This window comes from Lygodium microphyllum, chromosome 7, assembly GCF_053477565.2.
Source record: "Lygodium microphyllum isolate KBCC chromosome 7, Lygodium_microphyllum_v1.1.10, whole genome shotgun sequence".
NCBI lineage: Eukaryota > Viridiplantae > Streptophyta > Polypodiopsida > Schizaeales > Lygodiaceae > Lygodium > Lygodium microphyllum.
The window spans coordinates 76,555,711-76,844,068 of NC_141141.1; the positions used below are offsets into that span (position 1 = coordinate 76,555,711).

General features: G+C 39.9%; 1 pseudogene; it reads right to left on the reverse strand.

Moving 5' to 3' along the window:
• Positions 1–187,558: 187,558 nt before the first annotated feature.
• On the reverse strand, positions 187,559–189,823 carry LOC148033608 (putative UPF0481 protein At3g02645; annotated as a pseudogene).
• Positions 189,824–288,358: the final 98,535 nt, after the last annotated feature.

Below are 288,358 nucleotides of genomic sequence, written 5' to 3' on the forward strand. Positions count from 1 at the left end.
CGTGTCTCCACAGTGAGTCCCTGGCAAGTGTCATGAGGTGGGATCTTTTGTTGTGAAGCAATCCCTCACTTTTGTGTGTCCCCAATCATTCAAGAATCACTAACCCTCAGGATTTGGGTACCTCCTATGGACAGCCCTCAACACCTCCTGCCACAAGCCGCTTTTTCTGATTTTTGAAGTAAACACTACAACAGAAACGAGGCATAGATGCGCATGTTAGACATGCAAAGTCGGGTGCATCTATCAGAGCGTCTATAAGTGCATGTAAACGTGCGTGTAAATAGACGTGAATTTTGTGTCTATATATCCGCACAAATAGATGCTAATATAGATGTGCCAGCCGACACACAATTATTTAACTACCTAAAATTAGCAATTCACATAATTAAAAAACCAAAGTTAATAATTATTTAACTACTTGAAATTGATTATTGAGCATGCACATGTGTGCATGATAAAAACCATAGAATTAAGAATACATATTGAATCATTGAATTAAAAAAAGAGAGTTAATAATTACTTTTTCATTGCTCTCTAATGAATGGCAGTTCCTCCAGTTGACAAGCCTGATATAAGTAATTAGCGGCAAGCGATAGAAACCTTACAATTATTAGCAAGCATTGCAATATGTATCTCGTAATTTCTCTACGTACTTGAAGATGATAAAAGATACTTCCTTTTTATTATGGAAAATTCAATTTAGCTCTAAAATTAACTATTGATTCTTGAGTATGCACGTGTGCGCATGATAAAAAGCATAGAATTAGGAATACACATTGAATCAATAAGCAAATTAAGTATGTTACAGTGAATGATCCATCTCATCTTCAATGAGATCAGCCCTTACTTCATCAATATCATCGAGAATCACATTATTGTCTTTTTCTACGTTTCCTTGAACATCCTCGCGAGATTCATCTTGTACTATATCACACATATAATCCATTATGGTGTCATCATGCACATCATCATTAATTGTTGGATTGTCATCTGCTATCTCCATGTCGGTAATATTACCATATATTGGTTTTGAACGATTAGATATAGGGATGACATACCACTATCGATTATTGTTTACTATTGGATGATACACAACCTGTATTTGAAAAACAAAAGCAAAAAACTTAAGTACTTATTATATTGTGTATATGTATCACATGTATACATATAAAAAAATTAGCCTTTGCATATATACCTGCTCGCATTGTTGAGGTAGTACTAATGTGTCATTCTTATTTTGGTGAAATTTTATAGAGTCAATGATTACAAAACCACTTGGATGACGTCTGATTGTGTAATACTCACCATTTGTTACCACTTCTTTAAACCACTTCACATCTAGTACATATATAAAGAATCGTCTGAAGTCAAGCTGAAGAATATCTTGGATCAAGCCATAATAACCTTCCATGGTACCATTGGCAGCCTCGAAGTGAGCAAGGACACCACAATCTTGGGTATTTCTCTTTTCATCTATACGTTGAGTTCGAAGATGTTTACCCTCACACCAAAATGCATTGAATAATGTGCACTAGTAGTAAAAGATAAAAGATCAAACATGTCAATTATTTATATAAAATAAAACTTATAAAAACAAATTAATTGATAGTATGTCTCACCTTTGATAAGCAACCTCGTGCGTATTCCCACTCTTCTTGAGATATATTAATTTCCTCCTCTTTTTCCATTCTCTCCATTTCCTCATGTAACCAATCTATATCAATATGACATGGGAGCGCATTTAGATGATCTGGAAATGAGACATTACGTCCATATCTAGTGAGAAATTCTTGTCTTTTGCTTTTTCTTTTTGCCCTTGCTTCATTATATAGTGTCACCCATTTGCTCATTACATCACTATTGAGCACACAAAAACTATTTAACTTACGAAGTTCTTCTTTTGTTAGCACTTTACTCATTTCTTTTCCTTGAGGTACTATAGAGGGGTCTTCATCATCTTTCCATAGTCGTGGTTGAGAGGGATCCACTTCAGCAAGATATTCAGAGATATAAACAAGGGATGATTGCACTAACCAACCCTTAGCCATGCTTCCCTCAGGCCGTGCTTTTTGCCTCACAAAATCTTTCAAGGTTTTCATGAAGCGCTCAAGAAAAAACATCCACCTTACATGAACTACCCTACAAAGTGCAATCTCATCAATCAAATGTACGAGTAAATGTAATTGAGTAGTCAAAATGGATCGATGAAAAATTTCCTCCACCAAACAAACCACCTCAACAGATAATACTCGAGCATCTTGCAATGTGTTTGGATCAATTTCCTTCAAGCTCACGTATCTGTCAAGATGTATTTGAGAATTGTTTATTTTTGTGTAGAACTTCAAAGATATATAATGAAAAAATACAATGTATACACACCTCACAAGTTCTCCCATCTTGTAAATGATATCACGTACATCTTTGGAGGCACAATGGGATATGCTAGTAGGAAGTACGAACTAAATGTAAACAATATTCATAGATCAAATGATTAGTTGAGGAAAAAGTCATCATATCCCAAAGTTTACACATAGTTACTCCACTAATTACTATATTCATGGTTAGAGATACCCTTACTTGAATCATTTTGTGCCAATCGTGGGACTTCAAACCAGATAGTTGCTCCACACCTCTTTTATTTTTCTTTATGAAGGCTCCCTTGAGACATTTCATACATCCTGTGGGTGTTCGAAAGCTATATATTTGTTCCTTCACTATTTTTTCCTCGTTCTTTGACAACATCCAAGGTGATGGGGTAGCTCAATCTTTCCTTTGGGTCCAATGCGTGGCCAGGCTCGTCTCATGCGACCAATGTTACGTAAATCCTCCCTTACATTAACTGAATCACGAGCCCCTATCAAGTGATCCCATAATGTAGATATAACATTTTTGAATATGTGCATGGGGTCCAATAGGTGATTGATCTTGAGTTCAGTCCAGTACGGAAGACGAAAAATATAGAGAACCTAACAAACAAACAATATATTATGTAAACAATTCATCACGCTAAATACTTTAAAGTCAATCGAGAGAAATGCACTTCTTATTGACTCATGGCGAGTGGAGGGTGGCAGTTGGCATTAATCCATCTCTCCTTCCAATCTCGAATGGTTAGAGATTGTGGAGTCATTCCATTAGTAGGGAGAACATATTTGGGATGGTCAATCGGAAGAAATCGATGATGATTGTCGTAGATAACCTTCTTTAAACGTGCCGGCCTAGAGGAAACTAGGGAGGGACCGCAAATAGGACATGATGATATCCTGATGTGGTTAAACATGAAAAAACAAGTGAATTAATAAAATGCAATTGATTCAAGTCTTGAATTTCAAATATAGAGTTATATACATGTACCTGAACACTCTCCATATCCTGGAAAGTCATGTATGGTCCACAACAACATGGCCTTCAATGTGAAATCTCTAGAGGATGCAGATGCACTTGTATCTTGCACCTCAATACCTTCCCATAACATTTCTAACTCTTCAATCAAAGGCTCCAAGTAAATGTCCATGTTTTTTACCTTGTGCTTTCCAGGAATCAGAAGGGACAACATTACATGTCCCTTTTTAATTGCCATGGATGGAGGAATATTATAGTTCATCAATATCACTGGCCATACACTGTATGATGTGCTTTTGATACCAAATGGATTGATTCCATCCATACCTAAACCAAATCTCAAATTTCTTGGCTCTTCTTTGAAAACGGGCCACAAATTATCTATATGTTGCCATGCCGGTGTGTCTACAAGGATCTTCCATTTTCCATCACTTGAACGATGACTAGCATGCCATGACATGAGCTTTCCAATATACTTACACTTGAACATAAGTTTTATACGTGGAACAATCGAAAAATGTCACAAAACCTTACAAGGCACATCCATTGACTTCATCTCCACTTCGTATCTTGATTCGCCACAAACAGGACACTCTCGTGCGAACTCATGAATTCCACGAAGTAAGACACAATCATTGACACATGCATGGATCTTGACATAATTGAGGCCTCCCAGAGATGTCAAGTAATGTCTTGCTTGCTCTCTCTTAGTTGGCAATTTGTTTACTTTTGGAAGCATTTGTGATAATAACCTACATATATTTTTAAAAGTGAGTTAAAAAACCACCAACATATATTTCTGTCTGATTTCAAAATAGAATTAACAATTAATATTATGATTCATATATAAGCCAAATTGAATTGATACCTACTTCAATAACGCATCCAAACTTACATTACTCCATCCATAAATTGTTTGCAAGTTAAGTATCTCGAGGGACACACGAAGAATGGAGTACGTACAACCTTCATACAATGGAGTAGATGATGCTACAGATAGTGGATCATCTGGCTTCGTAGAGTGACCTTCTCGCTGAACCGGTTCCGAAAATAGATGGTGTACCATGTTGTCCAAAATCTCATCCTCTACAACTTGATGGGGCATTTCATGAGGGCTCCTATCACGGTCATCAGTCTCTACTCTTCTTGAAGACTCTGCCTCCTCGTGTTGATGTTTTGTAGCCTCTGGACACCCGGGAGAGAGCATCTGAGGATGTGGCACCGCATCTTGCTCAACTACAAAAGGGAGTTTCATGTACGTTGATATATAATTCCTGTAACATAGACATGCAATCTTAGTGGTAAAAAAAAACTATGAATACCGGTGATTTTTCTTAGTCCCATTCTCCATACAAGCTGAGGTGTGACATTGCAATTCGACGTGCTCAAAAAATATACCCTCGACAACGATCACACATGCATTTAAGTTTTCATCGTAGCCATGCATCTCAATTATGAAGACGCAATGTTTCATCCTCACTTGAGGATATGCTCATTGACTCACAAGCTTGGACCGCACTAGGTGATGACGATGTCGACATGATTAAACCTAATTCATGACAACATCAAAATATTTGTCATTCATATGTTTACATAAGATCTTTATTTTAAATACACAAAAATCATCATAAATACATTAAAATTTATGATAAGAATTCGCAATCAAAACTTATCTTAAAAATAAAAAATTATGATAAATCAAATGCGCATCTATATCCGCGTTTAACTACGTATCTATATTCGCATCTATCTGAACAATAGACGCACATATACACGCGAAAATAGACACACACGTCAAAATTCAAACCATACTTAAATCATTTCTTTTCAAACTGTGCCTTTCCTTTCCTGCGTTTTTTGCGGTTCTGAAGCTTGAGTTTAGCCGACATGCAGTCTCTTCATGCCTCACCTAGTCTCTTCATGCCTCACCTCCTCATGACTCACCTCTTCTTTCATTTCAGACACACAAGAAGGGAAAAAGGAAAGCCAAGGAGAGGAAGAAAGAGAGAACAAGAAAGAGGAGAACAAGAAGAAGCAGCAAGCAAGCAAGCAAGCATCAAGGGAGGGTAACTTACCAAGGAGAGGAAGAAGGAGAAGGAAAAAGCGCCACCACCCACCATACCAAACACCTAAGGTGAGTCTCTCTCTCTCTCTCTCTCTCTCTCTCTCTCTCTCTCTGTTTCTCTCTTCCTCTCTTTGCTCTGTCTGTGTATTTAGGATTTGTGATTCCATTATGTATTGCATTTTGTAAATCGTCAATGGCGGTTGTCGGCCTAAAATCTGCCGACCAGGCGCGTTTGATAGCGTGTCTATATCTCAGTGTAGATGCAGGCATAGACGCGAAAAAATGTTTTCTCTCAGAGCGTCTGAGGGCACGTCTTAGAGCGCGTGTGCTGACGCATGTGCTCTGCAGTGTACACGCGATGATACACGCACTGCACAGAAGGTTGATCTCCAGTCTACACGCGATTATACATGCGCATTGACCTGGGATGTGCGTCTGGCAGCGCCCTTGTGCTGCATGTTAGATGCGCAGATAGACGCGCTGGACAGAAGGTTCACTCTGAAGCGCGTCTGAGAGTGCGTCTAACTTGCAATGTAGACGCGGGGATACACGCGCCAGGTCTCCCAGTTCTGATATTAAACAATATATTTTTACAATGATGAATGTGACCAATCCCATGTTTGTGTTTATCAGTTTTCTTGTTTAAGAGAAGCATTAGCACTTAAGTGTTATGCTCAAAGTCTAAAGAAAGCTCTTTGAAAATGTAGGTAATATATGATTTTTTGTATGCAAATAAATTTATATTTTTCCTGTGTTTTTTTTACAGATGTCGTATCTTGGTTCATCTAGCAATGACCTAGATGTGGATCACATGAATGATACATTGGCCTCCTTTGGTAGGGGGGTCAATGCATTTTTTGGAGATTTTCCTAGTAGGGAAGACTTCATGGGAGAGATGACCAGACACCTTGGCCGCTCTCCCACAGCGGACGAGGTGTTCAATGTCATGTCTGGGATGCCTCTCGTGTCTTTGCTTGGCACTACTTCCCAGACTCCACATGCAGGTACTCCACATGCAGGTACTCCATTTGCAGGTACTCCACGTGCTCCACGTGCATCGGATTTAGCATATGCAGGACCACGTGTATCTGTAGAAGCTCATGCGTCCAGCAAGGCAAAGGGCAGTCGACTGAGAGGGAGGAGGGAGAGTCAAGGGGGAGGACGAGGGTTGTGTGGGGGTTTCCTAGGAGGTAGCGAGTGATCACCCTCACCAGTAGATCATGTAGAGGAGGTTGTACGCCATTACTATAGAGTTACAGATGTTGGTGGCATCTTTCATGATGATGAGGGAAGGGATGTAATGGCATACATGAGGAGCATCATGCATGCAACATATAAAGATTGCTTCATTGCCTTCAAAAATCAGAAAAGCGGCTTGTGGCAGGAGGTGTTGAGGGCAGTCCATAGGAGGTACCCAAATCCTGAGGGTCAGCGATTCTCGGATGATTGGGGGCGTACAAAAGTGAGGGATATGCTTTACAACAAAAGATCCCACCTCATGACAAGGGCCAGGGACTCACTGCGGAGGCTGGAGGAGGGGCGTGGAGCCTACAGCCAACCACCTATGTGCCACCACGTAGAGTGGAAGAAAGCCAAGAAGAAAGCAATCGAGAAAGTGAAGAGTCACTAGCACGCAGAAGTGCGACGGATCCAAATGGAAACAATGGGATCGTCGCATTATGGATCGAGTGGCAGAGAGTCGTGGGAGGCAAAGTTTGTAAGTATATTTTGATTTCTAGTTTTTTTAAATTTATATTTCTTTCAATTCTTTATATATTTTAGTCTAATATATTGTGACTCATAATTGATTGTATATCTCTAAATGTTTTGCAGACTACCATCGTTGGTAGGTCACCTACTCCTAGAGAGGTAGGTTACCATCGAGGCCATAACTGCGCATCGACATGGCTTCACTTTTATGAGGAGGGTCTCATCACTGAGGATCAATACAACCGGGCCATGAGGATTCGACAGCCAGAGGAGGTATGTTTTTCGTACTTTCCTATTAAAAGTATAACTAATGATAACTTTTTCTCCACCTTGTCTATGTAAGCAACCCTGATCTTTTGTGTGTGTAGGTGAACCCGGATGTGGAGCATAGTGAGGAGGGGGATAGCAATGCTAGTAGCCATGGTGGTACTAGCGAGGATGTTTCCTCTTCAGATTTGTAGAGGAGCACCATACCTCCTCATGAGGCATTCTTTTCTTGTATATGTATGATATACTGCTTGCAGCCACGCTTTAGGTCGCAAGCACTTAAAATTCCCTTGTAAATGCTTTGATATATAATGAATACATGGACTTTTATTTTTAATTCTCGTGCCCGTAAGATACATTGTCTTTTTCTCAAATACACAATCTGATGTATGGGAGGGGGGGGGGGAAACCAGAGAGCCAACCACATGCTCTCTGGTTTTTTTTTTCCAATTCTGTTTTATACATTACATCGCATGCCTTTTTGTTGTAGTGAAACGAAAAAATCTTTATACATCGCATGCACGATGCTCCTCATGTACACCATTACATCCCTTTCTTCATTATCATGGAAGATGCCACCAGTATCTATAACTCTATAGTAATGGCTCCTCTACGTGATCTTCTGGTGAGAGTCATCGCTTGCCACCTCCTAGGCAACCCCCACATAAGCATCGTCCTCCCCCTCGACTCTCCCTCCTCCCTCTCTGTCGACTACCCTTTGCCTCGCTGGATGCACGTGCTTCTGCAGATGCACATGCGTCGACTGATGCTTGTGCTTCAGCCAATGCATATACAGGTGTTGCACGTGGAGTACTTGCAATTGGAGTTTGGGAAGTAGTGCCAGGCAAAGACGTTAGAGGTGTTCTAGACATGACGCTGAACACCTCGTCTACTATGGGAGAGTGGCCAAGGTGTCTGGTCATCTCTCCCATGAAGTCTTCCCTACTAGGAAAACCTCCAAAAAATGCATTGACCCCTCTGCCTAACAAGCCCAATGTATCATTCATGCGATCCAAATCCGGGTCATTGTTAGATGAACCAGGATGCGACATCTGCAAAAAAAACACAGGAAAAAGACAAATTCGTACAATTCAAGAAATAAAAAATTCCAATATGGCTCATTTTCTATTGTGTTTTCTAGTCTAATAATTCCTTGACTTCTCATTTTTCATTATATCACATCTGTTTGCATACAAAAAATCATATATTACCTTCATCTACACATAAACATTTTCAAAGAGCCATAATCCTTGATCCAATCCAACATTAATTATGGAAAATCATTCAGTGAGACTAGAATCATTATGTAAGAGATGGCTTTTTATGCTCACACATTTTTATTTTCTTCAAGTATATTTTGTGAGCACTTACAAAGGTCCATTTAAGTGAAAAAAAGGTGTGGCAATCCCATAGAAAAAATACATGTATGCTCATGGCACTTGAAAGTACTAATAATCTAACTTTCTTTAGACATTGAGCATAAAACTTAAGTGCTAATGCTTCTCATTCATTGGCCTTTGAACATTAAACATGGAAATTAATAACAATACTAACTTATTGTTCATTCCCTAAATTAAGCCATCTAGCTTGACATATTTGAATCATACTATCAAGTCACTTTTACCTAACAAAGTGGTCCCAAAGTATGTAAGCATGAATATTTTTGAGTAGGCTACAAATGAACTAATACAAATAACTTGGTGGATATTTAAATGAAAGACTTATGGGAGTAAACATGGGGTAGAAGCAATGATATGTGAAAAACCACATATTCAAGAATTTGAAAATTTTCATAAAGTCTGGTAATTCACTACGTTGGAAGCCTAAAGCTTCATAAATGAACCTAATTCACTTCTAAAAATTTTCATAAATGAACCTAAATCACTACGTTGGAAGGCTAAAGCTTCTAAAAATTTGATCGTGAATTAAGAAAATTTATAATTTTGAGACTTTTGCTATACACAAACATGGGATTGGTCACATTCATCATTGCAAAAATATATTCTTGATTAAAAAACTAGATCTACATCCCATGCCCATTGTGTTTTTGTTCTTAGTTTGCTTTAGTTATCAATATAAAGAAACATAATAATCACAATAACATTTAGGCAATGAAAATTGTTTTTTATCAGAGCTGGCTGGCACGTATATAACAACGTCTAAAATGCAGGATAGACACACTCTTAGACGCATCCCCAAAGTCAACCCTCTGGTCAGAGCGCATGTATATCCGCATTTGAGACGCAGTATAGACGTGCTATCAGATGCGATTTCTGAGTCAATGCCTCTGGCACGCGTGTATCCTCGCGTGTGGATTACAAAATACACATGCTTGGAGACGCATCTCTAAAGTCAAAGCTTTTGGGCAAGGCGCGTGTATTCCCGCGTCTCACATGCAGGATACACGCGCCTGGAGACGCGACTCTAAAGTCAAAGCTTCTTCTCTGTAGAGCGTATGTACTCTCACGTCTCCGACGCAGAATACACGCGCTCAGAGACGCGGCCTCAGATGCAATGACATTAAACATAGCTTCCTGTCTATCCCTGCATCTGTACTGAAATGTAGACGTGCTGATAAATGCACTCAGTCGGTTGATTTTAGTCCGACGACCGCCATTCATGATTTATTTACGCTATACAAAATGCAATCATAGATCCTAATACACAGAGAGAGAGAGAGAGAGAGAGAGAGAGAGAGAGAGAGAGAGGACTCACCTTGGGTGTTTGGTGTGGCGGGTGGTGGCACTTCTTCCTTCTCCTTCTTCCTCTCCTTGGTGAGTTACTCTCCCTTGATGCTTGCTTGCTACTTGTTGTCTCCTCCCTTTGCTTCTTCTTCCTCTTATTCTCCTCTTTCTTGTTCTCTCTTTCTTCCTCTCCTTGGCTTTCCTTTTTCCCCTCTTGTCTCTTTGAAGTGAAAGAAGAGGTGAGTCATGAGGAAGTGAGGAGCTTGCTGAGGAAGAGGAGGAGCCGCCCTGCCGCCAGCTGCAGCCGCTGCCGCCATCAAACATCCGCCGTCGTGAAGCGACTCCACTCCCTCTCCCCACGTGGGCCTTTGAACCCACAGAAGCTTCAAGAAGCTTCTTAAAGCTTCTAAGGGGGGGCTCCTTAAGCCCCCCTTCCTATACTTCATAAATCCTTTCACCCCCCTCATATCCCTTTTTTTTTTCTCATCCTTTTCCACCGTGCTAAAACCCAATAGGCCTTTATCTTGGGCTGTACAAACCCCTTTCACCCTTGATGAGCCTTTTAAAAAAAAAACTTTCACCCCCTTTTATGCACCTTCTAAAAACCTTTTTTACTCCCTCATTTAGCCTTAAACCCTTTCTCCCTTAAGCACCTTCCTTGGGAGCCCTTAACCCTTTTCGTGGAACCATTAAGCCTTTCTGTGGAGCCCCCATAAAACCCTTTCCATGGATGGAATCCCCAAAATGAACTAAGGCTTGAAAAGCCTTATTACCCTTTTCCCCTGTGCTATATGCCCTTCACCCTTCACCTTTCCCTTTCACCCCGGGTTTAAAATCCCTAAAACCTTTACTACTTTGTGTCCCAAAAACCTCTCCAAAAATCCCCCTTCCTATACCTTTTACCCCAAGTCCAAAGATCTCCCAAGGCCTTTATATGTTTTTTTTGAAACCATCACACACACCATTTTTTACCGCATATAAATCCCTATAGGGCCTTTTTATTTTAGGCTTTATAAACCTTTCCCTCTCCAAAGAAGCTAAGACGTTAAAGGTCTTCTTACTCCTTTCTCGTGGTCAATCCCTTTGTAACGTATCCATTAGTATCATCCAGGACACGTCTTAGCAATCCATCGGAAAGGATGTCTAGAAAGCTCCGCCCGACACTCCCATGGAATGTTACGGGTTTTGTGATCTAGTTCATCTTGCGTCTGCCACGTAGCGGAAGTATGCTGGCCATTCCCACTTAGGATTGACCGGAATTAGGGTTTTCCTAGTGGGTCATTAGCTAACAGCAACTAGCGTCAGACCTGAGAGAACTACTTTACGCAGAAACGCCAGCTCTGAAGCGGATTCACGTTGCACTTGGTTCAAGGAGAATGGAAAACGAGAGGGATGCAAAACTCAACCTCTCTGCCATAAGGCATAGTCCCATTCCATTTCCCTAAAACAGCGTAAATCGGGTAAGACGTAACTTTAGGTCATCGTTCTCGTTATTCGTTTTGATGATGGTGATCATTCCACTGTTCTTCGAGATTTTTGAGAAAAGTTCTCGGCTAACCAGGACCACCCAACCGTAGGACGGACCCATGGGCCATCCTCCACACTTTCCTCGGTTTGTTTTAGTTATGTAATTATCTAACACATTAATTTGACATAAAACAATCAGCTTCTTTAATTAATCCCTTTAAGCACTGGTTCTTTCACGTAATCTTATCACGTGACATAGAAAAACAATATCAAGCAAGTTATTTTAACATTTCATCATTTTATCTATAAAATACAAGGAGTTCCGCCCGTAAGCTTGTCCATAATCCGCCCGAAGGCTATCCAGTAATCCTCAGGGATCACTATTCCAAGCTTCCGCCCGTTAACTAGTATGCGGGCCTCGAGATCCAATCCCAAGTCACGTTAGCCCCTTGTGTAGGACCCGGAAGGCAAGGGATTTACGGCCAGAGTCCCCCCCTAGCACCCAAGCGTCCTCCTGCTCCAAGTAGAACTCAACGGAGAGACCTCTCGCGGCGGGTTCGGTCCACATTCCCGGCGCGGTCAACAACCCCCTTGGTTAGGGTTAGGCAGGCAGTCGGGGGTAACTGAAGCTGCCTCTCCCTTCAGGCCTTTTAATCAGAAGTATAGGTACTCATTTAATTTGTAATTCATAATTCAAACAGAGCCCTAAAATCTCTAGCAAGCACAAACATTTCCGTTAATCAACCGAGTTGTTTGGCAAACTGCTAAGGAAGTGTTCTTTCCTTTTGAGTGTAACAGCACTCGTTCCCAAGGTGTCTTGTAAATTGGCAAGATCTTTTACATTCCAGTGTAGGGCATACCCAATTTGCTTAATCCCTAAAGTGCCTTAGATATGCTAGTTTCCGGTTTACAACTCTCCTTATTTAGAAGGATATCCAAAAATACATCTTTTTTCAAGATAACTTGCGTAGGGATCTGTCGTCCTTGATGAGGGTTTTTTACCCTTTTCCCTTGTGAATCAATCACAAGACTAAATGATCTCATACTTGTTGCGCAAGTCCTGCGATGGAATAATCTGTTTAGATTCTTTAAGCTGACGTATGTCAGGCCTAGGGTTTCTTCTTTTAAGAACCTTAGGGACAAACCCTAGTTCCTTATCTTTATGATTTGATTGTCCCTACAGTAAGGAAAGTAGTCAAGTGTTTAGGGTATGAATGTTTCAATGTTTAGATTGGTTCAATTATCTTTTGGAATGTAATATTAATCGTCTCGTCACGGTTTTGCTATCCTTGTGACAATTTACTTCCCAATCAATACAGTTTCATTTAACTTCCGTTTTCCTTAAAGATGAGTTCATGCCAACTAACAACACTTGCCTTGCTAAGATGTGAAATTATTCAAGATAACTTCCTAGTCATTTGAGCATTGAAAGAAACCTTTCATGAATTTAACCATTTACAATGATTCATTGCGAAAGGAATAAGACTAATGGTGCAAGATATAATTTCTACACCTTAGGATTTAACTAAAATATACTATTATAGTAAATGGTTAATCTTGCTCGTAATTTATAATGCTTGATACAATTTGAAGAAGCTAAGTTCTATACATTATCATTCATAGGCTAAACTCCTTCGTTACAAATAACTCGAACAAATATATCCTATCCTTAAAAATTTTTCTTTGCATGATCAATTTAAAACCGAATTAAAGCCAAGAAGAAAAACGTGGCTTTGAGGTGAGATATCCACATGGATACCGGGGGATGACCCTCTCGCAGCTACACCTTAGACTTTCTTCGGTAGCATCGTAGTTCGAATGTGATATAGCCTTTTCCTCTTTCTTCTGGAATTCCACCGTCTTCTCCTTCCTTCCCTTTCTTTTGTCTTTTTTCCCACTCTTCCTCCTTCACTCCTTCTTTTTACTCCCTCTACCTTCCCTCCCTTTTTTTTTTCTCTCACGGCTACTTTTCCCTTACGGGATATCATACGAGGCCATGATGATGGTTTGGATTTTTAGGTTCGGGGGGCGGGGGGGGGGGGGAATTATAATGGGGATACGAGGGATTAGGAGGAAAGCTTAGGGAGTTGTGGGAAAATGAGAGTTATGAGGGGGGGTTGAAGAAGGGTTAAAAGGGTTATAAGGGGGTGAAAAAGGCTTAGGGGAATTAAAACCGGGGGTAGGTTCCCAAAGTCTAAGGGAGGGGTTGAAGGGGAAAAGGTAATTTAATAATCCTAGGGGGGTTTAAGCCGGGGGGAAAAGAAAAGAAAAAAAGGACTTTAGAGGGATTAAATCGGGGGGGGGGGGGGGGGGGGGACAAAGGGGTTTTAGGGGGGAATTAAACCCGGAGAGGGGGGGGGGGAAACAAAGGGGGTTTTGAAGGTTAAACACGGGGGAAGGGGTATAGCATCCACTTAAAAGAGCTTATGGAAGCCCACAAGAAGGGGGGCTTCCTAAGGGGGCTTTAGAAGCTTCCCAAGAAGCTTCTAAAGTCTTATGGGCTCATGATTTTGACACGTGGAGGAAGAAGATGGTTTGGCGATGCTTGTTGGCGGCCAGTTCTTTTGTCCCTCTCGCTTCACAGCGGTCTTCCACCTGTCAAGTCAGCTTTGGATGTTGGCAGGGGCGCAGCAGATCCAGCCTTTGGCTCCTCACCTCCACGGCCTCTCGAAATGTAATCCTCACGACTCACCTTCAACCTTGCAACTCCTCTCCTCCACACAGCACCACACGACTTTCTCCCTCCCTTTAAACAATGGCATCACCTAACAGCAGGCGGCAGCAACCATTCTTTTTCCTTTCTTACGGCTTCAGCCTCTCCCTTCATCAGCGGCCCCCCCTCGTTTAAATAGTGGAGGGGAGGGGGATCTTCCCTCCCTGCGTGTCATCACGCATGTCCCCCCTCCCTCCATAAGGCTCCAACAAGGAGCTTAATAGCTCCTACTATTTCCCTCCCCCTCCAGCTCGTCAGTCGGCTGGAGGGATAAGGGGGGGAATTAAAATTTTTTCCTTTTATCCAAATTGTTTCTTATGTGGAATATTACATTCTCTCCCCCTTGGAGGAATCGAGATGTCCTCATCTCGAGATAAACTGGGGATATTGATGGTTGAGAGAGCTTTCATCTATCCAAGTGGCATCCTGTTCGGGATAATCTTTCCACTAGACGAGGCATTCTTTCAGGGTTCTAGATCTTAATTGTCTTTCCCTAACATCTAAGATCCTTTCCGGCCTTAGTTCAAGGACTCCTTGACTATGCATTACAATTTGTTGGTCATCAAGTACATGATTAGGGTTGGGTACATATTTTTTCAATAGGCTGATATGGAATACATTGTGAACCTTTAGGTTCTCAAGGAGTTGCAATCTATAAGCGTTGGGTCCTAGACATTTGAGGATTTTGTACGGCCCACAATACCTTGGAGTTAGCTTCTTGCATTCTCCTAGGGATAGAGAACTCTTTTTAGGGCGTACACGAATGAAGACCATGTTTCCTTCTTCGAAGACTCTATCTTGACGTTTCAAATCTGCGTATGCCTTTTGCCTATCCTTGGACGCTTGTATGTCTTGTCTTATTGAACTTATTTGATCATCCATGTCCTCCAACATTTGTCTTGAAGCTTCCACTCTTAGGGTTGGATCAGAAAAATTTAGGGGACTTCGACAATCATGACCATACAATGCCTGGAAAGGGGTCATTTGAATGCTCTGCTAGTAAGAAGCATTATAGGCAAATTCAACTAATGGCAAGTATTGAATCCACCTCTTCGGCTCTCGATAGCAGTATGCCCTAAGCATATCCTCGATGACTTGATTTACTCGCTCTGTTTGGCCATCCGTTTGGGGATGGTAGGCGGTGCTAAAATAGAGTTGAGTCCCAATAGCTTCAAGGATAGCTCTCCAGAAGTGTGATGTGAAGAGAGAATCTCGATCACTAATGATTCTTCTAGGTAACCCATGTAGCTTGAATATCTCCTTGATAAACGATCTGGCAATGTCGGAGGGTTTATAATTTGTCTTTACTGGAATCAGGTGTGCAACCTTGGTAAGCATGTCAACCACAACCATAATGGAATTGTATCCTCCTTGGACTTGGGGTAAGCCCACAACAAAATCCATACTGATGAATTTCCATTTCATTTGGGGAATGTCAAGCGGTTGCAGTTTCCCTGGCATCGTGACATGTTCGGCTTTGATACATTGGCAAGACAAACACTCAGTGATATACTTGAGAACGTCACCTTTAAGCCTCTCCCAATGGTAGCTCTTCTTAACTGCATTAAGAGTTTTAGCATAGCCAAGATGTCCTGCGAAAGGAGAATCATGAGCTTCCCATAATATCTTTTGCTTAAGTGACTGGCTTGCTGGTATACATAGCCTTGTTCTGTAGTAGACAAGTCCATTATCAATGGAAAATTCCTGATACTTAGCTTGCAACTTCTGATTCTGCTCCTTGGTAGATATTTCCTTTATCATTGTTTAGTAGGCCAAATCATGGCATGCTTCCTCTTTAGGTAGTTCAAGTATAGGGTTGTTTGGCATAGATACCCTTGTAGCCAGAGATCTGGCCGTTGATGGATTCTGCAAGATTAGGGAATTTAGGAATGCCTTGGGACTAAGTGCATTGGCAACTACATTCTCTTTCCCTGGTCGGTACTTGATTTCAAAATCATATTCCTCCAATACTTCAATCCACCGACGTTGCCTCATGTTGAGCTCGTTCTGGGTAAAAATCCATTTGAGACTCTTATGATGGGTTACTAGAGGAAACTTGTTACCCAACAGGTAGTGTCTCCAAAGCTTTAGAGCATGGATGACAACTAGTAATTCCAGATCATGTGTGGCATAATTCTTTTCATGACTTTTCAATTTCCTTGAAGAGTATGCTATTGGATGACCTTCCTGCATAAGTACACATCCCAAGGCAAGAATGCTAGCATCAGTTACTACCTCAAACTCCTTATTGAGGTTAGGAAGCTTTAGAATAGGTGCTGATACCAAACTTTGCTTCAGTTTGTCGAAGCTATTTTGTTGGGAAGTTGACCATGTAATGGAAGTCTACTTCTTTAGTAAATCTGTAAGAGGTGCTGCAATTAAAGCATAGTTTTTGATAAAGACCCTATACCATCCTGTCAATCCAAGAAATCTACGTATTTCTTTGACAGATACTGGTATTGGCCATTCAAGCACATCTCTGACCTTGGTTGGGTCTACTGATATTCCTTCTGATGATACTATGAGTCCCAAATATTCAATCTGACGCTTGAAGAATGCACACTTCTTCATTTTTGCATACAGTTTATGAGACCTCATTGTATCAAGGACAATCCGAAGTTGAGGTTCATGATCCTCTTCCTGTTTAGAATAGACTAAAGTGTCATCGAAGAAGACAAGCACGAAATCATCAAGATATGGTCTTAAGATATCTTGCATTAATCTATTGAAGGTGGCAGGTGCATTTGTAAGCCCGAATGACATAACCAAGAACTCAAAGTGCCCATATCTTGTATTGAAGTCCGTTTTTGGAATATCTTCTTCCTTGATCCTTATCTGATAGTAACCTGACCTGAGATCAATCTTGGAGAAGATCTTTGCACCTTGAAGACGATCAAGAAGCTCATCTATTCTAGGAATAGGATACTTGTTCTTGACTGTTGATTGATTCAACCCTCGGTAATCAATACATAGTCGAAGTGTCCCGTCTTTCTTTTTCTGGAATAGTACTGGAGCTCCCCACGGTGAGTTGCTAGGTCGGATGTAACCCTGATCTAACAGTTGCTTGAGCTGTTCCTTCAACTCAATTGCTTCTGGTATGGACATTCTATAAGGTCTCTTTGCAATTGGTGCAGCTCTAGGCACTAGCCTAATCTCATGATCTACTTCTCTTGGAGGCAGAAGTTCAATCAATTCCTCAAGGAATACGTCAGCGTATTCCTTTAGCCAAGAAGGTCCTTCATGAGACTCTTGCTTTTGATCTAACTTGTTGAGTTTGATCAGGTAAACGGGTAGTCCTTTTCTGACTCCTTTAATGATCCGAGATACTTTGGCTAATTGGATTCTTGGCACTCCTGCCTCACCTTGAGTTGTGACAAATTCCCTTTCAGAGTTTCGAAAGGAAACTTGACCCTTTCCACAATGGATGTGGGCGTCATTAGGGTTAAGCCAATCCATCCCGAGTAGACACTCATGGATACCTAAATTCATGACTCTGAATTTGACTGAGGTTTTCTTTCCTCCCAGAAAGAATTCCACCTTAGCAGTTTGCCTGGTACAAGTTACCTCACGACCGTTTGCCAATTCCACAAGCAGGGTAGGTGCTTCTACTGTGGCTATTCCTAATCTTTTTGCACATGCTGGTGAGATAAAGGAATGTGTACTGCCACAATCAATCAAGGTTTTGAAACCTTTACCTTGATAGTCCGACGGTGTCCGAATCACCGAAAACTGGTGATTCGGCCCTTTCTTGTGTAAAGCGGCATGGACTGTCGCTCTTTCGAATTCAGCTTCCATAGTCGGATCTTCCTCTTCTTCTTCTTCGCATCTTTGCCTATTGGCAATGCAAGTGGTTCTTCCTCTCCCATAGGTAACGGCTCCTTGACCGTGACCTGCTCCTTGGAAAGGTGTTTGGCGATGTCCTCCACTGAGCTTGGGACATTGCCTCTTGAAGTGACCGGGTTCGTTGCAGTGGAAACAACGGAGGTTTCGGCCATTACTTTGAGTAGGAACAAAGTTGTTGACATTATTTGTCCTTGCTTTCTTCCTTTGTCCCTGATTGTGACCTTGAACTCTCTTCATTTGAGGTCTGAATGCTCCTCTGTTCGGGTCACTATAGGACCAAGTTTTGTTACCCCTTGGTCTAGCTTGCACCTCCTGAATTATAGGCGCCGCTCGAATGAGTGCATCCTGAAGATCTGATGGACGCATAGATTTGAGACGGGTATTTACGGGTGGATTTAAGCCCGCACAAAATTTGGACACCTGCTGTGTCATGTCCATCTGTGGCGCATACTTTAAGAGTGAGACGAATTTAGAGTAGTATACGTCAAGGGTGAGTCCTAGCTGTTTTAGCTCGTAGAACTCATTCATTTTCTACGTACGATATGCAGGTGGCAAATATCTCCCCTGCACAGCTTTCTTCAACTTCTCCCAGGTAACGGAACCCTCTGAAGGCCCTTGATCCCTGCACCATTGATTCCACCAAAGTATGGCTTCGCCGGTGAGTTTTAACTTGGCGAGCATGGCCTGATTGGTAGGTGCAGTACCAGCTGCTTCAAAGTAATCCTCCATGGATTCAATCGAAATCTCAGCATCAGACTGGACAGATCTGCCTCTCCCGTCAAACTCGGGTGGCTTTATCTGCTTGAGGAGGAACTTCTTCTCTTGGGTCACAGTAGTACTTGATGTAGGGGGCGAATTTGGAACCTATACCTGGGGTTGTGCTTGGATAAAAGTTTTCTTAATGTTATTATATGATAATTGATGTTAGCTTATCTTTAGTTCAGCTATCTCGTAAACAATGTAGCTACTTAACTTTTTTAACATCTCGTATGCATAGCCAGATATTGATAAAAGAAGTCTTTATTTGTATTTATATGGGCATAGCCTTATACAACATGTCGTGTGATGATAATCCAATCATTACATTCAGTTTGGGGAGAACAACGTTGTATTGCATTTGTCTATAGGAACTGTGTAATAGTAGGGTTTTGGGTCATGGATCTTTAGGAATCGATAATTCATTGGAAGTTCAGGATACCCTTTCCGTTGGAATCCATACTTCTCATGACGGCCCAACACTTTAATCTTGTCGGCTGGGATTATACGGGTTACTTCCTCATATACATATGAGTTCATTTCAACCCTCCGACCTTGAATATGTAAAGTCGAATTTACGTGAGCTTCCACAAAAATGAACAACTTCACGACTTTCAAGTCTTCCAACCACTTGATCCTCTTTATGTTGGTCTGTAGATAAGCAAACCGGTGGGCGGCTATATAGTAGATTCCTGAAGACCCCATCCATCTTCGTTCTATGTATAAAGGTGATGGATTATAAATCTGCTCTAGGATGTTCATCATTTCAATTCTTTGTCTATAAAGGGGAGAATGCATTGCAGTCATAAACATGACCCGAAACACCAAAAACTTGTTCCACGCTTCATAGTTCTGCAAGACAGCATTGAAGATGAGAAAATGTTTGGACAGCAACAATTTCTTTACTTCATTTTTTTAAGATCTCATAAAAACAATTCCGTTGTTGGTTGGCTCTGATACCAACTTGTAACGTGTCCATTAGTATCATCCAGGACACGTCTTAGCAGTCCATCGGAAAGGATGTCTAGAAAGCTCCGCCCGGCACTCCCATGGAATGTTACAGGTTTTGTGATCTAGTTCTTCCCGCATCTACCACGTAGCGGAAGTATCCTGGCCGTTCCCACTTAGGATCGACCGGAATTAGGGTTTTCCTAGTGGGTCATTAGCTAACAGCAACTAGCGTCAAACCCGAGCGAACTACTTTACGTAGAAATGCCAGGTCCAAAGCGGATTCACGCTGCACTTGGTTCAAGGAGAATGGGAAACGAGAGGGATGCAAAGCTCAACCTCTCTGCCATAAGGCATAGTCCCATTCCGTTCCCCTAAAATAGCGTAAATCGGGTAAGACGTAACTTTAGGTCATTGTTCTCGTTATTCGTTTTGATGATAATTATCATTCTGCTGTTCTTCAAGATTTTTGAGAAAAGTTCTCGGCTAACCAGGACCACCCAACCGTAGGACAGATCCATGGGCCTTCCTCCACACTTTCCTCGGTTTGTTTTAGTTATGTAATTATCTAATATATTAATTTGACATATAACAATCAGCTTCTTTAATTAATCCCTTTAAGCACTAGTTCTTTCACGTAATCTTATCACGTGACATAGAAAAACAATATCAAGCAAGTTCTTTTAACATTTCATCATTTTATCTATGAAATACAAGGAGTTTTGCCCATAGGCTTGTCCATAATCCGCCCGAAGCCTATCTAGTAATCCTCAAGGATCACTATTCCAAGCTTCCGCTCGTTAACTAGTATGCGGGCCTCGAGATCCAATCTCGAGTCACGTTAGCTCCTTGTGCAGGACCCGGAAGGTGAGGGATTTACGGCCAGAGCCCCCCCGGCACCCAAGCATCCTCCTGCTCCAAGTAGAACTCAACGGAGAGACCTCTCGCGGCAGGTTCGGTCCACATTCCTGGCGCGGTCAACAACCCCCTTGGTTAGGGTTAGGCAGGTAGTCGGGGGTAACTGAAGCTGCCTCTCCCTTCAGGCCTTTTAATCTGAAGTATGGGTACTCATTTAATTTGTAATTCATAATTCAAACAGATCCCTAAAGTCTCTAGCAAGCACAAACATTTCCGTTAATCAACCGAGTTGTTTGGCAAACTGCTAAGGAAGTGTTCTTTCCTTTTGAGTGTAACAGCACTCATTCCCAAGGTGTCTTGTAAATTGGCAAGATCTTTTACATTCCAGTGTAGGGCATACCCAATTTGCTTAATCCCTAAAGTGCCTTAGATATGCTAGTTTCCGGTTTACAACTCTCCTTATTTAGAAGGATATCCAAAAATACATCTTTTTTCAAGATAACTTGCGTAGGGATCTGTCGTCCTTGATGAGGGTTTTTTACCCTTTTCCCTTGTGAATCAATCACAAGACTAAATGATCTCATACTTGTTGCGCAAGTCCTGCGATGGAATAATCTGTTTAGATTCTTTAAGCTGACGTATGTCAGGCCTAGGGTTTCTTCTTTTAAGAACCTTAGGGACAAACCCTAGTTCCTTATCTTTATGATTTGATTGTCCCTACAGTAAGGAAAGTAGTCAAGTGTTTAGGGTATGAATGTTTCAATGTTTAGATTGGTTCAATTATCTTTTGGAATGTAATATTAATCGTCTCGTCACGGTTTTGCTATCCTTGTGACAATTTACTTCCCAATCAATACAGTTTCATTTAACTTCCGTTTTCCTTAAAGATGAGCTCATGCCAACTAACAACACTTGCCTTGCTAAGATGTGAAATTATTCAAGATAACTTCCTAGTCATTTGAGCATTGAAAGAAACCTTTCATGAATTTAACCATTTACAATGATTCGTTGCGAAAGGAATAAGACTAATGGTGCAAGATATAATTTCTACACCTTAGGATTTAACTAAAATATACTATTATAGTAAATGGTTAATCTTGCTCGTAATTTATAATGCTTGATACAATTTGAAGAAGCTAAGTTCTATACATTATCATTCATAGGCTAAACTCCTTCGTTACAAATAACTCGAACAAATATATCCTATCCTTAAAAATTTTTCTTTGCATGATCAATTTAAAACCGAATTAAAGCCAAGAAGAAAAACGTGGCTTTGAGGTGAGATATCCACATGGATACCGGGGGATGACCCTCTCGCAGCTACACCTTAGACTTTCTTCGGTAGCATCGTAGTTCGAATGTGATATAGCCTTTTCCTCTTTCTTCTGGAATTCCACCGTCTTCTCCTTCCTTCCCTTTCTTTTGTCTTTTTTCCCACTCTTCCTCCTTCACTCCTTCTTTTTACTCCCTCTACCTTCCCTCCCTATTTTTTTTTTCTCTCACGGCTACTTTTCCCTTACGGGATATCATACGAGGCCATGATGATGGTTTGGATTTTTAGGTTCGGGGGGGGGGGGGGGGGGGGGGAAATAATAATGGGGATACGGGGGATTAAGAAGAAAGCTTAGGGAGTTGTGGGAAAATGAGAGTTATGAGGGGGCGTTGAAGAAGGGTTAAAAGGGTTATAAGGGGGTGAAAAAGGCTTAGGGGAATCAAAACCGGGGGTAGGTTCCCGAACTCTAAGGGAGGGACTTAAGGGGAAAAGGTAATTTAATAATCCTAGGGGGGTTTAAACCGGGGGGAAAAGAAAAAAAAAAGGACTTTAGAGGGATTAAACCGGGGGGGGGGGACAAAGGGGGTTTAGGGGGGAATTAAACCCGGGGGGGGGGGGGGGGGGGGGAAACAAAGGGGGTTTTGAATGTTAAACACGGGGGAAGGGGTATAGCATCCACTTAGAAGAGCTTATGGAAGCCCACAAGAAGGGGGGCTTCCTAAGGGGGATTTAGAAGCTTCCCAAGAAGCTTCTAAAGTCTTCTGGGCTCGTGATTTTGACACGTGGAGGAAGAAGATGGTTTGGCGATGCTTGTTGGCGGCCAGTTCTTTTGTCCCTCTCGCTTCACGGCGATCTTCGACCTGTCAAGTCGGCTTCCGATGTTGGCGGCGGCGCAGCAGATCCAGCCTTCAGCTCCTCACCTCCACGGCTTCTTGAAATCTAATCCTCACGACTCACCTTCAACCTTGCAGCTCCTCTCCTCCACATAACACCACATGACTTTCTCCCTCCCTCTAAACAATGGCATCACCTAACAGCAGGCGGCAACAGCCATTCTTTTTCCTTTCTTATGGCTTCAACCTCTCCCTTCATCAGCGGCCCCCCCTCGTTTAAATAGTGGAGGGGAGGGGGATCTTCCCTCCCTGCGTGTCATCACGCATGTCCCCCCTCCCTCCATAAGGCTCCAACAAGGAGCTTAATAGCTCCAACTATTTCTCTCCCCCTCGAGCTCGTCAGTCGACTGGAGGGATAAGGGGGGGAATAAAATTTTTTTCCTTTTATCCAAATTGTTTCTTATGCGCAATATTACACCGTTAACGACTTCTTGCCTCGAAAGAGAGAAGAAGAGTATTGAAGCGATGGTGGAATTCCGGAAAGGAGTGTAAAGCTGCCTTCACGTACGAAGGATTACAACTGCGATGCCGCATAAGAAAGTCCAAGGAGTAGCTACGGGAGGGTCATCTCTTGGTAACCATGTGGATATCTCACCCCAAAACCAGGTTTTTTCTTCTTGGTTTTTATATCGGTTTTAATTCAATCATGCAAGATGAATTGTTAGGATAAGATATATTTTGTCCTAGTTATTTACAATGAAGGAATTTAGTTTAATTGAGCATGCAAAATGGATAATGTATAAAACATAGTTTTCCTTCAAATAGCATTATGCATTGAAACGAATTATGAGCAAGATTATTTACCCACTAAAGTAGTATATTTCGGCTAAATCTTGAAGGTATAAGAACTGCATCTTGCACCATTAACCCCTATTCTTTTTACAACGAATCATCATAGAAGGTGAAATTCATGAAAGGTTTCTTACGTTGCTTAAACTCTAGGAAGTCATCATTGCTAATTGCATATCTTAGCAAGGGAAAGATTGTTTATTTGGCATGAGTTTTGTTCGCAAGGGAAAAAGGAAGATTAATTGAATTTACCTAACCTCGAAGAAATAAAGTTTAGGACTGAAAAATCAATCGTCACATAGATAACAAATCGTGCCGAGGTGATCTCAATATTACCTTCTAAAAGTTAACTGAATTAATGTAAACTTAGAAATACCTATGCTGTGAAATATGCATTGGGAATGGTTTAAAATCCAAAGAAATGTTTATACTTTAAAATACTTGCCCACCTTCCCTGATTGTAGGGTCAATAAATCATAACGTAAAAGAACTAGGGTTTGTCCCTAAGGTTCTTAAATAAAATAATAAAAAGAGACCCTAGGTCTAACAAACGTTAGCTTAAAGAAACTGAAATGGATTGCTTCATCGCATAGTATGATGCAGGACTTGCACAGCAAGTACAAAAGTCATATGGTCTTGTGATTGATTCACAAGAAGAAAGGTTGAATACCCTAAAAAAGGATGTATTCTTTGATATCCTTCTAAATAAGGAAGGTTAAAAACCGGAAACTAAAGTATCCAATGAGCTTTAGGGTTGACAAAGTTGGGTTCATAGGGTACGCCCTAACCCACAATATAAAGGATCTTGCTAAGTTGCAAGGTACTCCGGATCGAGTGCTAGATCCATTCAAAAGGAAAGATTCCTTCCTTAGTAGTTTGCCAACAACAAGATCGATTAATGGAAACGTTTGTGCTTGCTAGAGATTTTAGAGCACTGTTTGATTTATGAATTATGAATTAAATGAATATCTATACTTCAGGTTGAAGGCCTGAAGGGAGAGGCAGCTTCAGTTACCCCCGACTACCTGCCTGACCCTAACGAACGGGGTTGTTGACCGCTCTGGGAATGTGGACCGAACCCGCCACGAGAGGTCTCTCCGTTGAGCTCTACTTGGAGCAGGAGGATGCTTTGGTGCCAAGGGGCTCTGGCCGTAAATCCCTTGCCTTCTGGATCCTGCACAAGAGGCTAACGTGACTTGGGATTGGATCTCGAGGCTCGCATACTAGTCTACGAGCAGAAGCTTGGAATAGTGATCCCTATGGATTACTAGATAGCCTTCGGGCGGATTATGGACAAGCCTATGGGTGGAACTCCTTATATTTCAAGGAAAAATATGAAGATATGTTAATAAAGAACTTGTTTGATATTGTTTTTCTATGTCACGTGATAAGATTACGTGAAGGAACCAGTGCTTAACGATTTAATTAAAGAAGCTGATTGTTACATGTCCAACTAACATGTTAGATAATTACCTAACTAAAACAAACCGAGGAAAGTTCGGAGGATGGGCCATGGGTCCGTCCTACGGTTGGGTGGTCCCAGTTGGCCGGGAACTTTCTCAAATCTCGAAGAACAGCGGGATGATAGTCAAAGGACACGAACAACGAAAGCATTGACCTAGAGTTATGTCTTAATCGATTTACGCTATTTTAGAGGAACGGAATGGGACTATGCCTTATGGCAGAGAGATTGAGCTCTGCATCCCTCTCGTTTTCCATTCTCCTTGAACGAAGTGCAGCATGAATCCGCTTCGGACCTGGCATTTCTGGGTAAAGTAGTTCGCTTGGGTTCAATGCTAGTTTGTTGTTAGGAAAAGATCAATCAGGAAAACCCTAATTCCGGTCGATCCTAAGTGGGAATGGCCAGAATACTTCCACTACATGGTAGATGCGGAAAGTCCTAGATCGCAAATCGTGTAACATTCCATGGGAGTGCCGGGTGGAGATTTCTAGACATCCTTTCCAATGGACTGCTAAGACGTGTCCTGGACCATACTAGTGGACACGTTACAAAATCTTTCCTTTGAGAATTTAGTGAAAGAGTACCCTTATCTTGAGTTCATTTTATTGGTTGGTCATATCTTTGGTGAATCCATCTAGACCCTACTATTTTTTATGATGATTATACCTCACAATCAAAATTTGAGATTGATGATATTGACAAATAAGATAAAGAAAGTGATGAAGATGATGGTACCTATGATATCATGGATGAGAGTGATATTCCTAGAGTAATAGGATACTAGTAACTTATACTTAAAATTGATTGTTTCATTCATTGACCTTTAGTTTGTGATCCCTTGTATTAGAGATGGAAAATGGTGGTACAAGGAATCAACTTTTAGAGAAAACATACCATTTTTTCCTTCTTTTTTTCAATCACTTTATATTATCTTTAGTAGAAAATTTCACTTTTAAACTATTTAGGCCAAAAAGATTGTTGCGAACAACAGATGCATGGTTTGCGCATAGCGAATGGAAGAAGCTCCCTCTTTCTCTCTTTTACTCATAAAATTGCATACGACTCATGAGAAATTAAAAATAGACTAAAAGAGAAGGTAAAGTAAGATGAAGCGACTCATGACTAGGTTCAATCTCCCCCCGACATGAAGTGGGCAGCTCCCTTCATGCCATATTTATAATAATATTATGAAATCTTCTTTGCCCAAGATTTAGGCCCTTTACAATCACTTTTGGCAGAAAGAGTTTGAGTGAACTCAAAAAGAGATAGAGTAATTTGAATTAATGGATGCTAGCATTTTGCATCCCACAACTCTCTAGAACCATTAATATTTTATTGGACATATCTTCTAAAAATCTATTTTGCTAATAAATATTTACATAGAGGCTATGTGCACGCTCTATAAGAAATAGCGGTGCATCTAATACAATAATCCAATAATTTCCAAATAAATTCTTAAGGAAATAATCTTTAGGATTCTTGTGTCTGGCGTGCCTTTCCAATTCTCCTTGCTCTACACATCAATTGCCAAAAATTTAGAAAATCATGTTAGAATAATAACCAACTGAATAATTGCAGCTAGCCACATAAATCAATTAGTTTGGAATTACATAAAATAATTAATTCATGAAGACGTTAATACTCGTGTGGATAAAATGGTACCACCCATGTTCCTACTTGCATCGATGCCCGGAAAGGATAGGTGTCCCCATCGACCTTTTGCCTAAGACAATTCTTAGGAACGTGCCCTGCATTGACGGAGAACCATTTAAGGCGCTCATCCCGCCAACATACACACAAAGCAGAACCATTTAAGGCACTCATCCCTTTGCATAGGTGCCACCTGGCAACATACCCCCAGGGTGAGATAGCAATTGTCCTCAATTGGTATTGGCTGGATGTGAAGACAATAAATTGAAAAAAGGTTGCAAATCACGAGCATGCATCCATTGAGCTTTCTCAATAGGATGATTGTGGAATTTGAGAGGATAGCGAGGATAAGTATTTCTAGTTCTAGTGGTCATATAGTCAACATCAATAATTGTTTCAGGGATTAGGATTTCAAGATCATCTGCAATCAAGGGTTGTGATTCATAAACAAGGTGAACAGGAAGAGAACCTTTGAAGGGATGTAAAAGACTAATGTGAAAAGTGTTGTGGATTTTCCAATGATGAGGTATCTCTAATTTGTAAGCATAAGGATTAATACAATGGATAATTTTAAAAGGTCCATAGAAACGAGGAGCTAATTTTACATTCGGATTCTTTTCTACACTATGGAGTCTACGTTTTTCAACATGTAACCAAACATAATCTTCTTCTTTATAAATCATAGCTTACCTCTTTTTATTTGCTTATTTCACATATAATTGTTGGGCCTTTGCTAGTATTTGTTTAACTTGCTCATAAATATTTGAATGATTTTGAATCCAATCGTCAACAAAAGGTATTTTCTGAGTTAGATGAAATGTGGGAGTTGGCAATTTGTGACCATAAACAAGTTCAAAATGTGTCTTTTTTGTAGGAGTGTGAGTGGTATTATTGTAAGCAAACTATAGAAGGTGGAAATGATTATCCCATGTGGCTGGAGAAGAAATTGTGTAAGCACGGATTAAATCCAAAATTGTGCTATTTGTGGCCTCTGTTTCACCGTTAGTCTGTGGATGAAATGCAGAGCTAAAATCAATCTTAGTTCCTAAGTTAGTAAACAATGTAATCCAAAAATTAATACACAGTCAAGCATGTCGCTTGGACACAATAATTTTCGACAATCCATGGTGCACAAAATATACTTGAGAAATAAGTTAACGGCTTGTGCAGCACTTAAGATCTTTTTACAAGGAATGAAGTAAGCATGTTTACTAAATCTATCAACTATGGTCCATATCATATCATTCTGTGAAGAAGTTTGTGGTAAATCTGTAATGAAGTCCATAGAAATATACTCCCAAGGTGAATTATGGATCGGTAATGGAAGTAATAAACCATATGTCTTACCATGATGTCTTTTTATGCGTTGACATACAATGCAGTCAGAAACAAAATTAGAGACATCACCTTGCATATTTGGCTAGAAAAAATATTCATGTCAATCTCTAAGTGTGGAGATAATACCACGATGTCCCATATAAGGAGGCTTGGGTACTTCTTGCATAATGAAATGACAAAAAGGATTAGTAATACATAACCTTTTTTCATAAAACACAAAACCATTGGAAATAGAAAAGTTTCTAGTAGGGATTCATTGATTGTTAGATAAATTTACCCAAACATCATGAAAATTGGGATATTGAATATAAGTATTTTTCATTGTGTCTAACGAAGAAGTAGAAATGACAAAAATATTGTTTAATGATGGCCCATGGCTAAGTGCATCGGCTACTACATTTTCCTTACCTAGTTGATATTGAATGAGTGGATGAAAGGATTGAATAAATGATGCCCACTGTATGTGTCTATCATATATTTGTGGTTGTGACAATAAATGTTTAATACTCTACTGATCGATTTTAATCATAAACTCCGAACCCATTAAATAATGCTTCCATATGTGCAATGCATGAACTATGGCTAATAATTCTTTGCCATATGTACTATATTTAACTTCAGAAGGTTTCACTTTACAACTAGAGTATGCTATAGGGTGATTGTCTTGCATCAATACTACACCAATGCCAAAACCACTTGCATCAGTAACCACAAGAAAGAATGGTCTATTGACATCATGTAACTGCAAAATTGGTGCGTGTGTGAGTGCATGCTTAAGTATTTCAAACAATCGTTGTTGGTTTTTGCCCCAACGATAAAAAAGACATTTCTTTAACAAAAGAGTTAACAGTAAAGCAAGCAATGAAAAGTTTTTGAGAATTTTTTTTATAAAAGCTAGCTAGTCCTAGAAATGAACGAACTTCATGTACATTTTTAGGTGTTGGCCAAGACTTAATTGCTTCAATTTTACATGGATCTACGTGTATGCCTTTGGCAGATACGATATGACCTAAATATTCTATTTCAGATTGAAGGAAAGAACTTTTGTCAAGGTTAGCATATAGATGGTTTTGTTTTAATAAACTAAACACTAAAGATAAATGTTCTTCGTGTTCTTTTTCAATTTTGTTGAAAACAAGAATGCCATCAAAAAAGGGTATTACACAATGCTGAAAATGCAAAAATATTCTTTTCATCATTCTACTAAATGTAGTTGGTGCATTGGTAAGTCCAAAGGGCATTACCAAGAATTCATAATTTCCAAATTGTGTACGAAAAGCTGTCTTAAAAATGCTAGAAGTGGACATACGAACTTGGTGATATTCTGATTTTAAATCAATCTTACTAAACATTGTTGCTCCTTGTAATTTATCTAGAAGGTCGTCTATTCTAGGTATTGGATACCTATTTTTAACCATTATTTTATTAAGTGCTCTATAATCTATACACATGCGATAAGTTTGATTTTTCTTTTTAACTAATAATACAGAAGCTTCAAAAGGCCAATTACTTGGACAAATTAATTTTCTACTTAGAAGTTCTTCAATTTGCTTCTGAATCTCTTTCTGTTCTAATTGGTTATGGAGATAGGGAGCTTTGCAAGGTGGTTTACTATGAGGAAGTAAATTGATTTGGTGGTCTTTGGGTTGTTATGGAGGAAGTTGAAAAGGTAAATCATTAGAAAAGCAATCAGAAAATTTAGCAATAAAATGATGTTGCTTTGGAGTTAGTTCAGTTTTTGTAACATCAACTTCATTAATCCATACTAAGAAAGCTTTTGATTGTTTATGCAAAGCTCGCTTTGCCTGTATATGACTAATAATTGGAAATAATTCGATTTTTGTTAACCCTTCGAGTAAAATTTGTTTACCTTTGTGCTCAATGTGCATTGAGTGTGTGTTGCAATCTATATTGGGGTTGAATTGGTGACACCATGACATTCTTAGAATTACATTAGTAGATTGCAAAGGTGATACTAAAAATTTTCTCTTTGCCTTATAAGATCCAATAAAATTTCTAAATTATAAACTTCTTTAGTACCATTATATCATTGTCCTAGAAATGCAGCCTTAATTTTATAGGAAAATGGAATAGTTTTGAGTTGTAAGTTTCTAACTACTTTTTCTAAAACAAAATTATGAGTACTACGTCATGCAAAAAAGTCATATCATTATTATTGATTTTACATCGCATCTTTAAAAAGGCATGCATAGAGATTTTACCAGCAAGGTCTTCAGGTTTGTTAGAATTTTTTCCAATAAGTGTAGCCTCATCGAAGTCGGGCATTGCTTCAAGGTCTTCGTTGGATTCTTCAACTCTAAGAAAATTTGAATGCATCGTGGGTTTCTTCCAATCACAGGTATTGCCCATGGGACAATGACTCGAAATATGACCATGACACTTACAATTATAACAAATTACATTTTTGGAATTGGCATTGAAGACACTTGGATTAACATTTTTAGGTTCACTAGATTTAGGTAAATTTGAAGATAGATTGGGAGGTTTAGAATTGGAAACTGGTTGACCATGATTATTAAGAACATTTCGCATCCATGGCCGTCAGTTAAAACGATTCTTTCCATATTGAGAATTGAAGTTATGAAAATAATTAAAACAAAAGTTTTTACCCATGTTGTTACCATTGGATGCCACAAATTGCCTTTGGTCTTTAGACTGCTTCTTTTCAACATCGTGAGCTAGGGATATGGCTTCCTCCAAGTTATTGGGCTTGAACATGTTGACTTCGGCTTGGATAGATGGAATTAAGCCGGACTCATGCGCAGATCGGATGTTGTACGCTCACGTAGTGAATGCCGGAAGGTCCCCAAGAACAATAGAACCCTACTTTTTGCACAAAATTCAAGGTGAAAAGCATGAATGACATGAACAAGAGATCAATATGGTGCAATCTCCCACCGTGCCTTGTGTGAGCGCTCCACAAAGCATGTATTTTATGTATTAATCATCTTCAAGCTCAAATAATAGCCCAAATTACAAAATAGCAAGCTTTTAGCTTTTGAGTTTGCTTTAACACAAAATAGGAATAAAGCTAATGGACGGTGCCCAAAAAGTCTGGCATGCCCAATACAATGTCCAAGTACAAATAACATAATTGTGCACCCATGCGCAACAAAATAATAAATAAATATCCAACGCCTCAATAAATAGGTGCGATAAAATATAGGTGCCATGCCTAAGGTATGCACCCATCAAAATATAAATGATAAATCGAATACTCGCTATCCTCCAATGCTTTCCTCCGCCCCACTGTTGCTATCTCTACACATCAACTTAATTTATTACGAGTGCGCACTCTAAACTCATAAATGTTTATTAATTTAATATGCATTTTACAGAATCACCTGCTATGGAATCACCCATGTACACACTAAATTAATGAAACGCCCGAAAATGATAGGCGTCCCCATCAACTTCTCGCTCAAAGAATCCACTTTGTGTATGAGCCCCGGTCATCAAAGTTTACGGAATCCACCATAAAACCTCACGGAATCCACCGTGGCACGGAATTCACCGTGAAATATGCCTCTTGGCATCATACCCCCGGGGTGGGATAGCAATTGACCTCAATTGCTATTAGCTCAATGTGGAGCTAACAGAGTGGGGAAAGCATTTAAGTCTCTAGCGTGCATCCATTGTGCTTCTTCTACAGGATGATTCTTAAATTTAACTAGATATCTAGAATATCTTCGGCCAGTTCTAGTGGTTAGAAAGTCAGTGTCTATGATAGCTTCTGGTTCAAGTATTTCAGTCTCTTCCTCTAACAAAGGTGGATTTTCATAAACAGGGTGTATAGGTAATTGGCCTCTAAATGGTCTTAATAAACTAATGTGAAATGTTTTGTGAATTTTCTAGTGAGGTGGTAATTCTAACTTGAATGCATTGTCATTAATTTTATGAATGATCCTAAATGGTCCATAGAATCTAGGGGCTAATTTAACAACTAGGTGTCTATCTACAGTTTGTAGTCTACGTTTTTCTATTCTCAACCAAATATAGTCATCAATTTTGAAATTCATTGCTTGTCTTTTCTTATTGGCTTGTTTGGTATATGATTGCTGGGCTTTGGCAATCATGTGTTTAACCTCATCAAAAATAGTATTATGCATACTAACAATATCATTAGCACTCTGAATTCTATTTGACAAAGATGCAACAAGTGTAGACAATCTATAACCATAAATCACTTCAAATTGTGCTTTCTTTGTAGATGTGTGTGGTGTATTATTATATGAAAATTGTAATAAATGCAAATGTGTATCCCATGTCTGTGGTTTAGAAATAGTATAAGCATGTAAAAGATCTAGAATAGTGCTATTAGTGGCTTCTGTTTGTCCATTAGTTTCAAGATGAAATGCAGATGAGAAATCAATTTTTGTGTCTAGGTTAGCAAACAGAGTAATCCAAAAGTTGTTACAAAATCTAGAATCACGATCAGAAATAATAACTTTTGGTAATCCATGGTTAGTAAAAACAGTTTTCAAAAACAACTGTGCTGCTTGTGATGCTGTTAAAGTTTTCTTACATGGAATGAAATATGCTTGTTTACTAAACCTATCTACTACTGTCCAAATCATATCATGGTTAGCTTTAGTATTAGGTAAACCAGTAATAAAATCCATAGAAATTTGTTTCCATGGTCTTGATGGAATAGACAAAGGCATAAGTAATCCATACTGTTTACCATGATGTCTCTTAACTCTTTGACAAATCAAACATTCAGAAACAAAGTTAGATACATCAGTGTCCATATGCGGCCAATAAAAATCTTCAGTTAATGTACGTAAAGTTGATATGATACCTCTATGACCTTGATATGGAGGACAATGAATCTCATTCAAAACAAAAGATCTGAATGGAACTGTAACACATAATCTCTTTTCATAAAACATAAATCCATCATTATAAGATAGTGAATCAATAGGAATCAAGTTATTTTGAACTAATTTATTCCAATCAGCATGAAAAGTAATATCCTGATGATAAGTATCTTTCATAGCAATCAAAGAATCAAATGATATAACAGAAATATTATGAATGGCAGGTCTTCTACTTAATGCATCAGCCACTACATTTTCTTTACTGGGTTGATATTGAATGATAGGATGAAAACTCTGGATAAAGGATACCCATTTGATATGTCGGTCAGATATTTGAGGTTGGCTAAGTAAATGTCTAATATTTTGCTGATCGGTCTTAATCATTAATTCTGAACCCATTAAGTAGTATTTTCACTTTCTTAATGCTTGTACAATAGCTAATAATTCTTTGTCATATGTGGAATATTTCAGTTCAGAGAGTTTCAGCTTACAACTAGAATAGACTATTGAATGATTGTCCTGCATAAGTACGGCTCCTATTCCTGATCCACTAGCATCAGTCACTACTAAAAAGAATGGTCTATTAAAATCAGGCAACTGTAGTACAGGAGCATGGGTTAATGCATGTTTCAATAAGTCAAAGGATTTCTGTTGATTATCGGACCAATGATAAACAATTTCTTTCTTCAAAAGTTTGGTCAATGGTAAAGCAAGTAATGTAAAATTACGCACAGACTTCTTATAGAAACTAGCAAGACCTAGGAATGATCGTAACTTATGCACATTTTTAGGTATAGGCCAATTCAATATTTCATCTATTTTCTTAGGGTCAACTTTAATTCCATCAGCTAATACTATATGACCTAAATACTCAATTTATATTTTAAAGAATTCACTCTTTTCAGGATTGGCATACAGTTGATTATCTTTTAGTAACTGGAAAACCAATGACAAATGCTCATAATGTTCTTCCTCATTTTGACTAAACACCAAAATATCATCAAAGAAGACAATTACACAATACTAATATTTCAAAAATATACGGTTTATCATTCTACTAAATGTAGCAGGTGCATTAGTCAATCCGAAAGGCATCACTAAAAATTCATAATGACCAAACTATGTCCTAAATGCAGTCTTGAATATGTCTGACTTATCTAGTCTCACCTGATGATAACCAGATTTAAGGTCTATTTTACTAAATATAGTAGATCCTTGCAGTTTATCCATAAGGTCATCAACTCTAGGAATTGGATACCTATTCTTTACAGTGATCTTATTTAAAGCTCGATAGTCAATGCACATATGATAGGTATTATTCTTTTTCTTGAATAACAGAACAGGTGCACCAAATGGAGAACTACCAGGTCTAATCAATCCTCTATTTAGTAATTCCTTAACTTGACTTTGAATTTCTTTTTGCTCTATCTGGTTATGCCTATATGGTGCTTTGGAAGGTGGTTGTGTGCCAGGAATCAAATCTATTTTATGGTCTTCTGGACGTGAAGGAGATAAACCAGGTAGATCTTCAGAAAAAGAGTCTTTAAAATGTGCAAGAAATTCTTTATGCCTAGGATGCATATGGTTTTCTTTAACTTGCAGTTCATTCACCCGAATGAGATAGGATTTACTACTTTTGCGTAATGCACGTTTAGCTTGAGTATGCGAAAGCAGTGGAAAAGCATTAGATGCATGCATACCATACAATGTAATATGTTTTCCTTGAAATTTAATATTAATTGAATGTGTGGAATAATCTATATCAGGGTTATGCTGATGATGCCAAGGCATACCTAAAATACTGTCACTGGACTGTAATGGAACAACTAGAAAATTTCTTCTTTCAGTATATTGACCAATTTGAATTTCTAAGTCATGCACTTCATGTGTACCATTATAAGTAGTGCCTAAGAATGCTGCTTTGATGCGATAATGCATAGGTACAGTCTGTAACTTCAATTTCTTTACTAGCTTTGCTGAAATAAAATCATGAATACTACCGTCATCATGAAAAATAATATTTTCATTTCCATGCACTAAACATTTCATAGTCAATAAAGAATGTGGAGTTGGCATACCTGGTAAAGTATCCAAAGGAGTAGTAGTGTCGTCCTCATCTTCTGTGAAATCAGGCATATCTTCATGTTCTTCATCTTCCATTGCTCCAAGGTAGTTGATATGGACAGGTGGCGTCTTCGAATGGCAATTTGTTGCTAGATGTCGAGGCTGGTGGCATTTATAACACACTATAGACTTGGCTTTGGTTACATTGTTTGCAATGGCGGGAAGTTTAGGTACATTAGGATTTGGCTGTGGAATAGGCTTGGGGTTTTGATTGGCATTGGATGGTAAAGCAGGTGGTTTTGCCCAATTTTTACGAAAAGATGATGAAGAGAAACGACCTTGATTAAATCTTCTAAAATTTGAGTTGAATTGCTTAGATCCATAGTTACCATTGGCTTGGAATTGCTGTGGACATCTGTCTCTACCTCGCAGCTTGTCTTCAGTGTTGTGAGCTAGTGAAATTGCGTCTTCAAGAGTAGCAGGCTTGAACATGTTAACTTCAGCGTAGTAATGCCCAAGGAGTCCAGACATATACTTGTGCTTGTGTGTCGCTTAGGTACGTCTTCAAGCATGCGTAACTGGAGTAATGCATTCCAAAAATGCTCTATGTACTGAGGAATATGCTCACGATCGTGTTGCTGAAGAAGATCCCATTGCTTTATAGCTTTCTCATGAAATTGCGGAGGAAGAAAATTCTGTATAAACTTCTTGAAATTCTCCCAGGTAGCGGGACAATCTATACTCTTGCGTACTACAGTCCACCAAAGAGATGCTCTATCCACTAAATGATTAGTGACACACTTGATTTTATCTTTTTCTGCATAGGTTTCCTCATGAAAGTAGTCATCAAACTGACTAATGAATGCAAGAACAGTTTTTCCCTCTCGAGTGCCATTGAAAGTACGAAATTTGAAATTTCTTTTACTTTATCTTTGATTCCTTACGGATGGTTTGAGCTTCGAGAGTCGCGTCAATGGTACATCGAATAAGATCTTCAGATTGAGGTTCTTCTTTATCAGTAGACGATCTTTGTAAATTTGCCAATTGAACTTGTAATGCTTGCCTGGCTCGTCGTTCTTCATCCAATTGCATCATAATTAAGTCCAGCTTTTGCTCCATCATAGGTTCAGGTAGGTCGCCTTCAGCCATTAAATCATCCATATGTGGTTCTGTCATCCTGTAAAACTCAAAAAACCTCTCACTCTCAAAATCAAGTTAGCGGGATGAGCACAGCTCAAGATTGGGAATACAAGGCTTATATATTTTTGGGTATGGCTTTCACAATCTTCGTCTTTGACTATTGCGGGATTTGTAATCTTTGAAAAATCTATGTTTTATCCTTTTTTGTATGCTGAAAATGCTTCAGTAAACCTGCGTATACGTAGAGTACCTTCCAATGAACAACTTTGCAGTTCGGAGTTTCTGCGCAGGAACAGCCCTTCTATGAGTTTTGAATAGAAGTCAGTTTTGACTTCAGGTGACTTGTCTGACTTGCAGAGTTGCAAACTTATGTGACTTGCAGAGTTCCAAGACTTGCAGAACTTGGTTGCTTTATGTGACTTGCAGGATTTCAACTTGAGAGACTTGCAGAACTTGCTGCATTTGAGAAGCTTATGTGATTTAGAGCTTTAGTAACTTAGCTTGTGGCTTAAGGAATCTGAAACGGTGAAATTTAGGGGAGGGGGCGTTTTTTAGCCCGGCGGAAAATTTGCGGGCATACTTTGATATCTCACGACGAATTTTTAGAAGCATAAAGCTTCTCTAAGCTTTACTACTAAGCTTAATAATAATAAAATCTTTTAACCTTTTAGGCTATGGAGTCTTATCTCTCTGTATGAAGACAACTTGATGTAGGAGATATCCACGTGGTCCTCCACCTCTGCAAGCTGGTCCTTCGTAGTCTGATGATGGAAATAGAGGTTCTTGATCGCCAGGAATCCACCTATATCGACCGTTCATGACGAGATTGACCGTAGAGCTGGATTGTTCCAGGAGCTCCGCCTTCGCACAAGATGGGTAGCGATTGGAAGCTCTTGATCTCAGCTTCGCTCTGATACCATTGGTGCGTAGATCGGATGCTGTACGCCTGTGTAGTGAATGCCAGAAGGTCCCCAAGAACAATAGAACCCTACTTTTTGCACAAAATTCAAGGTGAAAAGCATGAACGACATGAACAAGAGACCAATTGGGTGCAATCTCCCACCATGCCTTGTGTGAGCGCTCCAGAAAGCATGTATTTTATGTATTAATCATCTTCAAGCTCAAATAATAGCCCAAATTACAAAATAGCAAGCTTTTAGCTTTTGAGTTTGCTTTAACACAAAATAGGAATAAAGCTAATGGACGGTGCCCAAAAAGTCTGGCATGCCCAATACAATGTCCAAGTACAAATAACATAATCGTGTGCCCATGCACATACAAAATAATAAATAAATATCCAACGCCTCAATAAATAGGTGCGACAAAATATAGGTGCCATGCCTAAGGTATGCACCCATCAAAATATAATCCTCCAATGCTTTCCTCCGCCACTGCTGCTATCTCTACACATCAACTTAATTTATTACGAGTGTGCACTCTAAACTCATAAACGTTTATTAATTTAATATGCATTTTGCGGAATCACCCGCTATGGAATCACCCATGTACACACTAAATTAATGAAACACCCGAAAAGGATAGGCGTCCCCATCAACTTCTCGCTCAAAGAATCCACTTTGTGTATGAGGCCCGATCATCAAAGTTTATGGAATCCACCGTAAAACCTCACAGAATCCACTGTGAAATATGCCTCCTGGCATCACAGACATATACTTTCTCTTGAAGGTAGATTCGGCCCTGGCTCCACCATTTGGAGTTGCAAGAGAATGCTCAAAAATCTTTATGTGTATTGAGGGATAGACTCATGTTTCCGTTGCATGAATAGGTCCCATTGTTGTTGCATGCGGAGCTCGAATTGTGCAGGGAGGAAATTTGCAAGAATATTCTTGGGAAAGTCATTCTATGTGAGAGGACAATCAATGCTTTTATGTGTGACATCCCACCATAATGTAGCTTTCTCAATAAAATAATAAGATGCACATTTAATTTTATCACTTTTTGAGTATTTCTCATTGTCAAAATAAGCTTCAAACTGACTTAACCATGACAGAATTTTGCGACCATCTTTAAGTCCATCAAAAGAATTACATTTGAATGTATTCTTGCTTATTTTGGGCTCCTTTCAACTAGCGTGGACATCCAAAGTAGCATTGATGGCGCGAACTAGGTTGTCATTGTTGGTAGAAATTTTAGTGGGTGGCAGGACGCTTAAGGGACTTTAGTTCTTGCTCCAGTTGTACGTGGTGTTGACACTCTTCTTCAAGTTGCATGGATATTAAATTGATATGCTACTCCAAGGTTGGCTCAGGAAGCGGTGATGTAGAGTCGAAATTGGTCATGATTGCTTGATAGAGAAATCCGGAGATTTAGGAGGCCTTGCAAATGAAAAGACGCCTTGCTTGTCGTTGAAGAATTTTGGCATGTAAGACAAAAATTTTAAACGGTCTTTGGACAAGAAATTATGGATGGAAGTAGGCAAGAAATGCATGAATTTTTAATGGTAATTTTGTGAAATTTATGAAGCTGGAAAGAACTGCATGAGAACTGCCTCTATGGAAGAGATACTCAGCTGTGACTTGTGAAGATTTGCAAAGTCTATGAATGACACAGAGTAAGAGAGGTTGAAGTTGATTATGTAAGTTAGTAATGTAACTTGCTTGATAAGTCTTTAAGCCTTTTTTTTAAAAAAACTTGACGTTTTAGGATAAGAGGACACCGTGGATGCTGGCAAGGCATCAAAAAACGCCCCCTCTCCCCCCACGAAATCAAAATAGAGCTTAAGCTCTTGATTAAGCTTCAGCAAAGCTTTTAATTAAGCTTTAACTAAGCTTACTAATCACCTAAAAGCTCCACTTCTTCACGAAACATGGCGCCATGATATAGGAGTGGGTCTTTTTCAATGTCTAGAAAAATAACAAAATTTATTAATTGTGATAGAGGGGTTTGCGGTTTTGAAGGCCTGGGAATCCAGGCGTGTAGTCAGTTTGCAATGAGAGTGACCGTAGAGCCCATTTGTATGTAGCTGAGGGCTCGCCTTCATGCCAGACGATAGGCGATTGGAAGCCCAAGAGGTAGGTTGGGCTCTGATACCACTGTTGGGAACAATGGATGCGTGGTTTGCGAGTAGCGAATGATGGAAGAAGCTCCCTCTTTCTCTCTTTTACTCATAAAATTACATACGACTCATCAGAAATTAAAAATAGACTAAAAGAGAAGGTAAAGTAAGATAAAGCGACTCAAGATTGGGTTCAATCTCCCCCCGACATGAAGTGGGCGGCCCCTTCATGCTGTATTTATAATAATATTATGAAATCTTCTTTGCCCAAGATTTAGGCCCTTTACAATCACTCTTTGCATAAAGAGTTTGAGTGAACTCGAAAAGAGATAGATTAATCTGAATTAATTAATGCTAGCAGTTGTGCATCCCACGACTCTCTAGAACCATTAATATTTTATTGGACATATATTCTAAAAATCTATTTTGCTAATAAATATTTAAATAGAGGCTATGTGCACGCTTTATAAGAAATAGCAGTGCATCCAATACAATAATCCAATAATTGCAAAATGAATTCTTGAGGAAATAATTTGTAGAATGCTTACACGTGGCGCGCCTTTCCAATTCTCCTTGCTCTACATATCAACTGCCAAAAATTCAAAAAATCATGTTAGAATAATAACCAACTGAATAATTGCAGCTAGACACATAAATCAATTAATTTGGAATTCTATACAATAATTAATTCATAAAGACATTAATACTCGTATGGATAAAATGGTACCACCCACGTTCACACTTGCATTGATGCCCAAAAAAGGATAGACGTCCCCATCGACCTTCCTCCTATTATTCTTGTCTCTATGGTGGATATATAACCTTGTCTCATTGTTTGTCTCCATATATTATTGTTTCTATAATTTCATATTGCAAGGTAAGCTAGTACTTTTATCATCATTATTTCATCTTGTAAGGCAAGTCTATCATTAATTTTCTATCATTTCTATATTTTTAATATGATGTTTTTCTTTACCTCATGGTTTGATATTTCAAGTTGGTATTTCTAGTATTTCCAGCTGATGATTTTCTTGTTGATGTCTGTTAGATATATATATATATATATATATATATATAGCTAACAATGTCTTCGTACTATAGCTAATGAGTTTATTTAACTCTTTTAGGATATTTTAGTAAGCCTATTTTGTCCTAGTAAGCTTATTTTATCATATTAATATTTCATTTATTTCAACTAAGGAAATAATGATCTAGCTAACATTTTCATCTTGATATTTTATTTGTTACATGTTTCGTTGATCATATTCTAATTTGTTTAGTTTATATTCTCGCTAATGATTCTCCAACAATTGTTTCATATTGATATATTATTCTAGATGATGATGTTCCAACATATGTTTCATTTTGATATTTCATTTCATTTATATTCCAACTGGTCATATTTTGTTCATGTTTTGTCTTATTTTATGTTTCAGCTAATGGGCTAATGATATTCTAGTTGATGATCTGTTTTCTAGCAAATGTTTTGTCTTGATATTATGTTTCCAACGAATGATCTTTGGTTGATGTTGTAGTTGATGAGCTCTTGATATTCCAGCTAATGATATGACATTTCTGTTATTCCAACTTATAGTTGATGCACTGATGATATTTTAATGATCGTAATATTCATCTCATTATATTCCAGGTGATGATTGTCGGTATTTTGTTCATCATTTGATTATTCTAAATGTTTCTTTCTTCCAGCTGATTTTTGGCTCTTCCTGCTAAGTTTCATATCATTTCATCTATATTACAGCTAATGCATTGAAATTATTCCACACTTTGTTTATAAGAAATGTTTTGAGCTGATGGGATGATATTTCATTTCATTCTTATTCCAGCTGTTGAAATGTTCTAGCTGATATTTCATTATTATTCCAGCTATTGAGTTGTTCCAGCAGCTGATGTTTCATTCCTTATTATTCCAGCTGTTGAGTTGTTCCAACTGATGTTTTGTTCTTTATTGTAGCTGGTTGTTGAGTTGTTCCAAACCATGTTTCGTTCTTTATTCTTCTTTACTCTAGCTCTTGAGTTGTTCCAGCTAATGCTTCATTCTTTTTCGTTTTCTATTCTAATGTTTGTCTATTCTAGCTTCTGATACACGAGCTGATGTTTCATTGTTTCCAGTTGTGTTTTGTTATTTCCTATTGATGTTTCATTGTCTCTAGCTGTTGTTTGTCTATTTTCAGTTAATTCGTCTGTTCAAGCTTATGTTTATTCTACTTGATATTTTATCTATTCTAGCTAAGGAGTTGATGTTGCAGCTAATGTTTTTGTCTTGATAATGCTCATCTCGTCCATTCTTCTTTCCATTTGCTGGTGGTATGCCAACTGCTATTTCATATATTCTAGCTGATCAGCTGATGAAATTTTTATCGTATATTCTAGCTGTTGAGTTGATTTATGACATTGTAATTGTGTTCTAATGTTGACATAACATTTTCTATTAAGTTTTTGATGTCACAGATTATGTTGCACAACCGATTATATTCACACTCAAGATAAAGCAATTTCATGGCCCTTTATCCCCTTTGATTCCTTCATCTATTGTAATTCAAGATTGATGTAGCTCCTTCATTTATCTATAGTAATTCAGGAGTGATGTAGCTCCTTCGATGCCTACAAATAGGCACTTGTATATTCAGGAGTGATTTAGCTCCTTTCAACTTGTAATAATATCTTTTCAGTATTAATATAGCAGTATGGCTATATAGAGCTGTGGGTTTTTCCCTTGAGCCCCCAAGGGTTTTTTCATCCACAGTTAGGGACCTTTATTTGAGCGGGGGTATTAGCTATATATAGTTTGTCTATATATAGCATCCTGGTCCCCTCTATATATTCCAACTATGTGTGCTCGATTGATGCACTTCTAGGGTTCCACTTCCGGTGTCTCGTGTCTCTCTTCTCCTCTCTCTTCCTCTGTAATTCCTTGTCTCCCTCGCACACTATTCAACACCGCCTAGACAATTCTTAGGAACATGCCCCGCATTGACACGGAGAACCATTTAAGGCGCTCATCTGGCCAACGTACACACAAAGGAGAACCATTTAAGGCGCTCATCCCTTTGCGTAGGTTCCATCTGGCAACAGAGATTAGCTGATATTAATGCTTTGATGCAACCATTTGTTATTCCCATCATTCATTATTAAAATTTGTTTGATATCATGATCTTCATCTTGCAATAGACCACTTTGTGAGAATATAATATTCATGTAACTTCTTCATGAACAATAATCTTCTTGTAATCATGTCATTTCCAAGTTTCTTTGGTTGCCCAAGGGATAGTACTACTAATTTTATGGATAGCTTGGAAATGGCTTTCGTTGTCTCAAGTAGGCATGATGAGGCTATAAAGCTTTCTGGCCTACCATTGGTTCATATAAAAGAAGCAAGGGCTTGGGTGATTAAATTAAAGCCATCTTGTAATAATCTCATTTTCAAGTTTGTTTGGTTGCCAAAGGAGAATGCTATTGATTTCATGGATAGCTTGGAAATGGCTTTGCTGATCTCTAGAAGGAATGATGAGGCTGCAAAGCTTCATGGCCCACCATTGGTTCTTAAAGAAGAAGCAAGGGCTTGGTATTATGCCGCCATGGGTGATTAAACTGAAGCCACATGAAACACCCTCAAGAATGCATTTCTTCTCCAATATGGTGGAGGTGATGCTCCTCCAGATTTATGGAGAGAGCTTTCAAAACTATACCAACGTTTTCTTGAATATCATACTAATTATGAATCTAAGGTTGTGAGAATTCGGGCAAGATGGTCTGCTACCCTATCCAATGAAGAGAGAGGTTCTAATTTTCTTAAGAAAGAAATATTTATGGCAAGCCTTTTTTCTCTTCTCCGAGAGAAGGCCAAAAGATAAGTTTTTGGTACGTTTGAAGAGGCATTGGAAGTGGCAAGAGCTAAGGATTGAAAATTGAGATTCCAATCTCAAGTGTCAATGGTTGAGTATTTGCAATCAAAACCCATACCTTCCCAACTTGCGGTTGTTCAACCACTACCACCACCTATTATTCCCATGAATTCTCTCATGGGGGATCATAAACAAAAACTACCAGAAAGAGTAACTAGTCAAGGAGATAATCTTTCAATCAATTTGGTGTAGGGTGTTAGGGCTCCAAAATAATAGCCTTTGGCAGTAGCTACTGGTGGAAATAAATGAACTCCAAGGAGTCCCACAAGGGAATGTTTTTGCTACAATTGTGGTGAAGAGGGGCACGGTATGTATTTTTGCCCTTATTCAAGAAGAACCACAAGAGATGCCCCACCTAGACCATGCCAACAAGAAGTTACACTTCCTAGAGAAAGACCTTCCATTGTCACACGGAATACAAGTAGGAGTTCAGGAAAGTCGCTCATCAGATGGAAGTTATACGAGATGGGAGCAAAGGATTATGAAAAGTACTCAACTCAACACAAATACATAGAAGAAGAAGTTTAGATACAATGAAAATTCTCAAAGTAAGTTCACGAGCTAAGGGTAACTTTTGTTTGGATAAGAAGATGGGTCCAACATACACTCAAGTTCTCCTCAAAGCTCAAGTCAACAATTTGATACACTTCTCTAATTTAAGATTGAAACATGAATGCAAGTTAAGTCATAGTGTCTACTCTTCTCTTCATGAATCTTTATCTTCAAAGTATATTGATGCTTACATTCTTCAATTGTTAGCATAGCTTGACTCAATTATGCTCTCAATGATGGTGTGTTAAGAGGTTAGTTACAAGGCGCATCATGGGTAGCAACCCATAAAGGCCAAAGCATGTGCTAACAACTTGGCGAGTGAGAAGACAAAGAGTTTGCATAAGGAGTATCTATGGAGATGATGATGACTTCTGTGCTTCTTTGTTGTGTCAACACAATGATGTGCAAGGTGTTGCTGATGGTATGGCTAGTAGAAAGAAGTAGCATTAGCATGTACAACTATAGTCTTGACAAGCATCTGGGTCCACACCTGTCTCAACCCTTTAGCATAGGAAAAGTGCACTATTGCTAACTCTATAACAGGATTTGGACTGTGCCACCTCACATCTAGAATTAATGCATTTACATAAACCTGCCCTCCGCACAATTAGGATGTCGATTTCTGAAGTTGGTGCTCGTCTTATCCCTAGGCTTTGATGCCTTTTTCATCTTTCATAGCAACAAGCTCTGCTACCTTATTGCTCACCAAGAAGGATGCTAAATTAGAGATGCCCAAAAAGGATAGACATCAATCATTGAACTTCCTTAGAAGATTCCTTACACAACCGTATTCAAGGAAACACCCTAGGCATTGCAGTTTTCTTTCTTACTTTTCCTTGCAATAGCATCATCAAATCATCAGCTAGCAAGGCAAAGACCGCCATCTACAAAAAGTTCATATTTCTGTCTTCAATGTTGATTAACATAGTAGCTACCAATTGAAGCTTCTGACCAAAGAAAGGTTATTGAAGAAAGATGGAGAAGCTAAAGAAGAGGAGCTCCTCTCTCGCCTCCCCCAAATCAGTGTGCAGGCTTTATGATCACGACGTTACTATCTTTTGCAAAGCTAACAATTCCTTCAGAAGACAAGCATCCAAGAGCCGCCCAAAATTACAGAAGTAACGGTCGACAATATCTGCAGGGATCTTCACCTCTCTTGTGAGGCAGGACTCAGTGTGATGTGCAACTCCTTGTTTCCCTTTCTTAGTTTGCAATGACTGTTTTGACCCATTTGACGATAGGTCGTAAGCACGCGTACTAGCTCCTTCACATGTTTCTAGTTTCCTTCTCAAGATGAATAGGGTGAAGAGTCTTCTCTAAGCTCGACATTGAAATCCAATACATGAAGCACGTATGTCTCTAGATCGTGAGCTTCAGGTCTATTACGGATCTGCCATCTAGCAGTCCTGCAAAGTTAAAGATTTTTGGCCATTCTTCCCCACCATCTTCATTGTCCTTCCTGTCAACAATAGCGTAAGGCTTTTTTATTCTTCCATCCTCCCTAGCTTTTCTCCTCCTCATCACAAAAACATGAGCCTCTCCCAAAAAGCATGCCTAACATTAGCTTTTCTTTACTAAAGCTTTGAAACGCCATTTTGCAACATTTACTTTAGTTGTGAATTTATCATCCAATATTATTACATCTACACTCGAACTTGCTACTTGAGTGCTAGCAATACCTATTGCAAGTCCAATATTTTCTTCGTGAAGAGTTGATGCATCATTGGTCCCACCACCTCTAATAGCAACAACTTCTTCTTGTTCTTTCAAATGTTGTACTAGCAATAATTTGTCAAATGATGAGGACCTTGCTATAACCTTCTCCTCATTTATCATGCTTCTATTGAGGATGTACTCCCTTAAGTTTAAGCTCGTACTTCTCTTCTTGTTGACCCTTTCAAATCGAGCATCATACAAATAAGATAGTCACCGAATTTGATAATCAGGAACTATTTCTCGACCATACCCATGGATGCTACTTTGTTTAGTTTATGATTAATGTGTTCATTTTACATGATGTTAACGAGGATGGATCAATACTTGGCATGAAGAGGAAGGTGGTTATTGCAGTGTGCCCAAGGGGTTGTCTTCATATTCCCCTTCTTCCTATCTTAACTAGTGCACATGTGAATAAATCGCATGACAAACAATAGATCTCCATCTACACGTCCCCCTTCGTTGCAAGCGAATATAAAAAAATTTAGGATGGAACCAAGTAATCAATTTTTCAAACTGTCAGTCTAGACTGAATGGAAAATGAAAAGGCATACACAACGAAAAACAAATTCCTAATTACGTTGACTAATGAGTTCAAATTCCTGGCCAAAAACTCTACCCTCAGGTTTACAGTGGTGGATGTCACGACACCGCTTCTACTCCACCCCTTTTACAAACCCCAATATAACTACATATTCTAGAACCTCTAGAAACACCCCAACCACCAATTATAATTTCCCCCTCTTGCGAGAAGATGATAGTGTGAACATGATTGGTTTGGAGAAAATAGAATAAGGGAGAGAAAGATGGTAGAGATGGATACCATGCTAATCAAGAAAGCTCTAATTAATGAACCTTAGAATCTACATCATGATAAGCTTTTAACCATGAGATGTCCTCTTGCATGACTACGATGTCTCTTCCTTTTTCTCTACCCCCTCGTATTTTCTCATTCATTCTCCTCTCTCCCTCCCTCCCTCCCTCCCTCTCTCTCTTTCTCTCTTTCTTTATTATGTTTCATATTTATTCCCTCTCTCTCTCTCTGGTTCTTTCTTCCTTTTCCTTTCTTCTTCTCCCTCTCTCATTTCCTCTTCTTCTCCCTCAATGCACATCATTCTCAACAATATATAACAAAAGAAAAGGAGAAAGAATGAGAACAAAGCAAGAGGGAGCAATGTACTCACCACAAAGGCTTGAAGATGGATTCTTTCGGGATGGCTCCTCTTAGCCCTTGGTACACTTCCTCCTTTTCTTCGCAAATGGAAGGATGGTGGTAGCAGCCACGACGGTGGGGAGAAGCTTTCCCTCCTTCTCTTTCTCTCCCTCTCCCACCCTCTTTTGCTCTCTCTTTTGCAAACTCTTTCGCAAAATGACGCGCTCGAGTTTCGACCGCGTTTTTTTTCTCAGTACCATTGCTATTTGCAACGCACATAGTGACACAAATAGCAATGCCGCTAATTTTTATTGAAAACCAGTGTTGCTATTCCCCCCTTCCCTTGTAGTGAGAATCATAGGCTTCTAGCTAGTTAACTCAGATTGGTGTTACAACTACCATCCAAGCACTTCCAAGGGCTACCCTACCCCCACAAACCGCCTCTTATACGAAAATCCATATATTAGCCAACACTTCCTAAATATATGGAAAGAGGACTCTACCAGATACCAACTCCTGCAACAGTAGGTTGAGAACCTATGGTTGATGGAAATGGAGTAGGTGTGGCAAGATAATGAGGCCTTATAATTCTAGCTACAATAGAGACAAGCAAAGCTTCAAGAGTAGTGACAGTGTCTCCATGCTTGTTGCAAGGCCTGCTTGGACTTGGCTAAATTCATCCAAGACTAATCCTAGCCACCGGCAATGGATTCCACATTCCTGTATGAAAGATTGGTAGCAATCAACAATCCAAACAACCATACATTTCTCAATCTAAATATACTACATGAATTACAAACAAGCTTCTGGATGCAATTGATACCTATAAAGATACAAACTGAAAAGTTAGGGCTATCCTTGCAAATCCTTGCTCATAATTTCCACCTGTGATGCATATAGAAGATGATCTAGATGGCACAATACCAATGCCACTTCTTGCAACTCTCTCATGATGGTTTCCTAGTGAGACTAAGATAAATGGATGCTCAACTCTCCCATGGACTCCGAGTTGCTATTGGTCAGATTTGCACCTCATCGCATCAATTGTTGATTGAGACAGGTTGATGGAGCCATACTTTAGCTAATGAGAGGATTTGCCAACTTTGTGGATGGGGGACCAGAAATAGAGGAGCACTACATTTGCAGATGTACTATATAGTATGATATCCGAGGCCGCTATCATTGCCTCTTTAAGGGGGGCTTTGGACCACTAAGATGGGTGATGGACTATGAGGACCAAAGATTTCTGGGTCTTCTCTTATTGGAGCTCAAGTGGTGCAAAGTAGTATTGTTATGGAATAGCAGGCGACCCTAGCCTCATCCACCCCTTCAGAGAGTACTTATAGACCTTTTCAGTGTAGCTAAACCCCCAACCGCGCTGCCACTCTAAACACTACATCTCCTACTGATAGGCATCATCAAGGGACATCATCACGGGGCATCACAACTAACAAAGCTACAACATTAGGCACAGTAGGACGCCCTAGAGTACTACTCGGCAACATAGACATGCCCATATGTGTCACATTCGCATCACGATTGCTCATTACAGATGCAAATCCACCATCTCATCCTAATCCATTACAAATGCAAACCTAGTTTTTAAAGCTTTTTTTCAGCTTTTTCAAAATTTTCAGTTCTTCATACTTCTCATACATCTCATCCCAATCCAACATGTAGACCTACACATTTATATCTATCTCTTCTTCTATGATGAGAGATGTTGATACCAGTTGTATTGGTTTTGGTCTCGTAGGCCATTCTAGCCTTTTAGAGATGTTAATAGATCTTATCTTGTCTCGTCTCTTCTCTCTCTCTCTCTCTCTCTCTCTCTCTCTCTCTCTCTCTTTGTCTCTCTCTCTCTCTCTCTCTAACTCACAATGTGTGTGTGTGTGTGCGCGTGGGGTGGGGGGGAGGCAAGGGAAAGAGTGTGTGGGTGGGTATGTGTGTGAGTGTATGTATGTGGGGGAGGGGAAAGAGGGCAAGGCGAGGGCTCTCTCTCTCTCTCTCTCTCTCTCTCTCTCTCTCTCTCTCTCTCTCTCTCTCTTAGGCTGGGAATTAACCCAGCCCATGAAGAAATTAAAATTTACAGAGCATCGGTTAAGCAATGTTGTCCATATTGCAAATGTCACTTAACGTGTCGCAACTATGTGTGGCTTAAGCGAATGCATTTGCAAAGTAAAATTGCATCACTTATATACAACACTTCAATTTTTTCTTAAGAGACACCCACTAAAAATTAAATTTTGAAAAAAAAAGGGCTTCGCATAAGCAACGCTTTGGCATTGCTTAAACGATGCCAGCCATTTTTTGTTGTATCTCTAAGACCCCCTCTTTCTTCTAGTGTTGCTACCCATAAGACAAATTTTAGCCACAACCTTGCTATCCACACTCCCATTTAGCCCATTTTCAATATCACCCTACTCCAAATCGGCATTACATGTATCATCATATTCCCTCTGAAGTTGTTTCTCTATGTCTTTGTCAACCTACATCAATGCTTGCAAAACTTCACCATCAAACTATCTTTTTTGTTTCAATGATTGCATCATGAAACTCCCTCTAGAATCAACACCCAATATGCCACAATATGGAATCTATACTCCAACGTGGATGATTGCAGCCGATCACCTTAAACAACCACTTTATCAATTTGGATATGCTACAAGGCTTGCAACCTAGCTTTCATACAGACTTGTAGGATACTAGGAAAATGCAATTTCAAGATTTTGAGGTGCCCTCTAAGATCATTGCTCCCAACTGTAATATTTCTGCTCAAAAATATTGTTGAACTTGACTCCCTGCATGTCGCGTAAAACCTGTGCAAGGTTATCTCCCACATCATAATTATCGGTAGCTTAATCCGTACCCTACACGCGCAAAAATGAGGCCTCCGCATTGAGCAATTGAGGCTAGGGTTTCAAGACTGCATCGCCACGGAAGAACACCCCTTTTAAAGGGGCAATTGGGATAATGATGAAATTTAAGTCAAATTTTTTATTATTATCCCTTCCCCCAGCTGATGCTGCATGGCTGGAGGGGAGGAAGTGGGAGAAGGAGGTGAAGAGGTGGAGTGTATGGGGAGAGGAGAGAAGCATGAGAGCTCCACGTATGTGGAGTCTCTCCCCCCCACCTTTGACTCATATAACCTCCCCCTTAGGCATTGGGGGGAGGCAAAAAAATTGAAGGGAGACGCTGCCATATTAAGGACGATCAGAGAGGGAGTCTGGAGATAGAATGGCTACATGTTGGAAGGCCTGAAGGGAGGAGGATGCCAGCTATTGACGAGGGAGGGGAAAGGAAGATTTGGAGTGCTTGTTGCTATGCGTGCTGCCGCTGCCATTGCCATTCCACCGCCACCTCACGCCTGCTTGCTGTCGTTGCAGCGTTACTACCGCTCGTGGCTCCACGTTTGCAACCATCAAGACAATCTCTCCCATTCGTCATCATCTTTCCACCAAATTATTACCCCCTCCCTCTTCCACGTCGACTCTATTCAAAGTCAAAAGCTCTTTAAAAGCTTCTTGGAAGCTTCTAAAGGATAAGGCCCATAAGCCTTGTTCCTACATGCCCTTCCCTAGTTTCAAAACCGAGTTCGTAAAACTCCAATTCTTACGCGAGGAGAAGGTATGGACCTTCAGGCAGTCTCAAAGAGTAAGAGTAAAGGCTAGAGGGAATCTGCAAAGTCCATAATCACGTCTATGATGGCTCCCAAGAAGGCGCAAGGCGCACCCACGGGAGGTTCTTCCCCAAACATACACGTGGACATCCCCACGGATCCACATGCCCAGGTTCCACAATTTTAATTCCACATAAATAAAATGCGTTAAGCACGATAATTTTCATGAAAAGGAAGCACTTATGTGCATGTTCCTAATTCACTTAACCTAGTTTTAATGCATTTGGGGAAAATTGCCTACTTGAATGATTTACTAGAATTAATGCATGACATGAAATCGGGTTATTTTCATTTTCAATGTTATGAATGTAAATTACCTATCCATTTTATGAGTTTAGTAGCAAGTTGCCTTGTCATGCATTTCATAGTGACAAGCCTAAAATGCATATTGCCTAGCATTAAAAGGTTTAAATTGTCAAGTGCATCCTTGATTGGCCATGAAAGGACATATGTATTTTTGCGTTTAGTTAATAACTTCCTTGTTATGTATCACATGGAAAGAGTTGTTAATGTCCATTGCATGTCATTAAAATGAAACCCTGGACAATTGCATCGTATGGGAATGGAACCACGGACTTGTAAGTTGCATGAAAAAGATGTTTGGAAATTGATTAAGTCAACACTAGCCTTAGTCTTGCATGAACTTCATTTACGATGTTGTATCTAAGGGTCGCATGTTACAAATTCGTCGTGCATAAATTTCATTTCATTAAGTTGCATTTAGAAAAGATTGCATGGCTTATCAAAGCATGAAAACCCATTGCATTAAACGAGAGGTTGTTGGCGTAGTTCCTTGATGTGAATCTTGTAGGTTCTATGCAAGATAATCTCCAAATTGACATTCGTCATGACCTTAGCAAGGAAAGAAGTAGTTATTGCAAAACCTTTTAGCCGCCTAAAAGTATGAATCGCATGTTGCAACTATTTTTCACCTTTAGATCAATTTTATCATCTCTAGGAAAGGATCGTTCTTGTCGCAAGACAAGTAGACTAATTTGTCTAGAATACTTGTAATATTATAACCCGTTAGTGATTTGTATAGGCATAACTAGTCAACTCGATAAACCCCTCAAGTACTAGCTAGGGCTTGGCACGTTAGAAATGTAGCCAAGTATGGTACTTGGACGCCAAGTTGAAACCCTCAAACCCAAAGGTCTTACCCACATTCATAGAATGTTTGGGTCAATTGGATGCTCATGCAAACAATGATCTAGGGTTTCTACCCTAAGGATCATTTGACCTAATGCTAAAACTCAGATTGAGTTTGGGAACCCTAGGACCGATCGGCCTAGTACAATTAGGGTTGGGTTGGGTAAGAAGACACCCTAAACCCTGCTTCTTGTCTAAACAAAATTCCTTGACCAAGAAACACTGTTCAATGGGTGAAATAATCCCATGGGATAGATGCGACACTTGTGCAACAAGTTGCAACATGGCACGACTTTGTGGTTTAATCACAAGATGGATTTGCCATTCCTTGGAATGAGGTTGGCAAATTCTAGCGCAAGTCTAACTTGCAAGAGGATGAGTAGTCATCATGTTACATCACCTTCCTTGGGCTGATTTGCCAAGTTAAGGGAAGTTATGTATTTGCTTGGTAAGTAAAGGACCAATCAAGTAGAGTGACATGGTCGCGAGGATTTGCTGTTAACTTAAGAAACCTAAGGTGTTGGTTAATTTGGGTTGACAGGGTATGACCCTAATCCAAGGATAAAAGGGTAAACAAACAAACCCTGGAGAAATCTTGCCAAGTCGCAATTGATCTCGGATCGAATGCTAGATGCATTCTGAGGAAAGGGTTCACTTCTTAGCAGTTGGCCAAAATAAACGACCACTGGATTGATTGTGTTTGTAACAATTTAGGAGCATTTTTTGCATTATTTGCTCAAGGAACTAAATATGGAAAGATAACTAATGCTTCAGGTTGAAGGCTTGAAGCGAGAGGCGGCATCAGTTACCCATAACTGTTTGCCTAACCCTAACCAAGGGGGTTGTTAACTGCACTGGGAACGTGGACCGAACCTACCGCGAGAGGTCTCTCCGTTGGGCACTACTTGGAGCAAGAGGACGCTTGGGTGCCAGGGGGGCTCTGGCCGTGAATCCCTTGCCTTCCGGGCCTACACAAGAGGCCAACGCGACTTGGGATTGGATCTCGAGGCCCGCATACTAGTCTACGAGTGGAATCTTGGATTAGTAATCCATATGGATTGCTGGATAGCCTTCGGGCAGATTATGGATAGCCTTTGGGTGGATTATGAATTAGCCTACAGGCTCGATTATATGATGCTTTTCAAAGATAAATAAGATTAATTATTGTAAAGAAACTTGTCTGACACTACTTTTCTATGTCAATGCTAAGATTATGTGAAGAAAGTGGTGTCTAATTGGCTAATTAAGGAAGTTGTTTTATGAGTGTCCAACTAAATGTGGTAGGTAATTAGACAAATAAAGCAACCTTGAAGAAAGTGTGGTGGATGTGGCCATGGGTCCATCCTACGGAAGGGTGGTCTCAGTTGGCCAGAAACTTTTGTCAAATGAAATGGACAATAAGAAACTTCTCTTGAAGGAAACGAACAACAAGGAACGTCGACCTAGAATCTAGGTTACTAGAACTCGATTTATGTTGTTTTAGGGGAATATAATGGGACTATGCCTTATGGCCAGAGAGGTCGAGCTTTGCATCCCTCTCATTTCCCATTCTCCTTGAACCAAGTGCAGCATGAATCCACCGCTTCGACCCTAACGTTTCTGCATAAAGTAGTTTGCCTGGGGTTCGACGCTAGCCGTTGTTCTAGGATTTTCACCATTAAGAAAACCCTGATTTAGGTCGGTCCTAAGTGGGAACAGCCAGAATACTTCTGCTACATGGCAGACTCGGAAAGACCTAGATCGCAAACCCCGTAACATTCCATTGGAGTGCTAGGCGGAGCTTTCTAGACCCTCTTTTCGATGGGCTGGTAAGACATGTCCTGAAAGGGAACAAGTGGACATGTTATAGTTGGTATCAGAGCGAACCAACGAAGAATCTATCTTTATAAGAAAACTTAATAAGAAGAAGTAAAGAAAATGTTGCTGTTAGGAACTTTTCCTTACTTATCAATGCTGTCTTGGAGAGTCATGAAGCATGGAACAGATTCATGGTGTTCCAGGTCATGTTTATGACCGCGATGCGCGCTTTGGATTATCGAAGAAGGATCGATATGATGAACATCCTAGATCGCATCTACAATCCATCACCTCTGTACGTGGAACAAAGATGGATGGGTGATTCAGGAATCTATTACATAGCTGCCCACCGATTTGTGTACCTTCGAACCAACCTAAAGAGAATCAAGTGGTTGGAGGACCTAAAGATTGTGAAGCTGTTCATTTTTGTTGAGGCTTACGTAAATGCAATCTTACATGTCGGAGGTCGGAAGGTCAAGCTGAACACATATGTGTATGAGGAATTGACCCGCATAATCCCCACCGATAGGATCAAGGTGTTGGGACGCTACGAGAAGAATGGGTACCAAAGGAAAGGATACCCTAATCTTCCAATGACGTATCGATTCCTGAAGATCCATGACCCAAATCCATACTATTATCCAGTTCTCGTAGAAGCTGAATGTAACACAACCTTATTCTCCCCAAATTAATGTATCAGCTTGCTCTACCATCCCAAGAAATATTGTACTCTGAAAGGGCTGTGCCCATATGAATGAAATAAGACTTTTTTCTATCAATGATTGTCTTGTCTATGAGTATTGATAAAAAGTTAAGTGATTAGGGTTCTTGGCTGAAAGCTGAGTTGGGCATAAAATGTAATGTAAGAATCATTCAGCCAATTGTTAACATTAACAATCTCGATGCTTAGGCACAACCCCAGATATAGATTCTTAGTCAGATCCCTACCCCAAGTATGGCCATGATTCAGGAGAAGAAGTTTCTTCTCAAGCAAATCAAGCCGCTAGAATTTGACGGGAAAGGAAGGACTATCCAAGCTGATGCTGAGATTTGGATCGAGTCCATGGAAGATTACTTTGAAGCGGTTGGTACTGCACCCGCTAACCAAGCAATGCTCACCACTGGTGGAAGCAATGGTGTAGAGACCAAGGAATCTCGAAAGGGTCTGTTACCTGGGAAAAGCTAAAAAAAGCTGTGCAAGAAAGATACTTACCACCTACGTACTGCACGCAGAAGATGAATGAGTTCTATAAGCTGAAACAGCTTGGTCTGACCCTTGACGTATACTACTCAAAGTTCATCTCTCTTTTGAAGTATGTGCCACAAATGGATATGACACAATAGGTGTTGAAGTTTTATGCCGGATTAAACCCACCTGTAAACACCCGCCTTGAATCAATGCGCCCAACAGATCTTCAGGACACATTGATTCGAGCTGTGCCCATAATTTAGGAGGTGTAGACTAGGCCAAGAAATATCAAGACTTGGTCTTATAATGATTAGAACAAAGGAGTATATAGGTCCCAAGAAAAGAGAGTTCAAGGTCAAAATCAGGGACAAAGGAAGAAAGCAAGGACCAACAATGTCAATAACTTTGTTCCTACCCAAGGTAATGGCCGCAATCTCCATTGCTTCCACTGCAACGAGCCCGGTCCTTTCAAAAGGCAATGTCCCAAACTTGGCAGAGGACAACGTTAAGGACCATTCCAAGGAACTACCTGTGGCCAAGGAGCCACCACCTGAGGCAGAGGAAGAACCGCTTGTGTTTCCAACAGGGAAATGTGTGAAGAAAAAGACTCGACCATGGAAGCAGACTTTGAGAGGGCAATAGTCCATGCTACCCTTCACAAGAAAGGCCCAAATCACCAATTTTTGGTGAGTCAGACACCATCGGACTATCAAGGTAAAGGCTTCAAAACCTTGATTGATTGTGGCAGTAGGCATTCCTTTATCTCACCAGCTTGTGCAAGAATATTAGGAATAGCCACAATAGAAGCACCTACCTTGTTTGTGAAATTAGCAAATGGTCGTGAGGTCACTTGTACCAAGCAAACTGCTAAGGTGGAATTCTTTCTGGGAGGAAATTTGACTTCGGTCAGATTCAAGGTCATGAACTTAGGCATCCATGAGTGTTTGCTCGGAATGGATTGGCTTAAACGTAATGACGCACACATTCATTGTGGAAAGGGTCAAGTTTCCTTCTAAAACTCTGAAGGGGAAACTCAAGGAGAGGCTAGAAAGCCAAAAATTCAATTGGCCAAAGTATCTCGGATAATAAAGAGAGTTAGAAAGGGACTACCTGTACGCTTGATTAAGCTTAATAAGCTACATCAGAATCAGGAGTCTTGTGAAGAACCTTCATGGCTAAAAGAGTACGCAGGCGTATCTCCTGAAGAGTTGACAAAACTTCCACCTCAAAGGAAAGTTGATCATGAGATCAAGCTAGTGCCAGGATGATGGACCTAAAAACGGGCCGGCACTGGCTCATGCACTAGCCGGACCTCGTCACTATGCGCAAGACAACCCCCTCGGCCTCGCGGCCAGGAGCGTCTATCAAAATCTCTGCCTTCCTAAACATTGCGTTTGTAATACGTTGTAGTCCAACTGATCCTAACCCAATATTGCTCCTCAGAGGGAGTCCCTTTCACATAGCCAAAAGGCTCGAATCACATACACATGGGGTTCCTCCTACGGCTGAATGCCGTCAACCCTCTGCGACTCTCCTACACCTTGGGGATTGGCCCCTCGATGCGCCGCTCAACATTTAGACATTTCGCACAAACGTCACTCAAGGTACCAAATAAACGTATCCAGGAATGTACCATTGTCCTTACTTAATTTCCCCTTTAGGATCCCACGACTAGCCTACAGCATAGGAACCTCACACTCTCAACGGTGGGTCACAGGCCTACTGAAAACAATTGCTATGCGTATCCAGGAGCTAACTCTGATACTTTTAATTTCCTCTAAATGATCATGCAAAGAGGTGGATGCCTAGTGCTCAAACATTTGAAAAAAAACCAGCAGCGTGCAAGTGCAAAACATCTCTTTCATGCTTTTCTTTCTAACCGCTTTGTGCTTCGCTGCAACACCTAGCACCGAAGTGATCTTCGTGCTACTAGGTTTTAGTTTTTTATCATTATTATTCCGTCCTAGATGCAATACATATAAAATCAGCAAATTATTCATCATGCTCAGCGGCATTTAACCATTTTTCCACAACTCTACCCTTCCCCGTTGATAGTGCATCATTGCATTCATTTCTTTCAGGGTTTCCTTGTCATTTTATGTGGAGAAAGGAAGGAAACATGCACTAAAACATATAAACAAGGCTGAACTGAAGCATAACTTCATGCCCCAGCCTTGCCATACATCAACAAACATAAATCCTATTTTTCTATATTTTTCGTAGCCCCAAATGTATTTTTCCCCTATTTTTCATGGTGTTTTTATCATTTTTCCCCATTTTCTTCATTTTCTTGTATTTTTTAAATTGCTGAAAATGAAAACCAGTTTGTGGGCTGTGGCCCTTAGTTCATTTGCAACAAAATTGAAAGATTAGTTGATGTGTATCGACGGTTTTCCCCATTTATATGCCCAAAACCCTTGTTTTTCCCCATTTTTCATGCATTTTCGGGTTTCTTGACATTATTTCGGGCCATGAAATGCATGTTTTTCATAATTTCTGGTTATAAACAGTAAGAACTCAGAAGAATCAGCAGCATAATCAAATCTTAGTCCATATGAACGGCATTCCATCAATCAAAAGCATAAAACACTAAATTTTCTTTGTAATTTTTTGGTTTACCGCTTAAACGCGTGTTTCGGGTTTTGTGTCCATGGCTGTAGATTTGGAAAACAGCAACACTTCATGTCCAGCAACATCCCAAATCACCATTCTCAGCCCGTGTAGCAATCCGGTCCATGCCGGACAAGTCTCCATCATTCTTTCTTCATTGCTCCTTCCCACACATGAACTGCCTCTTAGAAGAGAGAGAGGGAGGAGAGAGAAAGACTAGAATCAGAAATTTCAAACCAGGCCATCATTCCACGGGCGAAGGGCGGTGATAGAGTCCACAGACAGAGGGGAATGAAGCCCCATAATCCATTGGGGGGGTTGTTTGCAGCAGCCATGATGCCTCTCATCCATTCATGGCGCATTTTTCGGGCGCCATCTTCTTCCACGTTTTTTCATGCCTCTTCATTCTCTCTCCACGTTTTTTGCTTCATAAGGTGCATAAATTTTTTTGGGGGGGGTCCAAACTCAAAAGGCATGCTCAAATTTGGCCTCCCAAGTGTCCACCTTTTCATATCTTGACCGTTTCCTTGGCCATTTTCCTGTCCGGACTCCGAATTGAGCTCTGAAAAATCCTGGGCGTCCGGCTTAGCATCCCGCATTGGCCAGTAGCTTGTGTCAACCCGCACGATTGTCTGAAAAATTATGAAAAATCACCAAGTGTCGCTCGGGCGCCGTTAAAGCACTTTGGCGCTTAAAATCGTCCTAGATCGAGCCGCCGCCTTTGACAGTGAATATTTTTCCCTTGATCTTCATAATTTTTAGCTATTTTTAAGCACTTCCCGTCTCCTAAATTCCGCTCTCATTGGCGACCACGGGATAGGGCGACTCAGCCCGTCGAATCCACGAACATATCTGCACATAAACAACCAAAGAAGCATCAAACTGATACAAAACAATTATATAATAAAACTCAGCACAATGCTCCCCCTACCCCTAGACAGAACCAAGGCATGACATCCACAAGGAATAGGCCTAGCATCATCTAATAGAAGATCCGAAGTGAGTCACTAACCAGCTGCTCCAACACAGCCAAACTAAAAAGAACTGCCAAAGAGGTTGCCCTAAGTGGTAGTCTGAACTACTGACCAACTAAAGACAACGCAACTAGGAGCTCCTACAAGGCGAGGACTCCTATAGCCTGAGCAAAGGATATTTTCTTTCAGTATATCTCTTCTTTGAGGGTTTTGATTGGATGAACATACTTGGGCATGTAAAAAGGAGGGAGCTGAGCGTAGTGACCCAAGGAGAACAGGGCATCGGTCTCAGGACTTGTCTCGGCACCCAAGAACCTACCAAGCCCTCGCAAGGCGACACTTAATCCTTTTCTAACGCTCACTTTTATTTTCGCTCCAACCTTCCTTGTTTTGATATTATTTTTCCAGCAAGAAGCCACCCCGAGGAAGACAAGGTATCGGCCCCGGGTCTGACTCGTCCCCAGGAACCTACCAGGCCTTCGCAAGGCGATGATCAACTGCTTATATATTTTCATTTCTTTTCTTTTCATTGATAGGGGTTAGAACCCCTTTTTACACACCTTCGTATTTATATTCATCTTTTAGGATATTCAGGATTTCTTGGCATCATTATTATTATCTTCTAGCAGGCTTCTCTAACTGCCTCACTACTAACAAGAACTCCTAGAACGGCTGCCTAGCAGGTTAGCAGAACAGAGCCACTAGGACTTCCTTCTAAAACAGATCTTTCAATGTCTAACAATGTCTTTACAGGAGGCAATGACTACTCCGACCTCCCTCAAACATACGTAGCCTAAACCTGGGACTTCATGCCTTGGTCGCCGGTCCCCAACAAAAAGTATCCCCTCAACAAGTACAAATACACATATAACAGGAAAGAAAGGTACTCGTAAAGGAGAAATATCACCTGGAGTGGCCACAAGAAGCTTCCATCGCAGCAAAGGCTCCTCCAGGCTCCACCAAATTCCACTAACCACGAAACCTGTCCAGCACAACACTCAACAAAAACCCAATTAAACGCACCCGCACTAGACAGGAAAATGGCCCTCTTGGCCTAATGAAATCAGACATGACTTTGCTACAAAACTGAATCGGCCCTCTTGGCCTAATGAAATCAAACAATACTATGCATAACATCCTCCTGGAAACAACCATGATAGACATCAAAGCATACTATTCCCAGGGGAACAGGGCTTGTAGCCCTAAACTAGGTGCAGTAGATTATGACCTATCCCTCCTGCGTATATCGCAAGAGGTGTTCGCATCACATGTCGTCGAATCAGTCTGTGGGTCCGAGATAATAAAGGCAGATGAGTCTCGCTTACCCTCTGCATCACCCAAATCAACCATCGTCTGCCAAAGAGGGCATGTTCAGAAAGCATACCCCACAAACGACCAAGTCCTGTCTCACCATCAATAGATATATCGGGACAAGGGCCACAATTAAAGAAGAGGTCCTCTTCATACGCAAGATTAGCCAATGAATCGGCAAACTGATTCCAATTCCGTGGAATCAGCTGAAAAGACACTCTATCGAATTCGTCTAGCAGGGCTATGGCAGTGTGATGGTACATACAAAGGATCGGGTTCCGCACCATGTACGTCCCATTGAGTTGATTTAAAACCAACTGAGAGCCCCCTTTCACCAACAACTGGCGGATACCCCCCTTTTTTGCAATATTCAAACCCATAATCAGGGCTTTGTATTCTGCCATATTATTGGTAAAATTCACCCCAAGATAAGCAGCTAACTTCATGACAATGCGTCGTCGGGGGTCTCGGATGACAACTCCTACACTTCCTTTTTTGCATGCACCCCTGGACGCCCCATCAAAGTACAAGGTGTACGTCCATAAAGGGTTTACATATCCTGCCATCCTGAACTCTACTCGTAATTATGGTAATCGAAATTCAGCATATTCAACGGGTGGACTGTAGGCTCCATCCCTCCATCATCATTGAATTCAACAGGGATGCTCGTCAAAAGTTGTAGGCAGTGATGGCAGAAGACCTTGATTTCCCAAATGAATGTCCCGCCTTCTTGCTCAATCACCTTGTATCCTTTGCTCCACCAAATGAGCTTTCCCTGATGATACCTCTGTTCCAAATATGGGTGTTCTAAATAAGGGATCAGACGACCCATCAACCTCTATCACGATTTCCTTGCAGATGTTTGATCAATCTTGCCTAGACCTGCAAGGCAGTTATAGCATTAGTACAATCAGAAGTAATAAGGTTTAATCTTATTAAGATTAACCTTATTTTTAAATTCTATCCCCTCAAGGTCAGCTAACAAAACTGTGGATTTATTCTTTCCTATTCTAACGATCTTATAGGGCCCATCCCATTTGGGTTCTAGCTTGCCTGGGAATAATTCACGTCGTGCGTCATAATACAGAACAAGCTGTCCGTTCTTGAAGGTGTATTTCTTGGCTTTGAGGTCGTGTAGCTTCTTCATTCGGCGCTTCGCCACTTCTTGGTGCAATAAGCTCTGCAGCTTAAGCTCATCTAAATGTGCCAGTGTCGTCAAGCGCTCAAAAAGAGCGTCTTCATCGCTCAAAGAATGATTGATGGCAAACGGAATAGTCGGCAGCTCAATTTCTAGAGGCAAGACACACTCCTCCCCATATACTAACTTGAACGGGGTATGGCCAGTGGCTCGTTTGAAAGTCGTATTATAAGCCCACACTGCCACGTATAACTTTTTATCCCAATCCCGTTTCTTTTCCGACACAATTTTGGACAGGATGCCCACAAGCTGCTTGTTGGTGCTCTCAACTTGCCCATTGGCTTGCGGATTATATGGGGTTGTCTTGTTATGCTTGATGTTCCACAACTCTGTCAAACCTTTGATCACCTTATTCAGGAAATGAGTTCCGCGGTCCGACACTAATTCTTTCGGTGGACCAAACCGGCATATTATCTGCTCTAAAAGGAAACTAGCAGTTTCTTTAGCATCATCTTTCCTTGTTGCACGTGCTTCTGACCACTTTGTGAAGTAATCAGTTGCGACAATGATGTACCTCTTTTGCGTAGTCGATGACGGAGTAATAGGACCCACAAAGTCTATTCCCCACTTCTCAAATGGAAGTATCGCCATAATAGGGGTGAGTGGTCGTTTCCTATTCTCTCGACTATCATGTCGTTGGCAAATATCGCATCGCTTAACATACGCAAACGCATCCTGGAAGATGGCAGGCCACCAATAACCTGCTCTTAAAGCCTTTTGTGCTGTAAGCCGTCCAGCAAAATGGCCACCGCAAGCAGAATCATGGCACTCTTCCAAAATGAATGGCACCTCGTCAGGCGTCACACATCGGCGATAGATATCATCAACCCCTTGCCGATATAATGTACCTGCGATCAAGGCAAACTTTAACGCTTGCTGCTTAATTTTCCTTTTCTCAGCCTTAGATAATTCGGATCCCGCCTCTCCTGTTGATAAATAATGCGTTATTGCAGCATACCAGGAGGGAATAGATGCCGTATCTATTTTAAATATCATCTCCATGTCACTACCTTCAGCCACAGATTCTTTCGGCTCCCCAAAGTCCACTAGACATTCCACGATGCCTTGCAACCTTGGTGGCTTACTCTTGATTTCATAATCAAATTCCTGCAAAGTGATCAACCACTTCGCTAAACGATCAGGCGGCTGTAACTTATTCATCAATAGTCGAAGTCCCTCCGCCTTCGTATAAAGTACGACTTTCTCATAGAGAATGTAATGCCTGAATTTCTTGGTCCCAAAGACCATCGCTAGACACAGCTTCTCCATGTAGGTGTAATTGATTTCGGATACCCCCAGCTTCCGACTAGCAAAAGCAATCGGGTGGTACCACTTCTCTTCCCAAATTTGGGCTAAACAGCAGCTGATACTATACATGGTGGCTGCTGAGAATATATAGAACACCTCACCTCTTTTAGGTGCTTTTAAAACGGGCGCTCTTGCTAGCTCTTGTTTCACATCCTCGAATGCTACCTTACAAGGGTCACCCCATACAAACGAACAGCTAAAGGACAATAAATTTGTAAGTGGCAACGTTCTTTCTGCTAAGGTGTTAATGAATCTACGGTAGTAACCAACTGAAGACAGAAAGCTATGAACCTCTTTTGGAGTGCGTGGTGGACCCATGGCAACTATAACTTTCACCTTCTCGGGGTCTGTCGCAATTCCTACCGAACTGACCACATGGCCTAGCAATAGCCCATAAGGTACTCCAAAAGCACACTTCCGTGGGTTTAGGGCGATGCAAAATTGTCTACAGCGCTCAAAGCATTTTCTCAAAATGATCAACTGCCTTTCTCTCACGGTGGCGGCCCCTAAGTCATCAATAAACACCCTCAACTCTTCAGGGGATATGTCACCGAATGTCTTATCGGCTGTTCGTTGCCACGAACCAGGCGCATTGCATAAACCAAAAGCCATCACGTGGTAAGCAAAAGTGCCAAATACAGTGATAAAAGTTGTTTTCAACTTGTCCTCTTCTGCAATTGCCATTTGGTTGTATCCTGCAAAGCAATCCATAAACGAATATATCTCCCTACCCGCTAATTGATCCAAAATCTGGTCAATAAATGGCAATGGGTAGTAGTCCTTAACTGTCTGCTTATTCAGCTCCCTAAAGTCTACACATAAACGGATCTGATTATTCTTCTTCTTTCTGATCACAACTGGCGAACACCATTCCGTGTGTTGCACAGGAAAAATCAAACCCACTTTTCGAAGCTTCTGTAACTCCTCAAACAGCCCGTCCCTCAATTCGAAAGGCATACGCCTTACTTTCTGCCGTACAGGACGACTGCCCTCTTTCAACGGAATTGTATGAACAGCAAGACTGGGAGGGATGCCTCTCAACTCATCATAACTCCAGGCAAAGATATCACGGAATTCCTGGATCAAGGCCACATAGTCCTCCCTTTCTGCTGAGCTGAGCATAGAGCCTAATTTGATTGGCCGCGAATCATCAAGCGTACCAAGGTCTAGCTCGATAACATCTGCATCTCTTATACGATCTTGGGCCTCTATCGGCTCGTTCAAAGTGATCTGATAGATGTCCTCCGTGGTGGATCCCTCTTTGGACTCATCACTCGATGATGCCTCACTAACAGATGAATCTTCTAATGTCTCCAATTCTGTAGAAGATAGAGGAGCCCTCTCACTCTGCGGGGACTCAGGATAAGCATCAACCACCACACGCTGGGCACCTCTGCCGAATATTAATCGACCGGCAGGTATATCCACTTGGCAATCCGCTTGCAAGATCCAAGGTCGTCCAAGTAATACTTGGTAACTTGGCCGCCCTGCAAAACGAATCACCCTAAAGTCCAACAGGCATTCTACATTTGCAACAGTGACATGGACCTTAGTAATGCAGCCTTCCGGCTGTCTCAAACTGTCATCTGCCATTCTGAGAATTGTGGAGGTATCTTTCTGAATCGCAAGACCCAACCTTTCCATCAGTTCAGAACTCATAATGTTAACAGATGATCCCGTATCGACAATGGCATAATCTACTAATATCCCATCGACATAGGCTGCAACCCTTGGGCAATGCTTCTCAGCATGCTCAAACCAGTCATCACCAACTCACGCAATACCCAAAGGTTCTACGATATACCCGGTACGTAGGATCTTTCTAAATTCCTTATGTACTCCTGGGGAAAGCTTAATAAGCTGCAAAAGGTTCACATCCGGCTTGACTTCGCAAAGAGAGCTCGCCAAATCGAATTCATGATAGTTCGATAGAGCTCGCTTTTCACGCCAAATCATCCGCTCTTTAGGTCGCTGAACTGGCTTTATTGCCTCTTTCTTAACTTTCACCTTCTTCTTTGGTGCTTCCTTATTGGCTTTACTCTCTACGGGCTTCAAAGGTCCCCCTTCTAGGGCAGGATCCAAAACTTGCGTTCCTTTGTCGCCTTGTTTAGGGTTTCCATCGACAGGCTTATCCTTGTCGGCTTCTCTACCCTTTTGACCTCTTGTAAGGACAGCTCGTAGATTAGAGGTTTCAGCATCATTAACGCGTACAGCCTCAATCAAACTAACCCCACTACCACTTGGTAGCTCTTCCACTGTAGTCTTTGGTCGTTGAAGTATTTGTTTAGGCCCATTTTCTGGCTGGGAGTCATTTCCTTGGCCACGATGATTGACAGGCCCTGGTTGCCGACTTCCTCGCTGGAGGGAACTGATCTTACTCCAGCAAGTAGCTGCTAAATGGCCGGATTTTCCACAAATATCGCACTTAACATTTGGGCAATTTCTTGGATAGTGCTGCCCGCCACACCATTTGCAACTAAACCTCGACGGTGCACCCTCCTCCGGGTATCTACTTCCTATCAAATTTTGTTGTTTTTTAAGGAAGTTGACGTCAACCGCTATTTGTCGATACTGCTCCGTAATCATGTCGGTATAATGCTTCATCATGTCCTTAACCTCGCCAAGAACATTGGAAGAACTCGACTCATAGCCTTGGTCATTACTATGTCGTTCAATCGGCCTAACAATTCGATTAGGCACAGGCTGTTGAGCTGCAGGCATGGTGTTAGAATTGACCGCCTGGCCTCCACCATTTGGAGCCATTTGACTGCCCGTAGGCATCGACATGCTAGGGGGAGCTGGTAATATAGGGACATTCTGTATCATGTTCCCTCTCCCATTAGGGTTAGCCATCGCTATCCCTTGGCCACTACTGCCATTGGCTATCGCCATATTGTTTCCCAATACTAAACCCATATTCGAATTGCCTCGAGAAGCATAAGCTGCTTGTAGTTGGGATTCCACCTCTTGTGCTCGTGTAATGGCAGTGTCTATATCCCCCAAGGGGACACTACTCAACTGCAATTGGATATTGAAGTCCAACCCATGTAGAAAATATTGCAATTGGGCAGCTGCGGGGATAGGAATAGAGGTGTCCAACTTACGGAAGACCTCTTTTATCTTCTTCGCATAAGCACGAATATCCTCATGTGGATCTTGGCGGGTCACGTTGAGTACACGCAACCAATATTGCCCACCCCTTTCAGGGGCAAACTCCCTTCGAAAAGCTCCATAAAATGCATCAATGTTCAATATGGTTCCGGCTTCTAAACCATGATACCATATAGCGGCTCTTCCTTTGAGAGTCATATTGAAGAACATCATCAAATGTCCTTCCTCTTGAATGCGACAGTTAAACATCAGCTTTTGAAACTCCCTAATGTGGAGTTCCGCATCTTCCTCAACTAGCCCATTAAAAATGGGTAGCGGGTAACCTAGAGCCGGCAAATCCGTCATTCCTGCTGGAATTGTAATAGGCTGTGCCATGACGGGGATTGGATTTGCACTAGGAATAGGGAACGGTGGGGTTACACCTCCCGCAATTGACGTGGATTGGCTTATGGCAGGAAGGGGAGCACTAGAGCTTCCACCTTCTCCTAACTTATTGCTTGGGGTCCTAAGACCACTAGATCCACTCCCTCGTAAGGGTTCAGCACCGCTACGCTTAGGGGAATATCTCCTAAAGATTTCAGCACGTCGCCTAGCTCTCTCGTCTCTTTCCTGCTTTTGGATTTCTGCTAGACGATGCTTATCAATAAATAACGGATCGATCTCAGTATCCTTTGGCATAAACTGCTAGTTGGTCCCTAGAAAACCAGGATTCGAGAACCGCCACTTTTAAGCAGCTCCCGGCAGACGCACCACTGATGGACCTAAAAACGGGCCGGCACTGGCTCATGCACTAGCCGGACCTCGTCACTATGCGCAAGACAACCCCCTCGGCCTCGCGGCCAGGAGCGTCTATCAAAATCTCTGCCTTCCTAAACATTGCGTTTGTAATACGTTGTAGTCCAACTGATCCTAACCCAATATTGCTCCTCAGAGGGAGTCCCTTTCACATAGCCAAAAGGCTCGAATCACATACACATGGGGTTCCTCCTACGGCTGAATGCCGTCAACCCTCTGCGACTCTCCTACACCTTGGGGATTGGCCCCTCGATGCGCCGCTCAACATTTAGACATTTCGCATAAACGTCACTCAAGGTACCAAATAAACGTATCCAGGAATGTACCATTGTCCTTACTTAATTTCCCCTTTAGGATCCCACGACTAGCCTACAGCATAGGAACCTTACACTCTCAACGGTGGGTCACAGGCCTACTGAAAACAATTGCTATGCGTATCCAGGAGCTAACTCTGATACTTTTAATTTCCTCTAAATGATCATGCAAAGAGGTGGATGCCTAGTGCTCAAACATTTGAAAAAAAACCAGCAGCGTGCAAGTGCAAAACATCTCTTTCATGCTTTTCTTTCTAACCGCTTTGTGCTTCGCTGCAACACCTAGCACCGAAGTGATCTTCGTGCTACTAGGTTTTAGTTTTTTATCATTATTATTCCGTCCTAGATGCAATACATATAAAATCAGCAAATTATTCATCATGCTCAGCGGCATTTAACCATTTTTCCACAACTCTACCCTTCCCCGTTGATAGTGCATCATTGCATTCATTTCTTTCAGGGTTTCCTTGTCATTTTATGTGGAGAAAGGAAGGAAACACGCACTAAAACATATAAACAAGGCTGAACTGAAGCATAACTTCATGCCCCAGCCTTGCCATACATCAACAAACATAAATCCTATTTTTCTATATTTTTCGTAGCCCCAAATGTATTTTTCCCCTATTTTTCATGGTGTTTTTATCATTTTTCCCCATTTTCTTCATTTTCTTGTATTTTTTAAATTGCTGAAAATGAAAACCAGTTTGTGGACTGTGGCCCTTAGTTCATTTGCAACAAAATTGAAAGATTAGTTGATGTGTATCGACGGTTTTCCCCATTTATATGCCCAAAACCCTTGTTTTTCCCCATTTTTCATGCATTTTCGGGTTTCTTGACATTATTTCGGGCCATGAAATGCATGTTTTTCATAATTTCTGGTTATAAACAGTAAGAACTCAGAAGAATCAGCAGCATAATCAAATCTTAGTCCATATGAACGGCATTCCATCAATCAAAAGCATAAAACACTAAATTTTCTTTGTAATTTTTTGGTTTACCGCTTAAACGCGTGTTTCGGGTTTTGTGTCCATGGCTGTAGATTTGGAAAACAGCAACACTTCATGTCCAGCAACATCCCAAATCACCATTCTCAGCCCGTGTAGCAATCCGGTCCATGCCGGACAAGTCTCCATCATTCTTTCTTCATTGCTCCTTCCCACACATGAACTGCCTCTTAGAAGAGAGAGAGGGAGGAGAGAGAAAGACTAGAATCAGAAATTTCAAACCAGGCCATCATTCCACGGGCGAAGGGCGGCGATAGAGTCCACAGACAGAGGGGAATGAAGCCCCATAATCCATTGGGGGGGTTGTTTGCAGCAGCCATGATGCCTCTCATCCATTCATGGCGCATTTTTCGGGCGCCATCTTCTTCCACGTTTTTTCATGCCTCTTCATTCTCTCTCCACGTTTTTTGCTTCATAAGGTGCATAAATTTTTTGGGGGGGGGTCCAAACTCAAAAGGCATGCTCAAATTTGGCCTCCCAAGTGTCCACCTTTTCATATCTTGACCGTTTCCTTGGCCATTTTCCTGTCCGGACTCCGAATTGAGCTCTGAAAAATCCTGGGCGTCCGGCTTAGCATCCCGCATTGGCCAGTAGCTTGTGTCAACCCGCACGACTGTCTGAAAAATTATGAAAAATCACCAAGTGTCGCTCGGGCGCCGTTAAAGCACTTTGGCGCTTAAAATCGTCCTAGATCGAGCCGCCGCCTTTGACAGTGAATATTTTTCCCTTGATCTTCATAATTTTTAGCTATTTTTAAGCACTTCCCGTCTCCTAAATTCCGCTCTCACAGGAGCTGCACCAATTGCAAAGAAGCCTTATATAATGTCCATCCCGGAAGCAATTGAGATGATGGAGCAACTCAAGCAATTGTTAGATCAGGGCTATATGCGTCCTAGCAATTCACCATGGGGAGCTCCAGTGCTGTTCCAGAAAAAGAAAGATGGAACGCTTCAGCTGTGTATTGATTACAAAGGGTTGAATCAATCAACCATTAAGAACAAGTACCCTATTCCAAGAATAGATGAACTTATTGACCGTCTTCAAAGTGGGAAGATCTTCTCCAAGATTGATCTCAAGTCTGGATACTATTAGATAAGGATCAAGGAGGAAGATATTCCAAAGACGGCATTCAACACAAGATATGGACACTTTGAGTTCCTATCATGTCGTTCGGGCTGATAAATGCACCTGCCACCCTCAACAGGTTAATGCAGGATATCGTTAGGCCATATCTTGATGACTTTGTACTCGTCTTCTTCGATGATACCTTAGTCTACTCAAAACAGGAAGAAGATCATGAACCCCAGCTTCACATTGTCCTTGAGACAATGAGGACACACAAGCTTTATGCCAAGATGAAGAAGTGTGAATTCTTCAAATGTCAGATTGAATATCTGGGATTCATTGTGTTAGTAGAAGGAATCTTAGTGGATCCGACGAAAGTCAAAGATGTTGTAGAATGGCCAATACCCACAACTGTCAAAGAAATACACCATTTTCTTGGATTGATAGGATGGTATAGGGTCTTTATCAGAAACTATGCTTTGATTGCGGTGCCTCTGAGGGATCTATTGAAGAAGCAAACATCAATTGCATGGTCAACTGCCAAAAAATCTAGCTTTGATAGATTAAAGAAAATTTTGGTATCAACACCTATCCTGAAACTTCCGGACCTTGGTATGGAGTTCAAAGTAGTAACTGATTCTAGCATGCTTGCCTTACGATGTGTGCTTATGCAAGAAGGTCATCCTGTAGTATACTCTTCAAGAAAATTGAAGAGCCATGAGAAGAATTATACTACCCATGATCTAGAGTTATTAGTTGTCATCCATGCTCTCAAGATTTAGAGTCACTACCTACTGGGTAACAAGTTTACCCTAGTGATGGATCATAAAAGTCTCAAGTGGATCTTTACCCAAAGCGAACTCAACATGAGGCAACGTTAGTGGATTGAAGTGCTGGAGGAGTATGATTTTGAAATCAAATACTGGCCTCGAAAGGAGAATGTAGTTGCTAATACACTCAATCACAAGGCATTCCTTAATTCTCTAATCTTGCAAGATCCATCAACAGCTAGATCTCTAGCCACAAAGGTATCCATGCCAATCAATCCAATACTTGAGTTAGCTAGAGAAGAAGCATGCCATGATCCAACCTATCAAAAGATGCTAAGGGAGATCCCTATCAAGGATCAAGACCCAAAGCTACAGGCTAAGTATCAAGAATTCTCTATCAATAGTGGACTTGTCTACTATAGAATGAGATTATGTATACCGGGAAGCCAATCACTCAAGCAAAAGATACTTTGGGAAGCTCATGATTCCCTTTCTCATGCCAAGACCCTCAATTCAGTAAAAGAGCTACTATTGGAAGAGGCTTAAAGGTGATGTTCTCAAATATGTCACTGAGTGTTTGTCTTGTCAACATATTAAGGTCGAACATGTCAAAATGCCAAGAAAGTTGCAACCACTTGACATTCCCCAAATGAAATGGGAATTTATCAGTATGGACTTTGTTGTTGGCCTACCCCAAGTTCAGGGAGGATACAACTCCATTATGGTTGTGGTGGATATGTTCACTAAGGTTGCACACCTTATTCCTGTTAAGACAAACTATAAAGCCTCAGACATTGCAAGGTTGTTCATCAAGGAGATATTCAAACTGTATGGGTTGCCCAGAAGAATCATTAGTGATAGTGATTCTCTCTTCACATCACACTTCTGGAGAGCTATCTTCGAAGCCATTGGGACTCAACTCTGTTTTAGCACAACTTACCATCCCCAAACCGATGGTCAAACGGAGCGAGTCAACCAAGTCATCGAGGATATGCTAAGGACACATTACTACCGTGAACTAAAAAGGTGGATTCAATACTTGCCACTAGTTGAGTTTTCCTACAATGCTTTGTATCAACAAAGCATTCAGATGACCCCTTTTCAAGCATTGTATGGGCATGACTGTCGAAGTCCTTTAAACTTCTCGAATCCAACCTTGAGGGTTGAAGCTTCAAGGAAGATGTTGGAAGATATGGATGACCAAATGAAGTCCATAGGACACGACATTCAAGCCACCAAGGATAGATAGAAGGCAGATGCAGATTTGAAATGTCAAGATAGAACCTTCGAGGAAGGAGACATGGTCTTCATTTGCGTATGCCCGAAGAAGAGTTCCCTATCTTTAGGTGAGTGCAAGAAGCTAAGTCCAAGGTACTCTGGACCCTACAAGATTCTCAAGTGCCTAGGACCCAATGCTTATAGACTACAACTCCTTGAGAACCTAAAGGTTCATAATGTATTTCATATCAGCCTACTGAAGAAGTATGTACCTAATCCTAGCCATGTACTTGATGATCAACAAGTTGTAATGCCTAGCCAAGGAGTTGTTGAGCTATGGCCTAATAGGATCTTAGATGTTAGGGAGAGACAATTGAGATCCAGAACCTTGAGAGAATGCCTCATCTAGTCGAAGGATTATCCCAAGGAGGATGCCACTTGGATGGATGAAAGCACTCTCAACCAACAATACCCCCAGTTCTTCTCGAGATGAGCACATCTTGATTCCTCCAAGGGGGAGAAAATGTAATATTTCTGCTCAAAAATATTGTTGAACTTGACTCCCCGCACGCCACGTAAAACCTGTGCAAGGTTATCTCCCACATCCTAATTATCGGTAGCTTAATCCGTACCCCGTATACGTAAAAATGAGGCCTCCGCATTGAGCAATTGAGGCCAGGGGTTCAAGACCGTATAGCCGCAGAAGAACACCCCTTTTGAAGGCGCAATTGGGATAATGATGAGATTTAAGTCAAGTTTTTTTATTATTATCCCTTCCCCCAGCCGATGCATGGTTGGAGGGGAGGGAGTGGCAGAAGGAGGTGAAAGCTGGAGTGCATGGGGAGAGGAGAGAAGCATGAGAGCTCAATGTATGTATGTCGAGTCTCTCCCCCCTCCCCCCCCGACCTATATAACCTCCCCCTTAGGCATTGGGGGGAGGCAAAAAATTTGATGGGAGAGGCTGCCATATTAAGGGCGATCAAAGAGGGAGTCTGGAGATCGAACGATTGCGTGCTGGAAGGCCTAGAGGGAGGAGGCTTCCGAGTATTGACGAGGGAGGGGAAAAGAAGATTTGGAGTGCCTGCTTTCGTGCATGCTGCCGCTGGCATAGCTATTATGCCGCCACCTCACGCGTGTTGCCACCCGTGGCTCCACGTTTTCCACCATCAAGACAATATCCACCATTCGTCGTCATCTTTCCACCAAATTATTACCCCCCTCCCTCTTCCACATCAACTCTATTCAAAGTCAGAAGCTCTTTAGATATGGGTTAATAGTGAAGAGGATATGGGTTAATAGTGTGATATGTAGTTTATACATCTAGTCTTTAAACGAAGTATACTATTTAAATGGACAATAATCTAATTTTTAATTCATTTCAATGTGTAAAGCTATTTGCTAGAAATGCATTTATGCGTTCTTTATTTTGCATGTTTCATTAAAAGTATTAATGACTAAGTTCCTTTGTTGTGAGCATTTAGGACAAAAATATATCCTATATCCAACAATTTACCTTGCATGATTGAATTTCAACATTACCAAATAAAAATTAGGAAGGAAAACCTGGGCTTGGGGTGAGATATCCATGTGGATGCTAGGAGACGACCCTCCCATGACTGTGCCTTGGACTTTCTTAGGAGGCATCGCAATTGTAGTCTTTCCGTCGTGGAAGTAGCTTTACAACTCCTCTTTGGAATTCCACCGTCACTCCCTTTTTGCAATAACTTGCACCATCCATGAAAAGTAGTTTTAGAAGGCTCCCTCCTTGAAGTAGGGGTTTCGAAAGAAGGGGTGTTTCAAAATCTTTTGCGAATAAGACCCATTAAAGCCATGGGAAGGGCTTAATGGCCTTGTAAAGACTCGCACAAACGAGGAAAAAAAAAGGTGTGGAATCCTTACGAGGGCTTTTGAGTGGAAAAGGGAGGTGTCAAAAAAACCCTCAACACTCTCTTTTTCTTTTACGAGTGGGGAAGAAAAAAACAAAGCTCCAAGGGGGTATTTAGCATGGGGAAAGAAAAAGGCTAAGGGGGCCCTTAGGGGGATTTATACTCGCGGGGAGGCAAAGGACCCTTAAGGTCAAGCCTTTTTTTTAGGGGGGAAAAAAAAACGTGAGGAAGCCTTAAAGAGGAAATTTAAGGGGGTTTCAAGATGCCACAAAGGAAGGGGCTAAGGATGGTTTAAACATGGGGGGGTTTCAAGAGACACATGAAGGGGGCTTGGAAGGTTTTAAGACACGGGGGGGGGGGGGAGGGGGGAGGGGGGCGTAGTTCTAAAAAAAGACATGGGAAGGGGCTAAGGGGGGAAAAGGGGGCTTATGAGGCCCCTTAGAAGGGAGATTGTGGGGGTAGTCCTAAGCCACGGGAAAGGGGGCCTATAGAGCCCCCCCCTTAGAAGCTTTAGAAGCTTTTGGAAGGAGGTTTGGGGGGCGGGGGGGGGGGGGGGGGGGGGGGGGGGGAGGGGTAGAGGCCGTCCGTAGGAGGCATTCGGCGGTCTTCGTGGTAGCTGGTTTTCCCCCCCCCCTTGTTCTTATGGTAGCGGCAACTTCTCTGTCTCGACAAAAGAGTCTTGTCTTCACAGCGTCACGTCACTCTACCACAGGGTAGCCAGCGTAGAATTCCTCCTCCCTTCTCTCCCTCACGCACTCAGAGTATCTCCCCTCTCTTCTCCCCCTCACATATTCAGATAGCATCTTATGGTAGCACCTCCCTCTCTTACCCTTGCCCAGCATCCCGACTATTTCCTCCTTGCTGTCCCATAGCCACTAGTTTTTGTAGGGGGAGAGAGAGGTTCCTCCCTTCCCTACGCAGCAATAATATGGCCATATCACACCTACGAGCTCCACCAAGGAGCTTTCACATACTTTCTATTCTCCTCCCCCCTCGAGCACGAGTGTCGGCTGGGGGGGGATAAGGGGAATAATAATTAAAAAATTTGTCATGATACTATTATTTATCCCAAATAAAATATCCTTTGTAGAGGCGGTTTATGCGTGAAGTTTGGGATGTTACATTCTCTCCCCATTGGAGAAATCGAGATGTCCTCATCTTGAGATAAGATGGGGATATTGATGGTTGAGAGTGCCTTCATCTATCCAAGTGGCATTCTCTTCGGGATAATCTTTCCACTGGACGAGGCATTCTCTCAAGGTTCTGGATCTCAATTGTCTCTCCCTAACATCTAAGATCGTGTCAGGCCTTAGCTCAAGGACTCCTTAACTAGGCATTACAATTTGTTGGTCGTCAAGTATATGGTTAGGATTAGGTACATATTTCTTCAATAGGCTGATATGGAATACATTGTGAACCTTTAGGTTCTTAGGGAGTTGAAATATATAAGCATTAGGTCCTAGGCATTTGAGGATCTTGTACCATCCACAATACCTTGGACTTAGCTTCCTGCAATCTCCAAAGGATAGGGAACTCTTTTTGGGCGTACACAAATGAAGACCATGTCTCCTTCTTTGAAGATTCTATCTTGATGCTTCAAATCCGTGTATGCATTCTGTCTATCCTTAGCAACTTGGATGTCCTAGCTTATTGACTTTATTTGGTCATCCATCTTTTCCAACATTTGCCTTGAAGCTTCAAACCTTAAGGTTGGATCTAAAAATTTTAGGGGACTTCGACAATCATGACCATACAATGCTTGGAAAGGGGTCATCTGAATGCTTTGTTGGTAAGAAGCATTGTAGGCAAATTCAACCAAAGGTAAGTATTGAATCCACCTCTTCGGCTCCCGACAACAGTATGCCCTAAGCATATCCTCGATGACTTGATTTACTCACTCAGTTTGGCCATCCGTTTGGGGATGGTAAGCGGTGCTAAAATAGAGTTGAGTCCCAATAGCTTCAAAGATATCTCTCCAGAAGTGTGATGTGAAGAGAGAATCACGATCACTAACGATTCTTCTGGGTAAACCATGTAGCTTGAATATCTCCTTGATAAATAATCTTGCAATGTCTAAGGCTTTATAGTTTGTCTTTACTGGAATAAGGTGTGCAACCTTAGTAAGCATGCCAACCACAACCATGATGGAGTTGTATCCTCCCTGGACTTGGGGTAGGCCTACAACAAAATCCATACTGATGAATTCCCATTTCATTTGGGGAATGTCAACCGGTTGCAGTTTCCCTGGCATCTTGACATGTTCGGCTTTAATACGTTGACAAGACAAACACTCGGTGACATATTTGAGAATGTCACGTTTAAGCCTTTCCCAATGGTAGCTCTTCCTAACTGCATTAAGAGCCTTGGCATAACTAGGATGTCCTGTGAAAGGGGAATCATGAGCTTCCCACAATATCTTTTGCTTAAGTGACTGGCTTGCTGGTATACACAGCCTTGTTCTATAGTAGACAAGCCCATATATAGAAAATTCATGATACTTAGCATGCAGCTTTTGATACTAATTTTTGATAGAGATCTCCCTTAGCATTGTTTGGTAGGCGGGGTCATGGCATGCATCCTCTCTAGCTAACACAAGTATAGGGTTGTTTGGAATAGATACTTTTGTAGCTAGAGATCTGGCTGTTGATGGATTCTGCAAGATTAGGGAATTAAGGAATGCCTTGCGACTAAGTGCATCGGCAACTACATTCTCTTTTCCTGGTCGATACTTGATTTCAAAGTCATATTCCTCCAATACTTCAATCCACTAACGTTGCCTCATGTTGAGATCGTTCTGGGTAAAGATCCATTTGAGACTCTTATGGTCAGTTACTAGTGTAAACTTGTTACCCAACAGGTAGTGTCTCCAAAGATTTAGAGCGTGGATGACAGCTAGCAATTCTAGATCATGTGTAGCATAGTTCTTCTCATGACTCTTCAATTTTCTTGAAGAGTATGCTACAGGATGACCTTCCTGCATGAGCACACATCCCAAGGCAAGTGTGCTAGCATCAATTACTAGCTCGAACTCCTTATTGAGGTCGAGAAGTTTTAGGATAGGTGTTGATACCAAACTTTACTTCAATCTGTCGAAGCTATTTTGTTCGGGAGTTGACCATGCAATGGAAGTTTGCTTATTCAGTAAGTTGTCAGAGGTGCTGCAATCAAAGCATAGTTTTTTATGAAGACCCTATACCATCTTGTCAATCCCAAAAAGCTACGTATTTCTTTAACAGATGTTGGTATGGTCCATTCTAGCACATCTTTGACCTTGGCTAGGTCCATTGAGATTCCTTCTGCTGATACTATGAATCCCAGATATTCAATCTGACACTTGAAGAATGCACACTTCTTCATTTTAGCATACAGCTTATGTGCCCTCATTGTCTCAAGGACAATCCGAAGTTGGGGTTCATGATCTTCTTCCTGTTTAGAATAGATTAAAGTGTCGTCGAAGAAGACAAGCATGAAATCATCAAGATATGACCTAAAGATATCCTGCATTAACCTATTGAAGGTGGCGGGTGCATTCGTAAGTCCGAATGACATAACTAGGAACTCAAAGTGCCCATATCTTGTATTGAAGGATATCTTTGGGATATCTTCCTCCTTGATCCTTATTTGATACTAACCCGACCTAAGATCAATCTTGGAGAAGATCTTTGCACCCTGAAGGCGATCAAGAAGCTTAGCTATTCTAGGAATAGGGTACTTTTTCTTGACCGTTGATTGATTCAACCCTCGGTAATCAATACATAGTCGAAGTGTTCCATCTTTCTTTTTCTGGAACAGTACTAGAGCTCCCCATGGTAAACTACTAGGATGGATGTAGCCCTGATCTAGCAGTTGCTTGAGTTGTTCCTTCAGCTCAATTGCTTCTTGTATAGACATTCTATAAGGTCTTTTTGCAATTGGCACAGCTCCTGGTACTAACTTAATCTCATGATCCACTTCTCTTTGAGGCGAGAGTTCTGTCAACTCTTCAGGGAATACGTCCATGTATTCCTTTAGCCAAGAAGGTCCTTCACTAGACTCTTGCTTCTGATCTAACTTGTTGAGCTTAATTAAGTAGATAGGTAATCCTTTTCTGACTCCTTTTATGATCTGAGATACTTTGGCCAATTGGATTCTTGGCACTCCAACCTCACCTTGAGTTGTGACTAATTCCCTTTTAGAGTTTCGAAAGGAAACTTGACCCTTTCCACAATGAATGTGGGCGTCATTAGGCTGAAGCCAATCCATTCTGAGTAGACACTCGTGGATACCTAAATTCATGACTCTGAATTTGACCGAAGTCTTCTTTCCTCCCAGAAAGAGTTCCACCTTAGCATATTGCCTGGTACAAGTAACATCATGACCATTTGTCAATTCCACAAGCAAGGTAGGTGCTTCTATTGTGGCTATTCCTAATCTTTTTGCACATGTTGGTGAGATAAAGGAATGTGTATTGCCACAATCAATCAAGGTCTTGAAACTTTTACCTTGATAGTCCGACGGTGTCTGAATCATTGAGAACTGGCGATTCGGCCCTTTCTTGTGTAAAGCGGCAAGGACTGTCGCCCTTTCGAACTTTGCTTCCATGGTCGGATCTTCTTCTTCCTCTTCTTCGCACAATTGCCTATTGGCAACGCAGGCGGTTCTTCCTATGCCTCGGGTAGCAGCTCCTTGATGACGGCCCGTTCCTTGGAAAAGTTCCTTCGCGATGTCCTCCACCAAGCTTGGGACATTGCCTCTTGAAGTGACCGGATTTGTTGTAGTGGAAACAATGGAGATTTCGGCCATTACTTTGAGTAGGAAAAAAGTTGTTGACATTGTTAGTCCTTGCTTTCTTTCTTTGTCCCTGATTATGACCTTGAACTCTCTTCATTTGTGGTTTGAATGCTCCTCTGTTCGGGTCATTATAAGACCAAGCTTTGTTACCCCTTGGTATAGCCTGCACTTGCTAAATTATAGGCGCATCTCGAATGAGTGCGTCCTAAAGATCTGATGGACGCATAGATTCGAGACGGATATTTACTGGTGGATTTAAACCCACACAAAACTTGGACACCTACTACGTCATGTCCATCTGTGGTGCATACTTAAGAAGTGAGACAAATTTAGAATAGTATGTGTCAAGAGTGATTCCTAGCTATTTTAGTTCGTAGAACTCATTCATTTCTGCGTGCGGTATGCAAGTGGTAAGTATCTTCCCTGCACGGCTTTCTTCAGCTTCTCCTAGGTAAAGGATCCCTCCGTGATCCCTTGATCCCTGCACCATTGCTTCCACCAAAGCCTGGCTTCGTCGGTGAGCTTTAGCTTGGCGAGCATAGCTTGATTGGCGGGTGCAGTACCGGTTGCTTCGAAGTAATCCTCCATGGATTCAATCCAAATTTCAGCATGAGCTTGGACGGACCTGCCTCTCCTGTCAAACTCGGGCGGCTTGATCTACTTGAGAATAAACTTCTTCTCCTGGATTACAGCAGTATTTGATGTAGGAGGCGAACTAGGAACCCGTACCTAGGGTTGTGCCTGGATAAAGGTTTCTTAACATTATTATACGATAATCGTTATTGATTTAAATTACATCTTCAATTCTGCTATCACGTAAGCAATGTAGCTACTTAGCTTTTTATCAATTCTCATGCTCAATCAAACATTGATAAAAGGAAGTCTTATTTGTATTTATATGGGCATAGCCCTTTCGGAATACAACGTTTCTTGTGATGATAAGCCAACTGTTACATTTAGTTTGGGGAAAACAATGTTGTATTACATTTATCTACAGGAACTGTATAATAGTATAGTTTCCGGTCATGGATCTTCAGGAATCCGTAATAAGTCATTGAAAGTTCAGGCTATCCTTTCTGTTGGAATCCATTCTTTTCATGGCACCCCAACACTTTAATCCTGTAGCAGGGACTACACGGGTTACTTCCTCATATACATATGAGTTCATCTCAACCCTCCGACCTCGAATATGTAAAGTTGAGTTTACATGAGCTTCCACAAAAATGAATAGCTTCACGACTTTCACGTCTTCCAACCACTTGATCCTCTTTAGGTTGGTTTGTAGGTAAGTAAACCAGTGGGGGGCTATATAGTAGATTCCTGAAGCACCCATCCATCTTCGTTCCATGTACAAAGGTGATGGATTATAGATTTGCTCTAGGATGTTCATCATCTCAACCCTTTGTTGATAATGCGGAGAATGCATTGCAGTCATAAACATGATTCGAAATACTAAAAACTTGTTCCACACTTTGTAATTCTGCAATATAGAATTGAAGGTAAGGAAGTGTTTGGAACATCAACATTTGCTTCACTTCAACTTATTAAGATTTCATAAAAATAATTCCGTTGTTGGTCAGCTCTGATACCAACTATAACGTGTCCACTTGTATCTTCAAGACATGTCTTAGCAGTCCATCGGAAAGGATGTCTAAAAAGCTCCGCTCGGCTCTCCCATGGAGTATTACGGGGTTTGCAGTCTAGGGCTTTCCACGTCTACCACGCAGAAAAAGTATTCCGACCATTCCCACTTAGGATCGACCTGAATTAGGGTTTTATTTATTGGTCATTTTCTAACGGCAACTAGCATCGAACCCAAGCGAACGACTTTACGCAGAAACGCCCAGTCCAAAGCAGATTGACGCTGCACTTGGTTCAAGGAGAATGGGAAACGAGAGGGATGCAAGCTCAACCTCTCTGCCATAAGGCATAGTCCCATTCCGTTCTCCTAAAACAGCATAAATCGGAATCAATCATAAATCTAGGTCAACGCTTTTGTTATTCGTGCTCTTTGATGATCTTCCTACTGTCCACAGTGATTTGAGAAAAGTTTTCGGCCAACCGGGACCACCCATCTGTAGGACGGACCTATGGCCCATGCTCCACACTTTCTTCGGGTTGTTTTAGTTATTTAATTACCTAACGCATTAGTTGGACATGTAACAATCAGCTTCTTTCATTAACCTGTTAGGCACTGGTTCTTTCACATAATCTTATCACTTGACATAGAAAAACAATAGCAGACAAGTTCCTTATTAACATATTATCATATTTATCTTTGAGATACAAAGAGTCTAGCCGTAGGCTTATCCACAATCCGCCCAAAGGCTATCCAGCAATCCATAGGGATCACTAATCCAAGTTTCTGCCCATAAACTAGTATGCAAGCCTCGAGATCCAATCCCGAGTCACGTTAGCCTCTTGTGCAGGGCCCGGAAGGCGAGGGATCTATGGCGAGAGCCCCCCTGGCACCCAAGCGTTATCCTGCTCCAAGTAGCGCCCAACGGAGGGACCTCTAGCAGTGGGTTTGGTCCACTTTCCCGGCGCGGTCAACAACCCCCTTGGTTAGGGTTAGGCAGGCAGTCGGGGATAACTGAAGCTGCCTCTCCCTTCAGGCCTTCAACTTGAAGTATAGATATCCATTTATCTTTTAATTCATTGATCAAACAAAGCCAAACAGTGCCCTAAAATTTGTAGCAAGCACAAACATTTCCATTGATCGTTTTTGTTTGCAAACTACTAAGGAATGAGTCCTTCCTTTCAAATGCGTCAGCACACTCGATCCAAGATGACTTGCAATTTAGCAAGATCCCCTATATCCTGGGTTAGGGCGTACCCTAATAACCCGACCTGGTCAAACCTTAAGTTCATCAGTTATTTCAGTTTATCGACTGGTCTTTAGTTTCCAATCAATCTTCTTTATTCAAGAAAGATACTAAATTAGGATGATTATTCATCTTCTTGCAAGATAACTTGCGTAAGGACTTGCCATCCTCGTTGTGAGAATTTGGCCATTCCCTTGTGATCCAATCACAAGATCATATGACTCCACACTTGTTGCACAAGTATCACATTGAATGGAGTCACGAAACAATCTGTTCGTGATTACATTAGGCTCACGTCATTAGACCTAGGGTTCGAAGTTCCATCTTGTAAGATTCTTAGGGACAAACCCTAGTTCACCTTCCAAATATGTCACACTATCCCTACATTCCAGCGAAACTGGGCAAGTATTTAAGATATAGGAATTTCAATTTTAGCAATACGTATGATTAGGTCACGTATTAATTTCCTAGTGAATTTCTTGGAATTTAACTTGTTCCAAACGAGTACTCCACGATTTAGGTGTTTTAGATTTATGCCAATTTGTTTAACTCTAGAAGATAATTTCGAGATCATGTCCACATGACTCGTTGTCTATGCGTAAATTTATTTTTCAACCTTAACTTATCGGTTTGAGGTGAGCAGGCATAGGTTAGGTTCATTCCAACTAATCTTCCTTTACTTTGCGAACAAAATTCATGCTAAACAAGCAACCTTTTACTTGATAATTTATGCAGTTGACAAATGATAATTTCGTAGACTTTATGCATCGTAAGAATCATTTCATACTTTGCACTTTCCATGATGATTCATTGTGAAGAGGATATGGGTTAATAGTACGATATGTAGTTTATAAATCTAGTCTTTAAATGAAGTATACTATTTTAATGGAAAATAATCTAATTTTTAATTCATTTCAATGGGTAAAGCTATTTGCTAGAAATGCATTTATGCTTTCTTTATTTTGTATGTTTCATGAAAAGTATTAATGACTAAGTTCCTTCATCGTGAGCATTTAGGACAAAAATATATCCTATATCCAACAATTTACCTTGCGTGATTGAATTTCAACATTACCAAATAATAATTAGGAAGGAAAATCTGGGCTTAGGGTGAGATGTCCACGTGGATGCCAGGAGACAAGAACCTCCTGCAACTGCATCTTGGACTTTCTTAGGAGGCATCGCAATTGTAGTCTTTCCCTCGTGGAAGTAGCTTTACAACTCCTCTTTGGAATTCCACCGTCGCTCCCTTTTTGCAATAACTTGCACCGTCTGTGGAAAGTAGTTTTAGAAGGCTCCCTCCTTGAAGTAGGGGTTTCGAAAGAAGGGGTGTTTCAAAATCTTTTGCAGATAAGACCCATTAAAGCCATGGGAAGGGCTTAATGGCCTTGTAAAGACTCGCACAAACGGGGAAAAAAAAAGGTGTGGAATCCCTTACGAGGGCTTTTGAGTGGGAAAGGTAGGTGTTAAAAAAACCCTCAACACTCTGTTTTTCTTTTACGAGTGGGGGAAAAAAAAAAAGCTCCAAGGGGGTATTTAGCATGGGGAAAGAAAAAGGCTAAGGAGGCCCTTAGGGGGATTTATACTCGTGGGGAGGCAAAGGACCCTTAAGATCAAGCTTTTTTTTTACGGGTACAAAAAACCCCGAGGAAGCCTTAAAGAGGAATTTTAAGGGGGTTTCAAGATGCCACAAAGGAAGGGGGCTAAGGAAGGTTTAAATACGGGGGGGATAGTTTTAAAAAAAGACATGGGAAGGGTCTAAGGGGGGAAAAGGGGGCTTATGAGGCCCCTTAGAAGGGAGTTTGTGGGGGTAGTCCTAAGCCAAGGGAAAGGGGGCCTATAGAGCCCCCCCTTAGAAGATTTGGAAGCTTCTGGAAGGAGGTACGTGGGGGGGGTGTAGAGGCCGTCGGCTGGAGGCATTCGGCGATCTTCACGGTAGCTGGTTCCCCGCCCCCCTCGCTCTTATGGCAGCGGCAACCTCTCTGTCTCAACGACAGAGTCTCGTCTTTGCAGCATCGTGTCACTCTACCATAGGGCGGCCAGCGGAGAATTCCACCTCCCTTCTCTCCCTCACGCACTCAGAGTATCTCCCCTCTCTTCTCCCCCTCACGTATTCAGATAGCATCTTATGGTAGTGCCTCCCTTTGTTACCCTTGCCCAGCGTTCCAACTGTTTCCTCCCTGCTCCCCAATAGCCACTAGTTTTTATAGGGGGAGGGAGAGGTTCCTCCCTCCCCTACGCGGCAGCAGCATGGCCATATCACACCTGCGAGCTCTACCAAGGAGCTTTCGCATACTTTCTATTCCCCTCCCCCCTCTAGCACAACTGTCTGTTGGGGGGGGGGGATAAGGGGAATAATAAAAATAATAATTTGTCATGATACTATTATTTATCCCAAATAAAATATCCTTTGTAGAGGCGGTTTACGCGTGAAGTTCGGGATTTTACAGAAGAGAGAGTTTAAAAGTTAGAACCAAGATAACGGTTACATTATGTTGTTCTTTGTGTTGCTAAGAAGTTGAGAAAGCCATGTATACTTATATTAAAAGCTTCATGACTAGTTAGTTACATGCTTTCAAAAGTGTGGAAGCACCTTGTCAAAAGTGAGACCTTGTGAGTTGAAAGTGTCTAAGAGTTGAGGTGTCGTTGAAGGTAATCCAAGGGCTTCTCCTTGCCATCTTTGTTTGAAGCCCAAAGGGTTTACCTATAAGAAATCATCTAGATAACATGTGTTCGAAGGATATTAAGAAATACCCTTCCTTTACATTCTATAAGGCTTTAAAATAACCCCTTTTACTTTACTGAACTTACGATTTTTTTCGAATGGTAATTTGAAAACTTATTTTATAAATATAATCTTGTAAATTTTACTAAATATAATACATTTTCTTTTGAACTCAGGTGGTATCTTATATGTTCTATAAGGTAGACTCCCCGGAGCTTGAAGTTGCAAGGGATTGTGATACTAATGCTCTTATTATGGGACCCTTCAGTGGAGAGCTTAGTTGTATTGGATGGAGACCTCAAATATGAAGATGAGATTATATTTCATATGGTGAATTACATTTTATTTACTAAAATTTCCCCAAATAAGAATTGGACAATGAGTAATCCTCCAAGAGTGGTAGATATAAAATTCATCATGGAGTGAATTATAGTGTAGACATGTCATTACATTACAACAGAATCAAAGTAGATATGTTGCTACCTTCATCATATAATAGCAAAAACTGAGAAAAAATATGAAGAGAATAAATTGCAAGAGCATATACAAAATATAATGTTTTCACATTGTGTATGTTAGCCTGTCTATGTTAGTTATGTCACTTTGTCATCTCATGTGTCATCCCCCCGGTTATGAGCTACTTTTAGAGTTAGATGGAGACATAGGAGCTTTGACAATTTAACTGCATTTTCTTTATTTGTTGACTTCATATATGCATTCGTAGACCAATCAATGCTTTCTATAGTCTGCCTACACATGTCGGATAGTCATTGTTATCTGGGACTTTCTCGACATCACTAGTCCTATGTTTTGGAATTTTTCTTTAGTAACTAGTATTAAATGCTAATGGGCTAGCATTTATGGTCCCTATAGGAGCAAATCAGCTAGTTTTTTAGTGATTTGGCTATTTATAGCCATCCCCTCCCACTTGGCAGACACACACACTCTTCAGTCTTCAATCTTCCCTTTACAGGTGCACACTTGGACTCTCTATGCTTGGTGTTGCCATTATCATCATATTGATTTGGTTCCCTCACTGACGCTTTGGGTTGTGTACAAGGATTGATTAGTTCATCATCATTATAATAGCATTCTTCTTGAGTCGGTATACTATTCTTCCTTCATCTTTTACATCCTCTCTCTTCCTCTCTCTCTCTCTGCTTCTCTCTGTGTTTGTGTTTCTCATCCATTGTGCACTCTCACATGGTATCATTGCCTAAAAGAGAAAAAGAGCCTGGAGATTTCTTGTAGATGAATGGAGTTTCATCATGGAGGAGTAGCCTAGATATTCACAATGTGGATTTTTAGCTTGTATTTACTACCTTTACAACCTGTATAGGTGCTCGAGGGCCTAGTCCACTCTTCCAATGGTCAGGCTACATCATCCAAGAGTAGGTGACCTTGTCTAGTCATCATCAAATTGTCCTAGCTTTTCGCATTTGGGAGAAAACAAAAAATTTTGTTTTACAATTGCAAAGATGCAATGAAAAAATATTTTGTAGGTGTTTACAAATATGCATATTGGTTTCATCATCTCTGTGTAAGAGAAATTCTCTATATAATGAGACCATAGATAGTGTGGGTGCATTTAAAAATATTTTATTTTTCTATGTAAACCTTCTCTTAGAATCATGCAAGGTGTACATAGCTTTTGATGAGTAGTTTAAGCCTTCTATAGGAATCGATTTTTATAAAGGCTTGCACATTTCTAAAAAATGAGAGTGATCTACTTTTGCCTTAGGATATTCCTTTCAAGAACTAATTCTCTTTGGAAATATTTATATACAATAATTCTAGCATTAGGCTTAGATAGATTCAGAGGTGTGCCATATGACATTAAAAGATACCTTGGAGTGGTATATAAGAATCTTCTCATATTTAAGGAAATGGTGCCAAGCATACAAGAAAGTCAACATGAGGACAAGGGAATATGATGTCACCTTCTACAAAAAATTAAAAGTTGTTTGTCACTTGGAGCCAAGATCTTTGAAAATGCATGCATTTTTTATTTCATGCTTCATTAAAAATGCATGCATGGAAAAATCTTTGGACCACCAAAGAACTAAAAGACAACTATATATTTGTGTAGGAAAGGATTTGTAACAAAGGCCATATTCATAATGGTGGAGATTTGAGACTTTGTAATTATTGGCTATCTATTTCAACCCAAGCATGAACATAGAGAAATCAAGATGCTCTCTTGATACCCCTTCCACAATGCTTATGCAATGTCAACTTGCACCAAGCAAATTAATGTCAAGTAAGACCAATAAATGATCATGAATCTTGAAAAAGAGAAAGATAAGTGTTGTTGCCCACAATTCTTCGTTTGGGCTACCTATTTCAGCCCACTTTCTTCACATAATCAAGTCAAGAAGGATTCTTGACACACCTCTCTTCAAGCTTCTACAATGGTAGCTTGTTGTAAGCTTCCAAGAGCAAGAATGATCCCCTTGATGAGACAATATGAATTTCAACCCTGCAGATTATAGGTTTGGATAGCCAATAGCAATCCTCATTCAACTCTTGAAGGACTCAAGAGATTAAATTTGATGCCTCTCTTGACATGGGAGTACAAACTCAACGTATAGAAGAATTAATAGATCCAGAATAAACCTTCTTCCAAAATCATAAGAGAGCTCTAATGAGTGTGGGTTGCTACCCTTAAATACATAGTTTAGTCGTGTTTAACATAGCCAAGAGTGGCCTTCCATTTTTGTAAATGCATGGAAAGAGTAGCACTTACATGTCAAAAGGAGTCTTCTGCAGTTACTTGTGGTTGCATGGCTTGAGCTTTCCCCTTTGTGTGGTGGCTTGGACACCTCAAACACTCCTCCATCCAGGGTGCCTTGTTTAGCCCAAAAAATGCGGTGGAAAAAACGGGCTATTTGCTACCCTCTTGTCTCTCACTTGACTAGTTCATGGATATCATAAGTCAAAATCATAAGTCACACAAGTGATAATGCAAGACATATACAATCTCCTATGGTCAAAGACACATTCAACTTCATGAACTTTGGTGGTTTTTCTCTATAATAAACTTGTGAGTCCTGTTTTTGAAGTAACTACATCCTGACACATGTAGTCACGATCACAATCAAGCCATATAATTGCCCAAAATCACTTATATCACTCTTATATCATGACATATGTAACATGACTTACAGAACTTTATTTTTCTCAAATAGTGAATGTACTCTTAGAGAGGAAAGGATTCAAACTAGAAGTCATCACATATTGCCAATTAACAAAGTTGAATGTTTCTTCTAAAACAATGAATGATTTATAAAGCATACTTCATGACCTATGGAGTAGACTTAAGTGAGTTAGTCTCATCGAAGCATCAAAGACACCTTACAACTTGTCCTTACGAAGAGCTAGCAAGATCAACATGTAGACAATCAAATTGTAATTTTGACATCGTGAGCCTAGAACCCCATGACAGCAGTGATGTCAAAAAAAATTCGACTTTGAAATTTCAAAGGGATGGTTCAGATTACAGCATATTTCAATATTTTAAAAATTATTAAACTCTAGGGAATATTTATGATGTTAGAGATGATTTAAGGGAGGAAGAGTATCTTTTGTAAAAGAATATTTATGATGTTAGAGATGATTTAAGGGAGGAAGAATATCTTTTGTAAATGAATTGAACTTTAAATAAAAGTGTAAAACTTATTTCTAAAAGAAAATATACAGAATGGCATGGGAAAAATATAAAAAACTTTGATTTTTAAAAAGCTAAGGCTTTTAAAAGCCTTTAGGAGAGATTGGTGAAAGGGTGATGATGGTGGCCATGCGAGAAATGTGTCATCTTATCAGCATAAGAGAGCATGAGGGAGCATACATTAGGGAGACCCTTCATCTAATGTGGACTAGGTTTCGATTTACCTAATGTAATGGAGAGTCTAGCCCTCAATGTCTTTTACTTGGAGCTATGAGAGTTGGACCTATGTGTTTTCTTATTTCACGCTATGTTGCATGCCTATATGATATTAGGGCTATGTTTGTATCATGTTGGTTATGGAGAGAGCAAGCCAATGTGTTACCATGATTCGAGAAGCTGATCGTTATGAGGAGAGTTGAAAGTAGGATGGCTTGCTAGAGAGTACTTGAGTAATTTGATTGTTCATTACAACATGGAAAACTATAAATGAGAGTGCTTTGATCAAAGATGAGATAGTGCCATTTCAAAATATTCTTGAGAAGAAGGCCAACTAATCAGGAGTTTGGGTAAAGTGTTGTGCACGTTTATTGATACAATGAGGTACTTCTTGCTTCAAGGGATATGAAATATGTAAGGATAAACCGAGGTACAAGTAAGTCTCAAAGGGTGCCTTGCTGAAGAAAGTGGAAGTTGAAGCTAAAATTGAGAGTCTTTTATGACAAGTGGCTTGCTCAAGAGAAAGACATAGTTTATGTAGATAGAGAAGTTGATCACTAACTCCTAGGATTGATAATTAGAAGATAAGATAAAAAGAATGTAGGATGTTAGATGAGTTAATGCTCCCCAAATGACAATTTAGACTCCAACGACTAAAAGCAATAACATTGTGTGATGCATGTAATTTTGATTGGTGATAGTAGTTCTGAAAGGAGTCTAAAAGCTAGAGTAGGCATCCATAATGAATATCTCAAGAATAAAAAACAACACTTTAGCTAGAGTAGACACCATCATGAAGGTAGTGATGGGTGCATTTCACAACCTTTTATTTTTTCCATGTGAATCTCCTCTTAGAAATCACGCAAGGTGTATATAGCTTCTAGGTACATAGTTTAAGTCTTATATAGGAGCCATTGTTTATAAAGGCTTGTAAATTTCTACCAAATAAAAGTGATCTACTTCTCCCTTAGAAAACTCATTTCCAAAAGTAATCCTCTTTGTGAATATTTATCTACAATAATTCTACCAATTGGGCTTCGATAGATTCAGAGGTGAGCCACATGGCATTAAAAAACCTTGGAGGAGTGGTGCATAAGAGTCTTCTCACATTTAAAGAAATGGTGCCAATCATACAAGAAAGTCAACATGAGGGCAAGGGGATATAATGACACCTTCTGCAAAAGATTCAAAGAAATTAGTCATTCGCAGCCAAGATCTTAAAAAATGAAAGGAGGAGGTGGAGCCAAGATTGAACACACATATCTAAAAAGTACTCCGGTAACTTTTCCATGCAGTGTATACATTTGATTTTTTTTTTCTTATCTCTCATATTTTCTCATTTCATGCATCTCACATTTCCTAGCATTTTATTAAATTAACTATGATGCTCTTCCTTTTAAGATTTGGAGCTTCATAAATGGTACATGCATGAAAAATTCTTTCAACACCAAATGAAGAAAATACAATAATATATTTGTGTACAAAGATATTTGTAACAAAGGCAACATTTATAATAGTAAAGATTTGAGACTGTTCTCAATTATTATTCAAGGCATCTTCTTCCATGAATCTCTCTCCAAAGCAAAGCTTATTCTTCTCAAAACCTCTCCCTCCACTTCATCACACATGCTATCTCCCTCTTCCTCAACTCCAATTCATCTTCCAACTTCATTACCCTCCTTATCTTGCACTTTATCATACCCCTATCCTCTCCTACTCTTGTCCACATCCTTTCTCATTCTCCATCCCTCCATTATCCCCTTCCTTCCTATCCCACTATCCCAAACTCCTCCATATTATCATCCTCTCCACCCATCTTCCTCTTTCTATTCCTATACCATTACAATCATTATTTCTCCCCTTATGTATGCATCTTCCCCACTATTTTGGGTTGGGATGCAACTTCAAATATTATTTTTTTCAATTATCTACTTCATATTTTACCACACTCTTTCCTCTCTTTCCCTTTTACATCATCATCTCTATACTCATGTGTGTAAAAACTGCCCTAGTCCACTTTGAGTGCTAGGTGGTGCCCCTTTTTGCATCTTTTAATGTGAGGAGGTTGATCCCATTTTTGTAGACTTGGCTACAAATACTCATTATTTCCCTCATTTATTGGTGCCCCTACTAGGCCTTTCTTTCAAGATCTCTATATTCTTGCAAAAAGTAAAACTCTATCACTACGGCTCCTTGGGTGGATTCTTCAATGCAAGATGGGCCTTCCCAAATACCAACAATGGGGTCAATAGAGAACGAGAGAGGACAATCTCCAAACACTAAAACTTGAAAATAAGTGAAGACTATCAATTGGAAAAATCCATCTCTTCTAAATACTAATGGGCTAAAAAAATTTGTAGTAAAATTTTGTCTAAAAGGTCCTCTAGCCATAGCATTAGAGAAGGCTCTATGCTTGAAGACCTCATACACCATTGGACATATCCTATATATTCTTTATCAAGAATTTAAGGGAAGATTGGATGACCTCAACAATATCTCCTTGGTCACTCGTCTTAGGTTGGTGAATGAAGTAAGAATCCACACTTTTCACTTTAGCTTCTACATTACATCAAGGAAAACACATTGGTTTATCCATCCAACTAGCTAGAGGTCTATGCAATAACTTTTGCCTCTCCTAGAAAGTGGAATTCTGATTTCATTTGAGAAATTCTTAAAGCCTAGGGTTGAAGTGTGGAGATTAAATCTTTCCTTTGATAATTTGGTGAAAGAGTACCCTTATCTTGAGTTCATTTTATTGGTTGGTCATACCTTTGGTGAATCCATCTAGACCCTACTATTTTTTATGATGATTATACCTCACAATCAAAATTTGAGATTGACGATATTGACAAAGAAGATGAAGAAAGTGATGAAGATGATGGTACCTATGATATCATGGATGAGAGTGATATTCCTAGAGTAATAGGATACTACTAACTTGTACTTATTGATTGTTTCATTCATTGACTTTTAGTTTGTGATCCCTTGTATTAGAGATGGAAATTGGTGGTACAAGGAATCAACTGTTTAGAGAAAACATACCATTAGTGCCTTCTTTTCTTCAATCACTTTATATTATATTTAGTAGAGAATTTCATTTTCAAACTATTTAGGCCAAAAAGATTAGCTCAGATTAATGCTTTGATGCAACCATTTATTATTCCCATCATTCACTATTAAAATTTGTTTGATATCATGATCTTCATCTTGCAATAGACCACTTTGTGAGAATATAATATTCATTTAACTTCTTCATCCTTTCTTAGTATGAACAATAATCTTCTTGTAATCATGTCATTTCCAAGTTTCTTTGGTTGCCCAAGGGAGAGTGCTACTAATTTTATGGATAGCTTGGAAATGGCTTTTGTTCTCTCAAGTAGGGATGATGAGGCTACAAATCTTCATGGCCTACCATTGGTTCATAAAAAAGAAGCAAGGGCTTGGGTGATTAAATTAAAGCCATCTTGTAATAATCTCATTTTCAAGTTTGTTTGGTTGCCCAAGGAGAGTGCTATTGATTTCATAGATAGCTTGGAAATGGCTTTGCTGATCTTTGGAAGGAATAATGAGGCTACAAAGCTTCATGGCCTACCATTGGTTCTTAAAGAAGAAGAAAGGGCTTGGTATCATGCCATGGGTGATTAAACTAAAGCCACATGGAAGACCCTCAAGAATGCATTTCTTCTCCAATATGGTGGAGGTGATGCTCCTCCAGATTTATGGAGAGAGCTTTCAAAACTATGCCAACGTTTTCTTGAAGATTATACTAATTATGAATCTAATTTTGTGAGAATTTGGGCAAGATGGTCTCCTACCCTATCCAATTAAGAGAGAGGTCCTAATTTTCTTAAGAAAGAAATATTTATGGCAAGCCTTTTTTCTCTTCTCCGAGAGAAGGCCAAAAGATAAGTTTTTGATACATTTGAAGAGGCATTGGAAGTGGCAAGAGCTAAGGATTGAAAATTGAGATTTCAATCTCAAGTGTCAATGGTTGAGTATGTGCAATCAAAACCCATACCTTCCCAACTTGTCATTGTTCAACCACTACCACCACCTACTATTCCCATGAATTCTCGCATGGGGGATCATAAACAAAAACTACCAGAAAGAGTAACTAGTCAAGGAGATAATCTTTCAATCAATTTGGTGTAGGGTGTTAGGGATCCATAATAATGGCCTCTGGCAGTAGCTGTGGGTGGAAATAACCAAACTCCAAGGAGTCCCAGAAGGGAATATTTTTGCTACAGTTGTGGTGAAGAGGGGCATGGTATGTATTTTTGCCCTTATCCAAGAAGAACCACAAGAGATGCCCCACCTAGACCATGCCAAAAACAAGCTACACCTCCTAGAGAAAGACCTTCCATTGTCGCACGAAATATAGGTAGGAGTTCAGGAAAGTTGCTCATCACATGGAAGCTATACGAGATGGGAGCAAAGGATTCTTAAAAGTAGACGTCAACTCAAAGAAAATACATAGAAGAAGAAGTTTAGATACAAGGAGAATTCTCAACGTAAGTTCATGAGCTAAGGGTAACTTTTGTTTGGATAAGAAGATGGATCCAACATATACTCAAGTCCTCCTCAAAACTCAAGTCACCAATTTGATACACTTCTCTAATTTAAGGTTGAAACATGAATGCAAGTTAAGTTGTAGTATCTACTCTCTTCATGAGTCTTTACCTTCAGAATATATTCATACTTACATTCTTCAGTTGTTAGCATAGCTTGACTCAATTATGCTCTCAATGATGGCGTGTTAAGAGGTTATTTAGAAGGTGCATCATGGGTAGCAACCCATAAAGGCCAAAGCATGTGGTAACAACTTGGTGAGTGAGAAGACAAAGAGTTGGCACAAGGAGTATCTATGGATGTGACAATGACTTCTATACTTCTTTGTTGTGTCAACACAATGATGTGCAAGGTGTTGCTGATGGTATGGCTAGTAGAAAGAAGCAGCATCAACATGTACAACTATAGTCTTGACAAGCATCTGGGTCCACACCTGTCTTGACCCTTTAGCGTAGGAAAAGTGCACTATTGCTAACTCTATAACAGGATTTGGACTGCGCCACCTCACATCTAGAATTAATGCATTTACATAAACTTGCCCTCGGCACAATTAGGATGTCGATTTTTGAAGTTGGTGCTCGTCTTATCCCTAGGCTTTGATGTCTTTTTCATCTTTCATAGCAACAAGCTCAGCTAGCTTATTGCTCACCAAGAAGGACACTATATTAGAGATGCCCAAAAAGGATAGACATCGATTGTTGAACTTTCTTAGAAGCTTCCTTATACAACTGTATTCAAGGCAACACCCTAGGCATTGCAGGATTCTTTCTTACTTTTCCTTGCAATAGCATCATCAAATCATCAACTAGCAAGGCAAAGACTGCCATCTACAAAAATTTCATATTTCTATCTTCAATTTTGATTAGCATAGCAGCTACTAGCTCAAGCTTCTGACCAAAGAAAAGTTGTTGAACAAAGATGGAGAAGCCAAAGAAGAGGAGCTCCTCTCTCGCCTCCCCCAAATCAGTGCCCACGCGTTATGATCATGACGTTACTATCTATTGCAAAGCTAACGATTCCTTCAGAAGACAAACATCCAAGAGCCATCCAAAATTACTGAAGTAACGGTCGACAATATCTGTAGGGATCTTCACCTCTTTTGTGAGGCAAGACTCAGTGTGATGTGCAACTCCTTGTTTCCCTTTCTTAGTCCTCAATGACTGGTTTGACCCATTTGACTATAGCTCATTAGCACGTGTACTAGCTCCTTCACATGTTGCTAGTGTCCTTCTTAAGATAAACAGGGTGAAAAGTCTTCTCTAAGCTCGACATTGAAATCCAATACATGAAGCATGTATGTCTCCAGATTGTGATCTTCAGGTCTATTACGGATCTGCCATCTACCACCTGTAATAGCAGCAACTTCTTCTTGTTCTTTCAAATGTTGTACTAGCAATAACTTGTCAAATGATGAGGACCTTGCTATAACCTTCTCCTCATTTATCATGCTTCTATTGAGGATGCACTCCCTTAAGTTTAAGCTAGTACTTCTCTTCTTGTTGACCCTTTCAAATCGAACATCATACAAATAAAATAGTCACTGAGTTTGATAAACATGAACTATTTCTCGTGTAATATTCCCGCATATGAATCTCCTCTTAAGTTAGATAATAGCAATTTTTTTAAAAAAATTATCCCCTCCCTTCCCCAACCGACAATCGTGCTGGAGGAGAGGGAGGGGAGGCACGATGACTGTGCATCGTGCTGGAACTCATGGAAGGCTTGATGCTCATGCATCAGGCCGCGTGGAGGGAGGGAGGTACCTCTCCCTCCACCTATAAAAACCATGGCTATTTCAGGGAGAAGGGAGGGGCTGGACGAGAGGACGACGCCAGACTATGGGAGGCATTGGAGCTACGACAAGCTGTGTAAGGCATGAGAGGAGGGAGAGGTTGCCAAGCTGCGCTAGAAGGTGGGAAGGAAGCGAGAGGCTGTCAAACTCCAAGAGGTCGTCGCCTTGAGAGGAGGAGCTCAGACAATCATGGAGAGAGAGAGAGAAAAGAGGTCGATGACGTCGCCAGCCATGGAGGGCGTCGACTTCACTACGCCATGGCCGGACTGTTACTGTTGACGCCGCCTGCTGTCGTGGAGCTAATGGCCACCATCAAGCCTTCCCAGTCATCCGTTTCCACGTCGCGACGTAGCTGCCAGAAGCTGTTAGAAGCTTCTAAGGGGGCTTCTCTAAGCCCCCCTTCCCATTGGATCTCCATAAGTCCATATTACCCCCAGGATTTAAAGCCCCCTTCCCACCAATCATCTTTATCCCCCCCCCCCCCCCCCCGGAGCTTCGAAGAGGAAGCCTATAAGGCCTTCCCATTAGTTCCCCAATAAGCCTTTTCGGGACTTTGAAGGCGAGGAAGCTACAAAGCCCTTCCTACCAATCATCCCTAGTTAGGGATTTGAAAAGAAAAGGAGAAAGCCTATAAACTCCCTTCTCACTAGATCCCCCAATAAGCCCATCCTTACCCCCGAGTCTTTGTGGAAAAGAAGAGTGCTTCCTTAGACCCCCTTCCTACTGGATTCCACATAAGTCCGTTCCTACCCCTTTTTCCCCTGGAATTTCAAGGAGAAGAATAGCTCTCAAGCCTTCGTTGCTGCAAGGGCCTTCACAAGAACCCTAAGGCCTTCCAAAGCCAAATTCTACAAGTCCGTACTTCTGTCAAGGAACCGTACCTCAAAGGGAATTGCCCGTATGAAGGAGACGGCCAAAGATCAGAAGGCTGCAAACTAAGGCAAGTAATTCAAATCTGCGAAGGCTAACCAGAGGTCAAAATCACGATGGCCCCTAAAAAGTCACAAGGCGCAACCGCAGGAGGATCATCTCCTAACATTCATGTGGACATTTCACCGAATCCACAAGTCCAGGTTTTTACTAATTTTGATTCCATGCAAAAGCATTGCATTAATCACGATAACTTCATGGATTAGGAAGCACCTATGCATGCTTAAAATTACCTAGTAAAGTTAAATGCAACTGGAAATAAATCGACTATTCGAACAATGATTAGAATTAGTTCATGGCATGAAATTGGGTCATTGGTATTTTCCATATAAAGAAATTGTCTATCCATTTAACGTCCTTAATAGTATGTTGCCTTGTCGTGCATGTCAAAGTGACGGCCTAGAACACCTATTGCCTATCATTATAAGGTTGAGATGATTAAAGTGCACCTTTGACTAGGCATGGAAAGATTAATTGCACGTCACATTTTTAGACAAATCTTCATTGAATGATTCATTAGGGAAAGTCCTTAACCCCGTAGGAAATAGAAGAGCGCGGAAATGATTCTAGGAATTTGCGTGTGGCATGTGATTGTAAATTGGAATAGGTCAACTCTAGTTTTTTTTTGCATGAATTTCACTACGTTGTAGTCAGGAAAGGAGTGCATGTTGCACATTTGTCATATGAAAATTTTCATTCATCAAGAGTTGTATTTAGGGAAAGGCTACATGGTTTATTGAAGCATGAAATCTTAAAAGCTTAGAAAAAGAATTGTGGGCATGATTCTTGAATGCAAGTCCTAGTAGGATCAATGGAAGTTATACCGCAATTTAACATGTGTTTTGATCTTAACAAGAAAAGTTAGGGTTATTGCGAATTTAGGGGTACGAAGAAGCAATGAATTGCGTGTTTACATGAATTGTGAGATGATACAACTAGCTTTCTCCTTTAAGATCAAGTTAACATCTCTAGGGATGGTTCGTCCTTGTCGCAAGACAAGTAGATCGAATTATCTAAATCGCCTAACCCGCAAGGGATTCGCATAGGATGGCTCAACCGATACGATAAATAACCCAAGTGCTAACTAGGGTTTAGCACGTTAAGGACTTGACCTAGTTTCACGCACTTGTTACCAAGACGAACCCTTGAACCAAAGGTTCTACCCACATTCACGGAATGTAGGGACAATTGGACGCTCATGCATAAAACGATCTAAGGTTTCTACCCTAAGGATCACTCGTTCAAATGATGAAACTCGGATTGAGTTGGAATCCCTAGGACCGACATTGTCGGCCTAGTGTAATTAGGAATGGGTTGGGTAAGAAGACACCCTAAACCCTGCTTCTCGTCTGGAGATAATTCCGTGACCAGAAAATGCCATTCAATGGGTGAAATGATCCCATGGAATAGATGCGACACTTGTGCAACAATTTGCAACGTTGCATAGACTTGTGGTTTGTTCACAAGAGAGTTTTGCCATTTCTTGGAATGAGGTTGGCAAGTTCTTGCGCAAGTTTAACTTGCAAGAGGATGAGTAGTCATCCTATTATATCACCTTTCTTGGGAAAAAAAAATTGCCAAGTAAAGGGAAGTTAGGTATTTGCTTGGAAGCAAATGATCAATCAATAAATTGGAGCGACATGGTCGCCAGGATTTATTGTTAATAAAACCTAAGGTATTGGTTAAGTTGGGTTAACAGGATATGGCCCTAACCCAAGGACAAAAGGGTGAACAAACAAACCCTTGGGGATCTTGCCAAGTCGCAATTGATCTCGGATCAAATGATGGATGCATTCGGAGAGAAGGATTCACTCCTTAACAGTTGGCCAAATAAACGACCACTAGAATTGATTGTGCTTGTAACAGTTTAGAAAGCACTGTTTACATTGTTTGCTCAAAGAACTAAAGGATGAAAAGATATCTAATGCTTCAGGTTGAAGGCCTGAAGGGAGAGGCAGCTTCAGTTACCCCCGACTGCCTGCCTGACCCTACCCAAGGGGGTTGTTGATCGCGCCGGGAATGTGGACCGAACCCGCCATGAGAGGTCTTCCCGTTGAGCTCTACTTGGAGCAGGAGGACGCTTGGGTGCCAGGAGGGGCTCTGGCCGTAAATCCCTCGCCTTCCGGGACCTGCACAAGAGGCTACCGTGACTCGGGATTGAATCTCGAGGCCCGCATACTAGTCTACGGGCGGAAGCTTGGAATAGTGATCCTTGAGGATCATTGGATAGCCTTCGGGCGGATTATGGACAAGCCTACGGGCGGAACTCCTTGTATTTCAAAGATAAAATGATGAAATGATAATAAAGAATTTGTTTGATATTGTTTTTCTATGTCACGTGATAAGATTACATGAAGGAATCAGTGCTTAACAGGATTAATTAAAGAAGCTGATTGTTATATGTCAAATTAATGTGTTAGATAATTACATAACTAAAACAAACTGAGGAAAGTGCGGAGGATGGACCATGGGTCCGTCCTACGGTTGGGTGGTCTCGGTTAGCCGGGAACTTTTCTCAAAAATCTCGAAGAACAGCGGGATGATCATCATCATCAAAACAAATAACGAATGCAATGACCTAGAGTTATGTCTTAACCGATTTACGCTGTTTTAGGGGAACGGAATGGAGCTATGCCTTATGGCAGAGAGGTCGAGCTTTGCATCCCCCTCATTTCCCATTCTCCTTGAACCAAGTGCAGCATAAATCCGCTTCGAATCTGGCGTTTCTGCATAAAGTAGTATGCTCCTGGTCTAACGCTAGTTGCTGCTAGATAATGACCACCAATCAGGATAACCTTGATTCAAGTCGATCCTAAGTGGAAACAGCCAGGATACTTCCACTACATGGCAGACACGGGAAGACCTAGATCGCAAATCCCGTAACATTCCATGGGAATGCAGGGTGGAGCTTTCTAGACATTCTTTCCGTTGGATTGCCAAGACGTGTCCTGGATGATTCTAGTGGACACGTTACATCTCGACCATACCCATGGATGCTACTTTGTATAGTTTATGGTTAATGTGTTCATTTTACATGATGTTGATGAGGATGGATCAACACTCGGCATGAAGAGGAAGTTGGTTATTGCAGTGTGCCGAAGGGGTTGTCTTCATATTCCCCTTCTACCTATCTTAGCTAGTGCACATGTGAATGATTCATGTGAAAACCATAGATCTCCATCTACATGTTCCCCTTGATTGCAAGCAAATACAAAAAGATGGTAGAGTTGGATACAATGCTAATCAAGAAAGCTCTAATTAATGAATCTTAGAATCTACATCATGGTAAGCTTTTAACCATGAGATGTTCTCTTGCATAACTATGGTGTCTCTTTGTTTTTCTCTACCTCCTCGTATTTTCTCATTCATTCTCCTCTCTCCCTCCCTCCCTCCCTCCCTCTCTCTCTTTCTCTCTTTCTCTCTTTCTTTATTGTGTTTCATATTTATTCCCTCTCTCTCTCGTTCTTTCTTCCTTCTCCTTTCTTCTTCTCCCTCTCTCATTTCCTCTCTTTCTCCCTCAATGCACCTCATTCTCAACAAAAAATAACAAAAGAAAAGGAGAAAGAACAAGAACAAAGCAAGAGGGAGAAATGTACTCACCGCAAAGGCTTGAAGATGGATTCTTTGTCTCCTCTTCGGGATGGCTCCTGTTCACCCTTTGTACACTTCCTCCTTTTCTTTGCAAATGGAAGCATGGTTGTAGCAGCAACCCCGGTGGGGAGAAGCTTTGCCTCCTTCTATTTCTCTCCCTCTCCCACCCTCTTTTGCTCTCTAATCTTTCGCTCTCTCTTTTGCAAACTCTTTTGCAAAATTACATGCTCAAGTTTCGGCTGCTTTTTTTTGTCTCAGTACCATCGCTATTTGCAATGCACATAGTGACGCAAATATTAATGCTGCTAATTTTTGTCGAAAATTGGCGTTGCTATTTTCCCCTTCCCTTATAGTGAGAATCATAGGCTTCTAGCTAGTTGACTCAAATTGGTGTTATAACTACCATCCAAGCACTTCCAAGGGCTACCCTACCCCCACAAACCACCTCTTACACGAAAATCCTGATATTAGCCAACACTTCCTAAATATATGGAAAGAGGACTCTGCCATATACCAACTCCTGCATTAGTAGGTTGAGACCCTATGGTTGATTGAAATGGAGTAGGTGTGGTAGGATAATGAGGCCTTGTAGTTCTAGGTACAATAGCAACAAGCAAAGCTTCAAGAGTAGTGATAGTGTCTCCATCTTGTTGCAAGGTCTGCTTGGACTTGGCTAAACTCATCTAAGACTAATTCTAGCCACTGGCAATGGATTCAACATTCTTTTATGAAATATTAGTAGCAGTCACAAATCTAGACAACAATTCATTTCTCGATCTAAATACACTACATGAATTACAGACAAGCTTCTGGATGCAATTGATACCTAAAAGGATGCAAACTGAAAAGTTAGGGATATCCTCACAAATCCTTTCTCATAATTGCCACCCGTGCTGCATATAGAAGATGATCTAGATGGCACAATACCAATGCCACTTCTTGCAACTCTCTCATGATGGTTTCGTAGTGAGGCCGAGATATATGGATGCTCAACTCTCCCATGGACTCTGAGTTGTTATTGGTCAAATTTGCGCCTCATCGCATCAATTGTTGATTGAGACAGGTCGATGGAGCCATATTTTAGCCCATGAGAGGATGTGCCAGCTTTGTGGATGGGGCCCATAAATAGAGGAGAACTACATTTGCAGATGTATTGTATACTATGATATCCGAGGCGGCTATCATTGCCTCTTTAAGGAGGGATTTGGAACACTAAGATGGGTGATTGACTATGAGAACCATATTTTTCTGGGTCTTCTCTTATTGGATCCCCAGTGGTCCAAAGTAGTATTGTTACAGGATAGGAGGCGACCGTAGCCTCATCCACCCCTCAAGAGAGTAGTTACAGACCTTTTCAGTATAGCTGAACCCCCAACCGCATTGCCACCCTAAACACTACATCTCCTATTGATAGGCGTCATCAAGGGACATCATCACACGGCATCACAATTGACAAAGCTACAACATTAGGAAGAGCGCGATGCCCTAGAGTACCTACTCAACAACATAGACATGCCCATATGCATCACATTCGCATCACGATTTCTCATCACAGATGCATATTAGCACACTGATGGACTCGAAGGTAGCTTGCAAAGTCTTCTAGATTCCATAAACTGAGGAGGAGATACTCTATACTCTTTTTATCTTTTTAAACCTAGTTTTTAAAGCATTTTTTTAGCCTTTTCAAAATTTTTAGTTCTCCATACTTCTCATACGTCTCATCCCAATCCACCATGTAGACCTACACATTTATATCTATCTCTTCTTCTATGATGAGAGATGATGATATTAATTGTATTGGTTTTGGTCTCATAGGCCATTCTAGCCTTTTAGAGACGTTAATAGATCTTATCTTATATTGTCTCTTCTCTCTCTCTCTCTCTCTCTCTCTCTCTCTCTCTCTCTCTCTCTCTCTCTCTCTCTCTCTCTCTCTCTCTCTCTCTCTCTCTCTCTCTCTCTCTCTCTCTCTCTCTCTCTCTCTCTCTTCAATTGGTATCAGGTGATGGGTCCTAGGGTGTTCGACCATAGTATGTTACAATATTATTGTGAGAATATGCTTACCTAGAATGTCTCCAAGGTGCTCGTCAGGCGACTGATGTATTTTGAGCAATGCTCATTGGGATGCAGAGCATGGCCAAAGCAAGAATATCTCCCTCTCTCTCTCTCTCTCTCTCTCTCTCTCTCTCTCTCTCTCTCTCTCTCTCTCTCTCTCAATGAGTGTGTCGTGGGGAGGGGGAGGGGGGAGTATCACACACACACACACACACACACACACACACACACACACACACACACACACACACACACACACACACACACACACACAATGTGTATGTGTGTGTGTGTGTGTGTGAGATGGTGGGGGGAGGCAAGGGAAAGAGTGTGTGGGTGGGTATGTGTGTGAGTGTATGTATGTGGGGGAGGGGAAATAGGGCAAGGTGAGCTCTCTCTCTCTCTCTCTCTCTCTCTCTCTCTCTCTCTCAGGTTCGAAATTAACCCAGCCCCCCATGAATTTACAGAGCATCGCTTAAGTAATGATGTCCATATTGCAAATGTCACTTAACGTGTCACAACTATGTGTGGCTTACGCGAATGCATTTACAATGTAAAATTGTGTCACTTATACAACACTTCAAATTTTGCTTAAGAGACACCCACTAAAAATTAAAATTTACAAAAAAAAGGGCTTCGCATAAGCGACGCTTTGGGATTTCTTAAGCAATGCTGACTATTTTTTTATGTATCTCTAACACCCCCTCTTTCTTCTAGTGTTGCTACCCATAAGACCAATTTTAGCCACAACCTTGCTATCCACACTCCCATTAACCCATTTTCAATATCAGCCTACTCCAAATCAACATTACATGCATCATCATATTCCCTTTAATGTTGTTTCTCTATGTCTTTGTCAACCTACATCAATGCTTGCAAAACTTCACCATCAAACTGTCCTTTTCATTTCATCATATCAATGATTGCATCATGAAACTCCCTCTAGAATCAACACCCAATATGCCAAAATATGGAATCTATACTCCAACGTGGATGATTGCAAAAAATCACCTTTAAAAACCACTTTATCAATTTGGATATGCTACAAGGCTTGTAGCCTAGCTTTATTACAGACGTGTAGGATACTAGGAAGATGCAATTTGAAGATTCTGAGGTACCCTCTAAGATCATTACTCCCAACGACCACCTTTACTGCATTTGGTAGGCAATGATTTGGATGCTAATGTTGAGTCCCAACCTTTGACCTAGCTTTTTCCCTCATGAATCCTACCCTAGTCACTACTAATCCTAATGCTAGAGCACTATTCATGTTTTCCCTTGTGACCTTCCCTTTTACGACTAGCTCGGTAGCCACCCTCCAACAATAGGCAATAACCTCAACCGAGGGTGGATGTCGTGCTGCTACGTGCACACCATGTGAAAAACTCTAATGTGTGGCTTTCTTATTGATCAAGAGAGCTAATGCCATTTTAGACATTAGTGTTAGTGTCCATGGTTCAAACATATTAGTTTTTTTTTTCACAAGTATAGCCAATTTATGATATTTTAGATATTATCTCTTCTAAAAATCCAAAAACTGTAGAAAACTTCTAGATTAGGATGGCATGCAAAAGAAAGCATGTAGCTTTCAATCATCTTTAAGGATTTTATGTAAAAAGAGAGATGGACAAAATCATGCGCGTTGCGATTGCAGTTTTTAAGCAGTTGAATAGTACTTCGAAGTGGGAGATGAAGAAGGAGTGATATGGCAGAATTCTAGCCAAGTGTGCTAGTATTTTACCCCCCTTTCAGAGCCAATGGAGGCATCATATTGGTGGTCTGAGCAGCATAGAGGAAGGTATTATTTTGTTTACTTTTTTGTGTACAAGAGATTTGTCTTCTCATAATGGAGAAATAAACTGACAGGCTTAAATTATGTGAGTAGTATTCTATGTATTCTATTTCCTTCTGTGGGTATTCTTTCATATCTTCTATTTCTTTCAACCCCTTCTCTTTCTTCTATTCCACTCCTTGAATCTCCCTTCACCCTAATATCTCTTACCCCCGCGGTAGACTTTTGACCCCAAACCCTCCGACATCATTTCCCAAGGTATGCTCACAAAGCTTCGCAAGATGCTAATAGCCTCTTCTCCTACTTTGGTTGCCACAAATGTGATAGCTAGGGGTAGAGAAGGCCTCAAACCCCTTCTCATCCCCAGAGCAGAATAGCTCAAAGAGAGGGAAAATTCGTTGTTTGGACACCCTTTTCATGTCCTAGAACCATTAAGAGACTAGATGGAGCTAAGGAAAGGAAAGACCATCATCAAAGAGAATTCATTCCCCTCACTAGTGATGTGACTCTGCCCAGAAGCCTCTCTGAAGACTTCTTCAACTTCGCTACTAGCACTTCCTCCCAGGATTCTAGATGGCTAATGCTCATGGAGCACTATAAGGCTGTTGAGGAATAGCAAGATTAGCCCCTAGAATGTGTTGAGGTCCTGCAAAATGTGACCACTTCAAACTCTTGGCTAATGCAGATGTCAAGGTCAAGTGCCTCATGAAGCACATCCTACAAGTAGTTGCGAAAAACTTGGACCAAATCATGCAATGAAGAAGTGAAAAGAGGAGGCTAGAGACTAGTGCATAAAGACAAAAGTAGCTAGTTGGCATACATAGGTAGAAGAGGCAATGATCAATATCAAGCTCTATTTTGAAGTGGAGTAACTAAAGGGGAGATTGACAAAATCTAGGGCATTAGCGTCCAAGTGCATGATACGCATCTAGTCCCTCCAAGATGTTGCGCGTGTTCAATATGAAAATTTTGAAACCTTGACACAATAGCTCAAAATATCAAGGATGGAGCATGATTGGATCCAGCAAGCTATGTGGCTCAGTGGCTATTATTTAGAAATCTTGGTAGCCAAAATCTATGCTCACTAAATTATGCACTCTCTAAATTGGGCCTATATGGATCTCTAGCTTCAACACAACTATATCCACTACTCCTCGCTCCCAACACTCTCTCCAGCTCCTCCTAGCCTATTCCCTATTTGACTTTACCTCCCACATTGGAAATTTCTTATCCTACTAGCTTCATCAGTAGGCCTTTGTTGAAACTCAGATCCAACCCCGCATCTACATCCCCCAACCCCACACAAGATGCAATCACTCTAGAAGATGAATGTTTCTTTTAAGAATGACTCATGTGGGTTTGAGTCCTCCATGTGTGCCATGTGTGAGAAGTCCAAGATGGCCGGATTGGCAACCCAAAATAGCATTCATAGGAGGGTGGTGAAAAGAGGTTATCAACTCTGATGGTAGTGATTCAATAGTGCAAGGTGGCAAATTATCCAAGGATGATAATAGAGGGGCTTCATGACAATACGAGCACCTCAAGCTATAAAAGGATCAAGGAAGAAGTGTTATCATCTTCTTCTCCTTCTTTGTGATCTTTTAAAATCACTCCTCCTACTCCTCAAGACATCTTTACATGAACTCTCCCTTGATTATCCTAAGCCAATTCCTCTCCTCTTGACCTTACATCCATTATTCTTCCTCTTTACTTCCTCCTTTGATCCACTATTTAGCTAATGAATACTCTATAATCCTTCACAACAACGCGAATAGAGATCAAGTAGTCCAATCCATTTCCATGTATTTCATTTAAGTAGATTAACTTGGAGTTGAACTCTATGTCTGATGCCTACCATCAATCCCATGTATACATATGATGTAATATATGATCATTTTCTTTTTGGCAAGAATTTTCTATCTCAGCATGTTAGTATTGTGCTTATTTCTATTGGTATGCTTTATAGTTAGGTTTGAAATGCTAGCATACCCATGTGTAAGGTCCTGGTATGATATGAATCTGCTATCCAATAGAGCTAGTGCAATCAATTTGCACCTAGCAACCACATCCAGCATTCACCCCAGATTACAATGCATGTATCTTGTGTGGTAGCCATTTGCTACAACAATATCTTGTTGATGATTTTTGTATGATTGAGCAATGTATATTAGCCTTGTGTCATCATCATCAATCAACTTTATAAATTGAATTATATAGATGATTGATGGATACATTTTAGAGTCGTATTAAAGGATTAGTTATAGGAAAAAGAATGGTATTTCCCTCTTGCTTTATAGGTGAACCAAGGTTCATGCACCAAATATATCAAGATGCTATGGCCATTGTACAAAGGAAGAGAAAAACTAGATCTATTTATAACATGACATAAAATCTAAAGTGGATAGAAATTGGAGATTCTTCGTTTCCTAGACAGACTACGTATGATCATCCAAATTTTACCTGCCTGCTTGAGTTTTCAATTAGAAACACAATATATAATCCAATTAAATATAAAAAGAACTCTTTTGCAACGTTCTTTGATATGTTTCTATGATAAAATTAAAGAGAGGAATACCTCATTCACATATACTATTATATTAGAGCCACACTTTAAATCCATATAACCAAAACACTATGATAGATTATTGTGTGTGTGAAGCTTCTTGTTAAAGATAAATTTTCATCTTTATATCCAGTTATCACTAAATGAAACATATATTGTCCATGTGGGGTGTTTAATAGAAAAATTCCTTCATGAGGGAAGGCCAATGTACAAAGGGATATCTAAAGAAATATGTCCATTTAATTGCAATTGATCATATTGGTTTTTCTGTGTAGAGAGAATAAGATGATGGAAATAAACTTAATGTAAATGTAATATCCTATATGATCGATGGCTATACCATAAACTTGAGTATAAAACATAATGCACATATAAATGTAGAGGTATACTCCACAATTATAGTAGTTAAATATATGTACAAGTATGTTAATAAGGGCCATGATCATATGGCTATTAGCTTAGCAACTACACAAGGTCCAACATAAAATGAAATAGGCAAGAAAGATATAGATAAAATTGAAAAAAATGTTATACCTTCTGATTTCAACATGTGTATTTGCTAGTGAATTGAGCAAGTAAACTCTTCTCATGTAGGTCTACTAAAACAAGGCTCCAATGCTTGCTACATTATCATACACAAAAAAAAAATGAATCAATAAGCTTTTGCATCATACAGATCCAGTGAAACAATCAGAATTTAATTTTTGTGATCACACAAAGTTTTTGAATTAGGTTACATTCAAAAACCTTTGACCTACATATGTTTAAAGGGTAAAACGATAATACTTGTTGTTATAAGAAAAAACTAGTTCATCAAATTTCTTGGATTTGTAATGTCGTAAACATTTGACAACTCTAAATCATGAGAAAAAAGGTATTAACACTAATGGATCTACAACTAGCAAACTATTTTGTTGCTCAAGACACAACTTTGATATCAAAATCCTATTTTTTATTTTTAGCACGTCAAAATCTAAAATTTTGACCTACTTAACAAGCATACAAGACCAAGAAAGAAAAAAATTCTCAGTATTACCTCAATGATGCAAGAATTCTAGAATCTCAAACATATACATTCTCGGATTGCAATATGCATACATCAACTTCTCTCAATTCTAATTTGATTAGTCCATTTATTTTACATATCTTGATCATTATGGCACAAAAATTTTGATTTGGCCCTTATATAATTTTTCTGATAGCAACATGAAGAAATATTCAATTTCTTTTTAGTGGATAAATGATAAATTTAGACCTAAATTGAGCCTCTATTTAAAAAGCATATCAAATTTAATTTTATATCTATGTGCATTAAAAAATATTAAAGCATGCTATCTTTGAAGTTCCGCTCTTTTTCACCATTCCATTGATCTTAGGATTAATAAGAGTGGATTTTTGGAGCCAGTTTTAAAGTAGAGAAAGACTCCAAGACCCATAAAAGAGCAAATTTTCATGGAAAATGAAATGGTTTACGGATCAAGGAGCTAGAGTTTTCCTACATGCATTTCAATGCTAGGAATCAAATGCAAGTTTCCATTTGTTAATTGGAGTGTGTTTGACCCCCCATTTAATGGCCACAAGGTTTAGCATTATGAAGTTGCTATTGGATCGGGAAGCGAAAAAGCATGTGATAGAGGCTAGGGTGATGGCTTTCAATGCAAGAAAGTCACTCGTCTAGCCAAATTCCAAGTCTTAGATCATTTGCCTCCTAACTGGATCAGAACCATTGCGGTCAAGTGTGAACACCAAGATTTCAACTAGTTAAGTGGTAGATTAGTGGTTAAGCTTATTAAGAAGAAACAAAGTAAGAAATGAAATGCCATGGAAGGGGTGTATTTTGTTCTACACCTCCTCCATCCCCCTAAAAATTGCAATTTTGGTCGTGTCATGATTCTCTCTCTCCTCCTAGGCATTGGTTGCATCAAAGTTTTTGCTCTTCAATGCTCTCATTCTATGAAGAATGATGTAGTATTCAGTAGGATAAAAAATCAATCTTTCTCTCTCACCACAAAGGTGGTTCATATGGGATGAGAGAATGAGGGGGGAATGGATGCAGATTTATGATAGAATGTGAGGGATAAATAAAAAAAGCACTAAGGAAACATCAATTGTTGTAAACAAGTGTCAGTGGATTCTCGTTTTTGAATTATCAAACGTGCATATGCAATTTCATGTGTTCATTTTGCATGATGTTAACGAGGATGGATCAATACTTGGCATGAAGAGAAAGGTGGTTATTGTAGTGTTCCCAAGGGGTTTTCTTCATATTTCCCTTCTTCCTATCTTAGCTACTGCACATGTGAAGAAATCCCATGACAAACCATAGATCTCCATCTACATGTTCCCCTTGATCGCAAGCGAATACAAAAAAAGGATGGAACCAAGTAATCAGTTTTTCAAACTGTCAGTCTAGATTGAATGGAAAATGAAAAGACATACACAACGAAAAATAAATTCCTAATGACGCTGACTAATGAGTTCAAATTTCTGGCCAAAAACTTTGCCCTTAGGTTTACAGCGGTGGACGTGCAATGTCACGACACCGCTTCCACTCCACCCCTTTTACAAACCCCAATATAACTACATATTCTAGAACCTCTAGAAACACCCCAACCACCAATTATGATTCCCCCCTCTTGTGAGAAGATGATAGTGTGAACATGATTGGTTTGGAGAAAATAGAACAAGGAAGAGAAAGATGGTAGTGTTGGATACCATGCTAATCAAGAAAGCTCTAATTAATGAACCTTGGAATCTACATCATGGTAAGCTTTTAACCATGAGATGTCCTCTTGCATGACTACAGTGTCTCTTTGTTTTTCTCTACCCCCTCGTATTTTCTCATTCATTCTCCTCTCTCCCTCCCTCCCTCTCTCTCTTTCTCTCATTCTTTATTATGTTTCATATTTATTCCCTCTCTCTCTCATTCTTTCTTCCTTTTCCTTTCTTGTTCTCCCTCTCTCATTTCCTCTCTTTCTCCCTCAATGCACCTCATTCTCAACAAAAAATAACAAAAGAAAAGGAAAAAGAACAAGAACAAAGCAAGAGGGAGCAATGTACTCACCGCAAAGGCTTGAAGATAGATTATTTGTCTCCTCTTCAGGACGGCTCCTCTTCGCCCTTCATACACTTCCTCCTTTTCTTCGTGAATGGAAGCACGGTGGGGAGAAGATTTCCCTCCTTCTCTTTCTCTCCCTCTCCCACCCTCTTTCCCTCCAATGCACATAGCAACACAAATAGTAATGCTGCTAATTTTCATCGAAAACCGGTGTTGCTATTCCCCCCTTCCCTTATAGTGAGAATCATAGGCTTCTAGCTAGTTGACTCAAGTTGGTGTTACAACTACCATCCAAGCACTTCCAAGGACTACCTTGCCCCCACAAACCACCTCTTACACGAAAATCCTGATATTAGCCAACACTTTCGAAATATATGGAAAGAGGACTCTGCCAGATACCAACTCCTGCATTAGTAGGTTGAGACCCTATGGTTGATTGAAATGAAGTAGGTGTGGCATGATAATGAGGCCTTGTAGTTCTAGGTACAATAGCAACAAGCAAAGCTTCAAGAGTAGTGATAGTGTCTCCATACTTGTTGCAAGGTTTGCTTGGACTTGGCTAAATTCATCAAAGACTAATTCTAGCCATTGGCAATGGATTCCACATTCTTGTATGAAAGATTGGTAGCAGTCACAAATCCAGACAACAATTCATTTCTTGATCTAAATACACTACATGAATCACAGACAAGCTTCTGGATGCAATTGATACCTAAAAAGATGCAAGCTGAAAAGTTAGGGATATCCTCACAAATCCTTTCTCATAATTGCCACCCGTGATGCATATAGAAGATGATCTAGATGGCACAATATCAATGCCACTTCTTGCAACTCTCTCATGATGGTTTCGTAGTGAGGCCGAGATATATGGATCCTCAACTCTCCCATGGACTCCGAGTTGTTATTGGTCAGATTTGCATGTCATCGCATCAATTGTTGATTGACACAGGTCGATGGAGCCATATTTTAGCCCATGAAAGGATGTGCCAGCTGTAACGTGTCCACTTGTATCTTCAGGACACGTCTTAGCAGTCCATCCGAAAGGATGTCTAGAAAGCTCTACCTAGCACTCTTATGGAATGTTACGGGGTTTGTGATCTAGGGCTTTCCACATTTGCCACGTAGCGAAAGTATACTGGCCGTTCCTACTTAGGATCGACCTGAATTAGGGTTTTCCTTATTGGTCATTTTCTAACGGCAACTAGCGTCGGACTCAAGCGAACTACTTTACGCAGAAACATCAGGTCCGAAGCGGATTCACACTCCACTTGGTTCAAGGAGAATGGGAAACGAGAGGGATGCAAAGCTCAACCTCTCTACCATAAGGCATAGTCCCATTCCGTTCCCCTAAAACAGCGTAAATCGGGTTCAATCAAAACTCTAGGTCAATGCTTTTATTGTTCGTGTTCTTTGATGATCCTCTTGCTGTCCCTCATGATTTGAGAAAAGTTTTCGGCCAACCGAGACCACCCATCCGTAGGACGGACCTATGGCCCATCCTCTACACTTTCCTTGGGTTGTTTTAGTTATTTAATTATCTAACACATTGGTTGGACATGTAACAATCAGCTTCTTTAATTAACCCGTTAGGCACTGGTTCTTTAGCATAATCTTATCACTTGACATAGAAAAAAAATATTAGACAAGTTCCTTATTAACATGTTATCGTATTTATCTATGAAATACAAAGAGTCCAGCCCGTAAGATTATCCACAATCTGCCCAAAGGCTATCCAACAATCCATAGGGATTACCAATCCAAGTTTCCACCCGTAGACTAGTATGCAGGCGTTGAGATCCAATCCCGAGTCACATTAGCCTCTTGTGCAGTGCCCAGAAGGCGAGGGATTTAGGGCCAGAGTCCCCCTGACACCCAAGCGTCCTCCTGCTCCAAATAGTGCTCAACGGAGAGACCTCTCATAGCCTATTCGGTCCACTTTCCCGGCGCGGTTAACAACCCCCTTGGTTAGGGTCAGGTAGGCAGTCAGAGGTAACTAAAACTGCCTCTCCCTTCAGGCCTTCAACTTGAAGTATAGATATCCATTTATCTTTTAATTCATTAATTAAAAAAAGCCAAACGTTGCTCTTAAATCTGTAACAAACACAAACATTGTTTTTGTTGGCAAACTTGCTAAGGAACCAATCCTTCCTTTCGAATGCCTCCAACACTCGATCCGGGATGACTTGTAGCTTGGCAAGATCCCCTATATCCTGGGTTAGGGTGTACCCTATTAAACTGACTTGGTCAAACCTTAAGTTCATAGGTTATTTCAGTTTATCGATTGGTCTATTGCTTCCAAGCAATCTTCTTTACTCAAGAAAGATACTAAATTAGGATGATTATTTATCCTCTTGCAAGATAACTTGCATAAGGACCTGCCAACCTCATTGTGAGAATTTGGCCATTCCCTTGTGATCCAATCAAAAGATCATATGACTCCGCACTTGTTGCACAAGTGTCGCATCAAACTATGAGACTTATTCTACTCATTGAATGGAGTCACGAAACAATATGTTCCTGATTACGTTAGGCTGACGTCGTCATTCCTAGAGTTTCAAGTTCCATCTCGTAAGATTCTTAGAGACAAACCCTAGTTCACTTTGCAATTACATTTCACTGTCCCTACATTCAGTGAATGTGGGCAAGTATTTAAGATATAGGAGTTTCAGTTTTTAGCACTACGTACGATTAGGTCACGTATTAATTTCCTAGTGAATTTCTTGGAATTTAACTCATTCTAAACGAGTACTCCGCGGTTTAGGTGTTTTAGGTTTATGCCAATTTGTTTAACTTTAGAAAATAATTACGTGATCATTTCCACATGACTTGTTGTCTATGCATAAATTGATTTTTCAAACCCTAACTTATCGATTTGAGGTCAGGCATAGGTTAGGTTAATTTCAACTAATCTTCCTATACTTTGCAAATAAAAATCATGCTAAACAAGAAACATTTTTCTGGCTAATTTATGCAGTTGATGTATCATAAGAATCATCATGCCTTGCACTTTCCACAATGATTCATTGCGAAGAGGATATGGGTTAATAGTGCAATATGCAGTTTATACTTCTAGGCTTAAACGTGTTGAACACTATGTGAGGGAGACGATGAACTAAGGAAGAGAGAGGAGAAGAGAGACATGACACACACGAAGTGAAACCCCAGAAGTGTTTCAATTGAGCACACATGATAGGAATATATAGAGGGGACCTAGGGCGTTATATATAGACGGGCGCTATATATAGACAGACTATATATAGCTAGCTAACAAAATGAAGTATACTATTTTAATGGACAATAATCTAAATTTTAATTCATTTCAATGCATAAAGCTATTTACTAAAAATGCATTTATGCTTTCTTTATTTTGCATGCTTTATTGAAAGTATTAATGACTAAGTTCCTCTGTCTTGAGCATTTAGGACAAAAATATATCCTATTTCCAACAATTAACCTTGTATGATTCAATTACAACAATACCAAATAAAAATTAGGAAGGAAAACCTAGGGTTGGGGTGAGATGTCCATGTGGATGCCAGGAGACGACCCTCCCGCGGGCTATGCCTTGGACTTTCTTAGGAGGCATCACAATTGTAGTCTTTCCGTCGTGGAAGCAGCTTTACAACTCCTTTTGAAATCCCAACGTGGCTCCCTTTTGCAATAACTTGCACCGTCCGTCGAAAGCAATTTTAGAAGGCTTCCTCCTTGGAGTAGGGAATTCAAAAGGGGGTGTTTCAGAATCTTTCACGACTAAGACCCATTAAAGCCATGGGGAAGGCTTAATGGCCTTTGTAAAGACTCGCACGAACAGGGAATAAAAAGGTGCGGAATCCCTTACGAGGGCTTTTGAGTGGGAAAGAGAGGTGTCAAAAGACCTTCAACACTCTCTTTTTCTTTTACGAGTGGGGAAAAAAAACAAAGCTCCAAGGGGTATTTAGCATGGGGAAGGAAAAAGGCTAAGGGGGCCCTTAGGGGGGGTTTTGAGATACGGGGGGGAAAAAATAAGGGCCTTTTAGGGAAAAAAATTTGGAGGGAAAAGGGCCTAAGACTTCTTAAAAGCCCCTCCAAGGAGAATTTGGGGGGGGGGGGGGGGAAATTATAGAGGCCTAACGGGAGGTTTCAAGGGGGAGGAAGAAAAAGGGGTAGTCCAAAAGGTTATAGGAAGGAGGTTTAAGGAGGATTTAAACAAGGGGGGGGGGGGGGTTCCAAAGCCCAAAGGAAGGGGGCTTAAGGGAATTTTAAGACATGGGGGGGTTTCAAGAGGCATAGGAAGGGGAGCTTGGAAGGTTTTAAGACATTGCGGGGGGGGGGGGGGGGGGGGGTAATAAGACCTTCAAGGTCTAAGTTCTTTTGGGGGGGGGAGGGGGCTTATAAAGCCCCCTTAGAAGCTTCCCCCCAAGAAGCTTCTACAGCTTCAGAACCACGTGGCAGGGGGGAAAGAAAACCAACGTCGATTGGTGGCGTTCTGATGGCTGCGGCGTTGTTTGCGACTGTAGAGGGCGACGGATTGTGATGGCATCTCCTCCTTCAGCAGCACCACAGCAATCCTCCCCTCTCCCTCAAGCAACACAGGCGTAGTCCTCCTTGGCTTCTCCCTCCCTTAAAGCCTTCTCTCCCTCACTCATAGCCTCAAAACGGTGTCGTGGTGGCCCTCCCTCCTTGTCTTCCCCTAGGCGGCACTAGCCCCCAGGGTTTAAATAGGGGAGGGGAGGGAATCCTTCCTCCCCTACGTGGTTGTGCCATGGCGATTAGTAGCTAGCGAGCTCCACCGAGGAGCTTTTTCATGCTTTCTATTCCCCTCCCCCTCCAGCACAACAATCAGCTGGGAAGGGGGATAAGGAAAAAAAATTCCATCATCCTAGTAATTTATCAAAATGCTATATTATTATCCCTACTACTTAAAAAGGGGGGGTTCATGCATGATTTGTAGTGTTCGGTATGTTACATTCTCTCCCCCTTAAAAGAATCAAGATGTCCTCATCTCGAGATAAACTGGGGAAATTGATGGTTGAGAGTGCCTTCATCTATCCAAGTGGCATCCTCTTAGGGATAATCTTTCCACTGGACGAGGCATTCTCTCAAGGTTCTGGATCTCAATTGTCTCTCCCTAACATCTAAGATCCTGTCAGGCCTTAGTTCAAGGACTCCTTGACTAGGCATTACAATTTGTTGGTCATCAAGTACATGGTTAGGATTAGGTACATATTTCTTCAATAGGTTGATATGGAATACATTGTGAACCTTTAGGTTCTCAGGGAGTTGCAATCTATAAGCATTGGGTTCTAGGAATTTGAGGATCTTGTACGGTCCATAATACCTTGGACTTAGCTTCTTGCAATCACCTAAGGATAGGTAACTCTTCTTTGGGCGTACGCGAATGAAGACCATGTCTCCTTCTTTAAAGATTCTATCTTGACGCTTCAAATCCGCGTATGCCTTCCGTGTATCCTTGGCCGCTTGGATGTCTTGTCTTATTGACTTTATTTGGTCATCCATCTCTTCCAACATCTGCCTTGAAGCTTCAACCCTCTAGGTTGGATTCGAGAAGTTTAGGGGACTTCTACAGTCATGACCATACAATGCTTGAAAAGGGGTCATCTGAATGCTTTGTTGGTAAGAAGCATTGTAGGAAAATTCAACTAAAGGCAAGTATTGAATCCACCTCTTCGGCTCACGACAGCAGTATGCCCTAAGCATATCCTCTATGACTTGATTTACTCGCTCTGTTTGGCCATCCGTTTGGGGATGGTAAGTAGTGCTAAAGCAGAGTTGAGTCCCAATGGCTTCAAAGATAGCTCTCAGGAAGTGTGATGTGAAGAGAGAATCACGATCACTAATGATTCTTTTGGGTAACCCATGTATCTTGGATATCTCCTTGATATACAATCTTGCAATGTCTGAGGCTTTATAGTTTGTCTTTACTGGAATAAGGTGTGCAACCTTAGTAAGCATGTCAACCACAACCATGATGGAGTTGTATCCTCCCTGGACTGGGGGTAGGCCTACAACAAAATCCATACTGATGAATTCCCATTTGATTTGGGGAATAACAAGCGGTTGCAGTTTCCTTGGCATCTTGACATGTTCGGCTTTGATATGTTGACAAGAGAAACACTCGGTGACATATTTGAGAATGTCACCTTTAAGCCTCTCCCAATGGTAGCTCTTCCTAACTGCATTAAGAGTCTTGGCATAGTCAGGATGTCCTAAGAAAGGGGAATCATGAGCTTCCCACAATATCTTCTGCTTAAGTGACTAACTTATTGGTACACACAGCCTTGTTCTATAGTAGACAAGTCCACTATTGATAGAAAATTCATGATACTTAGCATGTAGCTTTTGATTCTAATGTTTGGTAGAGATTTCCCTTAGCATCTTTTGATAGGCTGGATCATGGCATACTTCCTCTCTAGCTAACTCAAGTATTGGATTGTTTGGCATAGATACTTTAGTAGCTAGAGATCTAGCTGTTGATGGATTCTGTAAGATTAGAGAATTTAGGAATGCCTTGCAACTAAGTGCATCGGCAACTACATTCTCTTTTCCTGGTCGGTACTTGATTTCAAAGTCATATTCCTCCAACACTTCAATCTACCGACGTTGCCTCATGTTGAGCTCATTCTGGGTAAAGATCCATTTGAGACTCTTATGGTCAGTTACTAGCGTAAACTTGTTACCCAACAGGTAGTTTCTCCAAAGTTTTAGAGCATGGATGACAGCTAGCAATTCCAGATCATGTGTAGCATAATTCTTCTCATGACTCTTCAATCCTTGAGCATGATACAAGGCCGAGATATAACATCAAAAAATCTCTCAACTACTATGTACAATGCAAGATTTATGGTCAACTTGCAACTTGACGTACATCTCCATAAAGCTATCCATTTAAGCCTTGTTTGCTGTAATGTAGATAAGATGGAAAACGAAGAAGGTCTTATTGTTTAAGATCGCGAGACGTATCTTAATCAGCGTGTCCCATGTCCTTACTCTCAATACAAGTTGGCAATTAGACAAAAACGCCGATTGTCTATAGTTGAAATTGATTATTCTAACATCATTTTTTATCTCTGCAGGTGACATTTTCAGGATGAGTCGAGGGATGAGCGATAAGGAGTTTTAGGACATGATGGCAGGCATGTCTCCAAACCAGCTCGCGAGATTCAAAGAGATGGCAGACCAGGAGCTGTCTAGTTCTTCGTCAAGGCGCTCTACTAGATCTGCTTCAGCATGATCAGATGCTTCAGCTTCGAGCAGAAAATCTCGACGCTCACGACTTGGGCTAGAGGGAGGGACTGCATCGGGATCAGGGGGTGCTGCTGTGGAGACACGGATGTGGTGTCTCCGTCTCGTCGTTCAGCTAGAGCTACGTCACCTCCAGGATTTGTCACACCTGTGGGGACGTCTACTCTAGTTACTCCGGCTTTTGCACAGCCGTCAGCACATGTGGCACCCCTTTTGGTGGCACCCCTTTGAGTGTCACTCTGAGAGAGGTTACCCCCTCAGTACACCGAATATACAGGGGTCTCCTGGATATGCCCAGAAGTGTGGACGAAGATGGGAGAGGACCCATCTTAGGCAGACTCCTAGGGGTTATGGATACCTGGTTGATAGTAGGTCAGGAGCCATCATCATGAATGATGAGGGGAGGAGGGTGATGGCTCTCATGAGAGAGTTGTGCTAATGAGTTTTTTGGCACAACGTCTTGGATCATTGGAAGAACATACCGGAGGGGAGCAAGGACTACATAGTAGCATCCTTGCACGAGGAGTTTCCGGTGCCAACCGCAGTAGATAGATTCTCTACGGGCTGGATGATGGATTGCATGCGTGCATACATGTCACATAGACGATCGGACGCACGCAAGGCAATCAAGAGTGGGGATGCAAAGCCCGAGTGGTTAGATGCAGACGACTGGCGTCGACTGAGGGAGGAGGCTATAGATTCACCAAGACGTTGGAGTCAGCAGCGGGAGGCGGCGAGGGCATGACTTGAGGCCAGAGTGGTCCATCATCTTGGGAGTGGCGGCCACAGGACATATTTGGAGGACTTTGTAAGTTTCTTTTTTGTTTTACTTGTTTGTTTTTTTGAAATATTCTTTGTACTGACAATCATGTTTCTAACAGTTAGCATTTTATTTTCTTTACAGCACTCCATTACAAATCGCGATCCGCAAGGCCTTGAGACTCGATATGCAGAGAGGCACGGTCTCAATGCATTGATCGACCGATTGTATAAACACGGCGGCCCTGTAAGTCACTCATCTTTCTTGTCCGTGGTTACAATGAGATATTTGAATGCATTATTGTATGGTGGATTGATATGCTGTTTCTTTTTCTGCAGAATCCGTTCGATGCTCCTTTGTGGCGGGACGAGCTTTCGGGGGACGAGGATTTATAGCTCGCCCTTGGATCCTTGGAGCTCACACACCTTTAGTTTTTAGTCGCCTGATCTATGTAGACATTTTCTATGTATTAGTGATATCCTTTCATGATTGTACCAATCGCATTTTATGCGATCATGTATTTATTTCATGTATCAGTTTTATGATTTCAGTATACATTCTTTTTGTTTACAAGCGCTTTGTATACAGTTGTGCAAAAACTATTTTGTATGGCTCTCATACAGCTATTGGCCTCGCTATTTGCGTCGCAAATTTACTAGTTGCGTCGCTATATGCATCGCATTTGCGACGACGGGGGCAAATTTTGTTGTTTGTATTTTCGTTGCTTTAAACGTCGGTATAAGGTCTATATCTTGTAGTGACTTGATTTGTTTTTGTTTTTTCTCCTTTTCTTTTGCTTGTTTTTGTTAAAAATCATGTGTAATGAGAGAGAAAGAGAGGAAATGAGAGGAAAAGGAAGAGAGAAAAAGAAACAAGGAATGAGAGAGAGAGGGAGGGAGAGAGGAGAATGAATGAATAAAAAACAAAGAGAGGCTAAGATCACGTTCTTTAAGTTCTTGTTTTCTTGATTGTAGTAGTAGTAGTTCTTTAATTTCTTCTTTTCTTATTTATAGTGGTAGTAGTAGTAATAGTGGTGGTAGTAGTTCTTTAATTTTTTATTTTCTTGTTTTTTGTAGTAATACTAGTGGTAGTAGTAGTAGTTCTTTAATTTCTTATCTTTAGTGGTAGTGGTAGTGATAGTGGTAGTTGTTGTTGTTGTTGTTTAATTTCTTCTTTTCTTGTTTGTTGTTGTAGTGGTAGTGGTTGTTTTCTAATTTCTTATTTTCTTTGTTGTTGTTGTCATTTTTTTATTTCTCCTTTTCTTGTTTGTTGTTGTTGTGGTAGTTGTAGTCGTAGTCTGGTCATAGTCGTGGTAGTGGTAGTGGTAGTGGTAGTGGTAGTGGTTTTGTTTGTAGTAGTAGTAGTAGTAGTATTTATTTATCTTTTCTTATTTTTTATTGTTTATTTTTCTTATTTTTTATTGTTATTGTAGTACTAGTGGTGGTGGTGGTGGTGGTGGTGGTGGTGGTGGTGGTAGTGGTAGTGGTAGTGGTAGTGATAGTAAAGACACAGAGAGAGAGAGAGAGAGAGTTTTTGTTAAATAAAATGAGAGAGGGAGAGGAAGAGAAAAAGAAAGAAGGATCGAGAGAGAGGGAATAAACCTGCAACATAATAAAGAAAGAGAGAAAGAGAGAGAGATGGAGGGAGAGAAGAGAATGAATGGATAAAAAACAAAGAGAGGGTAAGATCTTGTTCTTTAACTTCTTCTTTTCTTGTTTGTAGTAGTAGTAATAGTAGTAGTAGTGGTGGTGATGGAGAGATCCGTTGAGGTCAAGAGCAATACCATGATATGGGAAATACTCCGACATACGTTAATTTGTGGGTAGGTGGAGACTTTACATACGTTAATTCTATTGAGTTACAAGAGAAGAAATCCCTTCTCAAACAATTTAAGAAAGAAAAAAAGAATGATAACAAAAACAAATTGTTTGTCGTAACGTAGACCAAATGGAAAATAATAAAGGTCGTGATGTTCAAGATCACGAGATGTATCTTAATAATCATGTCCCATGTCTGTGCTCTCAATGTAAGCTAGTAATTAGATAAAAACATTAATTGTCTATATAATATGTACGATGCTTTGGTGAGTTTCAATCAGAGAATCTTGATTAAGCAATCTCAGATTTTGAGTAAATGGTAAGAAAAGTGTATATCAATCATGCATTGTATTCACAAACTAATTAAATATCATATATAAAAACATTGGGTGTGACCGGCAAATTTTCTATCCAGGGAGGTGATGTTTTGTCCCAAGGAGGAGTGTACCCTTTGTGACCAGTTAGAATAGTAGTAGTTGTAGTAGTAGTAGTAGTAGTAGTAGTAGAGACACACACACACACACACACACACAGAGAAAGAGATGTTTTGTTAAAGAAAATGAGAGAGGGAGAGGAAGAGAAAAAGAAAGAATGAATGAGAGAGGGAATAAACATACAGCATAATAAAGAAAGAGAGAAAGAGAGAGAGATGGAGGGAGACAAGACAATGAATGGATAAAAAATAAAGAGAGTGTAAGATCTTGTTCTTTAACTTATTATTTTCTTGTTTGTAATAGTAGTAATAGTAGTAGTAGTGAGGTCTGGTGAGGTAAGGTGCAATACCAGGAGATGGAAAACACTCCGATATACGTTAATTTGTGGGTGGGTGGATACTTTACATACGCTAATTTTGTTGAGTTACAAGAGAAGAAATCCCTTCTGAAACAATTTAAGAAAGCAAAAAAGAATGATAAAAACAACAAATTTTTTGTTGTAATTTAGACCAAATGGAAAACGATGAAGGTCGTGATGTTCAAGATCACGAGGCGTATCTTAATCAGCATGTACCATGTCCTTGCTCTTAATGTAAACTGGCAATTAGACGAAAACTTCAATTGTCTATAGAACGTGTAGGACACTTTGGCGAGTTTTAATCAAAGATCATTAATCAAGCGATCTGAGATTTTGAGCAAACGGTAAGAAAAGTGTATATCAATCATGCATTGTATTCACAAACTAATTGAATATCCTATACAAAAACATTGGGTGTGATCGACAAATTTTCTATTCAAGGAGGTGACGTCTCGTCCCAGGGAGGAGTGCACCCTTTGCGGCTAGTTAGAAGAGTTCCTGGGCATGCGATGGATGGAGTGCCTAAGCCAATCTACCACTTAGAAGGTACTACCCAATCTATAACGTCAATACCAGAGGAGATAGATAGCCTTTCAGACTTTCCTACAATCTTGGAGCCTGAGATAGAGGAAATGATCAATGCATTGATGCCCATAAATATCGAGACATGTAATCCGCTTAGAGATAAAGCATCCATATCATTATATGATAGGTGCCAAGTATCTCGCCTAAAGACATTGCTTGCACTCCTAAGTATGCGAGTGTGACTGAGTTGTTTAGGTACCTTGTACATATGCTTCGTTGATTTCTTTTTAGTACTATTATAAAAAATATTTGTGCTTTTTCAATGTGTTTTATGATTTTTTTCAGGTTATTGAAGTATCATATATTACCACTTGCAAATACTATGCCTGAGTCTCATGATGATGTAATACACGTTTTACAAAAGCTTGGCATGGATAACATCCATGCATGTATCAATGATTGCATACTATTTCGAGGAGAATACATGACTTTGGAGACATATCCAAAGTGTGGTGCTCATAGGTATCGATAGGACTTGCAAGGGCAAACCATCCCTCAAAAAGTTCTTAGACACTTTTCGATTATCCCTCGCATAAATCACATGTTTCGTATATTCGGCATGGCATGCTTGACAACATGGCATGTGCAGAATAGATCCATAGATGGAGTTCAACAAATATCAACGAATTCATGCACATGGAGCCACATTGACTCTACATTTCCAAGATTTGCTCGAGAGCCAAGGAATCTTCGGCTCGGTGTTACTATTGATGGCATGAACCCATTCGGTCTACGCTCAACTTTTTACACTATGTGGCCTATAGTCCTTATGAACTACAATATCCCTCCATGGCTTTCTACAAAGAAAGGACATCTCATCCTTAGTCGACCGCTACAAAGTCAAAAATATGGATGTGTATCTTCGTCCATTAGTCGATGAGCTTAAGATTTTGTGGAAGGAGGGGGTCACTGTGGAAGATATGAGCAAGCACGATGGTCGATGGTTTGCTAATATTTAAGCCATTATCATGTGGACCATGCATGACTTTTTGAGATTCCGGGAGTGCTCAGGTAAGTAAGCTTCTGTTCTCGTTGGTAATATCTATCATAGCTCGTTCAAGTTTGTATTCACTAGATAAAGGTGTTGGGATAGGTTTGGTTACCTCAGGTTATCATGCATGTCCATTGTGTGAGACACAGTTAGACTCCTAAAGGTCACAAACCATGAAGAAGATGGTATATCAAGGACACGTCGCTTTCTTGATAGAGGGTCGTGAACTTAGGGAAGGTTTTCTTGGATGACCTCCAGCATGCATGAATACCAAAAGATGATACGAGCTGAAAATGGTCCACACAGAGTCATTTCCAAATGGAATGCGATAGTCTCAATTTTCTATGAGTTGCCTATTAAACCCACTTACAAACCAACCACTTGTTGAATCCCATGCATATTCTCAAGAACGTGGGTAGCTTACTATGGAACCACATCATAGGAAAGAGAGACACTGTAGGGGCATGAATGGATTTGAAGGAGGTAGGCAAGATGGAGGCACTTTGGCCGCAATTGAATGTTGATGGTCACTTACAGTTACCTTGCACTCCTTGGGTTTTTTGCACTAAAGAAGAGTGCATTGTGAAGCAAATTATCAAGTCTATCTGCACTCCGACGAGTATAATATATTCTCTCAGGTTCGTGTTTTCTAAAGATGACAAATTTTCAAGGCTAAATTTCCATAATTGACATAAGATATGTCAGGTTTGTACTACAATTGGATTGTAAGTGGCCTATATATTTTTCTATTTGGAGTATAGTCATTGCTCATAATGCTTCCTCATTTATGGCAGTTTGTACAATCGATCGCGATTGCAGGATACCTTACGCCAGAAATATACGGGATGATTTACAAGTTGTCAATTTTAGTACAATGGATCTCACAGAAGGAGATTAAGACATCCTCTATTAAATCCGCAAGGCAGGGAGAAGTGGAGACGGTCTGCCTCTTTGAGAGATATTTGCCCACTAGCATGCTCACGATACAAATCCACCTTCTTGTGCATCTTGTAGATGAAGTGGAGATTGCGGGATCTGTCCATATGTGATGGATGTTCTTCTTGGAGTGCTTCATGAAAACCTTGAAAGGCTTTGTGCGACAACAAGCTTGGCCAAAATATAGCATGGCTAAAGGTTTGTTGGTGTTTGAGGCGTTAGTGCATATTTCACAGTGGCTACCAACGGTGGATTCAGAGAACAGTATGCTATGGTCAGTGAAGGACGATGATAGATTAATCGGAGATGTAGTGGTTGTAAATGAGGTAGAAAAAAGAATGGATATTGCAATGGAGGAGAAAGTGAATCGCTTTTGTATGTTACGCCATGCCTCCATGGAGATGTGGCTCTCTAGGTACAAGCAAGCTAGGAAAGATTGGGAAGAAGCGCGATCTGAATGTTGACATAGTACGTGCCATTGACCGATTCAATATCTCGAGGACATGGAGGAGATGCCATAGTTTATGTCAACCAGATGGTTGCATGGAGCTTTGACCACAATGTCTCACAAACTCAACCGAGGAGTAGGAATTCTTGAGGGGATGTAGTCCAAAGGTGACAACGTGTTTAGGGTTTTTTGTATCTATATTTTATATGTGACAACTAATTAAGTGTTTCAATATATAGTACAAAATATATAGTGTGGCGTGGTGGCATGGACGGCATTCCTGTGTGGAGCGTATTAACAAAATGCACTCCACAACAGATTATGGTATCATGGAAAAGTTTAAGAAAGAGAGCCGATGACGAGCAATGGATCCAAACACGATTATAGATGAGATGGAGTATTTTGGGAATTTACAAAGTATTATCATAGTGGATTATTGTAGCTTCTCCATGATCCTATCCAATGTGCAGTGGTTCAAAGTGGTGCTTGAAGGAGCTAGAGCAATAGTACAATAAGGTCTATCTAGATTTCTAGAAATAGATTTCGAAAAAAGATGTATGGATTTGTGTGACACCTTTGTGTTGCCGATCCATTGTGAATAGGTGCATGAATTCATGTTTTTTTAAATTTTATTAGGACATGGTACATGTCACAAAAGTTAAATCTCTCTTGTACGTGATTTTGAATAAGTAATTTTCTATCCAAACCCCCCCAACAACCTTGATGATGGTATGTTATATGTTCAGCTCCCCGAAGTGAGAGAATATATTATCAAAGTGATGTTCCAAGTGTAGATGAGGACAATATGTAAATAGAGGGGTGGATATTGCAAGGGGTGGAGGCCATTGAAAGCCTGGAGCATGTAGAGGAGCCGGAATCGGGTAATAATGATGGAAATACAGGAGTCTAAGAATTCTTTCAGAATGAGGTGGACTCATCCTTTTGTGGTGACATGTCTATTGACCTTCTAGTGTATACGGAGTTGTGTCATGAGATTGACATGGGACTATAGGATACTTCATACTTGGAACATCCACCTACCCAATTCATCGATGAATCGCTTATAAGGGTATATAAGATATGTATTTTAAGTAAGATCATTTTTTAAAGATTTATGTTACTATACTTTGCTTGATTTATATTGATTATGCTAAAATAAATTTTTGTCTGTGCACATGATCTTTGTGGATATTTAGATCACCACGATGAGTCGAGGATAAGCCACGAGGAGCTACAGGAGATCTTCACGCTTATGTCTCCAGATCAAATGGCTCAATTTAGAGATATGGCAGACCAGGAGATGTCTCGGACACCATCAGGCCATTCTCTTAGACCTACTTTGGTGCATTCTGATGCTTTAGTTTCTAATAGATGAGGTCAATGCTCCAGACTTGGGTAAGACAGAGAAAGTGGTTTAGGGGGATGGTGTAGAGACATGGATGTAGTGAGCCTGCGGTCGGCTTGAGATACATGTGCTACTCCTTGCTCTCGTGGCGGTTTGAGAGAGCGTGGCTTAGGTGGTTATTGTGGAGGTACCAATGCAGTGTCTCCGTCTTGTCGTTCTGTTGGAGCTGCATCACTTATGGGATTTGTCACACGTGGGGACATCTACTCCAGTCACTCTAGCTTTTCATATCCTGCGCAAGTGGCACCCCTATGGGTGCTACTCCGAGAGACACTACCACCATAGGTACACCAAATGTATAGGGGTCTCCTGGATATGCCCAAGAGTGTGGTCACAGGTGGGAGAGGACACATCTTAGGCATACCCCAGAGGGGTATGGATACCTTGTAGATGATAGGACAGGAGTCATTATCATGAATGATGGAGGAAGGAGGGTGATGGCTCGTATGAGAGAGTTGTGCCAACGTTTTTGACGCGAGGTCCTGGATCATTGGAAGAACATACCAGAGGGGAGCAAGGACTACATAGTAGCATCCTTGTAGGAGGATTTTTTGGTACCTGTCGTAGCAGATAGGTTTTCCATAGGCTGGATGATGGAGTGCATGCGTGTATACATGTCACATAGTCGATTGGACGCATGCAAGGGACTTAAGAGTGGGGCCTCAAAGCTTAAGTGGCTAGATGTAGACAAGTGGCACTAACTTAGGGAGGAGGCTACACATTCTCAATGTTGGAGATAACAACGTGGGGCGGCGAGGGCACGACTAGAGGCAGGAGTGGTCCGTCATCTATGGAGTGGCAACCACAGGACATATCAAGAGGACTTTGTAAGTTTTTCTTTTGTTCTGCTTGCTTATTTTTTTGCAATATCCCTTGTACTAACAATCGTGTTTTTAATAGTTGTATTTTTTTTCTTTCCAGTACTCCATTACATACCACGATTCCACCGGCCTAGAGACTTGATATGCAGAGAGACACAGTCTCACTGCATCGATCGACTGATTGTATGGATGCGACAACCCTATAAGTCACTCATCTTTCTTGTCTGTAGTTACTAATTTTAATTAAAATTCATTATTGTATGGTGGATTGATGTGTAATTGTTTCTTTTTTTGTAGAGTCTGTTCGATGCTCCTTTGAGGTTGGATAAGGTTTCAGATAGAGAGGATCTATAGCTCGCCCTTGGATCTATGGAGCGCACATATTCTTCTTTTTTTGTCATGTGATTTGTGTAGGCATTTTCTATGTACTATGTATCTTTCCATGATTGTACCGTCGCTTTCATTACGCAATCTTGTATTCATTTAATGTATCAGTGTTATGATTCAAGTACACATTGCCTTCATTTATATGAGAATTGTACACATTACTGAAACTATTTTGTATGGCCCAAATAAAGCACATAGTGCTATTTGTGGCAGGGCAGCACATAGTGATATTTTGGATGGCAAGGATCTATATCTCGCCCTTGGATCCGTAGAGCGCACATGCTCTTCTTTTTTGGTGATGTGATTTTTGTAGGCATTTTCTATGCACTATGTATCTTGTCATGATTGTACTATTGCTTTCATTACGCAATCTTGTATTTATTGTATGTATCAGTGTTATGATTCAAGTACACTTTGCCTTCATTTAGACGAGCATTGTACACATTACTGAAACTCTTTTGTATGGCCCAAATAAAGCACATATGCCACAAATTTTTTTTCCTTGTTATCATCGTTGTATATAATAGGGATATCCATCAACAAGAACATGAAGAAGAAGATTCTCATTTTATTCCAAGCAGTCATTATTCAAGAACACATTGGGCTTGTGCTACAATAGAGACAATTGTTAAAGTGGGAGAAAGAGAGACACCTTGCATAGCTCTCTTGAATCATGGTTATGGAATCAATGTTATGGCACACGGTTTGTATGATAATGGAGTCTAGCCAATTGATGTAGATCCAGGATGGCACATGGGGCGGAAAACAATTCATCAAGGGATCTTCATGCAGCTTGTCCAAATGTACCTGTGACTATTGAAGATGTTAGGGATGAATATCATTTCTTTGTGGAAGATTCATGTAGTTATCCTGTGATTTTGGGGAAGCCCTATATTTCAAAATCAAGACTGGAAACAAAATCCTTGGATGATGGTTCTTCATATGCTCACGTTCGGAGTAAAGATAATATAAAGACAGTACAGTTTCTCACTGTTTGTGTGAATCATCCCTACAATCGGGATAAGCTGTGGGAAAATCCCATGCCACCTAATTCACGAGAGTTTAAGGGTTTTTAGATAGAATTGCTATAAGGGGAGGCTATGGCATTGCCTCTAGGAAGATAATTATGCCTCCAAGAAAGGGGGAGACTGTGTTTGTGTCTGGAGTACAAGAGTGGAAAACATGTAGTCTTAGGAGTTTTAAGAATATTTTAGCCATATGCAAGGCTGAAAAGAAATATGTAAGATGGGCTGAAAAAGAGCTAAAGACAAATGGTTTGATGGCTACAAATAAAGGTATTTAAGGGTTGTTTTCAGGGCTAATTGATGTTGATACAATGGTTGAAATTTTTGCAGCAATTAATGTTGAAAGCATGGCAAAAAAAGAGGTTATTTATATTGACACTTCAAAAATGTACGAAGTCATTCAAGAGTTTGCTAGCATGAATGCTATGGGATGCAATATGGGCTGAAAAACAAGGCTGAAGCAAGGGTGGATACAAAGTACAAAACAATTGCAAAGAAGGGTAACCTTGTGGCTTTGCCTTTACCACCTGAAAGTGATGGGTTGGTTGAAAATGTGGCTCAATAGCCTAGTTTATGGGATCCACCATGAATTCATAGAAGCATTTGCAAGCAAGGCAATTTACTCTTTGGGAGATTTATATTCAGGATATGATCAGTTCTAGCTTGCATTAGAAAGCCGAGATTTCACTACCATGAAGACACCACTTGAATTGGTTGGGATGTGTACGCTTCCACAAGGGGCAACCAACTCAGTGGTGCATATGATGAATGCTATGCATAAATTTTTGAGGGAGTATATTCCTCATTTGACCTTATCCTTTCTTGATGATGTGCCGATAAAAGGGTGCAATATCCATGAGAAGAATGAAGAGCTAAATGATTAGGGATGTAGACGATTTGTGGCTGATCATATTGCTGAGATTGTGACAGGATTTTGAACCGTCTTGAAGAAGTGCATTTGACTTTGTCAGAAGAAAAATTAGTTTTGGGAGTAGAGGAAGTATTGGTTATTGGGCACATGTGTGGACCATATGGAAGAAAGCCCTCACCAGTAAAGATTGATGCCATAAGCAGGATGCAGGGGACATGTTCGAATGTATTCGAGATAAGAAGATTTTCGAGTGCATGTGTCTTTTACTTAATATGGATTCCACATTTTGCTCATGTGGCTAAAAGTCTATATCAGCTCTTGAGAAAATGGCAAAAGTTTTGGTGGGAAAAACAACATGCAAAGGCAATTCAAAAGTTAAAGAGCTTATTTATTTCAGCCCCAGCACTAAAGAGAGCAAATTATGAGAATGGACAACCTATTATTCTCACTGTGGATACAAGCACAATTGGCATTGGTTGGGCTGTGGGTCAGGATGATGCTGATGGGAATAGATATGCCATTGAGTTTGGAGCAAAGGTCCTCAATGAATGCCAACGATGGTATTCTCAAGTCAAAAGAGAGTTTTGGGGTGTAGTGACAGTCATGAAGTGTGATAGGGAGTATTTTATGGGAGCTCATGTAGTGTTAGAGACTAATTGTCTACCTCTATTAGGCATGATAGCAAATTGCTCAACTCTTGATATTGCCATGTTACAATGGATTGCATATATAAAGTCACTCAACCCTGATTTTCAGCATGTTGCAGGTAGAGAAAACCATGTGGTTGACATGCTTTTACGAGCGAGGTTTGAAGATGAAGAGGAGTTGATGGAAGATGAAGAGGATGATATGATAGGTGTTGAAAATGACTTTATGACAATAGGGAATGAGTATGCAGTTGTTGTCACTACAGGTACAACTATTGTAACAAGGATTTCAGTAGTAAGAAAAGAGCTTACAGCCATGGAGAAGAAATGGGCAGTAGAGAGAAAGCATCATCAATGTTATGCTTCAATGAGAACACAATTTTTGGGAGAGTTGTATGAGGATGATTGGCTGAAAATAGGTCAATATCTCAGCCTCATGACAAAGAAGACTGAATGGTTTGAAGCTAAATTCAAAAGGATTAAAAGAAAAGCTTATGGGTTTTTCTTAAAACATGGTTGTTTATGGAAGCATGCAAAGAAAAAGAGAGGAGCTCCAGTACATGTTTTGGGAGATAGGGCTTCTCAACAATAGGTGACGCATTACAAATGGGTAGTTGATTTGGTTACCATGCCTACGGGTTTATGGAATATGAGATATCTTGTGCTTGCACGAGAAGACTTGACAAATCAAGTGGAAGGTTGAGATCTTAGTACAAAGACTACTCAAGCAGTTTTCAGCTTCTTATTGGAAGAAGTCTTTTGCATGTATGGTTGTGTTGGTAAAGTGGTTGATAGATGAAAATTGGATGTGGATGAGGCTCGTGACTTCTTTTCACGACTGGGTATCAAGCTGGCATTAACTTCAACCTACAATCCTAAAGAAAATGGAAAAAGTGAAAGAGGTCATCAGCTTATCAGTAAAAAGGCATTAGCAAAGTCATGCAAGGGTAGGATGAAAGAATGGCCAAGAATGTTACCCTTTTCTTCATGGGCTAATAGGACCACTCATAGTGCAGTTACAGGATATATGCCTGCTGAATTAATGTATGGACAATAGCCAATCATGCTTATTAAAGAGACTATTGCTACTTGGATTGTTCTACCATGGGAAGAGGGTTTGAATAGAAAAGAGTTGTTGATCCTATGCATTAGATTGTTAGAAAGAAGACCTAAAGACATTGAGACAACCATGAAAAATCTGAAGACTGCAAGGATCAAGAATGAGAAGAGCTTTGAAAAGTAACATAGACTTTGATGACATGAGCTATACAAGAAGGAGACTGGGTGCTAGTTTATGATAGTAGCTTAGAAAATCAGCATAGTTCTAGTTAGAAGATAGCAAAGCGGTGTTTTGGTCCATATGTGTTAAGGTTTGTTTTTGATAATGCTACCTATGCATTAAATGAGATGGATGGGACAACTCTAAGGATTCCAGTGGCTGCAAAATGTATCAAACTATTTAAATGTAGGGAGTCTTCGGCATATGAGTTGAAGGAGTTGGATACCTAGCATGAACATGAGAATATGGAAGAAAAAGAGGTAGAAGATGAAGACATTGACATGGCAGAGGATACATCTTCTGACACTGCGGATCCATAAGACTTTGGTACATGCCAGAGGTTGTGCAAGTTAGGAGGGGGTGGATGTCTTGCCACTACGCACACACCATGTGAAAAAATCCTAAAGTGCGGCTTTCTTATTGATCACACACACCATGTGAAAAACTCTAAAGTGCTTCTTTCTTATTGATCTAGAGAGCCAATGCCATTTTAGACATTAGTGTTAGTGTCGATGGTTCTAACATATTAGTTTTTTGGACAAGTATTACCAATTTATGATATTTTAGATATTATCTCTTGTAAAAATCTAAAAATTGTAGAAAACTTATAGATTAGGATGACATGCAAAAGAAAGCATGTATCTTTCAGTCATCTGTGAGGATTTTATATAAAAAGAGAGATGGACGAAATCGCACACACCAGGACCGCTGTTGTCAGGTACTGAACATCACTCTGAAGTGGGAGATGAAGAAGGAGTGATCTGGAAGAATTCTAGTTAGGTGTGCTTGTATTGTACCTCCATTTCAGAGCCAATGGAAGCATTAGATTGGCGGTCTGAGTAGCATAGAGGAAGGTATTATTTTGTGTACATTTTTGTGTACAAGAGATTTGTCTTCTCATGATGGAGAAATAAACTAACAGGCTTCAATTCTGTGAGTATTATTCTACGTCTTCTATTTCTTTTTATGTGTATTCTTTCAAATATTCTCTTTCTTTCAACCCCTTCTCTTCTGTCTACTCCACTCCTTGAATCTCCCTTCACCCTGCTGTCTCTTACCTCGCGGTAGACTTTCAACTGCAAACACTCTAACATCGGGGTAAATTTCTTTATGAACATTTTTGTCGCTTTGAACGTCGGTATAAGACATGTATCTTGTAGTGACTTGTATCTTGAGGACACCATGGACTCACCACATCCATATCTTTGTAGCATCCCCTTAAACCACTCCCTCTGTCTACGGCGGGCCATAAGTCTGAAGCATCAACCTCATCTACTGAAACCAAAGCATTAGAGCATGCCAAATTAGATCTAATGGAATAGCCTGATGGTGTTTTAAACAACTCATGGTCTACCATATCTCTAAATTGAGTCACATAGTCTGAAGACATATATGTGAGTATCTCCTGCAACTCCTTGTCTCTCATCCCTTGACTCATCATGCTCTCCAAATATCATCAAAGGTCATCTACAGAGACAAAAAGTGATATTAGCATAATCAATATAAAGAGTCAAGAAAAGCATGGTAATATAACTCTTAAAAAAATGATGTTACTTAAAATGTGTATTCTAGAGTACCCTTATAAGCGATTCATCACAATGAATTCAATAGGTGGATGTTGCAAGTATAACGTAGCCTATGGTTCCATGTCAATCTCTTGGGAAAACTCCACATACATTGGAAGGTGGATAAACAAGTCACCACAAAAGGATGAGTCAACCTCGTTCTTAAAGAATTCCTGGCCTTCTACCTATCCATCCATCATTACCCGATTCTGCCTCCTCTGCACACTCCAAGCCATCTTCGACCTCCACCCCTTGCAATATCAACCCTGCCATCTACATATTGTCCTCATCTACACTAGAAACATTGCTTTCATTATACACTCTCGCACTTCGGGAGCTGAAGACACAACATACCACCATCGAGGTTGTTGGGAGTTTGGATAGAAAATTATCTATTCAAAATTATATATAAGAGAGATTCAACATTTGTGACATATATGTGTCATATTAACATTTTAAAAAATAGTTCTTCATGCACTTATTCATAATGGGTTGACAAGGAAAATGTGTCGCACAGATCCGTCCATCTTCTTCTGGAATCTATTTCAAGAAATCTAGATGGACCTTGTCGAATGGTTGCCCTGGCTCCTTCTCTCGACGGGGGTTACTCATGAATATATGTATATATAACATGAGTTCAAAATAAGGGGTTTTTAAAATAGCATTTTTACACAGTTTTTACATACAGAAGGGTGTCATATAAAGGGATTACTTACAGATTGAATAGAAAAGGGTTGTGTTTTATTCAAGAAAAATTCACATATTAGGATATTTATAAATAGACCATGAATGCACGTTATATAGAGAATATATATATAGTGAACCCCCCGAGCTCCTTCTAGTACCACTTTGAACCACTACACATCAAATATGATCATGGAGAAGTTATGGTAATCCATTTAGATAACAATTTGCAAGTTCTAAAAATACTCCATCTCATCTATAATGGTGTTTGGATCTATGGCTTGTTGTCGCTCTTTTGCCCAAACTTTTCCATGACATCACAATCCCTTGTGGAGTGCATTTTAAGGATGTGATCGATGCAAAAATGTGGCTTGCATGAGCACGCTACAGTGTATATTTCATATTGTGCATTGAAACGGTTAGATTAGTTGTCACATATTAAATATAGATACAAGAGGTTATAAAACTTGTGGTCACCTTTGGAGTGCATCCCCTTGAGAATTCTTACTCCTCAGTAGAGACCTCCACCCCTTTGCATAGACATAAACCGCATAAACAAAAATTGTGGCATCTCTGCCATGTCCTTGGGATATTGAATCGGTCGATGGCATGTAGTACATGGAAATTTTGATCGAGCTTATTTCCAATCTTTCTTGGCTTGCTCATACCTAGCTAGCCATGTCTCCATGGATGCATGGTGCAACATACAAAAACGATTCACTTTCTTCTCCATTGCAGCATCTATTCTTTTTTCTACCCCATTTCCAATCACTACATGTTACCTTTTCACTGAGCTCGTTGTCACACAAAGCCTTTCAAGGTTTTGATGAAGTGTTCCAAGAATAACATCCAATATCAAGAATGGAAAATTCGCACAATCTCCACTTCATCTAAAATATGCACCACGAGGTGGATTTGTATCGTGAAGAGCATGTTGGTGTACAAGTACTTCTCAAAGAGACAAACCATCATATCACCCCACGTATTTCTAGAGTGAGGCATCCTCCGATCGCGATTAGTAGTACAAACTGCCACAAATGAAGAAGCATTAGGAACATTGACTAGACTCCAAATGGCAAAATACACAGGCCACTTACAATCCATTCGTAGTAAAACTTGACATATCTTATGCCAATCATGGGATTTTAGCCCTGATAATTGGTCTTCTTTAGAAAAAGAGGATCTAAGAGAACGCAACATACCATCCGAGTGTGGAGAGACTTAATAATTTGCTTCACAATGCATTGTTCTTTAGTGGACAAAACCCAAGGAGCGTGAGGTAGTTGTAGGCGACCATCAACACTCGACTGTGACCAAACTGCCTCCATTTAACCACCTTCAAATCCATTGGTGCCCCTATACTATCTCTCTTTCCTATGATGTGGTCCCATAGTAAGCTACCCACATTCTTGAAACTATGCATGGGATACAACAAGTGGTTGATCTGTGAAAGTGGGTCTAATACGGCAACTCATAGAAAATTGAGAAACGTCGCATTTTGTTCGGATAAGACTCTGTGTGGACCGTTTCAACTTGTATCAACTTTGGGAGTTCGTTCATGTTGGAGGTTGTCCAAGAAAACCTTCCCTTAGTTCATGACCCTCTGGCAAGAAAGAGACGTGTCCTTTATATACCATCTTCTTCATGGTTCGTAACCTTTAGGAGTCATAATGGACAAGCATGATAATGTGAGGTAACCAGACCTGTCCCAACACCTCTATTTAGTAAACACAAACTTGAATGAGATATGGTAGATATGACCAATGAGAATAGAAGCCTACTTATCTAAGCACTCATTGAATCATGCAAAGTCATGCACGATCTACATGAGAATGGCTTGTATATTGGTAGATCGGGCTTTTTCATATCTTCCATGGCAACCCCCTCGTCCCAAAAAACCTTAAGCTCATCAACTACTGGACAGAGATAGACATCCATGTTCTTGACCTTATAGCAGTCAGGAATGAGAAAGCTAAGGATCAAGTCTCATTTCTCCGTAAAAATCCATGGCAGGATGTTGTAGTTAACAGGGACTACAGGCCACACACTATAAGAAATTGATCAGAGATCGAATGGGTTCATGCTATCCATAGCAAGAATTAGCCAAAGATTCCTTGGCTCTTGTGCAAAGCCTAGAAAGGTAGAGTCAATGTGGATCCATGCACATGAATCTGTTGATATTCACTTGGCTCCATTTGTGGATCTATTCTCTGTGCATGCCACGTTGTCAAGCTTGCCATGCCGGACATACAAAACATGGGGATAGGTGGAAAGTGTCTAAAAGCTTTTTGAGGGATGGTTTGACCTTCAAAGTCCTGTCAATACCTATGAGCACCACACTTCCGACATGTCTCCATAGTCTTGTACTCTCCTCCAAACAGCACGCAATTGTTGACACATGCATGGATGCTGTTGTAGTCCATGCCAAGCTTTTGTAAAACATGTCGCACATCATCATAAGACACAAGTATGGTATTTCCAAGTGGTAATGATACTTTAGAAACCTAAAAAGAAATCATGAAGCACCTTGAAAAAGCACAATTGTTTTTTATAATGGTGCCAAAAAGAAAATAACAAAGCATACATAGAATGTGCTTAAACAACTCGATCACAATCGCATCACTCCATCTCTATTTTTCTTGCACACTTAGGAGTGCAAGTAGCATCTTCAAGCGAGATACTCGGAACCCATCTTATGATGGTATAGATGCTTCCTCTCTTAGTCGATCAGATGTCTCTACATCCATGGGCATCAATGCATCAATCATTGCCTCCATCTCAGCCTTTAAGATTGTAGAAAAGTCTAAAAAGCTACCTATCTCCTCTTGTATTGATGGAATAGATTGGGTCGTGCCTTCCAAGTGGTGAATTGGCTCAGACACTCCATCCATCGCATGCCGAGCAACTCTTCTAACTAGGGGCAATAGGTGCATTCCTCCTTGGGATGAGATGTCACCTCCCTATATAAATTTCATGGCCACGTCTAATTCTTTTTGTATATGATATTTAATTAGTTTGCAAATATAAGGCATGATTGACACATTTTTTTCTTAACGTTTGCTCAAACTAATCTCTTCTATCAAGTTTCCCGCATGAGATCATACGAGGGCATGGCCTAGCAAGGCCTGTGGCCATATCTAAACACGCCGTCTGGACGTGGACGCTGGCATAACTAAGGGACAAATACTATCGGATGTTACACTAGACAAACACCATCGTATACACAGTTCCAGCGAGCTTATACACACAACTCATCTTCTTCGTGGAATAGTCAAAATGATTATAAGTACACATCTTGTTTGAGCTTTGGTGTGGACAACTAAAAGACTAGCCATCGATGTTGTCTTGCGGATAGTTCAATTCCACTATCCATAGACTTAGTCATCTATGTTGTCATGGTGATAATTCCACTCCACCACACATACGCAATCTACATTGAAAGTGAGACCTTGTGAGTTGAAAGTGTCTAAGAGTTGAGGTCTCGCTGAAGGTGATCCAAGGGCTTCTCCTCCTTGCCACCTTTGTTTGAAGCCCGAAAGGTCTACCTATAAGAAATCATCTAGATAGCATGTGTTCGAAGGATATTAAGAAATACCCTTCCTTTACATTCTATAAGGCCTTAAATGGCCCCTTTTACTTTACTCAACTTACGATTTTTTTTCAAATTGTAATTTTAAAACTCATTTTATAAATATAATCTTGTAAATTTTACTAGATATAATATATTTTCTTTTGAACTCACATGGTATCTTACATGTTCTATAAGGTAGACTCCCCGGAGCTTGAAGTTGCAAGGGATTGTGATACTAATGCTCTTATTATGGGACCCTTCAGTGGAGAGCTTAGTTGTATTGGATGGAGACCTCAAATATGAAGGTGAGATTATATTGCATATAGAGAATTGCATTCTCTTTACTATTTTTCCAAAGAAGAATTGGACAATGAGTAATCCTCCGAGAGTGGTAGATATAAAATTCATAATAGAGTGAATTATAGTGTAGATATATCATTACATTACAACAGAATCAAAGTACATATGTTGCTAGCCTTCATCATATAATAGCAAAAATTGAGAGAAAATATGAAGAGAACCAATTGCAAGAGCATATACAAAATATAATGTTTTCACATTGTGTATGTTAGCCTGTCTATGTTAGTTATGTTAGTTTGTCATCTCATGTGTCATCCCCCTCGTTATGAGCTACTTTTAGAGTTAGATGGAGACATAGAAGCTTTGACAATTTAACTATATTTTCATTATTTTTTGACTTCATATATGCATTCCTAGACCAATCAATGCTTTCTATAGTCTGCCTACACATGCCAGACAGTCATTGTCATCTGGGACTTTCTCGACATCACTAGTCCTATGTTTTGGAATTTTTCTTTAGTAACTAGTATTAAATGCTAATGGGCCAGCATTTATGGTCCCTACAGGAGAAAATCAGCCAATTTTTTAGTGATTTGGCTATTTATAGCCATCCCCTCCCACTTGGCAGACACACACTCTCTTCAATCTTCAATCTTTCCTTTGCAGGTGCACACTTGGACTCTCCATGCTTGGTGCTACCATTATCATCAGATTGATTTGGTTTCCTCACTGACGCTTTGGGTTGTGTACAAGGATTGATTAGTTCATCATCATTGTAACAACATTTTTCTTGAGTCAGTATACTATTCTTCCTTCATCTTTTACTTCCTCTCTCTCTCTCTACTTCTCTCTGTGTTTGTGTTTTCATCCATTGCGCACTCTCACACGTATCATTGCCTAAAACAGAAAAATAATTTGGAGATTTTTTGTAGAAGAATGGAGTTTCATCATGGAGGAGCAGCCTAGATATTCACAATGCAGATTTCTAGCTTGTGCTTACTACCTTTACAACCTGTATAGGTGCTTCAGGGCCTAGTCCACTCTTTCGATGACCAGAGGCTACATCATCCAAGACCAGGTGACCTTGTCTAGTCATCATCAAATGGCCCTAGCTTTTTGCATTTTGGAGAAAATAAAAATTTGCGTTTTACAAGTAACCACATCTTCGTACAAGCAACAATATGCTGGTGCAAGAAATAGCTTCTTGGATTGTGGAGTAGAAACGACATGCATTTTAGTCTATAAAAACATAAGAAGTTTGCAAAAATGTAATGAAACAATCTTTTTTAGGTGTTTACAAATATGCATATTGGTTTCATCATCTCTGTGTAAGAAAAATTCTCTATATAATGAGACCATAGATAGTGTAGATGCATTTAACAATATTTTATTTTTCTATGTAAACCTTCTCTTAGAATCATGCAAGGTGTACATAGCTTTTGATGAGTAGTTTAAGCCTTCTATAGGAATCAATTTTTATAAAGGATTGCATATTTCTAAAAAATAAGAGTGATCTACTTTTACCTTAGGATATTACTTTCTAGAACTAATTCTCTTTGGGAATATTTATCTATAATAAATCTAGCATTAGGCTTGGATAGATTAAGAGGTGTGCCATATGACATTATAAAAATACCTTGGAGTGATACATAAGAATCTTCTCATATTTAAGGAAATGGTGCCAAGCATACAAGAAAGTCAACATGAGGAGAAGGGAATATGATGTCACCTTCTACAAAAAATTCAAAGTTGTTAGTCAGTTGGAGCCAAGATCTTTAAAAATGCATGCATTTTTTACTAAATTTTTTATTTCATTCTTCATAAAAAATGCATGCATGGAAAAATATTTGGGCCACCAAATAAATAAAAGACAACAATATATTTGTGTAGGAAAGGATTTGTAACAAAGGCCATATTCATACTGGTGGAGATTTGAGACTTCATAATTATTATTTAAAGTCTTTTCCTACATGAATCTCTCTCCAAAGCAAGATTCCTCTTCTTTTGGAGGATGGAACATATTGTAAGAAGTGTATAGACTTTTTCATACTCTCTCTACTCAAATTCTTGTAAAATTATCCATTCCATGTTGTAAAATCTCACATTATACTAGTAATACACATTATACTTATGTACACAAGACAATAAAATGCATTATGAAGGGAGACTCCATGTACTACCTTACATTGCCTAGCACATCATCCAATTTGGGACTCTAATCAATCAAGATTACACCTAATTAATTAGAGTTTTGGGTCGTTTGAGAGGAGTATAATTCTTTTTCCTTCACTAAGTGATGAGGGGTAAGGTTAAGGACCTTAACTAATTAAGAAACTATGTTTGCATTTTGCATGACTCGTAGGCACTCTCAGTAGACCAAGCTAGGCATAGATACTTTCAATGCATTTATCTATTTTTGTATTATATTAGTTCTTTAACTGTAAGCATTGCTTTTTGCTTTACATTTCTTCCAAAGCAAGATTGGTTGAGCATCTAATACTAATGAGGCATACTTTTAGTAGGAGCATTGCATAAACAAGTTTCAAAGAAGTTGAAGATATGGATGAAGGCTCCAAGTGGATCTAAGACGCACTTGAGTCCTTCTTGGCATACATTCTCTTGTGGACGACAAACATTAATAAAATTTTTAGCTTGACATGAAGCTTTAGTAGCCTTTATTCTGGTGTTGAGATGCTTTAAGAAGGATTGCGGTGTTGTAGCGCGTAAGGTTGAAGGTCACCACAGGGATATGGCAAGAAAACTAGACAAGGTAGATAGAGATGTGTCTTCAAGAGATAAGTAGATTAGAGTGAATGTTTAAAGGTTCAAGAGGTGCTTCACGGTAAATCAAAGGGATTTGAGAGAGAAGAATGTATGGGGGTTTAAGAACTTAGACTCCGAAGAAGGTAGAGCTAAGAGAAGGGATGAAAGTTTCAAGCCAAGTCCTTGAAGATAATAATAGAGCTTCCAACTGCATGTTCTTAACAAAGTTTACAAGAGTATCACCTCATAAGATCTATCTCAATCACTCTTGTTTTCTTGACCATAATCTCAAGTTATGTATTCAAGTACAATATGCTATCATGTTTCAAAAACAACTTAGCATAACATGAATCAACTTTGCATGATGACATTCAATATAGACTGTTAGGGACAAAAGGTTATGAGTCAATTACAAGGCTTGAAGGGTAAGAGTGACTTGATTCAAGAATGCTTCAAATAGAGTTCCTGATAAAGATAAGGTACTACAGCGAAGAAATAAAGAGAAAAATATTTTCTCAATTCAATTCAAAGCATCTATGAATGATCTACAAACATTGCCTTGTCATAGGGGCACATAATACTTGAATATTTTGCCAAGATGTCTCATGTAGAGCAAGAAATGAATCAAAAGAACACTGATGTAGCTAATTCTCTGAATATGATTGAAGATATCAACCGCAAATCAGCCCAAAAAGCTTCCGCAATTCACATTTGATGATAGCATAAACTTTCCCTAACATGGAGTGCATAAATCAACGAAATACAAGTGTGTAGTATACCATATGAAGCAATAGACAAGGAAAAGGACATGCTATCCACAAAATCACTGTGAGGGCTGCCTATCTCAGTCCATATACATGGCTTCAACCTTCCAAGAAGGCACTTTGATGAAGTACAAAAATAGCCCCCATATTCAAGAGCATGTAGCAAACAAAAGGTAGCTTGCAAGAAGCATTAGAAGTAGGAAGGAAAAAGGAGATCATATTGCCCTTGACTGCCTTGTTATTGGCTATCTATTTCAGCCCAAGCATGAACATAGAGAAATCAATATGCTCTCTTTATGCCCCTTCCATAATGCTTATGGAATGTCAACTTGCACCAAGTAAATTAATGTTAAGTAAGACCAATAAATGATCATGAATCTTCAAAAAGAGAAAGATAAGTGTTGCTACACATAATTCTTTGTTTGGGCTGCCTATTTAAGCCCAATTTCTTCACATAATCAAGTCAAGAAGGCTTCTTGATACACCTCTCTTCAAGCTTCTACAATGGTAGCGTAGCTTGATGTAAGCTTCCAAGAGCAAGAATGATCCCTTTGATGAGACAAGATGAACTTCAACCCTTTAGATTATAGGTTTGGATAGCTAATAGCAATTCTTATTCAACCCTTGAAGGACTTAAGAGAGTAAATTTGATGCCTCTCTTGACATGGGAGTAAAAACTTAGCATATAGAAGAATTCACAGGTCAAGAATAAAGCTTCTTTCAAAATCAGAAGAGAGATCTAATGAGTATGGGTTGCTGCCCTTTAATACACAGTTTAGCGATGTTTTACACAACCAAGAGTGGCCTTCCATTTTTGTAAGTTTGCATAGTCTTGTGGATTCCATAAACAGAGGAGGAGATACTCTATACTCTTTTTATTTTTCTAAACCTAGTTTTTAAAGATTTTTTTAGCTTTTTCAAAATTTTCAGTTTTCCATACTTGTCATACGTCTCATCCCAATCCACCATGTAGGCCTACACATTTATATCTATCTCTTCTTCTATGATGAGAGATGATGATACCGGTTGTATTAGTTTTGATCTGATAGGCCATTCTAGCCTTTTAGAGATGTTAATAGATCTTATCTTATCTCATCTTATCTCTTCTCTTCTCTCTCTCTCTCTCTCTCTCTCTCTCTCTCTCTCTCTCTCTCTCTCTCTCTCTCTCTCTCTCCAATTGGTATCAGATGATGGGTCCTAGGGTGTTCAACCATAGTATGTTACAATGTTCTTATGAGAAGACGCTTACCTGGAATGTCTTCAAGGTGCTCATTGGGATGCAGGGCATGGCCAGACACTACAACAGAAATGAGTCATAGATGCGCATGTTAGACATGCAAAGTCAGGCGCGTCTATCATTGCTTCTATATGCATGTGTAAAAGAGCATGTAAATAGATGCGAATTTTGCGTCTATATATCCACGCAAATAGACACGAATGTAGACGCGTCTTCAGACACGTAATTATTTAACCACTTGAAATTGGACTTAATATAATAAAAAAACTAGAGTTAATAATTATTTTTGCATTGCTCTCTAATGAATGGTAGTTCCTCTAGTTGACAAGCCTGATATAAGTAATTAGCGGCAAGCAACAGAAACCTTATTATACAATTAGTAGTAGCAAGCATTGCATGTATCTCATAATTTCTCTACTTGAAGATGATAAAAAATACTTCCTTTTTATTATGGAAATTTCAATTTAGCTTTAAACTTGACTATTGATTCTTGAGTATGCACATGTGCGCATGATAAAAACCATAGAATTAAGAATACACATTGAATCATTAAGCAAATTAAGTATGTTACAGTGAATGATCCATCTCATCTTCAATGAGATCAGCCCTTGCTAAACTATCTACTTCTAGGTCTATGTTACCAAGAGGTAAGGAAACAAATAAGTCTATCCCACTATCAGATGTGTTACTATATTGCTCAATAACTTCATCAATATCATCAATCACATTATTGTCCTCTTCTACGTTTCCTTGAACATCCTCGCGAGGTTCATCTTGCACTATATCATGCATAAAAATCCATTATGGTGTCATCATGTACATCATCATTAATTGTTGGATTGTCATCTGCTATCTCTATGTCGATAATATTATCATATATTGGTTTTGAACGATAGATATAGGGATGACATACCACCATCGGTTATTGTTTATCATTGGATGATACACAACCTGTATTTGAAAAACAAAAGCAAAAAACTTAAATACTTATTATATTGTGTATATGTATCACATGTATACATATTAAAAAATTAGCTTTTGCATATATACCTGCTCGCATGGTTGAGGTAGTACTAATGTGTTATTCTTGTTTTGGTAAAATTTTGTAGAGTCAATGATTACAAAACCACTTGGATGACGTCTGATTGTGCAATGCTCACCATTTGTTACCACTTCTTTAAACCACTTCACATCTAGTACATATATAAATAATTGTCTGAAGTCAAGCTTCAGAATATCTTGGATCAAGTGACAATAACTTTCCATGGTACCATTGGCATCCTCGAAGTGAGCAAGGATACCACAATCTTGGGTATTTCTCTTTTCATCTAAACGTTGAGTTCGAAGATGTTTACCCTCACACCAAATAGCATTGAATAATGTGCACTAGTAGTAAAAGATTAAGATCAAACATGTCAAATTTTTATATAAAATATAGCTTATAGAAACAAATTAATTGATAGTATGTCTCACCTTTGATAAGCAACCTCGTGCGTATTCCCTCTCTTCTTGAGATATATTAATTTCCCCCTCTTTTTCCATTCTCTCCATTTCCTCATGTAACCAATCTATATCAATATGATGTGGGAGTGCATTTAGATGCTTTGGAAATGAGACATTACGTCCATTTTTGGTGCGAAATGCTTGTCTTTCGCTTTTTCTTCTTGCCCTTGCTTCATTATATAGTGTCACCCATTTGCTCATTACATCACTATTGAGCACACAAAAACTATTTAACTTACAAAGTTCTTCTTTTGTTAGCACTTTACTCATTCCTTTTCCTTGAGGTATTATAGAGGTCATCCTCAAGTCTTCATCATCTTTCCATAGTCGTGGTTGAGAGGGGTCCACTTCAGCAAGATATTCACAGATATAAACAAGGGATGATTGCACTAACCAACCCTCAGCCATGCTTCCCTCAGGTCGTGCTTTTTGCCTCACAAAATCTTTCAAGGTTTTTATGAAGCGCTTAAGGAAAAACATCCACCTTGCATGAACTGCCCCACAAAGTATAATCTCGTTAATCAAATGTACAAGTAAATGTAATTGAGTAGTCAAAATGGATCGAGGAAAAATTTCCTCCACCAAATAAACCACCTCAATAGATAATACTCGATCAATTTCCTTCGAGCTCATGTATCTGTCAGGATGTATTTGACAATTGTTTATTTTTGTGTAGAAATTCAAAGATATATAATGAAAAAATACAATGTATACACACCTCACAAGCTCTCCCATCTTGTAAATGATATCACGTACATCTTTGGATACACAATGGGATATGCTAGTAGGAAGTAGAAACTGAATGTAAACAATATTCATAGATCAAATGATTAGTTGAGGAAAAAGTCATCATACCCCAAAGTTTACACATAGTTACTCCACTAATTACTATATTCATGGTTAGAGATACCCTTACTTGAATCATTTTGTGCCAATTGTGGGACTTCAAACCAGATAGTTTCTCCATACCTCTTTTCTTTTTCTTTATGAAGGCTCCCTTGAGGCATCTCATACATCCTGTGGGTGTTCAAAAGCTACATATTTGTTCATTCACTATTTTTTCCTCATTCTTTGACAACATCCAAGGTGTATGGGGTAGCTCAATCTTTCCTTTGGGTCCAATGCATGGCCAGGCTCGTCTCATGCGACCAATGTTACGTAAATCCTCCCTTACATTGAATCACGAGCCCCTATTAAGTGATCCCATAATGTAGATACAACATTTTTGAATATGTGCATGGGATCCAACAAGTGATTGATCTTGAGTTCAGTCCAATATGAAAGACGAAAAAATATAGAGAACCTAACAAACAAACAATATATTATGTAAATAATTCATCATGCTAAATACTTTAAAGTCAATCGAGAGAAATGCACTTCTTACCAACTCATGCCGAGTGGAGGGTGGCTGTCGGTATTAATCCATCTCTCCTTCCAATCTCGAATGGTTAGAGATTGTGGAATCATTCCATTAGTAGGGAGAACATATTTAGGATGGTCAATAGGAAGAAATCGATGATGATTTTCATAGATAACCTTCTTTAAACGTGTCGGCCTAGAGGAAACTAGAGAGGGACCGCAAATAGGACATGCATGATATCCATGTATGATATCCTGATGTGGTTAAACCTGAACAAACAAGCAAATTAATAAAATGCAATTGATTCAAGTATTGAATTTCAAATATAGAGTTATATACATGTACGTGAACACTCTTCGTATCCTGAAAAGTCATGCATGGTCCACAACAACATGGCCTTCAACGTGAAATCTCTAGAGGATGCATATGCGCTTATATCTTGCACCTCAATACCTTCCCATAATATTTCTAATTCTTCAATCAAAGGATCTAAGTAAATGTCCATGTTTTTTACCTTGTGCTTTCCAAGAATCAGAAGGGACAACATCACATGTCCCTTTTTAATTGCCATGGATGGAGGAATATTATAGTTCACCAATACCACTTGCCATACACTATATGATGTGCTTTTGATGCAAAATGGATTGATTTCATCCATACCTAAACCAAATCTCAAATTTATTGGCTCTTCTTTGAAAACGGGCCACAAATTATCTATATGTTGCCATGCCACTGTGTTTGCAGGGATCCTCCATTTTCCATCACTTGAACGATGACTAGCATGCCATGACATGAGCTTTCCAATAGACTTACACTTAAACATAAGTTGAATACGTTGAACAATTGAAAAATATCGCAAAACCTTACGAGGTACATCTATTGACTTCATCTCCACTTCGTATCTTGATTCGCCACAAACAAGACACTCTCATGGGAACTCATGAATCCCACAAAATAAGACACAATCATTGACACATGCATGGATCTTGACATAATCGAGGCCTCCCAAAGATGTCAAGTAATGTCTTGCTTGCTCTCTCTTAGTTGGCAATTTGTTTCCTTTTGGAAGCATTTGTGATAATAACCTACTTATATTTTTAAAAGTGAGTTAAAAAACTACCAATATATATTTGTGTCTAATTTCAAAATAGAACAATTAATACTATGATTCATAAGCCAAATTGAATTGATACCTACTTCAATAACGCATTCAAACTGGCATTACTCCATCCATAAATTGTTTGCAAGTTAAGTATCTCGAGGGACGTACGAAGAATGGAGTACATACAACCTTCATACAACAAAGTAGATGACGCTATGTATAGTGGATCATCTGGCTTCATAGAGTGACCTTCTCCCTAAACCGGTTGCGAAAATAGATGGTGTACCATGTTGTCCAAAATCTCATCCTCTACAACTTGATGGGGCATTTCATGAGGGCTACTATCATGGTCATCAGTCTCCACTCTTTTTGAACACTCTGCCTCCTTGCATCGACTTTTTGCAGCCTCTCGATGCCCGGGAGGGAGCATCTGAGGATGTGGCACCACATCTTGCTCAACCACAAAAGGGAGTTTCATGTACGTCGATATATATTGAGTGACATAGACTAGAAATCTTAGTGTTTTAAAAAAACAATGAATACCGGTGATTTTTCTCAGTCGCATTCTCCATACATGTTGAGGTGTGACATTGCAACTTGACGTGCTCGAAAAATACACCCTCAACAACGATCGCACATGCATTTAATTTTTCGTTGTAGCCATGCATCTCGATTATGAAGATGTAATGTTTCATCCTCACTTGAGGATATGCTCGTTGACTCATCAACCATGCACCACACTAGGTGATGACGACGACATGATTAAACCTAATTCATGACAACATCAAAATACTTGACATTCATATGTTAACATAAAAACTTCAAGGTGGCGTATTAATTATTCTAAGATCTCAATTTTAAATGCACAAAACTTATCATAAATACATAAAAACTTATGATAAGAACTTACTATCAAAACTTATCTTAAAAACAAAAATTCATGATAAAAGCTAAATGCACATCTATATCTACGTTTACCTATGCATCTAAATCTGCATCTATTTGCGCATCTAACTTCGCATCTATACGCGCGTTTACGTAAACGTAGACATGCATATACACGTGAAAATAGATGCAAATGCCAAAATTCAAAAGATACTTAAATCATTTCTTTTCAAACTGCGCCTTTCCTTTCGTGCATTTTTTGCGCGTTCTGAAGCTCGAGTTTAGCCACATGCAGTCTCTTCATGCCTCGCCTCCTCATGACTCACCTCTTCTTTCACTTCAAAGAGACAAGAGGGGAAAAAGGAAAGCCAAGGAGAGGAAGAAAGAGAGAACAAGAGGAAGAAGAAGCAAAGGGAGGAGACAACAAGTAGCAAGCAAGCACCAAGGGAGAGTAACTCACCAAGGAGAAGAAGAAGGAGAAGGAAGAAGCGCCACCACCCGCCACACCAAACACCCAAGGTGTCTCCTCTCTCTCTCTCTCTCTCTCTCTCTCTCTCTCTCTCTCTCTATGTATTAGGATCTATGATTGCATTTTGTATAGCATAAATAAATCATGAATGGCGGTTGTCGAACTGAAATTAGCTGACTGAGCGCATTTACCAGCACGTCTATATTTCAATACAGATGCACGGATAGACGTGAAGCTATGTTTAATGTCATTGCGTCTGAGGTCGCGTCTCTGAGCGCATGTATTCTGCGTCAGAGACGCGAGAATACACGCGCTCTGCACAGAAGAAGCTTTGACTTCAGAGTCGCGTCTCCAGGCGTGTGTATCCTGCATGTGAGACGTGGAAATACACACGCCTTGCGCAGAAGCTTTGACTTCAGAGTCGCGTCTCCAGGCACGTGCATTTTGCAGTCCACACACAAGGATACACGCGCGCCAGAAGCGTTGACTCAAAAATCGCATCTGATAGCGCGTTTATACTGCATCTCAGATGCGGATATACATGTGCTTTGACTAGAGGGTTGACTTTAGGGATGCGTCTGAGAGCACGTCTATCCTGCATTTTAGACGTGGTTATACACGCGCCAGCCAGCTTTGATAAAAAATAATTTTCATTGCCTAAACGGTATTGTGCTTATTATGTTTCTTTATATTGATAACTAAAGCAAACTAAGAACAAAAACACAATGGGCATGGGGTGTAGATCTAGTGTTTTAATCAACAATATATTTTTGCAATGATTAATGTGACAAATCCCATGTTTGTATATAGTAAAAGTCTCAAAATTATAACTTTTCTTGATTCATGATCAAATTTTTAGAAGCTTTAGCCTTCCAACATAGTGATTTAGGTTCATTTATAAAAAAAATTAGAAGTGAATTAGGTTCATTTATGAAGCTTTAGCCTTCCAACGTAGTGAATTACCAGACTTTATGAAAATTTTCAAATTCCTAAATATGTGGTTTTTCACATATCATTGCTTCTACCCCTTGTTTACTCCCATAAGTCTTTCACTTAAATATCCACCAAGTTATTTGTATTAGTTCATTTGTAACCTACTAAAAAATATTCATACATACATACGTTGGGACCACTTTGTTAAGTAAAAGTGACTTGATAGTATGATTCAAATATGTCAAGCTACATGGCTTAATTTAGGGAATGAACAATAAGTTAGTATTGTTATTAATTTCCATGTTTAATGTTCAAAGGACAATGAATGAGAAGCATTAGCACTTAAGTTTTACACTCAATGTCTAAAGAAAGCTAGACTATTAGCACTTTCAAGTGCCATGAGAATACATGTATTTTTTCTATGGGATTTCCACACCTTTGTTTCACTTAAATGGACCTTTGTAAGTGCTTGTAAAATACACTTGAAGAAAATAAAAATGTATGAGCATAAAAATCCTTCTCTTACATAATGATTCTAGGATCACTGAATGATTTTCCATAATTAATGTTGGATTGGATCAAGGATTATGGCTCTTTGAAAATGTTTATGTGTGGATGAAGGTAATATATGATTTTTTGTATGCAAACAAATGTGACATAATGGAAAATGAGAAGTCAATGAATTATTGGACTACAAAACACAATATAAAATGAGCCATATTGGAATTTTTTATTTATGGAATTGTATGAATTTGTCTTTTTTCTGTGTTTCTTTTGCAGATGTCGCATCCTGGTTCATCTAGCAATGACCTGGATTTGGATCGCATGAATGATACATTGGGCTTGTTCAGTAGAGGGGTCAATGCATTTTTTGGAGGTTTTCCTAGTAGGGAAGACTTCATGGGAGAGATGACCAGACACCTTGGTCGCTCTCCCATAGCAGACGAGGTGTTCAACGTCATGTCTAGAACGCCTCTGACGTCTTTGCCTGGCACTACTTCCCAAACTCCAATTGCAAGTACTCCATGTGCAGCACCTATACATGCATTGGCTGAAGCACAAGCGTCAGCTGACGCACGTGCATCTACAGAATCACATGCATCCAGCAAGGTAGAGGGTAGTCGATAGAGAGGGAGGAGGGAGAGTCGAGGGGGAGGATGAGGCTTGTGTGGGGGTTGCCTAGGAGGTGGCGAGCGATCACCCTCATCAGAAGATCACGTAGAGGAGCCAGTACACCAGTACTATAGAGTTACAAATACTGGTGGCATCTTCCATGATGATGAAGGAAGGGATGTAATGGCGTACATGAGGAGCATTGTGTATGCGACGTATAAAGATTATTATTTTTACTTCAAAAATTAGAAAAGCGGCTTGTGGCAGGAGGTGTTGAGGGCAGTCCATAGGAGGTACCCAAATCCTGAGGGTCAACGATTCTCGAATGATTGGGGAGACACAAAAGTGAGGGATTTGCTTCACAACAAAAGATCCCACCTCATGACACGCGCCAGGGACTCATTGCAGAGACAAGAGGAGGGGTGTGGAGCCTATAGCCAACCACCTATGTGCCACCACATAGAGTGGAAGAAAGCCAAGTGGAAAGCAACAGAGAAAGTGAAGAGTCGCCAGCACGCAGAGGCGCGATGCATCCAAATGGAAACCATGGGATCGTCGCATTATGGATCGGGCGGCAGAGAGTTGTGGGAGGCAGATTTTTAAGTATATTTTGATTTCTAGTTTTTTAAAATTTATATTTCTTTCAATTCTTTATATAATTTATTCTAATACATTGTGTCTCATAATTGTTTGTATATATCATAATTGTTTTGCAGACTACTATCGTTGGTAGGATACCTACTCCTAGAGAGGTAGGTTATCATCGAGGCCATAACCGCGCAGCCACATGGCTTCACTTCTATGAGGAGGGTCTCATCACTGAGGACCAATACAACTAGGCTATGAGGATTCGACAGCTAGAGGAGGTATGTTTTTCTTACTTTCCTATTAAAAGTATAGCTAATTATAACTTTTTCTCCACCATGTGTACGTAAGCAACCTTGATCATTTGTGTGTGTAGGCGAACCCCAATGTGGAGCATAGCGAGGAGGGGGATAGCGACGCTAGTAGCCATGGTGGTGCTAGCGAAGATGTTTCTTCTTCAGATTCGTAGAGAAGCACCATACCTCCTGTATGGCCTTTTTTTCTTGTATATCTATTATCCATCTTTGAGCCTACTGCTTGCGGCCACGTTTTAGGTTGCAAGCACTTAAACTCCCCATGTAAATGCTTTTTATCTATAATGAATACATGGACTTTTGTTTTCAATTCTCGTGCTTTCAGATCTATTGCCTTTTTCCCAAATGCACAATTTGATGTATAGGAGGGGGAAAAAAAAACGAAGGTTTTTTTTTTCCAGTTCTGTTTTGCACGTCTATCTACGTGTCTAAATTATAGAAAATGCACGTTTATAAGTGCGTCTAAAATGTAGGGTACATGCGCTCATACACATGCTACATAATTCAAATGTAAAAATAAATAAATATCTTTTTTAAAAAAAGGAGATTTTTGTTTTGCGTTTGTATCTATGGGCACTTGTAAAAGCGCGTCTATGGGCGTGTCTATATGCCCGTCTAATTTGCCATGTAGACACGTTGGTAGACGCACAAAATAAATTAAATAAATAACAATTTTATTTTTTTATGTGCTTGTATTCACACGTGTATATGCGCGTCTATTATGCATCTATTTCTGCATGTAAATTTCTTGATACATGCAATTATAGACGCGAGTTTGTAGACGCGCAAATAGACGTGCGGGTAGACGCCCCCGTAAGATTTTCTCCATATTCAAAAATCGGGTCTGTAAGTGCATCTAAGAGGCCTTTTTGTTGTAGTGAGAGTAAGAAGATCTCTCTCTCTCTCTCTCTCTCTCTCTCTCTCTCACAATGTGTATATGTGTGTGTGTGGGGGGTGGTGGGGGGAGGCAGGGGAAAGACTGTGTGGGTGGGTATGTGTGTGAGTGTATGTATGTGGGGGAGGAGAAAGAGGGAAAGGCGAGGGCTCTCTCTCTCTCTCTCTCTCTCTCTCTTAGGCTAGGAATTAATCTCGGAATTAACGCAACCCATGAAGAAATTATAATATTATAGAGCATCACTTAAGCAATGATGTCCATATTGCAAATTTCACTTAACACGTCGCAACTATGTGTGGCTTAAGCGAATACATTTGCAATGTAAAATTGCATCACTTATACAACATTTCGAATTTCTCTTAAGAGACACCCACTAAAAATTAAAATTTACAAAAAAAGGGCTTCACATAAGCGACACTTTGGCATTGCTTAAGCAATGCCAGTCATTTTTTGTTGCATCTCTAACACCCCCTCTTTCTTCTAGTGTTGCTACCCATAAGACCAATTTTAGCCACAACCTTGCTATCTACACTTCCATTTAACCATTTTCAACATCATTCTACTCCAAATCAGCATTACATGCATCATCATATTCCCTCTGAAGTTGTTTCTCTATGTCTTTGTCAACTTGCATCAATGCTTGCAAAACTTCACCATCAAACTGTCTTTTTTGTTTCAACATTTCAATGATTGCATCATGAAACTCCCTCTAGAATCAACACCCAATATGCCAGAATATGGAATCTATACTCCTACGTGGATGATTACAGCCGATCATCTTAAACAACCACTTTATCAATTTGGATATGCTACACGGCTTGCAACCCAGCTTTCATACAATCTTGTAGGATTCTAGGATTATGCAATTTGAAGATGTTGAGGTACCCTCTAATAACGTTTCTCCCAACTACCACCTTTACTGCATTTGGTAGCTAATGATATGGATGCTAATGTTGAGTCCCAACCTTTGACCTAGCTTTTGCCCTTACGAATCCTATCCTAGTCACTACTAATCCCAATGCTAGAGCACTATCCATGTTTTCCCTTGTGACCTTCCCTTTTATGACTAGCTCGGCAACCACCCTCCAATAAAAAGCTATAACCTCCACCGCAAGCCGTGTTGATGGGACCTAAAATGGGCCAGCACTGGCTATGGCACTAGCCAGACCTCATACTCATAACAGACAAACACACCCTCACGGCCTCGCGGACCAAGAGCGTCTATCTACTGCTAAAGGACGAATTGTCCTAAAGCCTAATCTATGCATTTATAGTTTTATAGTTTTGTAGTCCAACGTTTCCCTTTCTATAAACTCCTCAGAGGGAGAGCCCATACACATTGGCAATAAATACCATGATAGTCACATACATGGGAGGCAACCTCTCGGTAGAAACACCGCGGCCCCATTGCAACTCTCCTACATCGCAGGGATTAGCCCCTTGATGCGCTACTCAACATATAAAACAAACAAACAAACTCCACTCTTCATTTCGAATCCAGGAGATATACCATGTTTCCTCCCCAAATAATCCCATAAGAACCGAACGTCTATCCTACAGTGATGCCTTCCCATACTCAAGCGTGGGTCATTGTCGTTGAAAACATGTGCTATGTATCCAGGTTTTTTATTCCAATACCATGATCGTCATGCACATGCAAAGGTGAATGATTCTAAAGTGATCAAACATAATTTTAAAATTAGCAACACGTGGAGTGCAACCAAGCTTTCCCAATGCATTTACTAACCCGTTGCATCAATGTAAGGATAGCACTGAGATAACACTCATGCTACTATCCTCTTAATTAACATACCACAAAACTCTATGCCATGATGTGCATCAGAAAATTAGCAACAATCAGTACGCAAATCACACCATTCAAACATCCCAACCCCCTACGTTTAGGTATTACTTTCGTTGCATAGGTATAGAGGTTCATTTTATCATGTTTTGATGTAGAAAAAGCAATAAATCACAAACTTTGACAAAGAGATAGGGCAAAATGAGGCTAAACCTCATGCTTTACCACTACCATACTTCCACAAACAATCATTATATTTTTTCTTATTTTTTCAAGACATATTTCTATTTTTCTCCTTATTTTTCACATTTTCTTGATCTTTTTGGCAATAAAATATGCTATTTTCTTGTGTTTCTTGTTCCAATCACTTCAGCATACTAACATTCAATTTATCTTTCATATTCTCCCTATGGGAACATATTTTGCCTACCCGAAACGGAAAAACTACCATTTTACAACTTAAAAACCGCATTTCGGGTTTACAGGAATTAAATAAAGCATACAAATCATTGCCAAATCAAGATTTTCTGATAAACAACAATTACTTATAATGCAAACAGCACTCACAAATTTTCATCCAATAAGAACAAAATTATCATCATAAACTATAAAAAATCCTTCATTTTCTTCATAAAAATGGTAATACCGTGTTTTTACGTAACCCGAGATGCCTTGAACGACTTCATAACTAGCACATAGAGCCTCCATTGCTCTCAATCCAATGCTGTACTTCAATCTTTAGCATCTCCATCAATCTTCACCACCATTTCATTCATTCTCCTTCCCTGGTTCCTTCATCAAAATGGTACACATAAACATCCCATAGAGAAGAGAGAGAGGGAGGAGAGAGAAAGACTAGAATATGTTCTCTTCATCCACACAGCCATTCCTAGCATGAAGACGAGCGATATGATCAGCAAAGAGAGAGAAGTTAAGGGGTAATGTCAGTTCCATGGCTTCTTCACAGCCTGACAATCATCCATCATGAGGAGAGGGTGCAAAAAATGGCCGCCTGCACCACGCCATATCCTCCACGATTCCACGTTTTTTTTTTCTTTATGACATTTGGGGGGGTTAAAATCCCAAAGGGCACCCCCCCTTTGGTCCAAGTTGTGGCGACCCTTTTATATCTTGGCCAAGTTGTGGCCCCGTCCTCATCGGAACTCCAATTCGAGCTCTGAAAATCCCTAGGTGTCGGTCTTGACATCCCCCTTTGGTCCAAGTTGTAGCTACCCTTTCATAGCTTGGCCAAGTTTTGGCCCTGTCCTCGTCTTGACTCCGATTCAAGCTCTGAAAAATCCTGGGCGTCCGGCTTGACATCCAACACTAACTGGCAGCTCCTGGCATCCCCCACAGTAGTCAAAAAAATTATAAAAAAATCCACAAGTGTCGCTTGGGCGCCTTTTAAAAGTTGTCTTTCACTTTGTGCTTAAAATCGTCGTAGTTATAGCCGCCGCCTTCGATGTTAAATATTTTTTCCCTAAATTCTAGATTTTTTGGTAATTTTTAGGCACATCCCGGGCTCAAAACTCCGCTCTCATTGGCGACCACAGGATAGGGTGACTCAGCCCATCGAATCTCACAACAGATCTACACAAAACAACCAAAGGAAGCATCAAGCTGATAAAAAATAGACATGTATTAAAACATAGCACAATGCTCATCCTACCCCCTGACAAAACCAAGGCATGACATCCACAAGGAGTAGACCTAGCATAATCTGATAGAAGGTCTGAAGCTAGTCACTAACCAATTGCTCCAACACGGCCAAACTAAAAGGAACTATCAAAGAGGTCGCCCTAAGTGGTGGTCTGAACTACCTACCTAACTAAGGACAACACAACCACGAGCTCCTACTAGGCGAGGACTCTTATAGCCTAATCAAGAAGTATTTTCTTTTAACACATTTCTTCTTTTAGTTTTATTTCCCCATACTCGAGCATGTAAAAAGGAGCGAGCTGAGCGTAGTGACCCAAGGAGAACAGGGCATCGGCCTCAGGTCCTGTCTCGGTACCCAAGAATCTACCAAGCCCTCCGAGGCGACACTTAATCCTTTTTGAACGCTCACTTTTATTTTCGATCCAACCTTCCTTACTTTCTTCTTTTCCAGCAAGATGCCACCCCTAGGAAGACAAGGCATCGGCCCCGGGTCTGACTCGTCCCCAGGAACCTACCAAGCCTTCGCAAGGCAATGAGCAACTGCTTACAAACTTTCATTTCATTTCTTTTCTATTTTTATAGGGGTTAGAACCCCTTTTACACACCTTTGTATATATTTATTTTCTTTGAGATATTCAAGATTTTTTCCTCTATCATCATCATTTTTTTCCTCTAGCAAGCTTCTCTAACTGCCTCACAACTAACAAGAACTCCTAGAACGGCTGCCTAGCAGGCTAGCAGAACAAGGTCACTAGAACTGCCTTTTGAAGTAGGTCTTTCGATGCCTGGCAATGTCTTTACAGGAGGCAACAACTACTCAGACCCCCCTCAGACATACCTAACCTAAACCTGGGACTTCATGCCTTGGACTCCGGTCCCCAACAAGAGAAGAAAATCCCCTACAAGTACACAGGCACATATTGCATAAAAACACAGTACTCGTAAAGGAGAGATATCACCTAGATAGGGCCACAAGAAGCTTCCGCGCGACATAGGCTCCTTCCAAGCTCTTCTTTGAACCTGTCTAGCACAAGACTAAAACAAGAAACCATTAACCACACCTGTACTAAACAGACAACTGGCCCTTTTGGCCTAATGAAACTAAGCATTTCATTACAAAAACTGATCAACCCTCTTGGCCTAATGAAATAAAACACTTAAAACCTCGCAAAACTGGCCCTCTTGGCCTAACAAAATAAAACAGAACAGCACCTACACATCCCTCCCCGAAATAGGACAGATATGCAATAATATGCTCCTTTCCAAGGAGGAAAAATAGAGCTCACAGCCCTAAGCTAAATGCATAAGGTTATGATCCATCCCTCCTACATATATAGCAAGATGCGTACGCATAACATGTTGTCTAATCAGCCTATGGGTCCAAGATAACAACGGTAGACTGGTCTCGACTATTCTTTGCATCACCCATATCAACCATCGCCTGCCATATATTGCATGCTCTGATAACATTCCCCGCAAGCGATCAGGTCCTGTCTAACTTCTGTAACTCCTCAAACAGCCTGTCCCTCAATTCAAAAGGCATACGCCTTATCTTTTGACACACAAGACGATGGCCTTCTTTTACAGGAATAGTATGAACAGCCAGGCTGGGAGGAATGCCTCTTAGCTTGTCATAACTCCAAGAAAAAATGTCACGGAATTCTTGAATCAAGGACACATAGTCCTCCCCTTCTGCTGAACTGAGCATGGAACCTAATTTAATTGGCCGCGAATCATTTGGCATGCCAAGGTCTAACTCAATCACATCTGTGTCTCTTATGAGCTCTCTCACTCTGAGGAGACTCAGGGTAAACATCGACTATTACTGGATTAGCACCTCTACCTAGAACCACTCGTTCGGCAGGTATATCGACTTGGCAGCTTGTTCGTAAGATCCAAGGCCTACCTAGCAAGACTTGATAGCTAGGACGTCTTGCAAATCTTATCACCCTAAAGTCCAAGAAACATTCTACACTTGCAACTGTAACATGGACTTTAGTAACGCAACCTTCTGGTTGCCTTAGACTATCATTAGCCATTCTAAGAAGGGTGGAGCTATCTTTTTGAATGCCTAGACCCAACCTCTCCATCAACTCTGGACTCATGATATTGACAGAGGACCCACTACCTACGATAGCATGCTCTACTAATATTCCATCCACGTATGCTGGAACTCTAGGGAAATTCTTTTCAGCATGATCAAACCAATCTTCCCCTACTCGCGCTATGCCCAAAGGTTCTACAATATACCCAATACGCACGATCTTCTTAAATTCCTTGCATATTCCTGGAGATAATTTAATCAACTATAAGAAGTTTACATCTAGTTTCACTTCGCAAAGGGAACTTGCTAAATCAAAATCATGATAGGTAGCAAAAGCTCTCTTTTCTCGCCACACCATCCTTTCTTTTGGTCTCGAGACTGGTTTTGGTGCTTCTCTTTTAGCTCTTGCCTTCTTTCTTGGCACTTCCTCATCCTTCTTAGGATCAATTTTTCTATCAATAGGCCTTAGAGGTCCACCTTCCATGCTAGGATTCAGGACTTGCGTCCCCTTATCCCCTTGCTTAGGGTTTCCCCCTCGACCTGTTTTGCATTATCTTTATCAACCTCTTTAGCCTTTTTGCCTCTTGTCACGGCTCATAGGTTAGAGGTTTCAGTGGGATTGACGTGTACCGCCTCAATAAGGCTGACTCCATTGCCTTGTGGCAACTCTTCTATAGTGGTCTTTCCCCTTTGCAGTATTTGTCTTGGTCCATCATTTTGCTGGAGGTTACTACCTTGCACTCTATGATTAACTAGACCTGGTTGTTTACTCCCTTGTTGGCGGGAACTAATCTTACTCCAACAGGTAGCGCCTAAATGGCCCGACTTTCCACAAATATCACATTTAACATTTGGATAGTTTCTAGGGAAATGTTGTCCGCCACACCACTTACAATTGAATCTTGAGGGACCACCCTCTTCAGGGCATCGACTCCCTATCAGATTCTGTTGTTTCTTCAAGAAATTGACGTCAACAGCTATTTGCCGATATTGTTCAGGAATCATGTCAGTGTAGTGCTTCATCATATGCTTAACTTTGCCAAGGACATTAGAGGCACTCGACTCATAGCCTTGATCATCTATCCGTCGTTCCATTGGCCTAAAAATTTGATTGGGCATTGGTTGTTGACTCACAAGAACAACATTAGGGTTCAAAACTTGGCCTCCAACATTTTGTGGAGCCAAGTGACTAGCCATAGGCATAGTCACACCGGGAGGAGCTGGCAGAAAAGGTACATTTTGAACCATGCTTCCTCTCCCATTAGGGTTATTCATAGGCATCCCTTGACTTCCATTTATCAATGGTGAATTTCCTCCAGGTACTAAACCCGCATTAAGATTTATTCGAGAGGAGTAGGCCGTTTGTAATCGTGACTCTACTCCTTCTGCCCGCGTAATGGCGATGTCTATATTAGCCAAAGCCACGCTGCTCAATTGTACCTAAATATTGAAATCCAATCCATGCAAGAAGTATTGCGATTGGGTAGCCAACGGAATAGGAATGTAAGTTTGTAACTTACGAAACACTTCCTTAAGCTTCTTGGCATAGACTTTCACATTCTCATGGGGATCCTGGCGTGTTACATTCAACACCATGCAACCAGTATTGGCCACCTCTTTCAGGGACATATTCTCCTCAGAAAGCTACATAAAATTGGTCGATTTTAGTTATGGTTCCAGTCTCTATGCTATGATACCATACTGCAGCCGTACCTTTTAATGTCATGTTAAAGAACATCATGAGATGTCCCTCATCTTGGATGCGGTAATCAAACATTAATCTTTGGAATTCACAAATGTAAAACTCCGCATCTTCTTCGACTAACCCATTAAAAATGGGCAAAGGCACTCCTAAAGCTGGCAGATCCGGTGTCCTTGCAGGAATTGCAATGGGTTGTACCATGACGACAATCGGATTGACAATAGGAGTTTGAATTGATGGAATCACACCCCCACTTGAAGTGAGTTGACTTGGTGGAAGAGAGGAAGAACTTGTGCTTCCTCCTGCACATAAAGAACTATGTGCAACAGTTGGGATACTAAGACCACTGCCTCTTATGCGTATGGGGCTACTCCTTTGAGGAGAATAGCGACTTACGATCTCTAACCACCGTCTAGCCCTCTCAGCATGTTCTGCTTTTTGTATTTCGGCTTGACGATCCTTTGTTAGAGGACATAAACCAACTTTCTTGGTCCCTAAAAACCCTAGATTCGAGAACCACCACTTATTGGCAGCTCCTGGCAAACGCACCACTGATGGGACCTAAAATGGGCCAGCACTGCCTATGGCACTAGCTCGACATCATACTCATAACAGACAAACACACCCTCACAGCCTCGCGGACCAGGAGCGTCTATCTACTGCTAAAGAACGAACTGTCCTAAAGCCTAATCTATGCGTTTATAGGTTTATAGTTTTGTAGTCCAACGTTTCCCTTTCTATAAACTCCTGAGAGGGAGAATCCATACACATTGGAAATAAATACCACAATAATCACATACATGGGAGGCAACCTCTGGGTAGAAACACCGCGGCCCCATTGCAGCTCTCCTACATCGTAAGGAGGATTAGCCCCTTGATGCGCTGCTCAACATATAAAACAAACGAACAAACTCCACTCTTCATTTTAAATCTAGGAGATATACCATGTTTCCTCCCCAAATAATCCCACAAGAACCGAACGTCTATCCTACGGCTTAAGATGCCTTCCCACACTCAAGCGTGGGTCATTGTCATTCAAAACATGTGCTATGCATCCAGGTTTTTTATACCGATACCATGATCGCCATGCACCTGCAAAGGTGAATGATTCTAAAGTTATCAAACATAATTTTAAAATCAGCAACACGTGGAGTGCAACCAGGCTTTCCCAATGCATTTACTAACCCGTTGCAACGATGTAAGGATAGCACCGAGATAACACTCGTGCTACTATTCTCTTAATTAACATACCACAAAACTCTATGCCATGATGTGCATCATAAAATCAACAACAATGAGCACGCAAATCACACCATTCAAACATCCCAACCCCCTACGTTTAGGTATTACTTTCGTTGCATAGGTATAGAGGTTCATTTTATCATGTTTTGATATATAAAAAACAATAAATCACAAAATTTGACAAAGAGATAGGGCAAACTGAGGGTAAACCTCATGCTTTACCACTACTATACATCCACAAACAATCATTATATTTTTCCTATTTTTCCAAGACGTATTTCTATTTTTCCCTTATTTTTTCCATTTGCTTGATTTATTTGGCAATAAAATATGCTATTTTCTAGTTTTTCTTGTTCCAATCACTTCAACATACTAACATTCAATTTATCTTCCATATTCCCCCCATGGGAACACACTTGGCCTACCCGAAACGGAAAAACTGCCATTTTACCACTTAAAAACCACATTTCGAGTTTACGGGAATTAAATAAAGCATACAAATCATTGCAAAATCAAGATTTTTTGATAAACAACAATTACTCATAATGCAAACAGCACTCACAAATTTTCATCCAATAAGAACAAAATTATCATCATAAACTATAAAAAATCCTTCATTTTCTTCATAAAAATGGTCATGCCGTGTTTTTACATAACCCAAGACGCCTTGAATGACTTCATAACTAGCAGTCGGAGCCTCCATTGCTCTCAATCCAATGCTGTACTTCAATCTTCAGCATCTCCATCAATCTTCACCACCATTTCATTCATTCTCCTTCCCCGGTTCCTTCATCAAAATGGTACACATGAACATCCCATAGAGAAGAGAGAGAGGGAGGAGAGAGAAAGACTAGAATCTGTTCTCTTCATCCAGACATCCATTCCTAGCGTGAAGACGAGCGATATGATCAACAAAGAGAGAGAAGTTGAGGGGTAATGTCGGTTTCATGGCTTCTTCACAGCCTGACAATCATCCATCATGAGGAGAGGGCGCAAAAACGGCCGCCTGCACCACGCCATATCCTGCACGATTCCACCATTTTTTTTCTTTATGACATTTGGGGGGGTTAAAATCCCAAAGGGCACCCCCCCTTTGGTCCAAGTTGTGGCCACCCTTTCATATCTTGGCCAAGTTGTGGCCCTGTCCTCGTCCGGACTCCGATTTGAGCTCTAAAAAAACTTGGGCATCCGGCTTGACATCCCGCACTGACTGGCAACTCCTGGCATCCCACATGGTAGTCGAAAAAATGATAAAAAATCCACAAGTGTCTCTTGGGCGCCTTTTCAAATCCGTCTTTCACTTGGGGCTTAAAATCGTCCTAGTTGCAGGTGCCGCCTTCGATGTTAAATATTTTTCCCCTAAATTCCAGATTTTTTGGCAATTTTTAGGCACATCCCGGGCTCAAAACTCCGCTCTCACATGTTCCCCAAGGTATGCTTGCAAAGCTTGGCAAGATGCTAGAGTAGCCTCTTCTCCTACTTTGGTTGCCACAAATGTGATAGCTAGGGGTAGAGAAGGCCTCAAACCCCTTCTTATCCCCAGAGCACAATAGCTCAGAGAGAGGAAAATTTCCTTGTGTGGACACCCTTCGCACAGCCTAGAACCATTGAGAGACTAGATGGAGCTAAGCAAAGTAAAGACCATCATCAAAGAGAAGTCATTCCCCTCACTAATGATGTGACCCTCCCCACAAGCCTCTCCCAAGAGTTCTTCAACTTCGCTACTAGCACTTCCTCTCAGGATCCTAGATGGCTAATTGCTCATGGAGCACTACAAGGCTGTTGAGCAATAGAAAGATTGGCCCCTAGAATGTGTTGAAGTCCTGCAAAATGTGACCACTTCCAACTCTTGGCTAATTCAGATGTCAAGGCCAAGTGCCTCATGAAGCACATCCTACAAGTAGTCAAGAATAGCTTGGACCAAATCATGCAATGAGGAAGTCAAAAGAGGACGCTAGAGACTAGTGCATATAGACAAAAGTAGCTAGTTTGCGTACATAGGTAGAAGAAGTAGTGACCAATATCAAGCTCTATTTCGAAGTGGAGTAACTAAAGGGGAGACTGATGAAATCTAGGGCATTAGCATCCAAGTGCATGATACGCATCCAGTCCCTCCAAGATGTTGCAAGTTTTCAATATGAAAATTTTGAAACCTTGACACAATAGCCCACAATATCGAGGATGGAGCGTGATTGGATCTAGCAAGCTACGTGGCTCGGTGGCTATTATTTGGAAATCTTGGTAGCCAAAATCAATGCTCACCAAATTATGCACCCTCTACATTAGGCCTATATGGATCTCTAGCTTCAACACAATTGTATCCACTACTCCTCGCTCCCAACACTCTCTCCAGCTCCTCCTAGCCTATTCCCTATTTGACTTTACCTCCCACATTGGAAATTGCGTATCCTACTAGCTTGATCACTACGGGCTTTGCTGAGACTCGGATCCAACCCCACATCTACATCCCCCAACCCCACACAAGATGTAGTCACTCTGGAAGATGAAGGTTTCTTTGAAGAATGACTGATGTGGGTTTGAGTCCTCCATGTGTGCCATGTGTGAGAGGTCCAAGATGGCCTGATTGGCACCCCAAAATAGCATTCATAGGAGGGTGGTGAAAAGAGGTTATCAACTCTAATGGTAGAAATTCAATAGTGCAAGGTGGCAAATTATCCAAGGATCATGACAGAGGGGCTTCATGACAACATGAGCACCTCAATCTATAAAAGGATCAAGGAAGAAGTGTTATGGTCTTCTTCTCCTTCTGTCTTTTGCATTCACTCCTTCTACTCCTCAAGTCATTTTTACATGAACTCTCCCTCGATTATCCTAGTCTGATTCCTCTCCTCTTGACCTTACATCCATTAGTCTTCCTCTTTACTTCCTCCTTTGATCCACTATTTAGCTAATGAATACTCTATAATCCTTCAGAACAACACGAATAGAGATGAAGTAGTCCAATCCATTTCCATGTATTTCATTTAAGTAGATTATTTTGGACATGAACTCTATGTCTAATGCCTACCATCAATCCCATGTATACATATGATGTAATATATGAGCATTTACTTTCTCGCAAGAATTTCTTGTCTCTGTATCTTAGAATTGTGCTTATTTCTATTGTTATGCCTTATAGTTAGGTTTGAAATGCTAGCATACCCATGTGTAAGGTCGTGGTATGATATGACTCTGCTATCCAATAGAGCTAGTGAAACCAATTTACACCTAGCAACCACAACTACCATTCGCAACAGATTACAATGCATGTATCTTGTGTGGTAGCCATTTGCTACAACAATATCTTGTTGATGCTTTTTGTATCATTGAGCAATGCAGATTAGCCTTGTGTCATTGTAATCAATCAACTATGTAAATTGAATTATATAGATGATTGATGCATACATTTTAGAGTAATATTAGTGGGATAGTTATAGGAAAAAGAATGGTATTTCCTTCTTGCTTTATAGGTGGACCAAGGTTCATGCACAAACTATATCAAGATGCTATGGGCATTATACATAGAAAGGGAAAAACTAGATCTACTTATAACATGACATATAATCCAAAGTCAATAGAGATAAGAGATTCTTCGTTTCCTAGATAGACTACATATGATCATCCAAATTTTACCTGCTTGATTGAGTTTTCAATTAGAAACGTAAGATATGATACAATTAAATATTTAAAAAAATCTTTTGCTAGGTTGTTTGATATGTTTCTGTGATAAAATTTAAAGAGAGGAGTATCTCATTCACATATACAATTTATATTAGAGCCACACTTTAAATCCATATAACCACAACACTATGATAGATTATTGTGTGTGTGAAGCTCCCTATTAAAGATAAATTTTCATATTTATATCCAACTATCATTAAATGAAACATATATGGTCCACATGGGGTGTTTAATAGAAAAAGTCCTTCATGAGGGAAGACCGATGTACAAAGGGATATCTAAAGAAATATGTCCATTTAACTACAATTGATAATATTGGTTTTTCTGTGTACAAACAATAAGATGATGGAAATAAACTTAATGTAAAGGTAATATCCTATATGATTGATGGTTATACCATACAATTTGAGTATAAAATATAATGCACATATAAATGTAGAGGTATACTCCACAATTATAGTAGTTAAATATATGTACAAGTATGTTTATAAGGGCCATGATCATGTGGCTATTAGCTTAACAACTACACAAGGTCCTACATAAAATAAAATAGGCAAGAAATATATAGATAAAATTGGAAAAAAATTTATGCCTTCTGATGTCAAGATATTTATTTGCTACTGAATTGAGCAAGTAAACTCTTCTCATGTAGATCTACTAAAGCAAGGCTCCAATGCTTGCTACATCATCATACACAAAAAAAAATTTCGATCAATAAGCTTTTGGATCATACAGATCTAGTGAAACAATAGGACTTTAATTTTTGTGATCACACCAAGTTTTTGAAAAAGGTTGCATTCAACAACCTTTGACCTACATATGTTTAAAGGGTAACAGGATAATACTTGTTGTTATAAGAAAAAATTAGTTTATCAAATTTCTTGGATTTGTAATGTTGTAAACATTTGACAACTCCAAATCGTGAAAACAAAGGTATTGACACTAATGGATCTACAACTAGCAAACTATTTTGTTGCTCAAGACTCAACTTTGATATTAGAATCCTATTTTTTATTTCTAGAACATCAAAATCTAGAATTTTGACCTATTTAACAAGCATACAAGACCAAGAAAGTAGAAGGTTCTCAGTATTACCTTAATGATGCAAGGATTCTAGAATCTCAAACATATACATTCTCGGATTGCAATATGCACACATCAACTTCTCTCAATTATAATTTGATTAGCCCATTTATTTTGCATATCTTGATCATTATGGCAAAAAAATTTTGATTTCGAGCCCTTATATCATTTTTCTGATAGCAACATGAAGAAATATTCAATTTCTTTTTAGTGGATAAATGATAAATTTAGACCTAAATTGAGCCTCTATAAAAAAAATATCAAATCTAATTTTATATCTATGTGCATTAAATAATAATAATGCATGCCATCTTTGAAATTGCGCTCTTTTTCACCATTCCATTGATCTTAGGATTAATAAGAGTGGATTTTTGGAGCCAGTTTTAAAGCAGAGAAAGACTCTGAGACCCATAAAAGAGCAATTTTTCATTGAAAATAAAATGGTTTGTAGATCAATGAACTAGAGTTTTCCTACATGCATTTCAATGCCAGGAATCAAATGCAAGTTTCCATTCATTAATTGGAGTGTGTTTGACCCCCCATTTAATGGCCACAAGGTTTAGCATTATGAAGCTGCTATTGGATCGGGAAGCCAAAAAGCATTTGACAGAGGCTAGGGTGATAGCTTTCAATGCGAGAAAGTCACCCGTCCAGTGAAATCCCAAGTCTGAGATCATTTGTCCCCCTATTGGATCAGAACCATTGCGGCCAAGTGTCCACCAAGATTTGAACTAGTGAAGTGGTAGATTAGTGGTTAAGCTTATTAAGAAAGAAACAAAGTAAGAAATGAAATGTCGTGGGAGGGGCGTATTTTGTTCTGCATCTCCTCCATCCCCTTAAAAATTGCAATTTTGGTCGTGTCATGATTCACTCTCTCCTCCTAGGCATTGGCTGCATCAAATTTTTTGCACTGCAATGCTCTCATTCTCATGAAGAATGATGTAGTATTCAGTAAGATAAAAAATCAATCTTTCTCTCTCGCCACAAAGGTGGTTCATATGGGCTAAGAGAATGAGGGGAATGGATGCAGATTTATGATAGAATGTGAGGGATAGATAAAAAAAGCACTAAGGAAACATTAACTGTTGTAAACTAGTGTTAGTGGCTTCTTGTTTTTGAATTATCAAACGTGCATATGCGATTTCATGTGTAAGTGGGCTTCCTCTTAGTTTTATGATGCATATTGGTTTCCTATAGTTGAAATTGGTTTCTAGTATTTGAAAATGGTTCATTCTATTAGAAATATCAACATGAACAACAAGTCTTAATTGTTTATACATTTTATTCAAAACATGCAAAAGTATTGTTTCATGGCAAATTGTGTTCCCATGGAGAAAAATGGAGAGTAATAAATAATCTCAATATTCTTAAGTATTTCACATAAAAAAATACAAAACTTTATACTTTTAATTTTTAAATAATTGTAAAAAAATAGAGAGAAAATGTGTTTTAATTGAGGAAAAATTAAATATCACATGTGGAAAATTAGGGTTATATTTGTGCAAGTATAATGGAGGTAGGACATGGGAATTTACCTCAACATACCCTCATTTTTCTGCTTTAGTAAGTATTTATTACTTACATTATGAAGGAAGATACATGAAAACACCTCTTAATCTACCCATCACACACAATAGAACCTTAAACAATAGGAACAGAGGGGGTTTTATGTACTGAATTTGATTCAAAATATGATTTGTTTTCTTTACTTTTCATATAGGTTTTGATCTTATTTTACGTATTAAGAGGTATAGTGGCATGGAGTAGTTTGGCGCCTTATCATTGCAGCAAAGTCATTAGTGGAAGAAAATCATGGAAAAAATGTTTGAGCACATTCAAAATGTTGCTTTTGTGAAAGTAAAATGTTTGTGCACTCAAAGTTATCCACTTTGCATTACATTGCATCAACATGGTATAAAAAGAAATACCTCCTGGATGCATAGCACTTAGTTTCAAACTATTGACCTACAATGAGTGTAAGGCTCCCTATGTTATAGGTTTAGTATAATTCTTTCCTTGGGGACCAATTTGGCGAGGAACATACTATCTCTTGGAAAAAATATTGTGAAGATTTGACTTTGTGCGTATGTGTTATATGTTGTGATGGTGTATCCTAGGGCCAATCCCTAGGATGTACGAGAGGCATAGCGATAAGTTGTAGGGTGCTCCCTTTGTTTGTGTCAAGAGATGCTAGCCACCTATATGTTTGGGTACTCCCTTGGCTTGGAGTCAAGAAGGGCATCAAATTGTACTACAATCGAGAGATTGTATCTACAAATGCATTCTTTCGATAAATCAGTTCATAGTGTATATATGCTCCTAGTCGCGAGGCCATTGGATTTTTTGGTGAGTATAGGTGGCCTAAGTAGAGCCTTAGATCCAATGTTAGGCCCGTTTTAGGTTCTAACAAGTGGTGCATTTTCTAGGAGCTATCGATAAGTGGTGGTTCTCAATGTTGGTTAATTAGGGACCAATCAATCAATTTATACCAAAATGCATTGAGATAGACCCATTATTTCCTAATAAATAGTGTCAAGGCAAGATTCAAAAACAAAAAAGAGCTAAAAGGGCTAGATCACGAGCCAAAATTATTTGGAGATATTCTCCTAAGCGTAGTAGTCTGATATCTTTGAGAAATAGAGATGTTGTTGACCCAATAAATATCCCAAATAGTTCATCGAGGGGAGGAGGAATTTCTATCATTCTCCTTTCTCCAAAAAGTTAATCTACTTCAAGTGGGAGTGTAACCCCACTGATATAAACCTCTAGATCAAACTAAATCGTCATGATGGTGCAATGGATTGCAATATTTACAAGAATGACAGATTTTCCATTTAACGGGTTAGCAAAGAAATATGCGAAACTTCATATAAGTGAGTTCCAAAAACTCATGTCTATTTGCTAAATGTAGGACAGGGAATATCTAATGATGTTCTTTAACATGACCTTAAAAGGAAAAGCGGAATTTTTTTATCACAGCTTAGAAGGCGATACCATAATTACAATGAATTTATTTTATGTAGTCTTTCGAAGGGAATTTACCCCTGAGAGAGGTGGAGAATATTGACTACGTGTGTTAAATGTGATATGTCAAGAGCCCCATGAAAATGTCTAAGCGTATGCCAAGAAGATGAAATAGGTCTTTTGTAAATTGCAAGCCTCTATCCCTATCCCACCTATTGCGCAACTACGATATTTCTTGTATGGATTGGACTTCATTATCCAAGTGAAGTTGAGTAGTGTCCCTCTAACGAGTATGGATACACTCCTATAACTCAAGCGGAGGAAGTAGAGTCCCACCAACAAGCAACCTATGTAGTATCGAGGAAAAATCCAAACTCAAGCCTTAATCCTAGAAATAATTTGGGATTAGTTACTGGAGATCAATGTGTCATCACTAACCCTATGACCAACTTGAATGGTAGAGGAAGCATGATGTAGAATGTGCCTTTGTTGCCAGCTCCTCTAAATATCATTAAGCTAATAGTTAGCCAAATATCTCCTTTTGTAAACCCAGGGTCAGTACAATAGCACCCCTCTACAAGTTGTGTAACCTAGTGGGGGGGCTAGCTCTCGTGAAACCACTAGTTATGAGTCCTTTGCAACAAACATTGTACAAAAAGTAAAAGATATGATGAAATATTATACATATTTGATCACTAAGAAATACTATCAAATCGTCATAGATGTAAAATTTTTAAAGTGCTAGCAAAATATAATGGGTATTAGAAATCCAATGATATGCATCCATCACAATTCGGCTGTAATTGGTGTGGTGGGTAGCATTTCCCTTGTAATTGTCCTAATGTCACATGTGATATATGCAAGAAGTCTAGTCACTTATCCACTACCTATTAGAGTATGGTTATTTCTCTCTAGTAAGGTAGTCAACAACTTGGGTATGTGAACCATCATGAATAACAAGAATACTAAAGGAGATAGCCCTAAGCAAATTTTACAAAGGGAAAAAGCCACACTCAATGAAATGCCTAGTGGGATAATTTTGGTTGAAAATTTTCCTATCAATGAGACTTTTTCTCCTAACAATGTTAGGGTGATAACTAGGGGTCATAAATTGAAAGAGGATCAGAAGGACAACCCTAGTACAAGCAAACTTAACCCTAGACCTAACAAGGATGATAAGAAGGTGTTAGATGCCCAAGCAAGTCCTCTTTAAAATGATGGTGTTTCGAAGGAGTCTATATTCAAAAGAAAACATAAATAAAAAGAAAAGAAGGGTACTAATATTATCAAGAATCCAAAAGAGTGGCTGGTGTGGAAAGAGAAGAGAGTAGTGGCAAACTTGTTTGAATTTAACTTAGCAAACATACTATGTGAAGTCAAACAAGACTTGAATCTACTACAACTAATCCAACTTTCACTATAGTTCAAGAGAATCCTATGAATGGGTTATGTCATAGAACCTTTTGGTGCCCATCAAGGGGGTAGTGAATGGTGGGATCATGTAGAGAAGCACCACCCTAGGGTACAAGCATATGCCAATGCAATCTTGATAGAAAATGCCATGGTGACCCTGGCACATGTGTAAACATTATGATTATGGATTTATTGGAGAGGCTGGGTCTACCAATCTAAATGGATGTCACAATAGTTTAAAAAATGGTTAATGATAGCCTAAGACAACAAGAAGGAATGGCAGCACAAGTACATGTGATGGTTGCTAATATTGAGTGCATCCTTTATTTCCATGTTATCCAATTTGCTAGGAGTCCAAGCTATCAATTGTTGCTTGGAGGTCCGTGGATATTACATTTACATTCTTTGGGGGATATCCCACCTAGTAAATTAAAAATTTGGGCATGGATTACATAGAATAATTTTGAATGCATACCTGAAGTGCCCAATGGATGAAAGATCATTACCTCCCACAACAGAATGGGAGGAACTCGAGGAAACCTTACCTATTGGAACCTCAAGTTTTAGTGATTTTGAAGAGGGTTCTACTACTAAGGACGTTTAGCAAGTATGTTTAAATAAGCACATAGAGGCAAAGGATAGGATTTGTGATGGTGATGTGATATAGCTAGAACTTGGGACTCCAAATAATCTCCACCCCATTAGACTTGGCGTTATGTTATCTATTGACGAGCATGCAGATTATGTGGCACTCCTACAAGAGTTCAGGGATATAGCTGCATGGAGTTATGATGAACCAAAGGGTATTCCCCTCTTTGTTATGATGATTTGGGGGTAGCTACCATGACCCATTATAGACAATTGATTGTCCTACATATATGGTTTGAGCAATGTCATGAGTATTGCATTATATTGTTGAATCCTTAGAAGTGTGTATTCAGGGTGCCTTATGGTTTGCTATTAGATTATGTTGTGAGTGTAGGTTTGGTATTGCCACCGACCTTGAAAAGATAGTTGTTATTAAGGCCCTAAGCCCACCCGCTTTCCATAGGGAAGCTCACAGTTTTGTTTTATCTGTGGGGTACTATCGTCAACTCAATAATACATTAGCTAAACATTCATTACCCTTGACAAATCTTTTATCTGGCAACCACGTTTTTGAATGGACACAAGCATGCAATGTGGCTTTTGAAGATGTTAAAATGGAATTATCCAAAGTACTATTCTAAAATCTCTAAAAAGGGGTGAGGTTTTCTATATATTCATGGCTATGACAAGGTGTAGTGTTAGTGGTAGCCTATCATAAATTTGGGAGGCACAACTTTATCATCATATTGAATTCCCAAGTTGAAAGTTGGTAATTTTAGAGCTTCATTACAACTATTTGGAAAAGGTTTTATTGGTTATGATGCTCACCATCAAGAAATTCAGACATTATATTCTTTATGAGAAGGTGGTGTTCTTTACCAAGGCAGAGAGATTGTACTTACTGATCAAGCTTCAACCGCCTGATCTCCTAGGAAAGTGGTTGACCTCTTTGCAAGAGTTTGACTATGAGATTAGGAGCAAGATACCAAAGCTACAAGGTATTGTAAAGTGTCTAGTAGATTTTGGTGAGCTTAAGGACGAGTGGGTTGATATTAGTGAACATAAGGACTTATGCAAAATTGATATAGCCTCTATTCCATCATAGTATATGTCTATCAAATATTATGTATCAATAGGAAGCTTGACCGAAACTCTTTTTGAATCTGAGAAGAGGAAGATTAAGTAGCAAGTACTTCTCATTTTAATAATAGCATGTGTCTTATATATGAAAGATGTAGATAAGGTTTATCATTGTTGTGTGCAGTACCTAATGAGGTACCCTTTATTCTAGAGGAATGTCATGATTTATCATGTGGAGGCCATTTTTCTAGATGGCTCACCACCGAGAAATCTTTAGGTATTGGCAATTGGTAGCCGATGGTTTTCCAAGATTCTTTTGCATATGTTAAGTGTTGTGATATCTCCGAGAGACACGATACTAGGAAAATTTGTAAGTAGTCACTTAATCCTATTCTTATGACTTTGCCCTTCGAGAAGTGTGGCATTGATTTTGTTGGAACTATGCATCTTTTATCTACTATGGAAGCAGAACATTGTTGTAGCAATGGAATACTTTACAAAATGGTCTGAAGATTGAGCTACGATGAAGAACAATGCTAAGAAAAAAGCTAGTTTTTTAATGGGACTTTTTGTCTATCATTTTGGTCCACCTAAGGAGCTTGTGTTTTTTGACAGTGGGAAACATTTTTTGAATAATGTGATTGAGGCTTTGACAGAAGCATTGAAGATTAAACATAATAAGACTACGCCTTATAACCCCCAAGGTAATGGGCAAGTAAAGAGTACTAACAAGTAGCTTGTGGGGATTCTTTCCAAGAGTGTATCCAAAGGTAAATATGATTGGGATAAGAAGTTGTCTATGGTTGTTTGGGCTTATAATATGACATTCAAAAGAGCTATAGGCCACACCCCTTTTAAATTAGTATATAGGGAATAGTGTGTTTTATCTTTGGAGATTGAACTACCTACAACAAGGTTTGCTATAAATCATTCTTTGGGAGATAAGAAATCATTATAAGAAAGATTTAATTTCCTTGCACATCTTGAGGGGATTTGATTGTAGACTTTGTTACATCAAGAGGTAGGGAAGAAGAGGATGAAATGGCTTCATGACCTTCATGCTAAAAGATATATATTTGTGAAGGGTAAATTAGTCTTATATTATGATACACACAGTGAAATATTTCCTAGCAAGTTAAAACCCAAATGGGATGGCCCTTTCATCCGTATAGGAAAGAATAGCTCTACATCCCTTTTAGCATATTTGCAAGGGGTAGAGTTTACAAATAAAATAAAATTTAATAAGTTGAATCCCTATGGAGTCCCAAGAGAGACATCAAGGAAATGGGGTTTCTAGTGCAAGAAAATCTATATTTTATCATTAAAAAAAGTTTTTGTTTTATTCTTTAGAGAACCATAATAAGGAAAAGAACACCATGAGCAAGAAATCTTCACGTAGCATCATAGAAACAATCTCCCACGGCTTTAACTTCAACAAAATTGATTATATTATTCATATTCTTCATAGAATGCATCAACCAACAAAGAGAACACAAGAAAACACCACTTTGAATGGAAATAAAATCACATAGTATTCATCTTCATTGTCTTCATTGTTTTCTCTCACAATCTCTCATAGATAAATACATTGTTTTGCATAGAATTGATTATCTTTGACTATGTCTCTCTCTCTCTCTCCCAATCAGTAATACATCATCTCCTCACTACAATACTCAATAATCACTCATAATAATCCTTCTTTGGTCATTGATTCCCCTTCCAAAAGGTGTGTCTCATATGAAAGGTCACTAGAGCCACTACAGTGACTCTTCATAGCTCATCACTATTACTTCACTCCAGTCTTCTCTTGAGTCTTCAACAACTACTTCTTCCACTTCCTTGAGCTCTTTTGAACATAAATTCACCTCTTTCCAAGGCTAGAAAACTTTTCCAAAGTTACATATACATTCCACAAAACACTTATAGAGCCATACATAACATAACAGAACCAAAATAGAGGCTCTATTGAAGCTCATTAGAGGGTTACAAAAGGTCAACAGAAAACATCAGAACCACATAACTCATACTAAAACCATTCTAAACTATCAAAGACCATTCAATGAACTTTCAAACATTCTCAACCTTCATCAATCATTACTCCATGCTTCATACATAAGAAAATAAAAAACAAAACAGAAGCTTAAGAGAAGCTATCAGAACCAATCAAAACCTATCAAAACATTATAGAGCCTCATATCTCTACTGAAAAATCATAATGAGCTTCTAAAACATAATCAATGTCATCCAAAACACTCTTACATACTTCCAAAACAATCAAGAAACATTCAAAATCCATCAAAATTTAACCATTCAACCCTAAAAAAGAACAAAAATCAACCCAAAAACCAAGTCATTTCAGCATTCAGCATATCCCCACACCTTGGGGAAGTTACTATGTGTATATCCTCTATATCATGTGCATTCAAGGCCTATTTATAAATATTATTATCTCTGAATTTTTCATGAATAAAATATAACTCTTTTCTATTCAATTTGTAAATAACCCCTTTATGTTACACCTTTCTGTATGTAAAAAATGTTAAAAAAAATTATTTTACAAATACATTATTTTGAACCCACGTGATGCACACATATATTCATGAGTAACTTACCCGAGCCCCACACTTAATAAGTAAGTGTCCTTGCGACCTTAAAAAAAGGGAATACAAGTTCATCAAAGAGCGCAACTTGATCTTCTTTAGCAGCTTCAATAAACCACCCAATCACGACCTTGACTTATAACCTAGATCTAATAAAGAATACCATGAAAGAAAAACACCTTTATCCATTAACATCTCTTATAAACAACAACAAATCATAACCAATTTGTAAAGGATATAAGAGGTTCTTTGGCTTTTCTTCTTAAAATTTCCATCCACCATCACCATCACTGCAAATAGTCGAAAAGAGAGCTCTCAAACAAATCCAATATTCAACCACCACAAACTCACCACATAGAAAAATTAACACAACACAAACACAAAACAACCATCTGAATGACACCTCCAAAAGAAAGATATATCATTATGAATCATAAAAGATACATTAAAAGGTATGAGTGAAGATGGTCCCTCTTGAAGGCTTCATGATTATGAAAACAATCCATGGATAAGGATTCATCTACAAAATTCTTTGGAGGATTCTGAAAGAATTGAAGGCAACACATCCGTTCTAACAAAACAAGTTATCTACAAGGTAGACAAAGGGTATGAAAATACAATACATCGAGTTGTTGGGAATCAATGTTCACATTAACATTCATACATAACTTTGGAATGGTCTTTTGATAATTATGTAAATGCCTATGTATATATGCTGAGTACCAAGAAAAGTGAGCTGGCAATCTCACTTAAGGATCTGGAGATTGTGAACATTGTTGGGAAAAATGGAGATAATTTTGGTATGCTTGACTAGTGTAAGAGAATTAGCTTAGCTCCACTATCTTCTTCGTGGAATCTTTGGATCAAACCCTTCATATCCATTAACCAACTGAGGGGGACTAAGAAAATAGAAGTGGTAGGGGATGGAAGAGGAACTAGTATAAGAGGATAAAGAGATGGGTAGGAAAAATCATAAAATGAGGAATAAGCTAAAGAAGGATTAGCTGAGAATTTAGGTGAATCTATTAAGAAAGGTGTTAAGTGATAGGCAAGAAAAGTGGAAGGAATATGTATGGATGGGAAAGGACAAGAGGGAGAAGGGGAAAATACTCGATCTTCAATGAAAGAATAATAAATAAAGATCAAAATTTGAGGGGCACCCTAAGGTTGGAAAAGGAGAGGTAAAATGACTATTGAGTTAGATTTATAAAGGGGGAAAAATAAGCATCATATTGATGGGCCATTTGTTGATAATAAGATAGACAAGGTAAGGATGAGATAGATCTATGATGATAGGCGTCAAAGAAAGATGGATCAAATGGATGGTTCTTAGAAAGATAAGCTAAAATATCCACTCTTAGTTGGTTAATGTTCAGCACATGAATAGAGGCTTTGTTCTATCTTTGGTTTAGGACTAAAGAATCAATCATTGTATGCCATGAAATGTCAGGGCAAGCAACCACTATGGGAGAATAACATTGAAACATTTCATCTATCAACAACTCCAAATGTTTAATGTACAAGGCAGCTTGTAAGACCACATCCACAACATACAAGCTAGATCTTCATCATTTGGAATCAATAGATCACCTCGCAAATACATATAAGACATCAGGATGGTATCAAAAGTTATATATTCTTCAAAGACCATGCCAACTACTTGAGTCAATAAATCAGAAAACTAAGCTCCATTCCAACCATCCTATGGAAGAGGTAGATCCATCGTTGAGAGCTGAATATAGAGGGTCAACTTCTGTAGCTGATAGTGTACAAAAAATGAGTGACTTGGAGGAATATACTCCTCAAACTGCTCAAACGAAGACCATAATAAGTCCATCTTGGAGTGAAGCCTTTCCACTTTAGTCTGGAACAAATGGCATAATGTGGCTTGTCATTGGAGAATTACCAAGTCCACAAGGGACAAGAAGGAACTCGATGTACAATAGGACTCTGTGAAGACGAACATGATTGAACCAATTGATTGTTAAGTTGCTAAATCTAGATTCTGCTCTATTCTAGGGTAGTATTTGCTATTTGAAGCTCATCTATCTTGGCAGCTAGCAAAACCTGAAGCTCTTGATATTCCTTCAATAATCTTTCACTCTCCTTAGTCATAGTATCCACTTGGGTTTTAGTGTTAGCCAAATGAGTGTGCAAACTAGAAATTTCCATTTTTCAAGCAACAATGAGCTTAGTCTACTGCTCCATTTGGATACAGAGATCATAAAAGTGTTCATGAGAAGAAGCGAGCTCCTCATTTTCTTTTGTCAACTCTTCTTTTGTCTGTTGGACTTCGGTCATAGCAAGAGAAATAGAGTTGCTTGATACAAGGAGTCACTGAGAGCTCAATAGAACACTAAATTTCTTGATATAGGAAGGGAATTGCATCTCCAGCTACCAAGCATTGTAATGAAGGGATGAAAATCTTCAGATTACCATCAGGACATGCTCTTAAAAGATTCGGAGTTGTGAGAAAAGCTGGTAGTTGACTGCTAGATTCAATAGGAACAAAGACTGGAGGAGGAGCTGGGGTTGATTCAGCCGCTTGTTTTAAGCATTTCCTTTGAACTACCATAGGAGGGATAGGATCAATATCCTCACTGTTGACAACGTCAAAGTGTTCAGTAGGAGGAGCTTGTCTAGTGGATCAACTATCAATGTAGGAACCTCTTTCGATGGGGCGATATATGTCAAAAAGGCAGAAAGGTAGGAACCAAATGTAACATTAGTTACATTAACCCTTGTGGCTCTAACAAAGTGTTGATCCTTTTTTGATAAAAGTTAGGAACTCCAATCAATAGTTATGCCTTTCAACACCATTCAAGAAGTTGTAAACAACTCCTTTGAAAGGCAATTAGAGGGTGTCTCGGCATGCCTTTCAACGTCATTCAAGAAGTTGTAAACAACTCCTTTGAAAGGTAATTAGAGGGTGTCTCGGCATGCATAAACCTTTCATGGAGAAATTGGCATAGCTTCTTCCACACACGATTAGAGATCATGGAGAAACTGATGCCTGAAGTGGTAATAAAATTCTTGGGATCCAACACATATTGTGTCTACTTTTGCAATCCTCATTCGAGAATAATTGTCTAGTAGTAGGGAAAGAGTCTCCTCGATAGGGTAAAGACAAAGCCTTGCCTAAACGTTTAGGCCATACCTCTTACTGTAAGAGGCTAGAAACTGATCAAAAGTATATGTATTCTCTGGGATGAGTGGCAATGAGAGTGCGACGAACTTGGCTAAGGCCACTTTGCCTATAAGTTTGGACTTCAAAAATAAAGAATAGTCATGAGACACCTATGGGACGTTATGGATTAGAGGAAGAGTATAAGGCGCCATTCAGATGGATTACACACACACCATACACACAAACAATCACAACAAATGCTTGCAAAAAAATAGGATAGTCTTAAATAAGAGATCGACCAGAATAGACACACAGAGACGTGACTGACCAACTGACCACCCCAAGCATCTCACATCCTCAAAAAAATTTCGGCATGACCTCTATACATATGCAACTCGAAGCTTCATGTGATACATGACAATCAGACACCTAAAATCCTCACATCAGGAAGAAAAAAAACTACATACCATATGCATAATTGTATCATAATAACCAAACCACAATACAAGAACAACCCACACATGACATGACCAGAACTTCTATAATCAGGTTTGACATGGGTGGTGTGAACTGATGCCCTCCCATATTGGCTTCCATAGTTGGGTTTTTCTCTTCTTCAGGCTCTTTAAGAATTACAGTAGATGCTTTTCCTCTTGCAATTGAAGCTTGGTTCTAACCTTTGTATAGTCCTTGGCAAGGAATTAGACCAAGATTTGGGCACTGTCTTTTAAAGTGGCATGGCTCATTACAATGGAAACACCTAGGTACTCCTGAATTACTTCTTATAGGTATGAAGTTGCCAACTGCATTTAATTTGGCCCTCTTTCCTTAACCGGGTGGACGTGACCTTGGGCTTGCTTAACATAGCCATGTGAAGTTCCTTTGTTTTGATTCCAGAGCCTATTATTCCTTGGCTTTGACTACCTCCTAAACAAGAGGTGTTGCACGAAACAAAGCATTTTGCAAATTAGTTGGGCACATAGATTCAAGGCATGTGTTTAGAGGAGCATTCAATCCATGACAAAGCTTAGAAACCTATTGAGTAATAATTGTGGAAGACACATATTTAAGAAGTGAGATAAAGTTTGAGTAATATGCCTCCAAGCTCATTCCCAATTGTCTTAAGTTAAAAAACTCATTCATTTTTAGTATGCGATAAGCTGGTGGAACATATCGACCATGCACAACTTCTTTCAGCTTTTCCCATGTAACAGTTCTCTCAGCAAGTCCTTGGTCTTTACACCACTACTTTCACCATAGGTATGCCTCACCGGTCAATTTCAACTTGGCAATCATAGCCTGATTAGCAGGGGTAGTTCTCGCAGCGGTAAAGTAGTCATCCATGGTCTCAATCCAAATCTTGCCTCAACTTCAACGTCTTTGCCCTTGCCATTGAGTTTCGGTGGGTTAACTTTCTTAACAAGATACTTCTTCTCGTAAATTTCAGTTGGACTAGTGATAGCTATATTACCCTAGGTTATCATAAGTTTCAGGAATTAGTTTAGTGCGTAAACTTTTCAGCTTTGTTTCCACATCAACATATATTACTAGTTTTGTAAAACAATGATGGGCCAAAGAACACAACATTTTTATAAAATCTAGCTATTGTTATCTTTTATTATTAGTAGCCATAAGCTATGATTTTTACAAGGGGTATTTTCAAACGGTAGATGTTTACAAGTAGAGATACATTAGCATCAATAGGATAGGCTAGATGTTATGTACAATTTTCAAAACAAGATATCATTATTTCTTCCTTTTTTAGGGATTGATATTAGTTACATTCATGTAGAATAAAGTAGGCCAATTGTTGTCTATGCCCAAAAATCTATACCATTGAAATGGTAGATCTAGAAAACCATGGATATGGTAATCCAATACTTGCAACATCCTTGGATTATAATCCTGTTTACTAGGATTACCTTCAATACCTTGTCATAGACATAATGGTTTAGACTTATCTGTTGACCACTCGTAATCCTAAGTGGATGCCTCCTGGATTGAAAAAAGATAAAGGCCTCAACTACTTTTAAAATTTCCACCCATCCAAGGCATTTCAGATAAGTTTGCATGTTGAAGAATTGATCGGCCTTGATGTAACAGTAATGCTCATCCATGATCGGCCGTGATGTAACAGTAATGCTCATCCCATAACCATCTTTTTTTGTGATTCACAGGGAATGGATCATATACGTGATCGAGTATCATCATCATTTCTCTTCTCCACTCCTCATCTATGGAGTTCAATGTAGATGTGTACATTTCTCAAAAAACAAAGAACTGGTTCAAACTTCATTATTTTGCCAAAGTTTATCCCTTAACAATTAGCAGGCTGATTATTACTTAGAATAGTTTGTCTTAAAAACCATAGATATTTTTAATTCCAATTATGTTCTAATACCACATGTCACATGCGTGCCTAACATTCCCTCGTAGCACATTTTAGTGGTTCATTGAGGAACTATCCTAGACGGCTTTGCTTGACACTTGCGAGAATGCATGTGGTCTATGTCTAGGTTTCCAAGACTCCACCTCGTAATGGAAGATACTAGCGATCTCCATGAGGATCAACTTGCAATCTCGGGGTTGTAATTTGACAACTAAGGTCTCCATATATTAGCTAGCTCCATGGAGGTGTCCACAAGGTCTTCTTATTTGATTTAACTGATCGTAGTTACCCTTGGTTCATGGAGTGTAATGCTTTTTTTCAGTAACGGGTTAGAATTCAGCGAATCCTAATGGAGTTCTTCCACAGTTGCCGCAACTTTCCCCTAAGATAAATTTTTATCAGGGTTTTAAGTCTTAAGCCTAGGTAAGTCAGTATAGGGATTTCGCCCACCCGCTTTCCGCAAATGGTTTTCTTTAGTTGTTTAATTACTTATCACATTGATTTATGGCATATAAAAGTAGCTTCGTTAATTAACCCATTATCACATGTTCCTTCACATAATTTTACGGCACAATACGAAGATAGAGAAAACATTCTTTTGGAAAAAAATATTTATTTATTATTTTGCAAAGTTATTTACAATATTTTTTCCCTTCTGTCTATGTAGAAGATAAACCTCTGTTCACTTAAAAAATCCCTTCTATTTGCGCAAAATTAAAGAAACCCTCCAAGATTTGAGTCCCTTCACTAGTATTAGGGACTCCAAGTCAACGCTCGACTCTACCTAATTTTACCTAATTAATGTTTCGTTCAATCTCTTAAGAAAATGCCCTAGCTTACTGGGACCACCCATCCATAGAACGGATCCATCAGGGATCTCACTCACCCGCTTTTGACAAATGGTTTTCTTTAGTTTTCTAATTACCTATCACATTAAGTTAGGGAATATAAAAGGATCTTTATTAATTAATATGTTATCATAGGTTCCTTCACGTAATTTTACGGAACAATACAAAGATAGAGAAAACAGTCTTTTGGCTAAATATATATATTTATTATTTTGTAAAGTTATTTACAATGATTTTCTCCTTCTGCCTATGCAGAAGATTTGCGAAAAATCCCTTCTCTCTGTGGAGAAGAAAAGAAACCTTCCAAGATTTTCATCCCTTCACTAGTACTGGGAACTCAAATATCCCATCTTGATTCGTGTGAGGGTCAGCAATTCCCAGGAGCGATCAAGAGATTTACGGCCAGGCCGCCTTGGCACTCCCGCCTCCTCCTGCCTAACAAATTCCTCATTGAGTGATATCTCGTCGTCGAGGCCGGTCCAAAGATCCTTGCTACGATACAAAACAATCCCCCTTGGAGCAAGGTTTCGCATTTAGTTGTGGGGGATGCATAGCACAATCTTTCCTCTTATTATCCTGATTATATATTTACAATTAGATCTAACTGCTGCAAGCATAATCAATCTTTCATGTGCAACCATCAATACATGCACAAATAAAAAAGAAATAGTAGCAAGTGTTTTTAGCATAAGAAGCAACCCCACCCAAATCTAGGGTTTTTCTTTTAAGATACCACCTTATTCTTAGGGTTTCACTTCCTACTTACAACTCTTTTTTCGGGATCTGCAAGTTATTTTTTGAATCAAATTAATTATGAGAAATCTATTTTATCATTATGAAAAATTTATTATTTCCACCCTAAAAGATAATATGGGCATTTATACCTATGGTAAGCAATTCATGTGATGCCCTGCCCTAACCCCTTAGCAGGATCTTAAACGCTTTTCCAAGTCTGTTTAGACTTTAGAATTCGTATAAACAAATTCCTATCAATGTTCAACAAGTTTGACAAACTTTTCATATTTATTTAATTTCTTGATACTGATAGTTTCAAGGTTGTTGAGTATTTTTTAGTTATTTTTGCTTCAACATTCTCAATATTTTAGGTTAGGTTTTCTTGTTGATTCATACGTGGATCAACTCATGATATTGACACTCGCTATGCTACTAATATAATTATTAATATGAATATTATGTGTATTTTCAATGAGAAAATAATATTTATTTTACTCTACTCATATTCTATGATTTTAATTAACGATGTCTGACCATTTGTCAAACTTTCAATGTTATCTAGAAAGATCAATTTTCTTTTAGTTATGTCCTAAGTGCAATGGTGGTTGTTTTTTCTAAAAACTTTATTCTAAGAAATGCAAAAATCATAAGTGAAATTTTTCTTTTATCTTTTAGACATCGAATTATATTTTAATGTACCCTAACTTATGCATGTCTAGTATATATTTTCCTATACAAATTTTTGTTGATTTAAAGAATTGATTATTTTATGATATTATCTAAATGATTTTCTATAAATTATTATAAAATTCATATGCATCTCTTTATCATTAGCAAAATGAAATATAGATAGTAACTTTCAATAAATGTTTTTTAAACATTTTCTTCCCTAACAACATAACTTTTTTCTATTATTATGATCACATGTGTCATTAATGAAATAACAATAAATATCACAAAATAAACCATACTTAAGATATTTTCTTAATGATAGGCAGATAATCCTTTTCCAAGTGAAATATTCTTTTCATTGAATAGCTAGTTATTATATTACTTAGATTATTTTCTTAAGCGGCAATTCATATGCATTTTCTTTAGAATGCATTTATAATTGTTGAAAACCAAATATAGTGATAAGCTTATAAAACATTATTTTTTTCCAAACTAACGAGATGTCACCTCTCTCAACTTTGTTGTAACATGGGTTTTTGCCAATTCCTACCACAGTCTTTTCTCCATTGGCCGTGTTCCTTGCTTCCCTTGCTTCAAATATGCTTTTTGAATTTCTACAACCTCATGGAGCCATGGATGCGAGCCAAATTTGATGTCCTAGTTCATGGAGAGTTGGTTGTTGTCGAGAAAAATTTCACTAGCGTTTTGCTTAACGGTATGGTCGTATGGGGTGAAGGTGTGACAGGGGGTAGAGAAAATGAAAATGAGGTAGAAAGGGGGTATTTTCCTCTTTCAAGGCTCAAGCTTCAATCGATAAGAGAACTAGAGAAAATTTTTCATCATCAAGAGGTCTTTCTTCTTGCTTTCTTTGTGAAAGAGAGGGGGCGTATTTATATGCATGAGGGGGAGTATGCAGTTGAGGTGATTTTTTTGGCTACTTGTTAAGAGCCAATTGAGCTTTGTTAAATATTCATTTTGATTGCCTACTTGTTGGATGGTGGTATGAGGATGATTTTTAAATGCTTTCTCTCCCTCCATGTGTAAAAAAAGTCATGTATTTTGGCTTTTTTTAAAAAGTCTTTTTTTCTTCAAAACAACTTCATCTGGTGGTTTTTGACCTAGTTACTTCATGACTTATCTAGTTTATAAAGTCATGTCATACTCTTTGACACTTAACTTACTCAATATGATGCTCATTCTTGTGTGTTCATTATCTACCGATTGAGGCTTTTGCGAATTGTCTTGCAATTATAAAATCAATGCAATCCTCGATGCATTAAGAGGAATCGGGAATGCTCGAAATAAGAAGGATAGAATATATAGACTCAATATTGATTACCTAGGTCTCAATAAACAAACCATAAGGAACAAATATCCCCTTCCACAAATTGATTTATTGCGCTTGCGCCAACTCAGTGCCCCAAATTTATTTTTCAAGATATACTCTTGATCAGATTACCATAAGATTGGCATTAAGTTTGAGGATATTCCAAAGACTAGGTATGGTCATTTACAAATTTGCAGTTCTAGCCTTTGGATTAACGAATGCACCAATCACGTTTGTATGTTTGATAAATAACATTTTTCATCCATATCTTCATGAATTCACTCTTGCAATGATTAGATGACATATTTGTATATTCTAAAGATCATCAACAATGTCTTAGGAAAACTCTTCAGATTCTAAGGGAACATAACCTCTACACTAATAAGAGTAAATGTTTCTTTATTAAAAATAAGACTATTTATCTAGAGAGAGTTATCTCTAAAGAGAGAATTCATTATTTAATGCAATCATTGGATATACCTAATCAAAAGTGGGAATCCATATCTATGGATTTTATCACAAAATTGAATATTGGTAGGGGAGGACACAATACTATCTTTGTGATAGTGAATAGACTAACAAAAATGACTCATTTCTTTCCAATGAGAAAGATTGGCACTGCTTTAAAGGTAGCCAAATTATTTGTGAAAGAAACATTCCATTTGCATGGTATGCCCAAAATTATTTTTTCTAATAGAGATTCAAAATTTATATGTAGCTTTTGGAAAGTCACATTTAAGGCCATTGGAGATGCGAACTAGGGATGAGTAGTGCATTTTATCCACCACAAACTCATGGAGAGATGGAGAAAGTGAGCTAGTGCTTAGAACTTATGTGAATGAAAAAAAAAACAATTAGACTAAATATATAGCATTAATTGAATGATCATACAATAGTTCATGGCATGTATCAATTAAAAGGACTCCATTTAAAGCAATGTATAGTTATAACTTGTGACTTGTTTATTTTTTTTATGTTTCAAATAAGTTAGAGTGTTTTTTAATAAAGTCTTGAAATAATGGATAAGAAATTAAGATAATGAATCATTACATTAAAGAGGCACAAGGAGGAAAAATAAATACTATGAAAAGAAAAAGAAAGCATTATAATTTAATGAAATTAATATGGTTTTCTTGAGATTTGAGCCCCATTAAACTAACTTGCTTCTTGGGAAGAGGATCAAAGGTTATCTCCATGTTTTACAAGACCATTCAAAATTCTAAGGAAGATTGGCTTGATTGCAAATAAATTTGAATTGCCATCTCATTCTAAGGTTCATCCTCTTTTTCATGTAAGTTTATTGAAAAAGTATGTTACTAAACTTGATCATGTTTTGTAGCACAAGTCTAGATTACAAGAAGATAGGATATTAAAGGTAGAACCAAAGTTAGAATTGGATTGCAAAGTCACATATCTTAGAGGTAGAGATATTGTAGAACTATTGGTAAAATGGAATACATCATTACAAGACATAGGTAATATATTGATGTCTAAAATGAGGAAAATATTTATTTAAAAAAATAACTCCTATCGCTAAAATCATCAATATATACATCTCTACAAATCCATCAATATTTGTGTCACCGCTATTCACATCACTTCTATAGCAACACCTTCTAACACATTTACCAACACAAATAGCAATGTGTTTAGGTATATTTGGGATGCTATTAGCAATGGTTGGAGAGAAAAAAAGGTGGTAGGGCATGTTTCCCTACCACCCTTCCAAGTCCATGTACTCAACAGTGTTCCATAAAGCATTTATAAATTGACTATACAATTGTCATCAAAACACATACATCATGAGATGCTGGGAAGAAAGAGTCTTTGATTCAATATTCAAATAAGTACAATATCAATGATTATATCTCATAGAGTTACATGGAAAGATAGAGAGGAGAATCCAAAACGAATAAAGAAATGTATGTATAAATATTGCAAAATGAGAGTCCATAGAAAAGATGATAAATCTATCAAAGGAAAGCTACATTAAAAGAGTCTACGTAGATCACAGGGCCAAAAACAGATAGGATATGCACTCCATGAATCCAAGCAATTGTTATAACTTCTCACCATCCAAGAACTAGTCCTGATGCAATGGAGTGTCGAATGGACTCTGTAGTATAAACACCTAGATATTAATTCACTATATATATATATATATATATATAACACATCACAAAAAACTAATAACTAAGAACAAGAAAGATACATGACTTAATGGACTACTGTGCATATATAATCTATCCTTAGGGGATCCACCTATAAGAAATCATTTATATAACGTGCATTTAAAGGATATTTAAAAATACCATTTCTTTACATGTTATAAGGCCTTTAAATGATCCCTTTCACTTTAATAAACTTAGAGATTGTTTTATATTATAGTTAAAAACTCTTTTTATAAATATGATCATATAAATTTTACTAAATAGAATACTGTTTATTTTGAACTTACGTGATATCTTACATGTTCTATAAGATAGATCCTCGATAATCTATTGACAATCAGTATAGTGAGATTAGATCTCACTACATATCGAGTCTCCAAACCTTTAGGATCGCGGTTTGTTATCAGATGTTACAAGAAAAACAAAGTAGCATTGTTAGAAATAAAGTTATTACTACAAGAAGTATACCAAATAAGAAAGTGAACACAACCAAAAGAAAACTTACAAAATCCTCCAAATAAGTTGTATGTCTGCCACTTTGTAGATGATGTATGAACCCTACCTCCACCCATGCCCTTGTTGCCTCTCACTACTAATGCCGCCCATCGTCCTCCTAGAGAGTTTGTGACCTCCCTGAGTCTCTACCCAAATCCTCTATGTCCAAACAATCAGGCTTTGGAGTGCCACTCTTGATTTCCTTGCATGCATGTGATCATCGATGTGACACATATGTACTTATAAAATCCATTATCCGTCCTGTGCAAAACCGGTCCGCTAGTATGGATACCAAAAACTCCTCCTACAAAGACACTACCACATTTTCTTTCCTCCCCTTTGATATAATTTTTCAATAATCTAGAATGTTGTACCTAAATACTTGTTGGCACAAATCTCTAAAGTATACCATCACCCTCCTCCCCTCATCATGCATGAGCACAACATCGATTTTCTCTGCCACTAGGTATTTGTACCCTAGTGGTTTGAATCTAAGGTGTGCCCTCTCCCACCTACAACCATGCTCCTTGGCATAATCACGAGACTCATGTGTCCATCTCATGTATCTATAGGGTTGGTGTCTCTCAAAATAGCACCCATATGTATACCACTTGCCGACAATTGAGCAAAACCTAGAGTCAAGGGAGTAAACGTCTCTACAAGTATAACAAAACCTAGACTCAAAAGAGTAGACATCCCTATAAGTGTACCAAACCTTGGAGGTGATAAGTGTCCAATCGAGTGACGAGATGGAGACATTGTATTAGTATCTCCAGAATACCTACCTGAGTCACTCTCTCTAGAATTGGTATGAGAGCAAGGGGTAACAATCGATCGTGCGGTCACAACATCTACATCTTTGTAGCACCACCCAAAAAAACTAGAAGAGGATTTTTGTGGTTCTCCTAGGCATCCACCATAAACACCCTCTCAGACCATTGAGCGAGGCATCCCCCTAAGCCTCCCTCAATTTTGCCACTCTAGAGTATCCACTTCGTATACTAGAGATCAAAGTGTCAGAGCATACTTTGATAGAATGCGCAAAATGTCCACACAACTCCTAGTTTTCTATATCTCTGAGGCATGTCATTTGATCAAAAGATATAAACATGAGGATCTCATGTATCTCCTCTTCTTTCATCCCCCTCAACTCATCCTACTCTTTGGATATCATCAATAGTAGCCTACATGGTCAAAAAAAGTGATGTTACTGTAATCAATATATGAGTTTACATAAAACACAATAATATAATTTGCAAAAAAGGATGCTAGCTAAAAAGCATATATGCAAGTACCAGTAAAAGAAAAAAATGGACAAATTTTACAAGTGGATGTACATACGATTGATCCTATAGCTTCATGCAAATCTTTTGGCATAGCTTGACATACATTGAAAGTCTATGAATAGGTCTCCATAGAAAGAGGAGTCTACTTCATTCTAAAAAAATACTTATACTTGTGCCTCTTTATCTACATTACTCATACATGTCTTCTTTGCATGCTCCATGGCCTCTTCATCCTCCATCCCCCATGATATCAACTCCTCTACCTATATACTCTCCTTGTCCACACTGGGAATATTGCTTTCATCATACACGAGCACTCTTAGGAGGTGTTGATGGCACAACATACCACCACCAAGTTTGTTGAGAGTTTGGATAGAAGAATACCTATTCATCATCACATATAAGTTTTGCGCAAAGAATGAAACAGTATTTATGACCATTTTTTGTGCTATGAAAAGATTAACAAAAAAGATCATGCACCTATTTACAATGACTCGGTAAGACAAACGTATTGCATAGATCATTCCATATTTTCTCATAATCTATGTCCAAGAATCTAGACACACCTCACTGAATGGTTGCCCTTGCTCCTTCCAATCCCATTTTTAGCCATTATACATTGAATATGATCATGGAGAAGCTAGGATAATCTACTAAAATAACACTTACCAAGTTTCAAAAATACTCTATCTCATCTACTATAGTATTCCACCATCGACTCTCTTGCTCAAACTTCACCATGACACCATAGTCTGTCAACAAGTATATTTTATCGAGGCACTCAACTTGAAAATGTTACCTATGCGACCAACAAATGTTGTAGATTCTATATTGTACATAGAAATGGCTAGGTTAGTTGTCTCGTATAAAATTTACATATAATAATAAAGAAAGCATACGCTTTTCTTTGGACTATATCCCTTGAGAATTCCTACTCCTCCCTAGAGACTTCTACCCCTTCGTGTGAAGCTATGGTCAAGGCATCATGCAACCAACTTGTAGGCATCAACCATAGCATCTTTTCCATGCGCTCAGGATATAAAACTGGTCCATGGCATGTGCCAAATTTTTGATCATGCTATCTCTAGTTTTCCTTTGGCTTGCTTGTATCTACCCCTAGGGAGTTTACCTATAAGAAATCATCTATATAACATGCGTCCAAAGGATATTAAGAAATACATTATCTTTAGATGTTATAGGGCCTCAAAATGACCCCTTTTTGCATTCATGAAATTAGATATTTTTTTCAAATTTTAACTCAAAAATCCATTTTGTAAATATAATCCTATAAATTCTACTTAATATTATATCATTTCTTTTGAACTTACATGCATTTTATATGTTCTATAAGGTGGACCTCATAAGTACCTATCGAGCCACTTCTCCATTAATGCATGGTTCTATATATAAAAAGGATTCACCCTCTTTTTCATGGCACCATCCATCCTCTTTTCTAACCCATTTTCAACCCCACCACATCTCCTTTCATTCTATCATTATCCTTTAGTATTCACATCATACTATTATCGGAATCCATCATTAGTAGACAGCCACTCTAAAATATGCACCAATGTCTCCAATACTATCCAAATCTTTAGCCATATTTTCCTCTAGAGATGAGCTCATTATTATACAAAGCCCTTTATGTTTTTCATGAAGCACTCCAAGAAGAACATCCAATGGATATGGAAATGTCTTGCAATCTCCACTTCATCCATGATATAAACTAGGAGATGAGTTTGTATTGTAAGCATACTTGTGGACCAATACTTCTCAAAGAGATAGACTATCTCCACTACTCCTTGCCTTGTGGATTCAATGGTGGATGTCTTGATCTTCTTTTGTGAGATCCATTGCACTAAATTCAACAACTTACGAATTGCCGAATGTATCTTTGGAGTGAGACATCTTGCAAAAACTGTGATTGTAGTATGAATTGCTAGAACTTTAAAGCATTATAAATATCAAATCAAGAGAAAAATATTGAAATACTAATTGTACTTACAAACTTGGCATATCTCATGCTAATCATAGGATTCTAGTCTTATTAGTTAGTTATCTAAAAAAAAAAAGTGGACATGAGAGAACACATCTTATCCATCAAAGTGTGGATAGGCATGATAATTTTCTTCACCATGAGGTCCTCTTTACTAGATAGGACCTAAGAAACACAAGGTAGTTGCACATGGCCATTAGAGCTCCGTGTTTGGCTGAAGTGCCTCCATCTTGCCTAACTCCTTCAAATCCATTTGTGCCCCTATAGTGTCTCTCTTTCTATGATATGGTCCCATAATAAGCTACCCATATATTTGAAAATGTGCATGGAATCCAACAAATTATTATTGATTTGTAAGTGGTTCCAATATGGCAACTCATAGAAAATTGAGAACCATCACATTCCACTTTGGAAGTGACTCCTCGTGGAACATTTTCCACTCATATCACCTTTGGACTTTCCACATATTTTCCACTCCTTGTTGACTATCCTTAGTTAGGTAGGTTGTTCAGACCACCACTTAGGATGACTTTTTTTATAGTTCTTTTTAGCTTGGCCATGTTAGAGCAATCGGTTAGTGACTAGCTTTGGGCTTTCTGTCAAATTATGCTAGGCCTACTCCTCGTGGATTTAATGTCTTGGTTTTGTCAGGGGGTAGGGTGCGAGCTGTGGTGTGTTTTGTTGAGTATTTTCTGTATCATCTCTGATTCTCTTTGTGGTTGTGTTTATGTGCAGATTTGTTCGTGGGATTTGATGGGCTGAGTCGCCCTATCCTATGGTCGCCAATGAGAGATGATATTTGATGCCAAGAAGTGCTTAAAAATAGACAAAAAATCCAAATATCAAGGGAAAAATAGACTTCATCGAAGGCGGTAGCTGCAATCAATATGATTTTAAGCGACATGCCCCAAAAGTGCTTTAAAGATCCACCAAGCAATGGTTGGGAAATTTTCATAAATTTTTTGACTATTTTATGAGACTCAGGGAGATGCTTGACAGTGGGGGATTTCGAGATTGATGCCCAAGAATTTTGGGAAGTCGATTTGGACGTCGAACAATCGAATGGTATTGCTTGGGAGTTTAAGACCAAAGAAGGCCAAGTGTAAATGGGCTTTAAAGGGCCAAAGGAGGGTTTGACCCTTGGGGGCTCCCCTTGGAGGCCCTTAACAAAAATTTGATTTTTTTTGGGGGGGGGGTGTTTTTGGTGATCGAAAAAAATAGGTGATGGCATCCTCTTCAACATGCGACGATTTTGGGAGAGGGGGACCTATATGCCATCTTCCACCGCTATGCAACCATACCAATTGATTAGATCAGCCTGATACTAGTTTTGTACACTCCTTATCACCACCCTTTCCTTCAGAAATGACTGCCCAGATGAGGAGATACCGTTTTAGTCTTTCCCTCTCCTCCCTCTCTCTTCTCTTAAGGGGCAGTTCATGCACATGAAGAAGAATAAAGACCCATTGAAAGATGCTTGCCCGGCATGAACCGGATTGCTCCAAGATCAAGGGGAGATTGAGGGGATATGTTCAGCATTGAATATTTGCTTCAAGATGGTCCATTGGCAATCGTATCAATTACTAAAAAACCCGCAACACATAAATAAGCGATATGCCTCATTTTTACAAAGGAAATTTGTGTCTTGTGATATTTGATGGTTGAAATGGGATTCATATGGAACAAAAATTTGTTTGGATCTTTTATGCATTATGATTGATGGCTGTGCATAAAAGAAATGCAGATTCGTAATAATTAATAGTCGAAAAAATTAAATTATAGCCCGAAAAGTGCATTTTTAGTATAAAAATGAATGTTTTATTGGTTTTAGGTGGGAAAAAGAAATGCGCATGGAATAAAATTTTGAGACAAAACATATTTCAGCTGTCATAATCAGTCACTAATCATAAATTTAAAAAAATCTATTTTTATGCACAAATAAATAGAGAAAAATAGCTAAAAATGGGAAGCAATAGGATTTTTGCATTATAAAAATCTAGAAAATTATGATTTGTAGTTGTGGCTATATACTGAGCTGAGGCATGAAATGATTTTTTTATGTGCCATCATTCATGGTTTTTCTATTTTATGCAAAAAACACATACAAAATAAAACCCTATACGTATGCAATGCAGCAAAGCCTAAATGTTAGAGAGAAAGGGTGAGGATAAGAGATTGAGAGGGTTTGAATCTTTGAAATATTTGATTTTGCATTGCATTTAGAATTGCAATATTTTAATATAAGATGCTAGTATCATGAAGAATCAGTGCTAGTCTCCATAAATCGAAGCACAGGTTTAAATAAAATCATGGAAGGACTATTTTCTTTCCACATCACAAAATGTTGATTTAATAAATATTGTTTGTGCACTAGGATCATATGCACTATGCATGATGCATGATATGGCATCACTCCTGGATTGCATGGCAAATTTCTTCTTAGGACATGACTTATACGTTGAGTGGAAAGGAGCCATTCCTGTTGTAGGACAATTCTACGCTTTCCTTGGGACTGTTTGGTGAGGATCTATATATTCCTGGATCGTACAAAATAAGAAAAGAGTGGATTTTGTGCATTATGTTTTATATGTTGGAGCGAGGCATCTTGGGGCTAATCCTAGAGGTGTAGGAGAGTTGCAGTGGAGCCGAGGCAATCAGCCAAGAGGTGCTTCCTCATCTTTGTGTTAGGAGGCACTATGCTCATATGTTATGGGAGCTCCCTCTGAGGAAAATGAAAAGTAAATGTTGGACTTCATATCAGTTACAAAGGCATAATTAAGTCTATCTAGTGTACATCAGTGTATTACAGATGCTCCAAGCCCGCGAGGTCGTGTAGTGGGGTTGTCTATTGTGTGTATGAGGTCCAACTATTACCATAGCTAGTGCCAGTCCATTTTAGGTCCCATTAGTGGCGCATTTGCTGGGAGCCACCAATAAGTGGTGGTTCTAAATCTAGGGTTTCTAGGGATCAAATAGTTGGTTTATGTCCTCTGACAAGAACCGTTAAGCCGAAATACAGAAATGAGAATGCATTGAGAGGGCTAGATGGCGGTTGGAGAGTGTGAGGCGGTATTCCCCTCAAAGAAGCAACCCACTACGCATAAGTGGCAGTGGCTCTAATAACCTAAGTGTCATACATAGCCATTTGAGTGCAAGTGGAAGTCTTAGCACTTCCCTACTTCCAGCCAATCGACCCACTTCAAGTGGGGGTGTAGTTTTACCTAGACAAACTCCTGTTGTCAATCCGGATGTAGCCATGGTACAACCCATCACAATTCTAGTAAGGACACTGAATTTACCAGCATTAGGAGCACCTTTTCCCATCTTCCATGGATTAACAGAAGAATATGGAGAACTCCATATTAAGGAGTTTCAAACACTAATGTTCAATTATCGAATACAAGACGAAGGGCAACTAATGATGTTCTTCAATATGACGTTAAAATAAAGGGCAGTAGTATGGTATCATGGTCTAGAGTCCAGAACCATAACTAGCACTGACCAATTCTTCACGGCGTAGAGAGTTTGTTCCTAAGAGGGGTGGATAGTATTGGTTGCATGTCTTGAATGTAACATGCCAAGAGCCAAATGAGAATGTCCAAGCCTATGCCAAGAAGCTAAAGCAAGTTCTTTGCAAACTTTACTTATATCCCCATTCCACTGGCTGCACAGTTGCAATATTTCCTACATGGATTGGATTTCAATATCCAAGTGTAGCTCAGTAGTGTCACTTTGGACGACATTCACATTGCTATCACCCAAGTAGAAGGAGTGGAGTCCCGCTTGCAAGCAACTTATACATCAATGATAAATTGGAATGGTGATAATTTGGCATTTACCAACTGAAGTCAAGGGGACCCTACATCAAATGTGAATGGAAGAGGGAGTATCATGCTGAATCTGCCTATGTTACCAGCTCCTCCTAATAGTAATACTATGCCTATGGCTATTCAGGTGGGCCCACTAAATAGTGGGGGCCAAACAATGAATTCTAATGTTGTCCCAGTAGGTCAGCGTCCCATTCCTAATCAAGTGGTTAGGTTGATGGCTCTGTGAGTGGAGCGCCTCTAATGTCCTTGGCCGAGTTAGGGACATGATGAAGTACTACACCGATATAACTTCTAAACAATACAGAAAAATAGTTGTGGATGTCAATTTTCTTAAGAAGCAATAGAATTTGATAGGGAGTCAATGCCCTAAAGAGGGTGCCCCTCATGACTCAGCTGTAAGTGGTGTGGTGGCCAATATTTCCCTAGGAATTTTCTGAAAGTCAAATGCAATATTTGTAGAAAGTCTAGCCACTTAGCTACTACGTGTTGGAGTAAGATTAGTTCTCTCCAAGAGGGGAGTAAGCTGCCACGTCCAGTTAACCATTGTGCAAAAGGGAATAATCTCTAGCAAGATGAGGGACCAAGACAAATACGGCCACGAGGAAGAGCTATTGTAGAGGAGTTTCCTCATGGTTATTGAGGCTGTATGTGTTGGAAATTACAAGGAAGACGAGAGACGAAAGGAAGAGAGGAGAGAAGAGAGATAAGAGACACCGGATGTGGAACCCCAAAAGTGTGTCAACTGAGCACACATGATAGGAATATATAGAGGGGACTTGGGGCGCTATATATAGACAGACTATATATAGCTAACACCCCTGCTCAAATAAAGGTCCCTTACTATGGATGAAAAAAAATCATTGGGGGCTCAAGGGAAAAACCCATAGCTCTATATAGGCCTACCGTTATATTAATATTCAAAATATAAAATTACAAAGTTGAACTTACAAGAGCCTATTCATAGGCATCAAAGGAGCTACATCACTCATGAATTACAACATCAATGGAGAAGGAGCTACATCATTTAGGAGCTACATCACTCCTGAATTACAACAACATGAATTACAACATCAACGAAGAAGGAGCTACATCACTCAGGAGCTACATCACTCCTGAATTACAACAACCTATTCAGAGGCATCAAAAGAGCTTTATCACACCTAAATATACAACATGTAAAATAAGGATAAGCGACATCACTACAAAAGATAAAATCTCGAAGAAATTCCTTCAACTGAACTTGGGATGTAAGCAATATATCTGTCACATCAAAACTTAAAGAAAAATGTTACAGTGACATTAGAACAACAACACAAGGTCTATAGAGACGGTTCCCAATGTCGCTCTATAGACAACATAGCACATGTGGGACCCCATGAATAGAATATAAATAAAACAATTTGTCATCAGCTGGAATATAGATGCTCATCCTAGAAAGAATATAAATGAAATAATGTGTCATCAGCTGGAATATAGAACCTCATCAGCTAGAAAGAATATAAAGGAAACAATGTATCATAAGCTAGAATATAGACGCTCATCAATGGAATAACGAACGAGGACGATCATCATGAAGCATGGCAATATCAACATCCAAAAGTAATGTTGATGTTGAAATGTAGAGTAGAGAGAGAGAGAGAGAGAGAGAGAGAGAGAGAGAGAGAGAGAGGAAGCTTATCTGCTAAGTGGCTCTCGTAAGCTACCGGGTTTTTAAACAACCTCTCTATATCATCTCCCACTCTTATTTTGGGCAAATACAGAATGGCCTTCTTAGCATCGAAACTGACTGAGTTCATGTAACTTGGTGCTACAGGTTAGAATTTCATACCACAATTGTGAAGATCAACTGTAGATGGGAAGTGGGTTGGCTTCTCCACAAGCTTTTGAGTTTGGGAGCCTTGAGTGGCAATGCCATACAGGCAATCCAGCAAGTGCTTTCGACTGTGTATGTTGTTGACGACAACGTGGAAGCTTTCCTCAGAGCTGAAATAAAATGGAAGAACCTCACAAGCTACTTTGGTGACCAATTTTCCCCAATACTTTGAGTGCTTCTGCACTTGAGTCCTGCGCATTGTTGTCCTTTGACATGCTTATTCTAATGACCTCCAGAAGCAAGAACATTGAGATTTGATTTTCCAATAGGACAAAGTCCTGGAGGATGGATTTTTGCAAAGGGCGAGGGAACCGAAGGTTGTAATACGACACATAATGAAACGGGATGATGCTACCATTCTCCTGAGTAGAGGATTTCAAGACCTCCACCACAAAAGAGGCATCTAGGGCCAGCATGTAGGCGAGCTTGTTGTCCATCTAAGGGGAGGGACTTGGCAACAAAGGGGCAGGCCATGACCTTGTGCTTTTCCATCTCCTTAGCAGCAACAGCCTTGTAGCGCTCTGTCTCCTGATTGTCCAGGAAGGAGCTATGGTGGGGGCCGAGGGGGGGATCGAGTTCACTGTGGTACGGGCCGATGGTGACAACCTGGGGAACAAAGGTATCGTGCTTGAGGCTACGGAGGGGGCTGGAGGCCATGAAGATGGAGGGGGAGGAGTCCCATGGCCCGCACAAGCAGGCGTCGAGCATGCCCTTGATGGAGAGCACCCATTCCTTCTCCTCCAGCTCGGGCGTATTTGTGCGCTCTGATACCATGTTGAAAACTACGAGGAAGATGAGAGACGAAAGGGAAAGAGGAGAGAAGAGAGATATGAGACACCAAAAGTGGAACCCCAGAAGTGTGTCAACTGAGCACACATGACAGGAATATATAGAGGGGACCTGGGGCGCTATATATAGACACACTATATATAGCTAACAGTATGTGTCAATGACACTCAAACTTCTAATTTATGAGCTGTAATGAGAGGTCAAAAGATTAAAGAGGATGACAAAGGAATTGTAAAACTTGTCGATGAAAACCCTAAGCAAGATGATAGGGCAAAGCAAGTTATGAATCCTTGTATGGAAGGTGGACCTCTACGGCTTGTTGATAGTAAAATTAATCTCGAGAAGGATAAAGGATTGCGAAGAAACAAGGTAAAAGTTAAAAAAGAAAGTAAGGCATATGCCTTTTGAACTAAGGGACAACCTGCTTGAGAAGCTATAGAAGTTGCGAAAAGTGGGTTTGATCTTCCTTGTTCAACATACTGAATGGTGTTTGCCATTTGTGATTAGAAAGAAGAAGAATAATCAGATTCGGCTTTGTGTAGATTTTAGAGAGTTGAATAAATAGACTGTTAAAGACTACTACCTGTTTCCCTTTATTGACCAAAATTTGGATCAATTAGTGGGTAGGGAAGTATATTCGTTCATGGATTGTTGGAAAATTAAACATCATGCATTGAAATTTTCCTTGATCGTAGGAACACTATATCCACGGGGTTTTGATGATATCTATCACCGATGTGTGATGAGTGAAGAGGTTCCATTTATCTTGGAAGAATGCCCAGACTCCGCTTTGTGGGGGGCATTTTGCTAGGTGGTTGACGGCACAAAAGGCTTCAAGAGCTAGATATTGGTGTCCGTCCTTTCCAAGATTCATTTGAGTATGTTAAGAGATGCGATACATGTCAAAGACATGACAATTTAGAGAAAAGGAAGCGACCATTTACACCTATTATGGGTATCCTTCCATTTGAGAAGTGGGGCATCGACTTCTGTGGGTCATGTTACCTAGTCATCTACTACTCAAAAGAGATACATTATAGTAGCCACTGATTACTTTACAAAGCAGTTAGAATCATAGATGACAAGGTAGGACAATGCAAAAGAGACTTCCAGTTTCCTACTTGAGCAAAATATCTGCCGTTTTGGTCCGCCAAAGGAAATAGTATCAGACCGTGGAACCATTTTTTGAATAAGGTGATTAAAAGTCTGATTGAAACATGGAAAATTAAGCATAACAAGAAAACCCTCTATAATCTGTAAGAAAATGGAAAATTTGAAAGTACTAAGAAGCAGCTTGTGGGTATCCTATCCAAAATAGTCTCCGAAAAGCAACGGGATTGGGATACAAAATTATATGTGGTAGTTTGGGCGTATATAGTCTCTCGATGGACTGCTAAGATGTGTCCCGCGATTTGAGGAGCGGGCACATTACAATTGGTATTAGAGCAAAACTTCTTAATGATGCATGATTGATTAATGTTCGGATCATAGACATATTCGAAATAAGCTAAGTGGTATGGCTTGATTGTCAGGCACCTTCTGCACCCACGAATGCTGACATGCAGGAGAAGAAGTTCCTTCTCAAGCAAATTAAGCCACCCGAGTTTGATGGCAAGGGAAAGATTGTTCAAGCTGACACCGAGATCTAGATTGAGTCCATGGAGGACTATTTTGAGGCAGCAGGAACAGCACTTGCTAACCAAGCCATGCTCGCCAAACTTAAGCTTACAGGCGAAGGGAGACTTTGGTGGAAACAGTGGTGCATAGACCAAGCGATCTCGGAGGGGTCACTTGGAATAAGCTTAAGGAAGCTGTGCGAGGGAGGTATTTGCCACCTGCCTATTGCACACAAAAGATGAATGATTTCTACGACTTGAAGTAGTTAGGATTATTCCTTGAAGCATACTATTCGAAGTTCGTTTCACTCCTAAAGTACGCATCCCCAATGGATATGACACAACATGTGTCAAAGTTCTATGTTGGGTTGAATCCACCCATAAACACTAGATTGGAATCAATGTGTCCAACAGACTTGCAAGATGCATTACTCTGAGCAAATCTAATCATCCAAGAACTTAAATCAGGCAACTATGATGAAGATGACTCACGAGATCAAGACAAGAGGTGCCACAAGTGTGGTGAGATAGGTCACATCCGTAAAAGATGTCCCAACCGCGGATGTTTCCACTACATTGAACTAGGACACATCCAAACAGATTGTCCTGAGTTGGACCCTAAGAATGAGGAACGTGCGGTCAAATGAAGCCGTCTAAACTCTACCTTTGGCTCATGTTATGAACCATATAATGATAAAGGCTTGGAGCCTATTGTAACCCCTTTGAGGATGATTAGATATCCTAGGAAGATTCTCTTGAGGTAATGAGTCTTTTACTTGGAATAAATCCTATTGAACCCTATGAGTTATGGCAAGTTGTTATTTTAAGATGAGAATTTGAGTAATCAAAGTTGCGTAGTGAAAGTGTGGTGGGCCTTAACCCACAAGCTATAATCCCCAATTGTGTTTGTCTCCCCCTAGTTTCTCTCGAGATGAGGACATCTCGATTCCTCTAAGGGGGAGAGGATGTAACATTTTCCCCCCTTTTTATAAAATTTAATTTTTTTTTTTTCCCCTTTGCCTCCCCCCCGCCACAATATGTCAGGGAGAGAGGGAGAGGGAGTGATGTGGAAGAAGGGGAGGGGCATGCAGCCCAAGTGGCGGCGGGCCATTGCGCCCCCCCTTATAAAGACGATGGCCCCCCTGTTGGAGAGGAGGACAACGCCGTGCCCCCCCTCATGCTAGTGTAGTGTGGCCCCAGTAGGCAAAGACAGGTCTCCGCCCCTTCCAGCGATAGATGACGGCCCCCCCATCTTCTTGGCAGACAGGCCTCCCCCTACTAGCCGTGAGCAATAGGCCCTTCCCCCTCGTCATCCGATTTAGCAACCCCTTCCCTTGTGATCCCTGTTAGGATGAGAAGGGTCAAGGGAGGAGTGGCACGGGAGAGGGAGAAGAAGAGGAGGAGGAGGGAGAAAGAAGAAAAGAAGGAGAAGAGAAGAAGAAAGAAGAGAGGGAGGGAGAGAGAGGAGCAGAAGAGGGAGAAGAGAAAGAGAAAAGAAGAGGGAAGTAGTGGGTGAAGAAAAGAAGGGGAGAGTAGTAGAAGAAGAGAAGGAGTAGGAGAGAAGGGAAGAAGAGCGGAAGAAGGAAAAAGCGGGAAGAGAAAGAAGGAGGAAGAGAGAGAAGAGGAGGAGGAGGGCGAGAGAGAAGTAGAAGGAGAAGAAGGAGTGATAGGAAAAAGGGAAGTAGCGGGAGAAAAGAAAAAAGGAGGGAGAGAGAGAACAGAAAGAAGGAAGAGAGAGAAGAGGAGGAAGAGGGAGAGAGAAGGAGAAGGAGAGAAGGAGTGGTAGAGAAAAGGGAAGTAGTGGGAGAGAAGGAATAGAAAAAGGAGTGAGAAAGAGCAGAAAAGAAGGGGAGAGATGTAGAAGGAGAAGAAGAGAAGGAGAGAGGTAGAAGAAGAAGAAGAAGAAGAGTTAGAGGAAGAGAGGAGTGAGGTAGTACAAGAAGACAAGAAGAAGAGAAAGAGAGAAAAGGAGGTGGAAGAGGGAAGAGAAGGAGACAAAGAGAGTAGAGAAATAAGAGGGAAGGAAAAGAAAAGAAGGAGAGAGAGAGAGTAGAGGAATAAGAGAAAAGGAGAAGAAGAGAAGGAGAGGGAGAGAGAGTAGGAGAGTAAGAAAAAAGAAGAAGAGAGAGAGAGAGAAACCACCACAAGTCACCCAAACCACTCTCCTGGCAACGAACCATCCAACGGTCTTTCCCAACCGAATGTGTCAAACTGAAACCGTTAAGGGCTAGATTGCCCCAATCTCCACAAGGTGAATGGCTCCTTAGAAGAAAGTCGCGAGAAGCGTAGGCATCCAAGCCACCGGTAATGCTAGAGGAGTGAGCATAATGACCAACGCAGCACACACGAATCAAGCCTAGGTTCTAAGTATTAAAAAATTAATTTAGGAATTACTTCTCGTTGAAGGGATGAAAGGATTATTGTCGTGCATAAGGTTTTGTTTACTCTAAGAACTAAGTTGCATGCGCGAATGGAAGAGTTTGAAATTCACATAAAATGATAAGGTTATCTCACATGAAATGATAGCTTTTACTCACTTAAAATGATGGGGTTATCACCTTGCTTCACATAAAATGATAGCTTTTTAACCAGTTCAGTGCATGAATAGTCATTTAGAATTCACGTTTTGCAATCATGGTAAAAAGGAACACATGAAATGTTAATTTTTGTTCATGAAATACAATTGCATCGTTAGACAAAACCCTAGACTTTCATAAACGCAAGCCACATGTGACTCGGGGCATTAGAAATAAGTATAAATTGCATGCGAATTGTTTCATCAATCTTGTTGTGGATTATCGCAAATGGATACGCCCCTAGCTTAGTTGAAGCTGGTGTCCTAACCCTAAATGGATTGTTGACCCAAGTTATGCTTGGCGGTTTGAAAAGGTTAAGCTAGTGTTTTGATACTTTAAAATTCTGATTGTGCATGCAATGGGATTGCGAGGCCTTGAAGCAAGAGGTTGTGCATTCAATTATTTGTTAATGTGGTTTTGGGATGTTAACCCAAGTGGGGAGTGTTTGATGATTTCATGGTCAGGTCTGAGATGATTGATTGCCATGGAAACGAAAGGGATGTTTTCCCTAGCAATTGTTACTATGTCGGTTGCTTCAGCTATGGTTGATTTCCTAAAGGGATAGTTAAGGAAGGATGGCGCTAGCTACCCCCCGCAAGCCGCCAAACCCTAACCAAGGGGTTTATGAATCCGCGCCAAGAATGTCGACCGAACCCACCGCGAGTCTAGGTCTCTCCATGGAAATCACTTGGCGTAGGAGGATGCTTGGGTGCTAGTGGGGGCTCTGGCCATAAATCCCAATGCCTTCGGGCCCTACATAAGTGTTCTACATGACTCGGGATGGGATCTTGAGGCCTTGATACTAGTTACAAGGTGGAATCTTGGGAGGATAAACCTTCAGATTTTGTTGCCGGGAGACGGAAGAATTTTTTTGCAAAGGCAAGAACGAATACTTAATTCTCTTTTATGGGCAGGAGACACACATTAATCCAAAGATAAGTTAAGGAAGTGTTTGATCTTGTTTTATCTTGTCTTCATGTCTGTGGCCTAAATTACGTAAAGAAACCTATGATTAACGGGTTAATTAAGGAAGCTTCCTTTATATGTCAAACATAATGTGGTAGGTAATTAGAACACTAAAACCACCTCGGAGGGAAGCGTGGTGGATGTGACCGATGGGTCTATTCTACGAAAGGATGGTCTCCGTTAGCCGAGAGCTTTTCTCAAAGGAAATGTTGGGAAGAAGTCTATGACTTAGACAATGCTGACTAGGAACCCGGACTTTAGGTCAATCCTAGTGGGAACGGTCGGATAAGTTCTGTTGCAGGGCAGGCTTGAGAGACCCTAGTTGGTAAACCCTGTGTCATTTCTTAGGAGTGCCGGGCGGCATCTTCTAGATATATCTCTCGATGGACTGCTAAGACGTGTCCCATAATTTGAGGAGTGGGCATGTTACAAGATAGTCGAATGGTACTGCCTAGGAGTCCAATACGATTTAGGCCATGTGTAAATGGGTTTTAAAGGGCCAAAGGTTGTGACCCTTGGGGGCTCCCTAACAAAAATAAGATTTCATAGGGGGCATTTTTTGCAGCAAAAAAAAAAGGGTGATGGCGTCCTCTTCAACAGGTGACAATTTTGGAAGAGGGGGCCTGTAGGCCATCTTCCACCTCCATGCAACTATACCAACTGATTAGATTAGCCTGATGTTGGTTCTCCACGCTTCCTCTATCGCCACCCTCGCCTTCAGAAATGGCTGCCCGGATGAGGAGATACTGAGGGGAGACGTTCAGCATTGAAGATGTACTTATGAATGGTCCATTGTCAGTCTGTATCAATGAATAAAAAACCTGCAACACGCAAATAAGCGATATGTCTCATTTTTACAAAGGAAATTTGCTTATTATTAATGCTTGATAGTTGAAATGGGATTCATATGAACAAAATTTTGTTTGAATCTTGTTTGCATTATGATTGAGGGCTGTTCATAAAAGAAATCAATATCCATAATAATAAATAGTCGCAATAATTAAATTATAATTTAAAAAGTGTATTTTTAATATAAAAATGAATATTTTATTGATTTTGGGTGGAGAAAAGAGATGCGCATGGGATAGAATTCTAAGAAAAAACATCTTTTAGCTGTCATAATTAGTCACTAATCATAAATAAAAAATAATCTATTTTTATGCACAAATAAATAGAGAAAAATAGCTAAAAATAAAAAACAATAGGATTTTTGCATTATACAAATCTAGAAAATTATGATTCATGGTTGTAACTGTATAACAAAGCTAAGGAATGAAATTTGGATTCATTTTGGCTTTGTTTATGTGTCATAGGTGATGATTTTTCTATTTTATGCGAGAAATATATACACAATAAAACCCTACACCTATGCAATGTAGCATAACCTAAACGTTAGAGGAAAAGGGTGAGGTTAAGAGATTGAGAGGATTGAAAGGGTATGAATAATTGAAATATTTGACTATGCATTGCATTTAGAATTGTGATATTTCAGTTTAAGAGGCTAGTAGCACGAGGAATCGCTGCTAGTCTCCATACATCGAAGCACATATTTAATGAAAATTATGAAAGGACTGTTTTTTATCCACATCACAAAATGTTGATTTGATAAATATTGTTTGTGCACTAGGATCATATGCACTATGCATGATGCACGACATGGTATCACTCCTAGATTGCATGGTAATTTTCTTCCTAGGACATGACTTATACATTGAGTGGAAATGAACCTTTGTTGTAGGACAGATGCACGCTTTCCTTGGGACTGTTTGGTGAGGATCTATATATTCCTAGATTGTATAAAACAAGAAAAGAGTGGAGTTTGTGCGTTATGTTTTATATGTTTGAGTGATGCATCTTAGGGCCAATCCTTGAGGTGTAGGAGAGTCGTAGTGGAGTTGCGGCAGTCAACCAAGAAGTGCTTCCTCATGTCTGTGTTATGAGGCACTATGCTTATATATTATGGGAGCTTCCTCTAAGGATAAGGGAAGATAAACGTTGAACTACATATCAATTACAAATGCATAATTAAGTCTATCTAGTATACATTAGTGTATTACAGACACTCCTGGCCCGTGAGACTATGTGGTGGGGTTGTCTGTTGTGTGCATGAGGTCTAGCTACTGCCATAGCTAGTGCCGACCCATTTTAGGTCCCATCAAACATGGTTTTTGAGGGGGAGTTACACATCAATGGTGTGTGGTATTGGCAAGAGGCTACATATAGTGATGCACTTCAACTACTAGTAGCAAGAAGGCTCAAAGTAATTGAGAAGGTAGCTATCGAAGCCTATGAACTTTACAAGGCAGATGATGGTCACACCAAAGCTAGGCTAATCACTGGTGCAAATCCTTCGTATCTCTCAAATGGTGGAATCTAAGAGGCTAGAGCTTCAACAACATGCTTCATGAAAGTTCGTAGTGGAAATTTGTAGTTAATGCATAAATGACTTCTATTTTCTACAACCTTCAATCGGTTCAAAAATTAGGGTGGTGGATGTGTGTATTAATAGAAATATACATTTTCAGCAAAGGTTGGTCTTCTATTTTGGAGCTAAGAGGTTGTGAGAGATCTTGTTGTCCATTGATCCCATAGTATTTCCTAGTTTGGATTATAATATCCCCTTTAATGTGCACATATTCATTCTCATCTAAGTGCATCCCATGAAGCATGTTGGAAATTGCGAGGAAGATGAGAGACAAAAGGAAGAGAGGAGAGAAAAGAAATATGAGACACCAGAAGTAGATCCCCAAAAGTGTGTCAACTGAACACACATGATAGGAATATATAGAGGGGACCTAGGACGCTATATATAGACAAACTATATATAGCTAACACAGACTATATATAGCTAACACCCCCGCTCAAATAAAAGTCCCTTACTATGGATGAAAAAACCCTTGGGGGCTGAAGGGAAAAACCCATAGCTCTATATAGGCCTACCGTTATTGATATTCAAAATATAAAATTACAAAGTTGAACTTACAAAAGCCTATTCATAGGCATCAAAGGAGCTATATCACTCGTGAATTACAACATCAACGCAGAAGGAGCTACATCACTCAGGAGCTACATCACTCTTGAATTACAATAGCCTATTCAGAGGCATCAAACGAGCTTTATCACTCCTAAATAAGGATAAGCAACATCACTGCAAAAGATAAAATCTCCAAGAAATTCCTTCAACTGAACTTGGTAAGGATAAGGGACATCACTGCAAAAGATAAAATCTCCAAGAAATTCCTTCAACTGAACTTGGATGTAAGTAGTATATCTGTCACATCAAAACTTAAAGAAAAATGTTACAATGACATTAGTACAACACAAGGTCTATAGAGATGGTTCGCGATGCCGCTCTATAGACAACATAACACATGTGGGGCCCCATGAACAGAATATAAATAAAACAATTTGTCATCAGCTGGAATATAGATGCTCATTAGTTGGAAATAATATAAATGAAATAATGTGTCATCAGCTCGAAACAATGTATCATCAACAATTTGTCATTAGCTGGAATATAGATGCTCATCAACTTGATTTTTCAATTCTTGAAGATTCTTCTCAAGTATTTATATGGGATGTGATCTAAGCACATATCTTAATATTCATAAGCAAATCTATCCTCCCGAAGTCAGCACATGTCAAGTAACAGATGGCTTGATTATCAAAGGCCATATATGTCCAATTTGGACCAGTCCAACAATCGCATACACTGAGTGTGTAAAGTGAAGCAGGTAAAAAATCAGCAAGGGCACTATTTTACAATGAATACCAAAGACAGTCATCTAATCTGTCCAAATATAACTGCTATGACTGTGCAAAGATGGCCATATGCAAGCCATTTTCAGACTCTAATCCATTAAAGCAGTCTTCCGGTAGATTTTATCCCCACTAACAATCACTCTTGGAAAATTATTTTGACATGCACGCGAACTAATCCATGGTAGAAACAAGTGCTGTGTCAACAGCATGTAAGATTCTCACAAGCTTGAGATAGTACGAACCTTCATAGATGGAGGACTGCGCAAGACGCAATGCAGTAAGAATGCGAGGGTTGGCGATGGACGGAATCGGCCTTGCTCTGATACCATGTTGGAAACTACGAGGAAGATGAGAGAAGAAAGGAAGAGAGGAGAGAAGAGAGATATGAGACACCAGAAGTGGAACCCCAAAAGTGTGTCAATGGAGCACACATGATAGGAATATATAGAGGGGACCTGGGGTGCTATATATAGATAGACTATATATAGCTAACATAGACTATATATAGCTAACAAAGCATAGGGATTTGTATGGACCTACTCATCCTTTTTCTAGGCAAACCATTCACATAATAGCTAGCACAAAGCTCAGGTTCCAAAATATCATAAGGGGCTTATTGGGCCCTCGTCGTCTTGCTAAAATTAATGTATCTATGAATCCATTTATTCTACCCTTAATAAGATATGACTTGGCCCTAGACGTTTTCATCTTTATTTTGTATTGAGTTAGATCAACATCTTCCTATCATGGCTTTTCCAAGCTTTTTTGGGCACAAAGGGGAGAAAGCTCTAGACTTTTTGGATGACTTAGAAATGGTCTTCCTAGTCACAGGCCGAGATGATCAAGCAACCAAAGTACGGGCCTTCTCTTTTTTTCTAAAGGGTGATGCTCTAGTGTGGTATCAAGATCTCTCGAAGGCTACAAGGGGTAACTGGGAGGATCTCAAGACGGCATTCTTGCACGAGTACCAAGATATAGAGCCTCCTGAAGATCTTTGGAGACAACTCTTAGATCTTTGCCAAACCTTACCAAGGGAGTATGAATCATATGAAGGCATGTTTATAAAATTGTGAGATAAATGAATAACCTCCTTAGCCGAGGGAGGGAGTATATGTAATTACCTTAAGAAAGTATGTTTTCTGGCCAAACTTCACCCTCTACTAAGGGAGAAGGTGAAATGCAAGTTTCCCATATCCTATGAAGAATTAGTCACTTATGCTAATAGGGAGAAAGATAGAAAATTGAAGTATTAAGCCCAAATGAAGGGGAGAGTTGAGCCCATGCTTGGGGAAGTTACTATATATATATCCTCTACATCATGTGCATTCAAGGCCTATTTATAAATATACTTATCTGTGAGTTTTTCGTGAATAAAAAATGATAATTTTCTATTCAATCTGTAAATAATCCCTTTATATTATACCCTTTTGTATGTAAAAAATGTATAAAAATGGTATTTTAAAAATACCTTATTTTGAACCCATGTGATGCACACATATATTTATGAATAACTTACTCGAGAGCCCATGCACATTTTACCAACCATGCCAAGACCTAGAGAAATAGTAGAGGCTCCATTTGAACCAGAAATGCCACAGCAAGAGCTCCTAGAATGCATTACTAATCAACTTGAAAGCTTTTCGTTGAATTTAGTGCAAGGAGTGTGCCCCCCTCCCCTTCCAAATGAAGGTAATGAGGGTCCAAGGAGATAAGAAAGAGAGTATGTTTGCTATAATTGTGGGGAGATTGGCCATGGTATGTACTTTTGCCCTCATCCGAGGTGTTTGCTAGGAAATGGGTTCTAACCAAGAAGGAGGGAACAACAAGTGACACCACCTGGAGAGATGCTTGTTCCATCGAATCCAAGGCCTCCACCACTGGTTCAAGTTCTCCAGCATCCTCGACCAAGCCGCTAGAGAATTGTGATGTCAGGATGATCAGTTTGGATGAGAGTGATGTCAAAGGGAAGACCAAAGTAGCAGAGGTTGAAGGGAAAAAAGCCCGTAGGATTGAGAGGATGGAGCCTACACCACCAAAGGAGTTTCAAAATATAGAAGAAGAGGCAGAGTATTCAAAGGCTACAAAGACACGCAGGAGTAAAAAGAGGAGGGCTCACTCGCAAGGACACATTGAGCCAGATATCTGCATCTATTAATGCATCTATCTCCAACAGTGCGGCAACAATGGTCAAAGATGGTAAGACTTAGACCCATGAAGAATAGACACGTGAATAAAGACAAAAGATATTGTGCCTCTAGTGGAAGCCAAAATCAATGGGTTGAGAGTATCAAAAACATATGTGGATGGAGGTGCAGAGATTTGTATCATGACGGAAAAATTGATGCATCATTTGGGATTAGAGGTAAGTGAAACTACTAAATTTGGGGCTAAAATGGCTAGCAATGTAGTAGTAAATTTTTTGGGAGTTATAAAGGAAGTCAAGGTAAAAGTGTGTGGAGTGCAATTGGAGCTTGACATGTATGTGATGCCAGTGAAGGGGGACGGCTATCCACTCATTCTTGGGTGACCATGGCTAATGGAAATGAAAGCCAGACAAGATTCAGAGACATGGGCCTTAGAGCTAAGGCCATAGAAGGGCTGCCGAAAAAATGGAAGAGCACTATCTACAACATGAAGGAGGGCCGATAGGAGGATCTTATGTTAGAGACCACCGCTGATGAATATAGATCTAGCAAGGATTGGTCATCTACAACAGTGGGTGAGCCTTCTAAAGAGGAGGAAGAAAGCTCTCTAGAAATGATGGGGATTACATGGAAAGGGCCTTCTAGAAGTGAAGTTCTAGAGCAGCTTCCAAAGATCAAGGAGGGTTTAGAAAAAATATTGGTTAAGAATCTATCAGCTGAGGAGAAATCCTCCTACATGGAAGTGGTGATAAAACACTCTGCACTTTTTATTTCTAATCATGAACACATTACAGGTGCGATGGCAGTACAAAATCACATTAATCTAAAAGATGGAGCAAGGCTAGTGGTGTAGTGACTACGATGGTTGGGAGTAGTTCAACAAAACACTCTACTCACTAAGGTGGAGCGACTTTTGAAGGCAAGTTTCATCTATCTAGTAGGGGACTCAGAGTGGGTTTTAGCTATAGTGGTGACACCCAAGAAGATTGGCAAATGGAAAATTTGTGTGGACTACAAGCCACTAAATGCTGCAACAAAGAAAGATCACTTCCCTCTTCCCTTTTAGAATGAAATACTCAACAAGGTGGATGGGCATGAGAGATACATTGTTTGTGATGGATATTCAGGTTATTCCATATCCGAATAGCTAAGGAGGATCAATAGAAGACCACCTTCATCATGCCTTGTGTGTGTTTTTCTTACAAAGTAATGGCATTTCGATTAACAAATGTCCCAACTACCTTCGAGTGATTCATGAATTATGTCTTCCAACAATATTTTGGTAAGTCCATCAAGGTCTTTATTGATGAATTTTGTATTTATAGTTCTAAGGCTCTACATCTAGGGAAGGTGAATGAAGGTTTCAATGGCCTCACACAAATTGGAGGGTAGCTAAACCATGAGAAGTGTCATGTTGGTGAAAGTAATGTAAGTTTCTTAAGGCATGTCGTAAGTGAGAGGAGCATTGAAGCAGATTCAGACAAAATTAAGACCTATTGGCGGTGCCGTCACCATCTTCTATGAAGGAACTAACCTCTTTCATTCAGAAGGTGTGATATATGGGACGGTTCATTCATTTCCTCTCCCAATTAGTGTTTATTTTTATTTGAGCTACATGATTACTTACCTTGTAATGTTTGATGTGTTCTCTCAAACTTGAGTACTTTTAGAGAATACACTTGATTGTATCTTCCCACATGTTGCCTTTAGTATCTTCACTCTTTTGTGTTGTGCCCATGCATTTGGTTTCCACATGCATAAATATTTGAAACCACATGTTCCCATACTTTGGATCTCCCTTTGTGATTATAGTTTTAAATAACTACTAGGTACAAATTAAAAATAAGTCACTAGAAAGTTACCCTTTGAATAAAATTGAAAATATAAATTTCAATGTGTGGGTTTGAAAGTTTCTTATGTTCCTAATCCAAATGAAATAACCAATAAGATTATTCTTCTAATTTAAAACTTAAAAAATAAAAATTCTATGTATAATACATTCAATCTCTTTTCTTTGATATTGTTTCCTCTTTTTTGGGTTGTTTGTTGTAAATGATTCATCATTTTCTTATTTGATTGAACTAAATATATAGATAATTAAAGAATAAAATGTATTTTTAATTTTAATAAATTATATAAATATTATCATAAAATAAATATTAATATTTATCTTTCACTTTCTCAAACATTTTCACAATACTTATAATTTTTCTCATCTATATGAACCTATATTTGAAAATAAACTTAGTAATCAAATTCAAAAATATATAACTACAAGAAAATGAAAGATATACTTTATCTTTGCTTAGGTTGTTGATGTTTTATTGTATAGTTTCTTTAGAATATACTCTTTTTGTCACACCATGTAACAACTTCTTTGAAAAGCTTGCATAGAGTCAAAATGAATTTTAACATAGATATCAAAACATGATTTGATGTATATTCTTGAAATTCTTGAAAGCTTTCTTATCCTTTGACAAAAATATTCATCTAAGATAAATAAATCTTTATATATAAACATATTATATATAAATATATAATCTTAAAAATTAAAAAAATTTAAATAAAATCATTACATGTGTAATGATAAATCTATTTTTTAATCTTCTTAGTGACCTTCAAGGGTTTTTTCTTCTCCAAAAAGGCTAAGATAATGCCAAACTATAACGTGTCCACTAGCATTATCCAGGACACGTCTTAGCAGTCCATCGGAAAGGATGTCTAGAAAGCTCCGCCCAGCACTCCCATGGAATGTTACGGGTTTTGCGATCTAGGGCTTCCCGCATCTGCCACGTAGCAGAAGTATTCTAGCCGTTCCCACTTAGGATCGATCGGAATTAGGGTTTTCCTGATTGGTCATCACCTAACAGCAACTAGCGTCGGACCCAAGCGAACTACTTTACGCAGAAACGCCAGGTCCGAAGCGGATTCACGCTGCACTTGGTTCAAGGAGAATGGAAAACGAGAGGGATGCAAAGCTCAACCTCTCTACCATAAGGCATAGTCCCATTCCGTTCCCCTAAAACAGCGTAAATCGGGTAAGACATAACTTTAGGTCATCGCTTTCATTATTCATTTCCTTTGATGATCATCCCGCTGTTCTTCGGGATTTTGAGAAAAGTTCCCGGCTAACCGGGACCACCCAACCGTAGGACGGGCCCATGGCCCATCCTCCGCACTTTCCTCGGTTTGTTTTAGTTATGTAATTACCTAACACATTAATTTGGACATGTAACAATTAGCTTCTTTAATTAATCCGTTAAGCATTGGTTCCTTCACGTAATCTTATCACGTGACATAGAAAAAAACAATATCAAACAAGCTCTTTATTAACATAACATCATTTTTATCTTTGAAATACAAGGAGTTCTGCCCGTAGGCTTGTCCATAATCCGCCCGAAGGCTATCTAGTAATCCACAGGGATCAATAATCCAAGCTTCTGCCCGTAGACTAGTATGCGGGCCTCGAGATCCAATCCCAAGTCACGTTAGCCTCTTGTGTAGGACTCGGAAGGCAAGGGATTTATGGCGAGAGCCCCCCTGGCACCCAAGCGTCCTCTTGCTCCAAGTAGAGCTCAATGGAGAGACCTCTCGCGGCGGGTTCGGTCGGTACGTTCCCGACGCGGTCAACAACCCCCTCGGTTAGGGTCAGGCAGGCAGTTGAGGGTAACTGAAGCTGCCTCTCCCTTTAGGCCTTCAACCTGAAGTATAGATATTCATTTAATTTGTAATTCATAAATCAATAGTGCTCTAAATTTTCTAGCAAGCACAAACACTTTCATTAACCGATCTTGTTGTTAGCAAACTGTTAAGGAATGATTCTTTCCTTTCAAATGCATCAGCACTCGTTCCAGGGTGTCTTGCAACTTGGCAAGATCCCTTATATTCTGGGTTAGGGCGTACCCTATTCACCCCAACTTGGTTAACCCTAAAGTTCATTGGATACTTTTGTTTCCGGTTTTTAACCTTTCTTATTCACAAGGATATCAAAGAATACATCCTTTTGCAAGATAACTTGCGTAAGGATCCACCATCCTTGTTGAGGGTATTTAACCTTTCTTCTTGTGAATCAATCACAAGACCATATGACTTCATACTTACTGTGCAAGTCCTGCATCGTAATATACGATGAAACATTCAGTTTTAATTTCTTTAAGCTGACGTTTGTCGGACCTAGGGTCTTTTTTTTAAAGATCCTCAGGGACAAACCCTAGTTCTTTTACATTTACGAATTTATTGACCCTACAATTAGGGAAGGTAGTCAAGTGTTTAAGGTATAAACGTTTCTTGGTCTTTAAATCATTTCCAAGGCATATTTCGCAGCATAGGTATTTCTAAGTTTACATTAATTCGGTTATCTTTTAGAAGGTAATATTGAGATCACCTCGGCACGATTTGTTATTCTTGTGACAATTGATTTTTTAGTCCTAAACTTTATTGCTTTGAGGTTAGGTAGATTCAATTAATCTTCTTTTTTTCCTTGCAAATGAAACTCATGCCAAATAACAATCTTTTCCTTGCTAAGATATGCAATTAGCAATGATAACTTCCTAGAATTCAAGCAACGTAAGAAACCTTTCATGAATTTCATCTTCTATGATGATTCGTTGCAAAAAAAAAGAATCAGGGTTAATGGTGCAAGATGCAGTTTTTATACCTTCAAGATTTAACCGAAACATACTACTATAGTAGGTAGATAATCTTGCTCGTAAATCGTTTCAAAGCATGATGCTATTTGAAGGAAACTATGTTTATTATATTATCATTTTTGCATGTTCAATTAAACTAAACTCCTTCATCGTAAATAACTAGGACAAAATATATCTTATCCCAAACAATTCATCTTGCATGATTAAATTAAAACCGATATAAAATCAAGAAGGAAAAACCTGGTTTTGGGGTGAGATATCTACATGGATACCAGGAGATGACCCTCCCACAGCTACTCCTTGGACTTTCTTAGGCGGCATCGCAGTTGTAATCCTTCAAATGTGAAGGCAGCTTTTACCTTCCCTTTCGGATTTCCACCGTCTCACTTTTCGAGGCAAGGAGCCGTTTAAAGGATTGACCACGAGAAGGGTAATAAGACCTTTAAGGTCTTAGCTTTTTCGGAGAGGGAAAGGTTTATAAAGCCTCAGAAAGCCCTATAGGGTATATACACAGTAAAAAGGTTATGGGTGAGTGTGGCTTTGCAACCATATGAACCTTGGGAGAACTTTGGGCTTGGGGTAAAAGGTATAGGAAGGGGGAATTTTTTTTTAGAGAGGTTTTAGGACACAGAGTAGTAAAGGCTTTAGGGATTAAAACCGGGGTGAAAGGCAAAGGTGAAGGGTGAAGGCTTATAGTACGGGGGAGGAAAAAGGGTATGTAAGGAAAAGGGGACACGGGGGGGTAACGGCTTGGGGGGAGTGTTAAGAAAAAGGAATATGAGGGGGGGTGCAACACGGTTTCAAAGAAACACAAGAAGGGACTTTACAAATTTAGGAACGGGGAAGGGATTTGTGGGTTATGAGGCCAAGGGTTGTGGGGGTTTAACGGCCCCTCGGGAAGGGATTAAGGCCTTAAGATTGGGACGTGGTGAAAAGGATTTCTAAGGGGTAGAACTAGGAGGGGGGGAAAGGGTAAGGGAAGGGTATAGGAAGGGGGGCTTGAGGGTTTTAGAAAAAAAACCGGGGTGAAAGGGTTCTAAGGTATAGGAAGGGGGGCTTGAGGTGGCCCCCGTTAGAAGCTTCTTGAAGCTTCTGTGGGGGGGTTGGTCAGGAACCACGTGGGGGGAAAATCTTCTGACGGCGTCCACAGGGGGGGGTGAATGTCTGTAGGCGGCAACGAAGGGCTATCCCACCTCATTCAGCACGACGTTATGGCGGCCTCCTTCTATAGATTTTGCAGGGCCGTAGCGCAGTGTTCGGCAGCGGTCCTTCCTCCTCCCTCAGCAGCAACACGAATGATGGCTTCGTTCCTACTCTCTCACGCCTCCCTTGTCTCTGCCGCCCACCCTTGATTTTATAGGGGAGGGGAGGGAATCCTCTCCCCTCCACATGTCCATCAGCATGCTTATGGAGCCGAGCAAGCTCCAGCGAGGAGCTTGCTAGCTTCTCTATCCCCCCTCTACACTTCCAGCGTGATGCACCGCCGTGTGAGAAGGAGAAATTCAAAATATATATATTTGATATATTACATTCTCTCCCCCTTAGAGGAATCGAGATGTCCTCATCTCGAGATAAACTGGGATATTGATGGTTGAGAGTGTCTTCTTCTATCCAAGTGGCATCCTCTTCGAGATAATCTTTCCACTGGACGAGGCATTCTCTCAAGGTTCTGGATCTTAAATGTTTCTCCCTAACATCTAAGATCCTATCTGGCCTTAGTTCAAGGACTCCTTGACTAGGCATTACAATTTGTTGGTCATCAAGTACATGGTTAAGGTTGGGTATATATTTTTTCAATAGGCTGATATGGAATGCATTGTGAACCTTTAGGTTCTCAGGGAGTTGCAATCTATAAGCATTGGGTCCTAGGCATTTGAGGATTTTTTATGGCCCACAATACCTTGGACTTAGCTTCTTGCAATCTCCTAGGGATAGAGAACTCTTTTTAGGGCGTACGTGAGTGAAGACCATGTCTCCTTCTTCGAAGATTTTTCTTGATGCTTCAAATCTGCGTATGCCTTTTGTCTATCCTTGACCGCTTGTATGTCTTGACTTATTGACTTTATTTGATCATCCATGTCTTCCAACATCTGTCTTGATGCTTCAACCCTTAGGGTTGGATCAGAAAAGTTTAGGGGACTTCGACAATCATGACCATACAATGCTTGGAAAGGAGTCATCTGAATGCTCTACTGGTAAGAAACATTGTAGGAAAATTCAACCAATGGCAAGTATTGAATCCACCTCTTCGGCTCTTGACAGCAGTATGCCCTAAGCATATCCTCGATGACTTGATTTCCTCGCTCTATTTGGCCATCCGTTTGGGGATGGTAGGCAGTGCTAAAACTGAGTTGAGTCCCAATAGCTTCAAAGATAGCTCTCCAGAAGTGTGATGTGAAGAGAGAATCTCGATCACTAATGATTCTTCTGGGTAAACCATGTAGTTTGAATATCTCTTTGATAAACAATCTTGCAATGTCAGAGGCTTTATAGTTTTTCTTTACTGGAGTAAGGTGTGCAAATTTAGTAAGCATGTCAACTACAACCATGATGGAGTTGTATCCTCCCTGGATTTGGGGTAGGCCTACAACAAAATCCATACTAATGAATTCCCATTTCATTTGGGGGATGTCAAGGGGTTGCAATTTCCCTGGCATCATGACAAGTTCGGCTTTGATACGTTGGCAAGACAAACACTCAGTGACATATTTGAGGACGTCACCTTTGAGCCTCTCCCACTGGTAGCTCTTCCTAACTGCATTAAGAGTCTTAGCATAGCCAGGATGTCCTGCGAAAGGGGAATCATGAGCTTCCCACATTATCTTCTGCTTAAGTGACTTGCTTGCTGGTATACACAGCCTTGTTCTGTAGTAGACAAGTCCATTATCAATGGAAAATTCCTGATACTTAGCTTGCAACTTTTGATTCTGCTCGTTGGTAGAGATTTCCTTTAGCATTGTTTGGTAGGCCAAATCATGGCATGCTTCCTCTCTAGCTAACTCAAGTATAGGGTTGTTTGGAATAGATACTTTTGTAGCTAGAGATCTGGTCGTTGATGGATTCTGCAAGATTAGGGAATTTAGGAATGCCTTGCGACTAAGTGCATCGGCAACTACATTCTCTTTCCCTGGTCGGTACTTGATTTCAAAATCATATTCCTGCAACACTTCAATCCATCGACGTTGCCTCATGTTTAGTTCGTTTTGGGTAAAGATCCATTTGAGACTCTTATGGTTGGTTACTAGAGTAAACTTGTTACCTAACAGGTAGTGTCTCCAAAGCTTTAGGGCATGGATGATAGCTAGTAATTCCAAATCATGCGTAGCATAATTTTTTTCATGGTTCTTCAGTTTCCTTGAAGAGTATGCTACTGGATGACCTTTCTGCATAAGTACACACCCCAAGGCAAGAATGCTAGCATCAGTTACTACCTTGAACTCCTTATTGAGGTCTGGAAGTTTTAGAATAGGTGCTGATACCAACAATCTGTCGAAGCTATTTTGTTCGGGAGTTGACCATGCAATAGAAGTCTGCTTCTTCAGTAAATCCTTCAGAGGTGTTGCAATCAAAGCATAGTTTTTGATGAAGACCCTATACCATCCTGTCAATCCATGAAAGCTACGTATCTCTTTGATGGATACTGGTATTGGCCATTCAAGCACATCTTTGACCTTGGCTGGGTCTACTGATATTCATTCTGATGATACTATGAATCCCAAATATTCAATCTGACGCTTGAAGAATGCACACTTTTTCATTTTTGCATATAGCTTATGTGATCTCATTGTCTCAAGGACAATCCGCAGTTGAGGTTCATGATCTTCTTCTTGTTTAGAATAGACTAAAGTGTCATCGAAGAAGACAAACACGAAATCATCAAGATATGGCCTAAAGATGTCCTGCATTAATCTATTGAAGGTGGCAGGTGCATTCGTAAGCCCGAATGACATAACCAGGAACTCAAAGTGCCCATATCTTGTATTGAAGGCCATCTTTGGGATATCTTCTTCCTTGATCCTTATCTGATAGTAACCTGACTTGAGATCAATCTTGGAGAATATCTTTGCACCCTGAAGATGATCAAGAAGCTCATCTATTCTAGGAATAGGATACTTGTTCTTGACTGTTGATTGATTCAACCCTCGGTAATCAATACATAGTCGAAGTGTCCCATCTTTCTTTTTCTGAAATAGTACTCGAGCTCCCCACGGTGAATTGCTAGGCCGGATGTAGCCCTGATCTAACAGTTGCTTGAGTTGTTCTTTTAGCTCAATTGCTTCTGGTATGGACATTCTATAAGGTCTCTTGGCAATTGGCGCAGCTCCAGGTACTAACCTAATCTCATGATCCACTTCTCTTTGAGGTGGAAGTTCGGTCAACTCTTCAGGGAATACGTCCGCGTATTCCTTTAGCCAAGAAGGTCCTTCATGAGACTCTTTCTTTTGATCTAACTTGTTGAGTTTGATCAAGTAAACAGGTAATCCATTTCTGACTCCTTTTATGATCCGGGATACTTTGGCCAATTGGATTCTTGGCACTCCTGCCTCACCTTGAGTTGTGACTAATTCCCTTTCGGAGTTTCGAAAGGAAACTTGACCCTTTCCACAGTGAATATGAGCGTCGTTGGGCTTAAGCCAATCCATTCCGAGTAGACACTCATGGATACCTAAATTCATGACTCTGAATTTAACTAAAGTCTTATTTCCTCCCAGAAAGAATTCCACCTTAGCAGTTTGCCTGGTACAAGTTACCTCATGACCATTTGCCAATTCCACAAGCAGGGTAGGTGCTTCTACTATGGCTATTCCTAATCTTTTTGCACATGCTGGTGAGATAAAGGAATGTGTACTGCCACAATCAATCAAGGTTTTGAAACCTTTACCTTGATAGTCCGACGGTGTCTAAATCGTCGAGAACTGGCGATTTGGCCCTTTCTTGTGTAAAGCGGCATGGACTGTCGCTCTTTCGAACTCTGCTTCCATGGTCGGATCTTCTTCTTCCCCTCCTTCGCACATTTGCCTATTGGCAATGCAAGCGGTTCTTCCTCTTCCACAGGTAGCGGCTCCTTGACCATGGCCTGCTCCTTGAAAAGGCGCTTGGCGATGTCCTCCGCTGAGCTTGGGACATTGCCTCTTGAAGTGATCGGGCTCATTGCAGTGGAAACAGCGGAGGTTTTGGACATTACTTTGAGTAGGAACAAAGTTGTTGACGTTATTCGTCCTTGATTTCTTTCTTTGTCCCTGATTATGACCTTGAACTCTCTTCATTTGAGGTCTGAATGCTTCTTTGTTCGGGTCATTATAAGACCAAGTTTTGTTACCCCTTGGTCTAGCTTGCACCTCCTGAATTAAAGGCGCCGCTCGAATGAGTGCATCCTGAAGATCTGATGGACGCATAGATTCGAGACGGGTATTTGCTGGTGGATTTAAGCTCGCACAAAATTTGGACACTTGTTGTGTCATGTCCATTTGTGGTGCATACCTTAAAAGTGAGACGAATTTAGAGTAGTATGCGTCAAGAGTGAGTCCTAGCTATTTTAGCTCGTAGAACTCATTCATTTTCTGCGTGCGATATGCAAGTGGTAAGTATCTTCCCTGCACGGCTTTCTTCAGCTTCTTCCAGGTAACGGATCCCTCTACGATCCCTTGATCCCTACACCATTGCTTCCACCAAATTCTGGCTTTGTCGGTGAGCTTTAACTTGGTGAGAATAGCCTGATTGGCGGGTGCAGTACTGGCTGCTTCGAAGTAATCCTCCATGGATTCAATCCAAATTTCAGCATCAGCCTGGATGAATTTGCCTCTCCCGTCAAACTCGGGTGGCTTAATCAGCTTGAGGAGGAACTTCTTCTCCTGGATCACAGCAGTACTTGATGTAGAAGGCAAAATTGGAACTTGTATCTGGGGTTGTGCTTGAATAAAGGTTTTCTTAACGTTATTATACGATAATCGACGTTAGCTTATATTACATCTTTAATTCAACTATCTCATAAACAATGTAGCTACTTAACTTTTTATCAATTCGTATGCACAGCCATACATCGATAAAAAGAAGTCTTTATTTGTATTTACATGGGCATAGCCCTTTTGAATACAACGTTTCATGTGATGATAAGCCAATTGTTACATTTAGTTTGGGGAGAACAACGTTGCATTGCATTTATATACAGGAACTATGTAATAGTAGGGTTTTGGGTCATGGATCTTTAGGAATTGGTAAGTCATTGGAAGTTCATCATATCCTTTCCGTTGAAATCCATACTTCTCATGGCGGCCCAACACTTTAATCTTGTCGGCGGGGACTACACGAGTTACTTCCTCATATACATATGAGTTCATCTCAACCATCTGACCTCGAATATGTAAAGTCAAATTTATATGAGCTTCCACAAAAACAAATAGCTTCACAACTTTCAAGTCTTCCAACCACTTGATCCTTTTTAGGTTGGTCTGTAGATAAGCAAACCGGTGGGCGGCTATATAGTAGATTCCTGAAGCACCCGTCCATCGTCATTCTATGTACAAAGGTGATGGATTATAAATCTGCTCTAGGATGTTCATAATCCCAATTCTTTGTCTATAAAGCGGAGAATGCATTGCAGTCATAAACATGACTTGAAATCTCAAAAAAATGAAGTAAAGAAATTGTTGTTGTCCAAACATTTTTTTACCTTCGATGCTGTCTTGTAGAATTACGAAGTGTGGAACAACTTTTTGGATTTTCGAGTCATGTTATGAGGGGGGGTATAGGAAGGGGGGCTTGAGGGTTTTAGAAAAAAAATCATGGTGAAAGGGTTCTAAGGTATAGGAAGGGGGGATTGAGGTGGCCCCCCTTAGAAGCTTCAAGAAGCTTCTTGAAGCTTCTGTGGGGGGGTTGATCAAGAATCACGTGGGGGAAAAAATCTTTTGACGGCGTCCACAGGGGGGGTGAATGTCTGCAGGCGGCGACGAAGAGCTATCCCACCTCGTTCAGCACCACATTATGGCGGCCTCCTTCTACAGATTTTGCAGGGCGGCAGCGCAGCGTTCGGCAGCGGTCCTTCCTCCTCCCTCAGCAGCAACACGAACAATGGCTTCGTTCCTACTCTCTCACGGCCTCCCTTGTCTCTGCCACCCACCCTCGATTTTATAGGGAAGGGGAGGGAATCCTCTCCCCTCGATGTGTCCATCAGCATGCTTATGGAGCCAAGCAAGCTTCAGCGAGGAGCTTGCTGGCTCCTCTATCCCCCCTCTACACTTCCAGCATGATGCGCCGCCATGTCAGAAGGAGAAATTCAAAAAATATATATTTGATATATTACACAAACATATATATTGAATGCATAAAATATCATAAAATCATGAAAACCATGCATTAAAAGATAAACACACAATGTAATTGGATACATTTTTCGAGGCTTGATCATTTGGAATATCATCCATAGTTAGGACGTATACGTCTAGCTTCTTAGAGTCAAGAGTTGGAGTATATACTTCACACTACCATCAAAAGGTATATATATGGGTATGGAAAAAGTGAAACTTAAAAGATAATCATAAAATCAAACATATAAATAATATTATATTACTCCACTTTTCTATACTTTGAAAACTTCAACTTTAGACCTAATGAGGTTTCAATAGAAACTCTTGAAAGTGTAGGAGATCTCTAGAAGCATCAGGTTTGATCATTTCGTGCTAGCACCATTTCTTTTCTTAGTAAAAGGGAGTGCGAATATTTTCTATAGTTCTTGCCATCTCATGCAAAGCTCTCAGACACTCCAAATTTCTCTAGAGATGCGCTTAAACCAAGCAAACCAACATCCATGGGAGCTTCGAAATATTAGAAAAGTCCTTTGGTTGTTTCTTATAGCAGCTCCTCTTGACATTGATAGAAGCTTCGACATCCACATCTTCACACCTAGAATCACCATAGACTATTTTTCAGGCTAGATGATGGTGATACTCGTGGCGTTACACCTACCTAGCATGGCTTCTCTCCTGAATTTGTTTTGCAACAAGGCTTTGAATCTGGTATCTTGAAACCATGTTGACGACCAAAGCAATGAATCACCTATGCCATGAGTCTTCAATGAGGGTGCTCAAGCGATATTCATGGGGCTCCAACGAGGGGGCGAATAGATTGCCAAGAAAAGGCACTCCCCTCTCAAAGCCATGGCATTTCGCAATAGCGACACAAATGGAACCCCTCTGTTATGAGCTTGAGGGTCATGATACCCTTTCTTGACAGCAGGCAGCCCGGTAGGTATCTACATGTCAGCATCGTTTCCTCTTAAATTTTGCTACATGCAGGTGATGATAGATATCAACATCATGGACACTGCACAAGTGTCAAAAATCCTCAACTCGGGGGGGGGGGGGGGGGGGGGACACATATCTCTTTGTACTTCTAGAGAGAAAATGATCAATGCCAGAGAGAAAACGATCGATGTAGGATACACTCAAATAGAGAGTATCTAGCACAAGCTTGTACTCCTCTACCACCTCTACAAGCCAGTCCACCAGAAGCAACCGCATACTAGCCTTGATCTCCTGCTGAATGACCTCCATAAAGTTCATGCTGGGTCTCCTCTTCCCGATCTAGAGCACATGGTCCAAAAATCTCGTAGCTTTTCTTATTAAAGCTAAGGCTTTATAAAGAAGTGCTATTCTCTTCCATGGTTATCCTGTCCTGTTGATCTTCCTTTCATACTAGACTTGTAAAGTGAGGGATAAAACGAATTCCAAAACTTATGATTATGATGTTTTTATGAACCTCCTCTACTTGCATTTTGAGTGTTTAAGACGGTTTGAGAAGAGAGAATCATGTAGCTTGGTGCAATGTACCTCTCATTTTGGAGACTTTTTGTGTGGGAACATTTGTTGCATTTGAAATTGATGAGATTCCACAAGTTGTAGCATCATTGTTTGCGGTAAATGGGAGATTACCACATAGAACTTCTAGCTTCAATTGACATTGAACCTGAACACTTCCCACACAATATAGTGGTGTCCCATTAGACTCTATTGATTGTGTTAGGAAGAGTTGTATCCAAAGAAGCTACATTGTCATCACTTCCTGCCTTGAGTCATGCATTGTTCCCTAAGAAGAAAATATGCTTTGAAATAGATCTTTGTACTCATCCACTCATGATTTGAGAAATTTCGCAATGTTTGATCCATGCGATGCAACGAATTGAGTGATGCTCCCACACAAGAAAATACGAATGCATTGATGAAATTTTGCCTAGCCTAACTACATGTGCTCGTGTGTGATGCGAATGCAAACAGAATAGATACACACAACCGAAAATAAACTCGTAATGATGCTGACTAAAGAGTTCAAAATCCTAGCGGTAAACTTTGCCCTCAAGTTTGCAGTGGTAGACATGGAGCGTCTCAACATCCACCCTCTTGAAACCTGCACATCCTGCGGATGGGGCATAGCTACCCATCCTCATCACCGCCAAGCAGCTCGACAGTCAATGCAATTTCTTCATCTTCTGTAAAATCATCTAGAATTTCCACATCTTCATTTTCATCATCTCTTGGCTCAAGAACATCATAAATCACATCATCCAATTCCTCGATTGCATAGTTTGCATCATCTTTTCTCTTGAATAGTTTGATTCTCTTTCTAAGGAATATGTAGCATTGTCATGGACATGCTGCACTTAAGAGGGCCCAAACCATCGTCTAGAAACCTTGCGGATAGCACTATACTGGTTGTCTAGACTACTATCATAGAACAACAGCTAATCTCCTTCCTTAATCTCTTTAGGCCTCAATCTATGTCTACCATCAAAGTGGTCTTTGTTGCAAATCCTTGCCTCTTTGAGATTTTGAATTTCTGTATCAATATCTTCAGGTCTTCTCTCCAACTGATGAATATGAAGAGCCAAAAGATCTTCTCTAGTCATCTCTTCTTGTTGCCTTGGTAAAACAGTCTAAGTAAGTGTGCAAGTCTCTATAGGCATGACTAGCTTCTGCCTATACATCAACTGAGCTAGCATATAAGCTATAGTCATGTTATGAGTAGTGCGATCATCCCATAAGGCATAAGGCAACAACCTAGGCCACTCCCGAACTCGTCCACATCATGCTTTGGTCAAGGCTTTCACAATCAGCAGATGGCCTCTTTTGCTCTTTCCGTTGCCTTCTGGATTATATGCTAAAGTCAAAGCAATTTTAATGCCAAGGTGAGAGAAAAACTCCTTAGCCTCATCAGCATTCAACTCACCTCTATCTGCAATAAATTTTCCAATATATCCATACCTGCAAATAACATCCTCCAATAGAAACTTACAAATCACTGAAGTATATTTCATTCGTAATGTTCTTCCTTCCACTTGATTTGTGAGATATTCTCATGCCAAAACAATGTAGTGCATCTGCCATAAAACAACATGCATAGTAATCAAATCAAGAACCTACTTGTAATGATTACATAGCAGGTAGGTAGGATGAAGCTCATCTCTATGCCTCATTGAAGAGAACAACTGACAATTAGGGCATGTCTAAACAAACTATGAGATATCTCTGTACATGCCTCTCCACCAATAGCGTTCTTTGATCTTCTCATAAGTCGCCCAAACAGCTCGATGCCCAGCCCAAAGACTTTCATGGAATTCTTTCATGATTCGCACCTGTGAAGCTCTGTCACAAACAACTCTCAATGGGGCTATCTTCTAATATTTTTGAAGTCTGCATCAGTCCATCCATCTTGTCTAGACATAGTACTCAAATAACGACCAATCTATAAATACTCTCCTAGATACAAAGTTTCATCAAAGCTTTCCAAAACAGACACATGACAAATATGATCAGCATGCATGATTGAAAGATCAGCCTCATCATTAGCATCATCAATATAAGAAAAATCCATATCATCATACCTCACTTATGAAAGCATGTCAGCTACTACTGGGTTGTCTTTACATGCTATGTGCCTGAACTCAGGATTCATGGATTTTATGTACTCAATCCACCTAAGCATGGCAATATCTGGAGTAACACCATATTGGAGAATATGGAAAATTCCCATAAGTTTGGGACACGTGGTCAAATATTTGAATTTGTTATAACTTGAACACTATAACTCCAAATCAAGCACTCTATAGCTCAATAGATTCCATTTTTCAAGCACTTTCCAATGATAGGTCACATCATATGGTTTTGAGAAACTTATAAACATGTTATCTGTGTGCCACCCTTTTAGTATTCAAATAATGGGAATTGGGAGATTCCCAAACTCACTAATATTGTGTTGAGTAGAAAAACTCATGATTTATACATAGAAGAGGCAAACAATCAGCCTCGACCACCACAACAGCACCAATGAAATACTCTCTATCATTCTTGAGAGTTGTGACAACTCCCAAGATCTCTCTTTTAATTTGTGGATACCTTTGTTGCCATTAATTTAGGACTTTTGCCCCAAAAAGTGTATAGCATACCTATTTCCATCTACATCATCTTGGCCAGTAGCCCATCCAATGCCAATAGAACTAGTATCAACAATAAGAACAATAGGTCTCCCACACTCATATTCTGCCTTTCGAAGAGTCAGAGCAGCTCTCAATCATTTCTTTCATTTCTGCATGGCTTTAGTATGTTTTATCTCCCAAGAAAAACCTTGCCCTTTCCTCAAGAGCTGGTAGAGATCATCCACAATATGAGCAAAATGATGAGTCCAAATAAGATAAAACACACAAGCTCCAAGAAACCTGCAAACCTTTGAAGTAGAAAAGAAAGTTGCTGCAATCTTCTCAATGGCATCAACCTTCGGACATATGACCAATAATCAAAACTTCTTTGGCACCAAAAATAGACTTCAACCTTGACAAGGTCAAATTCACTTCTTCTAGTATGCAAATCCTCTCAACATCTTAATATGTGAAGCCATAAAGAACTTGCATCCATGGTCATCTAAAGAATCATATTTTTCTTTTTCAAATAATAATTGGAGCATCTTCTCTTGTGAACTAATTGATATTTGGTTCTCATCCCAAAGAGCTTGAAGCTCAATTATTTTTTGTATAGTTTGTTGATATAATGATGGCCCACTAATAGATATGTGATTGTCTATAGAAGGATCTATTTGAGGAGACTCAGCATGGTTAATTGAGTTGTTGTCATGACTAAAGGGGGGACTTATAGAAGTATTGATAGTTTGATCATTGCCTTGTTCATGTTGTCTTTCATTAGAAGGAGTAAGACCAATTTACATACTTAGTGCATCATATTTGGCCTTCAACTCCTAGTGCCTAATAAAAGTTTGTGGACCAACACTCCTCCCACCATTACAATATGCAAGGCAATCACACCACCTACATCATCTATTTAAATCATCTATGTTAGTTTGATCACCATGCATTAGAGATGATTCTTCGTGCCTTCGGTTCTCAAGATGATCTCCTTGCACATTTGAGTCCCTTGGTTCACTAGGATGTGATCTTTTTAGAGAAGAATGCATAATCCCAAGCATGTCATTTTTAGCATATCTAAAATAAGTACTACGATTCACTAATTGCCAACCTTCAGTACTATGTGCACACTTATAGTTACATGTGCATTTTCTTAATGTGCTTGTAGAATAAGACATCCCTTACTTGAGTATCTTCAATCTTCAATCCAAGGTTGACGAAATTATGAGCTCCACAATTAAAACTCCAAGACTGCAAAAAAACCAGCCCATAACATAGTTTACGTTAATAACATATTTTAGTTGCACAATTAATATCATAGTTTATACTAGTTTAGCAATAGAGCTACATTTTAAACCATACTTTGTAGTTGATATCATAGTCTATACTAGTTTGTTGTTCTCAAACACTTCCTTAAAAATAACTAAAAACAATTAAAAAGAAGCAATCTTTCCCAAACACTTCCTTAAAAACAATTAAAAAGAAGCAATCTTTCCTAAACACTTCCTTAAAGTGATGGGGTCAAATTTTGTAAACATTGGCATTAGTTGATGAGCACATAAGTGGGTATGAGGCCAAGATAAGGGATTGGAAAGTTAAGGAAAAATGAGGGAAAACAAAAGGATAGGAAGAGAGAGGAAGACTAATGGCTTGGAGCTAGGTGTAAGCTTGCTTTTTCTTGTGATGAAGAGTCCAAGTGGGGCTTTAGAGCAACATACTTGTCAAAAGTAATGGTGGTTATCATAGAGGAAGGTTTATGGGGGAGGGGTGTGAGTGTAAAGGAGGTGGTTGAGAGGTTCCCTGATTAATGGAGTATATAGGAGGTATATTGTGATTCATTAGGAGAGTGTAGTGAGTTGTATATAGAAGTCGATGGGAAGATCAAGATAGGCAAGTGGAGTTCAAAGTCCTATTGCTATTGATATTTATCTAGCACCAAAGTTCCTATCATGATTAGAGGAATCACTAGAGCTACTTGAGAAAAATAAAGGAGGAGAGGTATGTCCTAAACATTTTTGGAGACCTCGAGACAGTTGCAATAAAGGAGGAGAGGTATGTCCTAAGCATGAATCACGGTGTAGTGGACACCTAACTAGCTCTCATGCATGATGTCTTCACATGCACACTGTAGTTAGTGTAGTATTGATGCCAGAAGACTGGGATTGACCAGGAATTATAATTAAGGAACAACATGCATCAGGAATTACAGCGGGTAGCTGCACAGTAGAGCAGCCAGCGCACAAAGCATCCATGGCTTCGAAGAATGGCAGGCCGGGCATGTTTAGCTCCTGCGATTGACACGCCACGAGACATGTGCTGACATCAATCATCTATGAGCTCGAATTCCAATTGCTTAGGTTAAAGCCTGATAATCGATCTTTAGGCTAGAATCTAATACTGATCAAGTCTCATCGATGAACCCAAATTCTAGGATAGTATAGATCAGGGGCTTATACCTTCTAGTAATTTGAGATCTTTTGTAGCGTAGATGGAGGTACATAGCCATGTGGCACTAGAAGCCCAGAGGACGACCCACCTGACATTGCCCAAAGAGACCAGTGGGACATATAAAAGCTAAGTGTTCTATTCCTCTGTAATCAATTTCATCCATTGTGATTCTGCTCCGCAGCATAACGATCGAATATCAAAGTTCCATCAACTGTGGTTGATCTCAGAAAAAGGAGATTAATGATCTTTCTTAATCATCTGAATCCATTAAATCCATCGTCAATTCTTTACCTTTCTTTTGATCATCTTGCAGTGAAAGCTTCATAATCTTCACCATCAGTACTATGTGCACTATGTTTTGATTATATTGAATGTTGAAAGGTGAGTCCTTGTAAGTGAAAGCTCTATATTAATGTGATGTTTCAGGTGTTTACTGCAGATTGGACTTACATTCGCTTTCATGGATATAATTATTAGAGATAGTACCAGCCTGAAGAGTTTCAGACTTATGCCTCATGGATAAAAGAGAAAATGAAAGCTGGATTGGATGTTTATGCATATTTCAACAATGACTATCATGGTTATGCACCATTCAATGCCTTGGATCTCAGAGAAATGGTGCTGGATGCAACGTAATTTCTGACATATTAGTGTGGTCACCTACAGTCACCATAATCAGACAAATAGCTGGCATAACGGTGGTTAAGGTGGTTGAGATTTAGCTAGGACATGTAATCTCACCCCTATAAAGGGTCTCCTATCAAGGCTCTTTGGGTTATGGCTGGCTCACTAGCGGACAACAACCAAACTTTGAAAAAGAAGGAATCTACAAGGTGATAAGCTTCCTTTTTGCTGTTCTTTTATAGGTTTTTTTGGGGGGAAAAACAAAGATTCATAGTTTTTAGAAGGTATGTAATTGCATCAGTTTTCTGACTTCTACGTTGTAAAGTAGTTAAACAGTTGCAACCAAGAGTCATGGTGGTCCTTGGCACCTACATCCTAGACAAGATAAATAGAGGATGGATCGATTTGTAGCAGTAATAGAGGCTTGCCACCTATTCTCGTTTCCTGTCTTGTCTTCTATTCACATTCATTGTCTTGCTAAGAGACAAAGGTTTTGACAAAACTGACATTCAAATTGACAAGCATGGCTAGGTACCAAGATAGTCTTACTCTAGCCACCTACAACATCGAAGCAATTAGTAGCGACATTAAGCAAGGGTTGTTTTGGAAGTGGGCTCTTGAGAAGAACTTTTTTGCAATTCTTGTGTACAAGAGCACAAACTGCATTCCTTTAGTGGCAACTATTTCTTACATGGGGGATGCTTGTGCTTCTCTAGAGAAAGCGAAGGAGAATTAGGTTGTGTCACCTCGGTCAAGGTAGACAGAACTTTCAGTACTATGTGCACTTGACTTCAGTACTATGTGCACCTGACGTTGAAGTCACTTAGCTACCAATGATATTAGGATAAGCCATTGTGGCTACTCTATTTACTGATTTTGGTCAAATATTCGTCTGGTCATTGGTATTGCAATAAGCTACTGCAACTAGAGGAAGAGAAAGTTAGTGACGTCTCTATAGGAGAACAACAACCCAAACTAGACATTTCTGCTCTGATATAGTTGATCTGATGCTCTAATGCATGGTTTGGTGCCATGGTCAACAAGTTAGAGACCTATAGCAATAGTTTATAAAATAGTTTGCAATTATTCAAGATAGTCTTGTATGTACATCTTGGTAAACATGTTGTATTCAAATTCTAGCTGTTACATTATGACAAGTAAGCGTCTCCCTCTTAAGTGTTTTATGACATGCAGGTCCCAAGAACCCCCCAAGATGCAACACACGGTAGGAGGACCATCACGCTCCCCCAATTTTCCATGTCATAGGTCAAAATCAGTTATTCCAGAGATATATAAGAACATCAATTATCACACTTTATACATGTAAAACCAGAATTTCACCTTTGCATTAGAATCACAAACTTTTGTATTAGGTAAATTTCCCTCTCTTGACATGCTTGCAAGTGATACAGTTGCAGCCAAGAGTCATGGTGGTCCTTGGCACCTACATCCTGGACAAGATAAACAGAGGATGGATCGATTTGCAGTAGTAATAGAGGCTTGCCACCTATTCTTGTTTCCTATCTTGTCTTCTATTCACATTCATTTTCTTGCCAAGAGACAAAGGTTTTGACAAAACTGACATCCAAATTGGCAAGCATGGCTAGGTACCAAGATAGTCTTACTCTAGCCACCTACAACATCAAAGCAATTAGTAGGGACATTAAGCAAGGCATGTTTTGGAAGTGGGCTCTTGAGAAGAACTTTTTTGCAATTCTTGTTTGCAAGAGCACAAACCGCATTCCTTTAGTGGCAACTGTTTCTTACATGGGGGATGCTTGTGCTTCTCTAGAGAAAGCGAAGGAGAATTAGGTTGTGTCACCTCAGTCAAGGCATACAGGATTTTCCGTACTATGTGCTTTTGACTTCAATACTATGTGCACTTGACTTTCAAGTCACTTAGCTACCCATGCTATTAGGCTAGGCTTAATAGGTGGTATGCAACTCATTGGGGGAATCATGGCTACCCATTGTGGTTACTCTATTTATTGATTTTGCATTTGGTCATTGGTATTGTAATAAGCTATTTCAACCAGAGGAAGAGAAAGTTAGTGTTGTCTCTGTAGGAGAACAACAACCCAAAATGGACATTTCTGCTCTCATAAAATTGATCTGATGCTTTGATGCATGGTTTGATGCCATGGTTAACAAGTTAGAGACCCATAGCAATAGTTTATTCTAGACATTGCCAATTAGCAAGGGTGTGGTTCATTCCACACCCAGTTATAAGCCAGCTGACGACCATAGCCATACTATATTAAAAAAACGTGTTACATGAAAGAAGCTTATAAGACATTGCAAGATTGTACCTGGGCTGGAGCTTAGTGATGGTGACTGATACTACAATCTATGATGTCTTTTCTTTCTCTATCATGAAATCTTTTCACCTCCACTCAGTTCATAGAGTACGGCCTACTATGTTGCAGAATGGAAAAAGGGGAAAAGAAGAGAAGGTGGGAGTTCCAAAACGTTATAGAGGGAAAATATATTAAGGTTAGTGTTTCAACAGTAGGATGAGAACTTTTTAAATTTTTTTTGAGTTTATCAATATTTATTTCTCTATTTCGTTTTTGAAGAATTCTAGAAAAAGATAAGTCACATGATCATATTGATAGCATCACTAATTTGTTATAAAATCTTACCCCCCTCAACCTTCGATGACTCAATTCTTGGTGATTTTTGGTGTGTGCACTGCATCAACTATCTCTGTGAGTACAATGAGTAGACTTTGTCGATCATCATCATTCCAAATGCAAGTCTTGTAGGGATCTTCAATGTCTCATCAAAATTGGAAGACTTAAAGGGATCTTGGTAACACTCAAGCTTTTTTAAATTAAAAATGTTTTGTCTCATCAGTGATAATAGTAGCTACCAAGACTCATGGATTTATTTACATATCTAATAGAGTCCACATCTCTAATAGATCCATTTCCAACATCTAATGTCCGATTGGATCTTATATATCCTTTAATATTCCTATCTACCTAATGCTTCAAATCAATTTGCATATGTTGTTGACATTGGCACCTTAAAATCTCAACAAATACCCCAATGACTTGTTGTTGATATATTATTATAGACAAGGGCTTTAAAAATAATCCTAATTGTTATCCCAAAAATATATTTGTAATATAGACTATATCTCTATAATAGTCTACATCTTTGGCTCAACAAACAAAATTTGGTTGATGTTGATTATTCAGCCTTTAAGAGAGAATTAGATTTGTCTCTACTAGTCATGGGATGGTTTCATGGTTTTGCTTTGGAGATATTTAAAAAAAATAAAACACAAATTGGATAAGAATATGAAAGGTCATCAGATGGTGTAAAAGTAGAGTCAACCTTATATTTTGATATGTAAATTCACTTACTTTTTGTTTTTAAGTTTTGAATTTTGTTAGAGAACATAGTTTCGTGTGCATATTGTGGGAGCTATACATGTGTATATGTGGAATTAAAGTCATATGCTCTTACTTAGCAATATGCACCAGAGAGGGAGAGAGAGAGTGAGTGAGTGAGAGAGAGGCATGATTGCCTCTAAGGCATGATTGCCTTAGAGGCAATCATGTCTCTCTCTACACAAATATTCTTTTTAAAATTTGCAGGAAGACTCCTCGGTAGACACAAATTGTGTTTGGGGTTCGACTCCCCTTGAGTTTATCTTTATTTGTTTCATTTACTCTCACATTGATGTTGATTATCACTTGTCTACATGACAGGTGAACAATGTCCAAACAGAATTTGAAAAACAACACTTTGATGAAGGTTATGATTGAAATCAACTATGAAGGTATAATCCTAATTTGTTTCAAGTATAATCCTGATTTGTTTTAGGCCCCTCTCACTAGTGTGTAATAGTACTTGATTTCCATTACGAGTGATGGCATAAGCATGGCTTAGATATCTCTAAAAATAATAGTAACCATTATGTTTATTTTCATTCAGTCTCACATTCATGATGCTTATCACTTGTTTACATGACGAGTTCACTATAGGACAATAACCATTATTTTTAGTTTCAGCCTCATGTTGATTATTACTTCTGAACTATAGGACAATAACCATAGTTTGTTATAGTTTTAGTTTCAATTTCAACCTCATGTTGAACTATAGGACAATAACCATTATTACTTCTAAACTATAGGACAATAACCTCATGTTGAACTTAGAGCACTGGAACAAGGTCATCTCCCTCATAGAGATGTTGTGCTACCTCAATGATGGCACACCAATCTTTCTGAACTGCCACGCTAGGAAGACTATCTTGATATGCACTATCATGAAGAATCTTAGGATACTGATGATGCGTGGAGTTGGGGTTGCCTTCCTAAATTCATTGCCCTACATAAGCCTTGCATGTGAATATCAAAGAGAAGGTGTAGTCGAAGCATGCAACCAATCCCAACTAGTGTATTGGGAGTACATTGACAATCAGATGTAGCAGTGCCACATCTCCATGTATACCAATCAAAAGCCTAATAATTTGGATTAGAAATAATTAAGGATATTAGTTCGTAAGGTTCTAAGCTCTTCAAAAATTGTAAGGTTGTAAAGTCTTAAAAATTTTACTAGTAGTGTAGAAGCAGAACCCATATGCAAGTTGGGAGATGGAAGTTTCGTATCGTCTTGTGATTTTTTTAAATTTAAGATCAAAATAAGGTCATGGTGTTTGGATTTGCAATACCATCTTCTCTTGCTTGTGATACTGGACAACTAGTAGGGCCTATGATAGATATGAACAATCGTAAAGGAGTGTTATAAACTTACTAGCACATATAGCCCCCAAACCAAACACATGCATGCTCTCTTGATAAAGGGCATGTCTAAGCACAAGTTGTTGACATTGGCACCTTTAAATCTCAACAAGTAACCTAATGATCCATTGTAGGTATGTTCTTATAAAAGTGTAGTTAACTCATCAATATTCAAGGACTCAAATAATATTCCTAATTATTATCCCAAAAATATCTCTTTTAATTTTTTGCATAACATTGATGGCATTCCATCTTTTAATTTTTCCCTATTATTCATTTCAAGATTTAATTTTTTCCAACCTCACTTATGATTTGAAAAGTTGTGTGAAAGTAATTCACTCAATTCTTATGCAAGAGTTAGAGGCTATGGGGGAACCAATACAAGTCACGAACTTGGGTCCCCTTACTCCAATGAAGAGGACTAAAAGGGCACTTAGGTAACTTCCAAGTTAGCCCATAAAAATAACTTTACAAAGCAGATGGAAAAACATCCAACTTAATGACTATCACTAAAAGAGTATTAAGCTAACTTCCAAGTTATGGAGTTTTTATTTGTCAAGTGATTTGCAATTTACCATGTTTTTTTACTATGTAGATAAGAACTTAAGACCTTATCATATTATTCCAAGCATCCTTCAATTATGGGTTGAATCCTTCCCTTTCTAGAGAGGAGGCGCTGTACCTAAATAGAGACTGGCTTCCATTTCTTTCTCCAACTAAACCGATCCTTCTTAGATGGACTTCCTAGGAACCTCACATTTTGAGAGATCATAGAGAGCCAACTAATTAACATTGTATCTTTGTTTGAGCCTCCATAATCCTGAATAGAAAAATAGTATTATCAATGAAACATTTGCAAGCAAGCTTTTAAAGGGAAATATTTTCTTTCTCACCTCCATTAGATGCCAAAGACTTTGGTGGTTGAATTTCTTTGTTTCCATCTTGCTTCAACTTTGACATCTCTAGGATTTGGGTTCCTCCTTTTGAGGGTTGTTTGTTTTCTTGGATTTACCCTTCTCAATCTATGAGCTTTTTTCTTTTTACTTCTTTTGTGACTATGTTGCATGAAGTTCTTCCTTATCTTCACTCTTTTCTCCTTGGGTGCTTCTTAGCTCCATTCCTTTGCAAAGCATCCACATTCTTTGCATATAAACTCTGGGGGAGGGGGGGTTCACTCATGAATATATGTATATATAACATGAGTTCAAAATAAGGGGTTTTAAAATACGATTTTTATATATTTTTTACATACAGAAGGGTGTCATATAAAGGGGTTACTTACAGATTGAATAGAAAAGGGTTGTGTTTTATTCAAGAAACAATTACAGATTAGGATATTTATAAATAGGCCATGAACGCACGTTATATCGAGGATATATATTTAGTGAACCCCCCGAGCATATAAAGCATGTAACCAACAAGAAGAGAGAGAATTCTACATTGACGAGCAACTCAATCCCATTAGGATCATTGATGCGAGGAGGCATATTCCACGGTGAAACAAGAGTCCTACTTCACTTCTAGTGTCTTATATGATAATCTAGGCTATGGATCTTTAACCTTCATTAATCTCACTGGATTCATGATGCCAAAATTAGGCCTTTCTTGTGCCTGTATTTTTGGTCACTGTTGCATGTTACTTGACTCACAACATACATAATGTACAAGATAATCAAATAAATTCCTCCATCGTATGCACAGTAATTAAGGTCTGATGCTAAGAATCTTGAAAACACCCAAATTCTTTAGAATCAAGCAACTACAACTCCAATTTTGCTACTTGGAAGCCTTGATCCCTTAGCAACTTTGCTAACTCATTCAATCTTAGGTAAATAAGCTTGCTTTTTCTCGCATTAGTCACAACCCCAAATAGCTCTAGAAAACTTTCATACACTTTCATCAAATACATCTACTAGTTGCCTCTCTACTTGCACAATATTGGTAAGTTATTGTTGGCAAAGAATTGGGAGACCAAGTGTCTTCTTAATGGTATAGGAAGCCCCTTGCTTACTCCATGTTGCACCTTCAAATCCAAATTCATATTGTCACTATTGTGTGTGTGTGTGTGTATGTGTAGATTGTTCTAGGTGTACATGTATCTAGGTGTGAAATTATATTTGGTATAAAGATACATACATGTGTGTATTTATGTCCATAATATTTGCTACATACATATGTGTATATATGTGGATTATGTGTATAGCAATGTATAAGTGGCAGTGTATGTATGTGTAGACATGTACCTATAAACATGCACATATACATGCACATGCATGAATAGGTAGTGAAGACTTAAGTAAGGGTATGTTGGCAGAATAACCCATTACCTACTTGAAGGTACACCCATATTCAATGTAGCAATTTTATCATCTATAGATTTTACATTCACCAAGTATTATAGGTAACAAAATTTCTAGTCAAAGGTGAGATAAGTTTCTAGTCAAAGGACCTTGATTTACTAGTTATAGCTAGGACAATCCTACGTTCTTAATTGACTAGAAAGAATGAATGTAATTTGCTAGTTAGAAGACAATAATTTACTAGTTATAAATGGTGAGTCTCAAACTTTCCTAGTTATCTCATTATTGTTACTAGTTTTACAAGAACTTACCATATAATGTTACCAGATAGGGCTCTAATTTTGTAGTTAGTAACTAGAAAAAGGGATAAATTACTAGTTAGAACCTCGTGAAGCTAAAATTCTCTAGTCATAACTAGGAAATTTTGCATCCTTACTAGTTTGATTGATATGAATTTGCTATATAGGAAGTAGTTTAGAGTTCCTTGTGCACCACTCAAAGCATGAGAAGCATAACAAGACTCAAAAAATATAAACTTAGTGAACACAAAAACAGCCTACAATTTTGAAAGTTTGCAATCACACTAAAGGTTCAAACATTGACATACATAATAAGGTTCACCACTAGCAACATGAGACAATTGCTTGTAGCAAATAACTTTTAAAATTGTAGACTTGCAAGTAGGTTTTAAATTATGTATTGATTTGAGTGAGCTGAGAGAAAGAGCATAAGAATTTGATTGTTAGTACTAAAAAAGAAAATCAATATCACTATCTAAAGCATGATATAACATGCATAAGAGGATTCATCACTAGCAACATGAGATACCTACTTGTAGCCCAACTTTTAATATTGTAGACATCAAGCAAGTACTAAACTATGTATTTCTTCTAGTGAGATCATAGAAAGAACATAACAATTTGATTATTAGTATTGAATGAGAGGATCAATATCACCATCTAAAGCATGATATACATAGCTATGATGGATAGAATGTGAGATAGACCTATTAGAAAAACTACCAACAACTATACTTATCCTCACAACTATAGATTGAGATGCTCATGCCTTGAGATGAATGTGGAGAATCCCAATCATGATAAATATGCAACCTTCAACTCTAATTTGTATTTATTGAAAGTTAGGACAAATTTAGAATTTTAGTCACACTAATATGCATTGTACATGTTCTCCATGACATCATCAAATATTTAATTGTAATCTTCAACTCTTAAGTAACATAGGCTCCACAAGTCTATATACACTTTCACTTGTATTTAATGTTATCTACTCATGTAGGAATCTACTTTTCGAGACTTCTAAACTACTTCTATGTGCTACAACTAGTTTTAAATTCAACATTAATATCCCTCCTCTTCCAAACTACTTTGGCAATAATCTAGACCTTCAATCATTAGCATGAAGTAATAGACACTACTACAACCTCTCCTTCTTGCAACAATAACCTTCTCCTTACTCAAGGCTGCAATTTATCATCAAAAAATCATAAACAACATTTCTAATGCATCCAAAAATAGCAAAAGGAGAGTACATATATGAAGTATGATGTGGTATATGCCTCTACTCAATGCTAAATATCACAACAGATCTACATCAATTCCTCAAATTTTGAGTTTCATGCTTATGTCAACACTAATGCTTTTATTGTAGTCCAATATAGTGAGTATCAAGGTTCAATATAGCGAGTAGTAACCCTTGTTAAAAGCTCATGGATAATTCAATTTATTGATAATGTACAACTAATCCTTATTAAAAGTACATGTGTAATTCAATATCATCCATATCAAAGACAACAAATTGTTCCCTCTTGCTACTCAAACTATCATATCTATTAGTGTTTATATGTATTGAGGTACTCAAATGTTGGCTAGCAATTAGTTATTGGTTAGTGATATATTATCTTCACATGGCTTGCTACACTATTGAAATAATCTTTTTAAGAAGTAATGAGGGAAAATTCTCAAATTATCAGAGCAAAGGCAACAAGCATTAATGTTGCGCTACATGGGCATAGAATAAACAAAATAGAGCTATGCTTGGCATAGTATTGAGTAACTAACATGGTTTAGGCTATCTAATTGTACAAAATTGGCTATTTCTAGCTAGTTTTTAAGATTTAATTCGAGGAAAAACAAATCCATAACTACATCTAGATATTACTATTTAACTAGGAGTGGAGAGGGCATGTGTAATGGTGCATGGATCTACAAATGTGTATATGCATGTACTTGGGGTAGATGGCTCTTAGAAAATCTAAGGTTCATCTCCATAAATTCAATTCCAAATTTAAAAATTTTACTTTTTTAAAACTACCAGATCTTAAATACCTAGACTAATGCATATATAGGAAATATCATGCAATTTCCTACATTTCATAAAATTTCCTATATAGGGAATGATTAAAAGTTCCTTGTGAGCTCTGAGTACACCAACTACCAAAAAAAAAAGAAGTCTCTGGGACATTTTGAAGGCTTGCGTCTGGGGCCCTGAATCTGGGGCATCTGTCCGGAGGCTAGCATCTAGGGCCCTAAATTCCCAGAATTAGGGCCCCAATGCAAGCCTCCAAACAGATGTCTCGGAGACTTTTGATGGGGCTAATATTTTAATATCAATGATTTTTTATGATTCTCAGCATCTGGGTGAAGTTTCACAAGATTTCGATTTACAAAATTGATGGTTCAATCATTTCTTGAAAATGCATTAATTGGATTATACTTCATTCATAATAACAGAAAAACTCACGACCACATTGAGTGTACACATGTGCATATTAAATGTGTTATCAACCAAACTATGTGAAATATTGAAAACTTGACAAAAAATAAGTCATGGGTCAAATGGAATATCGCATATTGGATAAAACTACTTTCAAAATTAGAAACTTGGAAATACGCACAATGCAAATAATTGCAAAGTAGAATATCAAATATCAAATTTGGCATTACCAAACCATGAAATACATGGTAAATAGTGCATTGCGCCAAGTACAACTAGAGCTAGATAAAATCTAGCTCCATTTTATAGACCATTGATATCAAATACTTGAAGGTCTTTTAGAAAGATAAACAAAAACTAAGCTCCTTACATTCTACAACCAAACCTGAGCAAAAAACATAGATCCAATTACAAGGTAGCTTCTCAAAGCATATTGTTCACACTAAGATTAAATGCATCCTTGTTGTTGCGGATCCTATGAACAAGAACCATATCTATGGGCTTAATAGTGATACATTGGGCATGAATGGCTAAAAGTTGACAATCACCCATTAGATCAATCAAGTAACTTTCAACTGCTTTTTGGAGAGCAAGCAAGGCTTGGCTTGACCATTGTCCCACATTCCTTATTTGGTTCCTTGAAAAGAACTTGTGATGATGCCCTAACTACAAATCTTGTAGTATTTCTTGCACCAACCTAGAGAATGGTGCCTTGGGAATAATCAAGTTGGCACTCTTTTGGAATTTATTTATCTCACGTAGTGCAGTTGTGCATGGTCTCCATCTTCACTTCTTAAGTGTTGGAGGACATATATTACCAGCTGAACCAATAGTGGGAGGTGGAGCAACTGGAGCATGTAAACCACCATTTTTGGACAATGGTGAACCATCATTATTGACCACACAAGGGACACCGTTCACTACAAGTATACAGGAATATAGCAATGGCCATTTCCGATGCAAATTGGTGGCATCGCTATTTCCTCATCTAAATGTGTAGAATGCTCGTCTAAATGAAGGAAAAGTATACTTGAATCCATAAGACTAATATATAAAATGAATACAAGATTGTGTAATGAAAGTGACGGTACAATCATGGCAAGATACAAAGGATGATAATAACATAGTGCATAGAAAATACCTACATAAATCACATGACCAAAAAAGAAGAGCATGTGCGCTGCACAGATCTAAGGGCAAGCTATAGATCCTCGCCATCCAAAAGCTCGTCCTGGTGCATTGGAGTATTGAATGGACTCTGCAAAAAAGAAATAATTACACATTAGTCCACCATACAATAATGCATTTCAATTAAAATTAGTTACTACGGACAAGAAAGATAAGTGACTTACAAGGCCACCGTGTCCATCCAATTGGTCGATCAATGCAGTGAGACCGTGTCTCTCTGCATATCAAGTCACTAGGCTGATGAGATCGGGTTTGTAATGGAGTGCTACAAAAAAAAACAAAATACAATTGTTAGAAACACGATTTTAGAACAAAAGAAAAACTCACAAAGTCCTCCAAATAAGTCCTATGGTGGCCACTCCTAAGATAATGGACCAGTCTTGCCTCCAATTGTGCGCTTGTTACCTCGCGCTACTATCTCCAATGTCTTGGAGAATCTGTAGCCTCCTCGCTGAGTCAGCGCCAGTCATCCATGTCTAGCCACTCAAGCTTTGAGGCCCCACTCTTAAGTGCCTTGCACACATCCGATCATTTGTGTGACATGTACGTACGCATACACTGTATCATCTAGCCTATAGAAAACTTATCTGCTATGGTGAGTATCGAAAACTCCTCATGCAAGGATGCTACTATGTAGTCCTTACTCCCCTCTAGTATGTTTTTCCAATGTTCCAAGACGTTCTGCTGAAAAACTTGTTGGCACAACTCTCTCATATGAGCCATCACCCTCCCCTCATCATTCATAATGATAGCTCCTCTTCTATCATCTACAAGGTATCCATACCCCTTTAGGGTATGCCTAAGATATATTCTCTCCCACTTGTGACCACGCTCCTTGGCATATATAGGAGACCCCTATACATCTAGGTAGTATCTCTCAGAGTAGCACCCATAGGGGTGCCACACTTGGGAGCGGTTGAGCAAAATCTGGAGTGATTGGTGTAGATATCCCCACAGGTATGAAAAATCCCATAGGTATTGCAACTCTAGTAGAACAACGAGACGGAGACACTACGTCGATACCTCCAAGACAACCACCTCAGCTACACTCTCTCAAACGTGCACAAGAGCGAGGAGTAGCACCTGTATATATTACCACTTGAAAATACCATACCTAAGTCTCATGATGATATGCGACATGTTTTACGAAAGCTTGGTATATACTACAATAACATCCATGAATGTATCAATGATTGCATACTATTTGGAGGAGAATACGAGACTATGGAGACATGTCCAAAGTGTGGTGCTTACAGGTATCGACACGTCTTGCAAGGGCAAACCATCCCTCAAAAAGTTCTTAGACACTTTTCGCTTATCCCTTGTAAAAATCACATATTTTGTACATCTGACATGGCGAGCTTGGCAACATGGCATGTATAGAATAGATCCACAGATGGAGTTCAATGAATATCAGCAGATTCACATGCATGGACCCACATTGACTCTACCTTTTGAGGCATTTCCCGAGAGCTAAGGAATCTTTGGCTCGATCTTGCTATGGATGGCGTGAATCCATTCGGTCTATGCTCAACTTCTTACAGTGTGTGCCCTGTAGTTCTTGTCAACTACAACATCCCTCCATGGCTTTCTACAAAGAAAGGACACCTCATCCTTAGCTTGCTCATTCTTGACTGCTACAAAGTCAAAAATATGGATGTGTACCTTCATCCACTAGTCGATGAGCTTAAGATTTTGTGAGAGGAGGGGGTCACCATGGAAGATATGAGCAAGCGCCATGGTCGACGATTTTTCAATATTTGAGCCATTCTCATGTGGACCATGCGTGACTTTGCCGGATTCTGGGAGTGCTCAAGTAAGTAGGATTCTGTTCTCCTTGGTAATATTTATCATAGCTCATTCAAGTTTGTATTCATTGGATAGAGGTGTTGCAACATGACCGGTTACCTCAAGTTATCATGCATGTCCATTGTGTGGGCCACAGTTAGAATCTTGAAGGTCATGAACCATGAGGAAGATGGTATATCAAGGACACACCACTTTCTTGCTAGAGAGTCATGAACTGAGGGAACGTTTTCTTAGACAACCTCCGACACATGAACACCTAAAGCTAGTACGAGCTGAAAATGGTCCACACGGAGTCACATCCAAATGGAATGCAATAGTTCTCAATTTTCTATGAGTTGCCGTATTGGACCCACTTACAGATCAACCACTTGTTGGATCCCATTCTTATTTTTAAGAATGTGGGCAGCTTACTTTTGGACCACATCACACAAAAGAGAGATACTGCAGGGGCATGAATGGATTTGAAGGAGGTAGGCAAGATGGAGGCACTTTGGTTGTAGTCGAGTTTTGATGGTCACTTGCAGCTATCTCGTGCTACTTGGGTTTTTTTCACTAAAGAAGAGTGCATTGTGATGTAAATTATCAAGTCTCTCAATGGGTATAATGTGTTCTTGATGCCAGGAGGCATATTTCATGGTGGATTCCGTGCCACGGTGGATTCCGTGCCACGGTGGATTCCGTGAGGTTTTACGGTGGATTCCGTAAACTTTGATGACCAGGGCTCATACACAAAGTGGATTCTTTGTGTGAGAAGTTGATGGGGACACCTGTCCTTTTCGGGCGTTTCATTAATTTAGTGTGTACATGGGTGATTCCATAGCGGGTGATTCTGCAAAATGCATATTAAATTAATAAACGTTTATGAGTTTAGAGTGCACACTCGTAATAAATTAAGGTTAGAATTTATTTCTAACCAATTGATTTATTTATATAGTTGAAGACTGCTAGGTATTCACTTTTGTTGGTTTAATTGTATTATTTTACTAACGATTGTGAATGCTTCAGTTGATGTGTAGAGATAACAGCAGTGGCAGAGGAAAGCATTGGAGGATAGAGAGTATTCGATTTATGGATTATATTTTGATGGGCGCATACCTTAGGCATGGCGCCTATATTTTGTCACGCCTATTTATTAAGGCGTCCGATATTTATTATTATTTTGTATGCGCATGGGCGTACGATTATGTTATTTCTATTTGGACATTGTATTGGGCGTGCCAAACTCTTTGGGCACCGTCCATTAGCTTTATTCCTATTTTTGTGTTAAAGCAAACTCAAAAGCTAAAAGCTTGCTATTTTGTAATTTCGGCTATTATTTGAGCTTGAAGATGAATAATACATGCTTTGTGGAGCGCTCACACAAGGCATGGGGGGAGATTGCACCCAATTGGTCTCTTGCTCTTGTCGTTCATGCTTTTTACCTTGTAATTTGTGCAAAAAGTAGAGTTCTATTGTTCTTGGGGACCTTCTGGCATTCACTACGTGAGCGTATAGCATCTGATCTGCGCACCAATGGTATCAGAGCGAAGCTGAGATCAAGAGCTTCCAATTGCTACCCATCTTGTGCGAAGGCGGAGCTCCTGGAACGATTGGGCTCTACGGTCAATCTCGTCATGAACGGTCGATACAGGCAGATTCCTAGCAATCAAGAACCCCTGTTTCCATCATCAGACTGCAAAGGACGAGCCTGCAGAGACGGAGGACCACTCCTACATCCTCACATACAAGTCGTCAAGAACCAGAGATAAGTTTCAATGTCTATAAGCTTAAAAGCTTAAAACTCAAAAACTATAAAGCTTAGTATTAAGCTTTAAGAAGCTTAATAACTAAAATCTCATCTTGGCAGCGTCAATATGTACTCGCCATCTTCAAACGCGACGACAGCATGCCGCGATACCTCAAAATCAAATTGGGCTTAGTAAGCCATAAGTTACACTACTAAGCTTCAAGTCATTTAAGCCACATGTCACACCAGAGCAATTAGATTCTGCAAGTTCTTTCAAGTCAAGTTCTGCAAGTCTAACAAAGCAACCAAGTTTTGCAAGTCTACAAACTCTGCAAGTCACATTAGTCTGGTACTCTGTAAGTTAGACAAGTCAACTGGAGTCAAAACTGACTTCTATTCAAAACTCACAGAAGGACTGTTCCTGCGCAGAAACTTCGAACTGCAAAGTTGTTCATTGGAAGGTACTCTACGCATACGTAGGTTTGTTGAAGCATTTTCAGCATACGAAGAAGGACAAAATGCCAATTTTTCAAAGATTGTGAAAGCCACACCCAAAAATATATAAGCCTTGTATTCCCGAACTTGAGCTATGCTCATCCCGCTAACTTGATTTTGAGAGTGATAGGTCATTTGAGTTTTGCAGGATGATGGAACCACATATGGATGATTTAATGGCTGAAGGCGATCTACCTAAACCTACAATGGAGCAAAAGCTGGACTTAATTATGATGCAATTGGATGAAGAACGATGGGCTAGGCAAGCATTGCAAGTTCAATTAGCAAATTTACAAAGATCTACTACCGACAAAGAGGAACCTCAATCTGAAGATCTTATCCGACGTACCATCGACGCGACTCTCGAAGCTCAAACCATCCGCAAGGAATCAAAGATAAATAAAATAAATTTCAAATTCCGTACTTTCAATGGCACTCGAGAGGGAAAAACTGTTCTTGCATTCATTAGTCAGTTTGATGACTACTTTCATGAGGAAACCTATGCAGAAAAAGATAAAATCAAGTGTGTCACTAATCATTTAGTGGATAGAGCATCTCTTTGGTGGACTGTAGTACGCAAGAGTATATACTGTCCCACTACCTGGGAGAATTTCAAGAATAAGTTTATGCAGAATTTCCTTTCTCCACAATTTCATGAGAAAGTTATAAAGCAATGGGATCTTCTTCAGCAACGGGATCGTAAGCCTATTCCTTAGTACATAGAGCGTTTTTGGAATGCACTACTCCAGTCACGCATGCTTGAAGACGTACCTGAAGCGACACACAAGCACAAGTATATCTTTGGACTTCTTAGGCATTACTATGCTGAAGTTAACATGTTCAAGCCTGCTACTCTTGAAGATGCCATTTCACTAGCTCACGACACCGAAGACAAGTTGCGAGGTAGAGACAGACGTCCACAGCAATTCCAAGCCAATGGTAACTATAGATCTAAGCAATTCAATTCCAATTTTAAAAGATTTAATCCAGGTCGTTTCTCTTCATCATCTTTCCGTAAAAATTGGGCAAAACCACCTGCATTACCATCCAATGTCAATCAAAATTCCAAGCCTATTCCACAGCCAAATTCTAATGTACCTAGACTTCCCGCCATTGCAAACAATGTAACCAAAGCCAAGCCTATAGTATGTTATAAATGCCACCAGCCTGGACATCTAGCAGCAAATTGCCATTCGAAGAAGCCACCTATCCATATCAACTACCTTGGAGCAATGGAAGATGAAGAATATGAAGATATCCCTGATTTCATGGAAGATGAGGATGACACTACTACTCCTTCGGATACTTTACCAAGTATGCCAACTCCACATTATTTATTGACTATGAAATGTTTAGTGCATGGAAAGGAAAAGATTATTTTGCATGATGATGGTAGTACTCATGATTTTATTTCAGCAAAGCTAGTAAAAGAATTGAAGTTACAGACTATACCTATGCATTATCGCATTAAAGCAGCATTCTTAGGCACTAGGTATAATGGTACATAGAAAGTGCATGACTTAGAAATTCAAATTGGTGAATACACTGAAAGAAGAAATTTTCTAGTTGTTCCACTACAATCTAGTGACATTATTTTAGGTATGCCTTGGCATCATCAGCATAACCCAGATATAGATTTTTCCACGCATTCAATTAATATTAAATTTCAAGGAAAACATCTCACATTGTATGGTATACATGCATCTAATGCTTTTCCACAGCTTTCGCATAGTCAAGCTAAACGTGCATTACGCAAGAGTAGTAAATCTTATCTCATTTGGGTGAATGAACTGCAAGTTAAAGAAAATCATATGCACCCTAGGCATAAAGAATTTCTTGCACATTTTAAGGACTGTTTTGCCGAAGATCTACCACTTGGTTTGCCTCCTTCACGTCCAGAAGACCATAAAATAGATTTGATTCCTAGTACACAACCACCTTGCAAAGGACCATATAGGCATAACTAGATAGAACAAAAAGAAATTCAAAGTCAAGTTGAGGAATTACTAAATAGAGGATTGATTACACCTAGTAGTTCTCCATTTGGTGCACCTGTTCTGTTAGTCAAGAAAAAGAATAATACCTATCGTATGTGCATTGACTATCAAGCTTTAAATAAGATCACTGTAAAGAATAGGTATCCCATTCCTAGAGTTGATGACCTTATGGACAAACTACAAAGATATGTTATATTTAGTAAAATAGACCTTAAGTCTGGTTATCATCAGGTGAGACTAGATAAGTTAGATATATTCCAGACTGCATTTAGAACACAGTTTGGTCATTATGAATTTTTAGTGATGCCATTTGAATTGACTAATGCTCCTGCTACATTTAGTAGAATGATGAACCGTATATTTCTGAAATATCAGTATTGTGTAATTGTCTTCTTTGATGATATTTTGGTGTTTAGTCAAAATGAGAAAGAATATTATGAACATTTGTCATTGGTTTTTCAATTATTCAAAGATAATCAATTATATGCAAATCTTGAAAAGAGTGAATTCTTTAAAACAGAAATTGAGTATTTAGGACATATTGTATCATCTAATGGAATTTAAGTTGACCCTAAGAAAATAGATGCAATATTGAATTGGCCTATACCTAAAAATGTGCATGAGTTACAATCTTTCCTTGGTCTTGCTAGTTTCTATAGGAAGTTTGTATGTAATCTTTCATTACTTGCTTTACCACTGACTAAACTTCTGAAGAAAGTTATTGTCTATCATTGGTCCAATAATCAACAGAAATCCTTTGACTTATTGAAACATGCATTAACCCATGCCCATGTTCTACAATTGCCTGATTTTAATAAACCATTCTTTTTAGTAGTGACCGATGCTAGTGGATCTGGAATAGGAGCCGTACTTATGCAGGATAATCATCCTATAGCCTATTCTAGTTGTAAGCTGAAACCCTCAGAATTAAAATATTCCACATATGACAAAGAACTATTAGCAGTTGTACAAGCATTAAGACAGTGGAAACACTACTTAATGGGTTCAGAATTCATGATTAAGACCGATCAGCAAAGTATTAGACATTTACTTAGCAAACCCCAAATCTCTGACCGACATATCAAATGGGCATCTTTTGTCAAGAGTTTTCATCCTATCATTCAATTTCAACCCGGTAAAGAAAATGTAGTGGCTGATGCATTAAGTAGAAAACCTGCCATTCATAGTATTTCTGTTATATCTTTTGATTCTTTGATTGCTATGAAAGATACTTATCATCAGGATATTACTTTTCATGCTGATTGGAATAAATTAGTTCAAAATAACTTGATTCCTATTGATTCATTGTCATATAATGATGGATTTATGTTTTATGAAAAGAGATTGTGTGTTACAATTCCATTCTGATCTTTTGTTTTGAATGAGATTCATTGTCCCCCATATCAAGGTCATAGAGGTATCATATCTACTTTACGTACATTAACTGAAGATTTTTATTGGCCACATATGGACACTGATGTATCTATCTTTGTTTCTGAATGTTTGATTTGTCAAAGAGTTAAGAGACATCATGGTAAATAGTATGGACTACTTATGCCTTTGTCTATTCCATCTAGACCATGGGAACAAATTTCTATGGATTTTATTTTACTGGTTTACATAATACTAAATCTAACTATGATATGATTTGGATAGTAGTAGATAGGTTTAGTAAACAAGCATATTTCATTCCATGTAAGAAAACTTTAACAGCATCACAGGCAGCACAATTGTTTTTGAAAATTGTTTTCACTAACCATGGATTGCCAAAAGTTATTATTTCTGATCGTGATTCTAGATTTTGTAACAACTTTTGGATTACTCTGTTTGCTAACCTAGGCACAAAGATTGATTTCTCATTTGCATTTCATCTTGACAAACAGAAGCTACTAACAGTACTATACTAGATCTTTTACGTGCTTATACTATCTCTAAACCTCAGACATGGGATACACATTTGTATTTATTGCAGTTTGCATATAACAATACACCACACACATCTACAAAGAAAGCACCGTTTGAAGTGATTTATGGTTATAGATTATCTACACCTGTTGCATCTTTGTCAAATAGAATTCAGAGTGCTGATGATATTGTTAGTATGCATAATACTATTTTTGATGAGGTTAAAGACATGATTGCCAAAGCCCAGCAATCATATACCAAACAAGCCAATAAGAAAAGACAAGCAATGAATTTTAAAGTTGATGACTATGTTTGGTTGAGAATAGAAAAACATAGACTACAAAGTGTAGATAGACACCCAGTTGTGAAATTAGCCCCTAGATTTTATGGACCATTTAGGATCATTCATAAAATAAATGACAATGCATTCAAGTTAGAATTACCACCTCATTGGAAAATTCACAATACATTTCACATTAGTTTATTAAGACCTTTTAGAGGCCAATTACATGTACACCCTGTTTATGAAAACCCACCTTTGTTAGAGGAAGAGACTGAAATACTTGAACCTGAAGCTATCATAGACACTAATTTTATGACCACTAGAACTGGCCGAAGATATTCTAGATATCTAGTTAAATTTAAGAACCATCCTATAGAAGAAGCACAATGGATGCATGCTAGAGACTTAAATGATTTCCCCACTTTGTTAGCTCCACATTGAGCTAATAGCAATTGAGGTCAATTGCCATCCCACTCCGGGGGTATGATGCCAGGAGGCATATTTCACGGTGGATTCCGTAAACTTTGATGACCGGGGCTCATACACAAAGTGGATTCTTTGTGCGAGAAGTTAATGGGGACGCCTATCCTTTTTGGGTGTTTCATTAATTTAGTGTGTTCATGGGTGATTCCATACCGGGTGATTCCACAAAATGCATATTAAATTAATAAACGTTTATGAGTTTAGAGTGCGCACTCGTAATAAATTAAGGTTAGGATTTATTTCTAACCAGCTGATTTATTTATGTAGCTGAAGACTGCTAGGTATTCACTTTTGTCGGTTTAATTGTATTATTTTACTAACGATTGTGAATGCTTCAGTTGATGTGTAGAGATAGCAGCAGTGGTGGAGGAAAGCATTGAAGGATAGCGAGTATTCGATTTATGGATTATATTTTGATGGGCACATACCTTAGGAATGGCTCCTATATTTTGTCACCCTTACTTATTAAGGCGTCGGATATTTATTATTATTTTGTATGCACATGGGCGCACGATTATGTTATTTCTATTTGGACATTGTATTGGGCGTGCTAGACTCTTTGGGCACCGTCCATTAGCTTTATTCCTATTTTTGTGTTAAAGTAAACTCAAAAGCTAAAAGCTTGCTATTTTGTAATTTGGGCTATTATTTGAGCTTGAAGATGAATAATACATAAAATACATGCTTTGTGGAGCGCTCACACAAGGCATGGGGGGAGATTGCACCCAATTGGTCTCTTGCTCTTGTCGTTCATGCTTTTTACCTTGTAATTTGTGCAAAAAGTAGAGTTCTATTGTTCTTGGGGACCTTCCGGCATTCACTACGTGAGCGTACAACATCCGATCTACGCACCAGTCCTGGCATATTTCACGGTGGATTCTGTGCCACGGTGGAATATGCCTCCTGGCATCAGTTTTCTCAGGTCCGTGTCATAAGATATCCCATGATTGGCATAAGATATGTCAGGTTTGTACTATGAATGGATTGTAAGTGACCTATGTATTTTGCTATTTAACACAATATTAGTGAGTTTCGGAATCTCCCAATTCTCATTTTTTGAATACTAAAAAGGTGGCACTCGGATAACATGCCCATAAGTTTCTCAAAACTATATGATGTGACCTATCATTGGAAAGTGCTTGAAAAATGGAATCTATTGAGTTATAAAGCACTCGATTTGGAGTTATAGTGTTCAAGTTATGACACATCCAAAGATTTTACCACATGTCCCAAACTTATGGAAAATTCCCATATTCCCCAATATGGTGTTATTTGGAGTGTAGTTATTGTTCATAGTGCTTCTTCATTCATGGCAGTTTGTACTACCAATCATAATCACAGGATACCTCACTCCAATAATAAGTGGGGCAATTTACAGGTTGTCCAGTTTAGTGCAATGGATCTCATAGAAGGAGATCAAGATATCCTCTATTGAATCCACAAAGTGGGGAGTAGTAGAGACTGTTTGTCTCTTTGAGAAATACCTACCCACTAGCATGATCACGATACAAATCCACCTTCTTGTGCATCTTGTAGATGAAGTGGTGGAGATTGCGGGACCTATCCATACGCGATGGATGTTCTTCTTGGATTGCTTCATGAAAACCTTGAAAGGCTTTGTGTGACAACGAGCTCGGCCAAAAGGTAGCATGGCTTACAGTTGGTTGGTGTCTAAGGCGTTAGTACATATTTCATAGTGGCTATCAACGGTGGATTCAGATCACAATATGCTATGGTTGCTGAAGGACAATCATAGACTAACTAGAGATGTGGTGGCCGGAAATGGGGTAGAAAAAAGAATGGGTGCTACAATGGAGGAGACAATGAATCACTTTTGTATGTTGCACCATGCCTCCATAGAGGCATGGCTCGCTAGGTACAAGTCAATGAGGAAAGATCGGGAAGAAGCGCGATTTGAATTTTGACGTAGTATGCACCATCGACCGATTCGATATCCCGAGGGCATGGAGGAGATGCCGTGGTTTATGTCGACACGATGGTTGCAAGGAGCTTTGATCGTAGGGTCTCGCGAAGGGGCGGAGGTCTCAACCGAGGGGTGGAAATTATCAAGGGGATGTTGTCCAAAGGTGACGATGTGTTTAGCGTTTTTCGTATCTACATTTTATATGCGACAACTAATTGAATGTTTCAATATACTGTACAAAATAAGCGGCATGGTCGTGCAAATGACATTTCTACATGGAGCGTATCCACAAAATGTGCTCCACAATAGATTGTGGTATCATGGTAAAGTTTGAGCAAGAGAGCTGACGACGAGCAACGGGTTCAAACACCCTTATAGATGAGATGGAGTATTTTGAAAATTTGCAAAGTATTATCACGGTGGATTACCATAGCTCCTCCATGATCCTATTCAATGTGCACTCATTCAAAGTGGTACTTGAAGAAGCTGGAGCAACAGTTCGACGAGATTCATCTAGATTTCTTGAAATAGATTCCAAAAAAATATGGACCAATTTGCGCGACATATTTATATTGCCAGCCCATTGTGAACAGGTACATGAACTCATGTTTTTTTAATTTTTATTATAACATGGTATATGTCACAAAAGTTAAATCTCTATTGTACGTGATTTTTACCAGGTAAATTTCTATCCAAATCAACGACAACCTCGATAGTGGTATGTTATACCTTCACCTCTCTAAAGTGTGAGAGTATATGGTCAAAGCAATGTTCTCAGCATAGATGAGGACAATATACAAATAGAGGGGTTGATATTGCAAGGGGTGAAGGCCACTGAAAGCTTGGAGCATATAGAGGAGTCAGAATTGGGTAACAATGATGGAAATATAGGTGTCCAAGAATTCTTGAGAATGAGGTGGACTCATCCTTTTGTGGTGACTTGTTTATCGACCTTCTAGTGTATGCAGAGCTGTGTTAGGAGAATGATATGGGACCATATAGTACTTCATACTTGGAACATCAACCTACTCAATTCATTGACAAATTGCTTATAAGGGTACATAAGATAACATTTTAAGTAAGATCATTTTTTAAAGATTTATATTACCATGATTTTCTTGATTTATATTGATTATGTTAACATCATTTTTTCTTTGTGCAAGTGACCTTTGTAGATATTTTGATTAGCACAATGAGTCGAGGGATGAGCGCGATGAGGAGTTACACAAGATCTTCACACCTATATCTCTAGATCAGATGGCTCAATTTAGAGAGATGGTGGATGAGGACCTGTCTCAGACACCATCAAGCCTTTCTGTTAGATCTACTTTAGTGCGCTCTGATGCTTCAATTTCTAGTAGAAGAGGTCAATGCTCCAAACTTGGGTCGGACGGAGGGAGTGGTTCTAGGGGATGCTATGGAGAGATGGATGTAGTGAGCCCATGGTTGGAAGAAATTAACAAAGCATACGTACAAGGTACCTAAACAACTCGGTCACACTCACATCGCTCCACCCATAATTTTCTTGCACACTTAGGAGTACAAGAAGTGTCTTTAGGCGAGATACTTAGCACCCATCATATAATGGTATGGATGCTTTCTCTCTAAGAGGATTAGATGTCTCGACATCCATGGGGATCAATGCATCGATCATTGTCTCCATCTCAAACTCCAAGATTGTAGGAAAGTCTAGAAGGCTGCATGTCTCCTCTGGTATGGATGGTATGGATTGGGTAGTACCTTCCAAGAGGTGGATTGGCTCAAGCATTCTATTCATCGCATGCCCATGAACTCTTCTAACTGGCCGCAAAGAGTACACTCCTCCTTGGGATGAGACGCCACCTCCATGTAATAAATTTTCGGCCACATCTAATGTTTTTGTATATGATATTCAATTAGTTTGCGAATAGAATGCCTGATTGATATATACTTTTCTTACAGTTTGCTCAAAATCTGAGATCGCCTGATCAATTATCTCTGATTGAAACTCGCCAAAAAATCGTTTGTGTTCTGTAGACAATCGACATTTTCGTCTAATTACAAGCTTACATTGAGAGCAAGCACATGGGACACTCTGATTAAGATACACCTCGTGATCTTGAACATCATGGACTTCATCATTTTCCATTTGATCTATGTTTTCCATTATGAAGGAAAAGTGTATAAAGGATGGTTTTCATCAATGTTGGGATCCAATGCTTGATTCATAATTTTTATACTCATAAGTTCAAGTTTTTACCCCTTAATAATCTCACTCTCATGAAGTTTGAGGACATAAGCTTGCTTCTACATTCTTCCATAGACATATTGTAGAACTTGACCATAGCAATCTGAACGCTACATATATTCAATACAAAGTTGTTGGATGCATTCAATACAAATGCAACGTCTTTGGAACCATACTTCAATATGTGTGTATTTTTCAGATACGTTGGCTCACCAATTAGTTCTAAAACTTTCTCATTTAGTTGTTTTCGAGCCTTTTTCACGTGAAATGGTTTTGGCAAAGGCATTACTCACTTAGTTTTGAAGACTTTCTTAAATATTGTATCCAATTGTTGATAGAGCATACTATATGACTCAGAAGTCATTCCCACCTTGTCACATAATCCCTGAGCAGCTGTACCACTAAAAAAGTTGCTCCCATCCCTAACATGTTCACTTGTGACACCATCCACAATGTCCCTGAATTTACGATTTTCCAATGCATTTTTTACCATATCCTTGCTTAGGACTTTGACAATAGTATCATTCTCCGTGTGAGGGAACATATTTCTCATTGTGGCAAATTGAGCATATATCTATCTATGATATTTTTCACTTCCTTTGGTTAATTACTGAATTGGTTTAATTAATGAAATGTTCCGACATGCTTCTTTGGTTTTTAAAGTGGGCTAAATCTCCAAAGTTTTGTGAGCTTTCTCTTTATGTTTCGATTCTCCTTCTCCAAGTCCATAACTTTAGATTGTAACTCCATATTTTGGATCTGTGTAGCCTACATAGCATCTTCAATGAGACATTTCTTGTCATAGGCTCTCGTTCTCCCTATCCTTCTCAGCCAATAATCTATCTTTTTCCATCAAAGACTACATATTTCCTTGTAATCTTGACTACATATTTGTCAAGGCTTGATGAACCCTTACTAATCCTTGTGTGACAAGTCTGCATGTGTATCCATACAATCCTTTATTGCCTTCATTAACGAACTTTACAAATGATGTAAGCCCTTCAAATTGTGGTGGCCTTTGAGTGATTGGATCGGGTGGATATATGCACCCATCAACCCAAAGGTCCACATTTTTTTTCCCTGCATTTCTTTCTTGTTGCATTCTATATCTTATTGCATCATCCCTTTCTATAGTTCTTTTGAACATTAGTGCATATTCATCCTCCAATTGAAAGTGAATATCTCTCTTTCTCTTGGTATGTCTTGCAACTACATCCTATAAAGAAAAATATATGCCAATTTTGACTTGGATTAGCATTCAAATCACATAATTACACCCCTTTGATTCACTATATATGTGTTCTTTTTTTTACCTAGTTGGATCTTGTCTCTTTCTCTTGATTTCAGTCATGATAGACCCTAATCAACCCTTAATCTGCCTAATGCCTTAGCTTTTAATCTACCTCTAATCAGCATCCAATCTTATCTTTTGTTCTATCCAAAATATTCTCTCTCTCTCTCTCTCTCTCTCTCTCTCTCTCTCTTTGAATTGATCAAATATATTTAAACACATTTATACAGAAGCTTAGCTAGTGGAGAACAATAACATCATCTTACCTTCTACCCTAATTTACTCTCTATCACTCAATCACTGGTTTTCTTTGTTCATCTCACATAGTCCTCTCTCTTCCCCCCCTCTTCTTCCTCTCCCCCCCTCTCTCTCTCTCTCCCCCCTCTCTCTCTATGAATTGACACTTAAGGATTAAACAACAACTATGAAGAATAATAATATCACAAAGATTAAAAAAATAAAGATACCTTCATTATTACGTAATTGTTTATAGTATAGAGTGTTGAAGAGGAAGATATATTATAGCACAGTACTGAAGAGGGAGATTGCTTATAGGAAGGTAGAGAGTGTTGTAGATAGAGATTATTTGATTTCAACAAATGCTATCAAAATCACTCCTGAGATTGCTTGTAGCATGTGTTAGAATATTAATCTCCCTTCACTCTTCAATCAGGCAGTCTATCTTTATGTATGTGACCAACATTAGCTAGATACAACTGTATATGTGTGTAATATTCAATAAGTTGGTGTAGTCAGTGACTTAACCACATTTAGTCTTGGTTAGTCATACCTATGTGTGTAAGTCTCTTTCAGTTAGTATGATGGAAGAATAATGGAAGAAAGACAACAATGAGCTCAGGCTCATCTTTTGCTACACTTTGTCTCTCTCCCTCTCTTCCAACATGGTATCAGAGCAACTGAAGGCCTCAAGCCTAATAGCTTGGCAAGTTCTACATCTTCTTGTTCCTTCTTTCTCAAGGCTTCTTCCTCCTCCTCAGCACTTCTTTTCCTCTTCTCTTATGCCTTTCTAGACTCCTCTTCCACTCTCTGTGCATCCCCTTTTTCTTTCCTTTTCCTCTCTGCTTCTTGGGCTCTTGACACTCTTTGCGCTTTTTGCAGTTCTTCTTTCTCTTTCTTCCTCCTTTCTTCTTCCCTTTGCTGTTGGAAGCGCTTAGTGCGCTGCTCTCTTTGCTGCTACTAGCGCTGTTCTTCTTACTTTTCTTCTTCATCACTACTCTCATCAGTTTCTGTTTCCTCGTCAAAGCTAGAGGATTCTTCATTGTGTGGCGAGGGTGGTGGTCTCTCCTGCTCCTCCTTTGCTACTCCTGCCTCCTTTACTGCTTCTTCAATTAGGGCGGTTAGTACACCTCCATACCCAATGAATGATGCTTTGGAGGTGGCATTTTTCCTGTCTTTTGCTGCAGGGATTTCACCTCCAGCAGGTTGGCTTCCCAGATCAAGTGCTGTCATGGAGTTCGTGCAAGAGCGGCTGAAAACGGGGTTCAAGATGCTGCAAGGAAAGAGGCTAACAAGAAGATCTCAAATTTTTATGCCAAGATCACTATATTGCTTGTTAAGTGAATTACAACAAAGAAATTGCCAACTCCTCTCGACAAGAAGCTGTAGTTATACCGCCTTAGAAAAATAAGAAGACTAGCAAGTTCAGCTCCTTCCCTTCTAAAACTTGTCGCCTTCCCATGGACTCTGATTCACAGATTCCAAAAAAATTATCATTGACCAGCATTCACACAAAAGTTCAACCTCCTGAGATCCATACTTCAGAATGTAATTAGCCTCGTCAAGCTTCATGCTGTTGTGGCAAGCTGCATTCCCTTTTCTTTATTCTCCAATCTGAGTACAAATCTCATCAATACTTTCTGTTGGCTTGTTACTATGAGGCGGAATAAATGTGTCCGAACTATTTGGCCCAGCTGTATCCCACTTAGTGCCATGCCCACTTGCCTTTGCAGAAGAAGGAACTTGGGAAGCAAAAATTCGATGAGAAAGAATGGTAGAAGATACATAACTAGAGACAGCATCTGAAGTGTCACGCAGAGCTATTGCCTGTTAGATAAACATCTTTCCTATAAGTAAAGGTTCGATTACCTTACACATGTGCAATCATTAACATTGTCATAGGATCACGGGTTACAATGTGTTGGTGCCACACGAAACAAGAAGCCCCTGCCAGAACTTCGACACCATCAAAGGAATTTTTCGTAACCTGGAAGTTCCCAATCAAACAGGAAATCCTTGCCAGAACATCGACAACATTCACCGTTGAAGGGCTTTTCCACACTGGAAAGTTTTGAATCAACAGGCGTGCGATAGATGGACCAGAGGGCCGATGATTGGAAAGCTCGATCAATCCTGGAGTATTCTGTATGGTGTTGAATACATCCTTCACTGCCAACGAGATTATGCCTGGAGATTTTTTATCACCATAAATACATTGAAATTGTTAGATCCCACATGTCGATGTCTTCTCCCACTGCAATTAATGATAATGCATAAGCAGGAGACAAGATGACTTCTTCCTTGATGCCTTCGACATATGTTCCCCGAGTGTCTTGGTCAAAGACAACATCAAAGAAGAGCAGACAAGGTGCTCTCCTCCAGACCCTGCTGCAGCAGTTGCGCCTCTAATCTCTGTGATGCGTCCTCCTTTTTATTCATTCACAAGCTCATGAAGCAATGACTTCCCTCCAACTTTTTCCTTCTCTCTATCAGTTAGTAGCACCTCATAATCGTCCTCCTCTTCATAAGCAACTGCCTGTTGGTCTCAAAACAATCAACCCCTTGGAAAAGCTCTCCCCTTCCAATATCAGTGCGCCCTTTTTCTCCTTCGACAAGTGTTGTTTTTAAATTTCCCTTCTTGAAATTCTTTTCATAGCGTTCCAGGCCCAAATTCTCCAATATTCCCTTCCTCCTCAAATAATAGGCATCATCTGGTGGAGGTTGGGTAAGTTTACCAAGCTTATGCATGCCTCCTTGAATGAGAGCAAAAAAGACTCCTGTCATAACTGCATTCGATGCCACATTTGGGCCACCGACGCCACTGATGATAGAGAACATAGCCCCAGATCCAAAGGCAGCTACCATGCTAGTCTAAACATCTACCACGCCACCACGAGCTCTTCTCATTGCACATGATATTCCTGAATTCACACGTGTCATTACTGCAAAGTTTTGAGCTTGAACTTGAGGACCACCTGCCAAAGCCTTTTAACGTAGTCTAGAATCAGAAGCCTTGTTCCAGGTGGAATTTTGACATCTCGTAATGCACTATCATTGAGAAGTGGCAAGGGCTATGTTGATCTCATAACCTATAGTTACAGCATCAAAATTGCAGTTTCCTACAAGCCTCCAATTCTTCTACTCCACAGTAGGCTTGCAGAACATCCATCAATGTAATCTCATCTTGAATTGCATGTTCCTCTTGCATATGGCGATACAATTCTAGAGATATTTTGTATTGTCCCTGCTCTACATATGCTGTGAGCATTGCATTCCACAACATAGTGTTGAGCTGGGACAAACCAGTAAAAACAGTTTCTGCTTCATTGTTCCGCATGTTACGTTGGCCTTGTTCACGTGCAACCTTTGTCTTCATAGCTTAAATGTCGGCTTCTACAAAGCTTCCTTTGATTCCATGATTTCCTGCACTTTTCTTGGAGTTCATCATTGAAATTGACAGCATGATAATATTCTTTGGCATCAGTTTTTCATATTTTTCTGACACACACACAACATGCACACAAACAAAAACACACAAGTGGAGTATGTACATTGGATGTGGGTACAGAAAAGGACAGAAAGATAACACAACAATCAACCATAATGAAACACATGTGAAAAGATAACACAGATGCTGAACAAAAATGGAGGTGTTTACGGCTCGAATGCGCAACAACACGACATCCACCCCCTCTAAACCTGCACATCCTCCGGATGAGCCAATTATCCATGATCATCTAAGTCCACAAATAGGTCTAGTTCTTCATCAGTTTCCGGTAGACCTGTTTCTCCATCAGATACATCATCCATATTCTCTGCTTCTTCTGCTAGAATTTCTTCTGACTGCTCTTCTTCTGCCAATCCTTCAAGTGCATACTCTTCATCTTCTCTTCTCTTGAAAATCTTGACTCGTTTTCCAGCAATGGGCACCCTCAATACCGTCCCATCCAATTCAGCCAACTCATAGGTAGCATTGTCAAAAACCTGTTTCACTTCATATGGTCCAAACCATCTTTGAACCATTTTTCTCATGCTACTATGCTGATTCTCTAGGCTACTGTCGTAGACTAGAACCCAATCTCCCTCTTTTATGGCTCTAGGCCGCCAGCGATGCCTCAAATCAAACCTGTCCTTGTTTCTAAGTCGAGCTGCCTTCAAACGATCAACTGCTAATTGCACATCTTCTGCCCTTCTCTCTAGTTGACGAATCCGAAGAGCTAGAAGCTCCTCTCTTAATAAATTCTCATGGCAAGGAAGAGCACTCCACGTGAGAGCACAAATTTCAATAGGCATGACAGGTTTTTTCCCATACATCAACTCTGCAGGCATATATCCAGTAGTCACGCTATGTGTAGAGTGGTCTGCCCACAATGCAAAAGGTAGTAATCTCGGCCAATCTCCAATCCGACCTCTACAAGCTTTTTCCAATGCCTTAACTATTGGCGGATGCCCTCTTTCGCTCTTGCCATTCCCCTCTGGATTATAGGCAGTAGTAAGAGCCAACTTAATCCGAAGCCGTGAGAAAAATTCTCTAGCTTCATCTGCATCTAGCTCTCCACGATCAGCAGTAATCTTGTCTATACATCCATACCTGCAAAATATTTCTTCCAACAAGAATTTACATACTGTAGTGGTGGTCTTCATCCGCAAAGGTGTGCCTTCAACATAGTTTGTAAGATCCTCCCTGGCCAAGACAAGATATCTCATCTGCCAAAGTCCCACTGGAAAAGTAACCAAGTCAACCACCCACTTATAATGCATACATAGTGGATAGTTCGGATGCAACTCATCGTGATGCCGCACTAAAGAGTAGAACTCACAGTCCCTGCAAGTCTCCACAAAGTGGGAAACATCCTTATACATCCCTTTCCACCAGTATCTTTCTTTGATTTTCTCATAGGTAGCCCACACACCTCTGTGTCCAGCCCAAGAACTCTCATGAAACTCTCGCATAATCTGTATCTGCGTCGCTGCCTCACAAACTACTCTGAAGGGTAGGCCACCTCTCTTCTTTGGGTGCTTCCAAAGAAAACCATCTTTCAAGAAATACCCATAAGCCTTTCTTCTGATTTTCTTGAATGCATCATCTGTCCGATCAGCTCTTCGAGTCAATGAACTCAGATATTGACCAATTTGTAGCCACTCGCCAACATAGAGTTCCTCAGTAAAGGCTTCAACTGTAGATACATAACAATCATGAACAAGGACAGAAGCTGCAAACTCTGTCTCATCATCTTCTGCAAGCAATGACTCCTCATCCTCATATCTTGCTCTAGACAGCATGTCAGCAACTGGATTATCTTTTCGTGCTATGTGTCGAAATTTTGGATTCAATGATTTGATGTAGGCAATCCACCGAAGCATCGCTATATCTAGAGTCAAATAGCTAATAATCATGCCAAGCAAAGGCAAGCAATCTATTTCCACAACAACTGGAGCACCAATAAAATACTCTTTATCACACTTCAGTGCAGTGACTACTCCCCACAACTCTCTTTTAATCTGCGGATATCTCCTCTGCCATTCATTAAGAACTTTAGCTCCAAAGCGGATTGCATATCTAATCCCATCAGCATCATCCTATCCCACTACCCAACCTATGCCAATAGGGCTAGTATCAAATGTCAACATGATTGGCCGTCCACACTGATAATCTGCCTTGCGAAGAGTAAGAGCTGACTGCAACAGCTTCTTGAGTTTACGCATGGCTTTTGAATGCTTCTCATCCCAATGAAACTTATGCCTCTTTTGAAGCAACTGATAGAGAACATCTGCTATGTGAGCAAAAGGAGGAATCCAAATCATGTAAAATACACAAGCTTCCACAAATCTCCGCACCTCTGAATTAGTCGAGCAATACTTTGCAATCCTACTTATGGCATCCACCTTTGCAGGTGAAGGCTTTCTACCATAATAACCAACCATATGCCTAACTATGATGACTTCATTAACACCAAAGACAGATTTCAACCTTGAAAGAGTCAAATTCACCTCCTCTAATCGTGTCAATATTTGCTCACAAGCAACGAAGAGTTCAGCCACAAACTGTCTACATCCTTGCAAATCAAGACTCTCATTCTTTTCTTCTTCTGCATAGCCTTTAATAGGCACATCATCTAAGAAAGGCATGGTATACTACGGAATATAGTCTCGCAGAACTTTATGCATAGCATTCATCATATGAGAACTGAGTTGGTGGCACCTTGAGGCAAGGTACACATCCTCACAAGACCAATAGGTGTCCGCATAGTGGTAATATCCATGCTTTCCAAGGCAAGCTAAAACTGGTCATAACCAGAATACAAGTAACCTAAGTAATAGATGACTCGTCCTGCAAAAGCCTCGGCAAACTCATCCACAACTAGTCCTATTCCCACATTCCTGATTATCACTCTATTCACGGGTTGCATATCCTAAATAAATCTCAAGGTTCCATTCTTCTTTGGTACAGTAAACCACCTGTTAGAATAGGGCACAGAAGAGGGTTCCAAAATCCCCATCTTAATCTTCTCATTCAGCAACTCTATTAGCTTTGGCAAGTGTGCTCTAGACATAGGTATAGGATGTATATTCCATGGCACATGAGGAACGGTGAAGATGACCATAGGCGCAACCAATTGGGGACTAATGCAGCCAATTTCATGAGGAAAGAAAGCAAATGCCTTACCATGTCCTCCAAGCATCTCTCTAAAACATTCTTTTTCCACTGGAAGCAAGAAATCATCATTTCCAATCTTCAATTCTGCAAGAGTTTCAGCTGTAAATTCATGTCCAATATTTGCAAGATCTCTCAACATAGGCTGCTTCATAGCTTTTTCCATATGCTCATCACTTCCAAGAGGAAGCGGCCCTGCAAAACCGGCTTAACCTTCTTATCAACTATTTTATACTTCATGTCAACCTTGGAATCAGTTAGACACTCTCTTCTTTGCTGCAATTTCTGCAAATTTTTAGCAACTCTCAACTCTGTTGGCTGAAATATTTTAGCCCTTTGCTCTATGGACTACATGGGTGCAGCCTGAAACTCTGTATACTGAAATTCTTCAGCATTAAACTTTGTTGGCTGAATGGTTTCATCCCTCTGCTCTGTGGACTACCAAGTTGCAGCCTCATACTCTGTATGCTGAACTATTCCAACATTTAACTCTACTAGCTGAAAGGTTTCAGCCCTCTGTAACTCTGAAAGCTGATCAAGATCAGCCATAAATTCGGTTTGCTGAGTTTTCTCAGCCTCTGACTCTGTTTTCAGCATAAAATCAAAAATTTCCTGATATATATCCAAGGTTTGCACAGGTATGATCCTTGAACCCTTACATACATCAGTTTTCAGCATATTTTCCATCTCAGACAAAGTATCTGCATAAGATATTCCATCATACAGCTCATCCACATGCTCTTCTGCTTGCAAAATACCTGCAGTCTTTAACTCTTTCTCCTTATGACCAATGTACTGCCTGGCAGCTCTAGACAATCTGAAATTTTCTGATAACTCACTGAACTATCTAAAGAAAAACCAAAAAAATTAGTGGAGAAATATTGGCTGCCAGGAGGCGAGATCTCCTCTTTTCTCCGCTCCGTACCACTGGCGTCTCGCAAGACAGCGGTACCTAATGAAAATCCAGCTCCTTCACAGGTAGTGGTGCCTCACGCAAGGAGTCCCTGTTTCGCGGATGATTTACTTCAACAGTCATAAACTGAATAGCTCGCATACCATCGTTACTGCGTATCCGTGCATAGGCTGAGCCATCATCCATCACTTTCGTCTCCATTCTTTCTTCTGTAATGAAAGGTTGTCCAAGAATAATCGGATAAGAGCAAGAATCCTGAACAAAACAATGATAATCCTCTTCAACATTTCCAATAGAAATTCTGATGCTCAAACAAGCAGCATACATATCACCAGAAGTATTATTGGCTACTCTCATGCGCCATCCATGCTCTGCATCCATAGGCCACTTGCCACTCTCATAAACATCTCGAGCAATAAGATTAATCTCGGAACCATGATTGACTAAAGCGACCAAAGGAATTTGTTTCTCTCCAATCCTTACCACTGTCTCAGTGGTTGCTCTAGCCCAATGACTACATGAAAAATGGCTGTGAGGAATGAGGATAGGGGTATCATCATCCTCATACTACATAGGCTGAACTATTTTCTCCAACTGCAGGTTGACAGAAGCATTCTTAACCATCATTGCATCATCTTGCTCTTCCCCAAGAGCTCCATGCCATAACCCCTGTAAAGCAGGTCATTCCATTGCATATCGTTTCCTCCGCAAAAGATCCTACATCTGATCCTGTATTTCTCTTCTAGCAATCCCAAGAGCTTCACCAACAGTAAAAGTGACTTCACTATTTAAAATTCTTTCATGAAAAATATTACTCATATCCGTTTGCATGTCAAGGTTTGACAAGAGCTTGAATCCTTCAGGACCTGATTGTGCTAGAGAACTCGTCATAGGCGGAGTTGCAACAGGTGGTGAAACAAAGTCACCCCCTCTAGTCTTTTTGGAGATACTGAGACCCTCCTCATCTCTTCTTCTCTTTTCCTCAACCATGGCATCTAAACCCTGTGTTTTCGCCATATAAGCAAAAATAGAATACCTGTCAATAGGAGAATCCCATCCCGTTTCTCCTCAGATGCATGAGCCCACACAAGTCATAGTGGATGCCTGAACTTTCCCTCTTCTCACTATCTCCAAGGCAGGGGACCATAAGGCAGAGTCTCCATCTCATTTATGCTCAAGCTGGACTTCATAAGCTGAAGCATCTCCTCTAACACTTACATATGCTGATCGCGCAGCCATATCAACAACGAGCTTCTTCATGCCTCCCTTATCAAAGTTCGTGTCAAGAGGAGCACCAGTCTCTGTCAGCCATATCTTCCCATCTTGTCCCCAAAACACTATGTTCTTCATACGCGCTTCCTGAAAAGCATCACAATCTCTGCAGTGTTGGTGCTCTGTACTATTGCACCAAATACATCGTCTCCCTTTTCTTTGGCCAACTGGGAAAGCAGTCACTGGAGCAGGTGCTACAGCAGGTATTGGCATAAGTTTCTCTTTAACTTCCCAACTTCAGCTTTGACTGCCTCTATCGTCAAATTTGCCAAGCCTTTAATAACATCATCTACTGAAAAGGGCACTAGAGCAGCAGGAACTGATGGATTTACAACAGGAGGAGTAGGCTTAGGCATAGAACTTGTAGCAGGGGTAAAAGTAGAGGTCTCCAAGGATTTTTCAGAAGCAGATCATGTATTACAATGCAATCGTACCCTCCTGCGTTGCTTCTTAACAAGCGCATTCACAGCATCAATGACATGTCTCCACTCGGTCTTTAAGCCTGAATCGGTAGCTTGATCTTCCAAAAGATCATCCAACTTTTCCTGTAAATAAGCATCAGCAGCTTGTAAAAATAATTCCACCTTCTGCATCTCCAAAGCTTGCTGCTCAATCCCATCCAACTGATCATAGCAACTCCCGAACTCTTACAGAAGGGCGATAACTAAAAGTCCCTTATTAGGCATAGAAACCTATGCTAAGAAATTCCTGCGGTTCATAAGACCTGCATCCTCCAGGAAATATTCATATTTTAATGCCTTCTTAAACTCTATCCAACCAGCATGTCTTCCTTGAATTTCTGAAATTCAAACCTTAAGCGCGCGAATTGCAATCCGTAAGAAGTAGCGGCTACAAACGTCTTGAGAAACCCCAAAAAACTTCATCTTTTCTTTATACAAATGTAGGTAAGTTGAAACTTGTTGGCCGTTGAACTGCTTCATCTCTTGTTTGACAGCCTTCAAGGCATCCATGGCATCACTATCACGTTTTGCGTGTGCTTGTTGCTGCATATAGGATGTAAACGACTGAAACAGATGCTTCATGACATTCTCGCATGTCATCTCTTCTTGCGAGTCTCTCATCTTGCTGGAAATTGACGCAGCACTTTCACGTCGGGTTCACTAGAAATGTCGTGGAGTTCGTGCAAGAGCTGCTGAACACGGGGTTCAAGATGCTGCAAGGAAAGAGGCTAACAAGAATATCTCAATTTTTTATGCCAAAGATCACTATATTGCTTGTCAAGTGAATTACAACAAAGAAATTGCCAACTACTCTTGACAAGAAGCTGTAGTTATACCGCCTTAGAAAAATAGGAAGACTAGCAAGTTCAGCTCCCTCCCTTCTAAAACTTGTCGCCTTCCCATGGACTCTGATTCACAGATTCCAAAAAAAGTATCATTGACCAGCATTCACACAAAAGTTCAACCTCCTGAGATCCATACTTGAGAATGTAATTAGTGTTAGATATGATCAATGCCCCACCCTCATTAGGTGCTACCAATGATCCATGGTGCTCAAAGTTGTAAGGCCCCCATTATGAGGAGAAGCCAAATGTGAGCCCGGACATTGGTTGAGTCCTGACTTGTATATCAGATGAGGTCTATGTGACCGGATGGCAAAAAGGTGATTGTTGTGGGTCTAATCTTTGGGTTAGACGGAGTGGTTATGCTGGTAGCAACTCGAGGCACATTGCATTGAGTTGCGTGGTAAGGGAGTTAAAAGGGGCCCCTATTGTGGGGTCCGGGGGCCGCGGAAGCGGCCCCTGGCTGGGGGGTCCCAGGGGGGCCAGCGGCCCCCCTGGCGGGGGTCCGGGGGCAGCGCCCCCGGCCCGATGGTAAAGGGAATATTCCCTGGAATATTCCCTGGCCGACTAGTGGAGGCTCATATGGTAGGTCGGTCAGCAGGCCGACCTAACGACCTTCGCGGGCTATAAAAGCTAAACCCCTTCGCAGCCATCTTACACTCATCTTTCACCCAGTCAGAGTTGTTGTTCCAGCTAGCCTTAAGCTCTTCACCTATCTTCTGTCTAGATCGCCATCTAAGCTTCATTCATTGGAAGCGCACGGGTGGACAGAGCCATCTTTGTATCAGTTGTTTGGAGTTAAAGAATTTTACTGATTCTCCTCTTATCTGTTGTGTACTCTCTATCTCTTTCTCAGATTCTGTTCGCTGCGCCGTGTAATATTTTACATGGTATCAGAGCCCAGGGGGCTCTAGAGATCGGAGAGCGTGCAAGAGGCAAAGGCTTCAACAGCAAAGAGAAACGATGTCGACTCCGGGAAGCAGTTCTGGCGCATCCGGAAGCGGTGCAGGAGGTGGTGCTGCTGTACCGGCTATTCAAACACTGAGGATTCGTCCACCAACCTTCAGCGAAGGCAAGTTAGATGGTACAAACTACACCTTGTGGAAGTTCAAAATTACTACTATCCTTGATTCTTATGAGCTTCTGGAGACTGTGCTGGGGACTGACGCAGAACCACAGCCTACCCCCGACCCATCAAATCCTAGTGTGATGATTCCTCCGAATGCAGATCTTCTACGAGCTTGGAAACGAAGGAATGCAGATGCATTGTGTGCCTTAGTTACAAGCTGTTCTGACAGTGTTTTGACTCTGATTCAGCATACAACCAAAGCGTCAGAGGCTTGGAATGTACTAAGGAGTCAGTATGAAACACGAAACCAAACAAGGATTCAAAACTTGGAGAATCAACTAGCAGCGGAGAAGTTTGCTGAAGGAGAGACGGTTGAAGCATTCATCACTCGGATTAAGAATCTGCGCGACCAGATGGCTGGCGCTGGGATACAAAAGACTAGCGAAGAGCTAGCTCGGAGGTGTCTTCGGATTTGTCCACAAAAGTTTGATGGACTAGTAACTGCCCTTAATACTCAGGTGAGACCTCAAGCTTTGACTTTTGAGGAGTTTTGTGCATTATTAATGGAGGAGGAGTTGAGGCTGAAAGCCCGAGAAGGAAGCAACAATGGAGATGCTGCATTCTCTGCCAATGCAAAAGGCAAAGGTGTTTCCTCCACCAAAAATGATGGTGACAAAAAGAAAAAGGGCGGCAAGAAGAAGTTTCAAGGAGAGTGCTTCTACTGTAAGAAGAAAGGACATGCAATTGCAGATTGTCGTGTCAAGAAGGCAGATGAAAAGAATGGTACCCTTAAAACTAAAGGGAAAGAGACAGCCAATACGGCTGAAGCAGAGTTGGAATTATTCATGGCGACCATTGAGGAAGTGTGCTCCTCGGCGCAAGAAGAATCTACCACTGACTCTTGGGTGTTGGATAGTGGGGCCTCCCGTCACATGACCAACAAGAAAGGTCTATACAGTTCTATGCAGCCTCTACAAGAATCCATCACTGTGACGGTTGGAAATGATGCTAAATGCCCTGCTGCGGGCACAGGTACTATTTCTTTTGTTGCTGCAAATGGTGAAGTCAAAAAGCTTTCAAATGTGTTGTATGTTCCCGAAATCAGGAGAAATCTCTTATCAGTTGCTGCCATAACTGATCTTGGTCATGAAGTGAGGTTCAAGAAGACAGGTGCAGAAATTATTGATAGTGCTGGCACAATTGTTGGCAAAGGAGAAAGAAGGAACAACCTGTATGAGCTAAGTGCTCTTACAGCCACCGCTGGAGTGGGCACAAGTAAGCTTTGGCATGAAAGGTTTGGACACATCGGATTTGCAGTATTGAAGGAGATGCAAAAGCAAGGTATGGTTGCTCACCTACCTACAATAACTGAATTGAAGGAACCATGTGAAGCTTGTATGATGGGCAAGCAACAGAGAAAGGCATTTCCACAAGAAAGCAAGAATAGAGCACATGCTCCTCTAGAGTTGGTGCATGCTGACTTGTGTGGTAAGATGCCTACACAGGCCTTGGGGGGATCTTCTTATTTTATGTTGATTGTCGACGACTACAGTAGGAAGATGTGGGTGTACTTCCTTCGTGATAAGGCTCAAGCTTTTGGTAAGTTTAAAGAATGGCTAATACTTGTTGAGAATGAAACAGGGAAAAGTGTGAAGAAATTTAGAACAGATGGTGGTGGTGAGTTCAACTCAAAGGAGTTTGAAGGCTTTTGCAAGAGCAAAGGTATCAAGCGTCAATTGACAACGCCTCACACACCTCAGCAGAACGGTGTTGTGGAACGTAGGAATCGCACCATTGTGGAGATGGCAAGATGCATGCTAAAGGGCAAGGGATTACCTAACCATTTTTGGGCTGAAGCTGTTAATACTGCAGTCTACATTCTAAATCGGAGCTATACAAAGGCTCTCAAGGGAAAAACACCTCATGAGGCTTACACTGGTAAGAAACCATCTGTCTCACATTTCAGAATTTTTGGATGTGAATGTTATGCACATGTTCCAGATGAGAAGAGAAACAAGTTACAACCAAAAAGCAGAAAATGTATCTTCTTGGGTTATAGTGATGAGCAGAAGGCTTACAAGTTATATGACCAAGAGGCAAAGAAGATCATCGCGAGCCGTGATGTGGTGTTCAAGGAGGAGCCGCATACAGTGGAGGAGGAGAAGGCAAGGTCTTCCACTTTATCATCAAGCGAAGAAGTAGTCCACTATGAACCTGTCCCGAGAGCTATCCCTATCCTTAAGGAGGAGGAAGCATCATCTTCAGATGATGAGGAAAAAGTTCACCAACCTGACATCACCCCACCGGAAAAGCCATTGCCGCGCTGGGTGAAGCAGCTCTATGACCACAATAATCCTATGCCTGCATCTGTTGAGGAGAAGGCAGACGGACCAAGGAGGTCTCAGAGAATAGAGGAGCAAAGGAGGGCTTCTGCTCACATAGTCAACATGGCCTTGATGGTTGAGATTATGAGAGAAGTAAAGGAGCCAACTGACTTAGAAGAAGCACTTGCAGATCCATCATGGAAGGCTGCTATGCAGGCGGAGTATGACAGCATAATGAAGAATGACACTTGGGAGCTAGTGGATCGGCCAGCAAAGCGGAAGATTATTGGCACCAAGTGGATCTGGAAGGTAAAGTACAAGGCTGATGGTACCTTAGAAAAGTACAAAGCTAGACTGGTTGCCCAAGGATTTTCACAAGTTGAAGGGTTTGATTTTCAAGAGTCATTTGCCCCAACTGCCAGAATGACCACTATTCGCACGGTACTTGCAGTGGCTGCCCACAAGAAGTGGCCAGTGTACCAAATGGATGTTAAGTCAGCGTTCTTAAATGGTGACCTCAAGGAGGAGGTGTACGTGGCTCAGCCACCAGGGTTTGAGGCCCCCCATTCTGAGAACAAAGTGTGTAAACTGAAGAAGGCATTGTATGGGCTGAAACAAGCCCCTAGAGCATGGTACCAGCGGATAGATAGGTTCTTTTTAAACCTAAACTTCAAAAGATGTGCCTCAGATGCTAACTTGTATGTTTACAGGGATGGTAAAAAGTCTGTAGTGATTGTCCTATATGTGGACGACCTTCTTATTACAGGTGACTATGAAGATATGATCAACCAAACTCGAAAGGCTTTGAGTTTTGAGTTTGAAATGACAGACTTGGGCTTGCTGCACTATTGTTTGGGGATTGAAGTCTGGCAAGAGCCAGGAAAGATCTTCATCTCTCAGAAGAAGTATGCATGGGAGATCTTGAAGGCATTTGGTATGACCGAGTGCAAGGAGATAGCTACACCTATGGAGGTGAATGTAAAGTTATCCGTTGAGGATACATCAGCACTAGCAGACATTGGGAGGTATAGGAGGTTGGTCGGCAGTCTAATCTACTTGTGTAACACCAGACCAGATATCAGTTTTGCTGTTGGTGTTTTGAGCAGGTTCTCAAACAAACCTCATGAGAGTCATTGGAAGGCTGGGATGCGGGTGCTCAGATACTTGAAGAAAACTCTTGACTATGGTATCACATACAGTTTCGGAACTTCTCTTGTGGGGAACTGTGACTCAGATTGGGCAGGAGACATTGATTCCAGGAAGTCAGTTTCTGGTTATTGTTTCTCTTTGGGTTCAGGAATTTTCTCTTGGATTAGTAAGAAGCAACCAACAGTGGCATTGTCTTCTACCGAAGCAGAGTACAAGGCAGCTTGTTTTGCTGCATGTGAGGCCGTATGGTTGAGAAGGATTCTATGGCATATGGGAGTGCAGGATGAAGAACCAACTGTGCTGAGATGTGACAATCAGAGTTGCATCGCCATTGCCAAAAATCCAGTGTTTCATGCACGCACCAAACATATAGAGATCCAGTATCACTATGTGCGTGATTTGATGGAGGATGGGATAGTGGAATTGGTCTACTGTCCAACAGAGGAGAATGGAGCAGATATCTTCACCAAAGCACTTACGAAGGATCTGCTTCAAGTTCATCTTCAGAGACTCGGCATTGGGCCGAGGAGATAGTTCACCTATGGGTGGACATTGAGGGGGGGTGTTAGATATGATCAATGCCCCACCCTCATTAGGTGCTACCAATGATCCATGGTGCTCAAAGTTGTAAGGCCCCCATTATGAGGAGAAGCCAAATGTGAGCCCGGACATTGGTTGAGTCCTGACTTGTATATCAGATGAGGTCTATGTGACCGGATGGCAAAAAGGTGACTGTTGTGGGTCTAATCTTTGGGTTAGACGGAGTGGTTATGCTGGTAGCAACTCGAGGCCCTGGCTGGGGGGTCCCAGGGGGGCCAGCGGCCCCCCTGGCGGGGGTCCGGGGGCAGCGCCCCCGGCCCGATGGTAAAGGGAATATTCCCTGGAATATTCCCTGGCCGACTAGTGGAGGCTCATATGGTAGGTCGGTCAGCAGGCCGACCTAACGACCTTCGCGGGCTATAAAAGCTAAACCCCTTCGCAGCCATCTTACACTCATCTTTCACCCAGTCAGAGTTGTTGTTCCAGCTAGCCTTAAGCTCTTCACCTATCTTCTGTCTAGATCGCCATCTAAGCTTCATTCATTGGAAGCGCACGGGTGGACAGAGCCATCTTTGTATCAGTTGTTTGGAGTTAAAGAATTTTACTGATTCTCCTCTTATCTGTTGTGTACTCTCTATCTCTTTCTCAGATTCTGTTCGCTGCGCCGTGTAATATTTTACATTAGCCTCGTCAAGCTTCATGCTGCTGTGGTAAGCTGCATTCCCTTTTCTTTATTCTCCAATCTGAGTACAAATCTCATCAATACTTTTTGTTAGCTTGTTACTATGAGGCGGAATAAATGTGTCCGAACTATTTGGGCTAGCTATATCCCACTCAGTGCCATGCCCACTTGCCTTTGCAGAAGACGGAACTTGGGAAGCAAAACTCCGCTGAGAAACAATGGTAGAAGATACATAACTAGAGATAGCATCTGAAGTGTCACGCCGAGCTATTGCCTGTTAGATAAACATCTTTCCTATAAGTAAAGGTTCGATTAGCTTACACATGCGCAGTCATTAACGTCGTCATAGGATCACGGGTTACAACGTGCTGGTGCCACACGAAACAAGAAGCCCCTGCCAGAACTTCGACACCATCAAAGGACTTTTCCGTAACCTAGAAGCTCCCAATCAAACAGGAAATCCTTGCCAGAACGTCGACAGCATTCACCGTCGAAGGGCTTTTCTACACCAAAAAGTTCCGAATCAACAGGCATGCGATAGATGGGGGAGAGGGCCGATGATCGGCGAGCTCCATCGATCCTGGAGTATTCTGTATGGTGTTGAATACATCCTTCACTGCCAAGGAGATTATGCCTAGAGATTTTTTATCACCATAAATACATTGAAATTGTTAGATCCCACATGTCGATGTCCTTCTCCCACTGCAATTAATGATAATGCATAAGCAGGAGACAAGATGACTTCTTCCTTGATGCCTTCCACGTATGTTCCCTAAGTGTCTTGGTCAAAGACAACATCAAAGAAGAGCAAACAAGGCGCTCTCCTCCGGACCCTACTGCAGCAGTTGCGCCTCTAATCTCTGTGATGCCTTCTCCTTTTTATTCATTCACGAGCTCATGAAGCAATGACTTCCCTCCAACTTTTGCCTTCTCTCTATCAGTTAATAGCACCTCATAATCGTCCTCCTCTTCATAAGCAGCTACCTGTCAGTCTCAAAACAATCAGCCCCCAGGAAAAGCTCTCCCCTTCCAATATCAACGCGCCCTTTTTCTCCTTCGACAAGTGTTGTTTTTAAATTTCCCTTCTTGAAATTCTTTTCATAGCGTTCTAGGTCCAAATTCTCCAATATTCCCTTCCCCCTCAAATAGTAGGCATCATCTGGTGGAGGTTGGGCAAGTTTACCAAGCTTATGCATGCCTCCTTGAATGAGAGCCAAAAAGACTCCTGTCATAACTGCATTGGATGCCACATTTGGGCCACCAACGTCACTAATGATAGAGAATGTAGCCCCAGATCCAAAGGCAGCTACCATGCTAGTCTGAACATCTACCATGCCACCACGAGCTCTTCTCATTGCACATAATATTCTTGAGTTTACACCTGTCATTACTGCAAAGTTTCGAGCTTGAACTAGAGGACCACCTGCCAAAGCCTTTTAACATAGTCTAGAATCAGAAGACTTGGTCCAGGTGGAGTTTTGACATCTCGTAATGCACTATCATTGAGAAGTGGCAAGGGCTATGTTCATCTCATAACATGTAGTTACAACATCAAAATTGCAGTTTCCTACAAGCCTCCAATTCTTCTACTCCACAGCCGGCTTGCAGAACAGCCATCAACGTAATCTCATCTTCACTTGCATGTTCCTCTTGCATATGGCGATACAATTCTAGAGATATTTTGTCTTGTCCTTGCTCTACATATGCTGTGAGCATTGCATTCCACAACACAGTGTTGAGCTAGGACAAACCAGTAAAAATAGTTTCTGCTTCATTGTCCCACATGTTACGTTGGCCTTGTTCACGTGCAACCTTTGTCTTCATAGCTTAAATGTCGGCTTCTACAAAGCTTCCTTTGATTCCACGGTTTCCTGCACTTTTCTTGGAGTTCATCATTGAAATTGACAGCATGATAATATTCTTTGGCATCAGTTTTTCATATTTTTCTGACACACACACAACATGCACACAAACAAAAACACGCGCAAACACAAACACACAAGTGGAGTATGTACATTGGATGTGGGTACAGAAAAGGACGGAAAGATAACACAGCAATCAAGCACAATGAAACACACGTGAAAAGATAACACAGATGCACAATAAAAATGGAGGTGTTTACGGTTCGGATACGCAGCAGCATGACAGCGCTACGGCAGCCTTCTTGATTGTATGTCTTACGTACTCATTCCAGTCGATCTCTTCTGGTGCATTGGCCGCGAGGCTTTCAAGCACATGCACATTTATTCTTCCCATATAGGCAGTGTGTCGATGGCTGGAGAAGAGGGTGTGTATGACTTTAGCACACATGCGGATTTCGTCATCAGGGATGTCTTGGATATTGACTCCATCGTTGGACCGCACCTGGCCCCTATCCATTTTTAGCATGGCGAAGACATCCCTTTTTTATCTCTTTATGGCCCTTGATTCCAGGCCTAGTGCATTTTCTACTAGTTCCTTGCTTAAGGGTACCCTGACTTGTCTGGCAGCATCCCTCCTTCCCATAGTCACCGTGGCACTCTTAGAGGCAGAGTCAAAAGTTCGTAAGAACTCAACACACCTTGCATGATCCACATTTTGCTCCACCTTCTCCACATACTTGGTCATATTGCACTTTTCTATGACCTGCTTAGTTGCTTCCTCCATTTCCACGACCCTGGATAGGTTGTGGATGGTTCGGAAATTCAGCCATCCATAAGCTTGAATTTCTAGATTCAGCATATATTTTTACCTTTCTTCTTCCATGAAGGGAAGCTTATTAGCACGATCTTTATGAGCCATCTTGGGTTCCTGCCTAGCAAAAATACTTTTCATTAATCACAAGTGGAAAAGGAAAACATGGCTAAATGAAGCTAAGGATGAAAAATACGCAAAACAGGAATGCAAAGAACTTGAAAAATTTTGCTACCTTTTTTTTTTCCTTTTTTTTTAAATCACTGAGTTCAACCTTTCAACAATTATTTATGCCTTCTTAGCCTTATTCCTTCCCCTTGGAAAGATGAAAATCCTTCCTAGGATTGAACGAAATGGTGAAGATATCAAAGGTGATTGTGATGGGGTGTTTCGGCCAACAGCCACTCATAAAAGGCAAGGTTGTACTCAAGTTGAGTGTGACAATCAAGTTCACAGGGTTGTACAGAAACTTGGGAGATATAGGTCAAGACATCGTGAAAAATATCTCCGGTATTAAGGCGGCTTGCAATGTGCAGTTCTTCTTCCGTAAGGAATTGGTCAATGTAAGGATGGGCTAGGACCTGGTCATCTAAGTGTTGGTTCCGGGTAATGGCCAAAACTCTAAATGAAAGAGGTGCCACATAAGTAGGATCGTAACTCGTATTCCTCCCAGCTTAATGTGGTGAAAGTCCAACCGCTCATAACTCCTAGCAAATGTGGTGAAAGTGTGGTCTAACACCTTAATGCAGGTCACAAGGTCATCTCCGAAAGTTTCAGCAAGGTCTTTAGCCAAGGAAAGGAAAGATCGTACCACATAGGGAGACCTAAGACCTGCTGGTGGTGATGGTACAATTGAGCTAGACAGCAGTGACTCCATTGCAGGTGTCACAGGTGTGGCTTTGCACTCCAAAGCACTTTGAAGTGTTGTAGGAAGTTCTGGTGGCATGGAAGTTGTGCTGGGCTCTGAGTGCACAGTCACGGAAGTATTCAACTCTTTTGAGTGAGGTAAGCTTGAGGCTTTTAGCGATTGCTTTGGTCCATAAATTAGCTGGGACTTATTAGTCACAGCCGGCAGGGGTTTGCTAACTACGGATCAGGCACTATGTTTGCAAGCCTCTCTCACTAGAGTGAGGTTGCTTGGAGATGAGCCTTTAGACTTGCCATTCTTACGCACCCAAATCCAGGGGTTTCCCTCATAGTAGCCTTGTGCTCGCAAGAGATATTTGGGAATCCATCGTGGTGTGGTTGAGTGCCTACATTGATAGCATCCAAATGGCCTCTTAGGCTGTGATGACTGATTATTTTTGCCTTTAGGAGCACATTTGGGTGGTCTACTCGAAGGTGGTCTTTACCGCTTTGGCACCCATATAAGCTTAGACTCCTTGGCCTTGTGAGCACTCTTGGTGGGTTTCGGTCTAGGGTCTAGAGCTTGGCATGAGACCTTAGTGTCCTTATGTGTAGACTTGAGCGTAAGTACGGTCGTAGTGATTTCTACCGGTGGCTTCACAATGTTGAAAGGGTCAAAACAGCCCTTGCTGAAAGTCGTCACTATGTGCACATTGCCTATGGCAAGATGGATGCGATGTAGATTGTAATCCACATTACAATTCCTTTTCTTCTTAAAAGTACGACCTAATAGTGACATATTACCGGCCCCTTTTGTGTTAGGAAACACATGAAAGAAAGCTAGTATATGTTCAGACTCGATAGAAATGTCCACTTTGCACTTCCCTAAGAGCGTGCAAGCATTACCCCCAAATGGGGTGAGTTTGGCATTGGTGGGTTGCAGTTTAGGTTGACCAATGTGTGTCTAATGGTCATGCCTTAAGATATTGTAATCAGCACCTTCGTCAATCAAAGCATCAAAAGAATAGGTCTTTTCCGTAGTGATGGTGATTCGTAAGTAGGCGGGTGCCATTGCTTCTTCATCTTGATTTGTTATCTCCGTAATAGTAGCCATGCAGACATTGACAGGGGCTTCCAACATAGGTGTCTCATGCAACGGGTGGGAAGGAGGATAGTATTTTGTAATACAGCTGCCACTGAAAAAGCCGATTCCTTCGCCTTCAAGCGTCTCTAATTCAACGTTTCCCGTTCGACTAATTGCACGTACTCAGAAAGGTCCCAATCCACAGAATTTCATTTTATGTTTGTGACCCTTCACAGAGTATAGCAGAACGAGATCCCCCTAATCAAAAGTCGTGTTGCTTGACATGCCTGTCAAACCACATTTTCCTCCATGCTTTCTCACAAATCAGCGCATGGGTGGCCAAGAGCCGGGTTTCCGTGAGGCGTTCTAGCTCTACCAAGTGATTTGTCCAAGCGTCTCTTCCCTCCCAGCGCTCCTGCATTGCTATCCTTAAGCTAGGGACAAAAAACTCTAAGGGAAGAATGGCCTCCGTTCCATAACTTAGCCTAAAGGGTGTCTGACCTATAGCCATTTTATAAGCCATACGATAGGCCCACAAGGCCGCCATTAACTTGTTGTCCCAGTCACTCCGAGATGTAGATACCACTTTTGTGAGTACATTGACTAGGATTTTATTGGTGGATTCTGCTTGTCCATTAGCCTGAGGGTAATAGTGCAAGGATTTTCTATGAATGATTAGAAAAGTAGAGAGTAGATGCGAGATTGCCTCATTAATGAAGTGTGTGCCCTGATCACTGACTAATTCTATTGGACACTCAAACCATGAAATGACCTACTCCCACAGGAACTTTGCAGTGGTTCTAGCGTCATTCTTCCTTGTAGCTCTTGCCTTTGCCCACTTCGTTAGGTAATCAGTTTGCCACTATGATGTAGTGAGCCTGAGAGTACTGTGCCGCGGGATTGATAGGTCCAATGAACTTGATGCCCCATTTTTCAAAGTGTTGTCGGGTTATGACAGGGGTCAGCTCCATTTTATCTTTGTGCACGGGCACCTTGGTTCTTTGGCATTCGTCGCAGTGCTTCACAAATTTAGTAGCATCATGGGATAGGGTGGGCCACCACAGCTGGGATTGCAGCACCTTTCAGGCTATTGTATCCCCGCTAAAGTGTCCTCTAGCGAATCCACCATGTGCTTCTTTCAATGCATTGTGCATCTCGTGCTCACATATGCATCTACGCAACAAATCGTCTTGTTCTAACCTATAGAGTTGGCCAGCTATCAATTGGTACGGTTGGATTTTCAAAATAAGTCTCTTGAGCCTGGCCTTCTCAATTGGTCTCTTAGGTAATCTGTTCTCCAGCACCTGAACTACGTCATCGGCCCAATATGGTGTCAGATCAGCTTTAAACAATTCTCTCTCACTAGACAGGTTAAAGAGATGAGCATTCGGTAAATTGTCAGGTATGTCTTATCCGTCGGCTTCTCCTATGGGTATGCGGGACATATGGTTAGCCATGTAATGTTGCTTTCCTTTGCATACAACCACAAAGAAGTCAAATTCCAATAGGAGAAGTAACCATCTAGCTATGCGTCCTATAGCGCAAGGCTTGTTCACAAGATAGAGCAAGGCTTGATGGTCAACAAAGAAGACAAAGGGAGTGGCCAACAGATAATGTCTAAATTTCTTTACAGCAAATACCATGGCCAACCCCTCCCTTTCTATGGTGGAATAATTCATCTCGGTCTCTGTGAGCTGCCTGCTGGCAAAACTCACCGGATAGTCTAAGTTATGTTCACCAGGCTGGCATAGCACAGCCCCAATAGCAAACTTAGAGGCGTCTATGTGCACATGAAATGTTATGTTCCAGTCTGGGGCTTGTAAGATTGGTGCAGTAGTAAGAGCCTTCTTCAACTCTTCGTATGCGCGTTGGCATTCCTCAGTCCACTCGAACATGATCAACAGCTTGTACAATGGTCTAGCAATCAGTGCATAATTTAGTACAAAGCGGCGATAGTATCCAGTATGTCCTAAGAAACAGTGAACTCCCTTGTAGTTATTGGGTGGCGGAAGGTTGACAATGACTCTGACTTTTGAAAAGTCCGTGGCGATGCTGTTCTTTGACACCACGTGCCTTAGGATACATCCGTGTTTCACCCAGAATTGGCACTTCAAGGGGTTCAACGAGAGGTTGTATAACCGACACCGTTCAAAGACAGCTCTCAATTTCTCTAAGTGTTCGGCCCAACTAGAGTGTAAGCATAAGTAATCTACAAACACCTCTAGTTCGCGCCTAAGCATATCTTTGAAGATAGTGTACATTAAGCGTTGGAAAGTCGCTGGCGCATTCATCAGCCCAAAGGGCATGACAATGTAGGCGAATACACCCCATTCGGTGGCGAAGGCAGCCTTGTGCCTTCGCCACGGAATGGGGTACACTTGCACTTCGCCACGGAATTGGGGTACACTTGCACTTGATTGTAGCCCGAGAAGCCGTCCAAAAAACTTTAGGCCTCTTTACCTGCTAGCCTCTCAAGCATGTGCTCGATGTATGGTAAAGGATAGTTATCCCTCTTTGTAGTGGCATTAACTTTCTTGTAATTAACGCACACTCAAATTTTTCCATTTTTCTTCATCAAGATCACAATTGGTGATACCTAGTCCGTGTGCTCAATCTCATATATGAATCCTGCCTTCATGAGCTTATCAATCTCCTCTTTTACTGCATGGGCATGTTTGGGATTCATGGGGTAAGGTCATTGCTTTGTTGGCACTACATCAGGGACCATTGGGATATTATGAGTCACAACCCTAGGGTCGACCCCTTTAAGTTCTTCCAATGTCCAGGCAAATACATCAATATACTCTTGCAAAACTGCAACAAGTTTGGCCTCCTCATTCTCGGTCAAATCATTTGCAATGATTACAGGTCTTGGCTTTTTTCCCTCCCTAGCCAAGTTGACTTCCTTAACGTTGGCGGGTCCTTCGATCAGTTCACTAGCTTGGCCCTCCCTCTTTGCACCTAGCAAAATCACTACTCTGTCACGCTTTTTAAATTTTGTAAACCGTTTGGGTAGATCCTGCGGTTTCTTTTGCCTCTCTGCTTCTAAGTCCTTCACTCATGTCCTAGCCTCCTCCTTTAATCTCCTGCACCTTAGGTGGACTGGCAAGTCCCCTTTTGTATGTTTGACCTTAGAGGGTTGGGGTATCTCGGGATCACTCTCAGTGTTGACTTTCGACTCCGAGTTAAACTCGCATCCCTCGCTTGAGGAAGGAGTCTCTCCAAGGGGTCGTAGTTCAGTAGGTGCATCTATCTTGAGCACTGGGATTACCCATGGTCGTGCTACTCCGGCTTGCTCGTAATCCACGGCTCCTATGTGTTCTAGCTAGGATCTATCGCACTCCATCCACATGACTCCTTTTTCACTCCAATTCATCTTTTCCTTCCTGGGTCTCGAGTCTTCCTTTATTTGTTCTATTGTTCTCCCTTCTATGTCATACTCTACGGTATCTATCTCCTCCTCACTTTCATCTCCTGTAGAGTGGCAGTCCTCATATTTCTCGTTGTTACAGTCTTGCTCTTCAGACCGTTCATCATCGCCTAAGCTTTCCTCTTCAGTCTCCTTGTCGTCAGTAACTAAAGCCCAATTGTATAACAAATTCAGATTTTGGACTTTGGTCCATTTCCATTGTGGCTTAGTCAACAGATCACGTAGAGGCTTTAGGTTGGCAGCAGCCAAGTTGCCCTTTAATGTGTCTGTCAGATACTCTACGATTTCCTGAAGCTCTAGCTTATTGCTTATTGCTGGGGATATGGAACGAGACATGTTTCCTTGGGTTGAGTGAGCTTCCTGCCATCATGCAGAGTGGCACAATTGGCTCCTCTATTGGCATGGTTGCGGCTTTAGCAGTCTGTCGATATAGTTCTTCCTCATCTGAGAATGGTAGGTCAATGGTTGCCAAGACGTGCATCCAATCCAGCTCATCCTCAGGGCAGGGAATATATTTAGTGAGTGATCCATAGGGTTTGGTCGTTTGAGTATCGCCTTTCAGCATGGGTGAGATTGCATTTAGGTCAACGGGGGTCATTTTCCAAGTGTCCATCTCTACCCTTATTGCTTCAGTTCTGCTCCCTAGGAAGATCAAACCATTTCCCCAATCTTCAATGGCTCGAGTGTTTCTCATCCAAGGTCGGCCTAGCAGTATGTCGTAGTCCACTCCCTTCATGACAATGAAGTTCACGAAAAACTACACACCTGCAATCTTTACTAGCGAGTTCTTTAAGACTCCAAATGGCCTTACCTTCATTCCATTTGCTAATGTGACATTGAACCTGGCAGTCTCTACACGAGGCTTTTCCCATGCCTCTAAAACTGCATGGCTTAGTACGCTAACACCAGCACCTGTATCTATAATTTCTTTCCACATCATATCTCCTAAGGCTAGAACAGGTAGGACTGCATGCATTTCAGTGCCTTCCCAAAAAGCATTGATGTATAATGACTTAGGAGTTGAGTGTAGAGTTAGACTTGGGATTTGCGTAATTGCATCATGGTCTTGCTGATCAGCACTCGTAAGTCCTATGTGTCCCTCCACCAAATCTTTTAACTCCTTCCATAAAGAAGGATTCTGCCTAAGCAAATCTTCTATGCTTAGAGTTACTGGGGTGGCAGCAAGGCTGCAAGGAGACTGCTGGGCTCTTGTCTTCCCCTAAGGCTAGCACTCGTGGGCCATGCATTCTATATGCCCTGGTAAGTCCCCCTTTGGCCTTACTGCTGAGTTGCCCCCTGTGGTAAGGATACACTTTTAGTTTGTGGTTTTGTGGGTGAGACTGGTGTGCTCATGCTAGAAAAATCATCCATTGGATCTTCTAGTATGGGTTCAACGTCCTTGAGGTGCTCCTGGGCATCCTTGACGCACTCCTTGACTTTGGCTATAGCTTCGAGTTGTCGTTTAGGGTGGGGATATTCCCCTACCTTGGCACTCCCTAGCTCAGCTGTCTTCGGGGGGGCTGAGGTCTCTGCCTTTACATTCGTGACTTTATTTCCTGTCACTAACATCGTGGCTTCCTCGGTTTTAAGGGTTATCTTCGCGTCTGTTCTCTTTTTCCTTCTCCTTCAGCTTTTCTTTCCTATTGAGGCTGTGTCAAGGTTACTTGGCCCAGGCAAGGAGATACCTGCCTGCCTTGTTCGAGTTCGTGTCATAACCTGTAGTGGGATAGGTGTGTCCTCACTATCAAAAGTTTCCACTCCAAACAGCCCCAGAGGTACTGACGGTACATTGGCAGAGCTAGCTGATGGTTTCTGCCTAGGACAATCAGGAAACAGGTGAGTGATCCCACATTCTGTGCATCGGAGATCCGCTTTGTCCTTGTTAGCCTATTCCTTCTCTGGGCAACGTGATGAAATGTGGCCTGGATGGCTGCAGGTCCATCATGTGATCGTTTGGCCCTCCAAAGCCTCTACCTCTTCCTCTACCTAATGCCATCACCGGAACCGGCCGATAGTCCATCAAGACTGGGTTTCTCTCCTTGTCATAGGATATGTACGGGTTGACATATGTCTCCTCTTCACTAGGCTCTTCCACATAGTGAACTGGAGCATCGCTTAGTGGGTGGGTTACAAAAGGCCCTGGTGGTCTTGGTATACCTGTTGGGTTCATCTCCAGCCTAAGTATGGCAGGTCTTGAGTTATTTGGTTCAGTGAGTGCCAATTGGGCTCCCCTCCCAAAGAAATTGGGTGGTCTATTACCTAAATACGGAGGATTGTACTACTGTGCGTATGGGAATCTCCTCGGCATCCTGCAATGCAATGCATCATGCGCGAATCTACCACAATTTGAGCATGGCCTAGATCTGGGGTCTTGGCATTCAGCTAGGAGGTGATTTCCGCCACAGTATATACACTGTACATGCGATCGCGTAGGCTTCCTTATTAGTTCGTGCAGTTGTGCAATCTCCATTCTCATCTCCGCCATCTCATGGCCTTAGTCCATACTCTTTTCCTTTTCCTGCACACTAGCGGTTGCTTTTTCTCCCGAAATAGTTGATCTCTCTAGATCCCTCTGATTTGCACTTTCTTGGCTGGTAGTCCTCATGCTTCATTTCCTAAGTTGATCATCTACACGTATTGCCTCTTCGAAAAATCTAGCTAGCACGTCTCGTTGCAAGGTAGAGTTACTGGCCAAAGCCTTGTAAACCTCCTCACTCCAAATTTCATTCATGAATACTGTAGACACTGCCCTCTCAATAGGTCGTTCATTGCTAGGGATCCTTTTGAAGAGGCTATGCACATGAGTGATGTAGTCCCTGACATCTTCCTTCTCCCTTTGGCTGATATTCATCAACCGAACGATGAGGTTGCCAGAATACCCTGCCTCAAAGAATCTCTTGATGAAGAGGCCCTTAAGGCGAGCAAAGTTTGTACGTTCTGTGTCATCGAGACTAGAATACCAGATTCTCCCCTTATCGCCTAAGCACAAAATCTTGAGAGCGTTGCGCAAGGTCAGTAAGACTGTTTGCTTCGCATACTTGCTCGAACTGCTCCATGAAGCTGTATGGGTTAGTACTAGGCTCATACTTCACTAGTTGTTTTGCTATGATAGGGATTCTAGCCTACCCTTTAGCCCCTTGCATGACTCCCAATCCCGAGAGTAGTGTGGTGGCTAGGGCAGTAGCACTCTACTCAACGGACGTATTGTCCATGAGTCACTTGGCTACAAGTTCGCTTAATGTCATGTTAGCCTCTATTGCCCGTTCCCTCTCTTCAGTCGGTCTAGATTTGGCTGTCCCAGCTAGGTCTAGCACCCTTCTAGCCTCGTACATATCTACGTCTTGCTATAGCTTTCTAGCCCTTTGCTCATGGTTGTAGGAAATTATGCCTTCTAGCGCTCTCCTAATTGCTCTTCTCTCTCCTTTGAGGCTTGCTACCACTTCTTCTACAGGTCCTCCTTGGATCACGGTCCTAGTAAGTAAATGGTAGTCATGGACTAGTTCCTGTACTGAGACTGGGAATTCTCCTAGGTCTAGCCGGTCCTCTCCTCAGTCGCCTCTTGATCCTGACATTGTTTCTACCTCCAATTCCACAAGGCCGTCGATCAGTTCGAGTAGTTATGGCCTCTATGTTGTCGTCTTCTAGATCCTCATGTCCACTTAACGTCCTCCTGGGTCCTAACCTTGTTTGTCTGCTAAGTCTTGGGGTTCACTCCTATTGGTGGGTTCCTTGAATGATTATGTTCGAGTGTATTCCTTGTTATTACAACCAATCCTCAAATTATGTACACTCAATGTGGTGTGTGTGCGTTCATTGAGAAATCACGCTTTCTGCTCTTTCACTGCACAACCAATGTGGCCTACTGTGTGTGCGGGATTACAGCACTCAAGTGCGATGTCAATGCTACCTTCAGCTCTTGGCCACTGGGTATGATGTTAGCACACGGCTACCTGGTTAAAATCTGGGTCTCTGCTACGTCTCTTAGGTATGTGGGGGTCTGATGTCTGGTCTGCTGTTGTGTCTAGGCTGCGACAACACACTCTGCTAGGTATCCTAGCCACACGGCCAAGTTTTCTATGATTCTCTCGCACCTACAAGGTTGGACTAGTGTCGGCGACGTGGGTCTAGGATTAAATTATTAAAATAATGTCAAAAATGCATTCGGCCAAAATTGGCCCGAATGGCAGGGTCCGAATCCTAGAATCAGCTTCCGAACCGCCGAATTCCAAATTACTCATTCGGCTGAATCCCGAATGGCCGAGTCCGAGGGCCAAACTCGAATTGGGCCGAACGGCCGCGTTCGAGCGAGCCGATTCGACCGTTTGAACACCAAATGGCCAAATCTCGAATTCGAAGGGGTTGAACCGCCGAAGAAGCCCGAATGATAAGGTCCGAATGGCTAGATGGCCCGGCCGAACTCTGAAGCCCGAAGGCCTTAGTTCGGGAGGCCGAAGCTCGAAGCCCGAACGACACATTACCGAATGCCCGAAGGCCGAATGCCAAACCCTAGGTTCGGGGCAGCCAACTGCCCAATTCTAGGGTTCGGACGTCCGAACACGTCAGGGTCGACGCATTTTCGACAAGGAAAATGGTGACGAATCTAGTGTTATGCTGATGATTAGCTATTCTAGGCTGTTAAATACACACAAGGGCATGCCGGGGAAGAGATTTGTACACCTGTAACACCCCGGAAGTGTGATCGAAGGGCATCCACTCCTCTCCTGTGCCTGTAGCTCTCTCACTCTCTCTTGCTCTCTCTCCACTAAGTCAGAATGCAAATGAGCTCTTCTCCCCTTACCCGAGCCTTACATAGCATTGCCCAACCACTCCCTAACCTTAGAGCCTTTCCCCATTGCGATTTCCCCCTTAAAAAACACAATTTTTGCCTTCTTTTTCTTATTGCAAACATATTTATAGTAGCAAAAACCCTACCATTTCAGTTTTGAATCTTAATCCCATCCTACCTAATGCTAACAAAAGATCGCAAAACCAAGCATGGGTTATATTTACCTACTCAAGCACTCATCAAGAAACTCAAAATACTTACTTGTTCCAATGATTAAACCTCCTAAATCTCCTATCTATCTCAAGCACCGTTTCGGGCAAAGGCCCTACTCCTATGCTCGATTTGATGCACGCAGCGCTCAAGGCTCGATTCCGTCTATCCCAGCAACAGAACAAAAATGAAGGGGAGCTATGAGCTCTACCCCGAGACCTACGAACCGCTTATTGATCAAGCGTTTCAAGCCGAGCAGCCATGGCTACCTCTCACATAGTCAATACGCCATGCCTACCTTACGAGTGTAGTGAGCTTACCTTGATGCTCAATCGAGTACCCTCCTCTCTCTTGGACACCGGTAGTTCCACGATCCTTGTGGCAAGGTCAAGCAACCTCAATCCCTCTCCCATGAGCTCCATCCTCCATAGCCACACATGAGACAAGGGAAGAGAAGGGAAGAGAAGAAGATGGAGAGAGGAGATTGAGAGCTTCTTCTCCACGATCCCTCACTCTCACACACTCACTCCCTCACCCTCACGCACTCACTCCCTCTCTCAAGCACAAGCAAGAAGGCAAGAAACAAGAGAAGAAGAAGAAGCTTTAGCCACACACAAGAATGAGCTTCTCATTCACTTTTGAACTTTATATACATGCCCTCTCTTCTTTGGGCGGTCATCCCCTTTTTTACATGGCCGGCCATTGGCCTAAGCCCATTTCTCATTTCCCACCATTCTAATTTATCATATTCCCAACTAATGCATACAATTTGCACAGGAGCGAGCCTGGCACTCTTTTACAAGGATTTGGGAGCACTTCCACATTTAATGGTGTGCTTTTTACTCTTTTTCTTTCTCGGGGCGACACTGAGACTTTCTGGGGGTCGTGCCCAATCATTTAAATTTTTCAAGGTCTGGTTACCGGTCAAGGTGCCTTTTCCTTCTTTTATCCTGCGCCTTTTTTGCTATTTCCTTTTTTCCATTTTCCCACTCCTCTGTGCTACGGTAAACATGGTAAACAAGTGTGTACATGGGTGATTCCATAGCGGGTGATTCCGTAAAATACATATTTAAATTAATAAACGTTTATAAGTTTAGAGTGCGCACTCGTGATAAATTAAGGTTATGATTGATTTCTAACCAATTAATTTATTTATGTAGCTAAAGACTGCTAGGTATTCACTTTTGTTGATTTAATTATATTATTTTACTAACGATTATGAATGCTTCAGTTGATGTTTAGAGATAGCAGTGGTAGCAATGGAAAGCATTGGAGGATAGCATGTATTCAAGTTATCGTCAATATTTTGATGGGTGCATACCTTAGGCATGACGTCTATATTTTGTCGCACGTATTTATCAAGGCATTTGATATTTATTTATTATTTTTGTATGCGCATGGGCGCACGATTTAGATATTTGTATTTGGACATTGTATTTGGGTATGCCTTACTTCTTAGGCACCCATTAGCTTTATTTCTATTTGGCACAAAAGAAAACTCAAAAGCCAAAAGCGTGCTATTTTGTAATTTGGGCTATTATTTGAGCTTGAAGATGATTAATACATAAAAATACATGCTTTGTGGAGCACTCACACAAGGCATGGGGGGAGATTGCACCCAATTGGTCTCTTGTTCATGTCGTGCATGCTTTCTTCATTGATTTGTGTGCAAAAAGTAGAGTTCTTTTGTTCTTGGGAACCTTGTGACGCTCACTACACGCACTTACGGCATACGATCTGTGCACCATGTTGGCTTAGTGATATTTGGAGGAGCTGGCAACAAAGGCACATTCTACATCATGCTTCCTCTACCATTCGAGTTGGTCACAGGGTTATTGATCACACATTGATCTCCACTAACTAATCCCAAATTATTTCTAGGATTAAGGCTTGAATTTAGATTTTTCCTCGATACATAGGCTACTTGGCGGGACTCTACTTCCTCTACTCGAGTTATAGGAGTGTATCCATACCCGCTAGAGGGACACTACTTAACTGCACTTAGATAATGAAGTCCAATCCACACAAGAAATATTGTAGTCAGGTAGTAGGTGGGATAGGGATAGAGGCTTGCAATTTATGAATGATCTATTTCATCTTCTTGGCATACGCTCAGACATTTTCATGGGGTTCTTGATGTATCACATTTAGCACACGTAGTCAATATTCTCCACCTCTCTCAAGGGCAAATTCCCTTCAAAAGTCTACATAAAATAAATTCATTGTAATTATGGTATCGACTTCTAAGCCATGATAACAAATTGCCGCTCTTCCTTTTAAGGTAATGTTAAAGAACATCATTAGATGTCCCCTGTCCTACATTTAGCAATTAGACATGACTTTTTGGAACTCACTTATGTGAAGTTTCACATATTTCTTTGCTAACTCATTAAATGGAAAATGTGACATTCTTGTAGGTATTGCAATCCATTGCACCATCATGATGATTGGGCTTGCTCTAGGGGTTTATACCAGTGGGGTTACACTCCCACTTGAAGTATATTAACTTTTTGTAGAAAGGAGACTACTAGAAATTCCTCCTCCCCTCGATGAACTAATTGTGATATTTATTGGGTCAACAACACCTCTATTTCTCAAATATACCAGACTACTATGCTTAGGAGAATATCTCCAAATAATTTCGGCTCGCAATCTAGCCCCTTTAGCTCTTTTTTGTTTTTGAATCTTTCCTTGACACTATTTATCAGAAAATAATGGGTCTATCTCAATGCATTTTGGTATAAATTGATTGACTAGTCCCTAATTAACCAACACCGAGAAACCACCACTTATTGATAGCTCCTAGAAAATGCACCACTTGTTAGAACCTAAAATGGGCCTAACACTAGCTCTAAGGCTCTACCTAGGCCTCTTATACTGACCGAAAAATCCAATGGTCTCGCGACTAGGAGCATATATACACTATGAACTGATTTGTCAAAAGAATGCATTTGTAGATACAATCTCTCGATGGTAGTCCAATGTGATGCCCTTCTTGACTCCAAGCCAAGGGAGTACCCAAACACATAGGTGGCTAGCACCTCTTGACATAAACAAAGGGAGTGCCCCCTAACTTATCACTATGCCTCTCGTACATCCTAGGGATTAGCCCTAGGATACACCATCACAACATATAATACATATGCACAAAGTCAACTCTTCACAATATTTGTTCCAAGAGATATTATGTTCCTCACCAAATTGGTCCCCAAGGAAAGAATTAGACTAAACCTATAGCATAGGGAGCCTTGCACTCATCGTAGGTCAATACTTTGAAATTAAGTGCTATGCATCCAGGAGATAGTTCTTTTTATACCATGTTGATGCAATGTAATGCAAAGTGGATAACTGTGAGTGCACAAACATTTTATTTACACAAAAGAAACATTTTAAATGTGCTCAAACATTCTTTCCATGATTTACTTCTACTAATGACTTTGCTGCAATGATAAGGCGCAAGACTACTCCCTGCCACTATACCTCTTAATAGTTAAAATAAGATCAAAGCCTATATGAAAAGTGAAGTAAAAAAATAATATTTTGAATCAAATTCAGTACATAAAACCCCCTCTCTTCCTATTGCTTAGGGTTTTGTTGTGTGTGATGGGTAGATTAAGAGGTGTTTTCATGTATCTTCCTTCATAATGTAAGTAATAAATACTTACTAACACATACAAATGAAGGTATGTTGAGGTAAATTCTCATGTCCTACCTCCATTATACTTACACAAATATAACCCTAATTTTTCACATGCAATATCTTATTTTCTCTCAATTAAAACACATTTTTTTTCTATTTTTGTACAATTAATTATAATTAAAATTCTTTTTTTGTATTTTTTGATGTGAAATAATTAAAAATATTGAGATTATTTATTACTCTCCATTTTTCTCCATGGGTACATAATTTGCCATGAAACAATACTTTTGCGTGTTTTGAATAAGATGTAAAAACAATTAAGAATTGCTGTTCATATTGATATTTCTAATAGAATGAACAATTTTCAAACACTAGAAACCAATTTCAACTATAGTAAACCAATATGCCTCATAAAACTAAGAGGAAGTCCACTTACACATGAAATTGCGTGTGCACATTTGATAATTCAAAAATGAGAAGCCACTGAAAATTGTTTACAACAATTGATGTTTCCTTAGTGCTTTTTTGATCTATCCCTCACATTCTATCATAAGTCTGCATCCATTTCCCCCTCATTCTCTCAGCCCATATGAACCACCTTTGTGGTGAGAGAGAAAGATTGATTTTTTATCCTACTGAATACTACATAATTCTTCATGAGAATGAGTGCAATGAAGAAGAAAAAATTTGATGCAACCAATGCTTAGGAGGAGAGAGAGAATCATGACACGACCAAAATTGCAATTTTTAGGGGGATGGAGGAGGTGTGGAACAAAATCCACCCCTTCCATGGCATTTCATTTCTTACTTTGTTTCTTTCTTAATAAGCTTAACCACTAATCTACCACTTAACTAGTTCAAATCTTGGTGTTCACACTTGACCGCAATGATTCTAATCCAGTTGGGGGGCAAATGATCTCAGACTTGGGATTTGGCTAGACGAGTGACTTTCTCGCATGGAAAGCTATCACCCTAGCCACTGTCACATGGTTTTTGGCTTCCCGATCAATAGCAGCTTCATAATGCTAAACCTTGTGGCCGTTAAATGGGGGGTCAAACACACTCCAATTAACGAATGGAAACATGCATTTGATTCCTAGCATTGAAATGCATGTAGGAAAACTCTAGTTCCTTGATCCGCAAACCATTTCATTTTCCATGAAAAATTGCTCTTTTATGGGTCTTGGAGTCTTTCTCTGCTTTAAAATTGGCTCCAAAAATCCACTCTTATTAATCCTAAGATCAATGGAATGGTGAAAAAGAGCGCAATTTCAAAGATAGCATGATTTATTATTTTTGAATGCACATGGATATAAAATTAAATTTGATATGTTTTTTTTATAGAGGCTCAATTTAGGTCTAAATTTATCATTTATCCACTACAAATAAATTGAATATTTCTTCATGTTGCTATTAGAAAAATTATATAAGGGCTCAAATCAAATTTTTTGTGCCATAATGATCAAGATGTATAAAATAAATGGGCTAATCAAATTAGAATTGAGAGTAGTTGATGTATGCATATTGCAATCCGAGAATGTATATGTTTGAGATTCTAGAGTCCTTGCATCATTGAGGTAATACTGAGAATTTTTTGCTTTCTTGGTCTTGTATGCTTGTTAAGAAGCTCAAAATTCTAGCTTTTGATGTGCTAAAAATAAAAAATAGGATTCTAATATCAAATTTGTGTCTTGAGCAACAAAATAGTTTGCTAGTTGTAGATCCATTAGTGTCAATACCTTTATTTTTACGATTTGGAGTTGTCAAATGTTTACGACATTACAAATCCAAGAAATTTGATGAAATAATTTTTTCTTATAACAACAAGTATTATCATTTTACCCTTTAAACATATGTAGGTCAAAGGTTTTTGAATGTAACCAAATTAAAAAACTTGGTGTGATCACAAAAATTAAAGTTTGATTGTTTCACTAGATCTGTATGACGCAAAAGCTTATTGATTCAATTTTTTTTTTTGTGTATGATAATGTAGCAAGAATTGGAGCCTTGTTTTAGTAGACCTACATGAGAAGAGTTTACTTGCTCAATTCACTAGCAAATACACGTCTTGAAATTAGAAGGTATATCATTTTTTGCAATTTTATCTATATCTTTATTGCCTATTTCATTTTATGTCGGACCTTGTGTAGTTGCTAAGCTAATAGCCACATGATCATGGCCCTTATAAACATACTTGTACATATATTTAACTACTATAATTGTGGAGTATACCTCTACATTTATATGTGCATTATGTTTTATACTCAAGTTGTATGGTATAACCATCGATCATATAGGATATTACCTTTACATTAAGTTTATTTCCATCATCTCATTCTCTCTACATAGAAAAACCAATATGATCAATTGCAATTAAATGGACATATTTCTTTAGATATCCCTTTGTACATTGGCCTTCCCTCATGAAGGACTTTTTCTATTAAACACCCCACATGGACCATATATGTTTCATTTAGTGATAGTTGGATAGAAAGATGAAAATTTATCTTTAAGAGGAAGCTTCACACACACAATAATCTATCATAGTGTTTTGGTTATATGGATTTAAAGTGTGTCTCTAATATAAATAGTATATGTGAATGAGGTATTCCTCTCTTTAATTTTATCATAGAAACATATCAAACAACCTTGAAAAAGAGTTCATTTTATATTTAATTGGATCATATCTCGTGTTTCTAATTGAAAACTCAAGCAGGCGGGTAAAATTTGGATGATCATATGTAGTCTATCTAGGAAATGAAGAATCTTTGATTTCTATCCACTTTGGATTATATGTGATGTTATAAATAAGATCTAGTTTTTCACTTCCTTTGTACAATGGCCATAGTATCTTGATATAGTTGGTGCATGAACCTTGGTCCACCTATAAAGCAAGTGGGAAATACAATTCTTTTTCCTATAACTATCCCACTAATATGACTCTAAAATGTATCCATCAATCATCTATATAATTAAATTTATAAAGTTGATTGATTATGGTGACACAAGGCTAATCTAAATTGCTCAATGATACAAAAACCATCAACAAGATATTGTTGTAACAAATGGCTACCACACAAGATACATGCATTGTAATCTGGTGTGAATGTTGGATGTGGTTGCTAGGTGCAAATTGATTTCACTAGCTCTATTGGATAGCAGAGTCATATCATACCAGGACCTTACACAGGGGTATGCTGGCATTTCAAACCTAACTATAAAGCATACCAATAAAAATAAGCACAATACTAACATGTTGAGATAGAAAATTCTTGCCCAAAAGAAAATGCTCATATATTACATCATATGTATACATGGGATTGATGGTAGGTATCAAACATAAAGTTCATCTCCAAATTAATCTACTTAAATGAAATACATGGAAATGGATTGGACTACTTGATCTCTATTCGCATTGTTGTGAAGGATTATAGAGTATTCATTAGCTAAATAGTGGATCAAAGGAGGAAGTAAAGAGGAAGACTAATGAATGTAAGGTCAAGAGGAGAGGAATTGGCTTGGCATAATCGAGGGAGAGTTCATGTAAAGATGACTTGAGGAGTAGGAGGAGTGAATGCAAAAGACAAAGAAGGAGAAGAAGATGATAACACTTCTTGCTTGATCCTTTTATAGCTTGAGGTGCTCGTGTTGTCATGATTCATGAAGCCCCTCTATTATAATCCTTGGATAATCTGTCACCTTTCACTATTGAATCACTACCATCAGAGTTGATAACCTCTTTCCACCACCCTCCTATGAATGCTATTTTGGGTTGCCAATCAGGCCATCTTGGACCTCTCACACATGGCACACATGAAGGACTCAAACCCACATGAGTCATTCTTAAAAGAAACATTCATCTTCTAGAGTGGTTGCATCTTGTGTAGGGTTGGGGGAAGTAGATGCGCGGTTGGATCTGAGTTTCAGCAAAGCCCGTAGTGATGATGCTAGTAGGATAAGAAATTTCCAATGTGGGAGGTAAAGTCGAATAGGGAATAGGCTAGGAGGAGTTGGAGAGAGTGTTGGGAGCGAGGAGTAGTGGATATAGTTGTGTTGGAGATCCATATAGGCCCAATGTAGAGGGTGCATAATTTAGTGAGAATAGATTTTGGCTACCAAAATTTCTAAATAATAGCCACCGAGCCACATAGATTGTTGGATCCAATCACGCTCCATCCTTGATATTGTGAGGTATTGTGTCAAGGTTTCAAATTTTTCATATTGAAAATGCACAACATCTTGGAGGGACTAGATGCGCATCATGCACTTGGACGCTAATGCCCTAGATTTTGTCAATCTCCCCTTTAGTTACTCCACTTCGAAATAGAGCTTGATATTGATCATTGCCTCTTCTACCTATGTACACCAACTAGCTACTCTTGTCTCTATGCACTAATCTCTAGCCTCCTCTTTTGACTTCTTCATTGCATGATTTGCTCCAAGTTTTTCTCAAATACTTGTAGGATGTGCTTCATGAGGCACTTGACTTTGACATCTACATTAGCCAAGAGTTTGAAGTGGTCACATTTTGCAGGACTTCAACACATTCTAGGGGCTAATATTGCTATTTCTCAATAGCCTTGTAGTGGTCCATGAGCATTAGCCATCCAGAATCCTGGGAGGAAGTGCTAGTAGCGAAGTTGAAGATGTCTTGGGAGAGGCTTGTGGGGAAAGTCACATCACTAGTGAGGGGAATGACTTCTCTTTGATGATGGTCTTTCCTTTTCTTAGCTCCATCTAGTCTCTTAATGGTTCTAGGACATGAAAAGGGTTTCCACACAACGAATTTTCCCTCTCTCTGAGCTATTGTGCTCTGGGGATGAGAAGGGGTTTAAGGCCTTCTCTACCCCGAGCTATCATGAATAGTGCTCTAGCATGAGGATTAGTAGTGTCTAGGGTAGGATTCATGAGGGCAAAAGCTAGGTCAAAGGTTGGGACTCAACATTAGCATCCAAATCGTTGGCTACCAAATGCAGTAAAGGTGGTAGTTGGGAGCAATGATCTTAGAGGGTACCTCAGAATCTTCAAATTGCATCTTCCTAGTATCCTACAAGTCTGTTATAAAGCTAGGTTGCAAGCCTTGTAGCATATCCAAATTGATAAAGTGGTTGTTTAAGGTGATCGGTTGCAATCATCCACATTGGAGTATAGATTCCATATTCTGGCATATTGGGTGTTGATTCTAGAGGGAGTTTCATGATGGAATCATTGATATGCTGAAATGAAAAAGACAGTTTGATGGTGAAGTTTTGCAAGCATTGATGTAGGTTGACAAAGACATAGAGAAACAACATTAGAGGGAATATGACGATGCATGTAATGCTGATTTGGAGTAGGCTAATATTGAAAATGGGTTAAATGGGAGTGTGGATAGCAAGGTTCTGGCTAAAATTGGTCTTATGGGTAGCAACACTAGAAGAAAGAGGGGGTGTTAGAGATACATAAAAAAATGACTGGCATCACTTAAGCACTGCCAAAGCGTCGCTTATGCGAAGCCCATTTTTTTGTAAATTTTAATTTTTAGTGGGTGTCTCTTAAGAAAAATTTGAAGTGTTGTATAAGTGACGCAATTTTATGTTGAAAATGCATTCGCTTAAGCCACACATAGTTGTGACACGTTAAGTGGCATTTGCAATATGGAAAACATTGCTTAAGCGATGCTCTATAAATTTTAATATCTTCATGGGCTAGGTTAATTCCGAACCTGAGAGAGAGAGAGAGAGAGAGAGAGAGAGAGAGAGAGAGAGAGAGAGAGAGAGAGAGAGAGCCCTTGCCTTGCGCTCTTTCCCCTCCCCCACATACATACACTCACACACATTCCCACCCACACACTCTTTCCCCTGCCTCCCCCCACCACCCCACACACACACACACATACACATTGTGTGTGTGTGTGTGAGGGAGGGAGAGAGAGAGAGAGAGAGAGAGAGAGAGAGAGAGAGAGAGAGGAGAGGTAATCCCCCCCTCCCCCTCCCCCTCCCCCCACACACTCATTGAGAGAGAGAGAGAGAGTGAGAGAGAGAGAGAGAGAGATCTTCTTGCTCTGGCCACGCCTTGCATCCCAATGAGCATTGCTCAAAATATGTCAGTCGCCCAACGAGCACCTTGGAGACATTCTAGGTAAGCATCACTTGATACCAATTGAAGACATTCTATGTCAGTCGCCCAAAGAGCATTGTAACATACTATGGTCGAACACCCTAGGACCCATCACTTGATACCAATTGAAGAGAGAGAGAGAGAGAGAGAGAGGAGACAAGATAAGATAAGATCTATTAACGTCTTTAAAAGGCTAGAATGGCCTATGAGACCAAAACCAATACAACTAGTATCATCATCTCTCATCATAGAAGAAGAGATAGATATAAATGTGTAGGTCTACATGGTGGATTGGGATGAGACGTATGAGAAGTAGGGAGAACTAAAAATTTTGAAAAAACTAAAAAAACACTTTAAAAACTAGGTTTAAAAAGATAAAAATAGTATAGAGTATCTCCTCCTCAGTTTATGGAATCCACAAGACTTTTCAAGCTACCTTCGAGTGCATCAGTGTGCCAATCTGCATCTGTGATGAGAAATCGTGATGTGAATGTGATGCATATGGGCATGTCTATGTTGCCGAGTAGGTACTCTAGGGCATTGCACTCTGCCTAATGTTGTAGCTTTGTCAATTGTGATGCCGCGTGATGATGTCCCTTGATGACGCCTATCAGTAGGAGATGTAGTTTTTAGAGTGGTGGAGCCCCAAGAGGAACACCAAGGAAAAGGGAATTCTCTTGTAAGAAAATCTATCTTGTAACATCAACAAGATTTTTTATTAGGTTTTATATGATCACAATGAAGAAAAGAACACCAGGCACAACAAATCTTCATGCAACATCATGTAGATCTCCCACGGATTTGATAGAATCAACCATATTCTTCAACATCTTCACAAAATCCATCAATAGAACAAAGAAAGCAAAGGAATACACCATCTTTGAATGGAAATACATCACATAGTATTCATCTTCAATATCTTCATAGTCTTCTCTCTCAATCTCGCATATACAATCACACTGTTTTGATAGATTTGGCTATCTCTGACTCTCTCTCTCTCTCTCTCCATCAATAGTACATCATATCCTCACTAAAATCACTCAATAATAACTCTCAATAATCCTTCTTAGGTCTTGGATGCACCTTCCAAGAGGTATGTCTGATATGAAGAGGCACCAGAGCCACTACAGTGTCTTTTTATAGCTCACTACTATCACTTCACTCCAGTCTTTACTTGAGTCTTCAGCAGCTACTTCTTTGACTTCTTTTAGCTCTTTTGCACTTGTATTCACCTCTTTCCAAGGCTAGAAAACTTTCCCAAGCTACACTCTCATCCAGCAGAACACATACAAAAGCATACAGAAGGTCTACAGAAGCTCATCAGAGAGTTACAGAAGGTCAACAGAAAGCATTAGAACCACATAACTCATACAGAAACCATTCCAAACCATCAAAAATCACTCAATAAGCTTTCAAAAAATCTCAAACCCTATCAATCAATACTCCATCCTTCCTTACAGAGAGAAAACAGAACAAAACAGAAGCTCAACAGAAGCTATCCGCACCAAACAAAACATATCAGAACATCAACAGAACTTCACATCTTTACTAATAAACATCATGAGCTTAATAAAACCATTCCAACCTATCCAAAACACTCTTAAACCACTTCCAAACCAATCAATCATCTCATAAAATCAACCATTCAGCTCTCAAAAACAACAAAAATCAGCCAAAAAATAGATCATTTCAACACTCAACATATCCCCACACCTAATAAGGAAGTGTCCTCGCAACCCAGAAAAAAGGGAATACAAGTTCATTCAAGAGTTCAACTTTGATCTTCAATAAATATTCAAAAACAGTCCATCCAACCACGACCCCAACTTATAACATGTATCTGATATAAAGAATACAACAAAAGGAAAACCCTTTATACATTAACACTTCTTATCAAACTGGAAATCACAACAAACTTGTAAAGGATATAAGAGGTTTCTTCTTCTTCTGCATTAGCATCTTCAACTATCCAACCAGCAACACCATCACCACCATTCTCCAAAATTGTAGCTTGCACGAAAGCAAATCGAATAGGCAACCACCACGATCTTATCACATAAATTAACCCGCAACACAAACACTACACACAACACAACCATCTGAATGATTCCTCCAAAAAGAGAGATTTATCATTAAAAATAATCCACAATACATTGCAAAGGTATCAATGAAGATGATCCCTCTTGAAAGATTGGTGATTTCAAAAATGATCCATGGATAAGGATTCATCTACAAATGTCTTGGGAGGATTCTGAAAAAACTGAAGGCAGCATATACTTTCCAATAAGACAAGGTATCTGCTAGGCAAACAGAGGGCATGAAAGTACAAGACATCCAGTTGCTGGGAATCAATGCTCACATTGACATTCATGCACAACTTTGGAATAGGCTTTGAATCATTATGAGAACGCCTATGCATATACGCCAAGTACCAAGTAAAATGAGCAATTAAGCACATAGAAGGATCTGCAGACTGAGAATATTGCTGAGAAAAATGCAGATAATTTTGATAAGCCTGACTAGCACTTATCCATTCTCCTGGGATCAATGGCCAATTGATTTGAGGTCCAGTAAGGGAATCATTTGAACTCCGGCCTCTTCTTCAAAGAATCTTTTGATCAAAACCTTGATACCCACTAACCAACTGAGGAGGATTAGGAATAGAAGTGTTAGGAGATGGAAGAGAGACTAATGAAAGAGGATGAAGCGATGGATAGGCAAAATCATAAAATGAAGAATGGATTAAAGATGGATTTGCTGAAAATTGAGGAGATTCAGTTAAGAAAGGCGTTAAAAGATAAGTAGGACAAGTTAATAGAGTGTCACGGGATGGGGACGGATAAGGATCAGGAGGTAGAAAAACTCGATCTTCAATAAAAGAACAATGGGTAAATATAGGAATTTGAGGAGATCCTTGAGGTTGGAAAAGAAGGGCTAAAGTGACCTTTGGGTTAGATTGAAAAAGGGAAATATAAGCATCATACCTATGAGCCATTTGTTGATAATGAGTTAGGCATGGTAAGGACGGACCTAAAGCTGGATCTACGATGATAGGCTTCAAAGAAAGAAGTATCAAATGGGGATTGATTGGAGAGATAGGTTAAAAGATCCACCCTTAGTTGGTTAGTGTTCTGGGCATGAGCTGAAGCTTTGACCTGACGGTGATTCAAAATGACAGTATCAACCATAGGGTGCCATGAAAACTCAGGACACTCAACCACCTTTGAAGAATATCCTTGCAATATCTCATCAATCCTCAACTCCAAATGTCGGACATACAATGAAGCTTGCAATACCACATCTCCGACATACCAAGCGAGATCTTCATCATCTGGAATCAGTAAATCACCCCTCAAATACATATAGGATAGAAGCATCGTATTTGGAGTGACAAAGTCTTCAAAAACCATCCTCACTACTTCTATCAGCAAATCAGATGACTAGGCCCACTCCATCCATCCTCTGGAATAGGTAAATCCATTGTGGAAAGTTTTATATAGAAGGCCAACTTCTCTTGTTGATAATGGACAAAAAAGGAATGATCTGGTGGAACATATTCTTGATACTGCTCAAAAGAAGACCATAACAAATCCATGTGAGATTGCAATCTTTCCACCTTGGCTTGGAATAAGGGACATAAGGTAGCCTGTCTTTGAAGAGCGGCCAAGTCTGCAGGGGATAAAAGAGAAAGTGGTTGCATAGGACTCTGTGTATTAGACCGAGACTGAGCCAATTGATCTTTGAGTTGCTGGATTTGAGCATTGCTCTGGTCTAAGATTGCTGTGGTAGATTTAAAATTCTCTACTTGGGCAGCTATCACCTCTGTCATCTCTTAACTCTCCTTCTGTAACTTATCCCTCTCCTCTGTTACAACAACCACTTGAGACCTAGTTTCTGCAAACTCAGCTTTTAACTTAGAGATTTCAGCTTTCTAAGTATCCACGAGCTTAATCTGCTGCTCCATTTGCGTAAAAAGGTCAGAGAATTTCTCCTAAGTAGAGGCTAACTCAGTATTGGTCTTATTCAATTCCTCCTTAGATTGCTGAACTTCATCATAAAATGAGGAATATAATTGCTGAATACAGGCAGTCATCGAAAGTTCAATAGAACTTTGGATATCCTTGCACAGGAACGGAATAGCATCTCCTGTTACCAGGCGGTGAACAGAAGGAATAGTAAGTTCGAGCATACCATCTCTGTGGGCTCTGAAAAGATTTGGCGTCTGAAGGAATGCAGGCAAGCTGCTGCAAGACTGGGCAGGAATTGTCAATGGAACTGGAGGAATAGGCACTAACTCAGCC